At 41.7% G+C, this 288358-nt stretch overlaps 3 protein-coding genes across 4 annotated transcripts; 1 reads left to right on the forward strand and 2 right to left on the reverse strand.

Moving 5' to 3' along the window:
- Positions 1–17694: 17694 nt before the first annotated feature.
- MAP1LC3C (microtubule associated protein 1 light chain 3 gamma) lies at positions 17695–21738 on the forward strand. Its single transcript, XM_089669834.1, has 4 exons — positions 17695–17752; positions 17834–17889; positions 18096–18202; positions 21428–21738. The coding sequence occupies exons 1-4, from the start codon at positions 17695–17697 to the stop codon at positions 21603–21605; spliced, it is 399 nt and encodes a 132-aa protein (XP_089525960.1). The 3' UTR covers positions 21606–21738.
- A 13454-nt stretch (positions 21739–35192) lies between these two features.
- ACSS1 (acyl-CoA synthetase short chain family member 1) lies at positions 35193–202415 on the reverse strand. The gene is made up of 14 exons (XM_089669805.1): positions 201868–202415; positions 166687–166783; positions 119173–119372; positions 112376–112551; positions 105022–105174; positions 97690–97837; positions 93993–94130; positions 87003–87095; positions 66881–66993; positions 66196–66322; positions 60055–60182; positions 56669–56732; positions 40466–40587; positions 35193–38048 (listed from the first exon to the last, which is right to left on the reverse strand). Exons 1-14 carry the CDS (start codon positions 202253–202255, stop codon positions 37872–37874), a joined length of 2124 nt encoding a protein of 707 aa, XP_089525931.1. The 5' UTR covers positions 202256–202415; the 3' UTR covers positions 35193–37871.
- Positions 202416–275154: 72739 nt separating this feature from the next.
- VSX1 (visual system homeobox 1) lies at positions 275155–280412 on the reverse strand. 2 transcript variants are annotated; one of them, XM_089669836.1, is made up of 6 exons: positions 279941–280412; positions 279164–279242; positions 278876–278999; positions 277904–278084; positions 277746–277826; positions 275155–277155 (listed from the first exon to the last, which is right to left on the reverse strand). In XM_089669836.1, the coding sequence occupies exons 1-6, from the start codon at positions 280320–280322 to the stop codon at positions 276884–276886; spliced, it is 1119 nt and encodes a 372-aa protein (XP_089525962.1). In that variant the 5' UTR covers positions 280323–280412; the 3' UTR covers positions 275155–276883. The 2 variants fall into 2 exon arrangements, with proteins under 2 accessions (XP_089525962.1, XP_089525961.1); XM_089669835.1 differs by lacking the exon at positions 277746–277826.
- Between the last annotated feature and the right edge of the window lie 7946 nt (positions 280413–288358).

A 288358-nucleotide genomic window follows, 5' to 3' on the forward strand; every position in this document is an offset into this window, starting at 1 on the left:
CCCTATAGTAATTCATCCCCCCTATAGTAATTCATCCCCCCTATAGTAATTCATCCCCCCTATAGTAATTCATCCCCCCTATAGTAATTCATCCCCCTATAGTAATTCATCCCCCCTATAGTAATTCATCCCCCATAGTAATTCATTCCCCATATTGTGTGAATTCACTTACCTTTGCTCCGCGCGTTCCTCTCGCTGGGTTCCCGCGCCGTTCTGGTCTTCAGGGCGGACTGTGAGAGGAGAGGAGTTCGTCACGCTGCCCCGTCTACATCCGGGCTGCCCCGCCTACATCCTGACAGCCAATGTTTGCCAGCGGGCGCCCGGCACACAGAAGATCTGCATTAAAAGAGCCGCGGCTTGCCGACCCTATTGCCTGTCACCTGGTGGGCAGTGTGCTTCGGAGCCGCAGGAAAGGTGAAAAAGAGCCGCATGCGGCTCCGGAGCCGCGGGTTGCCGACATCCGGCATATACAGACTGAATTTACACTGCCTTGAAAAAGTATTCATACCCTTTGAAATTTTCCACATTTTATTATGTTACAACCAAAAATGTAAATGTATTTTATTGGGGGGTTAAATCCTCTGGAGGGCAAGTGCTTAACAAAACTACTCCTTCCCCTCGCCATCTCCATATAAACACCTCGTCGGTAACAAATGCCTGGATCTTTCGTGGTCCAAAACTTTTAACAACAGTAGCTACAAACAACATTTTATGAACCGTTCTCAGGTTTAAACAAGACAAAAGTCCATGTGTAGTCCTCATGCACACTGGACATTTTTACAGCTGCTGTTTCTGGATTTAAGAAGATTAAAGATGAAGTTTGGAATAAGCAAATAGCATCTGAAAACGAGAAATGTGTATTCCTGCCTATATCTTGGTGTGCATATGCGTATTTCTTCCAGATCTGTGCAGTAATCCAGTGTGAATTGTGGTGTCCTGCTCAATCACTGCTCTCCTATTTTTTTTTTTTTTTGGGCCTGGTCACTAGTCTTGTATCCTCCTTTAGTGGGTAGACCTGCTGGGTCCGTCCCAATGCTCTGCTCAGGTTATGTAAAGCATAATGATGATGTCACTGCTACATCTACAAGGTAATAATTGGGTTCACAATGTCATTAGGAGCACAGAAAGTGGAGTTATGTATAAAATTGCAACAGCCTCCATTTAATTCTCCAGGGAATCTGCTTTTAGAAAACATATCATGTTTGGAGGTTCTAAATAGTTTTCCAGCAAAAATGCTGATTTTAACATGTATGTGAAAAATGTCAAAATTGCCCTAGTAGTCAAGCAGTTAAAAAAAGGCAAAACAAGTCCAATTAAAAAAAAACCTTCATCCAAAAGCTAGCATGACAATAAAGTTTTTTTGGTAAATTACTCTTCCTGCACATAGCACTCTCTACCCTACTGGGCAATGCTGCATTTTACCCCAGGGAATCCACCAATAGCTAATCTACAGTAATTCATATCTATGATCTTCTATCCCACAGCACTGTAAAAATGTTTGAGTCCCTAAGGGCCAGTTCACACGACAAGCGTTTCACCTTTTATTTTGCATCCAAACCGCACAGAAAGTAGGTGATATGGTTGTCAATGTCATAGTTCACATCAGTGCTTGCAGTTCCAGTGCATTCTGAATGCGTTCAGAAAAAAAGTAGAACAGGCTGAATTTTTTGTGCACAGAACTGTACCGAAATGCATAAAAAATGCACTGGTAGTCACCAAATCGCACCAAAAATGCACTGGAAAGCACATGTCCCTATTTAAATTGAAGAAAAAAGAGGGTAAAAAAATGAACTGAAATGTATCAAAAACGCACCAGAACGTGTCAAAAATGCATCAAAAACACACTGGAAAGTGCCAAAAATACACACAAAGAATGCATCTGGAACACATCTGGACTGCGTTTCTATAGTGTGAACCGACCCTAAAAGTTAAAAAAAAAAATGGTTTTCTTTGTTTCTATTATAAAAATTTGCAAACATGGTCCTCCAAGACCATAGAGGTGATCAGAGACGGCCGAGTCTCTGATCAACTCAAGTGACGAGCTGGCCGCACCGTCAAATTGTTTCTCTGGCATGCCAGTTGAAGTGGTAAGCCTGCAAAACAGTGGCCAGCAACAGAAAATGGATGGGAAGGGTAAAGATCCACTTCAAGTCCGGACACTTTCACCCCCTTCCAGTCCAGGCCAATTTTCAGCTTTCAAAGCTATCACACTTTGAATGACAATTGTGCAGTCATGCAACACTGTACCCAAATGAATTGTTTAGAATTTTTTTGAGACACATAAAACTTTATTTTGGTGGTATTTATTCACTGGTGGGATTTTAATTTTTTTTTGCTATATAAATGAAAAAGTCCAAAAATTTTGAAAAAAATAAAGTTTTTCTTATTACATTTTGCAAATAAATAATCGTTCTTCATAAATCTTGGTCAAAATGTATTCAGCTATCTTTTTAGTAAAAAGAAATAAAAAAATAACCCAAATTAGTTTATAACCAAAAATTATAATTTTCAACTTTTTTTGAATTTTATTTTTTATATTATTATTTATGTTTTTTTAACATACTGTCAGAGGACATCTGCACTGATAATCAGTGCCACCTATCTGTGCCCATCAGTGCTGTATACCAGTGCAGCAGCATCAATGCCTCCTCATCAATTTTCATCAGTACCACCTAATCAGTGCAGCCCCATCAACGCACATCAGTGAAGGAGAAAATTTTCCTGTTTGCAAAATTTTATAATAGAAAAACTTTCTTTTTTCAAATTTTTTGCTCTTTTTTTTCATTTTTAGTGCAAAAAATAAATCACCCAGTGGTGATTAAATACCACCAAAAGAAAGCTTTGTTTGTGTGAAAAAAATGATACAAATTTCATAAGGGTACAGTGTTGCATGACCATGCAAGTGTCATTCAAAGTGCGACAGCGCTGAAAGCTGAAAATTGGCCTGGGCAGGAAGGGGTTATAAGTGCCGGGTAGGCAAGTGGGTAAGTTGCATTTAAGGCACTTTCATGTAGTAATGGCCATGTTAGATTCCCGAGAATCCATGCATGGGAAATACCTCATTGAGGCTTTATATGAATACAGGTGGCAAAGTCTGCGGTCAGGGGCGGACTGACCATTTGGAAACTCGGGCACTGCCCGAGGGCCCGGGGTCAGTAGGGGGCCCCAGGAGATGCCCCTGGTACCTTTTTCATAGGATTTTTTGAGTTTGGGCAAGGACACGGGCCCCATGATCCCCTATTGCCTGGGGGCCCCATGAGCTGTCAGTCTGCCCCTGGCTGCGGTATAATTCCATGCATGACTTAATTTGGGCGTCCAGACGTTTACATGATATCATTTCTGTCTTGTCTTGTTTGTCTGTCCATGGTTAAATGTTTTTGTAAATATCAATTTTCAAGCCAATTAATGTTTGTGCTCCATGCTCAAGGCCGTGGATAAGGGGGTACCACCGGTCACACCTGTATGGGGCCCAGGCCAATGGCTGAATCCGATGTGGGCAGGGAGGGTGATCAGCATGGCGGTGGGGGGTAATTAGTGGAACCAATCCCTGTATGGCTTTCTCTGCAGCAGCTGAAAGCTGACTTCTTCTCCTCTCCCTCCTGCTGGCTTTCAGCTGCTGCAGAGAACCATACAGGGGACCGGTTCCCGTAATTGTCCCCTTCCCCGTTGCACCCATCACCCTCCCTGTGCACCATATGTTTCCCCCTCCTGCCCAGGCCCCCCTGTGTGCCCCCACCCCCACAGTGCTGCTTGATTCCCTCCTCTTCTTCCCACTGGCAGCTGCAAGCACACAATAGGATCCTTCAGGATGGGGAGTGGGGGAAGTGTCTGGTAAATATGTCACATTTACCAGCCCTTCCTATCCTGAATGAACACAATGAGTGATTGGTACTGATCACTCACTGTGTTCATTCATAACTGAAGCATAGAAAATTGTGTTTTTTTTTGGGGGGGGGGCATGTCCGGTTGGCTGTATGGGGCCCCATGGTTTCTAACAGCAGCCCTGTCCACGCTGGTGGTGTTTAAGTCATTTCTGAGTAAATAAACCTATTGGTTATTGAAAAAAATGATCAGGATAGATCTCTCTGTTTACCAGTCCCTATGTTTAGTCAGTAGGAGTAACCACTGTGCCCATTGTTTGGGGCTTCTTGTTGTTTTTGTAAAGTTGTAAAGGTTATGATGACATCACCCAACTAAGGTGGAGGTGTACTGGTAAAATAATATATGATTTTCTAACTAGCCTTGAGGGCCAGTTCACACTACATGCGTTTCAGTAGCTTTGTTCTGCATACAAAACGAACAGAAAGTAGGTGATAAGGTTGTCAATGTCATAGTTCACATCAGTGCTTGCAATTCCAGTGCGTTACGGTTGCAGGAATAAAGTAGAACAGGCTACATTTTTTGTTCACAGAACTGTACTGGAACGCGGTAAAACACATCAAAATCTCACTAGAATGCACCAAAACCGCACTGAAATGCAGATGTCCCTATTTAAATTGAAGAAAAAGAGAAGGGAAAAAATGAACTGGAATGCGTCAAAATCACACCGGAATGCATCAAAAACACGCATGCGGAAACACATCCAAAACGCATCTGGACTGCGTTTCTATAGTCTGAACCTGCCCTGAGTGTTTTCTTTGATACAAGTCCCGACAGCCTTAGCGGTTCTTGGCTTTCACATCCCATACAGCAGGGGCGTCCCTAGGCAGGTGCTTGGGGTTCGCGTCGCACCGGTGAGACCTACTGCACGGGGTTACACCGGACCCGCTCCACGAAAAGGTAAGTTGTAAAGCAAGCCGACGATCCCCGTAGGATGGATCGGATCTGCAGATTGAGCATAATGGATCAGAGTCTGATCCATTATGCGCCCCAATCCACAGATCCAATCCATCCTGTGGGGATCGTCGGCTTGCTTTACAACTTACCTTTTCGTGGAGCGGGTGTCACCCCGTATAGATTGCATGCCGATGATGCCCACAGAATCGCAAGTGTTATCGCACCGGGTGACACCAACCCTAGGGACGCCCCTGCCATACAGCAAGCAGATATACTTACAGGTCTTCAGGAGACCTGCATGGCACCATCAATCTCCTGATCACTGGTGCAATGGTTTACAGTCTTCTGCAACAAAAAATAATAAATGCACATTTTTTTACCTGCAATAAAATGTGCATTTATTATTTTTTAGCAAAAGGTGATCCTTTAAGAGCAAATGGAAATATCTAGATGCATTTGGAAATTTGTGCCACAAGGTGGCAGCAAAACTAAGTTTTTCCTGGTGTGAAACAGAATACTGTCAATCATGTTGCTCACCAATGATAACCTAACAAAAAGTCTTTTTCTTATATACTAAAGTGGCTTCAATATACATATATAACAATTCTAAACTAACGTTGGTGCTAAAGAGCCCATTCTTTCAATCCAAGAAGGATTTTTATATTAAATGGCCTCCAAAATATAATTAGCAGATGGAATGAACTGGAATGATGTTGAAAATCCTCTCATACTTTTCTGCAAAAGGTGAAAGCACAGAGGGGGGAATTAATAAAAAGTGTCTGAGACAAATTTCGTCACAACTGGAGCACAGCCAATCAGCTTTTAAATTGTAATTTTCTAAACGTAAAAAAATATAAGATAGAAGCTGATTGGTTGCCAAGGGCATTGGCATAAGTTGGGATAAAACTTGTTTCAGACACTTTTTATTGAAGGGGAATTTCAGCCTTATCATAAAAAGTACAGGAAAGGCACCTTTAGAAATGTTTAGTAATGGCAACACACACGCGTATGGATCAACTGCCCTCTTCTCTCTGTATTTTTAAATATCATTTTGCTTACTAATTACCACAGAGTTAGTTGTTACAGATTGGTACTTCCTGTCCATACTAACTGGGTCAGAAACCCCAGTTAGAGGACTGTGATGTTATATAAAGGGGAGTTTCCAGGAAGTAGACACATAGACCTGAGCACGATGACCTTACAGGCACAGGAGCTGCTGTTGCATTTGTATTTCACTCAGACCAGAAGCAGAGACTAGAAGGCAAGTATACCTCTGTTCTAATAGTTGAACTGCAGCTACCCATAGCTTCTTGAGTGTGTACGTAAATCCTTATGACAGACATAATATCGCTGTCCTATTATTATCATCCCACATGCACAGTGCTAGATACTGTAGCTAATATAGCTAAGTCTGTGTTACTGTATGTATATAGTGGTCACCTTCCAGTATATTAGTAGGTGGACCTGTTTACCTGCTCTACAGACTTTGTGGCCATTTTAGGATCAATTTATGAACATGTTCCTAACTACACTTGACTGTTGTCAACTGGGAGCCTACTAGAGGTTTTTGCACAATTACAAATAATTACTTTGCCATATTGTGCCAATGGCTCCCCCACTACATCCCCGGCCTTGAGCCATTACATTCAATAATTAAGGAATATCCACACCAGAAGTATAATTTCTGCACTTTATATGGCCATGAAATTAAATATCACACTGACACATTGACAGACCTCTTCAGCATACGTTGCTATACACAATAGCAAACCTTCTATAGCAGCCACTCAGGCACAGAACACAAGCACATATTTATTAAGACATCTTCCCTTTACTCTCCTTGGGAGCACCACAGTGTTGGGACCAGCTTCCATGTATTCTAGATTCCACAGCATTTCTCTTCTGTCAAACTGAGATTAACAAGGTGCTTTTCTGTAGTATAGCAGTCTCTCTCTATGTCCCATCCTAGGGCTCTGCCCAGCCAGGAATGCTCCCAGATATTACTCTTACAGTGCCATGACAAAGTATTCACACCCCTTGAAATTTTCCACATTTTGTCATGTTACAACCAAAAATGTACATGTATTTTATTGGGATTTTATGTGATAGACCAACACAAAGTGACACATAATTGTGAAGTAGAAAGGAAATGATAAATGGTTTTAATTTTTTTTACAAATAAATATCTAAAGAAAGTGGCATGCATTTGTATTCAGCCCCCTTTACTCTGATACTCCTAACCAAAATCTAGTGAAACCAATTGCCTTTAGAAGTCACCTACTTAGTAAATAGAGTTCACCTGTGTGTAATTTAATCTCAGTATAAATACAGCTGTTCTGTGAAGCCCTCAAAGGTTTGTTAGAGAACATTAGTGAACAAACAGCATCATGAAGCGAAGGAGCACACCAGATAGGTCAAGGATAAAAGTTGTGAACTTTAAAGCAGGGTTAGGTTATAAAATAAAATTCCAAGCTTTGAACATCTCATAGAGCATCCATCATAGAGCAATCCATCATCCAAAAATGGAAAGAGTATGGTACAACTGCAAACCTACCAAGACTTTGCTGTCCACCTAATCTGACAGGCAGGGCAAGGAGAACATTAATCAGTGAAGCAGTTAAGAGGTCCATGGTAACTCTGGAGGAGCTGTAGAGATCTACAGCTCAGGTGGGAGAATCTGTCCACAGGACAACTATTAGTCGTGCACTCCACAAATCTGGCCTTTATGGAAGAGTGGAAAGATGAAAGCCATTGTTGAAAGAAAGCTATGAGAAGTTCAATTTGCAGTTTGCGAGAAGCCATGTGGGGGACACAGCAAACATGTGGAAGAAGGTGCTCTGGTCAGATGAGACCAAAATTGAACTTTTTGGCCTAAAAACAAAACACTGTGTGGCTAAAAACTAACACTTCACATCTCCCTGAACACACCATCCCCACCTTGAAACATGGTGGTGGCAGCATCATGTTGTGGGGATACTTTTCTTCAACAGGGAAGCTGGTCAGAGTTGATGGGAAGATGGATGGAGCCAAATACAGGGCAATCATAGAAGAAAACCTGCTAGAGTCTGCAAAAGACTTGAGACTAAGGTGGAGGTTCACCTTCCAGCAGAACAACGACCCTAAACATACAGCCAGAGCTACAATGGAATGGTTTAGATCAAAGCATATTTATGTGTTAGAATGGCCCAGTCAAAGTACAGACCTAGATCCAATTGAGAATCTGTGGCAAGACTTGAAAATTGTCTGTTCACAGATGCTCTCCATCCATTTTGACAGAGCTTGAGCTATTTTGCAAAGAAGAATGGGCAAACATGTCACTCTCTAGATGTGCAAAGCTGGTAGAGCCATACCCAAAAAGATTTGCAGCTGTAATTGCAGTGAAAGGTGGTTCTACAAAGTATTAACTTCAGGGGGTTAAATACAAATGCACACCACATTTTCCAGATATTTATTTGTAAAACAATGTTGAAAACCATTCATCATTTTCCTTCCACTTCACAATTATGTGCCACTTTGTGTTGGTCTATCACAATAAAATACATTGTAACATGACAAAATGTGGAAAATTTCAAGGGGTATGAATACTTTTTCAAGGCACTGTACTCCCAGGTGTATTAGTACTCACGTCAGACAACACTCAGTCTGGCCTTAAAGGCCTTCTGCACCCCACTTACAGTCCGCTGTAGACTGTAACAAGAGTCAGGGTGTCAAACTACCTCAACTTGGTTTCAGCCATGTTAAGGGCCCTTGATAGTAGCTGACTACATCCACATGGCTTTGGGGTGTTTGGCTCTAATGCCCCATTTGAAGATGCTTCTCCCCTTCTGGCACTTACAGTACATGGGGACTAATTCCATCATTTACATCACTGCAGGAAGGCTTTGTCTAAAAGGGGACCCAACACCAAATTACATAATTTCCTATTACCACACTATTTTAGGACGAAGACATCTAATTGCAGACTAGCTAACTGCACCTGCTTACACAGTCATAAAGATTATATGGAAAGAAGAACAATTCAAAAGAAACTTTACATTCCAATTAGTTTGTTTTTTGTGTTATGGTTTTAGCTCCATTCCAACCAGAAGAACGGCATAAACAGCATGAAATGTTACACTCACAGGAACCATTGGTCTTGGGCCACCTTGGGTCTTGGGTACTTCTGACTCTATTGGAAGTCAGTAAATTTCCTAGTGGATGGTACCATCTAACGATCACATGCTGCATTTGTTGACATATTTATATCACTAGTCAGAATATTATGTATTACTGCTAACATTTAATGCTTCCATTTATATAATAAATTATTTAGCAGAAGCCTAAACATTTTTTTTCTTATATTACTTTATTATTGGGCGAGGATGTACCATTTGTACCAAATGTGCAAATGTACTAATGCAATTTAGGGACTTGTTTACTGTGTACCAGATATGAGTCCAGCTAGTGATGAGACATGATGACCCAACCATTCTCCTAGCTTGTAATATCACGGTAATGTTGGCCAACAAGCACCTCCCTCACTTCCTGGCCGAGATATGCAGAATCTTTCCATATTTCTTCTTTGCCCATCTCTCTATTTATATACAATGAATGAGTGTTTGTAATTAGGCAGTAAAAGAATGTGGAAAACTAAAAATTGTTTTCGCAAGGTGTGCAGCCAAAACTTTTTCTAGATTTTGATAGGTAAGAGTTAAAACCCCTGCCAGGTAAATTTTTGCTGTCTTTGTACCATTGAGGACATTTCCCTTTCCTGTTCTCTCTTTCTTGTCCCAGAGAAGCAGAAGGAAATTTACTAAAGTTAGGAGGATTCCTCTCATAAACAGCTGTATCCCAAACATGCCTCCATTGGGAGATTTTCCTCTTACACTTTGTACTGGGGACAACTCAAACATTTTGGATCTACTACCATTTTCTTGCTTGGTGACAATGGTAACCAGTGCAAGTAGAGGAGTGACTCTTCCCAATGGACACCAATAAATGCTTGACAGTAGGTCTACTCCTCTCCCTATCCATAATGTAAAAAAAAAAAAAGGTACCTTTTAGCATGTACTCAATTTACTCCAAAAACATTTTACGGTAGCACCTGGAGCATGTCACAATCCTGTAAAACTAAACATGGGAAAAAATAAAATTTTAGGCCTCAAAAATTGCCCCTTTCCACTGACTGTGGATATAGATAGTTAAGCTTTCTATATAGCTATAGTTGGTTATAATAAAGCTTACCAGTAGATCCTAGGAATATCTCCTAAACATGCACCATTTAGGAGATATTCACTGTTTCCACAGCCAGTGACGTCACCAGCGCATGCGCTATGAAGTGGCGGCATACTCCTACCATCCCTTCAAAGCTCTTTGCCGCAGTCATTACTCCTGTGCACTTGCTCATCCTGGCTCGGCCATTCAAGCAGCCAAAGGCTGAAGGAAATCTGGGTAAAGATGGAAGCCCTTCCAAATGTCCAAATAAACCTTCATATTCATAATATACGTATCAATTCTTCTTAAAAGTGGTCCGTGCTCAGTAGGATAAATAAAGTGACAGGTGCTCTTTAAAAATGTGCTCTTAAGCAGTGCTCCTCTTGTAGTGACCCCCTTAATGATCGGGAGGCATACTGGGAGAAGAAGGGGGAGCACGTGGTGGTGGCAGCAGCGTGGTCCGGGAGATAAATGAACGGAGTGTGATCCCTGCTGGTGGAGGAGAATACCCAATATTAAGAATATGGCTGGAAGGAAGAACTGATTAGCGGTAGCAAGATAAAAGGAAAGAAATATTCATCTCCAGCTAAAATTTGGTGAGTGTGGTCACTATGGGGGTCACTACAAGAGGAGCACCGCTTAAGAGCACATTTTTAAAGAGCACCTGTCACTTTATTTATCCTAATGAGCACAGAGCACTTTTAAGAAGAATTGATACATATATTATGAATATGAAGGTTTATTTGGACACTTGCTTCCAACTTTACCCAGATTTCCTTCAGCCTTTGGCTGCTTGAAAGGCCGAGCCAGGATGACGTCACTCCCGAGCAAGTGCACAGGAGTAATGACTGCGGCAAAGAGCTTTTGTTTAGTAATAGTGTATATCACTTGACCAGCAGCACCAGTAGTTATATTTTGTTGTTGTTTTAGTTGTGTAGCGCCATAAGCATGGTAAATCTTTCAGAATGTGATAGTATGCGATGCATACTAGCACATTATGCCCTTAACTTGCAGGGAGAAGGGTTTTTTTATTTTTATGGAAGAGTTTCACACAGCTTTAAGCTATCTATATAGCTATACCTATAATCGGTAGATCGACTTCTTTACAACCCCAGTGCCCATACATAGACTGAAATTTGGCCAGTTCACCAAGGACCGTCCGAATTTCAATCCATGTATGGGCACTGTGGTTGCACAGAAGTCAAACCACCGATCAACTTCTGTACAACCGTTTTGTCAGTTTTCCCAGCTCGATCAGTGCTGCAGGCTATAGCCGGCAGCACTGATCAGTGTATTCTGATGGCAGGGAAGTCTCCCCTCTGTCAGAATACAATAGCTCAGTGGGAGGATACCCCCATCCACCTAAATTCTGTGGATGGAGGAATCAAGTCAATTTTTCTCATTCAACCCTTTGGTTGAACAAAAAGAAAAAGTGACCTATGTATGGGCTGCCTTCACTCCTGGGCCTAAACAGGAATGTATTTTCTCTTTCCACCAACAATACAGCTTAAAATATACTACAATGGCAATGAATATAGATAGAAAAAGGTTGTCTGCCACTTCCTATCCCTATGTGCCTGGGTCACTACCTCGTCTATCATGTGCCAAAGCCAGGCAGGGGCTGGTCCACACCCCAAACACTGTTATCATTTCTAAAGAAAAGAAGCGTTGGCACACTGTATCATTCATGGTAGGTAAAATTTTATTGTTTTGTACAAAACAACATGAAGCCTTGTCTGGGACTTCCATCTGTAACGCGTTTCACCTACAACTAAATCTCAGAGTCTTTACAGTTAAATTCAATTTTGGGTGAAACACATCAAAGGAGGAGGACTCAGGTGGGGTTTCATGTTGTTTTTTTTTTTTTTGAACAATAAAGTTTTACCTTTGATGAATTATAAAATGTGCCATCAGTTCTTTCCTCTGAGAAAATGGATACAGATAGTCAGCTCCTGAGAATAAAATAGCAATGTCTGTTTATTCAAGTATTGCAGATTTTCATACGCAGAAGTTGGAATTTGATTGTCAGCCCATGGGACTTAACCCCTTGACGCCGACGGCACACAAATATGCGGCCTCACGGAATTGGGCTTTTTTCCATGGGGCCGCATATTTGCGTACCTGTCTTTGTGCTTGTAGCGCGCCGCTCGGCACGCTCCCAGCACAGAGACCGCGGTGTCACTGCGAGCCCCGGGTCCCGACTCCCTATTCTGGGTCACGTGATCTCTGTGATAGCCTCTGATTGGCTATCACAGTGATCAGTCACTGTGCAGCGCGACCCCCTTGTTTTTTCTCTTTCTATGAATGGAGAAGAAAGATACATTATATCTCTCTAACTCCTGACAAAGAATGATAAAAAAATGTTTGTAAAAAAAAAAAAAGATAAATAAATAAATATTAAAAAATAAAAGGAAAAATAAAGAAAAATACCTAGATCAAGGTTTGATCTAGTTCAGTTCCAGGGTTAGTGTTTGGGTCAAGGTCAGGGTCAAAGGTGAAGGTCAAAGGTCTGGTTCAAATGTCAGGATTTAAAAAAAAATTGGTATCGGTGTCAGTTAGCATTAATGTCAGTGCCAGTGTGTTTTAGGTAAAAAAAATAAAAAAGACAAAAACAAAATGTGTACTATTGTTTCTGGGCTGTACTACGGGTACAAACAACAAATAACATACACATATATGGTATCGCTGCAATCATCAAGAGCTGGAAAATTTATTTTGGGTTGTTCTATGGAGGTAGGTTATGGTTGTAACAAGAAACACACAACTAAATAAAAAAAATTATTTATTTTTACTATTTTGGGCCAGTTTTCCTTTGATAATAAAAAAATTAGGAGCTATCCATTACCATTTACCACCAAATGAAAGCCCAATTTGTCCTGAAAAAAACACGGTATAATCCACCTGGATGTACAAAGTAGTTGTGATGATATGTACGGTTTTACTAACACATGTCAACGTTGCAGAATTCTGCATAGGCATTTAGATTTGTTTTACCCTTAGGCGTGAAGGGGTTAAACACTAGTAGTCAATAAATGTATGTGCTTTTGACTTGCAGGTTCTTCCACCATCTCCTTTAAATCACACTTTAAATTGTAGCCTGTGGGTGTGGTTTTATATGGAGACGTGTCATGTACTTCACCTCTGCTGATTGGCTGCTGCAGGAGGTGGGGACACTCTTTCCTGTTTTCAGATAGAAGGAGGCAGAGCAAAGTAGATAACCACCAACATGACAAAAATTGCATTCAAAATTTTGAAATTAATGTGAATTACAGAATCTCAGATCACCTATTAACAGTGTAGCGTTAACCCCTGAGGGGCCCCGCTGGTTTGCCCTAGGTTCTCTTCCCAAATGGGTGTACAGCAGCCAGGTATGCGGTCAGTCTCACAACTCAATGACCAGGCAAGGTGTGTCTTTTGTGCTTTAATGCTTGTTGAACATGCATTGTATTGGTGCAGGGTAAGTAAAGTAGCCAGAGGACACACTTTGTCCTGTCTAATCTCATATCTCTCCTTTTGGCAGTCAACAGGAGAGCAGCAACCCTACAATTCCTAGGAAAGGGAAAGTTGAAATTCAGCAGTACTGGAGCAGGAACTACAGTCACTAGGATCCCACAACCAGGCCTCTACTCACAATGCCCTGGTATACTTTGAAGCTTCCATCCAATATCAGCCAGATCCATTGGATGAGTCCTTTGGATTTAGCTCCATCTATTTCCAGCAAATAGGCCCTCCAGCTCCCACAGAGCTGGAACCTCAATGATCTGCAACTTCAGCTACACTGCCCAGTAGGGCAGAAACTCTTCAGGCTGGGATCTTCTCCTCCTGGAGAAGAACCCTGCTGCTCCAAGCCCAAAACTATTTATTCACTCCTCAATCACCTATTGGGCATCTGCTCCCCAGGGATTGGCTGATACCACATAAATATTCAGGCCAAGACTCTGCCTCTTCCAGCCCACTACATTCTAGAATCTTCTAGAAGGTAGGGAACGCAGTCAGTGAAACCCAGAACAGCCAAATATAATCACACACCACTCCAATGATTACAGAGGATCTAAAGAACTAAATTTACCTGAACCTCCCTAGCAATCAGTCTTTGCAGATGACACCAAGCTGTGCAGTGGAATAACGTCCTTACAGGATGTCGCCAACTTACAAGCCAACCTCAATGCAATGTTCAATTGGGCAACTATGAGGCAAATGACATTTAATGTTGATAAATGTAAGGTTATACACTTGGGGGCTAAGAATATGCATGCATCATACATACTAGGGGGGTACAACTGGGGGAATCAATGGTGGAGAAGGATCTGGGAGTTCTGGTAGATCACAAGCTTAATAATGGCATGCAATGCGGTTTCTAAAGTGAGCAAAATCCTCTCTTGTATTAAATGAAGTGTAGACTCCAGAGAGAGAGATATCATATTACCCCTGTACAAATCATTAGTAAGACCTCATCTGGAATATGCAGTTCAGTTTTGGGCACCAATTCACAAACAGAACATTGGGGAACTGGAGAAAGTACAGAGAAGGGCAACCAAACTGATACCAGGCATGGAGGAGATCAGCTATGAGGAAAGATTAGAGGAACTGAATTTATTCTCTCTTGAGAAGAGGAGATTTAGGGGGAATATGATCAACATGTATAAATACATCAGTGGTTCATATAGTGAACTCGGTGTAGAGTTATTCACCCTGAGGTCATCACAGAGGACAAGGGGGCACTCTTTACGTCTGGAGGAAAAGAGATTTAATTTCCAAACACGGAAAGGTTTCTTCACAGTAAGAGCTGTGAAAATGTGGAATAGACTCCCTCAAGAGTTGGTTCTGGCCATCTCAGTGGATTGCTTTAAAAAAGTCCTGGATTCTTTCTTGGATACACAGAATATAACTGGTTACTATTTATAAGTAAAGTTGATCCAGGGAATATCTGATTGCCTCTTGGGGGATCAGGAATTAATTTTTTTCCCAGCAGGAGCAAATTGAATCATGCTATGCTGAGCTTTTTGCCTTCCTCTGGATCAACTGTGGGTGTAGGAGTATAACTTTTTTTTTTTAAATGGTTAAACTGGATGGAGTTTTGTCTTTTTTCAGCCAAACTAACTGTGTAACTATGCAACTATGTAACCTATTCTAGGAGGGTGCTATATCAGTAAAACTTGGGGGAAAGCAGACTGGATTCAGTAGAAGTTCTGGCTTGCTTAAAACAGAACTCCCACCAAAATTGACAAGGTAAAAATGAATAGTCAATTAAAAGTTAAAATAACAAAACCAACGTTGCCAAAATGTTTGCCTTTAATCCAGAGTTTTTTTATGCACTACACATTTTCTGCTACTAGGTGACCTCCGTCTGGTGGACAACACCATTCAACCTGCTTGGTCTGAGCCCAGGTTATCATGAACCCACCCCAGCCTGTGACTGGTCAGTGAAAGAGAAGCAACTCAGTGAGCAGCTTATCTCTCTGTCACTCTGCTCTCTCCTCCTATCAGCATGCTTCTTGCCAGTACATGACTTGTTTTGCTCCTTGTATTGTTTCTTACTCTCTCATTCCAGCCCTGCTATAATACCAAGTGAAATTCAGGCACTTTCAATGATTGAATCAAAATATTAAACTTAATGACCTTAATGATGACAGAACTGCATTCATTTGTGTTTTTTTATTTGTTCAGAGTTCAATTTTAAATCAATTCATTCTTACTTGCAACACTGCTACCTTGTCTACTGGTAACTCATAAGAAAATAGTTAAATACTTCCAGCCAGGGGCGGACTGACCATTTGGAAACTCGGGCACTGCCCCAGGGCCCGGGGTCAGTAGGGGGCCCCATGAGATGCCCCTGGTAACTTTTTCATAGGGTTTTTTTAGTTTGGGCAAGGACACAGGGGCCCCATGATCCCCTATTGCCCGGGGGCCCCATGAGTTGTCAGTCCGACCCTGCTTCCAGCATCACTTTTCTGATGCAGTTGAGGGTGATGTCACTCTCACATTCCAAGAAAATGCACTCTTGTACATTTTTGGGTTTTTTTTGGGGTTTATACCACAATCCCTATGTTCGCTATGAATTTCTGCATGTGCATTTACATGCATTTGTAATGCATTTTCAGTGTTTTTACATGCATTTTTTTTTAGTTAAATTTTTTTTCAAATAAGTTGCATAACTGTACACTCCTGGAGGGCCATGCTTACCAACATGAGGATGCACTGGTGTTTTGTGCATCCCTGTGCAGGCAGTCCCATTGATGCCAATTGGGATGCAGCGGTTGCAAGGACACAGCCGCTGCTCTCAATGTACAGCCCCAAACGCATCCAGGACCCACACCTGCATGAATGTCACATTGGGAGCAGTAGTTGTGTTCATGTATCTGCTGCAGTCCAATTGACAGCAATGGGACTGCCTGCCTGGGATGTATGTAACACATGTACATCCCCATGTTGTTCAAGATGGCCCTCATGCAGGTGTACTCTTATGTACACCCCATGTAAATGAAGCCTGGATGAGCACTTTTTATTCGGGGAGTGTTGGGCTAACAAGTCAGCACTTTCATGCAAGGTTGTTCAAATTGTCCAAGTTGTAATGCGAGTTGGAAATTTGTATGCATCTATACGACCTCACATGAATGGAGGTGCACATAAATGCAGTATACTTCCTAACACATTGTAGGGGGTGGAAATTATGTTCCACCATCCTCTGCAACCAAAAAAGTGGGATCCCCATTGGATCAGTGGCCATGGACAACTGGTTAAGGCCCCTTTCACACAGGTATTCCGTGTGTTCGTTTTTCATCTGTCTGTTTACAGATGAAAATTGGACACCCATGTATTTCTGTGGACTAGCAGATGTAAACGGATGATCATCTGTTTATATCTGGTAATGTCCACATCCTTTTTTGAACAGAAGAAAACCCTATTTTTCTTCCGTAAAAAAACCTGGAATGGACAAAAAACGGATGAAAACGGAAGAAAAGTGGATGTAAACGGACATACGGTCTGTTTTTGCATTGGTAAAGAATGTAAAAAAACAGATGTAAACGGATGAAAAACGGGTGTAAACTGATGAAAAACTGATGTAAACTGATGAAAAACTGAAGTCAACCAATTCTTGGAAAAAACGTGACTGAACTGATGAAAAAAACGGAACGCCCGTGCGAAAGGACCCTGAGAGTAAACTCCAGTAAGGCGCCTTTCTACAAAGAGTGAATGGCTGAATATACTTTCATAATTATATATTCAGATGCACAACTAACAAAGCACGTAAAACTGGTAAAAAAAATACTTCTTTTTGTCACATAAATTTCAAAGTATATTTAAATCGAAATTGTATCTCTGCATTTTCGAAAAAACTGATCTGAACATAAATATTTTAACTGACCAGACACAAAGAGGTTAAAGAACTTGTGTTACCTGTCAGGGATTTTGTTTTGTAGAGCTCCACCTCTTACCTTTTTTTAAAAATATTATATAAAATCAGTGGTATAATTGCAATATATATTAAATATATATTATTTACATGTATGTTGTCCACATTTAACATATTTACAAGTGACATTTTATCCTTTTTTTTTTTAGCATCAATCTCTTCCCCTCCCCCATAAATTGTGAATCAGGTGGTTTCACAGGTATAAAAGGACTCAGTAGGAAATTGAGTGGATCTCTTTGGGTGTGACAAGTTAAAAATAATAGAAATTACAAAGACGAAACAATACTTAAGCATTAATAGCAGGCTGAGAAATGCAGTGCGCTCGAAATGGTCCTTCACGAAAACCATTTAAACAGAGAAAGTCCATGGGTAAATGGTGAAATATGAAGTAAATAGTATCTGTTTACATTTTTCATAACTTTTTTTAACTTTTTTTTTTTTGTTTAACAGCAGTCCGAAAATCAGAAGTCATTGGAATAAGGGCCAAGTTTCCTTCTAAAATCCCGGTAAAATGTCTTTTATTTTGTGTCCATGCTATATTTATGATGTAATTACTTTTGTATTCCTAACTGTTCTATAGTATAGAATATTTCTTCTTGACCAATCTATTTTTGAAATGCTTTCTAGTTAAGCAAATGAAAGTTGTGGGGTGTCTAGGTTTCTTTTTTTTTTTTTTCCCATCCAGTATTAACCGCATTATAACCTATTCTAGGTCGTTGTGGAGAGGTACAATAAAGAAAAATATTTGCCCCTACTGGACAAAACTAAATTTCTGGTTCCGAAGGATATTTCCATGTCTCACTTTCTAAACATTCTCAGGTATGTGTCTTCACTTTTGTTTTAGTGATATATTTTTTATTTTTTATTTATAGATTGTAATGAATATTCATTAAGAATACACAATCTGGTTTTATGAATTTTGCATATGTGCTATCACTTTTTAACTTTTACATAGCTAAAGCATACGGTGGGCTTTGAAACCACCAAGAGGGAGGTTCATTAGGCTAATTGGTAACATAGTTAGGACACAGATCTTCTAAATCAGGCTGACTTCAATTTTTACAAATTATGATGTATGCAAAAACTGCAATGCAAGCACATCAATGTGACTCCCAGTCACAGGGTAGGTCTGCTGGTTGGCAGAGAAATGAGACAGTTGATTGGCCCCATGTACAACTTCTTACTATTCCCTTGCATTTTTGCAAGAAATGGGTTTATGGGCTGCTTCACCCCATAGCTACAATCTGAATGTGTTCCGGATGTGTCTCTGCATGCACATTTTGTTTTTGGTTTCTTTATTGTGTGTTGTTTTTTGTTTGTTTTTTTTTTTCATTTTGGGGTAAAGTCTTTTTACTTTCTGTGCCTACCTAAGATTTAACTGGAAATGAGAGGAAAGTTGTCACCAGAACAACTTTTTCCTCTCATTTCACCTCACCATGTGTTCTGGTGACACCTGTTTTGTTTTTTGTTTTTTTTTTTTAATTTGCTACCTTTTTTTTTTTTTTTTTTGTTTTTTTTTTTTTTTTTTGTGTGTGACAATGGCCAAGGAAGACGTGAATCTCCCCAGCAAGGAAAGACACAGCTATACACATTTGACAGGGTCTAATCCTTCCACTGCAATCCAAAACAAATATTCTGCCCTCGCCTGCACTTTAAAATTCTTGCCAAAAGCCCTATTAACTCTATCTTAACCAAGTGATCTGATAACTGGTGCATTCTGCTAAAACCAGATATCAGCAGTATCAAAAGACTGAATTAAAGTCTTAGTTTAAAAAAACAAAACAGTACTAGGGCAAGTACTTACTATCAGTGTGATTTGTCCCTTGTACTGCTGACTCTTGCTTTAGTTGAAAAATGTCCTCCGATTCCCACCTCACCCCAGCTGCCATATTTTTCTGGTGTGCCAAGAGGGACCAGTGATAGGTACTCATTAGGAATGACAACTACACCTGCCCTTTCCACCCCCTCCTTTATTCATAGAAGCTGTACTACAGCTTCCATGAATGAAAAATGTTTTTTTTTTTTTTTTTTGTTTTTGTTTTTTTTTTACATCTAAACTTGGGCTGTAAATACTGGAAGGCTATCAATGAACCTGTAGGGTTACATTTCCCAATGGTCCAACTTGGGCCTTTTGGCTTCCACAAGTGTAAGTATTTGTTACTGTTTGACAAAGTTTGGCTTCAGCCCTAACACCAGATAGATGAATGCAAATGTGGTTTTTGCTCATGCACGGTACAAGAAAAAACCCAGTTCTCTAGCAGCATATACTCCCCTTTCCATGGTTCTCCATCTGCTCTGTTATGCTACATAAAGGAATGATGGCTCTCAGTAAGCCCCCATTTTTGTGCATTTCTGGAAGTGCTTTAACACTCAACACTCCATGTTCTATTGTGCCATTCACATCTGAGCTCCAAGAAAGTTCTATGGAGTAGGATTGCATCTTTAGCCAAGAAAAAACTGAACACCTGGAAATGTGACAAAATGCTCTGAAATCACATGAAAATGCTGACATGTGGATCCAGGCTAGATGTACAGTATATGGATCACCAATTGGAGCTTACACAAGACTGACCTTGCCACTGACGGCACTGGGCCAATCGCTAGGTAGCCAGAATATGGGAGTTGGGACTACCCATCACTCCCGGCCACCATTGGATAGCGCTGGACCAATCACCAGGTAGCCAGAATATGGGAGTTGGGACTACCCATCACTCCCGGCCACCATTGGATAGCGCTGGGCCAATCACCAGGTAGCCAGAATATGGGAGTTGGGACTACCCATCACTCCTGGCCACCCTCGGATTGCACTCGGCCCAATCACCAGCTAGCTAGTTAGTGTGTGGGGTTTTTTTTTTTTTTTCTGTTATAGGGGAACACAAATTCTTCCATTAGCAATAACTGGGTCCCAAAGAGCAAAGTTAACACTTGTTTTCATTAGGCATGGTATCCATATTGAAGTATGGCCAAATCTATTTTTGCCAGCTTTTCCTATGGATTACAGGAGTGCACCTCAGGCTCAAGCCCACTGTTGCCTGATGTCACTCGGTCGGTCCAGATTCTGGAGAGATCCAGACTTTAAAGTCAGGATCCACCCAGATGCCTGGACTGGCAGCTGGCTAAGCCTCTTGGTGAGCCCCTGAGATCCTGAGATTGCCACTCCTGCTCCCTCCACAGTCTGGTGCTCCAGTGGGCACTAGAGGGGCAGAGAGCCGTTGACTGGCAGTCACACTGGCTCACTGTTGGATGAGAACTAAGTGATCAGTGGTCTTTGAGTGCTCAGTTCTTGGTCTAAGAAGTGGCAGGGGATAGATGAAACATCAACATGATGCTGCATCTATCCCCTGCCACTTCTTAGACCAAGAACTGAGCACTCAAAGACCACTGATCACTTAGTTGTGTGTGTAAAATAATATATATTTTCAAACATTCAGGACCCATCCAATTCTCTGCAGTGACGTGTCATGCAGGTTGGTACAATGCCATTCATACTAAGTGGCACTCCCAATATGATGCAATGCCATTCACATATGCCTTCCTAACACATGTGTTGAGGTGTGCTGTGCTGGAGCAATTGTGCATGCAGGACTTTTGGTCTGTTGTGGTTGGCAAATGTTAATATGCAACCTAATGTATATGCACTTAATGCACCACAATTCACCTTTAATGTTGTGAATGGCCTCTAAAATAAAAAAATTAGTTTTATGAGAACTTTGAAATTTTCCAGGCTAGGTTCACTCTAGCCCCATGCTTTGAAAAGTGACCTGCAATTGATTGCTTTTCACAGTGCAGTTAAGCATCCACAGCTGGGCAATCCTGCTGCCTCCTGAAATTTTTTTTTTCTTTTTTTCGTGGGAGGCTGGGGAATAGTAACTGGTTCATCCACCTATCTTTATTGCCCCCTGGCCACTGATGTAAAAGTGACCTTTTGGGCCATTTTATTTTAATCTTCTGTAGATGGAAAATGTTTTAACATGCACAACTTCTACAACTCGTTTAGTTAAAATATTCTAACTTTTTTTTTTTTTTTTTTTTAACTTTACACAGGAATAGAATGAATTTGTCAGCTACACAAGCCTTCTACATTCTAGTAAATGAGAAGACCCTTGCTACTATGTCCCTTTCTATGGCAGAACTTTACAATGCCAACCAAGATGAAGATGGCTTTATGTATATGACCTATGCATCCCAGGAAATGTTTGGCAACGTGCCTGCAGATGGGTAACTTTTTGCTAAACATGGCAAGTACTGCCAACTTGTTAACAACCTGACAAGTGCATTTTCATAAAGACAACTACTAATGATTTTATCTTTTTTTCAGAATGATTCTCTTTTTAATGATTTTTCTTTCTTTAATTACATTTTAATGGGTAAAAAAAAATTTCTTCTAACTACAACCTTCCATTGAATCAATGCAATAAAGGCTAAAAAAAAGTGGTTATTCAGATTTGATTTTAAGTCATGTTCTTAATAAAATGAACTGTTTTAGCAAAATCTCTTCTGTATATAAGCTCCAATCACACTTGAGCATAGATTATGTAGGTGATGTTAATGCTGGTAGGGTTTTTTTTTTTTCCCCTTCTTTTGCACACTTTAACATTTGAGTACAGGAGCTTCTTTGATGTAGGATCACATGTTTTGGGCTCTACAGTATCTGAAAACCACGTGTAGCATGTATTTTGAACGTTCTCCCATTTAAAGTCAATAGGACCAAAGATTCCTCCTTATACTTCAAAAGTGGCTTATGTACTTTTCAACCTTTGTACCTGAAAGCTCAAATGTGAACAGGGACTATTTGAAAAGCATGAGATTTGGATTGATGGGTGTGGTGTTTTGTGGTTTTTTTTTTATTTTTTTTTTAACTTGGGATTTTCGAGCTACACTATGCTCAGGTGTGAATGGCTGCTAAGAGTAAATGCTGTGGATGAGGTAGGATGGACAAAAGGAGGTAAAGATCTCCCTGGTATGAAGAAATGGATTGGTTCAATGTTACCCATGCTTGTTCATGAAAACCCTCATTAAGGTCTGTTTAGTCAGGTTGATCACACACTGCTCAAATGTCAGCCTATTCCTGCTAATTAGGCTGGAAGTTGAGCTGTGGGTGCCCTGGTGATATCTTCTCCATTTGATTCTCGTTGAAGGTGTTAGTCTTGAGTTTGGCTGAGAAGCTCTTGCATCAATTTAGATGCAAGCACCATTCAGGCTGAAGAGCTGACATTGCCTCTTCCCATGCTGCTTAGCATGGATAAGGGAAATTGAAGAAGTCAACCTCAAAATCTGTTCACCACATCATGCAGCAACATGACGAAGCAAAAACATTAAACTCTTCAGACATGGTGCGTTGGGGTGTCATTCAAATGAACAGGTTATTGCAGCACTGTTTTGAAACTATGGCATCTAATTTTGAATGGCACCTAAACATCCTAAGGCAGTGCATGGCTGCACACTATAGTCTGCTGCAATATAAATTTTGTGGCATGTCCCACTTTTTTGGGACTTTTTGGTGTGTTGGAAGTTTATTGATTTTCTTGGGCTTCCTTAATGTGAAGCTCCACCTAAAAGGGAAGTTCTGCTTTTAAGGACTAATCTCTGGCAAGAATTGACACCTTTTGGGGGGGCACGTGCACCCTCTCTGACTGCCTAGGCAATTGGAAGCGGAAGCTCTCCTCATCTCCTCCCCACCCCGCACAGTCTTCTTGAACACGTGGCAAGTCCCAGAAGACTGCGGGACCATTCACAATATGCAGCAAGTACCCGGCTGTGACAGCTTGCCCATGGTTAAGGTGCTGAGATCAGAGGATTGCTGGTGAACCCAGCTGCGGTGAGGACGCTGCTTAATTGAGAGGCAGATGAATGGCAGCTACAGTTTTTTTTTTTTTTTTTGAAGCTGATGACTTTTTGTTTTTCACAGGAGCCTAGAGCTCCACTTTAACACAAGACATGTTAATGCACTCCAAAAAATATATATGGCATCTAGTCTTAGCACTTGTGTATAAGGTATTGGATGCAATTATATGAAAAATTGTTGAAAGCAAATGTCAGCACAAACGAAAATGTAATTTTCTGGAATATATCCACAAGGAGGCACTCTATCATTACAGTTCAACAACAGAAACTAGTGCATGGTTCTCAATAGTTTCAAAATTCAGAAACTCTGCTGTAATCGTTGAACTCAATAGAGGGAGCAGAGTCCACATACTCAAGGGGGAACTTGTTTTTAGAAATATGTTGGCTGGAGTTGCTTGCCCTTTCTGAAAATATTACTTGGCATCACTAACTTCAAAGCCTTCAAACCCTGATCTGGAGCAACCATGCAAACAAGGAAAGTTGTAGGGAACCATAAAAACAGTAGTTCCCTGGAGCTCATGTAGTATCCATTACTACCCCTGGAATGGAACGGTTACTGTCATATATATTTTTTTTCTCCGAAACCTGGAAAATATATAACAGATGTGGGACTTTTTCCCATTTAATAGCATGCAGAAACAGCTCTGAGGAAGGGAGAGTCTTTTCTCCTGAAACTTTCCTGGCTTTCTGTACTTGTCATTACTCTCAAATGCTTCCTAATCTACCAGCAAAAGTCCATTCTTTTGGACATTGGGCGCACCATCTTTTCTACTATTCCAAGTATACGTGTGGAAACGACCTCAAGGCTGTACCAGACAGGCAGCAACCCAAACCTTAAGAGGGTTTACCACCAATATCCACCATTGGGTACAACTGTAGGGACTTCTCCCTACCCACCCACGCAACCACCCACCTACGACCAGTGACTGATCCAGTCAGTCCATCACAAACGTAGTATTCTTTGGCTTTGCTGCACACTAAACTGCTGACCCAGAACAGGTAGAGAAATCTATCTGATGTTTTTCTGACACTTTTATTTAAAGTATTGCTCAGGTCCTTAATTTTAAAAGTACCTGTCGACACAGCCAGACACCTAGCATTTTCAAAAGGAGCCAGCAATGGCTCATGACAGCATCACCTGCGGTCTCCACTATGTGTGTACTTGATCAGGATCAGAGGAAGCCACTGGAGCAGTATGGCTGCCTGGGAATGGGTGCTACCTCCTGACAGGCTTCAGAGTAAGGTGTTTTCTTAGTGGGTTTTTTTTTTTGGGGGGGGGGGGTTTAAATCTAGACATTGATAATGGTTAAGTTTGCCTTTTGTAATAAATGCATGTGTTTTTGCAGGTGAAAAAAACATGCATTTGTTTGTTTACATTGCAGCCTGTACAGCATTGTATCCGCAATCAGGAGTGCAATGCCAGGATCCTGCAGACTGTCGGTAAGCTGCCTACCTCTACCTCCTGTATGTTCAGGCAGTTACTGAATGGCAGGAAGAATCAATGAACTACGAGAGCGCTCCATAGCATCCTCACAGTTCATTGAGAACTAAAAGCCACAATGTCTGACTGTACTTGTAGTCTATTCATTCATAGGAGACTGAATAATGTGGGCATGTCAGCGAAGCAGCTCTGTTTTCAAATTGTAACAGCGGGTGCAGGGAAAAGAAGTGCTGGCGGTGGGAGATGGTTGTATAGGTTCATGTTATACCTTGAACATACGTGTAACATGCAAACTTATCCTTTACCCTAGGTTCACACCTAAGCGTTTTCCCCAGCACTTTGCTTAAACACACTACAGTTATTTAACATGATTTTGTACGGGACAGGTTCATATCTCCGTGTTTTCACCTATGGGTGGCCGATTGCTGTTTTTTTTCCCAATCTGGGAAAGGATTCACCTGTTTTAGTACAAGTTTCACCTGTTCACCATCAGAAGCACTATATTTGATCCACTTGGATCAACACTTTGTATTGTCACTTTATTATTTATTTGATTATATATTCATTTATATCTGCTGTGATTTGTACCTACTGTTAGCGCTTCACCATTTTTACTGTTACAGGTATCCCTCTTGCCCATCTCAGAAATTTGGGAGGTATGTAAAGTTATAGCTAAAGGGGTGCATAATGGGGGTGGCGTATACAAAGAACCTGAGCCTGTAAAAGCACCAAGGGGTCTGAAGTATACAGTACAAATAAGCTGCAGGTAATGCAGATGACAACCAGGTCATGTCGCAGAGTCACCGATAACCAGTTGAGGTGTGGTACGGAATGCAAGGAGTTAACATTGGACACGCATGAGACCCGTGCTAGTGTTCAGCAGGGTTTCATTCCGTTACTGGGAGAAGATACACTGGCTAGTGGAGGTGGTGTGGCTCTACCTGCCACCCCAAATGCAACACATGTACTCACTGGGAGTAGAGAAATAAGACCGCTCTGATAGAAGAGAAATATGGCTTCATATTACTTGTGGTGTCAGCTCATCTCTGAGTTGGAAGACTGCCTTAATGTTAGACTGTCCCATGAATGTAGTTCCCACCCGGTACTGTGCATATGTGAGCATGCCTCTGGCAAGGGTACCCCTGGTGAAATTGGTAATATACAGTGTCTACCATTTTTAAAGAAAACATGAGCTGGCAGAACATGACCCCTTAGTTCTTAATACGGTGTATTGCCCTCTATAGCATCAAAGACAATGGGCAGTCTTTTGTAATAGTTGTCTATGAGGCCCTGAATTCTTTCAGATGGTATAGCTGCCCAATCGTCTTGGCAAAATGCCTCCAGGTAATGCAGAGTCTTTGGTCGTCTTGCATGAACCGCACATTTGAGATCTCCCCAGAGTGGCTTGATGATATTAAGGTCAGGAGACTTTGATGGCACTCCAGAACCTTCATCTTTTTCTACTGTAACCACTGCAAGGTCAACTTGGTCTTGTGCTTAGGGCCATTGTCGTGCTGGTCTCAGAGTGTTCCATGCACAGCTTTCATGCAGATTGACAGTATTTTCTGATAACATGCTACATTCATCTTGCCATCAATTTTCACAAGATTTCCTGTGCCTTTGGAGCTCACCCCCCCCCCCCCCATCAGTGAGTCACCACCATGCTTCACAGTGGGGATTCTTGTCATTATAAGTCGTATTGACCCCTTTCAAAACATAGCGTATATGGCTGTGACCATAAAGCTCTATTTTGGTCTCATCACTCCAGATCACAGTGTGCCAGAAGCTGTTAGGCATATCAAGCTGTTGTCGAGCATATTGTAGCAGGGCTTTTTTTTGTGATATTGGCACAGTAAAGGCTTCTTTCTGGCAGCTCGACCATGCAGGTCATTTTTGTTCAAGTATCATCATATTGTGCTCCTTGAAACAACCATACTATCATTTTCCAGAGCAGCCTGCGTTTCTCCTGAGGTTACCTGTGGGTTTTTCTTTGTATTTCAAACAGTTCCTCTGGCAGTTGTGGCTGAAATCTTCATTGGTGTACCTGACCTTGGCTTGGTATCAAGAGATCCCCGAATTTTCCACTTCTTAATAAATGATTGAACAGTACTGACTGGTATATTCAAGGCTTTAGATATCTTTTTATATCCTTTTCCATTGTTATAACATTCCATTACCTTGTTACGCAGGTCTTTTCTCTCCCCCATGGCTCAGTATCTGCACCCACGTAAGAGCTAACAAACTCATTGACTATACACAGGCACTAATTGTAATTTAAAAAGCTACTGATGCGGGAAATTAACCTTAAATTGCCATTTTAACCCGTGTGTGTCTGTACCAAGGCCAAACATTCCAGGGTATGTAAACTTTTGATCATGGCCATTTGGGTGATTTCTGTTATCATCATGATTTAAAAAGGAGCCAAACAACCATGTGATAAGACATTGGTTCATATGATCACTATCCTTAACTACTTGCCCTCCAGAGGATTTACCCCCCCTTCCTGACCAGGCCACTTTTTGCGATACGGCGCTGTGTTACTTTAACTGACAATTGCGCGGTCATACAGCGCTGCACCCAAATAAAATTTATGTCCTTTTTTTCCCACAAATGGAGCTTTCTTTCAGTGGTATTTGATCGCCTCAGTGTTTTTTATTTTTTGTGTTTATAAATGAAAAAAAGACCAACAATTTTGAGAAAAAAACTATTTTTTACTTTTTTGTGTCCAGTAAAACAATTTTAAAAATCAAATTTCATCATAAATTTAGGCCAAAATGTATTCTGTCACATGTCTTTGCTAAAAAAAAATCCCAATACATGTAAATTGATTGGTTTACATAAAAGTTATACCATCTACAAATGGCGGTATATATACTGGAATTTTTTTTTTTTTTTTTTTATATATACTAGTAATGGTAAAGATCAGTGACTTATAGCAGGACTCCAGGACTGGATTCTGACCATGGGGGGGGGAACTGACTGTCACTGACATCCCCAATGACACTAATACAGTGATCAGTGCTAATAAAAAGCACTGACAATGTACTAATAACACTGGGCAGGAAGGAGTTAACATCTGGGGCGATCAAAGTTTTAATTGTGTGCTGTTTTACTGTGTGTTGTGTGTATGTTTTACTGTGTAAGCACGCTGCTTTGTATTGTTCTACTATGCAGACAATACAAAGCAGCATGTTGAAGCTGACAAGGGAGAGATCTGTATTGTTTACATACGGCGATCGCCAAGTGGCGGCAGGGAATCTTCAGCCGGGACCCAGTGATTGACAGCTGAAACCGGCAATGGCGGCGCGGGTAGGACTTGTGCAGCCCCTACCCAGAATTGCAAAATCACACATATATACATGATTTTATACAGCCCTACCACCCTGTAGCAGTATTTCTGTTATAGGGTGGCAGGCAAACGGTTAAATAAAAGACAGTTTTTTTACCATGATCAGTCATATTTTCAATGTCAATGCCAAAGTTTAACAATTTCTGCCAGGGTATGCAAACTTTTGAGCACAACTGTAATATACACTAATTTGGGTTATTTTTACCAAAGAAATGCAGCAGATTAAATTTTGGCCTAAATTTATGAAATACAAATATTTATGTGCAAATCTGTATAACAAAAACGAAGAAAAACATGTTTTTTTTTCCAAAAGGTTTTTTTTTTTTTTTTTTTTTTTATATAGCAAAAAGTTAAAAATGCAGTGGTGGTTAAATACCACTAAAGGAAAGCTCAATTTTCAAAAAAAGTATAAAAAGTTCAGTTGGGTACAGTGTTGAATAAATGAGTAATTGTCATTCTAAGTGGGAGAGCAATAAAAGCTGAAAATTGTCCTGGGCAGGATGGGGGTGAAAGTGTCCAGTATTAAGATGGTTAGTGACAGTAAATACATTCAATGTACAAACAGGTATTTTCAGCAAAGTTAACAGCCCGAGTTAACAAGCAGGTGATTGGTTGCTTGGATGCAGGGTGGTCCTAGCACCCAATCACTAGCTTGTAGATCCCACTCTCTGGCCAAACCTGCTGTGACTCCCGTCCATCTCCCTGTAAGGAGGGGCTCAGGATAGTAATGGGGGAGCTGAGGGATGTATTGGGGGGGGGGTGAGGACAGTAATGAGGGGCTAAGGACAGTAATGTGAGGTGGGGGCTAATGACAGTAATGCAAGGGGGGGAGATTGAGACAGTAATGTAAGGGGGGCCCTCCAGACAGTAATGAGGGGCTAAGGACAGTAATGTGAGAGGGGGCTGAGGACAGTAATGTAAGGGGTGGGGCTGAGGACATTAATGAGGAGCTAAGGAGAGTAATGTAAGGGGAGCTGAGGACAGTAATGTGAGGGGGAGCTGTGGACAATAATGGGGGGCTAAGGACAGTATTGTGAGGGGAGCTGAGGATAGTAATGTAACGGGGGAGGGGGGGTGAGGACAATAATGGGGGGCTGAGGACAGTAATGTAAGGGGGGCTGAGGACAGTAATGTGAGGGGGGCTGAGGATAGTAATGGGGGGGGGGCTGAGGACAATAATGTGAGGGGGGCCCTCAGGACAGTAATGAGGGGATAAGGACAGTAATGTGAGAGGGGGCTGAGGACAGTAATGTAAGGGGGGGGGCTGAGGACAATAATGGGGGCTAAGGACAGTAATGCGAGGGGGGCTGAGGATAGTAATGTGAGAGGGGGCTGAGGACAGTAATGTAAGGGGGGCTGAGGACAATAATGGGGGCTAAGGACAGTAATGCGAGGGGGGCTGAGAATAGTAATGTGAGAGGGGGCTGAGGACAGTAATGTAAGGGGGGGCTGAGGACAATAATGGGGGGCTAAGGACAGTAATGTGAGGGTGGCTAAGGATAGTAATGTGAGAGGGGACTGAGGACAGTAATGTAAAGGAGGGGGGCCCTCCGGACAGTAATGAGGGGCTAAGGACAGTAATGTGAAGGGGGGCTGGGGATAGTAATGTGAGTGGGGGCTGAGGACAATAATGACAGGCTAAGGACAGTAATGTGAGGTGGGGCTGAGGACAGTAATGGGGGGCAAATGACAATAATCTGAGGGGGGGGCTGAGGACAGTAATGGGGGGATAAGGACAGTAATGTGAGGGGAGGAGCTGAAGACAATAATGGGGGGCTAAGGACAGTAATGTAAGGGGGGCTGAGGGCAGTAAAGTGAAGGAGGATTTTGATGTGAAGGGGAGACAGAGGATGCTGATGTAAGAACAAGATTGCGATATGAGGCTTGATTCAGATCTGTGCATGCACATTTGCATGCGTATGTTGTGGGTAGGGCAGTGCATTCATTTTAATGGGCTGCCCTACCCATGAGAAATTCCGACCCCCCCCCCCCTTTTTTTTTTAATTGCATCAAAATAAGCTGCATGGTGCTACAGCACCATGTTGTTTGGTGCATGCATAAATGTGCTGTAGGTGCTAGTGTGTGGGGGTGCCATTAAGAATTATGCACTGTGAATACTTTCTGGATGCACTGTAGGCATTACCTATGGCGGTCTGCATGCACGTCTCCAGACTGACACCAACCCAAGGCATTTTGATATTTGCATAACCCCTCCCAAAGGGCAATCCATTGCTTGAATCAGGGCTAAAGGCTCTTGAGCAGATTGCTGATGCAGGGAGCGGTTGTTTTTTTCAGGAAGCTATGTACAGCACCCTGCCTAACCCTCCCACTAGCCATGATTTGCCTGCATTGCATAGAGAAGCATAGCGACCCAGTGATGGCATCACAAGGTCCAATCTAAAGCCTGTGAAGAAAATGGAAAAATTATATATGCATACAGTGAAAGAAATAAGTATTTGATCTCCTGCTGATTTTGAATGTTTGCTCACTCACAAAGAAATGATCAGTCTAAAAATCAAATGGTAGGTGTAATGTAACACTGAGAGACCGAATAGCAACAACAAATTAAAAAAGAAATACATGTCTAACAAATGATGCACTGATTTGCATGTTCATGAGGGAAATAAGTATTTGCTCCCCTTCACAAAACATGACTTAGTACTTGGTGGCAAATCCCTTGTTGGCAATCACAGAGGTCAGACATCTCCTGTAGTTGGCCATCAGGTTTGCACACATCTCAGGAGCGATTTTGGCCCACTCCTCTTGGCAGATTCTCTCCAAGTCATTAAGGTTTGGTGGCTGACGTTTGGCTAGGCCACTCCAGGACCTTAATGTGCTTCTTCTTGAGCCACTCCTTTGTTGCCTTGGCCGTGTGTTTTGGGTCATTGTCATACTGGAACACCCATCCACGACCCATTTTCAATGCCCTGGCTGAGGGAAGAAGGTTCTCACACAAGATTTGATGGTACATTGCCACGTTCATCGCCCCTTTGATGCGGTGCAGTTGTCCTGTCCCCTTAGCAGAACAACATCCCCAAAGCAGAATGTTTCCACCACCATGTTTGACAGTTGGGATGGTGTTCTTGGGGTCATAGGCAGCATTCCTCCTCCTCCTCCAAACACGGCGAGTTGAATTGATGCCAAAGAGCTCGATTTTGGTCTCATCTGACCACAACACTTTCAACCAGTCCTCCTCTGCATTCAGTTGCAAACTTCAGACGGACCTGGAAATGTGCTTTCTTGAGCAAAGGGACCTTACAGGCACTGCAGGACTTCAATCCTTTAGATTATATGCCCCTTGAGGGTTAGGGACTGATGTGAATGTACAATATATATGTAAAGCGCTGCGTAAATTGACGGCGCTATATAAGTACCTGAAATAAATAAATTTTTGTCCCTTCAGTTTAAATGGGGACATGTGCATTTCACTGCATTTTTTTATGTTTTACCGCATTTCAGTACAGTTCTCTGCAGAAAAAATGCAGCGTGTTCTACTTTTTATTTCTGTAATCAGAAGGCACTGGAACTGCAAGCACTGATGTTAACTGTGACATTGACAACCATATAACCTGTTTTCTGTGCATTCTGGATGAAGAAAAAAACAAAATGAAACGCATGTAGTGTGAACTGGCCTTAAAACTTTTTTTTTTTTTTTGCAACAGAACATATTTTTGGATATGGACTATGAATTAAATATACCACTAGGCATTCCAGACATTGTAAAGCAGAGATATCCATTATAAGTAACAATCCCTGCAGGACAGTCACTCCATTCCTTCTGTGCTGATTCAATTTTTCCATGCTGCATTCTATTAATAGAGATACAGAGATTTCTGAATGAGTAAACACAGGGAGGAACAAACCGTGATTCCAAAGTGGTTTTATCAAACCTTATAGAGGGCCTATTGTCAAATATTAGCTGTTTGAGCCTTTTCCAAGGGGTTAAAGCAGGTGATGAGGAGGCAATACAAGGTCTCCTCGCCACCGGCTTGAACCCCTTGATCACTGTACTGCACAAGGTTGCAGGGTGCTTGCAGAGTGGCCCCATTCACCTGCACTCACAACACAAACTGAGCAGAGGGGAGAGTGACACATCCATCGGCACAATCGTATATCCTGCAGTATACAGCAGCTGTCATCACTCAGCTGCCTGCTCACCAGTGTTACTAAACCCGCAACAGTAAAATCAGTCTGTATATGCAGGAAAGCATGCTTGTTATACTCACTGTGGAACCTATGGGGTTAATCCTCTGCATTGTGTAAAAAGGCTGTTTTGATCCTGTCTTCTCTGATCCTCCCCTTCTTCCAGTTCCCCCCCTTATCTCCACATATCATGTGGAGACACTCTGCACATACTCCATTTGGTGTGTGTATTGCTAGAGAGGTTTTTTTTCTTCTTGGGATAGGGCATGTGATCAGCACAGGGTCAATCAAACCTGTTCAGACTGAGGTCACGGGTTCTGCATCCTCCTAAAGCAAAATTAAAACCTCCTACAAGTTTTAACATAGGCTCTGCTAGACACTGATGAAAGTCATAAGACTGCTCTAACTGCTGATGAGAAAAGAAGATTTTTTGCAGTTTATATTTACAAAACTAATTGCATTTCCATGTTCTGTGTACTGTGGGAGACCAGATAGAGTGAGTACAGGGTCCTGGGTTTGGTAACACTTTAATTTTGTTGATGAAAATATTTTTGACGACTAAAACTAAAATAATTCAGATGACTAATAAATGACTAAAACAAAAAATGGCATTTTAGTCAAAAGACTGGCTAAAACTAAATTGAAATTTTACGTCAAAATGAACACTGCTCTGCCACATAAGAAGAAGTAGGGGGCATCTACTAAGCTGCTGAAAGAAAAAAAAAATATTTATTTTTTGTAAATATTTAATGTTCATAATATATTCAGCTAATATGTGCAATGGTATTATAGCCAATAGAGTTTACAGTTTTGGTTTTTTTTTTAATATTTTAAAGTTGCATGTCTGTTTTTCAAAAAGCAATATTTTTGTTTGTTTATGAAACTTGGTTTGATTTATAAAGACGTTATACTGTATATCACAAATCGAGTAGTGCCTGAAATTGCAAAAAATTGTGCAGGAACCTTTTTTTCGTATCGGTGCAACACCGCAAAGTCGGATTTGCACCTATTTGAACGGTTCCGCTGCCGACAATAGGGTTTGACTTGTCATGCGATTTAAAACTTACAAATCGCATGACAAGTCACACCGGTGTGAATGGGGGCTAAATCTGTGTCTGTAGTGCATGTTCAAAGCTTAATACCATAAATAAGAACTTGTTATTAGATTTTTATTCCAGGAGTATGAGTTTAGCAATTCTAGAGAAATGCTTAAATAATTCATTACAATGTAACAAAACCCATTAGATTTTAATTGACTAAAAATGTACTAGAGCAGCGGTCTCTAAACTTTCTAAACAAAGGGCCAGTTTACTGGCTTTCAGACTTTAGGGGAGCCAGACTGTGGCCATTGGAATTAGAAATTGTTCTGCTTCATTGGGAGTAAACAATGCATATTTGGCATTAGGGGAGGAATAGGCGACCTATTCTTGGTGTAAGTTGGAGAAATAGTGCCCCATCATTGGTGTCAGTGGGAAGAATTGTGCCCTGTTGGTGTCAGTGGGAGGAATAGTGCCCCATTGTTGGTGTCAGTGGGAGGAATAGTGCCGCATCGATGGTGTCAGTGGGAAGAATAGTGCCCCATCGTTGGTGTTAGTGGCAGGAATAGTGCCCCATTGTTGGTGTCAGTGGGAGGAATAGTGCCCCATCATTGGTGTCAGTGGAAGGAATAGTGCCCCATCGTTGGTGTCAGTGGAAGGAATAGTGTCCCATCGTTGGTGTTAGTGGGAGGAATAGTGCCCCATGGTTTGTTTCACTGAGCAGAATAGTGCCTAATTGTTGGTGTGAATGGAAGGAATAGTGCCCCGTTGTTGGTGTCAGTGGAAGTAATAGTGTCCCATCGTTGGTGTTAGTGGGAGGAATAGTGTCCCATCGTTGGTGTTAGTGGGAGGAATAGTGCCCCATGGTTTGTTTCAGTGAGCAGAATAGTGCCCAATTGTTGGTGTGAATGGAAGGAATACTGCCCCATCATTGGTGTTAGTGGCAGGAATATTGCCCCATTGTTGGTGTCAGTGGGAGGAATAGTGCCCCATCGTTGGTGTCAGTGGAAGGAATAGTGCCCCATCGTTGGTGTCAGTGGAAGGAATAGTGTCCCATCGTTGGTGGTAGTGGGAGGAATAGTACCCCATGGTTTGTTTCAGTGAGAGGAATAGTGCCCAATTGTTGGTGTGAATGGAAGGAATAGTGTCCCATCATTGGTGTCAATGGGAGAAATACTGACTGTTGTTGATGTCAGTAGCAGAAATTATGCCCTTTTGTTGTCAGTGGGAGAAAAAGTGCCATAAGGGCAAGCGGCATCCAGCCCCCAGGCCATAGTTTGGAGACCACTGTATTAGAGATTTTAGTCGACTAAAATATGACTAAAACTATTCAGATGACTAAAATCAAAATGGCATTTTAGTCAAAAGACTAAAATACAACTAAAACTAAAATTGCATGTTAGTTAAAAGATTGACTAAAACTAAATTGAAATTTAATGTCAAAATTAACACTGCTGCTCACTCCGGTGGTGCATTCCCCACTCTTCACTGCTCTGCAAATGGCGGGTCGACAAGCCCAGGGCATGATCTATCAGTCACCTGGCCATGATGGACAAGTAGATCCTGATTGACGGGTTGCCGACCCCGAACTTAAAGATCCTATGATAAAACAAAATATCCTGCTTTAGGACCCACCTTATTATCGGGACATTTGATTATATTTCTACTGCTCCTGTTTTGATAGACAGTTTACAAGATTGGAACAAGTAGATACCATCTGGATCTTCTATTAGTCTGATTGCAAGAGAACAATTGATTAAAAGTGATCAGCACCCATAGTCAGCACACATGGGAAAGCCTGAAAAAAATTAGTTTGAAGTAGAGGGTGCAAGAAACACCATATTATATAATATATACTTATATCACACACACACATACATATATATATATATATATATATATATATATATATATATATAAATAAAACACCATAAACACGGAAAATAGAATTCTAAAAAAGTAACATATCAGAAGGTGAATAAAGAGATGACACAGTAGCAGATAAAATGATCTTTACTGAAATAGTTATGTCAGTTAGAAATCTGTAGATTTGACCATTTCCATTTATATAAGGCAATGATGTATTTACAGCATTGTTTTACAGTAATGTTGTTTAGAAATCACCGGTTACCTTGAACATCACAGCAGCAAAGATATCAGTGGACTTCAAGTGTAAAAATGTAATGAAAGGAAAGTGGGGGCCACCAATCAGATTCCAACTATGCAGATTATAGCATTAAAAAATAAAGCTGGTTTGGCTGCTATTTGTGTCACCTTTTACTTTTCATTGTTCCAGGTTTTTAAACAAGATATAAAATTTATTGAATCAAGTAAAATACTGGGGATTTGACATGATGGATTTCCACATGGACATCAAAAATATACATTGTATTCACTTACATGCAGGGGCGGACTGACAACTCATGGGGCCCCCGGGCAATAGGGGATCATGGGGACCCTGTGTCCTTGCCCAAACAAAAAAGCCTATGAAAAAGGTACCAGGGGCATCTCATGGGGCCCCCTACTGACCCCGGGCCCTCGGGCAGTGCCTGAGTTTCCAAGTGGTCAGTCCGCCCCTGCTTACATGTGATTGTATGGAAGTTACAGGCGGTGTTGCATCAGTGGAACAGATACAAAAAAAGAAAAGTTTTTATGGTGGTCAGTATTACCATAGCTGCTTGCTTACAATACATGGTGTCCTATACGACTTGTATTGCTTGTGGAACCAAAGTCTTGAAAGACATAGTAACAGAGAGTTTAGTCTGAACTATAAAATGAAGCATGAACAAAGGCAAAAGGATTGGTTTTATAGGACTGCAGAAGTGCACTTGATCATCTTGTTATACCATGTTAATAATAAATAAAGTGAGTTTCACGTTTGTGATCCTTCAAAAGGGTATTAATATCTTTGTACAGTCTCTGCTCTATTAAAACTGAGTACAAGGCAAACGGCTGAATACACAATTGCACTATGCTGTAAATAAGTGAACTGTTCTTGCAAAAAAATGTATAGTATCTGTTCAGCCACTCTTGCATTGAAGAGAAAGTAGAAGCAAGATGCTGGGCACAAATTTCCAGATGATAAAAAAGACTTGGGTCTTGAAGGATTGGGTTTGGCAAGCCAAATGGGGGGTCTCTTGGAAAACGGGGATTACCCAAATAGAGAAATCCACATGTAATTGAGCCAATAAGGGCACCAAACGTCCAAAGTCTATTAATAATAGCAAAAAAGCTAAAAGCATCCAACGTATTTTGGAGGCCAGAAAATCCGCTTTTATCTGAACTATAGATAAGAATGCAAATACTTTTAAATACAACTTATAAACAAGAAATGGGTTACTACTGTTTCTCTTTTATCAACTTTTTTAATGTGTTATTTTAATACTTTTAATACTTTAATTCTCATCTACATCCCTGATGAAGGGGGATTTTCACTTTCTTGCTGTCATTTGGCAAAATATTTAAGACTTTGGGCTCTGAAAACATTTGTTTATCATGTTTATTAGCTGGATTACCATACTTTTTGTAAGCAAGGCACCCCTGCCAGACAGCACAGTTAGACTGCGGACCTCTTTGCAGACTGCATTGCAGTTGAAGCCAATTTGAAGTTTAATTTTTAAGTCTGTACGTAAGTAAAGTGTGCAGAGAAATAGTGTTATATACATATAAACATCTCCAGTGGCAGTAGGAAACTTCCCAAACTGCTACTTTTTGGGTAGAAGCAGTAGTCTCTCTGCAGCAGTCCAACACCCTCCTACAGCTCTGCAATCAGGAAAGCCCACACTCCTTGCTGATTGCAGAGTTGTAGGTCTTCAAGGGTCATGTCAAACCATTGCTTCCACAAAGAGAGCAGTAGTCCTTCTCTGTTACCTCCTCCCCAGTAACATAGTTTTCTACTGTAAGTTGAGCTATTTTAAAGTGATATCAAACCCTCAATTATTTTGGCAATTTCAACAGCTAATTTAATACCTTATGCAGCTTCTTCATCTTTAAACTTTGCCTTTTTTAAGCTGGTGCCATGATCACTACGTAACTTTTCCTGTTTTAGGATGTCTCCTTTCCCTTGCAAAGTCTTCTGAATCACCCTTCCATGCCTGCTCCTGGCCAGGACTAGAGTTGTGTCTCTCTACGCTGTGTGCCTCAACACAAACACACAGCCCTGTAACCTTTGATAGCAAGACACTCCCTTGCTTCTCCTAGCTAGTAGAATGAAAGCTGCTGGAGACTGCACTGTTTCCTGTTATCTCTTCTCTGTAAAGTACCAGAAATTCAGGGAAGCAATGTTGAGAGAAAGCATATTTGCAAGGCTAGATTCACAGTAGTAGGCAAAGCCATAGTGTTCCGTTGGGCTTAGAGAGCTGACCCTCCCTCTCCCAGTCCTAAAGATTGATGCTAGTCATACATACATTTAATGGTTTCTGAATTAATGAACGATTGGATGATTTTTTGTTTGCATTTGCCTGGAGTTCCATTTGCAGGGAATACCATTTGCCACATTAACAATCACAAGGCTCTGCTATGATCCGTTATTTTATTGTACAACAAATAAGTTAATTGATTGGTTAATAGAAAGAACAGGTTGTTCTAAGCTGAGCATTGCAGGGTTCTCCAATGGTACATGGTAAAACAAACGGTTGATCTGTAATTTGGCTCCAATAAAGAGATGTCTCTAAGTTATTTGTTTGTCTGTTCTGATTTGTATTTTTGATATGCTTCCAGTATTTCTGTAATAATGACTGGATCCTCCAGGGTGGTTATATCTCCAAGATCCTCAGTGTAGCCAGTGGCGATCTTCCTCAGTACACGCCGCATGATTTTCCCTGATCGAGTTTTGGGAAGGCGTTTCACCATCTAAGAAAAAAAGATGACATTACAAGTCTATAGTATTGCTGATTAGGTAAAAGTAAGTCTCACATTGTTTGCTGACATTTAATCCAGGCTTTTTGCAGAAAACAGGTCACCAGATAAAAGCAGCTTTCATTTGGTTGGTGATTACTCTAGATTTTGTAGGCTTTATCTTTTCGTAAAAAACGTGAAATGTTTTGTACCATTGCCTAGGAGCAGGCAAAATGTCCTATGTGTTCATTTAACTGTAACCAAATCATTCTTGAAGTGGTCCAGCATTTCTCCAACCTGGACACAATTATCTAGAAGCCATAAACTCCGCTTTAACACAACCTCAATTTCATCGGTCACCAGAAATGTGGAGTGATGAGGACCCAGTGGTGCAGGGACTCACATGATCAGAGGTATCAGGCTTATGGAGATTGCTGAGGCTTGTTGGCTATTACTGAGTACATAAGACAAATTAAGAAATGGTCTTACAACTGTGGAAAACACAGAAAATGAGAGGTGTTCAAGGTGGATTTAAAACGGAGTTCCACTCACTCTGTAAAAAAATAAAAGTCAGCAGCTACAAAAACTGTAGCTGCTGACTATTAAAATCAGCCACTCACCTGTCCCATGATCCCGCGGTGTCCCCGCCGCAGCCTGTTTCACCGGCCGTCCTGTATTCCAGGCACTGGCATCTTCAGTGTGGGCACCCGGATGTGACAGCTTGCAGCTGCACAGCCAAGTACCCACTGCGCATGCGCGAGTAGAACTGTGCTTCCTGAATGGCCCCATCGTCTTCTGGGACCTGTCACGTGTCCCACAAGACTACATGGAGGGAGGGTAGGAGGACAACTTCTGCTTCCGATTACCTAGGCGATCGCAGTGGAAGTGGGAGTGGATACCTGTCAATTTCGGGTACCCGCTGCCCAAAGGTGCCAATCCTTAATGGGGAATGGGGGACCAATCTTTAAAGTGGAACTTCCCCTTTAGGGTGGAACTCCACTTTAAATAAAAGATTTAGCTCAACCAAGCTTTTTAGAAGAAATGGCTTTTTGAACACTTTTATTATTTTGAATGTAACAAGCTTCAGCTTAACTAGAAGAGAGAATGAGAGGTGCAGCGTGATATAGGAAGCAAAGGAACTGGGTATCAAAGCAAAACATTTAATTGCAGCTTTGGAATGAAATTTTGTTCCACATGCGCACAATGTACCTGTACTTGTACAGACAGTGAAAGGCACACTGTGATATATGAAGCAAAGGACAAAAGGAAGAGCCACTTGGAAGTCCATCCTGAATTTTGGGGAAAGGGCGATTGAGTTTCAAGGCCAAACTTGTTGAGGCCAACAAAGCAACAGTATTGTTTTAATTGAAACTACAGCTGACGAAGTGTAAAGTGTTTGGAGCCAAATGTAGACCTGTACACTCCAAGGAACTTTATTTGCGGCTAAGCAGCCTACATTTGCCGATATTAGCTTTTACTAGCCCTCAAACACATAATTTGTTCTAAGGTGGCTAAATGGTTGATATGAGCCTGTCTACAAATAATTGAGAGGGGAAAATAAGAAAAGATAAGGATAAAATAGGATACACAAGGATAAAAGAGGAATAATGTGTTCTAAGAAGGCTACGAATGTATTTGGTTGAAGGGATAATTGATTCTTTAGTTCCTTCTCACCATAACCTGTATGGTTGTACTGTCTCGTTGTGTCCCCATTCCTAAAGGCTCTCATTTATCTAGGTCATGGTATAGCTAGTAGTAGTAAGTCAAATTCCGCCAGACGTGTTCTGTAATGTTGAAGATGTTTCATAGCTTAAAGTGTTACTAACCAAGGACATTCACTGTATCTGGTCTCCCACAGTACACAGAACATATAAATGCAATTATTTTAGTAAATATAAACTGATAAATAGCTTTTCTCATCAGCAGTTAGAGCAGTCTTGTGACTTCTATCAGTGTCCAGCAAAGCACTAGTTAAAGCTTGTAGGAGGATGCAGGAGCCCTGACCTCTGTCTGAAGAGTGCTGATTGACCCTGTGCTGATCACATGTACTTTCCCAACAAAAAAACAAACAACTCTCTCTTGCAATACACACCAAACTGTGCAGCTTTCCCCCTAGCCTATGTTCCATCAGGAGATATTTAGGAGACACTGGAAGAAGGGCAGGATCAGAGAAGAGAGGATTAAACATCCTTTTTACACAATGTGGAGGATTAACCCCTTAGGTTCCACAGTGAGTATAACAAGCATGGTTTACTGCATATACAGACAGATTTTACTGTTGTGGGTTTAGTAATACTTCAAGTCGCTTCTCCAATTTATTCAACATTACAGAACAAGTCCACCTAAATGTGACTAACTACCAGCTATACCAAAGTTATCATTAAAAAGATACAGAAACATTGAAGTATTTAGAATACATAAGACATACTTACCAGAATATGGTCGGGAACAGCATATTTTGCTATTTTTGTGGCTACTATCGCTTTAAGGTCCTCTTTAATATCTTTTTCTGGCTCTTTTACATCATCTTTTAATACAACAAAGGCAAATGCAGCTATGGAACAGATAAGAGAAATCAATTAAATAAGAATCAACAAAACCAATTACTGTAAAGCAATTACACAAAAGAAGGTAAGCATTAGCATATACAGTTTATCATAATATACAGTTGACACTACCCTATTACAGAGGTTATTCTAAAGCAAGTAAAAAATATAATAGTGGTACTCAGGGAATCAGACTGACAAGGGGAATAATACTAGCCATTGACCCAGTGTCCATTAATAAAAAAACACAGTCCATAGTCCTTATAGATCAGGTATTTGTTCTTAGGACCACTCAAGGAGAAAGCAGCTGGCTTGTCAGAGTAGAAGCTCTGCTGTAAGGCAAGAAGGAAGTAGCGCTTTCTGAGTGTAGTTAAAAATAAGTTTAATAAAAGATATGTAGCAACTCACAAGAGAAGCTTGTCTGACTGCACATTTCAATAAGGCCATCTTGGAATACTGTACTATGGATAGTATTTGCAGTATGGCCCAGTATTTACACGATAGAATGGACCTCTAGGTCCACATTTCTTCCCCCAAGGGGCCATGGTGTCCGAGACGTAGATCGAATACGTTTCCCTCCTGCAGAGACCTTGGATGTGCTCTGCCCTTGGTTCACTCTAAAAAAGGTCACAATGTGCATGGCCACATCACGGCCTGAGGAATGAGCACACATGCTCCAAACACGTGTCGACCACAAGCCTCTTCTTCACTTCCAGTTCCAGTGACATCACTGCTCTCAGCAATGGGAACCCAGCCGTCTCGGAGCATTAGTTTCTTCAGTGCAACTGTGCAGCTTCTGAGACATATCGCCTCCAGCAATCCAGATCATATGTGGCATAGAAGATGGCCTTATTGTGATGTGCAGTCTGACATGCTTCTCTTGTGAGTTGTTACATATCTTTTATTAAACTTGTTTTTAACAAATTACTACACTCAGAGAGCACTTTTGTATTCTTCTTTCTATGCTTAAGCAAGTAACCTTTGCTTGTCATTGTACCCCAAGTAGCAAACCAAAAAATTGTATATGCAAACTAAATAATATTCACACAGCTAAACAGCAGCCCTTGCAATGAGGTTATTCCATTTCAGGCACACATACCTTGCTCTCACAAACTGAAGGTGACTGATAATAAAACAAAGTTAAAGTTTACATCGATTGAATGGCTGCTGATATGTTGTAACTTCCACTAGAACCTAGAATACTTTCCATGCCACTTCTTTATAGGCCCATGTAAAGGCTTTAAAGGGGAGGTCCTCAAGGGAGTCTTTCTGGGGTTTGTCACACTAGCTTATCTTCTCTGTTATTCTATCAAATTTATTTCTAATATGGATTCAACAATTTAAAACAGTTAAAAATTCATTTTGTTCAGAATAAATGTCTCTTTTATGGCAAAATGGTGTAGTCCCTAAGTCATAGGTGGCACTGCAATAGAAATGGCCTATAAGGCAGAGGTCTGAAAACCTAATTCTTTAAGGTGGATAAAGTCTAATGAAGCCAACAGGTTTAAGAGAGCTAATGACAGTATTTACATATTCTTAACAAGTAGTAAAGGCACTTTAAACAGGCCATTATTCACCTCTGTTAATGGCATTGTGGAGAAATTAGTCTTCACATTTCACAATAGAGATACTGCAACCCAATTTTAGATTCTTTGCTGTGATCTTTGAGAATTAATTACTTCCTGTTAGAAGCAACTAGAAGGGTCAGGGATGGCTTATTTCACTGCTGGTTAAGAATATATAAATAATTTAAGTCTATAGTCTTAAGTCATGCCTTGACCTTTCACTGGAATTGCTGAATTTCATAATATACCAAATTATATTATTCCAGAATGAAACCAAGCTAAAAGATCCTTTTCTAAGTAAAAGCCTGCCATGTGTTATTCATTCAAACAAGTATGACTGTGCTAAAGTCTAATGACAGGGCATAGTAAGCTGGGCAGATCGAGGAGCGGGATGCTCCAGCAGGGGGCTGGCTAGACCAAATAATTGTTTCTCTTAAAAGCTACCAGCCAGCAGACTTATGGGTCACCCACAGACATGATATCTTAACTGCTGTTTTCTCATGTTCATGGATAATATAAAGCAGTTATCAAAATAATTTTTAAAGCTCCAGGGGACCAAGTGCAAATTGTGCTTGATCAAGTTCAAATCTGTGAAGAGTTTATGTCAGGTTTATGTCAGGGCAGGAGCTGAGGAACGGACAGGCAGGCCTAACAATGTAACGCACTGGCTGCCCTTCACCATGGCCCCTGATGGTGGGGATGGACTTGACGCAGCCAGGAACCAGGTCGCGGGCCCTGAGACACCTCAGTTGCGGTAATGGCCGCCGCCAATGGCGTGTAGCTGGTGGAAAAGACAAAAGAGTAGTCAGGCAGGCCGGGTCGACAACAACGGGACAAAACGGTACAGGACAGCAGACGAGAATCACAGGTCACGAGCCGGGTTCAGCAACAGAGGGTCAGATCAAAGGAGAACACAAAGAATAGTCGAGTCACAAGCCGAGTCAGATTCCAGGAGAGTCACGAGAGTCAGAACAGAGTAATAGCGACACAAAGAGCATGTGCGGACCACAGGCTTATATGTCATCAGCCACACCCCTCTGGGGGATGGACCTCAGATACCTGAAGGCATAAAGGATTCCCACCATGCTCAGCAGAAATCCAAGATGGACGCCAGCACATGGAGTAACATAACCTCAGGGAAAAGGTAGGACCTTGACAGTTTTTCATAAATAATATGCCATTTTATTTCTGTCAGCGCAGGCTGTAGCTCCACTCCAGGCTGAAGCCCAATTTATGGGTGTTCCTATCAGATAGTTACAGCCAGAACTGGAGCCATCACCCCATCTTCTTTTTGCAGCCCTGTACCTCCTCTGCCACCTTCTCTGGGCATACCAATGCAAGAAGGAGAGCCACATCATCCCCTCTCTCTCTTCCTCTGCAAGCTGCCAGATATTCATGTAATTGTGCAGCCTTGTGCCTCTTCTGATTATCATCTTTTACATAAACACAAACTCACAACACAAGCTGACAATAGTTACTCCATTCTCTCTGGCACAGAAGGCATAGACCTGCAGATGTCCTGTCTTACAGCTTTCAGAAGAGGAGAGAGTAGGGATTTTTGTGGGCTCTGTGTCAGAGGCGTAGCCAGGATATTTTGCGCCCAGAGATGAACGGCCACCTCATGACACCCCCCCACTTCATATGGTCCCTGTAGACACCCCCCCATCCCAACCACATTGCCCCCCCCTTCATCCATGGCAGTACTCACCCGGCTCTGCTCTCCCCTTGTCTCCTCTGGCACATGCCTGGCTCACTGCCCTCCTCTCCGCTCCTCTCCCGGCCCACTCCTCTCTGCTCTCATAACTCACTGTGGATGGCAGACGTATAAGATGACACATCTGCTGCAGCCTCTGCAGTGATCTTGTTACCTCATTTTGGCGCCCCTGTACCTTGGCGCCCGGGTACATATGTACCCCCCTGCCCCCCCCCCCCCAGCTATGCCTCTGCTCTGTGTGCACTATCTATATTGTCCCTCTCCTCCTGCATTGAAAGTTAGAACTTCACCTCCTTCATCCAGTGTGCTCAGATAGTTAGAAGTTGGGGGGGGCAAGCTATCTGAACACGCTGCTCAGCAACCCCATCACAGATTTAAAAAGAATCAAGTATTAGGAAAGGGTGTGTGTGTATCTGTGTGTGGGGGGGTGTCACTCCTATGCATCCACATTCAGCCGCTGTGGGGGGCTACACAAGCTTTTTCAGCTTCTTCAAATGAAACCTTCCTGAGGGATATATGGTTGCCATTGCTGAATTCTCACACTGCACATGCTAATTCCCTGTTGAACCTCTGGCTTCAATACATTGGGTCACTAACCCAAAACAAAGACCTGTAAGGCTTCATGCACAGGGACACTTACTAGTTCTTGTGTGCTGATGTTTAATATCCCTGACACTTTCAGGCACCCTGGGAGCCACATGTGGTGCGTACAGCTGCCAACAAAAATGCTGATGGCTTCTACATTGTCATCTGCCTGCACATGCGCATACAGCACTTCTCCCCAAGTGCAAAAATGGTGTGTTCAAGGAGAAGTGTTGCATGGGTAAGCGCTGATGTAGAAGCCCTCTGCGTTTACCTGAGCATGACGCCATACAACCATCTATTTGCATTGGCAGCTATACATGGCACATGCTGTGGATTTTGAGCCTCAGAACACAGGAGCTAGTAAGCGTCCATATGCATGAGGCCTAACTTTACCTTGAATTTCCTGATCTGCATGCCTATTCCAGGCAAGTGACTCAAAAATAGTGGATGTACATCAGCATTACAACCAGGCAACTAGCAATATCCAAAGTTAGTTAGCATAATTAGCCTTTAAATTCCTTGTATGACTTTTTTACTTTTAAATGGCATGGTGGCATACAAGACCACAATATGTGGAAATCAGGATGGCTGTCTGCACTGCTTACATCTTGCTATAGCCATTTGGTTTTCCTACAGTGAAGATCAATATAACAGAAGTTAAAAATAAAATATCGCAATTATGGTCTAGGTAGGTCGCTGGCATTAAATTGACATTTAAACACGACCAGTGTCTTAGAAAAATTATGATTTATATTTTAATAGCACAATCCCTTTAAAATATTACAAGGGTGATTGAGATTGTAATTTTAAAGTGTTGTCAATATGTTTAGATGATTGAAAGCAATTCTCACTTTTATTGTTACCATCTCTTCCAGATTACTTTCTAATCACACAATTAAAAAGGTGACTATGAGGCAACGAATGCCAAATTCAACAGACGTTCTGTGAATTCTGATTACAACATGGCTGGCCTCCAAGAGTCAGATTCAGGTGGCCTAACTGAAAAAGTAATGAAACTGTTGCTGGAAGATGGTCAATATGATAACAGTTTTATTAACAGTCCTTCAACAGACTTTAGCACAGTTTTACTATACTTGTTTGAATGAAAAATGGATTGAAGATATTGTACTTTAAAATGGAGCTCATAAATTAGTTTTATTTTGCATTCATTTAATTTTTCAGGTATATTTTAAAATTCAGCAGATCTTGTGAAAATGCAATGTCACACATCTTACAATGCACATTTTAGGCTTTAGGGTCAGCCCTGGTTCACACTGATGTGTTGCTGAATTCGCAGTGGTTTCGGTGCGAATTCTGCATCGTATCAGAATCGCACCCTGTACATGCGAACCGCTGCGGGTGTGTATGTTAAGTTACCAAATCCCCGAAAGCAGTCTGCAAAACGCGATGTGATGTGCAGAATCGGATTGCATAGGTGTGAATACCCATGCAATCCAATTCTAGTGCAGACCAAAAAAGGGTCCTGCACATTTTTGGTGCGGGTGCGGTGCAATTAGAGCCATACAAAATGTATGACTCCAATTGCACCGCACACAAACTGCATGTGATTTGCATAGGAGTGTGGTGAGGTTCCTGTGCGAATTACATGCGATATACCGCACCGCATATATGTGAACCCAGTCTTACTCAAAACCCCCAAAACATTATATATTTTATGAAAGAGGAGCCTATGTAGAAAAAAATAATGGTATTTTTTGTGTCACAATAATATACTTACGAATAATAGATTACTCAATTTTTGGTAAAATATAAAAGACAAGGTTGTATCAAGTAAATAGATAACAAATACGTCAAGCATGAAAACGATGCACTCCCTACCCAAATTTGTCCACAGGCAATGTTTTAAAAGTGTTTTTTCATCAGATGCTCAGGTTGAGGTCCCTAAATTAACAACAGATTTTCTTTCATTGGGTAACTATGTCCCTCTATGTCTTTCAGTCCGTCTGCCTTGCTGAGCCTCATCGCCACGCATACTGTGTTTGCACTCTACCAGCAGGTTAAAGATGGAACTTGATCAAACTGCTAATCAAGATACCACATTTGACTAAATTAGCATAAACTGTATTGAGAATGTAGCCCTCAATCTGACACTGTAGCCTATCTGTAGAGATAGTATTCTTTACATAAGTTCTAAATGTAATACATCATGGGGCTTAATTCTCCATTTTGCTGTGATAACATTTTGTTTTGCCTCATTTTGTATGATTTTCTACAAAATTCTCACTTGGTTTTCATTCACTTTTATAAAACTATGACCAGGAAAATGGTAATATCAACATGAAAAGTAGATATACTACCATGAAAAGAAAGGGAAAATGGAGCACCAGGGAAAATGGAGCGTCACCTTGAGGAAAATTCCTTCTCCAGTTTTCCTACATTGAAAATACTGGGTTATGTCAGAAGTAATGTGGAGTAAATTCCCTGAGGTGGGAAAGTCTTTATAAATTGGCAAAATTGACTAACTTAATAGTGATTAACACGAAAAGTTTCACTGAATTATTTTCACTCTTATTGAACAATGCCAAAGGCTACCCTAAAATGATTTATAAAGAAGCACAACTAATGAAATAGATATTGTGTGTAAAAATGCTACATTCTAATTCTAATCTCCTTGAGTCAATGGCAAAGTTCCAAGAGGTGTGTGAAGTAAGGAATATGTGCCTTTTAACAACTGCTAACAATGAGCAGTTATCAAGCCTCAGCGTGACTTAGTAAAATATTAACTGCCCTATCAGGCAGTGGAAGTCAATGGTTTCCATGGGATGTCCTCACAGTTTATTGCTGAATATTTCTACATCTTAATGCATGAGTTTGAAGTTTAGAAACTATGAAAAGTAGAAAGTGTTATTAGCTCATCTATTATTACTCACCATTCAGTAACAAAACACATAAGAGGTAGAGCCAATAGAAGGAGCTAGTGATAATTATTTATGAGTCTAGTTCTATAGAAGAGACCTGGATTATACAATTTTAGGACGGGTTATTCATAAGTTCATATTCATGATAATGAGGAGTTTCCGCACATTAGCACCGTGAATAACCTCAATGAACCTGCTTAGATTGACATTGCTTTCTGTAGCTGATAATTGTAACATTACACTCTCTAGGGGAGGGATAGGCAGTTGCAGAACATCAACAGCTGCATAACTAAAATGTCACAGATTGCTTTGCTACATCGAGAGAAATGCAGACTGCCTTTGTACTGTATGCTGGTGGAAGTCTCTTATATCTGCCACCTAGACTGTATAGCTATAAGGGCACTTGTGGATCCATGTCTAGGGGGACAGTGCAAGCTTTCATATGTATGGGGAAAGGCAACATTTAGAGGACTCAGAAGGCTCTTTATAATTTAGAAAACAGGAAACCAACTTTCCTTTCAGTTAAATAAGTGTGGACTTAGAAAAAAGAATAAATATACGTACTCACTTACCTGCTGCAGCATCAGACCGATGCTGCAGCTGTCCCCCACCGGAGATCTGTACGGTAATACGATGGCTGGTTGCTCAGTCTTGGTCCTCTTTGAGCAGAGAGTGGTGACTATCAGTCACCAGTCTCTGCTTTGCTGGAGTGCAAGGCGGGATGCAATGGCATGCTGAGAGGCTGAGCCAGCAAGCATCTGGGTGGATCCTGACATTATTGTTGGGATCATTCTAAAGACTAGTGCGGCTCTGTGATGTCAGCTGACATTGGCTTTAGCCTATTATTACAAAATAGCCATAGCCATAGCTAGGGTATGGTTTATTTGAAGAGCTTCATTTTAAAAGGGAAGTATGGCCAAAGCTCTTTTGGCCATATTTCTCATGTCCCACATGAAACAAAAATATATTTTAAATATATTTTAAAAATATTCTTCCCAAGTATATTGACATATATTTGAAATGCAACAATTGTGGCCATATTCAATATATATATATATATATATATATATATATATATATATATATATATATATATATGTACATATAAAATAAGATAGATAGATAGATAGATATACTGCATGCTGAAATGTGTTTTTATTACAAAATATATGAAAAACATTTTTTAAAAATACATTTCAAATATACTGTATGTCTTATATAGTATATAATAAAATATACATAGTATATAAAATATATTTCAATAAATATATATATATATATACTGCATATTGAAATGTGTTTTTTTATATTGCTACATATATGAAAAATATTTTTTAAATATATTCTTCATATTTTTTTTACATATAAAAAAGTAATTTTAACATATATTTTTACATAAATTTGTAAATGCATTCCAAAAATGTAGATTTGTATTTTTAAAGACATACAGTATATTTGAAATGTATTGTGAAAAATAGTTTTCATATATTTTCATATATATTATGGGCAGCACAGTGGCTAAATGGTTAGCCCTCCGCCTGGCAGTACTAGGGTTGCTGGTTCGTAATCCCAACCACGGCACCACCTGCCTGGAGTTTGCATGTTCTCCCTGTGACTGTGTGGGTTTCCTCCCACACTCCAAAGACATGCTGGTAGGTGAATTGGCTCCTGTCTAAATTGTCCCTAGTATGTGTATGTATGAATGTGAGTTAGGGACCTTAGATTGTACACCCCTTGAGGGTTAGGGACTGATGTGAATGTACAATATTGAAAGATGAAAAATATTTTTTTAATATATTCTTCATATTTTTTTTTACATATAAAGAAGTAATTTTAACATATATTTGTTAAAGCGCTGCGTAAATTGACGGAGCTATACAAGTACCTGTAATAAATATATATATATATTGAATATGGCCACAATTGTAGCATTTCAAATATATATCAATATATTTGGGAAGAATATATTTAAAATATATTTTTCTTTCATGTGGGACATGAGAAATATGGCCAAAAGAGCTTTGGCCATACTTCCTTTTTAAACTGAAGCTCTTCAAACAAATCATGCCCCAGCTATGGCTACGGCTATTTTGGACTAACATTTCCCAGTTGAAATCTTTCAAAGCTTTTAACAGGCCAAGCCAATGCACAATCTACTGTGGTCCTAATATACACTGCTAACTGCAAAGAGTGGTAGAGCCATGAGCCATGTAATGTGGGACACTCAGTTATGTTCCCGTGTTGTACTTTTGCACATAAAATAACACACACAGACACATATGCATTTACCGCTCCTGGAAAATTCATGCATGTTATTGAAGGAAAAATGCACTTTTAGTGCTCCATTAATTTCAACAGAAGGAAAATCAAAAACTGACAGGCTGCAGATGAATATTGACAAGCTGTGGACAATGCACAAGGCTATAAATTGCTGAATAGGCCGGACAGTGAACATCCCAGGAACCTTATGATTTAGGTAGGTATATGCATTTACTGGAATGCTCAGCACAGGGAAGGGGATTCTGAAAGATACAGTACATGCATTATAGGTGCACTTCTCCTGTGTTATTTGTCTACATAGCATGTACAGGATGGTAGCAACATTCTGCCACTGCTCACCTATGGCTTGATTTTTGGCATATCACTGAACATCTTTATGACATTAAAGCCAATTTTGTAGCCTAATGAAATTCCTCTTCATCTTGCTTGTCAGTTTACAAAGCAAGCACTCCCACTGCTAGCTTGATTAGATCTTTAGCTTGTGGTATTGTGGCATGTAATTACACTAACTAGAAACCTGAATTTTGAAGAAACATATAAATGAGCTATATGGTACTTCTATAAGCTTTTCTGGAGTTGTTCTTTTATATTTAAATCAAACCTGTGTCAGAGAAAGCATCTGTTAGCGTGTGTGGCATTCAGGGTAGGTAGGTCATGTCTTATTACTTTGGATCCATCCTTTGACAATGAATTTGAATACTATTTACAGTAACAGGTGCATTCCCTATGGAGTTCAATGGACCAGGAATAGGTATGACCTTTGTGATAATTGGTTATAGTATATGGTTGCTTCTTCTACAGATGCACTGATTACCAGCTTGAAACTGAAAGGGAGCCTGTCCTGATAGCTTTTACCTCCAATAGTCAAACCTCTCTTCTGAAGACTGCTTTTGTCTGACTTTCAGAAGCAGTCTCGTTATTCCAGGTCACCTTTAGGTACAATGTCTTCTCTGTAATTAGCACTGATCTGGAATAATAAAGATTGAGCTGAGTAGCTGGAACCCAGATTCACAGATAATCCAGCCAATCTAAATTAAAGTGACAGAATAGTTGCAGTTGATTGACAATTCACAACACTGAATTGCCACTGAACCTAAAAAAAGGGTTTCTTTAGACCCAATAACCAGTGAAGGGTGGCAATCTCATGAACACAAATGTATCCAGAGTGGTTTACTCACTCATACCCTTGTTTGGAAAGTAAGTGAACCTTTAGTATATCACCAATAAATTGGGTAGTTGCCTACTAGACTGTTCATTTAGTGCATGAGGTCAGGTGGAATGAAGAGCATGGAATATAGAAATGGTCTGGTAACCTTAACCATTTCACAGGATACTGGCATTATGACGTGAGAATCCCACCTGTAAAGTTGACCACAGGTTCTGGATGGCTGGATCATCGCTGCTTCTGAACATTTGACTATAGCAGCTTCGACCTGATGAGGGTCTCATCTGTGCTAGGAGCCAACCATTTAAAGTGGACCTTCACCCTCCCCACCCACTTTTTTTTTACATTCCTCCTGCCCTCTCCCTCCATCCCCACTTACAATGGGAACTTTTTAATTAAATAATGTATGTATTTATTTATTTTAACCATTTCTGGGGAGCACAACTCTGCGCTTCCCATATTGCTATAATGCTGTATTCTCTCCTAGGCAAGAAGAGTGCAGTACCAGCAGCCATCTGGAATACACACATCATGCATCCCAAGCAGCCACAAATGCAGCATCATCAGGGAACCAGCTGTCGCTTTGTAGTTTTTGCAGCTGGCCTCCAATGATGCACCACATGTGGGTCATCAGTGGCCCACTGGAAACCTGGAAAAGATAGCTGGCCTCCAAATAATGTCATCAAAGAAGATGGCGGCATGAAACCCTGTATGATGCAGCATCGTGGGGGATCCTTACAAGGAAGGTGGGCGAGTGAAGTTCCTGTTTAATATACAGTAGCAAAATTTGTGCTTCAATTCTTAGCAACATTGCATGGAGACTGGGCTGTAGGAGGTAAAGGTGGTTGTAAAGTAAGAATATCTGAAAAAGTGTTTTAATGACAAAGTATTGACCAGTGATGGATTCTACCCTATATTTCACTCTATAACATGTATATTTTTTTGCATTAGCTGCATCTGCTTTCCTTATAAGTCACTAAAATTGTTATTGTTAGAATTTTACACTAGCCACACATCTGCTGTCATTTATCATCACCATATTCTATTAGCACCAGACAATATAGACATTTATTGCACACAATCACACTGAGCACTGTATTGTATATCTGCTTTCGCAATAGACTGTTAATCCAACTGGAGTATTCTTTTTTATCCCATTGCCTTTTTTGCTTTGTAAACTATCAATAATATTGGCATTTCTATTGAAGTTTACGGGTTGTTTTGTATGTTATTCGCAAGACTGGGGTTTGTTAAGTATACCACTGAGAAAGCTACTGTACAGATGTATGACCAGAGAGGTAACAGCTAAATGGACAAATATAGACTGGAAATTTAACACTGTAAACATTGACGGTTGATATTGTCTATTTTATGTCAGCATACATCAATATGAAAAAATACACGAATCAGAAAGCACAATGGCAATAGGTAGAATATAGCCATACGGCATTACATGAGGATCAGTGGACAGCCTGGATTGCAGTTCCTAGTGTTTTATTATCTATCTAGAAACAGAATGCTTGACAATTCATAAGTGCTTGAAAGCCATCTCTCTCATCAACCACTTGTGGACTGTTTACAGATCAATTAAAGGGCCCAATTTACAGCTATTAGAAACAGTAACGGGGAAGTGGCATCAACAAGGAAATATTTATTGAAGAAAGTCGTAAAATATGGACAGCACATTAACATCAAGTTCATAATCAAGGTTTTCTTTGCATGAACATCTGACTATAGTTTACCATGGATTAAAGTGTATCTATCGGTTTGCACAGTGTAGTGAATGTTGAACCAACTGTTGGGTGTTTATTGCTGCCCATAACTCTATTAGAGAGACTTTACCTCACCAGGACAGAAATAAGGGAAAATTTAAAAAAAACCTGCTTTTTATGAGGCCTTATCCTTTCGGCCATGTAGGTATCAAAGAGTAACAGGGAATCAGCATTTTCATAAAGGGGATTTTCATTGTTAACATGCAACTGGAAATACCCAAAACAGTTGCCAGTGCTGATCAGTAGGAGTCTCATGGTGGCTATACATAGACATAGACAGAGTAGACATAACTATCTTTTTAATGACAAAAGGCAAAATTAAAAAAGGAAAAAGTCCATCCAGTTCAACCATTAAAAAAAAAAAAAAGTTATAATCCTATACCTACAGTTGATCCAGAGGAAGGCAAAAAAACCCAACCCAACAAAGCATGATCCAATTTGCTCCTGCAATTTTCCATCAGTTCATAGAAATGGTCATTTTAATGGATCTGATGGCAGCAATTATTCTTCATTTCTTCATTCTACGCACCACTGCTTTAAAAACTTTCAGAATTTTCCAACGTGATTGTTTTCATCATAGACTTGATCCCGTGACATTGGTTAAAAGTGATCAAAGTAGTAGTGAGGAACAATATTTCATTTTAACAAAATTTTAAAAGAAATGTTTTATTAAGCAATTGGATTGACATGTTTAACAAACATAAAGTCAACAGAAAAGGAGCTCCAAATATTCCAAATGCTTTTCTCTGGACTAGAAACAGCTGATGGTGGAATTTCAGACTGGAAAGAAGCCTACTTGTCAGCATCAACAGCCATATCTGGAGTTGTTCAATTTTGTGGTTAAAGTGGAAACTTTCTTGAGGGCTTGTGTAAGCAGGTCTTTGGATTTTTTTTTTGTAAAGCAGTTTGGAAGGATTTAGAATTCAATGTAAATTCTGAGTTATTTTTATGGGTCAATGCATTTTTCACTGCATTTTCTTTGCTTGCGTAAACTCAACATGCCCATTCTGCTGAATCTGGATTCATTTCTCTCCCATCCACTAGTAAATGTGAATACAAACAAATGCAAGCTGGGAGCAACTCAAACGGTTCTCAAACTCACCTGTCTCACGATCCAGCAGTGTACTCACTGATTTGACTGGCCGTCCTTGCTCCCCAGCACCAGCATCTTAAATGTGGGAACCTGGCTGTGAAGCCGCAAGCTGTCACAGCCAGGTTCCCACACTTAAGATGCTGGGTGGCCACTGCACATGTGTGAATAGTGCTGCGCCTTGTGAATGGTTCCATAGTCTTCTGGGACCTGTCACATTTACCAGAAGACTACGGGGGAGGAAGGGGGGAGGACAGCATCCACCTCCAATCACCTAGGCAATCACAGTGGAAGTAAGAGCAGGTACTTGCCAAAATTGGGTACTGGACATGTGAAGGAAGGAGTGGGGAGAAATGAATTGGGCATGTAAAGGAATATACGGTGAAAATTTTACCAATTTTTCCTTTACATGCTCATTTCAGCTCTCCTTCCTTTACATGCCCATTTCACAGTGAAATGGGCAAGTAAAGGAAAGGGGTGGGAGTAAATTTTCACCCCACCATCCTTTATTTGCCCATTTAATTTCCCCCACTCATTCTTTCACATGGCCATTTCATTCCAATCCAGCAAAGAGACAGCCCAATCCAGCAGAGACATCCACATATATTCAGCAAAGAGACATCCCCATCCAGCAAAGAGACAGCCTCATATAGCAAAGAGACATCTCAGCCAGCAAAAAGAGGGCCCCATAAAGCAAAGAGATGGCCCAATCCAGCAAAGAGACAGTCCCATATAGCAAAGAGACAGCCCCAAATAGCAAAGAGGCAGCCCAATCCAGAAACGAGATGATCTCATATAACAAAGAAATGGTCCAATCCAGCAAAGAGACAACCAAATATAGCAAAGACATGGTCCAAGCCAGCAAAGAGACAGCCCCATATAGCAAAGAGATGGCCCCCTATAGCAAAGAAATGGCCCCATATAGCAAAGAGACAGCCCTATATAGCAAAGTGTTGGCCCAATCCAGAGGTTACAGCACATCATTACAGGTCACTGATTGGTTGCTAGAGGTTAATGCACACCCTTATCACTCACTGGTTGCAAAAGGTTACTGCACATCCTTACCACTCACTGATTGGTTGCTAGAGGTTACTGCACATCATTACTGCTCACTGATTGGTTGCTATAGGTGACTGTGCATAATTTCCACTTACTTTTTGGTTGCAAGAGAGATCGGGCAGTGATTGTGAATGGTTGCCAGAGGTTACAGCACATAATACCATTCACTGATTAGTTGCTAGAGGTTACTGCACATCATTACAGCTCACTGGTTGGTTGCTAGAGGTTACAGCACATCCTTACTGCTCGCTGATTGGTTGCTAGAGATTACAGCACATAATTACTGCTCATTGATTGGTAGCTAGAGGTTACGGCACATCATTACAGATTGATAACCTCTGCACTCCAAACCTCCCCCAACCTCTCCACTTCACCCCCCCCACCACCACCCCCTAACTATACATGCCTCCTCTTCTCAACATTGCACCCACCTTCTCTACCTCTGTACATCTCCTCTTTGCTCACCTGTGCACCCCAAACCAGCTAGGACTTTCAAGCATGCCCCTGTTTACCTCCCCAGTAGGCAGCATTTAGCTATGGTGGATGGAATCTTGAGTCATCTGTACACTACAATACGGCAGAGCTGGGCAGCAAAAGTGACAGCACTTCACACTGAGATATTGGGACATAGCGCGGGAGGAAGACTTCAAGGGAGAAGGGGATGTAAACCTGGACAGATGGTAAGTATGGGGCATCTATTTTGGGCTCTACAATAATGACTGGTCCCAGGGCAGCTGTCCCCTTTTGCTCTACCTTAAAGATGGCCCTGATGACAGATGAGAGCAGCAGGGAGCTCTCGCTGTCTTATTTGGATTCTGAGTATGAACCCGTGGCATGCCATACTCCGGAGTAGTAGCAGAATGTATTACGGGGTGTAATTCTTGGTATATCCATGCTGTGTGCTAGAAATATCTTATACATGACAACTTTGTCATGACAAAATATGTTTTCATTTCCTTTCTATATCTTTCAAAAACCTGAACAAAACTTGAAGCAAAAAAATTACATGTTAAAATGACTCATTATGCCTCATAGACAATACCTTGGGGTGTATGCTTTCCAAAATGTGGTCATTTTCATTGCTTTACAAAAATGTAATAGGTAGTCAGGAAATTAGATCCATTATTTATGCTCCTTGAAAGCCCCTTGAATTTTTTTAACAGAAACTATGAAAAACACATTTTGTTTTCAAGATTTTTGGTATTTTTTCCATTTATATAGCAAAAAAACCCCAGTGGTGATTAAATACCACCAAAAGAAATCTCTATCTATTTAAAACATTTATAAATATTTCATTTGGGTACAGTGCTGCATGCCTGAGTAATTATAATTCAAAGTGTGACAGCTCTGAAATCTGAAAATTGGTCTGGGCAGGAAGGGGGTGAAAGTGTACGTATTGAAGTAGTTAAACTTGATATGTATACTACTAAATTAAAAATGTTGATTCATCCACATATAACATAACATATGGGGGGTGGCTCTCTTGTGGCCCACCACCCTACTTTATTCACCTAGTTAGATAGTAAAGGAACACTTGTACTATGACCACTGAGTACAGAACTTCTCAGAACAAATAAAAATCATTCTACTAAGTTCAATTACCCAGCCAAGGAAAACAAATATATTCTAATACACTTCTACTACAGAGTTACTGATTCATTAGAACTGAATTTATTTAGTGAATGTCTGGTTGAATGATGCCTTGGTTTCAGAACTGAACTCACAACTAATGATAAGAAATATGGTAGTGTACATTTTTGTTAATAAATATAATGTAATATAAAATAATTGACCAGTGAAATCCACTCACTAGTCATAGACTTCCATCACCTTACCACTAATAACTTCATTGTCCAATATAAGTGAATAATGGCAATGTCTTATATATACGTAAGCCAATTTAGGAAAGCTGAAAGCAGCTGTCTGTGAAAGGTAAAACAATCTGATTTATTAATCCAGTAACAGTTTAAGAAATCTTACCTTCTCCCTTGATGTCATGCGGGAAACCAATAACAGCAGTTTCTGGAACATCGGGATGCTCATCCTTCAAAGTAATTATATTAAATATTATAAAGTGGATATCAGGTAATAGGCTCAATTCACAAAGTTAACACACCCAGGTAAGGCTGTTTATTTTCAAAACGATTTACAGTTATTTTCAGTCCAATGCAGGGGCGGACTGACCATTCGGGCTCTCGGGCACTGCCCGAGGTCCCAGGGTCAGTAGGGGGCCCCATGAGATGCCCCTGGTACCTTTCATAGCCTTTGTTGGGTGTGGTTTGAGTGTGGGTGAAGGCACAGGGGCCTCATGATCCCCTATTGCCCGGGGGCCCCATGAGTTGTCAGTCCTCCCCTTTTCCAATAGGATACTTGTGCTAAAACCTTTTAATTGAACCTAATACATGTAAAATGTAGCTGATTTTTTTTAGCCTGCATACAGGAGCATAGTGCTTAAACCTTCTGCTTCTTGTTTATAATTCCTAGAATATTTAAATGTTATAAACACCTCTAAATATTTAATAGTATCCCATGAAAACTTCACTTCAACATGATTCGAAGCCAGTTGTAGCTATGATACTACTGTTCTCATTTTAATTTTTTCGCTTAACCCTTCTATGATCATGAAGAACAAATTTTATACCTAAGAACAGTTACTGTTCATACTATTTTGGATCCCTTTTTTTTCTAAAAATTGAAATTCAAGCAACTAACTAAATAAACATCCAAAATAGCTATATGGCTCCATGCACACTGGGCGTTTTAATAACACTGGTAACGTTAGCTGTGTAAAGTCAAGTTAAAAATGTGAGTTTTTCAGCGCTTTTATCATTTTTGTATTAGCGTTTAGCAGCATTTTTCCGCGTTTGCATTTTTTAGAGTTTTTTTTCTACCAAAAACGCTTTTGCTGTGGTTTACCACAATTTACCACGTTTTTCAGCGTTAGAGCATTTTTACAGCTAAAAACTCCTCTAGGAACTCACTAGTTATGTTTTTTTTTCCAGCCTAAAAACGCCCCTGCCAAAAAACGTTGATTACAGTCTATGTGTGCATGGACACACAGGATAACATGCTGGGGAGTTTACTGGCTGTAAAAAAAAACATCAAAAGCCAAAAACAGCCGCTGTAAAAACGTCCCGTGTGTTTGAGGACTATAAGCTAGCTGCTTGCCCTCGAGCAATGGAAAACAAAAATATTGTTTGATATGTCACCTCTAACCTGCCTTCTGCATCTGAGGGGCTTTAGCCTGTTCACTCATTTTCAGTATTGCCTTTTGCGTTGAGCATATTTTATGCAAAGATTTTATTGAACAAAGATAGTTGTTGTAAATATATTAGATATAGTGTTTGCTTTATTCACTTTTGCTAATTTGTAGAAATTCATCAAAGGGTGGAAATTCTCTCTGAGTGCTTCGAAATATCAGCTATAAAAGCAGCTGATATGTTTCCAAGAATTGCTTTGGAAAACATGACAATACTGTGGGTAAGTTCTCTGAACACAACATATATCTAAAATGTAATTATTTAAGTGTCTGGTGGCCTTGGGCTGGAAAGATTAAATATGAAAGTTAATTTTTTTTAGAAAATCAACATCAGAAGTATTTGTATCCGATTACAGTTGAGGTCTCCCATAGGAAATAAGAGATAACATTTGCTGCATATGTGATATGCTACATTGAACATTTACACAAAGATAAATTTTACATACCAGCCACTTTGCATCCATATGGGACATTACATAAGCTATTTGCACAGGGTGACTGCCATTACCACTCGCTGTTTGCCAAACATAAAAAACATGGCCTGGATGCAAGTGGTAATATCAAGCTGCAGCCATGAGCGTGGTATAATTTTTTAGAGCTGGTGATCTACTGTTCAGTAAAAGTAATCTGGGTGGCTCTACAGCCACAATTGTCTGCCCAACTCCTTGATCTCCTCTGTGACTAATGAACCCAGAAGTGACAATGATTTCAGAGCTGCCATTCCCTGGTTGCTATAGCCAGGGATGCAGCTAACCAAGTATGATTTGTGCTTGATTAGCTGCCGATAGCTATCACATAGGGGGCTTGTCAGCCCTCTTGTGATAGATATAAAGTTAAATGAAAAAACAGAGATGTAATAAATGCAATAAATACATAAATAAATAAATAAATAAATACATAAACATAATTTAAAAACATGCAAAAGCACCCCAGTCTCCCCTGAGCATAGACATAAATTAACATATGGCATACAGAAGGTCCCACATGTATATGTAAATAGCAAATGCACCATACATGTGAGGTTTCTCCGCAAAAATCAGAGTAAGGGCAATAATTCCAGAGCCATCATTAATAATTAACATTACACTGATAACCTGGAAAGGCTTTCAATTAAAAGTTTTAGGTACCGTAGTTTGTCACCATTTCATTTTGAGTCTTGACATGTTTGATATGTATATTTACTCAACTCAATATCATCTGTTATATTTTACAAAAACAAAATGGCTATTCTATTTGCCTTTGATAAATGGCTGCGCATATATTACAGTATGTGACAGAAAAAAATTCCAACTACCATCATTTTATTCTCCAGGCCTTTGCTTTCAGAAAATAAGTTTGTGGGCTCTATGTAATTTTCTAGCAGTATTTTCTAGCTGATTTTAAAGATTAAAAAAAAATAAAAAATTGCCTTGGACAGCAAGTGGTTAAAAAAAAACAACTGTGTTTCAAAAATGTGGCATTAGAAAAACATACACTTTCTATATTCTTTTCCTTGTAGTTCTATAGCCTGTAAAGACTTGAGAACAATGTCCTTTCCCAATTCGTTTTAAGTGCTGTGCTGTATCTGGCCCTCTGTTGTAATACCACTTTTTTGTAAAACTCTCTGTAATTAGTTCTTTGCAAATAAAACTTAAATCAAGGCAAAACAACAGGTTCACTTTAATGGCAGTCTCATCCGTTTCCCTTTGTTACTCCACCACTTCATTTTTGTATGCCCAGTCTTTTGTGCCATGTCTCCTCCATTATAGTTGAAAGGGTCTATTGGGATTTGGGTGACACCATTGATTGGTCATACATACAATAAGAGGAACACCGCACCGCTTTGGGGATAAGGGAAACAGCCTGTGAGTAAATCTGTCTAGCAGACTGTATGTTAATAAAAACCTGGCAGATAACTGCACCTAGACAAAGTCCAGTTGCATTTAGACTAAAGCTAAATTCACCCCTCTGTGTGATACATGCTCTGCCTTTTTACATGCAATGCAATTTTTAGGCATTTTACAGCTGCACGTTATCATCATGAGTGACATTGGCAAATTATTATTTTTTGCATCAAATTAAAATATTTAAGCAATTTTATGTTAACACTAATTATTTTCATATTTACCAATGCGTCCTCAATTTCTGCTGTTCCCAACCGATGCCCGCTGATATTTATTACATCATCCATTCGTCCTGTTATCTGATAATACCCTTCATTTGTCCTGTGAGCTCCATCTCCAGTAAAATAGTAGCCTGGAAGAATTACACAATAAAATAAAAAAATAAATTAATCAGATTATAATTACATTTCATTTTTTTTAATTGATTGTCACTTACTCTTTGCAGAAACATGGATGATAACCCCACCATACTATTTCTTCACTTAGGTGACCATATACAGTATATACAGTATTTTTTAATATTAGCAACACTACAGAGTAAACCCTATATATATTGCAGTACAGTGGCTAAATGGTTAGCACTTCCACCTGGCAGTCCTAGGGTCGTTGGTTCATATCCCAACCAAGGTAACAGCTGCCTGTAGTTTGCATGTTCTCCCTGTGCCTGCGTGGGTTTCCTCCGGGTACTCTGGTTTCCTCCCACACTGCAAAACTCATGCTGGTAGGTGAATTGGCTCCTGTATATGTAAATTGGCCCTAGTATACATATGTATGAATGTTCGTTAGGGACCTTAGATTATACACCCCTTGAGGGTTAAGGTCTGATGTGAATGTACAATATATGTGTAAAGCACTACATAAATTGATGGCGCTATATAAGTACCTGTAATAAATACATTATATGTATATATACATATATATATACACAGGTGCATCTCAATAAATTAGAATATCATCAAAAAGTTAAAGCAACTCTAAAGGTTTTTTTTTTTAAAATAACAAACATGTCTAAACTTACCTGCTGTGTGCAGTGGTTTTGCACAGAGCAGCCTGGATCCTCCTCTTCTCGGGTCCCCCATAGGCTCTCCTGGCTCCTCCTGTCTGTCAGGTGCTCCCACAGCAAGCAGCTTGATATGGCGCATCCGCTGGTCCGTATGTCCATTCACACACGGAGCCGTGTCTTGGCCCTGCCCCCTCTCCCTCCTCATTGGCTGAGTGGCTGTGATTGACAGCAGTGGGAGCCCATGGCTCCTGCTTGCTGTTTCAGCCAATGAGGAGGCAGAGACCCGGAACAGCCGAGGCTGTCATTCACAATGCTGGATCGTGATGAGGCTCAGATAAGTATTGAGGAGGCTGGGGGATCTGCTGCACACAGAAGGTTTTTTTTACCTTCATGCATAAAGCCTTTAGAACTACTTTAATATGTTTTAGTACTTCAATTCAAAAAGTGAAACTCATATATTATATAGATTCATTACACACAGAGTGATATATTTCAAGCTTTTCTTGCTTTGATGATTATGGCTTACAGCTAGTGAAAACCCAAAATTCGGTAGCTCAGAAAATTAGAATATTACATAAGTCCAAATTAAAAAAGGATTTTTAATACAGAAATGTTGGCTTACTGAAAAGTATGTCCATGTACAGTATAGTATGCACTCACTATGTGGTTGGAGCTCCTTTTCCATGAATTACTGCATCAGCCTGTGGCACTGCTGAGGTGTTATGGAAGCCTAGGTTGCTTTGATAGTGGCCTTCAGCTCATCTGCATTGTTGGATCTGGTGTCTCTCATCTTCTTGACAATATCCCACAGATTCTCTACGGGGTTTAGGTCAGGCAAGTTTGTTGGACAGTCAAGCACAATGATACCGTGATTATAAAAAAAGATAGTGGTACTTTTGGCAGTGTGGGCAGGTGCCAAGTCCTGCTGGAAAATGAAATCAGCATCTCCATAAAGCTCGTAAACAGAGGGAAGCATGAAGTGCTACAGAATTTTCTGGTAGAGGGCTGCACTGACTTTGGACTTGATAAAACACCATGGACCAACACCAGCAGATGACGTGACTTTCCAAATCATCACTGACTGTGGAAAATTCACACTGGACCTCATGCAACTTGGATTCTGCACCTCTAAACTCTTCCTCCAGACTCAGGGCCTTGATTTTCAAATTAAATGCAAAATTTACTTTTATCTGAATCATCACATCGCATCCCCCAGGGGAAGCCACATGACCCTGTGGCGTAACACATTGGGGAGGGGCTTGGCGACGTCACGATGCTTGCAGCTTGGGAACATGGAACGGTATTATGAGAACCCTGTAACAAATATACAGTACCGAGTGAATGTAGATATGCTGGCTATATTTGGTGCGATATAGCACCCGCAATATGTGAACGGCTAATTTTACATTTTATTGATTAAAAAAGCATTTTTTTAAGGATAAAGGACTATTTCTTGCCTATTCATTTTTGTGCTGACCGGAGGAGTATGGAGGAGAAGGATCTACAGTGGGGAAAATAATTATTTGATCCCCTTCAGATTTTGCAGGTTTGCCCACTTACAAAGAAATGAAAGGTCTATAATTTTTATCATAGGTGTATTTTAAATGATAGAGACAGGATATCAAACAAAAATCCAGAAAAAACACATGATACAAATGTTATAAATAGTGTTGTTATAAAGTAAGTAAAATAAGTATTTGATCCCAATCAAAACATGACTTAGAACATGGTGGAGAAACCCTTGTTGGCAAGCACACATCACAGGAGGGATTTTGGTCCACTTTTCCTTACAAATCTTCTCTAAATCCTTGAGGTTTCTTGGCTGTCACTTGGCAACTTGAAGTTTCAGCTCCCTCCATAACTTTTCTATAGGTTTAAGGTCTGTAGACTGGCTAAGCCACTCCATGACCTTAATGTGCTTCTTCCTGAGTCACTCTTTTGTTTCTTTGACAGTATGCTTTGGGTCACTGTTATGCTGGAAGACCCATCCACGATCCATCTGCAGTGTTCTTGCTGAGGGAAGAAAGCTCTCATCCAACATTTTACAATACATGGCCCCGTCCATTGGCCCCTTAATTCGGCAAAGTCGGCCTGTACCTTTAGCAGTGAAATAGTCCCAAAGTATAATGTTTCCACTTCCATGCTTGGCTTTAGGGATGGTGTTCTTAGGGTTATAGTCAACCTGTTTTCTTCCTCCAAACACGGTGAGTCGAGTTAATGCCAAAGAGCTCAATTTTGGTCTCATCTGGCCACAGCACTTTCTCCCAATCCTTCTCTGAATCATTTAAATGTTCATTAGCAAACTTTAGAAGGGCTTGTACATGTGCCTTCTTGAGCAGGGGGAACTTGCGGGCGCAGCAGGATTTTAATCCATGGCTGTGTATTGTGCTACCAATGGTTTGTTTGGTGACTGTGGTTCCAACTGCATTGAGATCATTCACAAGCTCCTCCTCCTGTGTAGTTCTGGGCTGATCCCTCACTTTTCTCATGATCATCCTTGCCCCATGAGGTGAAACCTTGTATGGAGCTACAGAATGAACGACTGATGGTTATTTTGTATTTCTTCCATTTGGAAATAATCGCTCCAACAGTTGTCTCCTTCTTACCAAGCTTCTAGCTGATGGTATTGTAGCCCATTCCAGCCTTGTACAGGTCTACCATCTTATCCCTGATGTCCTTTGACAGCTCTTTGGTCTTGCCCATGAGGTTTGAATGGTAGAAAGAGATTCTGTACACAGGTGTCTTTTATACACATAATGGTTTGTCGTTAGGAGCGCTTTCTTAAATTGACAGGACTAATCTGTGCACCATATGAGCACATAGCCAGTCTGTGGGAGCCAGAATTATTGTTGTTTGGTAGGGGATGAAATATTTATTTTACTCACTGAACTGCAACTCAGTTTATAACATTTGTAGCAAGTGTTTTTTCCAGATTTTTGGTTGATATTCTGTCTCTATCATTTAAAATACACCCATGATAAAAATTATAGACCCTTCATTTCTTTGTAAGTGGGCAAACTTACAAAATCTGCAGGGGATCAAATAATTATTTTCCCTACTGTATAAAGAAGAGGTGATCATTGAAAGAGGATTCCAACTCAAGAATAAATCCAAATTAAAGAGACATAGGTGCTATTTGGGCGCAGGGGAGGAAGGTGAATATTTGGCTGTAAAGATGAACTTCACTCTTATCATACCAAACATGAAGCCATAGTCTCAAGGTGAGGGCACATCTGGGGTGTTGGTGGAGGAGCACAATTGTCATGATTTGAAGGCACGGAATGATGTTGAATATATCCACAGTGATTGAATTAATTTATTGAAGACACATACTGTATATATGAAACAAGGACTCATTGGTGATTTGGGACATGGGATTCTTTATTATATGGGTGGAACTTATATAATTGGATGAATTTTTATTATTATTTGTTTATGATTTTTTTGGTTGCACAGAGAGAAAAGCGCAGCACTGTTATAGTTTAAAGTTTGGATGCAACAAATTTATATAAGTATGTGTAGTTGTGGGCAGCTTTTCATTTAAATAATTGGAGTAGAATTTCTATTTAACTTTGAAGCTGCTTGCAAGATTTTCATTTTATTTTGACTAGTAATTTGTGTTAACAAGCAATTGAACAGGTGTCCCTAATAAAGTGGCCGGTGAGTGAATGTCCAAATACAATGTAGTTCTCTTCTAGTGAATGGCTGTCTGTCTTCCTTTTATCACTGTTCTCTTTAATCTGTTTCTGTGCATAGTTATCATTGCTGATTACACTAATCTTCAGAAATACCAGTGAAATAGAAGTAAAATACAAACTTAGTATATTGATCATTAACCAGTGCAGTAGCATGGTGTTATTACAGTACCGGAATTTCTGAATCATTCATGCTTCTGGTTACAGAAAAAAAAAAAAACAGTCCTGACCGGTCATAGATGGATAAGCAGGGATTGGCTGAGATTTGAACCATCTATGGGCAGGCTGATTGTACCCAGTCTGATTGTTGTGAAACCTGGGTACAACGAGCATGCTGGATTTTTCCATGCAATTATTGGAAGAAGCTATGGCCGTTAGCAATAATCACTGTGTTCTCCTGGCATGGATGGCTCCCCCCTCTGCCTGGAGAATAGAATAGTTCTGCCCGGAGAACAGAATAGCTCCACGAGAAGGATTTCCCCATCAACTCTGACTGTGTTGATGGGGGAATCAAACAATTTCCTTTCCTGCGACCCATGGTTGTGGGAAAGAAAATTGCATCATCTATGGCCTGCCTGAGGCTTATGTTATGAACGTTGAAGTATAAATGAGAGCTAAAAACAATTAGCTGAAGTTTGGAATCATTTTTCCATACATTACACAAAACTGTATTTTCCTTTACTTGCTATCCCATTCAGGACTTCTGAAACCATCCAAGCTCTACAGAGAGGAAGCATGGATTTGTCATCCTATCCTGCAGATGGGAGGTGCGGGGGAGCAAGGTGAATGTTTTGCTGTAAAGATGAACTTCACCCATATCTTACAATTTGCAGCAAAGCCAGCTTTAGAAATGTTACAGAAATCGAGATATCTTCAGATACTTACAGATAATTGAATGCTTTTTATTCTTTGAATTTTTACTAACTTTACAGGAACTTCCCAGGATGCATCTTTAGGTTCCTGGTTGATTCACCAATGAATAAAAAAAATAATTTACAGCATGCAGTCATCAAATAATATGACTGGTTTGTTTACCCTGCCCTGAGTTTAGAAGCCCTGAATCAGATGTTAAAAATTGACAAAAAAGAATTCTGGCCATTAATATTGGGGAATCTTCTACTTTTACCTCTATGAAATATTGAGTTTCTACAGCCTTCCTAGCTAAAGGTACTTCTAAATCCAGTGGTAGTTAAGGAAACTTATCAAAGTGAGTTCAAGACAAAAGTTATTTAAATTTAAATTTATTTTTATTTTTGCATTTCCAGTCCTTGTGCACAGTGATGCTCACAATCTAGTGTCCCTACTACATTGATACACTTGTGCAAAGACTATAGTGCTGGTTTTTGAATAGAAACCAACTGGTCTGTTAGGAAGTCTTTAGATTGTAGGACCAAACTGGAGGTCCCAGAGAAGATTCATGCAGACATAGGGAGAACATACAAACTCCATGCAGACAGTATCTGTTCTAGAGGAAATCTAGGCAGACATAAGTGAACATACAAACCTGATGCAGGCAGTGTGGGATTCAAATATAGGGCTTCAGTATGGTTCAGTAACAATGCTAAGGACATACTGCAGTACTGCACCCTTTACTGTACATGTTTGTCAGTTTACCACCTGACTTTTAGGCTTTTAGATCAGTTGACCAATATGGCTGAAATGTGTACCTGGATATGCTTTGAAGTAAGCATCCACAAATCTCTGATGATCTCCATAGATGGTTCTTGCCATGCCAGGCCATGGTTGTGCAATACACAGAGCACCAGAAACATCGCCACCTTCAATGACCTTTCCCTGGTGAATAAAAGAAAAAACAGATTCCCTTTACTATCCTTATACACAATCTAACTAATTAATCTCAGTTTGCAGTGATTGTTGGCTTACCAACATTATCTTCTTGCAATGAGTTTAATAGTCTTTAACAATTGGTGTCCCTAGTCCTCCTCATCCTTCCTGTAATATAGTTGCCAAGGAAGGACTCAGAGGCAAGTAATGCAAGCTGTCATCTTTCAGAAAGTATGAGACAGATCACATTTAGCAATTTAGTGATTCAATAAAAAAAAATGAAGCCAATTGTCAACAGCTGATGCTAATACCCCTTACACAACATATTATACTCCAAGCCCTGCTGCCATCATTGTATGGCTAATACTGACATCCACAGTCTATTGTTGTTAGGCTTCTTCTTCGCAGTAGCTATTTTCTTATTATACTGTATGTTATATATATATATATCCAAACTGTATCATTATAACAACTTTAAATACTGGAATTATTGTACACTACTACAATAAAGAGGACCACATTACTGTCTGGGTACATATTTTAAGTGTGCCTGCTGTTGTCACTCACCTGTTCATCTAGAAGCTCAGGTCTTATGCCTAAGAAAGGCCTCATAGCCATGCCAGGGATAACCTCACCTTCTTGCTCGGAGGGACGAGGGGAGATGCAGATTCCACCAGTCTCTGTAGAGCAGAGCACACCCCTTAATTAACAGTGATAGGCTATATGGAAAAACATTTTTAGATATATTTTTCAACTTAGTAAACATATTTGGATTTGTTTTATTGAATATTTAATATAAGGTTGCAAGTCACTTGGTTTATGTAATAACTGTATCAAAACCTAAGAACAAAAATTGATAGTATTGCAGCTTACTGATCCTTAGATGTGGCGGCTGCACTAAGTTTCTTTTTTCACAATTTTTTCCTTTATGTTGCCTTGCTAATCCTGCCGTTAACTGACTTCCTGCCCTGTGGTGACAACAACCCTACTGAGCAGTGTTGTGACCTTAGGGCACGGCGTATGTTAGAACTACAAAACACTGTGTTGGGTCTACATAACATGTCCCTCTCTTCTCCATTACAAGGGGAGATGTTATGTGGCCCCAGAGATAGCAAGGAACAATGCTAACTGATAACAGTGCAGAGGCAGAAAGCCCAGGAAGGTATCAGCTCACAAGGTTTCTAGCTAGAAAACAACTCTTTTTTTTTGCACTTGTTGATCAGACATAATAAAACACTTTCAAAGTATATCTATGCCTTATGCACATTGGGTGTTTAACCCCTGTGCATGAGATGAAGGCAGAAGGCACAGGTGTACCATCCAGACCCTTTGTCGGTAGCCTGAAAAAGGATAAGTTTACCTTTGGCAACATGTTACACCTGTATTTAGGGTGTAACATGTTACCAAAGAATACCTACTCGCACTCCTCCGATTCCTTGCTGTGACAGCGGGCAGGGGACCTTCTTCCTATTCCCTATGTCACAATTTAAAAAGATTGTGGTCGTGTGGAGCACCACCCAAATGGCTGCGTCATTCATTCTCAGAGATCTGGGGATAAATGAACTACAACTACTGTCTGCTACCATGGCAGACAGCTTGTAGTTCTCAATGAACTGAGAGGACACTGGTGAGGGTTCTTTTAGTTCATTAATTCTTCCTACTCTTCAGTAAATGTCTTCCTGTATGGGAGGTACAGGCAGACAGCTATACTGAGAGTCTGCAGTAGCCTGACATTGGACCCGTGATCTGCTGATCATGGTTGAATGCTCTGCAAGCTCTAGAAAAAAATTATAAATGCACTTTTTTTTACCTGCAAAATCTGTGCATGTCTTATTTTTTTGTTAAAAAGTAAACGTAGCCTTTAAACTCTATCAGAGGCTGAAATATGCTACAGTTGGATGAGGCTGGACCTTGTGGTATGAACATTTAGGGCAGTATGAGCCAAAGAATGATCGCCCAGAATGCAAGAAAGCTGTGTTTCCGAGCATTTCTTCTTGGCTGCATATTGCCCTAAACATAAGTACTACGTGGTGCACCATCCAGCCCCATCCAACTACAGCACCATTCAGCCTCTTACAGAGTTTGATAGGCTGATGGTAGAGAGGCTGGATGGTGCACTTGTGACTTTTGCTGCCACTTTAAAAGCCAGAAATATATGCACCGGGGCTAAATATTCAGACCACAAGAGAGCAAATAAGATACATTCATTACTTGGGCTTACAGCTTTTCTCAACCTTTTCAACTCAGAGGAACTCTTAAAATAACCTTTGGGTCTCAGGGAACACATGCTAAAAATGACTATATCTACAACTCATGATACATTATGGTGATGGTCAGTGGGAAGAATGCTCTCTACGATTGTGGTCATTGGGAAGAATTACCCCCTTACAGATAGCCACAAAGATCAATGGTGTCAGTGGTAACTTATCTGAGAGGCAGAAATTGCTCAATGATAAAGGAACCCCTAGCAGCTCCTGGATGAACCCTATGGTTCCATTGAACCCTGGTTGAAAAACCATACTTTAGACTGTCAGGAGAGAAGTACACTGATTGGCATTGCTGACCTACTTCTTAAAGTACTAAATGCTTGGCTGTCATACTCATTCAACAACTTCAATAGATTCTGAATGGCACCCTTAGCTACATACAGTATATAGCAAATAAAGTCAGAATTTGATCATTGTTCTGGTTCAGTGGCCTGGAAAGTACGAATGCCAGAGGATCAGCATGACAGCCAAACAACCACATGGTTGCATACTTGCTATAAGTAAGTTAGTGAGGAAATAATAAAGGCTGAAAGAGGACTAATAACTTTCTGCTCTATCTCACCCCCCCCTTTTTTTTTGGCACTTTTTTGGAGGGAGGAGAGCAGGTACCTGGTTTTGACCAGTACACGCTTCCACTTTCAGTCAGATCACCTTGGCAGATCCACTCGAAGTCTCTCCCCCTCTCACAACCTTCTGGGAAACGTCACAGGTTCCAGAAGGCTGCGGGGAGATTAGCAAAATGCAGAGTGGCTCTTGCATGTGGCCGCAAGGAATTACAGCTGACTTCCCACAGTAAACATGCCAGCGCTGGAGACCAGAAGACCAGTGAAGAACTAGTTCTGGAGAGGATGGTGCTGGACCCCTGGAAAGGTGAGGGTCCTTTTATTAAAGTCAACAGCTGCAGTATTTGCAGCTATTGACATTTCATTTTTTTCAAACAGGATGAAGAACCGTTTTAAGAACCAGGCAGCTGGCATTTTCAATAGGAGGTCAGCAATTGCAGAAATACACTTATTACTTCTCTCATGATAGATTTGCTTTAAAAGTTCATTATACATACATCTCTGCAATGTAACTGGCAGCTTTATCTGATACATTAGTATAACATTACAATAAAACGGCCTTTCCACAAAGTAAACAAATGCCCTGTTACAGTCTAAGCAGCCATTTTGAGCAATTAACTAAGCCTCAGCGAAGTCAACTCATTTATCCCAGATAGAGAATTATCCATTGCCTTATCAGTAAAGTGAATATAAAAAGAGCTTTGGGGCACCAAATTACTTTTATTACACAGCATTAGTCTATGCTGCCCATTATCTGCATCCTGAGATTATGCTGCCCACAAATCTTAATCATTCTTATTCTGAGAAGATCAGAATTAGATACATTCGGAGACTTCCCCTAGCAGGGTCAGCCTTAATTGGACCCTTTAATACATTAAACCACTATTTGTGGCCAAGTAGCCAATACAACTGGGTTAGAGGAAAAATATTGTCATACTGGGAGCTTGTAGGTTGTGTATGTATAAAATGTTCATCTGAATCCACGTGGACCACTTAACAAATTAAAAAGATATTAAACAAATCTCTGCAAATTAATTTGACTAAGTACATGCAAATGAGACCCCACTAATTACCGTAACTTAATCGCTTCAAATCTCCTTAAACAAAGCTCAACTGTAATTGGTACAGTAGGTCCCTTGGAAGGCAGAGATGGTTAATACGTATGATGCTTATCCCTCTGTAATGACAATTAACCCACTCACGGCACAAGGTATTCACTGCAAAGGCTACAAAATACTTTTTACTACATATTTATTTTTGTTTAAACATTTTTCTAAATGCATTTTACTGTATCCATAAAAATTCTAATTCTATGTTGTATTTAATTTATATGTCCCTTTAACAGAACAAAGGGGCATAGATGACAGGTTTGCGGTTAATTGTTGTTGTTTTTTTTTTTACACAAAGAAGCTTTCACCAAATTAATTTTGTCCAGTGGATTAAAGAGGGACACTCTGGATTTCAAATCAAGGGTGGATAGGTCATATTTTTATGCTACTGTTTTTTAAACCAAACGTTACATTTATATATTTGGTTCATAATATATGAAAAAAGATTGCTGCTGCATAAATTGCAAATTTGGATTTAGAATAAAATTCCTTTTGTCACTGGTATAAATGAAGAAAACTGAGAACACTGAAGGCTTTTGAACTTCTTATGGTATACCACGTTAAAAGATGACTTAGCATCATACAGTATATACATTTTCATGTTTAATGCACGCATGCTTAGCATTGTGTTGTAGGTATTATTACTTCCATCAGGACCCCTCCGACAATGCCATCAACTGCTTTTCTGTCTAGAACAAAGATGTCTTTGTTCTGGCATCATTCAGGGTCAGCGTTTATTTCCAGGAGGAGGAGCTGCCTCAGATATGGCACAGTTATGTAATTCCTGATGTCTGTGCAGCTTTTGGCTGTGTTAAAAAATGTCTGACGCAGATCAGACCCTGCTGCATTCACCCACCCTGTGATTTGCTACAAAGCTACAATGTTGCAGTCTGATCACTAGGAGAGAGGAAATGTTGCCTGAGCCTAGGCTCACACTATTGCGAGTGGTTGTGGGTGTGCGAATTGCACATGTTCCCACAGCCACAACCACCCACAGCTGGGTGCGGGAACAGCTGCGAAAGCACTATGCGATTTCCTTGCCGCTACATTTTAAGAATAATGCAGCACCTTTTTTCTTGCATGAAACGCAGGCACAGCAGCCTATGCAAATGAATGAGCTGCTGCGCAAGGTCTGAACCTGATAACATTATCTAAACCTGGGCAAGGCCACTTGTCTGGAGATCAAGGACTGCTAATGATAAAATGCAGACCTTTTGGAAAAAATACTGCTGCTGTATATTGTGATATATCAATGATGTATTCATGCAGATTTGTAAACCATCTCAATACTGGGCACTTTTACCCCCTTCCTGCCCAAGCCAATTTTCAATGTTGTTGCACTTTGAATGACAACTGCACAGGCATGCAACACTATACCCATAAAAAAAAATTATAATTTTTTTCACACAAATAGAAAACTCAGTGGTGATTAAATACCACCAAAAGAAAGCTCTGAGTTTTTTTATTTATTTGCTAAATATACAAAAAAGACCAAAACGTTTGAAAAAAAGGTGTTTTTTTGGTTATAAAATTTAGCAAATAAATATCCTTTTTTCACAAATATAGGTAAAATGTATTTTCCTACATTTCTTTGGTGAAAACAACCCAAACTAGTTTATATTATTTAGTCTGTAGGAAAGTATTATAGAGTCCACAAACTATGCTATATACAGTATATTTTATATCTGACAATCGATCAATCCTGATGTCACTTCTTGAGGCCTGAAAATGCCAAGATAGTACAAAAACCCCCAAATGACCCATTTATTAGAAAATAGACAGCCCGAGGTTTTTAGTAACAGGCATAGCGAGCTTTTTGAAGTTGTAATTTTTTTGTCACAATTTTTTGGAAAATAAAGAAATTTAAAAAAAAATTATTTTTTTTATATACTATATTGTCACCAGTGACTTTAATTTTCTTTTCAATTTTTTCTATTTTTTTTTTTCTTTCTTCTTACATTATTTTCTTTTTTTTTATTATTTCTTTCAACACACTGTGACCAGAGCAATACAGCGTTATTATAGTGACATTGCACTACTCTGGGAAAGTGATCAGGATTTTTTTCTTTTTTTTTAACACATTATGATTATACCGATGTATTTCATTGATATTAGCAACCATTTTTTTTACTGAATGAAACTGATTTATTCAGTGTCTTTTGTTGTGATTAGCTGTGATTAGCCAAAGCTCATAACATGATACAGATGGGCTGTGATTGGCCCTGTCTGTACCATACGACCTAATTGACCAATCACAGCTAACACCACAATTGTATACAATGGATGGCATGAATGGAAGCCCAGTCAATCTGCTATAGGCCGAGTGGGAAGGTGTTAAATAAATGCCCACATTAATGATTGATAAAATACTATTTTGAGCTAGGCTAATGCTTGAGAGTTGACTATGCACAAATGCTTGTAAAGCTTTTTTTTGTTTTTTTTTAAAGTGACAGTCAAAGCTTTTTTTTTTTTTTTTTTTTACATTAAAATAAGATATTATGCTCACCTGCTCTCTGCAATTATACTGTACAAGACATACAGTATATAGTATGTGTGATCTGAAACATTAGGAAGCAATTTGGTAGTTAGGTAGTGTAAATGAATAAAATAACAGAATGAAAGAACAAGAGCACAGTGCACAGCACAAACACTGGTTGAAATTGTAGGAGATGTATTGTCAGAAAGAGCATCCAGTAACAGAATCTAAGAAGTGGCTCAGAACGGGCAGCAGCACCCACAGAAAGCTTTCCAGTACTGGCAGAAAGTGATGCACGGAGACCTACAGTACCTGGCACAGGGGGCGACTGAGAAGCAGTAGGCAGAAAAGAAAGGTTCCCCAAGCAATTTTAACGACAGTCCCTATGCTGTCCCTTCTCTGAAACCCCTCCCAATGCTAGGCACGCTCTCCCTATCCAGTGGGTTTGGTCCCTGACTTAACCACATGAAAAATGTGCACCAACTGCAGTAAGCCAGCGCTTTTTATAAACACTGCCCTCACCAAAGATTGGTCTAGGGCAGGGGTGGGCAAACTTTTTGACTTGAGGGCCGCAATGGGTTCATATATTGGACCCGGGGGCCGGACCAAGAGTAGATGAATGATGTGTATGTGTGAATTAATATAAATTAAATTAAAATTTTACTTACCTTTGCTCCGCGCGTTCCTCTCGCCCTGTTCCCGCGCCGTTCCGGTCTTCAGGGTGGACTGTGAGAGGAGCCTAACTCCCCTCACGTTCGTCACGCTGCCCCGCCTACACACATCCTGACAGCCAATCACTGGCTATCAGGATGTGAGCGGCAGCGAGACTGGCCAATCATTGCATTTGAGCGCGCTGAATGATGCAAATGTTTGCCTGCCCTGGCTGTTTTTTTTTGTATCACGCTCCGCGGGCCGGATTAAAAGGTCCGCCGGGCCGTAGTTTGCCCATTCCTGGTCTAGGGGGTCACCTGGGTGGCAGTGTCTAATCGGACTGTAGCTCACCCATGACCCATACAGAGGCCTAAGAGGAATGTGTACAATTCCTGTACTCCATTCTCTCTACAGGGTGGTCACACAGCACCACCTGTGTAAGGAAGCCAACCTACACCTGCCTACAAACTGGTTGTAGACACAAGCCCCTCGACATGTTTTGACCCTCCTAGGGCTTAATAGAGGCAGGGGTGGTATGGGTTGGAGAACATTTAAACCCATTACTTGATCATACAATTAAAAACATCTACTGTAAGGGATTTCCGGTGAGATGAATTGTGAATAGAAATGCACATGTGCATAGAAACGTCCGGAGAAGAGTGATTGGTTGTGCGCATGCGCACGGTGAAGATTGATGCCAGACTGGCTATTTAAAGAGTGCCTCTGCCCATGTTAGGTGCTGACTGGTCTTCAGCTCCCCCGTGTCCTGCTTTTTCCTGTGTGATTCCTTTGTTGCTGACCCGACTCTGATTGCTCTCCTGATTGATACTGGTTCCTGACATCGGCTCTGCTCCTGACCCTGGCTCTGCTTCTGATTCTGTACTGTGCTGTCTGCTCATTGATGACCCTGGCTATTCCTATGACACTGTTCCTGTCTCTTACCCTCATTACCTTCCTTGCTCTGGTGCACGCCTGGCGATCTACAAAACCTGCTCTGCTTGTTACTACTGTGCCTGAATCAGAGGATTATCAGTCTTCCAAGGTCATCATCTGCAAGAGCTGCAAACAACATCTACTGGCGCTCTTGTCCCCCTGGTCCCTAGACTCCCTCTGTTCCAACTCCAGTGGGGTCAGGGCTAGTGACACAAGTGAGGCCGACCTCGTCATTTCAGTCTCATATCAGGTATGTGACACTTACATCAATATTATCCACACTATTGTAGCGCCCCTCCAGGGGAGCTAGAGTCCAATATTCAGTCAGGAGGGCTGAGTATCAGCCTAGATGTAATAGTTAGTAGGGTCAAATTTCAGTCAGAGCTGAAAGGCTCTGCAGGTCAGTTTCTTGATATGTCCCCCTGCTCTAGAAACTTGGAGAACATCCTAGAAGCAGTAGGTGGGGGTAAGGAGGGGCTATCTTGCACACTTAGGGGACCCTGGCCAATCCCCAAGCAGGAGGCTTGCCAAGGGCCCAGGGCAGCCCATAAATGTGGGAGAAAGGGGATTTGTGAAAAGAAATTCACAGAAAAAGCGGCTACATTATGAACAGAACGTGACACTCAGAAAAATTTCCAAAAATTATGCTTTATTACACATATATAAATATGACATATGGGCATTCGCCCTGGTTTACCATCACCTCAGTATGAGACAATACACACAGACCTAAAACCATATAAAATGACACCAAGACCGGTCTAAATGCATGTGCAACAGAAAAAATGACTGCAGGAGTCTAATGTCCCTGTAGCACAGACACATAGGTGAACACTTCCCAAAAGAGGTGTATCCAAAAATTATACCATAGGCATACCATAATATTGAATATTATAAATAGAACAATACCATTATGGTGAATCCCAATCAGGGAATCCAAAAATAGTACTATGGATATAAATATCACATGTATGCAATGCAGCAAGCACAATATGCGTGAAAAAGAGAACAACAAGCCTCAGGCCTGTATGGAGGGAGACATGAATGTCAAATATATGATACAATACATTCCTATGCCGGCACAAGTGGTTGGGGCCCATTCATCTGTAATATAAACAGCTGTATCCTAGAGCTCTTGAATGAAAATATGCCCCATTTATTCCCAGGATGGAAGAAAAGATGCAAAAAGCAGCACTCTGCTTGAAATGGTATCTTCACCACTAAATGTGGACTACACACCACCTTTCGTAGGAAAAACAGGACATGTCCCAAAGGATCTTCTGCCTGTTGAAATATATGTGGTATATCCTGTATCCTATACAAAGCACCATGATGTCCCCATCCTGTAGTGAGACAAATAATATGTGGGAAGTCACTGACAGAGTTTACACTCAATAAGATATATAGGTCATATAGATCACAGAGGACCATATATCTAATGTCCTGTAACAGTCCACTCACCACCTGTGCTGTGGGTATTAGGAATGAAAGAGATGTCCTTCATGGGTACTGCCATACACGGCCACAGAGGCCAAGGAACCACCACTGACATCCGCCGATATACCGCGGGTTCCAGCCCCTTCTTGGCGCTTGTGCTGCTCACACTTGCCTCATTGCATGTGAAGATGGCTTCCTCCTTATGGGTCAGCGTGCGTTCCACCTAATGCGCATGACCGGAAGTGACGTATCTGACGTATGTCGTATGACGTCATACGTCAGATATGTCACTTCCGGTCATGCGCATTAGGTGGAACGCACGCTGACCCATAAGGAGGAAGCCATCTTCACATGCAATGAGGCAAGTGTGAGCAGCACAAGCGCCAAGAAGGGGCTGGAACCCGCGGTATATCGGCGGATGTCAGCGGTGGTTCCTTGGCCTCTGTGGCCGTGTATGGCAGTACCCATGAAGGACATCTCTTTCATTCCTAATACCCACAGCACAGGTGGTGAGTGGACTGTTACAGGACATTAGATATATGGTCCTCTGTGATCTATATGACCTATATATCTTATTGAGTGTAAACTCTGTCAGTGACTTCCCACATATTATTTGTCTCACTACAGGATGGGGACATCATGGTGCTTTGTATAGGATACAGGATATACCACATATATTTCAACAGGCAGAAGATCCTTTGGGACATGTCCTGTTTTTCCTACGAAAGGTGGTGTGTAGTCCACATTTAGTGGTGAAGATACCATTTCAAGCAGAGTGCTGCTTTTTGCATCTTTTCTTCCATCCTGGGAATAAATGGGGCATATTTTCATTCAAGAGCTCTAGGATACAGCTGTTTATATTACAGATGAATGGGCCCCAACCACTTGTGCCGGCATAGGAATGTATTGCATCATATATTTGACATTCATGTCTCCCTCCATACAGGCCTGAGGCTTGTTGTTCTCTTTTTCACGCATATTGTGCTTGCTGCATTGCATACATGTGATATTTATATCCATAGTACTATTTTTGGATTCCCTGATTGGGATTCACCATAATGGTATTGTTCTATTTATAATATTCAATATTATGGTATGCCTATGGTATAATTTGTGGATACACCTCTTTTGGGAAGTGTTCACCTATGTGTCTGTGCTACAGGGACATTAGACTCCTGCAGTCATTTTTCCTGTTGCACATGCATTTAGACCGGTCTTGGTGTCATTTTATATGGTTTTAGGTCTGTGTGTATTGTCTCATACTGAGGTGATGGTAAACCAGGGCGAATGCCCATATGTCATATTTATATATGTGTAATAAAGCATAATTTTTGGAAATTTTTCTGAGTGTCACGTTCTGTTCATAATGTAGCCGCTTTTTCTGTGAATTTCTTTTCACAAATCCCCTTTCTTTGAATGCCTCTTTTGGCTACTGAATGGAGACCAAATATTGGGTGACATGATAATTCATTTGACAACCTCTTAATAACTATCTTTAATACATAAATGTGGGAGAGCCTGCTCAGCAGCAGAGTTTGGGTGGAAGATGAAGTGACAGGCTGACCTCATTAGCCCCCAGAGCGAGAGCTTGCCTGTGCATCAGGGAAGGAGCAGCACAGCAGAAGGCCTGAGAACATCAACCGACCCATCAGCTCACAGACTGAGTGAGTAGACCTACACCCCTTGGGCCAGTAAGGGGAAGGAGCACTCTAGTGGGAAACTGGATTAGCTTTCTACCTGGGACTGTCTTACATTTAAAGTGACAAGCACTGGACCCCCTATACAGGGATTCATTCAGACAACTACATAGAGGATCATCTGGGGTCTGGGTTGGTAAACCAGGTTGGTACACCAGAAGAGGCTGGATAGCTCTCCAGGAAGAGAATTTTTGCTGTTTAAAGAGACTTGTACATAGTTCCATGCAGAGTGTCCTCAGTTGCCGTTCCCTTGGTCATCCCATTTACCCCTTATCCCATCCAAGATATTCATCCTCTAATAAAATCACAAAAAAACAAGCTCCAGAACTGGTTACTGACTACTGGATGCAAGTCTGTGTGACAAAAATGCATGTTGCCTGGCTGTGCAGGACTATGGAGAACCCAAAACTTTAGCAACTCCTAACAGGGTAGTGCTACACTATATGGTCCAAAATATATTCAGTATGTGTGAGAGATTAAGAAAGATCTATTATATTATATTAGTAATCTAGCACTGAATCAGATGAATGAATTATATGATATTCAATGCAACAAAAATTATCCGCAGATCTACCCAGCTCATAAATACTGTAACAACAAAATAAATAAAATAACAATTTGTTTGCTGTACAGAACATAATATTGCTGGTTGCAACAATGTACATTTCTTGAATATCTGCACCTGTATAGCAAGGATTTGAAGGTTTAATCTCTTCTAAATTCAGCACCACACAACAAATGCTAAGAACCACATCACCTGAATTGGCTACTCACTGAAGCTTGCAGAAAGTCTCATGACAGGCTAAAACTGGCCATATAGTGAGTGAGTTTGGGCCAGTTTCAAATGACCTGGACAAAATTCGATCAGTGGGTGGCCCTGTCAGCACCATTCTGCCTGACTTCCTTTGATTGAAAAATCCTAAGAGCTACTCAGAAAATTGTCAACTGAACAGCTCCTGCATCCAATCAGATGCAGGCACTTACACTGTTCTGGTATTTTGACAGCAGGCGACTCCGGCTCTCAGAAGACAATAGCATATTGTGAGATTCATCCATCCACGCTGTTTAGTGTGGCTAGAGGAATCTGTCAGATTTCTTTCATTCAATTTTTGGAAGTTTACCACACCTAGATTAGTGGAACTGCAGCTTTATGTCAGATGAGTTCAACTAATACTTGAGCATTAAAACCATGTATTCTGTTCCCTTAAAACAGAATGCAGCATGAAAAAGCATCTTTATGAATTAAATACTGTACAGTGGAAAATTCCTCTGTTAGTTTAGACCTCTGCAAAAGTGAATGAACTTTATAGACTAGCGGTAAAGTAAAAGCAGTAAAGTTATTTTCCAAAGGCATTCCATTTGTTAAACATTACCAACTATACATTCTTACCATATAAAACTCCAGGGACAAACATGTATGGAAGAATACAAGAAATCTGCATTTTGCTTTCATTCATTTATTAAACAAATACATTTTATTAATTATTAGATTTAGAGTTTTGTTTTAGTTTTCCAATGAGGCCTATTTGGTTGTGATTAGCTTTCATTTGAAGGGCTGCTAGATGTATGAAAGTGGCAATGCAAAGTTTCGCCAAGGTGCGTATTTTCATGCTACTGGTGGATGTTCTCTGAAACATTCTTTCAAAAACAGTAGCAGACTTCCTTCCATCTATACTGTGGGTGGCACCAGCAGGAAAGGGACATTTGAGAGTTTCAAACAGGTATCAGGTGGAAGAGAATATCTTGGCTGCTCACTGCATTTTGCACAGTCTGGATGCTACAGTGCCAAATCTCCAACTCAACTAAAACAAAATTACTTTCTTCTGGAAACTGCGCAAGAGTCAGTTGTCTGGGCAAGTTTCTCCCATTATCAGTAAACTGCATCCATACATAGCAAGGCAACTACACTATACTGCCAAAAGTATAGGGACACCTACCTTTATACTCACATGAACTTTAATTGCATCCCAGTCTTAGTCCGTAGGGTTCAATATTGAGTTGGCTGACCCTTTGCAGCTGTAACAGCTTCAACTCTTCTGGGAAAGCTGTCCACAAGGTTTAGGATTGTCTATGGAATGTATGACCATTCTTCCAGAAACACATTTGTGAGGTCAGGTACTGATGTCAGACGAGAAGGCCTGGCTCACAGTCTCCAGTAATTTACACCAAAGGTGTTCTTACAGATTGAGATCAGGACTCTGTGCAGGCCAGTCAAGTTCCTCTACATCAAAAATGCTCATCTAAGTCTTTATGGACCTTGATTTGTACACAGTCATGTTGGAACAGGAAGGGGCCATCACCCAAACTGTTCCCACAAACTTGGGAGCATGAAATTGTCCAAAATGTCTTGATATGCTGACATCTTAAGAGTTCCCTTCATTGGAACTAAGGGACAGAGCCCGACCCCTGAAAAACAACCCAACACCATAATCCCCCCTCCACCAAACTTTATACTTGGCACAATGCAGTCAGGCAAGTACCGTTCTACTGGCAACCTCCATAGTCAGACATGTCCATCTGATTGCCTGTCAGGGAAGCATGATTCATCACTCAAGAGAACACGTCTCCATTGCTCTAGAGTACAGTAGTGGTGTGCTTTACACCTGAATCCAATTATTTGGAGGGGTGTCCCAATACTTTTGGCAATATAGTGTATGTGTAGCCAAGTATTTAGCTACACAAGTATGGAGGAGAGGAGACACTATTGTGCGTAATGACTTTCACTATGCTGTAACACTCTAGTGCCCTTTCTTGATCACTAGAGGGAGGATTACCACTGAATAGAAAGGGACTTAAAGGACTGAAACCACCTTCCAACACTATATTATGACCTGATTAAACTGCAACTCACAGGAAGCCCTGTGGCAGAAGGAGGGTCAAGAGGCCTTATAAGGAATTGCTGTGGGTAGGACATCAGAGTGTACCAGCATCTTCAGGAGGAGAAGGCCCTCAGTTACACAACAGCTGTCCCTTCTCAGCAGCAGTTTTTATGTGACACAGCAGTGCACCAGTCGTTACACCAGTGAATGTCTTCAGTGGTGCAACAGTCATCACACCAATCAATGTCTTCAGCAGTGCAGTGGTCATCACACCAGTGTATGTCTTCAGGTACACAGTGACCATCATCACCAACATAGGAGTCTCAGCAGAACTACTGTCACATCTGAGAATTGGTGAGATGGCAGCATGCCCAGTTATATCACATCACTCTGAGAGCAGGCCCAGTTACATCACATCACTTTGACAGCAAGCCCAGTTATACTATTAGTATTCTGAGAGAGGAACTACGCTCGGTGGAATATTATACATTCTCCATAAATACCTCTCTGCTAGCAGAACCATCAGCATTATCATTAAGTGCCTTCAAGACAATAATAGGGCCCCGATGTTTCCGGCAGAAGATATTGCTATTCCCCAGAATTGCTATCCTTCTTCTCCTCTTCCTTAGCTACAGCCTAGGCCTAGCATATCCCTGGGTGCTCTGTGGCAGCCTCCTAATCCTGTATTTTCCTATTCCAGCTGCCATAGCTGCCCTTTAGAGCTGTTGTTACCAGGGGCGGACTGACCATTTGGAAACTCGGGCACTGCCCGAGGGCCCGGGGCCAGTAGGGGGCCCCATAAGATGCCCCTGGTAGATTTTTTGAGTTTGGGCAAGGACACAGGGGCCCCATGATCCCTTATTGCCCGGGGGCCCCATGAGTTTTCAGTCCGCCCCTGGTTGTTACGGTTATGCTGAATCCAGTTAGCTAGTTCATTTTTAGCCAGTTATATTACATGTACCTTTTATAACTGTTTGTCTACCTGTTTACAGCTGTTGATACGCCTGGTTGTTGACATTGTCACTTTTTTGAGTTACGTCAGTACAGCAGAATTCTATTTTATTACTTTGTCTAATGCATTTTTTATTGTATGCTGAAAGCTAGTTGTGACAAGCTCCTTAGTGTGGATGCAAGAAACATTACCAAACCTAGAGTATCAGAAGGGTCAAAGTGTTCTCAAGGTCAGAGTAGGCACAGAGGTCCTATACTATTCAGCAGCTCCTACAGGGGTGGTGCTATATATGTTTTTCAGAAAAAAGCTGGCACAGGCAGCCAATATTTTCCTCATGTGACAGATACACTTTAGCACTCCTATGCCTCCCAATACCCAAATGTTGATTTTGTTAAAGTTGTTGAATCAGGGTGTGTTTAGTTCCCATTGTGCAGGTTTATAGTTATGTTGAAGGCCATACTAGCAGAAGAGCATATGTTCCTCATGTCACAAGTAGAGATTGGCTGGTAGGCCAAAGTCATTAACTTTTTAGCCAATTACTTTAAAATATAGAAGAGGCTCTGATAATTTATCCTGCTTGGACCAATGTAACTTTGAATGTACTATAGCTGTGGGATCCCTCTAGAAGCTTGAAATCACTGTAGTAGGCACCACTACTATTGTGATCTTCACAAGCTTCTGGATCCCGTGCCAAGTGGCTGTCCTGCTGCATTGTGAACACAAGAGGTCAGTGTGCTGGCCACAAGCCCTGGGTGATTCTGGTAGAGATCTGCTTCCTCGCCACTTGGACAGAGGACCAAGGTATTGTAGCTGGGCATTGCACCCAAGACTAGACAACACTTGCTTAGATGCAAACTGGAACTCTTTATTGAACAGAAATACAGGTTTTTCTACACTTCAGAGTAGTCCCCACATGAACAATAAAACAAACGTTACACATTGGGATAAACATCACACACTGATTAGGTAACAAGGTCAAGTTGACACCAGACTAATCCCATCATGAAGGGACCTCTAGAAGAACCAAACAATTGGTGACTGAATTATTTCAATTAACAATGGGACAAATACACAACCATGGGGTCAGTAGGCAAGAGGCTAGCCTGCAGTCCCCTCCAAAAGCCCCTGTCCTGGTTGGGTCTATCACAGTCTACATGAGATTCATTCAAAGAATGCATTCATTGAGAAAAAGGGGGTGAATCACATTTTCCTCCATACTCAGAAGTAACAGGTATTTCCATTGCTCCTGACAGCTGGCTGGGGTGCCAAAATGGAAGTGCTTTCTTGTGATTTATGAAGAAAATTACTTTAAGGTACTACACATTCTACAAAGGTAAGCTTCACCAAAAGAGACATTAGGCACAGGTATAAATGACTATTCCTATCATCAGTGTGACACCTCTGTAATGGGGCCACATTTATGGCACCAAATGTCCAACACAATGAAATGTCACTTGACATTTCTTGTGTACCTAGGGGTATACATTTCTATGTCTGCCTGGGTCTACTGTAGAGCGGTCATACAATTATTTTTAGAAAAGTACCCAACAACATGTAAGGGCAGTCATGGTTGGAAGATCGTGCACACAAAAATTCTTGTTGTTTAACTCCATTCTTAGATAAGATGCTATATTCTTTATTTTTCACTTTAGTCAATGCAGTTAATCTTTTATCAGTGTTCACTGGATGTTCACTGGCTAACGTGATATTTTTTCTTTTTTTAAAGACATTATTTCATTTACTGGGAATTATTTCATTCACATTGCATATTCACCAGGTTTATCATTTTTCTCAAATAAATAGATGCATAGCTCAAATCCACAAATATATGGCAGAAAAATTTAGCCATACCACGAGTAAGTCTGTCCAAAACATAGATGAATATCTATCTTACAGTGGTTGTATACCTTGGAAATGAAAAATGAACGAAGCATAATGTACCTACTGTAACTATATTGTGTGCTTGCCTCAATCCAAAGCACCAAGTCACCAACTGTGATTTTACTCTACTTTTTTCCTTCCTCTGCTATCTGCACGAGTCACTTCTAATAGGTAATGTCAATACCAGACAATCTCGGGAGACCCCTCCAGCACACAGCAGGTAACTGACAGCCTCAGATGTCCATGTTTCCATGTGCAAGTGTGTAGAGAAAGGAGGGTGGGGTGGGGGTTGTGTCCATTCCCTTCACTCAGTTCTCAGATTACACTGAGCTCTTTTCTCTATTCTTTGCAGTGTGTGATGACAGATCCCTTCCCCCTGCCTGCTCGAGCTGAGAAATTGCCTGTGATAAGTGTGTTTTAGAACACTGTAGAGGATAGAGAGACACAGATAAACAGGTACAACCTCTGTAGAATTATTTGTTTTATCTATGTGTATCACTCGAGGCTAGTCACTTCACTGGGTATATTTAAGGATGTACACCACTTAAAGCAATTCTAAAGGTTCTTTTTTTGTAAAATAACAAACATGTCTATACTTACCTACTGTGTGCAGTGGTTTTTCACAGAGCAGCCTGAATCCTCCTCTTCTTGGGTCCCCGCAGGCTCTCCTGGCTCCTCCTGTCTGTCAGGTGCCCCCACAGCAAGTAGCTTGCTATGGGAGCACCCGCTGCTCCTTGTGTTCATTCACACATGGAGCCATGGCTTGCCCTACCCCCCTCTCCTCATTGGCTTACTGGCAATGGCTCCCGCTTGTTGTCTCAGACAATGAAGGAGCAGCCGAGGCTGTAATTCACATTGCTGAATCGATGAGGCTCATGCATGCATTGAGGGGGCTGGGGGAGCTGCTGCACACAGAAGGTAAAAACCTTCAGTCTTTACAACCATTTTAAGGCATTTCATGTCCTACCGCGTTAGTCCTGTTTTCAACTACGGCAGTTGTCAGGTCTTAGAGATGTGACATTTTGGAAAGCAATCATTCTTTTATTAATGGTCCACATACAGTTGCAAGAAAAAGTATGTGAACCCTTTTGGATTACGTGGAGTTTTGCATGAATTGGGCATAAAATGTGCTCTGAACGTCATCCAAGTCACAACAATAGAAGGACACAGTCTGTTGAACATAATACTACACAAACATTAGATGTTGCCATGGTTTAATTGCAATAACATGTAAACATTCACAGTGAAGGGAGGAAAAAGTATGTGAACCTTTGGACTTAATAACTGGTTGACCCTCCTTTGGTAGCAATAACCTCAACCAAACGTTTCCTGTAGTTGCAGATCAGACCTACACAACGATCTGGAGTAATTTTGGACCACTCCTCTTCACAAAACTGTTTCAGTGTAGCAATATTCTTGGGATGTCTGGTGTGAATCGCTCTCTTAAGGTCATGCCACAGCATTTCAATCGGGTTGAGGTCAGGACTCTGACTGGGCCACTCCAGAAGGCGTATTCTGTGCTGTTGCAGCCATTGTTTTGTTGAATTACTTGTATGCTTTGGGTCATTGTCCTGTTGCATCACCCATCCTCTGCGGAGCTTCAGTTGGCGGACAGATGGTCGTACGTTTTCCTGCAAAATGTCTTGATAAACTCTGGAATTCTTTTCCAGCTTCATGCAAGTCAACAATTCTTGATCGTAGGTCTTCTGAGAGCTCTTTTCTGCGAGGCATGGTTCACATCAGACAGTGCTTCTTGAAACCAGTAAACCCAAAACAGGTGTGTGTTTTTTAAGGGCAGGACAGCTGTCAGCAACACATCCAATATCATCACACTGATTGGAGTCAAGGTTGGCTCACTCCTGGCTCCAATTAGCTCTGGGAGAAGTCATTAAGCTAGGGCCTCATATACTTTTTCCTCCCTGCACTGTGAATGTTTACATGTTATGTGCAATTAAACCATGGCAACATCTAATGTTTGTGTAGTATTATGTTCAGCAGACTGTGTTCTTCTATTGTTGTGACTTAGATGACGTTCAGAGCACATTTTATGCCCAATTCATGTAAAACTCCACGTAGTCCCAAAGGGTTCACAGAGTTTTTCTTGCAACTGTAACTGAATTGCTGTAGTAATTTTTTCATGATATATAGAGATTTTTACTATTTTCAAGCTGGAGGTGAATGTTTACAATGTTAAGTATATTGTTTACAGAGATGAATAGCTAAAGTTCAAATTACACACACAGCTGAATGAAAGCTCATTCATTTTATAACATGCATCATGACCCATGGCTTAATGCACTGTGGATGGGCGCTGCAGTGCATTGCAATGCAAAGTTACAACACTACAAGTCATTTATGCAGAAGCTCTCTGTATTACATTATCCTGATCTTAACAAAATCACACAGCACCTAATTATTTGTGCATTGACAACACATTAGAAAACAGAGTAGTAACTCAGTCACTGTCTCCAGTTTCAACTAGAGACAGCATGTTATGGATGCGCCCTGTATTAAATATTTATTTTCAAAACTAAGATTATATATAAATTAAAAAAAATCATTTAAAAAACCTTTACTGCCTGTTCACACCAGAATGCAGTGAGGGAAACTCTCTAGGTGTGCGTTCTGCTGTGGGTGTTGATATATTCATAACAACACCCCAAACGCAGATCGCAGTGCGTTTGCCTGCTGGATTGCATGATAATGTAGTTACATGAGTTTTTGAAAAGTGGTGCAAGCACTACTTTTTGTGCGATTCATTGCAATTTCAGCCCATTCAAATGAATGAGCTAATAATGGCTGTTCTGGTGTGAACAGGCAGTAAAGGTTATTTAAATGATTTTTTTAAAATTTACATATAATCTGCAAATGAATGAGCTAATAATGGCTCCACATGAAATGCACAGGAATGCATTTAGCTTTTAACCAGTTCTGTGCCACCCTATAGCAGAAATACTGCTACAGGGTGGCATGGGTTTATACGTGATTTTGCAGTTCCAGGTATTCGCGGCCTTGGCTGCGACCCGGTGATTTCTTGCTGGCACCCGGTGTTCGCCGAGTGTCTCCGACAGGCGAGAGACCTGTGTATAAATAACACAGATCTCTCCCCTGTCAGCTCCTGCACACTGCTTTGCTATGCAGAGCCATACAAAGCAGTGTGCTTACAGTGGAAAGCACATACAGAGCACACAGTTAACTCTTTGATTGCCCCAGATGTTAACCCCTTCCTGCCCAGTGCCATTAGTACAGTGTCAGTGCTTTTTATTAGCACTGATCACTGTATTGGTGTCACTGGGGAAGTCAGTTCCACCCAGTGTCAAAATGCCCACCGCAATCCCGCTATAAGTCACTGATCGCTGCCATTACTAGTAAAAAGAAAAAAATTCCAGTATATATACCGCCATTTGTAAATGCTACAACTTTCACGTAAACCAATTAATTGACACGTATTGGGATTTTTTTTAGGAAAGACGTATTAGAACACATTTTGGCCTAAATTTATGATGAAATTTGATTTTTTAACTGTTTATGGGACATGTTTAATAGCAAAAAGTTAAAAATATAATTTTTTTTTCCAAAATTATCGGTCTTTTTTTGTTTATAGAGCAAAAAATAAAAACCGCACAGGCGATCAAATACGACAGAAAGAAAGCTCTATTTGTGGGAAAAAAGGACGTAAATTTCATTTGGGTGCAGCATTGCATGACCACGCAATTGTCAGTTAAATTAATTCAGTGCTGTATCGCAAAAAATGGCCTGGTCAGGAAGGGGAGTAAATCCTCAGGAGGGTGAGTGGTTAACCTGCTCTTAGACTTTAATAAATAAAACTGATAAGAAACCATTATAGTTTTCCTTTAAATAAGCCCAATTTGGTCATACAATGTACAATAAAACCACCGTTTACCTGTCTGCCACCAGGTGTCCACAAGGGTGCATCTTCTCTCCCCAACCACATTGTAAAACCATTCCCACGCTTCGTGGTTTATTGGCTCACCCACTGCAATCAAAATCCAAGAAGAATGAAGTCAGTGATGCATACTGCATTTTGTACATCAATAGGAGTGACCTAGCAAACTAGGACAAGAAGAAGCAAGTTCAAAAAGGGCAACTTTTTCCAAACATGTGACAATATCACACGGCTCGGCAAGGGCTACAGCAATGTGTTAGTGATAATGACAGAGGAATTTCTGTGCCTGGTTGGGTGTAATTTATAGCATCGCTGCCAAATGCTAAACTCCAAAAACTCTCATGTGGGTTTTTTTCATGAGTGCTATACTGAAACAGTTTCATAAATAAGACAATATTTAACTCACAGTATCATTTTTGTCAGTTTTATCTGAATGAAAACTGAGGATTTTAATGTTCTCCTGCAATAAATCAAAGGCATTTACACTTTTCTTGATACTGTCAATCTGCAACTACAGTCCATAGAAGCCATCACTGACATTACAAATGTTAATTGTTCCACAGGGCTTGATTCACTAAAACTGCATGGTGCAAAATCTGGTGCAGCTCTGCATAGAAATCAATCAGCTTCCAGGTTTTTTTGTCAAAGCTTAATTGAACAAGGTGAAGTTAGAAGCCTATTGGTTACCATGCACGGCTGCACCAGATTTTGCACTCTCCAGTCTTAGTAAATCAACCCCATAGTTATATAGTTGGTAAAGCTGAATAAAGATGCAGGTCCATCCACTTTAACCTATATTTGTATATATGTGTGTGTGTACTTGTCACTATGGATTCCCATATTCCTGTATATTGTAGTCCCTGAGAAATGTGTGTAGCACTTTCCTAGTTTTTTAGGGGGAGCTAGAGTCCTGAATGTGCATGTGGGCGTTGCCACGCCAAATATGCCTGCCCTAAAAACTGCCCTCTACACCCAACACGTGAAGAGAGAGAGCGAGAGGAGCAAGATGGAGGGCGTATTGCAAGTGCTTCCAAAAGTCTTCATGCCAGACAACACCCTAGCGGACATGGGCATCCACCTTTGACACCGCAGATTTTTTGGCCTGGGGCTGGTCGAAGGGACGTAGAGACTATGTCTAATTTGCCCTGAATGTAGGGTCAAGGTCAGGTGCGGGTACTGTGGAGAGCCACACAACAAGCTGATGCTCAGCGGTCTGGTGCCTCGCACATGCAGTGTGGACCTACTGATGGTGCTATGCACAGAGAAGCCAGAGAGTTAGAATCAGTGAGGAAGTTCGGTGCCTGAGCTACAGAGCGGGATCGAGTCCCTGGACTGTGACTCCTCTGCACCTACAGCGAACCCCTGCAGCGAAGGATGTTGCCTGACATCTTCCGCCACTCGCCTAAAGATGTTGCTGGAGAGCCTGTGCCCACAAGTGCTGCCCTGACAAAACCAGCCGATGCCTCAGATCAGCCGGCTACACCCACTGGCCCTGACCATTTTGCTTGGAAGGAGCCTAGCTGCGAGAACACTCAATCTTCAGGTGAGCCAGCGGAGAGTGTCAGTGGTGGATGGACAGATTGGGAGTCACCCAGGCTGTTGTCAGAAATCGGGCCCCTAGAAATTGAACAGGGGGATGGGTCTTCTGGTGATACTGAGGAAGAATGGTACTGGGGGGGCACTACATGGGACCTGGACTCGCTGACCAGGCCATCAGAAGAACCTCTTACACCAGAATGGATGTTCAGGATACCTACCCAAGTCCCACCGCCAAAATTCTCCTCATTATGGCCTAGGACCAGGGCCAAGAATAATGATTTACAGAAATGGGTCGTTTGTTCTCCTCAGTCATGTGTACAGCCAGGATTAGGGGACAAAAAGTACCTTCCCCACTTTTCCCGTCTTCAGAGATATGTACAGAACAGGGTAGCTTTGGAGTGGGGGTTGGACTATCCATATATCTCTGAAGAAATCATGGACAAAATTGAGGAGTCCAGAGCCCAATGGGAAGAGGACTTGATCTGAGACCACATACATGTCCCCAGACACTTGAGAGCACCCAATCTGGAGGAAGCTTGAGCTCGCTTGCAGGAGTAAGAGTGGAGCAAAGGTTGGGCTATTTACAGGGACTGGGTGGTAGTTATTAAGGCTGATCAGCCTAACTGTGACTATTCAGTGGCTACCTGGAAACCTGATGGCACTATGGTGAGACTGCCTTGCCCTTGGAAGTACTACTAGGACTGACACAGGATCCAGGTCTAGTAGGCCTTTGTGCCATTTATCATACGGACTTTACCAGACTCCACCGTAATGCCCCAAATGTGCTGCTCTATATTTCTAGGAGACAGCTTATCCCACCCAATTTCGTTAGGAGGGGCTCCTCTTTAACCTGCAAAGGACTTAATACATTATTCATTGTTGAGGTGCCTTATTAGAAAGTTAGCCAGTAATAGTGCTATGTTATAAGTTCTTTGCTGTTGTCTTTTCTTCTTTCCCCACTATTTGCATGTTATCCAGGATGGCTGTCTTTCCTACTAGACATAAAGTATACTTTGTTAAGTTTGTGGAGGGCTTCCCTTGCGGGAGAGGCAATCCACAGTTTATTTGTGCACAGATGTATATTTTACTGTATATATTTCAAATTTTTCTCGTTATTAGCTGCAGAGTTGTGTAGCTAGGTTGTATATATGTAAATCTGGATACTTAATTTTTTTTTTCCTATGCTTAATGTATTTGTACATATTTTATTCCCCTTCCCAGTTCTGTACCCTTTTTCCCCCCTCTCCTTTTTATGTATAGGATGCCCTGCTCATGGGCTCAGGAGCCATTTTGGTTTTTGCCCCTCAGTCAATGAGGACATGGCTGTTTTTCAACGTGGGTGAATGTAGCACCCTCCTAATAAGCTAGGGGAGGTTGGGTCCTGATTGTTAAGAGAGGAGGGCTGAGTAGTAGTCTGGGTGCAATATTCAGGAGGTCAAATTGTGCTCAGGGCTAAGGGGCTCGGCTTTGAATTTCCCCCTGCTCTAGAGCTTTGGGGTAAGGTCTAGAGGCAGTGGGTGGATCTGAGGAGTGGCTGATTTGTACTCTTGAGGGATCCTGGCCAATCTCCAACAGGAGGCTTGGCAATGGGCCAGGACAACCCATAAAAGTAAGTGAGCCTGCTCAACAGCAGGAGAGAGTTCAGGTGGAAGACAGAGAGGAAGATGTGAGGCTGAAGGCAAGAGCCTGGGAGGGGACCCAGATGGAGAGAGGGGCTCAGCCACAGGCAGTGGAGCTGGAAAGGAAGAAAACTCAGAGTTTCACTGGCCTCCAGAGCGAGAGAAGGAGCGGTCCAACTAGAAGGCCTGGTAGCAGCCACCGACCCATGAGCGGTACAGGAGAGGATCTGAGTGAGTACCCCTGCACCCCCTGGGTGGATAGGGAAAGGCGCACTCTGGTGTAAAACCAGATTTGTCACCTATATTGGACTGCTCATTTCTTAAAGCAACAGGCACCAGATCCCCTGCTCAGGGATACCTCCAGATTGCTGGAAGAAGAAAGAGGAGTTCATCTAGGGTCTTGGGTGGTACATTAGGAGACGCTGGCTAGCTCTGCAACATAGACTGTGCAATGTGTGGAGGCTTTTTAATAGTTCCAGGAAGTTGTCCTCAGTTCATCAGTTCCCTTGGGCATCCTGTACACCCCTAACCCTATCCCAGTTCAAATTCTCTAATAAAAATAACCAAAAAACAAGCTCAAGGACTGACCTCTGACTCTGGATGCAAGCCTGTGTAAAGATGCGTGTTGCCTGGCAGTGCAGGACTGTAGGGGGACCCAAAATCTCTTTGCAACTCCTAAGGGGGTAGTGAAAAGTATACCTTATGGCACCGCTCCAAGCTATGGATGAAAGGAAAAGGATCACCCCACTGGCAAGTGAGAAGAGGGGAGCATGAGTCTGAGCAATTCCAGTGTCAGCCAATACAAGTGAAGGGATGGACGCTGCTCAACTGACCCCAGGAGTCCAATGTTGAGGAATGGCCTCAGCCGCCTTTCTAGCCTTGCCTTCTGATGCATATCACCCCGCCAACCGGGGCTTGGTCACAGAGGTAGCTCTAAGGGGCTAGTGCTACACATGTCACGGAGTTTAATGAAGCCACCAACTGTGGAAGGAAGTTCCACACCTCTACTGCTCTGACTGTAAAGAACCTCCAACGCAGTTTAAAATCACTTTTTGTCCAACTTCATGTTGTGTCTTCTTCATAGTGCAAACTGATAAATCACCTACTCTTCCATTCTGCACTCTCCTCCTGCCAGTATGTTCCCTGTCTGCACAAGTGTTTACAGTAGAGCCTAATTAGTGGATTCCTCTACAACCCCATTCCTGCTAAAGTCCATATTTAAATGCACACACCATTTAACCACTTCTAATCCCTTACCTATAAACTCCTAATGGACCAAAGACATTTTATATAATTTTTCTATGGGCCTTCCAATCTGGCAATAAATTTGTCAGTACTTAGGCTACTGATCACATTAGAGTATCATCTTTCAAAAATGATTATTTATTCTACATTTTATAAAGACATACAAGATATTTTTTTCACCCAAACTGACCTGTGGTATCCACTTAGGTATAAAGAGAGTGCATTTTTTTCTGCAATTCACCCATGTTACAATGACTTCTGTACAAAGCATAGTACATTTCTTTACAAAGAAAATGAATGAGTTTTTCCATTTGTGCTGCTAAAAAAAAATCTAACAGAAAATAAGAATAAAAATGGAAATATTTACATTACAAAGGCGAAAAGAAAGATAGCAAGGGAAGAAGGGGAAGAAGGAGTTGATTAGACCTAATTAGGGAAAACCAAAGGTGAATAAGGGGTTGAATTAAACAATTTTTAGGCTTGCACGGTAATAGACGTACAGATTAAGGGATACTCTATCTACACATAAAAAGCACAAATTAGAAAACATGGTAGCAATATTGCTACAATGCATATCTTCCAGCCCTGTCTCTATCTCTGCACCTCAGCCATGTATACTGCTGCCTAATGTAGTAGGCAAATGGGGGCAGCAAATTTTTTCTATAAGCTACATGCAAGCAAGTAGGGGAGTTTGCCAGCTCACTCCTTCATGATTACATTAGGCATAAGGCTCCATTCAAACTGGACGTTTTAATAACGCTGGTAGCAATAGCTGTGTAAAGTTGAAAACACAAATTTTTCAGTGTTTTTTGCATTAGTGTTTAGCTGCATTTTTCCACTTTTTATTCCTACACATAAAAAAAATTTTTGCTAAAAAGAAAAAGCCCCAAAAACGCCGATTTGCTGCATTTTACCGCGTTTTGCTGCATTTTTCAGCGTTAGAGCATTTTTACAGCTAAAAAACTCCTCTAGAAACCCACTAGTTCTGGGTTGTTTTTCCAGCCAAAAACCTCCCCTGCCAAAAGATGCTGATTAAAGCCTATGTGTGCATGAACACATTGGATAACATGCTGGGGAATTTACTGGCTGTAGAAAAAAATGTCAAAAGCCAAAAACAGCAGCTCTATAAACGTCCAGTTTAAACGCTGAGCTCCAGGTATAATCTTTATTGCATACTTGCATTGGTCCAGCTTTGGCCAATAAAAGCATGCATATCTCATACCTGAGGGGTACCTGGTGAAGCTGACAATCTCTGTTAGCTCTGCTATTTTTCAGATTCCACTCTGCACCTGACCACAGGGTGGATCACTTGCTGAGCAGTGGCACCATTCGCAGAGTGCCTTGTATTTTTCAATGTATACAAGGCATTTTCTAATTGGACAAGGACAAGATAGCAACTATCACTGTAGTCAGCTTCCCCTTAGTGAAGGCCCCTTAGTGAAGATTCACATCCATGCGGGTGGCGGCGCTGCGGATCCGCATGAAAATCCGTGCAGCCGTCCACCCACACAGAGGAATGCGGACCCGCGGGCGGGCGCCATTAGTTCTAACAGCACGAAGCCGGCACTGGAAAACGCAACCGTACTGGGAACCGAGGTTCCCGTGTGGGCTGCATTTTCAGAAGAAGTACAGGGACTTCTTCCCTGCGTGTCACGGGGCATGGGAGTCCATACAAATGAATGGGCTCTCGTGCCCGCGCCAAACGCAGCCTGCACGGCCGTATATACGTGAACCGGGGCTTAGGGTGCTTTCACACGGGCGTTCCATATGTTTGTTTTTCATCTCTCCATTTACGGATGAAGAACGGACACCCATGTATTTCTAGCGGATGTAATTGGATAATCATCTGTTTACATCTGTTAATGTCCGCATCCGTTAACATCCGTTTTTTTGAATGAAAGAAAATCCTATTTTTCTTCCATTAAAAAAAATGGATGTAAACAGACATACAGTCCGTTTTTGCATTTGTTTTTGCATTGGTATAGGATGTAAAAACTGATGTAAAAACTGATGAGAAACTGTTGAGAAAATAAGGAGAAACTGACAAGAAACTGATGAAAATACTGATGTAAACTTATGAAAAAACTGATGTAAACTGATGAAAAACTGATGTAAACTGATGACAAAACAGACATAAACTGATCAAAAAGTGATGTAAACTGATGAAAAATTGATGACAAAACAGATGTAAACTGATCATAAAGTGATGTAAACTGATGAAAAACTGATGTAAACTGATGAAAAAACAGATGTAAACTGATCAAAAAGTGATGTAAACTGATCCGTTCTTTCTTTGAAAAAACGGGACTCAACTGATGAAAAAAATGGAATGCCCATGTGAAAGTACCCTTAGGTATGAGATATACTGTACATAACTGGACCAAAGTGAGGATACAACAAAGATTATACCTGGAGTTCAACTTTACTGAGGATTGCATCAGTGATCTCTGGATGGCAGCTTGTTTCAGATCAATATTGATCTTCTACTGGATATGGGTAACTGTGACTTACTCCTTTTTTTGATCTTACTGCAATTATGTTATCACATTGCTATTATGTCATTTTACTGTTATCCTCTACATACCTGATCCCAACATTTTCAGAGATGACCTGTTATATTTCTTCACCCACTCATCTCCATATTTCAGCAGAAGACGTATAGCTGTTGGTGCTGTATAAAACTGATTAATCTTCAACCTTTCCACCGTTTCCCAGTACCGCCCTAAACAATAACAATCACACGATTTATATAGCACACTGGTTAAATTGCACTACTCGTGACAACTTGGCTTCCAAACAAAACTATTTCACTTCTATAGTAAAGTCAAATGTTTTAAAAAAAAGGAGTAACCATAAAAGATCACAGGTCTAGTTGTTGTCACTAATGTATTTATAAAACATACGGTGAATTCTGGCATTTAACCACTTGCCCTCCTGAAGATTTACCCCCCTTCCTAACCAGGCAATTTTTTGCATTACGGCACTGCGTTACTTTGACTGACAATTGCGCGGTTGTGCAGTGGTGCAGTCAAATTACATTTACGTCCTTTTTTCCCACGAATTGAGTTTCTTTCTGTGATATTTGCTCAGCTGTGCGTTTTTTATTTTTTGCACTATAAACAAAAAAAAGACAATTTTGAGAAAATAACTATATTTTTTACTTTTTGCTATTAAACATGTCCAGTAAAAAAATGTAATAAATCAAATTTCGTCATAAATTTACTACTGCTACTTGTTTTTGCTAAAAAAAATCCCAATACATGTAAATTAATTGGTTTATGTGAAATTTATAGCGTTTACAAATGGCGGTATATATATTTTACTAGTAATGGCGGCAATCAGCAACTTCTAGTGGGACTGCGGCGGACATTCTGACACTGGGGGGAACTGACTTGGTTTCACTGACATCTCCAGTGACACCAACACAGTGATCAGTGCTAAAAAAAGACTGACACTGTACTAATGGTACTGGGCAGGAACGGGTTAACATGTGTGTAGGGAGTGTTTTACTAGGGGGAGGGAGGGTGTGTTCTTCACTGTAATCACACTGCTGTGGATGGCTGTGCTGTGTAGGTACTTATATAGCATTCAGTTTACACAGCGTTTTACATACTGTATATTGTACATTCACATCAGTCCTTGCCCTCAAGGAGCTTACAATCTAAATTCGTTAACATTCATATACTAGCGACAATTTAGACAAGAGCCAATTACCCTACCAGCATGTCTTTGGGAGGAAACCCACGCAGGCACAGGGAGAACATGTAAACTCCACGTTGTTATTCAAACTGGCAACTTTAGTGCTGCCAGGCTGATGTGCTAACCACTTAGCCACTGTGCTCCATTCCATTTTGTCTTTCTCGCATGTTGAGTGGCTCCTGACAGCTCATAGAGATCCACAGACACCTGGGACCAGATCACAAGATTACAATGATGGTAATCAGAGAAGAGGTTTCTCGAAGAGTTGCCCATTAAGAAAGAGAAGTGCTGTACCCACATGTGTGGGTGAACGCCAATGCAGAAGCCATTGATGTTAGTCTGAGCATGGCGGTGTACAGCTATTTATTTGTGTTGGCAGCTGTATGTGGCATGTGTGGCTCGACAGTAACCAGAAAATGCCAGGATTTGTATGCCTCGCCACACAAAGAAGGGTCAGTGAGAATGGGGTTTCACATTTCGTGGCTCCTATTAAAGTCCCGTGCATGCCTCCTCGTTCCTTGGATACATGTAATATACTACTTGTGCTGTGCACCCATGCATTTTTTTTACCATGTACAGCGATCACAACGGAAAATGACATAAAACCTCAAAACATTATATATTTTGAAAGCCTGTAGAAAAAAAATTTAGTAGTTGCAAATTTTTATGTTGCACAAAACTTCCGCAAACTGTTTTTCAGAGCTTTATTTTAAGCAAAATATACACTAAAAATAAAATTAGTGCACACACACAAAATAGTCTCTAATGTTTTTGCAAAATATGAGACTGTGTTGACTAAATATCTACCAAATATCTCAAGCTTAAAATTTCCTGCACATGCGAAATGGCGAAAAACTACAATGCTCAAATATGCAACATCTTACTGGGCCCTTCTCAAGGTCTGGATATCTCCTCACAGTCCATCAATCTCCTTGGTCAACCAGGAGCTGAAAATGCTCCTATATCTGGAAAAATTGGGCACCATGCTTCAAAATTTTGGACCCACCAAACACTTTTTTACTCGCTGCAGAGTCTTCATTGAGAACATTCTTTCTCAATGACTGAAATACCCCACATTATGACCATTTTCCAATTCATGGCCTGGTACGCCAAGGCAACTTTGGGCAAACTCAAAATACCAGATTCTGCCCCCACTCTGAGCAATGAACCCCCCTGCCCGAGCGGGGTGTTAAATACACCCATCCTCTACCTGCCATAGTATCATCCTATTATCACTTCCTGTATCTTTTGCATTCACTATTCATATGACTTTATGCAGACCCTGTAGGCCACAGGTGTCAAACTGGCAGCCCTCCAACTGTTGCCAAACTACAAGTCCCATCAGGCATTGCAAGATTAACAGTTACAAGCATTACTCTGAAAGGCAGAGGCACGATGGGTCTTGTAGTTTCGCAACAGCTGGAGGGTGGCCAGTTTGCCACCCCTGCTGTAGGCTATAAGATTATTATTGTTAGTAGTAGTAGTAGTTATTTGCAACTCGGCATGTATTCCCTGCCCAAGATCATTATTTTTATTATACAGTATCTATATAGTGCCAACAGTTTATGCAGCTCTTTACAACAGGGCAGACAGTACATTGACAATACAATCTAAGAGATCATATGTTTTGATATTCTCCTTACTATTATGACCATGGTGCTAGGGAGAAACACCCCTATCATCCACGCTTTTGAGTATCTCCTCTAACTATATGCTCATCCCCCAAGTTATGGGATGCATCTGTTTATATTGGTCATCGCTTCTCTAGTCAGTTATGATTGTTATGGTATGATACGACTCTTAACTTCTATATTCTGTATTGCTTATGTATTTCACTAAATGACATTATTTTTCTCTTTTGGAGTAATGTGAAAATTTGAATTAAAATATTTAAAAAAAACAAACATTTTTCTTTATTTTATGCCCCACCCAAGAAATAAGAATACAGTACATCTCTTTACTGGGGGTCATAGACAACATTAAAATCATGACAGTGGCTTTAACACTTACCCATCTGGAGTTAGACTTTAATAAAAAATAAAACCCTTCCCCCAATTTTGTCAGGCAGACATATGAGAAGTGTACATTAAAACAAATAGAGGGCGCACGGACCTAGTGTATTACCTTCTAGAAATGAGATTTATTGAATAAAAAGTATTATACTAACCTGAGGAAGAGGTTCTGTCTCGAAACGCGTCAAAAATGTAGAGGCCTACAGTCCCCCAACAACCATCATCTAGGGAGATTGGACCTGTTTTTTTTGTGATGTGCCTTTAATTCTTTTGTGAGTATACTATTTTTTATTCAATAAATCTAATTTTTAGAAGGTAATGCACTAGGCCTGTGCGCCCTCTGTGTGTTTCTTTGCACACAGCTCCTTTAGATTTCCCTGGACCGTAGAGGGCAGCAAGGCTTCCATTCCTAAAAAGCACTCAATGTGGGGTTACTGACTGTGCAGCTCATTGTCCAGCACAGGAGTTTCAGCATTCATTTGCTCATGCTTTTTTATCAGACAAATGAGAAGCCAGGGTGAAATGACCTTTCATCAGATACAAATAAAGTACAATGCCAAAAATGGTTACCTGGATTTGGATAAGTTGGAGTGCTCTCAAATAGCACACTGGTGGCCCCATTACAGAGGGGTCCATACACAACATAACTGTGCCCTGTTATCCAGCCAATGTCAGCTACACAGCCAAACACATCTCCTTGACTGTAATCAAACACGTACTGGGAAGAAAAAAAATAATAAGAAACTTTACAAAGTAACTAAAAAAAGCACAGATACAGTATATATGTATTCTTATTAATCTAATATAAATCAAAAACCCCCAAAATGAGAGTGATAGATCTTCATAATGGCCACACCAGGACTTTAAATATAATTTCTCACCAAGAGATAATAAAAAAAATTGTCATGTCAGTTAACCCACCAGCATCCAACAAAAACTGAATGATCATATGTGTGGATTTGAACTAAACTAAATATGGCAGATTATTTACATATTTCTGTTCTTTCAGGGATGAAGTAGCAAATATGCCTGGAAATATTTTATTGCATACAACAGACTTCCTGGTATAATCACATAGAGGAACAGCTCTGTCTGGTCAGCTACTCCTCTTTGTGAAAGGACTACTAATTTAACCACTTCAAGTGCGGACACTTTCACCCCCTTTCAGTCCAGGCCAATGTTCAGCTTTCAATGCCAATACACTTTGAATGACAATTGCGTGGTCATGCAACACTGTACCCATATGAATTGTTTAGCATTTTTTGAGACAGATAAAACTTTATTTTGGTGGTATTTATTTACTACTGGGATTTTTATTTTTTTTTGCTATATAAATGAAAAAGTCCAAACATTTAAAAAAAAAAAAGTGTTTTCTTATAAAATTTTGCAAATAAATAATCTTTCTTCATAAATCTTGGCCAAAATGTATTCAGCTATCTTTTTAGTAAAAAAAATAACCCAAATTAGTTTATAACCAAAAGTTATAATTTTTTTTTAATTTTTATTTTATTTGTTTATATTATTATTTATGTTTTTTTTTTTTTTACATACCATCACTCTAGCAGTACAGTGTCACCATACTGATACTGTACTACTTGTGGGGGGTGATGATTTTTTCTTTTCTTTTTTTACAAACTCATAAAGGCTGTAAAAACAATCATTTCTCCTTCTCTCTGGCTGCATTCTTGCAGCCATTGAGAAATACTGTGAGAGCTGTGATTGGTCACAGCTTGTCACATGGTACAAGGCTGTTTTGAATAGCCTTGTACCATTGACCTCTGTGATCATTCACAGATTTCACACATAGTAAGCAATGATGTCAGGAAGGGACATCTTGTTCACTACTATTCATGTGATTGCTGATTGGCCAATCAGTGATCACATGATCAGGACCACAGAGGTCCCATACAGCGATTGGTGTTTGCGGTACCGCGCGCTCCCAGGGAGCATGCACAGGCAGTGAATGCGGAGGCCGTTTATAAACGGCAACCTGCTTCGGCACTGCTACCACCAGGCCGTTTATGTGCATGGGCTGGACAGAAAGTAGTTAATAAAGTCCATCCACAGCAATCTTTTGTTACAACAGATGGAACCTGGTGTGTCAAGTCAGCCCCCATGTATTGGAAATCTCCCCAGTATATTTCTAACTCCTTTACTGGTTCACCTGGGAGTTTTCCATGTTTGCACCCATCTTTGCGTTTCAGCTCTTTCTATTACATTCTCAATAATATAAAATAAAGTAAAAATCTATCAGGCAGAGTTGAAACCCATCCTAACATCCACAACAGGTATGCAGAACTAGGAATTCAATTGCAGAGCTCTCCTCATTGAAATATAAGAAATATACTGAACTCAAAGAAGATATAAAAAAACACAAATGAATACAATTATGTATTTTATGAGAAGTCATTAAAGGATTAGTTCACCTTTACCAAAAAGCCGCCTACGCAGATAAGGGGTGTCTGTAGCTAAAATAAAGAAACTGTGAAGCTCTTTATTGAATATTGAATATTGCTTTTTCTATAGTGTAGGCCAGTGGTGGGCAACCTTTTTTTTCAACTGAGCCAAATCTCGCCAAAACCATGATTGAAATTTATTTTGAGAGCCACATTTTTAAAACTGAAAATACATCTCCCATATAGTAATTCATCCCCCATAGTAATTCATCCCCCATATAGTAATTCATCCCCCATAGTGTAATTCATCCCCCATAGTGTAATTCATCCCCCATAGTAATTCATCCCCCATAGTAATTCATCCCCCATATAGTAATTCATCCCCCATATAGTAATTCATCCCCCATATAGTAATTCATCCCCCATAGTAATTCATCCCCCATATAGTAATTCATCCCCCATAGCAATTCATCCCCCGTATAGTATTTCATCCCTCGTATAGTATTTCATCCCCCGTATAGTATTTCATCCCCCATATAGTATTTCATCCCCCATATAGTATTTCATCCCTCATATAGTATTTCATCCCTCATATAGTATTTCATCCCCCATATAGTAATTCATCCCTCATATAGTATTTCATCCCTCATATAGTATTTCATCCCCCCATATAGTATTTCATCCCTCATATAGTATTTCATCCCCCCATATAGTATTTCATCCCTCATATAGTATTTCATCCCCCCATATAGTATTTCATCCCTCATATAGTAATTCATCCCTCATATAGTATTTCATCCCCCCATATAGTATTTCATCCCTCATATAGTAATTCATCCCTCATATAGTATTTCATCCCCCCATATAGTATTTCATCCCCCCATATAGTATTTCATCCCTCATATAGTAATTCATCCCTCATATAGTATTTCATCCCCCCATATAGTATTTCATCCCCCCATATAGTATTTCATCCCTCATATAGTAATTCATCCCTCATATAGTATTTCATCCCTCATATAGTATTTCATCCCTCATATAGTATTTCATCCCCCATATAGTATTTCATCCCCCCATATAGTATTTCATCCCCTCATATAGTATTTCATCCATCATATAGTAATTCATCCCTCATATAGTATTTCATCCCTCATATAGTATTTCATCCCCCCATATAGTATTTCATCCCTCATAAAGTAATTCATCCCTCATATAGTAATTCATCCCCCATATAGTATTTCATCCCTCATATAGTATTTCATCCCCCCATATAGTATTTCATCCCTCATATAGTAATTCATCCCTCATATAGTATTTCATCCCCCCATATAGTATTTCATCCCCCCATATAGTATTTCATCCCTCATATAGTAATTCATCCCTCATATAGTAATTCATCCCTCATATAGTATTTCATCCCTCATATAGTATTTCATCCCCCCATATAGTATTTCATCCCCCCATATAGTATTTCATCCCTCATAAAGTAATTCATCCCTCATATAGTATTTCATCCCCCACAGTACTATTCCCCCCCCCCCTTCTAGTAAGCCAAGTCCCCCGTGTCAATTCACTTACCTTTTGCGTTCCTCTCGCTGTCTTCCCGCGCCGTTCGGGTCTTCAGGGCGGACTGTGAGAGGAGCCTAGCTCCCCTCCCCTCACGTTCGGCACGCTGCCCCGCCTACACACATCCTGACAGCCACATCCGCAGGCCGGATTAAAAGGTCCGCGCGGACTTTTGGGGCTGCCAACCGAGAGGAGGCAGGGGAGCGGCCGACCGAGAGGAGGGAGGGGAGCAGGCGCCCGGCACACAGAAGAGCCGCATTAGACTGGGTAAAGAGCCGCATGTGGCTCGCGAGCCGCGGCTTGCCGACCACTGGTGTAGGCCATTTACTTACCTACCGAAACCTGACAGAAATATTTGCAGGCTGTTACTAAGACATTGCTAAGTGAGGCCTAGTTGTTACTGCTCACCTCCTCCATCACAGGAGTGAACTCTCAAATGCCGAGTTCAATGCTACTGCACCAAGGGAGAGAAGGAGCATGTGAGGGTGGTTTATCAGAGGGAAAGCTCACTGTTATGATGATGGACTTGAGCAGTAATGACTACGCATCACTTACCAATGTCTTAGAAACATCCTAGAAGTTTTCAGTAGGTATGTAACAAAGAACAAAAACAAAAGCGCACCTCAGTGAGTAAAGGGTGAATTTATTGAATTGAGATATATAATCACAAAAGTAGCAATATTAAAAGCATATAAAATCCAACATCAGCGCACTGGGATAGCAGACACGTGCTGGTCCCATCGAGAGGACAGACTCTCTGGATGAAGCTGATGCGTTTCGAAGAGTGATCCCTTCTTCCTTAAAGCTGAATTCAATAAATTCACCCTTTACTCACTGAGGTAATGCGCAAGGTTGGTGCGCTTTTGTTTTTGTTCTCTTTTAGAGCTGATATTGGGCTTCCCCAGCCTTGTGTTAGACCTTTGATCGGCCACTGGATGAATGGTCATATATGGTTCAACCCACTGAATTCTGACTTGGGTCTCTGTGCGCAGGAGGTTTTGTTGCTGTTTCAGTAGGTATGTAAATGGCCTACATCTATACAAAGGGCATTATTAAGTGTTCTTGCATGGCAAGACCACTTACTGTTATCTCACATATATATTCTTATTATTATAGCCAAAATTTACCACCCTAACTCCTCCCACAGTTTTTACTACATAGACAGTAATATACCGAAACGTGTGAATTGTTCCCGATTGGTGTGCTATTACTTTGTGGAACGTTTCGCCGAATGGTTCACAAAATATTGGCGTTTATGTGGTGAAATTGGTCCCATAGGAATGAATGGCGGAATATTCAAAACTAGAGTGGGAGCTGAAAAATCAGGACATGATTTCTAAACTGCCATCACTCCCTCATTTTCAAGCCCACCTACACACATCTTATATCAAAACGTTCAGCTATCCCTGCTGCCACTAAAAATGTCCATGGCTAAGCCATAGTCCTAATATTTTTCACAATATGACCATTTGATTGCAACTCACGCCACCCATTGACATTCATTGAAACTCCATTTTAGCCACCTCAACTATACATCAAAATGTAGGTCTGGGTCTTTTGATTCTCACAATATAAAGCTCTTCGGTGTAGGATTTATAATTTTTAAACTACAACCATCTGAAGATGGCAACCGCCAGTGAAGTGAGCAAGTTGGAGCAGTTTGTTTTTAACCGCTCTTCTCTGCTGTAGAGTGAGTTGCCATAGGAACCCAGGTGTGTGAGCAGGCAGCAGAGTGAAAAGCCACTCCACCCAGTTACTCAGCCCACTCCAGTTGTAAACTGTTGGTGGAGGCAAGAACACTTCACACAATTTCCCCAGAAATTGTAGCTTTTCTAGTTCACTTTAGTCAGAGCTATGCAGATTGTTTTTTATCTACAAACACCCCCTACCTGCACAGGCAGTTTTTTTTATAAAGTTGAACTGTGGCAGGAGTCACTTTGGGTGGGGGGCCCATGTAACACAGCCTCCTTTGGAGGGGTGGGGAGACCCCTGTCTCAGCTCCCCATATCCCTATTATGTGTAAGTCACCCTGTGCTTGTTAGGGGTACAGGGTGAAATGTTCTAATATTGGTGTGGGAGTTGTTCATTGTTTACTGTCATGTGGTTCCATTGTTCTATTGTGTGTCTTGCTTGTGTCTTGCTTGTGAGCAAACTATTATGGGATGTATGTGTTTGTGTATTGGCTTGGTGGGGGGTGTTTCCAGCAGCCTGCAGTTGATGTGATTTCAGTCTCTTGTAATCCTCTGTTAACCACTTCCGCAGAAATACTGCTACAGGGAGGCACGGGTGCACAAAATCACATATATACGCCATTCGCAGCCTCGGCTGTCAATCACTGGGTCCTGGCCGGTGATTACTCGCCAGCACCCGTTGATCGCCAAGTATCTCCGTCAGGAGAGAGACCTGTGTATATACAATACAGATCTCTCCCCTGTCAGCTCCTGCACACTGGTTTGTATGACTCTACATAGCAGAGCCATACAAAGCAGTGTGTTTATAGTGAAACACACACACAGCCCCCATAGTGAAACAGCACACAGTTAACCCTTTGATCACCCCAGATGTTAACCCCTTCCTGCCCAGTGCCATTAGTACAGTGTCAGTGCTTTTTATTAGCACTGATCACTGTATTGGTGTCACTGGGAATGTCAGTGACACCAAATCAGTTCCCCCCAGTGTCAGAATGCCAGCCGCAGTCCCGCTATAAGTCACTGATTGATCGCCGCTATTGCTAGTAGAAAACATTTTTTTTAAAATGCCAGTATATATATACCGCCATTTGTAAACGCTATAACTTTCGCGTTAAACCAATTAATTTACACGTATTGGGATTTTTTTTTTAGCAAAGACATGTAGCAGAATACATTTTGGCCTAAATTTACGAAGAAATTTGATTTTTAAATTTTTTTACTGGATATGTTTTATAGCAAAAAAGTAAAAAATATTGCTTTTTTCTCAAAATTGTCGGGTTTTTTTGTTTATATCGCAAAAAATAAAAAACGCACAGGCGATCAAATAGCACCAAAAGAAAACTCTATTTGTGGGGGAAAAGAACATAAATTTCATTTGGTTTCAGCATTGCATGACCGCGCAATTGTCAGTTAAAGTAACGCAGTGCCACATCGTAAAAATAGCCTGGTGAAGAAAGAGGGCAAATCCTCTGGAGGGCAAGTGGTTAAGAATCACGCAAACTATGAGAGGGGAGGGGCACACCAGGAGCCAATTAGGTGTTCTTCATGCACATTAGCTGACAAACAACACAATGACAGCAGAAGAGAGAGGCGTAACTTCATCAGTCTCTTTAGCTACACCTTACTGTCTATTAGCGGATCAAGGTGGGGAGGTGACCAAGCTGGGTTATTATTTAACAGAGGTAGAGAAAAGTGAGTTCACCACCAAGGGAAGAACAAATAATAATAAAGTTTACAAAATAATAAAAAAGACAAAAATGCATGTATACATGTATGGCTTCTTTAAAACCTACAAGAGAAAAGTCAGGTCACCACCATGATTGTGTTATGTGAGGAGGTTGTATAAAAGTCAGGACTGGATGAACAAAAATATAGGTAAAACAACCCCTTTGTATGTATTTCAATGATACATTTACCTTTTTGTCTGGAGTTCATCTTTAACCATCTAGGATCTACAAAGGTCTTAAATAGCAGGTTTGGGTAGACTGAACACCAGTTTGCAAATATTGAATGTACATAAAATATAGGATATTTCACATTCTGTGCAAGCGTAATTCCAATTGACATGTTTTTGAACATTTTGCCTGTGTTTGTGGTTAGAATGGCTCAACCCCACACAAAGGCAAAGGAGGAAGTTCCAGCATAATGTAGGCATGCTGTTAAAATGAAGAAGTGATATTTTCTATGTTTTTTACATTTCCATATTGTTTACAATATTCACATTGATATGCATTATGCCCATCACATACCTTATGTGTCAGGGAAGCATAGAGAAGGTAGCCAGCTTGTGTGTGCACAATGCCCTTTGGCTTCCCTGTACTACCCGAGGTGTACAGCATGAATAGCATGTCTTCGCTGTTCATGGTTTCGGGAGGGCAGATGGGATCTGCTCTAGCCATCTCCTGCAAATCAAAGCAAGACAATGTTCATATATTTGCTCACATGCTATATCCTTTCATGGTGCTGGCAAATTCTGCAAAACTTGACATTGTAATTAGTACCATCAGTTTTTCCCATATGGAAAAAAATATATTTGAAATATATTTTAAAAATATTCTTCCCAAATATCTTGCCATATATTTGAAATGCTACAATTGTGGCCATATTCAATATATTTCAAAATATATTTAAATATATATATATATATATAAATATATATATATATATACAGTTGCAAGAAAAAGTATGTGAACCCCTTGGGATTACGTGGAGTTTTGCATGAATTGGGCATAAAATGTGCTCTGAATGTCATCTAAGACACAACAATAGAAGAACACAGTCTGCTGAACATAATACTACACAAACATTAGATGTTGCCATGGTTTAATTTCACATAACATGTAAACATTCACAGTGCAGGAAGGAAAAAGTATGTGAACCTTTGGACTTAATAACTGGTTGACCCTCCTTTGGCAGCAATAACCTCAACCAAACGTTTCCTGTAGTTGCAGATCAGACCTGCACAACGATCTGGAGTCATTTTGGACCACTCCTCTTCACAAAACTGTTCAGTGTAGCAATATTCTTGGGATGTCTGGTGTGAATCGCTCTCTTAAGGTCATGCCACGGCATTTCAATCAGGTTGAGGTCAGGACTCTGACTGGGCCACTCCAGAAGGCGTATTCTGTGCTGTTGCAGCCATTGTTTTGTTGAATTACTTGTATGCTTTGGGTCATTGTCCTGTTGCATCATCCATCCTCTGCGGAGCTTCAGTTGGCGGACAGATGGTCGTACGTTTTCCTGCAAAACTTCTTGATAAACTCTGGAATTCATTTTCCCATCAATGACAACAACCCGTCCAGGCCCTGAGGCAGCAAAGCAGCCCCAAACCATGATGCTCCCTCCGCCATGTTTCACAGTGGGGATGAGGTTTTGATGTTGGTGTGCTGTGCCTTTTTTTCTCCACACATAGTGTTGTGTGTTCTTCCCAAACAACTCAATCTTGGTTTCATCTGTCCACAGTATATTCTGCCAGTAGTGCTGTGGAACATCCAGGTGCTCTTTTGCAAACTTCAAACGTGCTGCAATATTCTTTTTGGACAGCAATGGCTTCCTCCGTGGTGTCCTCCCATGTACTCCATTCTTGTTTAATGTTTTCCTTATTGTAGATGTGTCAACAAAAATGTTAGCATGTGCCAGAGATTTCTGTAGGTCTTTAGCTGACACTCTGGGATTCTTCTTTACCTCATGTAGCATTCTGCGCTGTGCTCTTGCAGTAATTTTTACAGGACGACCACGCCTAGGGAGAGTAGCAACAGTGCTAAACTTTCTCCATTTGTAGACAGTCCGTCTTACCGTGGACACATGAACATCAAGGCTTTTGGAGATACTTTTGTAACCCTTTTCAGCTTCACGCAAGCCAACAATTCTTGATCGCAGGTCTTCTGAGAGCTCTTTTCTGCGAGGCATGGTTCACATCAGACAGTGCTTCTTGAAACCAGTAAACCCAAAACAGGTGTGTGTTTTTTAAGGGCAGGAGAGCTGTCAGCAACACATCCAATATCATCACACTGATTGGAGTCAAGGTTGGCTCACTCCTGGCTCCATTTAGCTCTGGGAGAAGTCATTAAGCTAGGGCCTCACATACTTTTTCCTTCCTGCACTGTGAATGTTTACATGTTATGTGCAATTAAACCATGGCAACATCTAATATTTGTGTAGTATTATGTTCAACAGACTGTGTTCTTCTATTGTTGTGACTTAGATGACGTTCAGAGCACATTTTATGCCCAATTCATGCAAAACTCCACGTAATCCCAAGGGGTTCACATACTTTTTCTTGCAACTGTATATATACAGTTGTGTTCAAAATAATAGCAGCGTGTTGAAAAAAAGAGAATAAATCTCAAAATCCTTTTATATCCATAAACACAAATGCATTGGGAACACTACACATTCTATTCCAAATCAAAACATGAAGAAAAATATATCAAATTTGTGTTGTTCCTCTTAAAAATTGAAGAAAAGTGAATATTAGACTGTTCAAAAAAATAGCAGTGTTTGTATTCTTCTTTACAAACTCAAACATTCACTATATAAACTGAAAAATGTTTGAAGATTTTGCTTTCCTTTGAATCACTTAATGAATATTTAGTTGTATAAGCATTGTTTCTGAGAACGGCTGTACATCTGTCTTGCATGGAGTCAACCAACTTCTGGCACCTGTGAACAGGTATTCCAGCCCAGGATGATTGGACTACATTCCACAGTTCTTCTCTATTTCTTGGTTTTGCCTCAGAAACTGCATTTTTGATGTCACCCCACAAGTTTTCTATTGGATTAAGATCCGGGGATTGGGCTGGCCACTCCATAACGTCAATCTTGTTGGTCTGGAACCAAGATGTTGCACGTTTACTGGTGTGTTTGGGGTCGTTGTCTTGTTGGAACACCCATTTCAAGGGCATTTCCTCTTCAGCATAAGGCAGCATGACCTCTTCAAGTATTCTGATGTATTCAAACTGATCCATGATCCCTGGTATGCGATAAATAGGCCCAACACCGTAGTATGGGAAACATCCCCATATCATGATGCTTGCGCAACCATGCTTCGCTGGGCCACTAGACCCAAAAAGAACAATCTTACTTTCATCAGTCCACAAAATGTTGAGCCATTTCTCTTTAGGCCAGTCAATGTGCTCTTTGGCAAATTGTAACCTTTTCAGCACATGTCTTTTTTTCAGCAGTGGGACTTTGCGGGGGCTTCTTGCAGATAGCTTGGCTTCACATAGGCGTCTTCTAATTGTAACAGTACTCACAGGTAACTTTAGACCTTCTTTGATCTTCCTGGAGCTGATTGTTGGCTGAGTCCTTGCCATTTTGGCTATTCTTCTATCCATTCAAATGGTAGTTTTTCGCTTTCTTCCGCGTCTTTCAGGTTTTGGTTGCCATTTTAAAGCATTTGCGATCATTTTAGCTGAGCCACCTATCATTTTCTGCACTTCTTTATATGTTTTCCCCTCTCCAATCAACTTTTTAATCAAGGTACGCTGTTCTTCTGAACAATGTCTGGAACGACCCATTTTCCTCAGAATTTCAGAGGGAAATGCACTGTAATGAGCATGTACAACATTTGCTGCCTTCCTTCCTTAAATAAGGGCAATAATTGCCACTTGTTTTTCAAAGAATGAATGACCTCACTAATAGAACTCCACACTGCTATTATTTTGAACATGCCCCTTTCAATTAGTAATTCAATTACACAGAATCAGCAGCATGCATGTAATGACGGTTGGGTCTGTTGGATTTCTATTACTCTACTACACCTGCTAGTAAATTATTTGCCATGTAGAATTATAATTTCTACCAAAAACAGTGATTGATCAGGTTAGTGATGTCTGACTGCTATTATTTTGAACACAACTGTATATATATATATATATATATATACTGCAGCCTGGGTGATAGTCAGAGGGTTAAGTTTGGGTCAGGGCTGAGAGGCTCTGCAGATCAGCTCTCTGATACCTCCCACTGATCTAGAAGACTTGGAGAAGTCTCTAGAACTCAGTGGGCGGGGGTGAGGAAGAACTGTTCTGCACTTTTGAAGTGTCCTGACCAATCCCCAAGCAGGAGGCTTGGCATGGGGTCAGGACAGCCCTTAAGAGTGATAGAGCCTGCTCAGTAGCAGGGAGAGTCAGGTGGAAGATGTGAGAGCAGGAGGATGCTGTGTGAAGCTTGGGAGGGAGTCCAGGATAGGGGAAGGGGCTAGAAGGATCTCTCAGCCTCAATCGTCCCCTGAGGGAGGACAGCCTGGGAAGCAGGGAAGGAGCCAACCCAGTGTAAGACCTGAAGGCAGCCACCAACCCACAAGCTTGCAGGAGAGGACTGAGTTGGTAATCCCAGATAAGGGGAGAGGGCATTCTGGTGGGAAACCTGATGAGCCCCCATCTGGGACTGTTGATTTAAAAGTGGCAGATTCTGGGTCCCCTTGCCCAGGGATTCACTCAGGCAGCTGGGTGAATAGGAGATTTAATCTGGGGTCTGAGGTTGTACACCTGGAGGGCTGAAGAGCTCTTCCAACAAAGAGACCTTGGTGTCTAAAGGACTTGTACATAGTTTTTAGGGGGTTTGTTGTCAGTTCACAGTTCCCTTGGGCATCCTATACACCCGTCAACCCCATCCAAGTTCAATACCCCTTAATAAAATACAAAACAAACTCAAAGACTGTTTACTGTCTCCTGTATGCAAGCTGTAATGCAAGTCTGAAGAAAATGTGTGTTGCCTGGCTGTGCAGGACTATAGGGGGACCCAAATATTCAGCAACTCCCAAGGGGGCAATGCTACAGATGCAATAGTTATGAGTATGCCTTAAGCCTCAATCTACCTTTCATATTACATAATTACATGTGGCCACAAGCTATATGTGTCTTAATAAAGTACAGAATGGTACGTTAATTTATACAACTGGTATATCCAGGAAATAGTGGTTGTTTTTTTAAGGACAGTTCACAGATAAAGAGATAGGTAGGCTTACTTAGGTCAGAAATGTATAGTAAACCCACAAGGACAAAAATATGAAAGCTGCCAATGCTGACTTCAATCAGTAGATAAAGGCTTCTTGCAGGGGGAAAATGATCATAATACATAGCTACATAGTGGATGGGTAACTGATAATTCTAAACAGATTTTACAAAAAAGAACTGCCAGAGCAAGAACAAGTGGAATATTTAATCAGTGTGAATAGCGTGATGTGATACATCAATATGACAGAGATGGTTGAAGCCAGGGTAGCTGTGGAATCTCCTCAGTGTCATGAGTATAATATTAGCAATCTAAGGCTGTGACTCACAGACCCATACATTTACAATGAGCCATCAAAGGGCTTCAAGTTTAAGGTTGGTGTCAGTAGAGTCTGTCTGTATTGTATTAAATGATTACTAAATTGACTTTTTGAATAGCTACTCAAAATGACAAGGTAGGTATCTTCATTTAGATGGAAACTGGGTTGGCTGCCAACAAAATGTGTTGGAGGTCTGTCTATAAGATAGAAACATCAATGTTCATGATTTATCAACACACTGTAGAAGATCAGAATTTTTGAAAGATTTATTGAAGGATATCTGGTGATCTTAATCCAGTTTTCTATTAAGGGACTTCTTAAAATCTTGCAACAGTATTTTCATCAGGAAATCAATATAGTAAAGAAGAGGTCCTTCTACCATTTAACCATAAAGGTAATTTATTAAAGTCAACAGTTTCTAAACATCGAGTAGTTATAAGAAAGCACACAATTTTTTAACAGGGTATAAAAACACACGATCTCCGAGGATGAAAGATGTTAATACTTTGAATATCCACATAATGCAAGGAAATGCAAAACTCTCAGTGTGCATTGTTGTTCAGTGGGTGAAGGATTATATTTAGAAATGATGTAAGAATGAGAGACACTTCACTCCCTTCTCCGAAAATGTTTAAAACCTACCATTGGAAATTGGGTTTATAGATAACAGGAGGAAAGTCAGGGCTTAAAAGGAGGTTGCAAGTGCTGGGTTGAACTTGGAATTTGTAATTGAATTATATACCTCTCCAGGTAAAAACAACATAATAGGATCCTCGAGATACATCTACATTCCTAAAGGGGATTAGATTTGTAAGCAAAATGAATGCTGGAAAAGAGTAAACGGTTAGGCGGTCTGAAATCTAACTTATTTTAATGATGCAGACTCTTGGACAGGCATCCTCTGTTTCTAATCCCAGTGAGTTACTGACCTGGAAAAGGAACACACAGCCAATACACATTGGCTCCTTTCAGGTTGGCAGGAACTGAAATTACAATCAACATCACAGCCCTGGAACCTAAAACTTAAAAACAAAGTCAGAAATGACTGCGCCCATAGTTCTGTCCTCATAGGTTTAATTTGGGACATAAACAACTTTATACATAGCTATGTCTCCTGAATCAATATTTGTTAGATTCAAACACTATTATGGATGGCCAATCCAGTTGTATAGCAGGATACTGGAAGCCAAAAAAGATGTCTTCAGTGGTTTGATTTGCAACATATTTGGTGACCCATGAACAAAACTGGCAGATACTAATGGGGAGGCAATAGAAGGAGCTGTATCAGAACCACAAACTCTGAAGCAGCAATGAAACCGCTGAATCTTCCATTCAGACAATCTGATATCCAAGTCAATAATCCTTAAACTGGAAAGCTGGTAGTCACTGTGTAAATGTATTACCTGTTCTGTGGTTCTAAACCAATAGCTGTTACAGAAGTTGCCAACCATGTTACTGAATGCCAAATCACTAGTCACATGTTTTAGCTACAGGAAGAATCAGTGTTCAGGCAGAGCCACTAACTTCCAAGAGTTGCCTAAACATTAAGCTGCAAGGCTCTTTTGAGACCACAAGACAGGAATGTGTTGACATTTGATCACTTGACTACCTTCAAGAAAATGTAGAATATTCCCATCGTCTTAGAGATGGCCTTAAGTATATGGATGCTGTAGCAGCTACCAGCTGAAAACTGGTGTCAACATGAATCAAAGCGTCAGAATTGTCAGGACACCATGGATGCTGAAAATAATGGTCACAGCACGTTGGTGAAAGTGCAACATCTTGGAGCCCCTTTATTAGGCATGTGATAGGTGCATAGCGCAGTGTAGAAACATTTAAAGTACCAGCCACCACTGTTCTGCGATTGGTTGATGGTACTTTAAATATTTCTACACTGCTCTATGCACTTATCACGTGCCTGATGAAGGGGTCCTGGGTAGCTCCGAAGTATGGCACGTTCATCACTGTGATGTGATCACTTTAAAAAAAAGTGATTGGTATTTTCAAGATCCATGGCATGCTGATGATATATACTTTGATTTATCTTCAAGAAAAGGTGAGTACTATAAAGCTTTTGCTGCTACCTCTTTATTGTTTTAAAGCAGTGTGTAGTAATCATGAAATGGGCAACTGTTCTCTGATACAAGTGACAAGAGATGAAGTGAAATTAAATGCGTTCCAGTTTGGTGAAGACTTATATGTCAAATTCTTCTGCACATGATTAGGTGTTGGAAGTACCCACAGCTGCATGTCATTTTATTTAATTTCAAACCTTAGTAAATCAAGCTCCATATCTCATAGTATAACTATACTTAAAAATAACGTACTTCTTCAAGAGGTATGTCAAGAGTACCCATATGGACTTTATTCTCAGTTCTCTGAGCAACAAATACATGTTTGATCGAAGGGCAACTCTTGACAGCTTCATCCACAGTCTTCTTCAGTTCTACCATTCTTCCACCCCTCAGACCCTGGTTGAAAGTGATGACGGCTTTGCAGCTTGCTATTGAGATGGAAAATATTGGACATGTGTCAGCGAAAAAACCATGACAAAACATCACAATATACTATATAAAAGGGATATGCAGAAAAAAAAAATAAAGGTATAGATTTCAGTTAGATAACAATCTGCTTAGTGTTTTAAAATGTGAATCAACAGCAGACTCTATGAGTTGTAGCATTCCAGCCACACACAATTTTGTGAAGTACATTTTTGCTGTTTACTGTTTTAATTTAAAAAAAAGAATTCTTCTTGCACCCTTTCCATTTAATGGATCTTTACTTTTGATAAAGTTGTTTTGAAAGGAAAGTTAAATAGTAATGGATAGGCTGCAGTCAGGAAATACTAGAACCTCTCTCAGGATTTTGTCCCTTAATTTTATGACACAATGGCAGGTTGTCAGAGGGACAAGAAGTCACTGGAAATCTCTCCAATGGGGACATACTGTAGAATGCAGCAAGCATTTATTTTGTAGAAGGGGAAGCATTCAAATTTCTGTCAAGTTTATACTGATTTATCTGTCTTTTTGTCTCACCAGAACAAGAAGTAAAGGAAATCTCCCCCGAACAGCAACAGCAGATATTCTTACACTTCTATATTTCACCAGTCAGCAACTGAGACATTCCCTACCCCACAGCCGCATGTATACAAGTCCTTTGTATACATGCGGCTGCAGGGCAGGGAATGTCCAGGTCACAGACGATTGGCCCAGTACAGGAGACTTGTTAAGATGGGTTCACAGTAGGATCCGAACATGCCCAACTCATCATCATTCAAGATATGTACACCAAAATGTTACAACAGGAATGCCATATATAGTATTTCCAATTTTATGTAGAGTAGTGGTGAGATAAAGCCCAAGGTCAAATCTTTCCTTTCAGTTTAGAAGCATTTTTTTCCCTTTCAGTGTCCCTTCAAGATCTGCACAGAAAAGGATATCTGTGTAAATCATTTTTCATAAAGATAAGATTACATTCTGGTTTTATGGAAAGGAATGTGTGCAATGGCTCCATTCTCACAGATTTGTTATCAAAACTCACATACACATAAACATACCTCAGTTTGACAAGTTCAGAATAGTACACATGCCATTTATTACATCTGACCGATTGGTTGAAGATTTCTAGGTTTTATTGTTTGTTTTGCTTTTATTAACATTTTTTCTTCATGGTGGTGTCATATTCAGGTTAGCAGAGACTTGATCCAGGCTCCCTTTGTACTCAAGCACCTCTACATAAATGTTGTTCTACATCATAGCTCGCTCTTTTCAGGAGGTAATAGATTACCATTTCAATACAGTAAAAGGGAGACAGGCAGAATTGCATCAGCTCCACAATTGCCACTACATCTAAAACAATTTACGGATTACAGTGATTGATTAATTTGTATATTATATAAAGATAATGTATATGTTTGATATAAAGGGATCATCAAACAAGTTCTATTGAAATTTTAAAAATGATCAGCGGCAAGGTGCATCCCTGCACTGTTTTTGTAAAGTGAGAGCGAAAGCAAAAGAATGCTGGAATACTGTATACATTTACTGGCCACTTTATTAGGTACACCTGTTCAATTGCTTGGTAACACAAAGTGCTAATCAGCCAATCACATGGCAGCAACTCAATGCATTTAGGCAACTAGATGTGGTGAAGTTCAAACCGAGCATCAGAATGAGGAAGAATGGGGATTTAAGTGACTTTGAACATGGCATGGTTGTTGGTGCCAGACGGGCTGGTTTGATTATTTCAAAAACTGCTGATCTACTACTTTTCTTGCACAACCATCTCTAGGGTTTAAAGAGAATGGTACGAAAAAAGAGAAAATACCCAGTCAGTAGCAGTTGTATGGATGAAAAACGCCTGTCAGAGGTCAGTGGAGAATAGTCAGACTCAAAATGATAGAAAGCCAACATGTCAATGGACCAAAATCTCTGAGGAATGTTTCCAACACCTTGTTTAATCTATGCCACAAAGAATTAAGGTAGTTCTGAAGGCAAATGAGGGCCCAACCCAATAATAGTAAGGTGTACCTAATAAAGTGGCCAGTAAGTGTATATCAAAGCCATGGGCAAGTAATATGATACTTTAGAGGATCAGCAGGGTCACAAGTAATATTTTAGATATAGAGTAGATGAAGCATGGTGTCTCAAGTATATATATTTCTTGGAAACACCAACAGTGAGACCTCCCTGCCCTAATTCCGGAATCTGTTCAAAGTCACCTAAGCATTTTGGGAGAACTCCATCTTTGTGTTCCAGCTCCTCCTGTCCTATTGTTCATATTAAAATAAATAAACCAACAGGGCCAGAGTCCAATGAAAGCAATATTAAATAAAAAACTTTGAATTGCGCAGCCTCTTGAACCTCTCTAATTACATGTGTAAGGTGGTCTGGATAAATGGGCCATATCAACCTGAGCTACTACAGAAAATTAATGGCAATACTGTCAGATACATTGGCAAAATGTCAAGCTGTATAGAACCTCTGGTTAAGCTACCATTTGCCTGCAGGTTTCGACCATTCTCTTTTTCTTTTTGTTAAGTGTTGTATATCACATTGAAATGTTTGATGATTTCTTGACTCCCACTTGTATATTTGCTCTCACTCCTCTTTTTTTCTACCCCACCCCCATTTCCCCCTTTGCTTCTTTCCTGCTCTTTACTGTCTCTACGCCACTTCTTACCCTCACCTTATATTCAATGCCATTCCTGTGTCCTTGACACTCTATCACCCCCACACCAAACTACCCACTCTTTCATGCCTGCTGGGCCAGCCTTTTTCCTATCTGAAATTCCATGCTGTTTACATATCTTTCATTATGTTTATAATTTTCAATGTTTAAACCTAAATGAAAATGTATTGAAACAGAAAACAACCCAACAGGGAGGGTGGAAATTCCTTATATTGGTCACAGCGAGTGTGCAGAGAGAATGTAGAAGAGCATCTACCTTTAAATTTGTTAGAGACGTTTACCTGACATTGTCAGGACCGGGACCTGAACCCACAACTTTCGCAATGGCTCTTCTTGCTGAGTCACCTTAGATGCTAGATAGCTCCCTGTCTGATCCTTTGGACTATCTTGTCTTGCCTCTTCCTGATTTAAGCCATTCCTCTGCATGCCAGATTAATGTGCTTTCTCCAGCCAAAGCTTGCTCCCTTGTGTACCTGCAGCTGTTTTTTTCTCCACCACCAATTAAGGATGCACCAGTACCATTTTTTTACAGCGAGTATCAAATCCTTTATGTTATTACTCACCAATACCAATTACAGATACCTGCTGGCAACTGTTTTGTTTACAATTCAACTGTCAGCAGGCCCTCATGAAAGAAAAATATTTTTTAAATATATTTTAAAAAGATTCTTCCCAAATATATTGACATATATTTGAAATGCTACAATTTTGGCCATATTCAATATATTTATTTATATTTAGGACACACCGATCACGGAGATTGCTGGGTGCTCGCCCTTGGGGGTGCGCGGGAAGACAGCATATGTTGCCCTCCCAGGACCGGGTAACCATGCTGTAGTCGTCATTCCGCTATAGCGTGGTTATCAAGTGGTTAATGGTTCAACATCCATACCTCATAGTTATTTTTTAACTCTGATATGAATACCATAAGGGCCCATTACTTTATTCAGATTTAATGGAGCCAGTTCCTCTGCTACGTCTGTCTTCAGAAATCCTGAAAATGAACTGTCATTACTACAACCAATGGCACATACAACTCCTCCTCCGCTCCGATTCCTCTTTCTGTTGGGGTACCCCAAGGCCTTGGTTATATCCCGCCTCGATTACTGCAACTCACTCCTCACTGGTCTACCATTACACAGTCTATCCCCCTTCAGTCTATTATGAATGCTGCTGCTAGACTCATACACCTTACCAACCAATCGGCGACTGCTGCCTCTCTCTTCCAATCCCTCCACTGGCTTCCATTAACCCAACGTATAAAATTCAAAATTCTAACTACAGCTTACAAAGCCATCCACAACACTGCCCCTAGCTACATCACCAACCATCCACAGATACTGCCCACTCCGCTCCTCCCATTATATCCTCCTCTCTAGCTCCCTCATCACCTCCTCCCACGCTCGCCTCCAGGACTTCTCCAGAGCCTCTCCCATCCTCTGGAACTCCCTACCACAGCATGTCCAGTCAGCCCCCACCCTGTCTGCCTTTAGGCGATCTTTGAAAACTCACTTCTTCAGGGAAGCCTACCCCACCTCCACCTAAGAACTGTACTTGAATCACCTCCCGCAGCTATCACCTTTTGTATCACCTCCCCCTTCCTTTAGATTGTAAGCTCCACGAGCAGGGCCCTTCTATTCCTTCTGTACTGAAATGTATTGTAATTTTACTGTCTCCCCTATATTGTAAAGCGCTGCGCAAACTGTTGGCGCTATATAAATCCTGTATAATAATAATAATAAATAATAATAATATGGCCAAAATTGTAGCATTGTTTTTATATATATATATATATATATATATTTAAAATATACAAATCTACATTTTTGGAATGCATTTACAAATATATGTAAAAATATATATTAAAATGACTTTTTTATATGTTACAAAAAATCTGAAGAATATATTTAAAAAAATATATTTTTAAAAATATATTCTTCAGATTTTTTAAAAATATATTCTTCAGATTTTTTTTAATATATAAAAAAGTCATCTTTATTTTTTGCTAGGAAATTACTTTGAACCCCCAAACATTACATATTTTTTTAAAACAGACACCATAGTGAATAAAATGGTGGGTGCTGCAATTTTTTTGAAAAAAACAGCGATTTTTGAAAAAAATACACTTTTTTTACTTTTAATGCCCAAAAAAAATGTACTACATTTTCATTATCCCTTTAAATGTGTGCAAATTTCTGTGTTATAAGTTCAATGCAAAAAGGGATCTAATTAATTTTATCTATACTATAGTGATGGATAATCAAAATAAATTTATTTTAAGCAAAGTTTGTGTAAGAGGAGAGAGTGACATGAAAGCTGCCAAGTCTCTACGACTTGGATTATATTAACTTGATATGATGACAGAACAAATTCACGAACAAGAATAGAATCATGAAGGATCAGCTGTGGACTCCAGCAACCATAAATTAACAGAAAAGAAAGTGTTACGCCATCCTTTTCTCAGAACAACATTTATAAATCAGCTTCTTTAACACGTCCAACACTAAGTACTGTGAACTGGATTCCCATGTTATTATCTCATTCACGCCTACAAGGCTCCTCTTGGCTGTACCTGTCCGACTAATCATACTGCTCATTCCATCAGCAGTTCTCTCCATCTCCACAGTTTCCCAACAACCCTGAAATCTGAAATGAATGAAAAAAGCCAACTGTGTAGCATCGATCCAATCCATTAAAAACGGGAGTCATATAAATGCTGCAGCCAATATTGGAGATCACTTGAGGTAATGTCTCTTTCAGATGTAAAGTAACTTAATTATAAATTCAAGTTGGTTATAAAGGCACCATATAAATCGGGGGTCACTTTTTAGAAAGAGGACCGCATCATATATTTGGGGAAGGGGGGTCAGAAAACGTTTTATAAAGACTACCCCGTTTCATCCAGGAGTGCCCATCAGATTCCCCCCTTTCACTCAGGAGTGCCCATCAGAGTCCCTCCTTTTAGCCAGGAGTGCCCTTCAAGTATCCCTGTTTGCATCCAGGAGTGGTCATCAGACTCCCACCTTTCATCCAGTAGTGCCTGTCAGAGTCCCCCCTTGCATCCAGGAGTGGCCATCATAGTTCCCCCTTTCATCCAGGAGTCCCCAGCAGAGCCCCCCATACAAGTGTGCCCCACAGAGATCCCCATTATATCCATGTGTGCCCAGCAAAGTCCCTCCGTCTCTCCACATCGTGGTGACGTCAACCAGGACACTGGGACGTCGGGTACACGTGGTCCCTGCACTGACAGGCATTCTACTCCACTGCTTCCCTCTGAGCGGATGGGCCGTCCATCTTGGAACCTGGCTTCCTAAAGCCACAGGCTGGTTATTTATTTTTTTTACCATATGACTTATTAAAGGCACACCTCCATACAAGGTGTATTATTTTTATCACAAAACTACACAGCGCCTGGCTCCTGTTCATACCGCCCAGCAAAGTCCCCCCTACCTTTCAGGGTGCAGAGGAGCAAGGTGGAACAGGTCTCAACAAAGAAGTCTAGGAAGTCTTGTTCTCCTGCAAATTCTGGAGAAAGGGCAATTGTGTCAGTGGTTTTTAGGTTGCTGGTGGTCCTAGAAACCAACTACGGTGGGGGGATCTGCACTGAGAGGAGGAAGGCTCACAGCTGGCTGCCTGTGAATCCTGCCAGTAATTACAATACACAGGCCAGCACATCTACTGCCAACCAGCCAGCCAAGGTATTTTCACAAAGAGTTGATGTGGACTGGATATAATCTTGTAGCAGGATGGATATGGCCCATGGGTCATTGTTTGGTATAAAATGAAGTATTCCTTCCGTTCCCTAATGCAAACACAAACTTTACTTATTCCCAACAAAGCTACTCTTTTTTTTTTTTGCCCTAGGTCTTCATATGGCCTAAAATGGCCCAGTAAGTATCAATAATAACATAATAAAACAACAGTTCCAACTTACCGTCATTGATTCTTCCTGACAAAGATTCAGCACTGAAGCCAGCGAACACTATAGTATGCACTGCACCGATTCTGGCACAGGCTAGCATGGATGCCACAGCTAGGGGTGACACAGGCATGTAAATGGCCACCCTATCCCCTTTCTTTATGCCATGCTTCTTCAGTGTGTTGGCAATCCGGCACGTGGTATCAAGCAGCTCTCTGTAAGGAAACAATTAGATTTCTAGTCTTAAAACATTGCTAGAACCTTTGTGTTTTTACAAGTGGAAATTCCGGTCACTTTGCTAATATTTCTAAACATGTCCCCAAAAATAACAAACATCATGAAATCAGTTAAATAAATGCCAATAAATGTTAAAGAAGAATTCCAGGTATGGATATCTTATACTGTATACCAGGGGTGTCAAACTGGCGGCTCTCCAGCTGTTGCGAAACTACAAGTCCCATCATGCCTCTACCTTTGGCAGTCATGCTTCTAACTGTCAATCTTGCAATTCCTGAAGGGACTTGTTGTTTGGCAACAGCTGGAGGGCCGCCAATTTGACACCTGTGCTGTATAGAGTTACATCTTGGAGCATAAGTACGTATATACCAGCCTTTTTCAACCTTTTGCAACAGTGAAGATACCTTGAAATAATTTTCTGGTGTCAGGGAACCCCTGGTAAAAATGTCTATATTTACAACTCGTGATACATTAGTGTGATTGTCAGTGGGAAGAATGCTCCTTTCACTTGTGGTCATGGGGAAGAATTTCGCCTTTACAGATATCTAAAAATCCATGGTGTCAGTGGAAACCTATTTGAGAGACAGAAATTGCGCAAGGAACCCCTAGCAACTTCTGGAGGAACCCTAGTTGAAAACCCTGCTATATACCACAACTGGCTGATGCCCCAGGTGATGGAAATCACGAAAGTAGATGCCGCTACTCCAGTGATCTCCATTTGCTGCCAGGTTCAGCACCAAGTGGCAACCTTGCTGCTACAACACAGGAGTTCAGCTGACTGGCACAGGGGCCATTCAGAGAGTGAGTTGCATTTTATGAAAGAATGCAAAGTGTTCTCTGATTGAACGAGGTGGAGAGTGACATCCTCACCTTACCTCAATATTAGCTGGCAGATTCACTTATAAGTTCATCTGCACCAAGCTGTATTTTATCAGTGCATTTTCCCATGTTTTTATCAGTGCATTCTTCCATGTTTTTATCAGTGCATTTTCCCATGTTTTTATCAGTGCATTCTTCCATGTTTTTATCAGTGCATTCTTCCATGTTTTTATCAGTGCATTCTTCCATGTTTTTATCAATGCATTCTTCCATGTTTTTATGCACATTTTTCGTGCTTCATGCATTATTTTGTAGGAGGAAGAGACTGAGTGTGAAACACAAAACCCTGCCAAGACACACCAACATTGTATGTCTCATACCTTTTTCCTGCACTGAAGTCTATGAGGCCACAAACACACTATGCTGCACCAAAAGAAGCACATGCACCGTTTCAAAAATCACACTGCCACCATGGTGCAGGTGCATTGATGTGAATGGGCACCACAGGGAATAATGCGCTTTCTTTTGTTGTGCATTACAATGCAACAGCAGATGCAGGAGAAATCACACTAATGTGAAAAGGGACAAAAACTGGAGGCTGCTGCACATTTGCCAGTGCTATGGAACCTATTCCTGAATGCTGCGACCCCCAGAAAGAGGAGTTTTCCCTGGAACAAGGAACTTTTTTTGTCCTTTATAAAGCAGTTGGATGACTGCATAATTTTTGCTGGAATAAAGAGCCTATTTGGTTTAAGAATGGGATCTTTGTTGCCTCTGCATCGATTTTCATATTTATTTATACTATACCATACAATATATTATATATTCTAAAGGAGAAAAAGAGAAATGTAAATGGAGGGCATTTCTATTATCTAAAACATTCATAATTCAGATGTCATTTGGTATCCTGCAGTAGGCAGTTGTCTGCTTGAATCTGATTGTTGGAAAATACTATAAATTCCCCTCCAGGTTCATCTATATTTTGTTACTTTTTTATTTTACTGGTGTTTGGGCTAAATATACTTATATATGGTCTCATTTCACTGTATTGTGTGCAGTAATAACAATTCTAAGCAATGTGTAACCAAATGTTCTTTTAGCGTGACTTCATGTCCCTTGTTTTTATGTTTTTCTGAAAAGGTGAAGGCACCATATCTGTTGCATAAACATAACAATGTATCCAAGCTTTATAATTATTTATGCTCCTCTGTTTAGTTAAAGTTATGAAGGTGCAGATATAAGTTTAGGTACTTTCTCCAGGATGATGATGTAATAAAAAACTGGATTATATTGCAAATTAGTGGCATTTTGCCAAATGAACACTGATTTCTGTTCATTGAGGACTGGCTTTGCCTTTTTCTGTTAATTGGTAGAAAGTAAAAACCAAAAACACTTTTATCATATACATAGAGTACTCTCCAGATGAATATAAACTGAACATAAGTAATGCTGATCTTAGCGTGTAAGTACTAGATACACAAAGCAGCAAAAGCCAATATATTTTGGGAGTCATGCACTCTTTTATTTAGGGATTATCAATGTTTCACATAAAAAAGTGCAACAGTATGGTTCAAGCCTAATTACACTTTCAGTTGAAATCAGCGAAACACATTTCTGACACATTAAGGCTCCATGTACACTGCAGCTGATAAACTCATGTTTAGGAGCTTTTCTGCATTTCTTTCAGCTCTCCCCTAATGTTTTCCTATGTGTCCATGTACACTATGTCCTTTACAGTCGTTTATAGGCAGTTGAGTTTACAGTCGTTTTTTTGACCACACCAAACTTCCATTAACTCTTCCAATTCCAGATGCTGTCCAGAGCCTTTTTTCATCATGAAAAATGCATGGAAAGCATTTTCCCGATCCTCAAATGGACCTGGTACACCATACTTTGAGGTTTTGCATGAAAGAAAATATGTTAGACACTGCTGTAATAATTTCTGCACAGAAATGAGCTGGAACACATCCAAACACCACAAAAAAAAAGAAGACAGCTAAGCTCAACAAACACTGCTCTCTGTTTCTACTCTTTCTGTAAAACAGTCTGAAATAGTTAATAATTTACCATTTTTAAGTGCATTTTGGGCATTTGGGAGGTCCTCCTGTACTTATCTTTAAAAATGCTTCTGAACACAAACACTCATAAACACGCAGTATGCAAACGTGGCAAAACTGAGGTTTTTTAATCTGCATTTTACTGCTGTCAATTTCCAGCATTCAGAAGAGTTCTCCAAACGCACCGTGTTCATGGAGCTGATGTGCAAAATCTTACAGTCTGTTTTCTTTAGAAAGTAGCCACAGCCTGAGTGGCAAATCCTGCCCCCTGTCAGCATGGGGCAAAGATGGACTCTTGCTCTTTGTGTAGAAGCAACCGTACAGCTCTGCAACCAGCAAAATTCATGGTCCCTGCTGATTGGATAACTATAGTTCTAATCTTTCAAAAGGACTTCTGTAGAGAGACTGCTGCTTCCACAAAAAATTGCAAGGGTCCTTCTCTGAAGCAGGGGAGAGGCTTTTCTACGCAGGCTGTGGCTGCATTCCAAAGACAGCAAGACTTTGCATACCTTTTGTTTTGATACACCTGGAATACATTAGCTGAACATTTAGATGGACTTTCAGTAAATTAAATAATCCCTTAAAAAGTCGTCCTTCCTTCTACAAAAACTATTAATTACCTGTCCTGTTACCCAAACCTGCCAAATTTTGAGGAGCAAAGCTTGCTGAAAGATAATATTGCATGCTGGCATCCCCACACTGTATTAAATATTAGTTTTGGGTAGGCCAGCCAACTAGAATGATGTTTGTAATACCAGGCTGCAAACAAACCAAATTAACCTGTCTAACAGTATGCGTTAAAAACAGGGGTTTAATTAGCAAACATTTGCAAAGCTACACAGCCTCGTCACGGCCCCCAGATATTCTGTAGTTCCTAACTCTACAAATTTTGAGAGCCCCCATAGTAGAGGCACATGTATTTAATGGATAGACCAAGGGCCGGTGGACCTGAGGGAGCCCACCCCTCTCTAAAGGTACAGGAGCGCACTGGACACCCAGCATATAGCACAACGGCAGCTAAGGTGTCCAGTGCGCCCCCTTGACCAACAATTCAACAGTACAAAAAATGGCCACTTTTATTGTTTGACATGTGTTGCCCTTTCATGTGCTCCTTGCTGTGAAGGCCAGTTATAGACTGGGGCAGTGGTCATTTTTTGTACTGTAGAATGATGTTTGTAATACCTACCTATTGTTAGAAATGGGTGGATAGCCTAGGCGTACTATAACATACTTAGGTGTTTGCAAAGCAACCTGTAACCAAGTGTACACTACTGATTATGTGACAGGGTGTTACAGGAATGCCTTCTGTTTCTTTAAAAAAGCAAATATAAGAAACAATATCTAGAAATGATCATAATGTAAAATATATTGTAAATAACTAAGTTATAAATGCAAGCAGACAGCTAAGCCACTTGTTTTGTTCAGCAGAAACTGTGCTATGTGGTAAGAATGGAAAAACTGTTATCAATGCAACAAAAATTTGCCATTGAGGACCCCATTCAATGAACTTTTGCATCAAAGGAGGCACCCAACCTGTAATATTCTGTCTCTACAACATTCTGGGGGCAGGTACTAAGTATATATTCTTTTTATGAAAAGTTGTATTTTTAAATGTGAAAAATGCATTCACAAATTCACTGCTTATATTTGAAATTCCAGTAAATATACTGTATACACCACTGCAGCCCTTCAGTACAGTTTAAAGAGCAATTGTGCCCAGACTATGCAAATGAAAATATTAAAATAATTTGAATGAGGAGTAAAAACACTTTAAAACAAGCCCTGACTGACCTCTGTACCTATAGGCAATGTGGAGAAGTCAATCTTCAAAATTCACAATTGAGAAACTGAAATGAAAGCTCACCTCTTCTTACTTTCTATGGCAGCAGGAGCTTTGCAGTCTCCCAGACCTTTAAAGCGAACCTTTCCCCCCTTTCTCCTAAAATCTCATCAGCATACAGCTGATTTGAAACCATCTTACATTCATTAGTTAAACAAATGTTTTTTGCTTTAATTACAATTACTGTGTTTCACTTCCTGGCTTCTTTGGGGCACTGTGATATAACCATGGTCTTGCAGATGCCTACTGGGATATTCCTGCCATGTGTTTCAGGAGGGTTCTAGGCAGAATTCAAGGAAATAAAGGGAGATGGCTTTATCGCCCTTGAGTAAAACTTACTACCATGAAAAGAATGGAAAGTACCCCTTTGTGTTGGAGATCTGTGAATCTACCTTCAAAGTCTCTTTGGTACTCCAAAATCAATGAACTCAAGGACATGGAGGACCTCACAGCTACCTTATATGACTGGGAGGAGACTTTCCGGGACATCTGGAGGCCATGGCAATACTATGTTTACACCAATGCCTATTTGCAGGGGGTCTTGTAACCCGGTTGAACCCCTGGGACTCGCTAGTGCATGGCCCCTGGGTGAGAGACTTTGCTTCTCCATATTTCTTTTGAGCCTCTTTTCAGTGCTGTCCAGGCACCTGGCATCAAATTCTTATCCAGCCTTCCACCAGTATCCAGAGAGGTAGTTCCTAAGCTTACATCAACACCCGTCCATCCCTTCAAGGGATCTCTGGGCAGCTGGATCTACTACTTCTGTTCACTTCACCATACCTAGAGGGAGGACCATTCCCGGAGGGGGACCGTTTCCAGTACCTTAAAGGGACCTCTACATATATTTACACAATGCGTATTTACGTTACACATCTGGTGAGTGCGTAATTCAGCTATTTTCTTTGGAGCATCATCAGTCGGATCTTATCAGTCACCTACATTCTGTTCTATGTTTACTGGCACTTTATGTATTTATGGACATTTTACAGTGATATTGATATTTGGCTTTCTTTGTACCCTTTTATGCTTTACTCTTGCATATGCTGTACTATGCAACGTTTGGGTAAATAAAGGATTTACAAAAAAGAATGGAAAGGAAGAGAAAAATAAGGTTCATAAAGCTTAGAATTATCTAGTTATCTGTTTGTGGATTGCCTTTATTTTATAGGATCAGGAAACTTTTAAACAAAACTTTCTGAATGTTTCCTTACCCTTTTTGCTTCTCCACAAGACTGACCTCATCAGGGGTGGACTGACAACTCATGGGGCCCCCGGGCAATAGGGGATCATGGGGCCCCTGTGTCCTTGCCCAAACTCAAAAAAGCCTATGAAAAAGGTACCAGGGGCATCTCATGGGGCCCCCTACTGACCCCGGGCCCTCGGGCAGTGCCCAATTTTTCAAATGGTCAGTCCGCCCCTGGACCTCATCTATCTTATCCTTTCCTCCACAGCTGCATAATTGCCTAGTTCTTACACCAAGTCCAGATGTATCCCACCATCATGTTTAACTATAAAATTACACTAAAACTCTATAGAACTCTATTGGTCTCACAAACCAAAACTGATCTCTCAACTTTGTTGGACTGGGGAATGGTTTACCCACTGATGGTTTATTGTGCCTTGCTGGACCCTCAATAAATAGCTTATCCCATCCCTGGAACCATAATGGACTAATAGCTTGGCTTTACTACTGAATTGGGGTGGCACAGTGGCTTCGTGGTTAGCACATCTGCCTTGCAGTAAATGGGTCATGGGTTCAATTCCTGACCATGGCGCCTCCTGCATGGAGTTTGCATGTTCTCCCTGTGCTTGCGTGGGTTTTCTCTGGGTACTCTGGTTTCCTCCCACACTCCAAAGACATGCTGGTAGGTTAATTGAATCCTTTCTAAATTGGCCCTAATATGTGTATGTGAGTAGGTACCTTAGATTGTACACCCCTTGAGGGTTAGGGACTGATGTGAATGCTCAATATATATGTGTAAAGCACTGCGTAAATTGACAATGCTATATAAGTACCTGAAATAAATAAATAAACTGTTTGTTCTCTGTATTTCTATGGAAAATCTATTAGGAGAATATCATCCCTCAAGGGTCCCATACAACAGGACCATGGCCCAATCAAACAAGTATTATTTAAGTTATTCTTGCTGAATTTTCACTGACCCTTAGAAAACACAAGTGGGAATAATATTAGCAGATCTGGACAGGATTTACAGGACTGGATATGTGTCCTATTTTGTTTTGGAATCTGCAACAAAGTTTGTTTTGATGTGGATATAACTGCTTGTTAGCGCAAAGAATGCACTACATGGCAATAGTCTTCATAATTTCCTATTACATGTTTCCCAGTGCCAGTGACCACAATGCTAAATCCATCTGTTCTAAAACTCCTATATGTGTATAAACATCGTATTTCTGAAGGAAAATGGTCTTAAAACGGATGTATAAATCATTTGTACTTGGCGGCTTCCTTCTGTATTCTAGGAACAAAATGTATTTTCTCAGTTTAACCGCTTCCTGGCTGCCCTATAGCAGAGATACTGCTACAGGGGTGCACAAAATCACGTATATATGCGTGATTTTGCATTTCCAGGTAGGGGGCGTGCGCGAGCTGCGCCACCATTTGCGGCTGAGGCTGTCAATCACGGCCAGTGATTATTCGCTGGTGATTTCCAAGGATCTCCGACGGGGAGGAGAACTGTTTTGTTTACTAACAGTTCTCCTCCCTGTCAGCTCAGGCACACTGCTTTGGATGGCTGTGCATAGTGTGATTACAGTAAAGCACACTGACACTGCCCCCTAGTAAAACACTCCCAGCACACAGTTAACCCTTTGATCACCCTCATGTTAACCCTTTCCTGCTTAGTGCCATTACTACAGTATCAGTGCTTTTTTTTAACACTGATCACTGTATTGGTGTCACTAGGGATGTCAGTGACACCAAGTCAGTTCCCCCTAGTGTCTGAATGTCCACTGCAGTCCTGCTATAAGTCACTGATGGCCGCCATTACTAGTAAAAAAAATATCACAGTATATATACCACCATTTGTAAATGCCATAGCTTTCACATAAACCAATTCATTTACATGTATTGAGATTTTTTTTTTAGCAAAGGCATGTAGCAGAATACATTTTGGTCTAAATTTATGATCAAATTTGATTTTTTAAATGTTTTTACTGGATATGTTTAATAGCAAAAAGTCAAAAATATTTTTTTCTCAAAATTGTCAGTCTTTTTTTTTATAGCACAAACAATAACAAACGCACAGGCGATCAAATACCACTGAAAGAAAGCTCAATTTGTTGGAAAAAAAAAGGATGTAAATTTAATTTGGGTGCAGCGTTGCATGACCGCGCAATTGTCAGGTAAAGTAACTCGGCGCCGTAACGCAAAAAATGGCCTGGTCAGGAAGGGGGGTAAATCCTCAGGAGGGCAAGTGGTTAATGACCACTTGTGTGTGGAAGATTGCTAAGGCAGGCAGAGCCAAAAGAAACAGCACATTTATCACTAATGTAACAATAAGTGCATACGAAAGCAACCTGTTAAATAATTTTACTTTAAAGAACTTGTTTCCAACTCTGTCCATAGGGCATCCCTATTTCTCCCATACCCCTACTACAGGCCTCAGAGCAACTGGTGACTTTCTTCACCCACCACTACCTACACTCGCTCTGGGGCTCATTGTTCATCTTACTGAGCAGACAAACCTTGGCGTTCGGCATGAATGTGGATCTTATCTATAGGCTTCAATAGAAAAGCCTTCTTACTGCAATTTGAGGCTGAACCACATAAAGAGCCCACAAAGCCCATTTACTGACAATGAGCTTCAGGTCCAGATGCATCTGCACTGCTGAAACCAAAGTAACCCACCAGTAATACTCGTTGCATTATACATTTCATGGAGCTGATCCTAAAACTAAAAACATGTAAGGTATTTTATTTGCATAATAAGTTATTTGTCATTGCTGTCACCTGAGGGTCAGACCCTAGGCTAAAAACAGTGGAGGTATAGCAACTGTAGCAACTGCTTGTGACAGGATCAAACTAGCTACCTGTCAACCCCATCTTCTATTACCTTCAGGCATTTTTCTACTAGGGGCACCATTTCCCCTTCATTGACAATAGCTTAGATTAGTATAAATGCACTGCACTTTGTAAGTTTCCTGCTGCACTAACTTTACAACAGCAGACACCATCAAAGTTATGCCTTACATTTCAGTTTGTTTGTTTCTTTTTTTACTATACTGTGTTTTCAGTTCATGTTATGTGTGTTAAAGTAACAAGGTCATTCTCTTCCATAGAAGTCACATGTGATTACTATACAAACACAATGTAGCATACTTTAAAACATACATAATCACATCTGCTACAAAATGCACTTAAAATACACCAGCCATTACATTCCATCCATTTGGGTAAGAATTAAGATCAAAGCTTTGAACATTTACCAAAAAGTGACTTAGGGAATGTATACATCAAAAAGTCCCATAAACCTAACAGGTAAATTGCATTTAAACAGAATATTCAGTTCCTATTCCTAAATTAGAAGCAAAGCAAAAATGTTTTTCTTATTTTTGGGTATAGAATCCCGTATGGAAGAAAAATATATGTGACGTATATTTTAAAAATATTCTTCCCAAATATACTGACATACAGTTGCAAGAAAAAGTATGTGAACCCCTTAGGATTACGTGGAGTTTTGCATGAATTGGGCATAAAATGTGCTCTGAACGTCATCTAAGTCACAACAATAGAAGAACACAGTCTGCTGAACATAATACTACACAAACATTAGATGTTGCGATGGTTTAACTGCACATAACATGTAAACATTCACAGTGCAGGGAGGAAAAAGTATGTGAACCTTTGGACTTAATAACTGGTTGACCCTCCTTTGGCAGCAATAACCTCAACCAAACGTTTCCTGTAGTTGCAGATCAGACCTGCACAAAGATCTGGAGTAATTTTGGACCACTCCTCTTCACAAAACTGTTTCAGTGTAGCAATATTCTTGGGATATCTGGTGTGAATCACTCTCTTAAGGTCATGCCACAGCATTTCAATCAGGTTGAGGTCAGGACTCTGACTGGGCCACTCCAGAAGGCGTATTCTGTGCTGTTGCAGCCATTGTTTTGTTGAATTACTTCTATGCTTTGGGTCATTGTCCTGTTGCATCACCCATCCTCTGCGGAGCTTCAGTTGGCGGACAGATGGTCGTACGTTTTCCTGCAAAATGTCTTGATAAACTCTGGAATTCATTTTCCCATCAATGACAACAATCTGTCCAGGCCCTGAGGCAGCAAAGCAGCCCCAAACCATGATGCTCCCTCCGCCATGTTTTACAGTGGGGATGAGGTTTTGATGTTGGTGTGCTGTGCCTTTTTTTCTCCACGCATAGTGTTGTGTGTTCTTCCCAAACAACTCAATCTTGGTTTCATCTGTCCACAGTATATTTTGCCAGTAGTGCTGTGGAACATCCAGGTGCTCTTTTGCAAACTTCCAATGTGCTGCAATATTCTTTTTGGACAGCAATGGATTCCTCCGTGGTGTCCTCCCATGTTCTCCATTCTTGTTCAATGTTTTCCTTATTGTAGATGTGTCAAAAAAAATGTTAGCATGTGCCAGAGATTTCTGTAGGTCTTTATCTGACACTCTGGGATTCCTCTTTACCTCATGAAGCATTCTGCGCTGTGCTCTTGCAGTCATTTTTACAGGACGACCATGCCTAGGGAGAGTAGCAACAGTGCTAAACTTTCTCCATTTGTAGACAGTCTGTCTTACCGTGGACACATGAACATCAAGGCTTTTGGAGATACTTTTGTAACTCTTTCCAGCTTCATGCAAGTCAACAATTCTTGATCGTAGGTCTTCTGAGAGCTCTGTTCTGCGAGGCATGGTTCACATCAGACAGTGCTTCTTGAAACCAGTAAACCCAAAACAGGTGTGTGTTTTTTAAGGGCAGGACAGCTGTCAGCAACACATCCAATATCATCACACTGATTGGAGTCAAGGTTGGCTCACTCCTGGCTCCAATTAGCTCTGGGAGAAGTCATTAAGCTAGGGCCTCACATACTTTTTCCTCCCTGCACTGTGAATGCTTACATGTTTTCTGCAATTAAACCATAGCAACATCTAATGTTTGTGTAGTATTATGTTCAGCAGACTGTGTTCTTCTATTGTTGTGACTTAGATGACGTTCAGAGCACATTTTATGCCCAATTCATGCAAAACTCCACGTAATCCCAAGGGGTTCACATACTTTTTCTTGCAACTGTATATTTGAAATGCTACAATTTTGGCCATATTCAATATATTTCAAAATATATTTCAATATATATATATATATATATATATATATATATATATATATATATATACACACACTGCATGTTGAAATGCGTTTTTTATATTTTACAAAATATTTGAAAAATATTTTTTAAAAATATATTTTTCAGATTTATTTTAACATATAAAAAGGTAATTTTAACATATAGTTTAACATCTATTTGTAAATGCATTCCAAAAATGTAGATTTGTATTTTTAAAGACAGACAGTATATCTGAAATGTATTTTAAAAAATAGATTCCGTATATTTTGTAATAAAAATGCATTTCAACATGCAGTATTTATATATATATATATATATATATATATATATATATTTTGGAAGAATATTTTTAAAATATATTTAAAATATATTTTTCTTCCATGTGGGATGGAAGGGTTAGGCTGTCCATAGATGGATAGATGGTTTCAGCAGAGACCGATCCATTTATGGGCACGCTGGTTGTACCCAAGTCGATCCATCGATAGACTTGGGTACAACCAGCATGTCAGTTTTTTACATGCAGTTATTGCCAGTGGCTATAGCCGCTAGCAATAATTATTAGTATATACTGGATTTATATAGCACGACCAGTTTGCACAGTGCTTTACAAATGAGTCACTGTGTTCTCCCAGCAGGGACTTCTACCTGTGCTCCCCCACTGGGAGAACACAATAGCTCTATGGGAGGGATTCTTTCATCAACACTGACTGTGTTGATGGGGAAATAGAGCAATTCCTGTGGTTGCAGAACTTCTCTGACTGTTTTGTCCACGCTTTGTATATTTGCCCCCATTTTCTGAAACACAACTGAAAGTGGGAGGGAACCCCCCAAAATTAGAGAACATCCCACCTTTGACTGCTGTCATTGGAGCATGCGTCCCTTTTCAAAGATTTCCCCTTATCTTCTGTTCCAGCCATGGCTGTAAAATGTTAGGTCATGAAGTTCTGACTCTTCCTGAATCTACTTGAAACTGAAAAAAAAGTGTCTATTTGGATTACTTAAGAACTATTTTAAAATTATTTTATAGCTGTACATTTAACTTTATGGTCTTGCATCGTTCTGTCTTATTGAAATAAATGCTAAATATGCTACAAGCAAAAACAAATTAATTAAATATTTTGGTGGTTACCATAGAATTGATTGGAAAATTGGGAAGTTAACTTTATTGTTTGGTGGCCCATTGCTCCAGATTTCTCTCTAGAAGACATAAAAGCTAACAAAACTTCTGGGTTTGATTAGTTTTTTAAGGAATCTAAAATGTACTTGTTTAGGCTGGTTGTAAATTAATTAATTGTGATGTGTTTTTTGTATTTCAGTTATGTTTTTTAAGCTGCTCATTAAGCCATTTCATATGCCTATTTCACAATAGCATATACATTTTCACAATTCATTTCTATACAACTGTTTGGCACAAACAAATCTGTAGGTCCTATAAGCCCGACAGTCCTCCCTCCTATGAAATGGTATTGACTTTAGAAATTCCAGCCAGTATCAAGCTTTAAAATGTAACTCTAACTTTGGATAGAATAAGGAGTGGTTAATACCCATACAGGGGCGGACTGACCATTAGAGCACTCGGGCACTGCCCGAGAGCCCAGGGTCAGTAGGGGGCCCCATGAAATGCCCCTGGTACCTTTTATAGGCTTTTTTGGGTGTGCTTTGAGTGTGGTCAAGGACACAGGGGCCCCATGATCTCCTATTGCCCGGGGGCCCCATGAGTTGTCAGTCCTCCACTGTACCCATAGCAGGTTTATGTTTTCCCTAGTTGTCAGTAGAACAGATACTCCCACCAGAAGATATTCCCTCACCTCTTGTTGCAGTAACAACTAAAAAAATGTTTAATATCCCTTCACTCGCTATCCTGATGACAGTGATCACCAGGTCTAACCGAGATGATGAATCTGCTATTGGAGTCAGTAGGTGCCACCATGAAATAACAACGTTGGAAATTTTTGGTGATGTTTAGGGTAGTTACTGTTTCCTGGTACTCACAAACCTACAATTCTGTTGAAAATCAATGAAACCATTTACAGGCTCCCCATAGCTCTAACAGTCATCAACCTGGACAATTTTCTTTAAATGACACCTGTGTGTGACCACTTCCCTTGTAGGCCAAGCTGTCAATGGTGAGAGAAGGCAGAAACATGGCATGACTTAAAGCATGTTAATGTCTGGCATAGATGATCAGGTAATGTGTGTATTAGTAGTTCTCTCAGTTTCAGAAATAATAGGACCATACTTAAAGGACTAAACACCTTTGTCATTAAAAACTATAAAAACAGTTTTGTTTAAACTGGAGTTCTCCTACAAGTTCTTTGAGATTTTGCAAGCTCACTCTGGCTTAAAGCATTATGTTCATTGGCATTCAAACAGCAAACATTCTTTCCTACACAATCTCTTAGTAAAAGCCGCTGGTACCCTTATTACATTGGAAACTTGGCACCGAACTCTGCTCTTGAAAATGCCTTCACATCTTTCTTTCCAGTCTATGTGTAGGCACAATGGAGGCAGACAATATAGAAACATATTGCAGACCTTGATGCAAAAGACTAATGTTACAACCAAACTTTTAACCTCTGTAGTAGACCCCTAAGCAAAGGCCATTTGGGTGTTTATTTGTTCTTTAGGACTGTAACTTCATAAATATGTATTTATATGTACTTAGGATTTGGTGCTAAATCCCACATTATTTTGTGCTTCCAAGAGCAACTTCTGAGTTTAGTGTTACCTGCTTCATTTCAATAGTGCCAACTGTTCTATTTGTTTCACTGTCATGGCAAGGACAACTAATATGATTTCCTGTGACATCATCTGCTATACCACTGTACTTAAACAGACATCCTAACTGAGGTCTGTCTTGCCTACAGATAGGCCTACAGGATATAGTCTCTAGCTGCTTCCCTTATATCATCAGGACATCTACTTCTTTCTATTTGGTTACCAAAATAGTACATTGATGATTTAATTTCAATGTGTTTATTGGTTTTACTATATATATATATATATATATATATATATACAGGTGAAACTTGAAAAATTAGAGTATCGTGCAAAAGTTCATTTATTTCATTAATGCAACTTAACAGGTGAAGCTAATATATGAGATAGACTCATTACATGCAAAGCAAGATAGTTCAAGCCGTGATTTGTCATAATTGTGATGATTATGGCTTACAGCTCATGAAAACCCCAAATCCACAATCTCAGAAAATTAGAATATTACATGCAATTAATAAAACAAGGATTGTACATAGAACAATATCAGACCTCTGAAAAGTATAAGCATGCATATGTACTCAGTACTTGGTTTGGGCCCCTTTTGCAGCAATTACTGCCTCTATGTGGCGTGGCATGGAAGCTATCAGCCCGTGGCACTGCTAAGGTGTTATGGAAGACCAGGATGCTTCAATAGCAGCCTTCAGCTCTTCTGCATTGTTCGGTCTCATGTCTCTCATCTTTCTCTTGGCAATGCCCCATAGATTCTCTATGGGGTTCAGGTCAGGCGAGTTTGCTGGCCAATCAAGCACAGTATTCCCACGGTCATTGAACCATGTTTTGGTGTTTTTGGCAGTGTGGGCAGATGCCAAGTCCTGCTGGAAAATTAAGTCAGCATCCCCATAAAGCTCTTCTGCGGAAGGAAGCATGAAGTGCTCCAAAATCTCCTGGTAGACGGCTGCATTGACCCTGGACTTAATGAAGCACAGTGGACCAACACCAGCAGATGACATGGCTCCCCAAATCAACACAGACTGTGGAAACTTCACACTGGACTTCAAGCATCTTGCAGTTTGTGCCTCTCCATTCTTCCTCCTTACTCTGGGTCCTTGGTTTCCAAATGAGATGCAAAAGTTGCTCTCATCAGAAAAGAGGACTTTGGACCACTGAGCAACAGACCAGGTCTGTTTTTCTTTAGCCCAGGTAAGACGCTTCTGACGTTGTTTGTTGTTCAGGAGCGGCTTGACAAGAGGAATACAACATTTGAAGCCCATGTCCAGGATCCGTCTGTGTGTGGTGGCTCTTGATGCACTGACTCCAGCCTCAGTCCACTCCTTGTGAAAGTCCCCAACACTTTTGAATGGCCTTTTCCTGACAATCCTCTCCAGGCTGCAGTCATCCCTGCTGCTTGTGCACCTTTTTCTTCCACACTTTTCCCTTCCACATAACTTTCTATTAATGTGCTTTGATACAGCACTTTGGGAACATCCAACTTCTTTTGCAAATACCTTTTGAGGCTTTCCCTCCTTATGGAGGGTGTCGTGATGGTTTTCTGCACAACTGTCAGGTCAGCAGTCTTTCCCATGATTGTGATTCCTACTGAACCAGACTGAGAGACCATTTAAATGCTCAGGAACCCTTTGCAGGTGTTATGGCTTAATTAGCTGATTAGAGTGGGACACTTTGAGCCTAGAATATTGCACCTTTTCACAATATTCTAATTTTCTGAGATTATGGATTTGGGGTTTTCATGAGCTATAAGCCATAATCATCATAATTATGACAAATTACGGCTTGAACTATCTTGCTTTGCATGTAATGAGTCTATCTCATATATTAGTTTCACATTTTAAGTTGCATTACTGAAATAAATGAACTTTTGCACGATATTCTAATTTTTCGTGTTTCACCTATATATATATACAGTGAGGGAGATAAGTATTTGATCCCCTGCTGATTTTGAATGTTTGCCCTCTCACAAACAAAAGATCAGTCTAAAAATCGAATGGTAGGTGTGTTGTAACACTGAGAGACAGAATAGCAACAAAAAATTAAAAAGAAATGCATGTCAAACAAATGATGCACTGATTTGCATGTTCATGAGGGAAATAAGTATTTGATCCCCTTCGCAAAACATGACTTAGTACTTGGTGGCAAATCCCTTGTTGGCAGTCACAGAGGTCAGATGTTTCCTGTAGTTGGCCACCAGGTTTGCACACATCTCAGGAGGGATTTTGGCCCACTCCTCTTGGCAGATCATCTCCAAGTCATTAAGGTTTGGTGGCTGATGTTTGGCAACTCGGACTTTCAGCTCCCTCCACAGATTTTCAATCGGATTAATGTCTGGAGACTGGCTAGGCCACTCCAGGACCTTAATGTGCTTCTTCTTGAGCTACTCCTTTTTTGCTTTGGCCGTGTGTTTTGGTCATTGTAACGCTGGAACACCCATCCATGACTCATTTTCAATGCCCTGGCTGATCTCACCCAAGATTTGACGGTACATTGCTTGGTCCATCGTCCCTTTGATGCAGTGCAGTTGTCCTGTCCCCTTAGCAGAAAAACACCCCCAAAGCAGAATATTTCCACCACCATGTTTGACAGTTGAGATGGTGTTCTTGGGGTCATAGGCAGCATTGCTGCTCCTCCAAACATGGCGAGTTGAGTTGATGTCCTCCTCTGCATCATTCAGATGTTTAGTGGAAAACTTCAGACGGGCCTGGACATGTGCTTTCTTGAGCAGAGGGACCTTGCGGGCACTGCAGGATTTCAATCCTTGTCGGCGTAGTGTGTTACCAATTGTTTTCTTGGTGACTGTGGTCCCAGCTGCCTGGAGATCATTGACAAGATCCTCACGTGTAGTTCTGGGATGATTCCTCACTGTTCTCATGATCATTGACACTCCACGAGGTGAGATCTTGCATGGTGCACCAGACCTAGGCAGACTGACAGTTGTTTTGTGTTTCTTCCATTTGCGAATGATTGCACCAACTGTTGTCACCTTCTCACCAAGCTGCTTGGCGATAGTTTAGTAGCCCAGTCCAGCCTTGTGTAGGTCTACAATCTTGTCCCTGACATCCTTGGACAGCTCTTTGGTCTTTGTCATGGTGGAGTTTGGAATCTGATTGTTTGATTGCTCCTGTGGACAGGTGTCTTTTATACAGGTAACAAAATGAGATTAGCAGCACTCCCTTTAAGAGACTGCTTCTAATCTCAGCTTGTTACCTGTATGAAAGACACCTGGTAGCCAGAAATCCTGCTGAATGATAGGGGATCAAATACTTATTTCCCTCATGAACATGCAAATCAGTGCATACTTTGTTAGACATGCATTTCTTTTGAATTTTTTGTTGTTATTCGGTCTCTCAGTGTTGCAATACACCTACCATTTGATTTTTAGACTGATCATTTCTTTGTGAATGGGCAAACATTCAAATTGTACAAGTGTATTAATGTAATATAAATCAGCCTGCAAAAAAGGAAAGTTTAATACATAGAACAAGATCCGTTATAAACAGTGTCATAGCATTGTTCAAGATAGCTCGGAGAAAGAGAACATGGAGGGTTACCTGCCACATTCTTGATATCGGAGACCATTCAGGGATTGACAAAATGTATGAAAACAGTAAATGATGAGTAATATGGTACGGGATGTACAGTAAAATTACAATGAAACAAGAGAACTGTGTAGAAGAAGCCTAACATGAATGGACTGTGTAAGTTAGTATTATCCATAATAGCAGCAGGGCTTGGAGAATACTATGTTGTACAAGGGGTGGTAACATTCCTCAACTGCTGACAATTGGCTTAATCTTTTTTTTATCATTTTAATAAATCAGTAAACCATTGAATGTGATCTCTCCCATATTTTCCCAAAGATGACAGCTTGCTTTACTTGCCTCTGAGTCCTTTGGAATCTAGACTACAGGAAGGACTAGGTGGGCTAGGGACACCACTTGTTAAAAAGTACTAAAACCATGAAGAGCTTTGACCTCCTTTAGTCTTCAATATACAGGTGTAGTATTTCATGCAAAAGGAGCCCAAGTATTGAGTATACTATACTGTACATGGACATAAATTTTAGTAAGCCAATATTTCTGTATTAAAAATCCTTTTTTTATTGGTCTTATGTAATATTCAAATTTTCTGAGATACTGAATTTTGGGTTTTCACTAGCTGTAATCATCACAATTAAAAGAAAGAAATGCTTGAAATATATCACTCTTTGTGTGTAATGAATCTATATAATATGGATCTATATAAGTGGATATAAGAAGTCTACACACCCCTGTTAAATTGTCAGGTTACTGTGATGTATAAAAATAAGACAAAGATAAATAATTTGAGAACTTTTTCCACCTTTAAAGTAACCTATAAACTGTACAACTCAGTTGAACAACAAACTGAAATCTGCTAGGAGGGAAGAAAAACTAAAAAAACTAAAATAATATGGTTGCATAAGTGTGCACACCCTTAAACTAATACTTTATTGAAGCACCTTTTGATTTTATTACAGCACTCAGTCTTTTTGGGTATAAGTCTATCAGCATGGCACATCTTGACCTGACAATATTTGCCCACTCTTCCTTGCAAAAACACTCCAAATCTGTCAGATTGCAAGGGCATCTCCTGTGCACAGCCCTCTTCAGATCACCCCACAGATTTTCCATTGGATTCAGGTCTGGACTCTGGCTGGCCCATTCCAAAACTTTGATCTTCTTCTGGTGAAGCCATTCCTTTGTTGATTTGGATGTATGCTTTGGGTCGTTGTCATGCTGAAAGATGAAGTTCCTCTTCATTTTCAGCTTTGTAGTAGAAGCCTGAAGGTTTTGTGCCAATATTAACTGGTATTTGGAACTGTTCATAATTCCCTCTACCTTGACTAAGGCCCCAGTTCCAGCAGAAGAAAAACAGCCCCAAAGCATGATGCTGCCACCATCATGCTTCACTGTTGGTATGGTGTTCTTTTGGTGATGTGCAGTGTTGGTTATGTGCAAACATACCTTTTGGAATTATGGCCAAATAGTTCAGCCTTGGTTTCATCAGACCATAACACATTTTCCCACATGCTTTTGGGGAGACTTCAGATGTGTTTTTGCAATATTTAGCTGTGCTTTGATGTTTTTCTTTATAAAAAAAAGGCTTCTGTCTTGCCACTCTACCCCATAGCCCATACAATTGAAAACGGCAGATTGTTGTCACATGTACCACACAGCCAGTACTTGCCAGATATTCCTGCAGATCCTTTAATGTTGCTGTAGGCCTCTTGACAGCCTCCCAGGCCAGTTTTCTTCTTGTCTTTTTATCAATTTTGGAGTGATGTTTAGTTCTTGGCAATGTCACTGTTGCGCCGTATTTTCTCCACTTGATGATGACTTCACTGTGTTCCATGGTATGTCTAATGCCTTGGAAATTCTTTTGTACCCTTCTCCTGACTGATACCTTTTAACAATGAGATCCCTCTGATACTTTGGAAGCTCTCTGCGGACCATGGCTTTTGCTGTAGAATGCGACTAATAAAATGTTAGGAAAGACCTACTAGAACAGCTGAACTTTATTTGGGGTTAATCAGAGGCACTTTAACCTCCCTAGCGGTATGATTATTTCAGATTTTTGGTGCTGAAAGCGGTACCATTATTTTGCATGGAAATAAGTAGTTTTTTTTATTGTAGGCTGTAATTTTTAGGACTCACTGACTCACTGAAATCTGTCCAAACAAGAGTCTAGCAAACATCCCGGGTATGATAAAATTTGAAACACGAAATCATAAATTATAATTTAATATATAATCATAAAAAATAATAATATAATAATAATACATTTAATTCAATAATATAATCAAACCAAAAACACTGAAATTTGAAATATAGCGCCAAGTTCGCACATTGCTGAGCAAAGTCACAAAATCGTTTTCAGTGTCTGATGACGAATTTCCCCCACGAATCATTATCACTCAATTCTGCAAGTGGTTCTGATTTACTATCGCTGTTCTCTAGCTGGTCTAAAACCGCTTTTGACCTAAAAGGACGCTTTTTGGACGCCATGGACGTTTCTCAGTTTCCAGGCAGAAAGAACAGACAAAACGCAGGCAGGGCACAGGACAAAGCACTCGGACAAAATGTATGTGAACTGGGTTGAAACAGCAATGTTTTACTATGAAAAATGTGTTTTCAAAAAAATTACATTTTTTTAAATTTTCAAATTTCCCGCCGCTGGCGGCGCCCGTACATCCCGACGTCACAGGGACCGGAACACAGAAGCTGGATGCCAGCATCGGCCGGAGGAGATGGCCAGGGACGCTGCAGGAGACACATCGCGCGAGCGAAGGACAAGGTAAGTGCTGCAGGGACTCCCTATGCAGCGCCGCATGGTAAGCCCGAGTGTAGCTCGGGGTTACCGCTTTTGGCACTGACATTTTACCCCAAGCTACACTCGGGAATACCGTTAGGGAGGTTAAATGATGGCAGGTGTGTACTGATTCCTATTTAACATGATTTTGAATGTGATTGCTTAATTCTGAACACAGCTACATCCCCAGTTATAAGAGGGTGTGCACACTTATGCAACCACAATATTTTAGTTTTTTATGTTTACTCCCCCCCACCCGCCAATTGTTTTTCAATTGAGTTGTACAGTTTATAGGTCACATTAAAGGTGGAAAAAGTTCTGAAACGATTTATCTTTGTCTCATTTTTTTACATCACAGAAACCTGACATTTTAACAGGGGTCTGAAGACTTTTTATATTCACTATAAAAATATTCCACTATAATTCATTATATATACAAACACATATATACACACACATTATGTTGCCAAAAGTATTGGGATACCCCTCCAAATCATAGGATTCAGGTGTTCCAATCACCTCCATGGCCACAGGTATATAAAATCAAGCACCTTAGGCATGCAGACTGCTTCTACAAATATTTGTGAAAGAATAGGTCGCTCTCAGGAGTTTAGTGAATTCAAGTGTGGTACCAAGATAGGTTGCCACCTGTGCAATAAGTCCATCCATGAAATTTCCTTGGTACTAAATATCCCTTGGTTAACTTTTAGTGGTATTATAACTGAGTGGAAGCAACTGGGGACAACAGCAACTCAGCTACGAAGTGATAGGCCACGTAAAATGCCACGTAGATGAGTGGGGTCAGCGAATGCTGAAGTGGACTGTGAGCAGAAGTCACCAACTGTCTGCAGAATCATTAGCTAAAGACCTCCAAACTTTGTGTGGCCTTCAGATTAGCACAACAGTAGTGCGTAGAGAGCTTCATGGAAGGGGCTTTGATGGCCGAGCAGCTGCATACAAGCCTTACATCACCAGGTGCAATGCAAAGTGTCAGATGCAGTGGTGTAAAGCACGCTGCCACTGGACTCTAGAGCAGTGAGCACGTGTTCTCTGGCGTGATGAATCACGCTTCTCTGTCTGGCAATCTGATGGACGTGTCTGGGTTTGGTGGTTGCCAGGAGAACGGTAGGTGCCTGACTGCATTGTGCCAAGTGTAAAGTTTGGTGGAGGGGGGATTATGGTGTGGGGTTGTTTTTCAGGGGTTGGGCTTGGTCCCTTAGTTCCAGTGAAGGGAACTCATAAGGCGTCAGCATACCAAGACATTTTGGACATTTTCATGCTTCCAACTTTGTGGGAACAGGTCCATAAAGACATGGATGAGTGAGTTTGGGGGAAGGAACTTGACTGGCCTGCACAGAATCCTGACCTCAACCCAATAGAATACCTTTGGGATGAATTAGAGAGGACTGTGAGCCAGGCCTTCTCGTCCGGCATCAGTGCCTGACCTCACAAATGCACTTCTGGAAGACTGCTCAAACATTCCCATAGACACACCTAAACCTTGTGGACAGCCTTCCCAGAAGAGCTGAAGCTGTTATAGCTGCAAAGGGTGGGACAACTCAATATTGAACCCTATGGACTAAGACTGGGATGCCATTAAAGGTCATGTGCGTGTAAAGGCAGGCGTTCCAATTGGTAATATAGTGTATATATTTATTATAACAGTATACAGTAAAGTTTCAATTTATTTAATTATCTGTTGGTTGAACTCAATGGACATGTATCTTTTTTTCATCATGACTAAACTAACATGATATAACATTATTTATTTTACTATAAGAAGGTTTACACTCAGTAAAAGGAAAATAATGTTGGTAAGCCAACAGTCACTACAAACTGAGGGTAATTAGAGTTAGATTATGCAGTAGGATAGTAAAGGGAAACTGTTCTTTATTTATTCACCAGGGAAAGGTCATTGAAGGTGGTGATGTTTCTGGTGCTCTGTGTATTGCACAGCCTTTGCCTGGCTTGGCAAGAACCATGTATGGAGATCATCAGAGATTTGTGGATGCTTACTTCAAAGCATATCCAGGTACATATTTCAATATTTCAATTGTGTTGGTCAACTAAGCACCTAAAAGCCAAGTGGTAAACTGACAAACATGTACAATAATGGGTGCAGTATGTGGTTAGCACTGTTACCAAACTGAGGCCCCATATTTTAATCCAACCAAGCAAATATGGGAAAGAAAAATAGGAAGGAACGGGGGGAAGGTGGGAAGGAGAGAGGCATGAACACCATCAGTTACCATTTGGGCCCACTTTAAATGGTACTATTTGAATGGAGATACGTGATCCATGGGTCCCAGGTTTTGAGGAATTTGCTGTGGGTATTAGGGTGAATGCTGCTCAACTGGTACATTGACTATTTCAGAACCAATAACAGGTTATGGAGAACAATATGACAAAAATCCCCTGCACTCAAGAGTGGTGTGTTGTGATGTGTCAGGTCTTTAGCGCATCAAATGTCAACTTAGGCCTTGCTGCCCTCCAAAGGCTGGGGGAAACCTAGAAGTCACTGTAAAACAAGGGGAAAGAGGGCCCACCCGCCTAGTGCATTACCTGGGAAGTAACTTAAGATATTGTACAAACTCCTCCCACTCGAGGTTGGGGTGATAAACCAATCAATGTACAGCTGGTTGCTATTAGCCCAATGTTAAATAGTCACCGCTGAGTACCTCACATAGGTGTATATAGAAGATAAAATGAGACGCCTAAAAAACATGTAAAAACTATATATAATTTGCAGATTGAATTTTGCAGATAGATTGATTTGCATGTATGTGCATTCATACCTAGGCAACACTGTGTGATAGGCGCTATGTGGTGAATGCTTCTCTAGACCACTACTTTTGGGGTTGTTAGAATGTTCCTCTATAAAAAAGAGAAGGTATGGCCAGCAAGGTACAGTATAACTTGGATGGAATGCACGCCATCCGAAAACAGGACGTTCAGAATGTGCGCGCGTTCCAGCTGCAACATCTGATGAAGGGGAGACGTCACTTCCAGTGATGTCATGTCCAGTTTAGGGCAGATCGAGGGAACCCCAGAGACGTCATGTCCGGTTTACAGACAGACTGAAGAGACCCCGGAAGTGGAGCAGCAGATGGAGACACCCTGCAGAGCAGGTGAAGGCTCGATAACACCCTGAAATGTGTCACCAAAAAAAATACAGCAACTGTGTAAATGTCATTGCTACCAGCCATTAGAGATGAAAAACAATAATAGGTCATGGAATGAGTAAAGAGAAAAGGCAACTCATAGCGTAGTATTTAAAATCTACTTTGGTAAATTTATTTAGGTTCCACGTACATCCGAATATAATCTAACCAGCATGGGTGTAGCCTCGCCGTGTGACGTCATCGCGCTCTGGAGGGACTGCGGCCATCTTGTTGGTTTGAAACTTCTTGTTTTACCATGCTGGTTATCTTATATTCTGATGTACGTGAAACCTAAATAAATTTGCCAAAGTAGATTTTAAATACTACACTATGAGTTGCCTTTTCTCTTTACTCATTCCCTAACCATCGGATGGGAGTTTCTTCTATATGAAGATCATTGAAGGTGGAGAAGTTACTTGTCATCCTGGAGGGGATCTCTATTGAGGATCGATTGCTGTATTGATGTTATATCACACTGCGCATGTTGACTGACTTTGTATGGTCAAATTGTCTGGTAATAGGCCAATCTGTTGCCGGTGTATAGTGACGGTTTTTGGATTGAACTTTTTCCTTTAAGCACCTGCATCCAATCATTTGGGGACTTATATGGTCTTTATTTTGACATAATATTATTGTATAATTAGCGCTGCATTTTCTTCATTTTATATCATAAAATGCTAAATACCTTTTCTCATCAGCAGTTAGAGCAGTCTTGTTACTTCAGCTAAACACTGGTTAAAGATTGTAGGAGTTTTCTCTAGGAGGATGGAAATCCTCTGACCTCTGTCTGGACGTGCTGATTGGCCCTGTGCTGATCACATGCACTCTCTCAAGAAGAAAAAAAAACCTCACTAGCAATACACACTAAACTGAGCATGTGCAGCAGGGTACTGTTTAGTCTGTCTTATCAACGTGGGCATTTAAACAAGAGGAGAGGGAAATAAGAAAAGATCAAACAGAAGGGGAGGATCAGAGAAGTCAGGATCAAACAGCATTTGTGCAGAGAATTAGCCCTTAGGTTCCACAGTGAGTATAACAAGCGTGCTTTACTGCATGTACAGACTGATTTTACTGTTGTGGGTTTAGAACACTTTAAAGGAAACACTGGAATATTTACTCAAACTATCTGCTCACTGAAAATACAGTACACTTGTTCTTTAACTCACAATTCCTTTTTATGGTTTGTTCAATTCTACAACCTTAATACAATGTGAGAAAACTGGTTGAGAATGTGTCATACAAGGTGAGAAGCAGAGGTCACAAAATATATTGTTGGCCAGATTTACTAAATACATGGTTGCACAACAGGCAACTGCTTTTGGTATGGTGCAGGCAAGGCAACAGTCCATGTCAACTAAGTTTTAAGCCATCTCAGTATGTGAAGGAGCATGTTTATTCATGCATAGCTATTTAGTCTAGGGCCACTATTAATGACCTAGATGATGCATTGCAGATGTAAAACACACGGAAAAGATTATGCAGAGTAAAAGAAAGACTCCATGCAAATCTGCACTGTTAGTCACTTTACCTTAAGTAACTTGCAAAAAAAAGATTCCTTAATAGGTACAGAATGTTCCAATGCATGTACATTCAAGAGACAGTTGACCTTGTTGTACAGCCCATTGTTTTATATTATCGGTCAATATAGACTTAAAATGAAACCTTGCTGTGAAAATCAACAAGAAGTTAATGAGTCACTTAAAGGCTCCATGCACACTGGGTGTTTTACCCACAAGCCTACAGGGCACTTACACCCCCTTCCTGCCCAGGCCAATTTCCAGCTTTTAGCGCTGTCACACTTTGAATGACAATTGCGCGGTCATGCAACACTGTACCCATATCATTTTTTTGTGACAGATAGAGCTTTATTTTGGTGGTATTTAATCAACTCTGGGTTTTTAAATTTTTCCTAAACAAACCAAAAACCACAGAAAATTTTGAAAAAAAAAAAGTTTCTTCTTAGTTTTTGTTATAAAATTTTGTAAATAAATGATTTTTCTCCTTCACTAATGTGCGCTAATGAGGCTGCAGTGATGGGCACTGACAGGCTGCACTGATGGACACTGATAGGTGGCACTGATGGGCACTGATGAGGAGGCACTGGTAGGTGGCACTGATGGGCATTGACAGGCATCACTGATGGGCACTGAAAGGCAGCACTGATATATGGCACCGATAGGCAGCACTGATAGGCGGCACAGACTGGCACTGTTAGGTGGTGCTGACTGGCACTGTTAGGCGACACTGACGGGCACTGATAGGCGGCACTAACGGGCACTGATAGGCGCACTGATGTGCACTGATAGGCGGTACTGACTGGCACTGATAGGCAGCACTGACTGGCATGGATAGGTGGCACTGCTAGGCACTGATGGTGACACTGAAAGGCAGCTCAGATGGGCACTGGTATGTGGCATTGATGTGCACTGGTAGGCACTGATATGTGGCATTGATGTGGCACTGCTGGGCAGTGGCACATGGCACTGATGAGCACTGACAGCTGGTACTGATGGACACTGACAGGTGGCACTGTTGGGGCTACACTGATCATCAGGGCACACTGATCATCAGTGCTCTGATGATCAGTGTACATGTCCCCTCCGCGGAATGCCGATTACCGGCTCTCCTCTCCTTTCGAGCTGTCAGCGTGACAGCTGGAGAGGACAGAAATGCCGATAATCGGCATTTCCCTGTTTACATGTGATCAGCTGTGATTGGACACAGCTGATCACATGACCGAGCCGACATCTTCGGCTCTTTCCGTGGATCGATGATCCGCTGTGTCCGAGGGACACAGCGCACCACCGATCGCCGTGCTGCACGCTCCGGGAGCCGCCATGCGCGGTTAGAATGGGAGGGCGTCATATGATGTCCTCCCAGAACGAGAGAACCACCTTGCGTCCATCATATTACTATATGGCAGGCGGGAGGTGTTTAATATCGCCGGTAATGTTAACTGTGTAAAGTCTCATTAAAAACGTGAGCGTTTTTGAATTAGCGTTTAGTGGCATGATGCCACGTTTGCGTTTTTTGTCGACCCAAAAAATTTTTTTGATCAAAAAAAGTAAAAAAATGCCAGTTTGCCACGTTTTACTGCGTTAGTGCATTTTTACAGCTAAAAAAACTCCTCTAGAAACCCACTAGTTCTGGTTTTTTTTCCAGCCAAAAAACGCCACTGCAAAAAAAAAATGCTTATTACAGTCCATGTGCATATGGAAGAAAAATATATTTGAAATATATTTTAAAAATATTCTTCCCAAATATATTGACAAATATTTAAAATACTACAATTTTGGCCATATTCAATATATTTCAAAATAATTTCAATAAATATGTATATATGTATATATATATATATATATATATATATATATATATATATATATATATAAATACTGCATGTTGAAATGTGTTTTTTAGATTTTTGTTTAACATATAAAAAAGTAATTTTAACATATATTTTTACATATATTAGTAAATGCATTCCAAAAATGTAGATTTGTATTTTTAAAGACAATATATTTGAAAATGTATTTTTAAAAATATTTTCATATATTTTGTAATAAAAACGCATTTCAACATACAGTATATATATATATATATATATATATATATTTATTGAAATATATTTTGAAATATACTGAATGGCCTAAATTGTAGTATTTCAAATATACGTAACTATATTTGGGAAGAATATTTTTAAAATATATTTCAAATATATTTTTCTTCCGAGTGGGCATGCACGAATACATAGGATAACATGCTTGGGAGTTTACTGGCTGTAGAAGAAAAAACGCCAAAAGCCAAAAACAGCAGCTGTAAAAACGTCCAGTGTGCATGAGGACAAAAGGGGAAGTATACTTTCATTAGGGGCTGTGTCAGTTGGCTTCGATGGGCAATGCTGCTTGCTTCTGAGATCAGTTTTAGATGATTATTTAATCCTTCAGATATTATCGCAGGTGCATTTGACCTGCGGTTGACTTGCTTTAAATTGCTTTTTCATTCCCATGCTAATATGCTGAGCCAAGCAGTTCTGAAGCAAATAAATACTTGTGGAAACAGGCCCTTTAAAATTTCCTTACTCACCCTCTTTAGTCCCTCTGACCTAAAGTACCCAACCCTCTTCTCCCCAGCTGCTTACTTACCTGAGTAGGACAGCTTTGGGCTTCTACAATGTACCCCCCTTAGAGGAAATCATCTTCATCTTTGGTTACACATGCTCAACTATCTTTCAGACTTGTAATGGGACATCTACTGAGACTGGAGAGGAGTGATCGGGATTACGGCCAGAGAGACTGGAGAGGAGTGATCAGGATTACGGCCAGAGAGACTTGAGAGGACTGATCAGGATTACTGCCAGAGAGACTGGAGAGGAGAGATCAGGATTATGGCCAGAGAGACTGGAGAGGAGTGATCAGGATTACGGCCAGAGAGACTTGAGAGGACTGATCAGGATTACTGCCAGAGAGACTGGAGAGGAGCGATGAGGATTACGGCCAGAGAGACTGGAGAGGAGCGATCAGGATTACGGCCAGAGAGACTGGAGAGGAGCGATCAGGATTATGGCCAGAGAGACTGGAGAGGAGCAATGAGGATTACGGCCAGAGAGACTGGAGAGGAGCGATCAGGATTACGACCAGAGAGACTGTAGAGGAGCAATCAGGATTATGGCCAGAAAGACTGGAGAGGAGCGATCAGGATTACGGCCAGAGAGACTGGAGAGGAGCGATCAGGATTACGGCCAGAGAGACTGGAGAGGAGCGATCAGGATTACGGCCAGAGAGACTGGAGAGGAGCGATCAGGATTACGGCCAGAGAGACTGGAGAGGAGCGATCAGGATTACGGCCAGAGAGACTGGAGAGGAACGATCAGGATTACGGCCAGAGAGACCAGAGAGGAGCGATCAGGATTACGGCCAGAGAGACTGGAGAGGAGTGATCAGGATTACGGCCAGAGGATGTAAACATATGAGCATTTCAGTGACCAAAAAAATCCCCCTTCATCAGGGATCAGAGTAATTGTTAGACTACCAATATGGACTGTGGTAAAACCTCTGAGATAGAGGTATATATGTCAATATATTTGGGAAGAATATATTTAAAATATAGTTCAAATACATTTTTCTTCCATATGAGGGCTAAAGAGCAGTAAGAGGAAATATAATACCTTGGATCATAAAAACAAGGTATGTTTGTGAATTGTGGTTTACAGAGTAACTATCTGAGCAGCAATCTAAAAGTTTACATTCTACAGCAGTAATGTGAACTGGATACCCTTGGCTCTAACCAATCTTCCTTGCGGCCATCTTGGCAGTGCAGCCTGGGGAACATGCAAGCTTTCCTTAGTAGGATCTTTATAGATATCCATAACAAACTTATTCAGCTACCATTCTGTCAGATACCTATATTATGTCCTGTATGATATCTTCTTCTGCTGAGTAAACACATTTTTTTTTTATTTTCTAGTTAAAATTTTTTTATATAGCACTGACACATTCTAAAGTATTTTATAGAGATTGTTGATCCTTTAAAGTCAGGCCGCCCCCCCCACCCCACCCCAGAGAATCTTAGGTTTTAGTGTGCCTACTAAAATCATAAACATTCCGCTCCGGGAGAAAACAAAATCTTCATGCCATGACTGCCAACTCATTGCATTATCCCTTTAATTACAAAAATGCAATATGGAAAACAAATAATCCACATCTATGACATGATGATATGGGCCGAAAGTCAAAGGGGCTTCAATGGGCAAATGCAGAATGATTTTAAGATCAGTTTGAGATGCTTCTGAGATCATTAATCACAGCTCTATATAATGTTTTATAAGAATTTTAAAAACGAATAGTGCTCGCCAAGTTTCTTATTTACATGAGATCATCTGGCAGTACTAACAACCAGCTTGTGAACAGAAAGGAACTGTGTCCAGAATGCTGCGACCTAAAATGCCCTGAGCTAAAATAAGAATGTCTCAATGAATGTTTGATTTATCTGTCTTTGACTGTCCTCAGAACTTTATTATGGAGTATCATGATAGAGATTTCTTAAAAGAGAATTCCAGCCAACACTGCTAGGTGTGACCTGGCACAGGGATTGTTGTTCTACATAGACTTGGCCTGGACAAGTAACACATTCTTCTCTATATTAAAAGGTTCCAGGTTGGTAAAATAAAATCAGGAATAGTGTCGCACTCCACTACCAATTGCAAAAATGTGAATAAATAAATATTAAATAAATAATAGTCCAGCATCAAAAGAATACATATCAATATCTCTGCAATTATATACTGCTGCAAACTTGTCCTTAATAAGTCCGTAGCCTTGACACTTCTTCTAGTGCTGTGATACAAAATAATAGCCGTGCAGTCCACCAATCAAAAAAAATATTATGCAGCTTCACCCAGGGGCATCCCTAGGCAGGTGCGAGGGGGGGCGTGCCGCACCGGGTGACACGTATCGCACGGGGTGACATCGGACCCGCTCCACGGAAAGGTAAGTTTTAAAGCAAGCCGACGATCCCTGCAGGATGGATCAGATCTGAGGACTGAGCATAATGGATCGGAGTCCAGTCCATTATGCTCCCCAATCCGATCCATCGTGCGGGGATCGTCGGACTGCTTTAAAATGTATCTTTTCGTGAAGAAATCAGTTAACCCTGTATAGGTTGCAAGCTGACGATCCTCACAGGATGGATCGGATATGCGGATTGGGGAGGAGTCCGATCCATTATGCTCAATCCGCAGATCCGATCCATCCTGTGGGGATTGTCGCAGGGGGTGTTACCAAGTGTTACCGCACTGGGTGACACCAACCCTAGGGACGCCCCTGCCTTCACCGCTTGTGCTCTCACCTGGTGTATATGACCAGACGGTTAAGTGAGGTCATAAAAGGATTGTGTCCCTTTAATTGGATTTAGTGGTAAATGGATGGGATTATCCCTCTTACCCTGGGATGGATGGATGGACAGAGTGTTCCCTCTTTCCAGCAAGGGGTCTCCTGGCTTCCTTATGGATTTTCCTGGAGCCGTATGGATGGACGGGAATATCCCTCTTCCCACTAAGGGGTCTCCTTGCTTCCTTAGGGATTTTTCTCCATAGGTGTAATGTCCATAGAATGTAATAAAAGAATATAGTGCCTTCTCCTTATTGACACAGTGGTAGGGTGTAAGCGAACCACTATTTTCACAGTTTTTATACACAATTTTTATTTATTTTATTTTCACTATTGTATTGATTTTGCCACAATTTTATTATTATTTATAATATTTAAATATTTATTAGCACTTAGCATACACCATAGTAGCTCACAAGACCCCACACTTTAGGTTCCAGGTTGGTGCTGAGCCTGTCAGAGCAGTCAAGGCGTATCCTCATTGTTGCTGTCCCTTTTTGTGTGTTTTTTTTGTGTAATAGTGTTCACTATATTTAGTTCATTCTCTCTTGCTCTGTATACCTGCAACCAAAGTGCTAGCACAGTAGGGAGAAGAATGCATTACTCTTCTTGGGAGTCCAAAGCTAAAGACCAGCAGTCTAAACATTTTACTCTGAACCATGAAGCTAACACTTCACTCTGCTCAAGGCAAAGTTGGTGAGGCGACACCCTTTTACTGGGTGCCCAGTGCATCCCTATACCTTTAAGGAGGGGTGGGCTCCTCCAGGCCTACCTGACCTTATCTATCCATTATTATGTGAGCTCCAACTTAGGAGACTCTTAAAATTCATAGAGTTAGGACTGCAGTACACTAAGTGACCCTGTAGCTTACGTATATATTTGCAAATGTGTGCTGGCTTTAACGTGAACTGTTAGACAGGACAATTTGTTTTTTTTGCAGGCTGGTTGGTAAGTTGAGCTGGGATTTTTTTCTTTGTTGTTTTTTTACTTGCATTGCCCTTCCATGTACTCCTTGCTGCAAAGGCCAGTTGTAGGTTGGGGTGGTTGCCATTTGTTGTACTGTTGGTTAATTGGTGAGGGGACACAATGGAAACCTTTGCTGCCATTGTGCAATTGCTATTTCTTTAGGTAAATCAAACTTAATGGTTCCCATGGCCCAATTCTACTCACCAAAGAATGACATGTTTAATTCAGTTTAGTAAACAAGAGTAACACTATGTTGACTTTGAATAACCAATTTGCAGAAAAAAAAACAGGATTGAAATAAAAATGCTTTAACCACTTCCCGTCTGGCCCATGTATATAAACGGCGGGACGGGAGCAGTGCAGGGGTTGTCCTCCCCACTCCCTGATTGTGCGCTCTCCCCGGGAGTGCGCAGAACCACGATCCGGTGCCCCCTGTGTCCTCCGGACACAGTGGAACACCGATCGTTGTATAGGACCTCTGTGTGAGGTCCCGGTCATGTGATCACTGATTGACCAATCAGCGATCACATGAAGAGTAGTAAGCAAGATGTCACTTCTGACATCATTGCTTACTACGTGTGAAATCTGTGACTGATCACAGAGGTCACATGGTACAAAGCTATTCACAACAGCCTTGTACCATGTGACAAGCTGTGACCAATCACAGCTCTCACAGTATTTCTCAATGGCTGCAAGAATGCAGCCAGAGAGAAGGAGAAATTATTGCTTTTACAGCCATGATGGGTGTAAAAGCAATCAGTGTAAAAAAAAAAAAAAAAAAAAAATCTTCATCACCCCTCACAAGTAGTACAGTGTACTGCTAGGGTGACAGTATGTTAAAAAAACATAAATAATAATATTAAAAAAAAATTAAAATGTAAAAAATAAAATTGAAAAATTATAATCTTTGGTTATAAACTAATTTGGGTTATTTATTTTTTTTACTAAAAAGATGACTGAATAAATGTTGGTCAAGATTTATGTAGAAAGATAATTTATTAGCAAACTTTTATAAGAAAAACACTTTTTTTCTAAATTTTTGGACTTTTTCATTTACATAGCAAAAAAAATAAAAATCCCAGTGGTGAATAAATACCACCAAAATAAAGTTTTATTTGTCTCAAAAAGTTTTATTTGACTGCACAATTGTCATTCAAAGTGTGATAGCACTGAAAGCTGAAAATTGGCCTGGACAGAAAGGTGGTAAAAGTGTCCAGACTTGAAGTGGTTCAAAAAGGTCTGGATTCTTTCTTAGATACACAGAATATAAATGGATACTAACATTTATAGGTAAAGTTGATCCAGGGAATATCCTATCGCCTCTTGGGTGATCAGGAAGGTATTTTTTTTCCTGCAGGAGCAAATTGGATCATGCTTTGCTGGGTTTTTTGCCTTCCTCTGGATCAGCTGTGGGTATAGGATTATAACTTTTTTTTTTTTTTTTTTATAATTTTTGAACTGGATGGACTTTTGTCTTTTTTCAGCCAGACTAACTATGTAACTACGTAAATGAAGACCCCTTTAATTTATTTATTAAGATAAGTGAACATTTCCCCTTTTAGTGAATCCACTCACAGTATAGAATATGTACCTACAGAAATTACATGGTTGTAAATAATGGGCCATTTGTTTGGTTCACCTAGCAGTCTTCTGAAATGACAAACTCTGCTTTTCTGAGATCTGCACAAGTAACAAAAGACAACATTGTGTTAAAGATTATAATTAGAGATGAGCGAATCGAACATGACGAAGTGGAATTCGTTCCGAAGATTTGGAAAAATTCGATTCGCGACGAATCCGAAGATTAGCAAACTTCGGATGCACGAATCGAATTTTCCCAAAAATGGCGGCGACATGTATGGCGACGGAGAAAATGGACAGAGAAGATGGGGCGGGGATCTCTGGGAAGGCGCGCAGACAAGGCGCGCTGACCCATAATGCATTCATGACATGTGATCGCATTAGCCAATCAGCAGCCAGCCAGCACTGTGTAATGGTGGAGCTATAAATCGCGGCCATCTTAGAATTCTCCATTAGCCTACGGTCATTCAAGAGAGACAGACCTGTGTGTATTAAGGGACAGAGTTAGGGCCACAGAGACTTTAGGGCCACAGAATCGTTACTCAGGGACACAGAATCGTTACTCAGGGACACAGAATCGTTACTCAGGGACACAGAATCGTTACTCAGGGACACAGAATCGTTACTTAGGGCCACAGCTATCAAAGAATCGAAAATTTAAAGTGACATACACCCTTTTTTTTTTTTGGTGGCTGTCGTGCACAGTTGGTGCTGCAGTTTGCCGATTGTGCAAAATAAACTGACTTTCTGCTTCACAACCACTATTGTACGTTCAAAGAGTTAAATCCATTTACACGCCGGCTGGCGGTAATATTTTTTGGGTGATTAGTGCATTCCAGTGACATAAACGTACAGTTTCCAGCCAACGGCAAGCTGCAATTGACCGATTGTGCTAAATAAACTGACTTTCTGCTTCACAACCACTATTGTACGTTCAAAGAGTTAAATCCATTTACACGCCGGCTGGCGGTAATATTTTTTGGCCCCCTGTACCGGCTCCTCATGAACGTGGTTCAGCGGGTTTGCATCACTTAACAGCAAATCGTTGACAAACGCTGGGACGTTCAGTGTTGTGCGCATTAAGCCAGACACCAAAGGGCAGCACAGACCTGTTATTACTCGCTCAAGCATGGCTGAACAAAACCAGTCTCTACCACAAATTGGACCCAGACCTGCCCAGGGTCTCGTAAGTAGATTGCACGGAGGAGTAGAGTTCGTTATTGGAATTAACTGTGAGGGACTTTTAAACCTAGGCCTGTGTATGGCCTTCAATTGAAGCTGCTTCTGCTCCGCCACTCTGCCATTGGACTCTTGATAGTCGTCTCCCCACGCTGCTGCTGGGGGGACTTTTTAACATAGGCCTCTGTATGGCCTTCAATTTTAGCTGCTTACGCTCCGCCACTCTGCCATGGGCCCCTGTACCGCCTCCTCATGCTGCTGCCAGGCCCATAATCTGCCATGGGCCCCCGTACCGCCTCCTCATGCTGCTGCCAGGTCCAGAGTGTGTCATGGGTCCCTGTACGGCCTCCCATTGCTGCTGTCTCCATCGCCACACTCTGCCATGTGCCACTTTCAGGTCTCCTCACACTGCTGGTGGGTTCCATTTTGTCATAGGGTGCTGTATGGCCTCCCATTGCTGCTGCCTCCACCGCCACACTGTGGCTCCACACTGGTTTTGGCCCCGTGACTGCCCAAATGAGTGAAGTGTGCGGTGATTCTAAGATCGACGGCACTCATCTGCATGTCATACTGACTGACAGTATTATTTCTCTTCCCCAGCAGACTCCAAGGGCATTTAAATTAAAGGTACAGTGTTCTGCACTAATATAAAGGCTCTCAGAAGCCTAGAAACACCCTTTTTATAAGTTAAATTCGCAGCGAATATATTCGGCTCGAAGCGAATTTATTCGGCGAATTCGGCGAATCAGCCGAACCGAATTTTTGAATAATTCGCTCATCTCTAATTATAATGCTAGCAAAAGCACAAAAAAATTATGTTGATGTTTATTAGTGAACATTGGGGATGCCTGTTTAGTTATACAGTACGGTGTGCTGCTTTGACTTATTTTAATCTCTTTCTTTTTTTTGTCTGGGAAAAGGGGGGCACTTTGCAGGAAATTTATCTTTTTGTATCACTGTATTACATCCTGAGCTGACTACTTTTTTTTCGTCTCTTTTATCATTTTCTATCCTCATCCATTAAAGTGTACATATGTTATTCCAATTATTGGTTGGTTAATATCACTGTTATTTCACCTATTTATTGCCCTATAAAACTGTAATTTTGGATGAATTCGCTCATCACCTAACCCCCCCCCCCCCCGGGGTGTACTTACCACAAGGCAAACAAGGCATTTGCCTAGGGCGGCATTTTTTCAGGGGGGCAGCAACACTTTTCAGGGGGGCAGCTGCATTTTTCAGGGCGGCATCACTGCCCCCTGAAAGAAGGGATGGAAGAAAGGACACACACAGCATGGTAACCAGGTGGAATCTGAGAGAGTCTGCAGGCTGCTTGATGGTGTATACAAAGCCTGACTCTTGTTCCCAGGGATGTCCAGAGCTGTGAAAGTGAGTGTCTTCTCTGTCACCGAGGTGGGGTGGGGGTTGCCAGTGTATACGGGGCGGTGGTAGTAGAAGGCTGGCTCTCTAGGGTGGGGCTAGGGTTGGTCAGTGTCAGGGTCTCTCCGTGGGTGGGGGAACCGATTTTTGTGTTGCCTAGGGCAGCACGAAACCTAAATACACCACTCCCCCCCCCCATACACACACACATTTTTCTCTCCTTCCTTCCATCCCACCACCCCCTCCCCTTTCCTTGTTGCTCTTTCCCGCAGACCCCTGAACATCAGGTTCTCAAATCCCAATCCCCATTAGATGGTGTCCTTAGCTACACTTTCCCATTGGGTACCGAAGCCTCTGCTATTTTATAGCTTTATATGACCCTCACATTGCCTCCACCTGCCCAGGGTTGGGACAGATTTGTTGTACTGTTGACTAGGCAGTCTATGTTATCAAGCCTATTTTGCCTAAATTCCCCACCTGCCTTGGTTACAATGCACTCAACTGTCAATGAATCTTACACGTGCGTGTACTAACAAAAACAATCAAATGTCATTGAACAAAAGAAAACATAATTTTGAACAGGATACCACAGCACCTGAATGGGCAAAGTGACATTGGGCTCTATTCACTGTATTTTAGCGGTATTTACTGCTTTAAGATGTGCGGTAAAATACCTTTTGGCGTTTTTCAAGAAATTATTTTTGCCTTTCACTAAAAAAAGCTCATAAATAAGGCATGTTTTATTTTATCAAAATTTTGGTATTTATCTCATGAAACATGACGTCATATCCACTGGGATGGATACAGTGGAGAGGGATTAGAATACCTGCCAAGTTTTATTGCTGTATGTGCCCCTGCTGGAGAGATTCACCCTCTCTATATCTACTGTTTCACCTCATCACTGAAAGTGAAAGGGAAAGAAAATCCCACATTTTGGGGTTTTGCCTTTAGTTACACTTTGCTCTATCTTTGCACATGTCTGTTTTATCTTGTTACAGAATAGCCTTTGGGGGAGATTTACTAAAACTGGAGCCCAGAGTAACCAATCAGCTTCTAATTTCAGCTTGTTCAATGAAGCTTTGGCAATAATGCAGGCCATACATGGTTCGAATTCCGAATGATTTTTCATCTGAAAATCAAAAACGTTGTTCGCTCGGTATTCCAATGGTGTCATCAATGATTTCGAAAATAGGCCGACCAAGTCATAAATTTCACCCCATATAACAGGAAATTATGTCATTTTTGACCTTTCAGACCCTCCCCCACTATAAAGAGAGGCTGACTGAACAAACATTGTAAGCGTTTCACATGCTCAAAAAATCTGTCCAAACGACACTATATTGCACGACAATGCCCAGCAACATCTCCAAATGAAAAATTGCCATAATGGTGCTTGGTTTTCTAGCACTGGAGTAGCAAAAAAAGAAAAAAAAAAGAGCAGGATATGGTCCAAAGACTGGCTTCTTAAACGAGCCATGTTTTCCCACATGAACCTGCTGTCAAATTTAAAAGAAAAAAATCCTGACGATCCAGGTCACGGCTCATGTGCATATTCTTTTCAGAAAAACGATCGTACGATTTGACCATCATTGAGTCAAAAATCTGTAGTTTTTCACAAATTTTCCAACATTCCTGATCACCGAAAAGGGGAGGAACCATGAAAATTGGCCGGTGCCATTGACCCACTAACAAAGCGAAAATTGGCCAATTATTCCTGGTCCGATTTTCGGACGAAAAATTGGTCGAATTTCAACCCATGAATGGCTGGCATAACACCTAGTAGCTGATTGGTTACTAGGCACAGCTGTGCCAGATTCTCTGTGATCCAGTTTTAGTAAATCTCCCCCCATTGTCATTTTCTGATGTTCTTCAAAGTGTCACTATGGTATCCACCTGCCAAACCTTCAAATTGATGACACCCTTCTTCTAACAGCTCATGTTCCGCACCTTTGTAAGTATACTTGTCTATTCTTAGTCCGATCCTGTCTTGCGAAATATTTTGCCAAAGATATCTCCAAAAAAATTTGTGAAAAAGTAAAGTTTCCCTACTACGTATGACAACAGAGTAGCACATTGTGCTATGCATGTACATTGTATTACGTTTGGAGTGATTGGGAGGTTTATGCAGCAAATGATGTTTATACTTATATATACACATAAAAGTCTCTGAAAATTTGGCAAAATTACAGGGAAAAATAAATAGATTTCACTAAATGTAACATTTTTGTGCTTTTATGTATATTTTGGCTTCTATGCATTACAGTTGAGAGACTATGGATCCAAAAAGGTGGAGATTACTTCAAATTGACCATTACATTTTTACATTCTTTTTTACAGTATCACATGCCTAGACCACTACTTATTTAACCCATGCACTACTTATTTAACCCCTTTAGTGAATTGACTTTAATGCCATTTTATGCAGTATATACTGATTGTTTTTGGCTTTTAAAGCGTTACTAAACCAAGGACCCTGCATTCACTATATCTGTTCTCCAACAGTACACAGAACATAGAAATGCAATTATTTTAGTAAATATAAACTTCTAAATACCTTTTCTCATCAGTATTTAGAGCAGTCTTGTGACTTCTATCAGTGTCCAGCAAAGCACTGGTTAAATCTTTAGGGGGTTGCAGTACCCCTGACTTCTGTCTGGGCAGTGCTGATTGGCCCTGTGCTGATCACATGCACTCTCCCTCCAAAAAAATCTCTAGCAATACACACTAAATTGAGCATGTGCAGTGTCTCCACATGATATGTCTTATCAGGAGATAAGAGGGGAGCAATGAAAGAAGGGGAGGATCAGAGAAGTCAGGATCATACAGCATTTTTACACAATGCTGATGATTATCCCCTTCCACAGTGAGAATAACAAGCATACTTTACAGCATATAAAGACTGATTTTACTAATGTGGGTTTAGTAACACTTAAACCTCCCTAGCGGTATGATTATGTCCATATTTCTGTGCTCAAAGCGGTACTTTTTTTGCATGGAAATATGTATTTTTTTTATTGTAGGCCTGTAATTTTTAGGAACAACTCACTGAAATCTGTCCGAACAAGAGTCTAGTAAACATCCCGGGTATGTTACAATTTGAAACATGAAATCAAAATTAAAATTTAATAAATAATCATAAAAAATAGTAATATAATAATAAATTTAATTCAATAATACAATCAAACCAAAAACACTGAAATTTGAAATAGAGCGCCAAGTTCGCACATCACTGAGCAAAGTCGCAAAATCGTTTTCAGTGTCTGATGATGAATTTCCCCACAAATCATTATCACTCAATTCTGCAAGTGGTTCTGATTTACTATCGCTGTTCTCTAGCTGGTCTAAAACCGCTTTTGACCTAAAGGGACGCTTTTTGGACGCCATGGACATTTCTCAGTTTCCAGGCAGATAGAACAGTAAAAATGCAGGCAGGGCACAGGACAAAGCACTAGGGACAAAATGTATGTGAAATGGTTTGATACAGTAATGTTATACTGTGTGATTTTAGTGTATTTAGTGAATGTCACTTTTTGTCAAATTTCCCGCCGCTCCATCACCCGTACATCCCGACGTTTGCAGGGAACGGAACCCATCGGCTGGAGGACATTGCCGGGGACACTGCAGGAGGGACATTGTGGGAGCGCAGGACATGGTAAGTGAAGAACAGATCCCGGAGCAGCGCTGCATGGTAAGCCCGAGTGTAGCTCGGGGTTACCGCTTGTGGTGCTGAAACTTTACCCCGAGCTACACTCGGGAATACCGCCAGGGAGGTTAAGGTAAATACTTCATAAAGGGATAGTGAATTGACATTGTCAGCATTGCATGCAATATTTGGGAAAAATGTGTCAGATCACCTACATACCGCATGCAGTCTGCTTTAGTGAATGGAAGTCATTGTATCTTTAATGCAGTTGGACAACACAGTTACAATAAAAGTGCATTATAACTCCACATGGCCCAAGTCAGTCGTAAATGACGACAAAGTTTTGTACAAGTTTCACTGTTTTGGATATGATGTGATATTTTAGTAAAGACTACTGCTAGAATACACTTTGTGTATTGGGCAGGATGTCCAGAGATATCCAGAAGAGAAAAAGAAAGTAAGGTGAAAATGATCTCAATTTGTGAATGTTGAGGCTTAGTGCTGCCCACTCTGACTCTGCTGCCCTACAGCCGTGGCTAAAAGTTTTGTGAATTACACAAATATTAATTTTCAAAAACTCTGCTGCTTCAGTGTTTTTAGATCTTTTTGTCAGATGTTACTATCGTATACTGAAGTATAATCACAAGCATTTCATAAGCGTCAAAGGCTTTTATTGACAATTATATTAGGTTTTAGTGATAGGCTGAACACCCCCCTGTTCGGTATGTGGTTGGACACTCAAACCTACCGAAAGTTCGACCACGAACTTCGAACAGGGACAGTTTACTGAGAGGTTTCTTACCGCATCTGAGTATGTGGTAAGATACCGCTCAGTTACTAAACTACCACATGAGTTATATTATTAAGTCATGCTGTATTTTAGTAGTGAAACATTCATTCATGTTTCAGCTGTCAGTGGGATTCCCTGCTGACAGCTGAATGTCAAGAGAATTGTCAGCATTACCTGACAATTAAAAAAATGTTTTTTAAAAAGGCGTGGGGTCCCTCCTTCCATCCATACCAAGCCCTTTGGGTCTAGTATGGATTTCGAAGGGAACCCCAAACGCCAAAATGTAAAAAAAAATGGTGTGGGGGTCCCCCCAAAATCCATACCGGACCCTTATCTGAGCATACAGCCTGGCAGGTCAGGAAAGGGGAGGGGGGGACGAGCAATATATGTATGTATGTTTATGCAAAGAGTCAATATTTGCAGTGTTGACCATTCTTTTTCAAGACCCCTGCAATTCATCCTGGCATGCTGTCAATCAACTTCTAAGCCACATTCTGACTGATAGCAGCCTATTCTTGCATAATCAATACTTGGAGTTTGTCAAAATTTGAGTGTTTTTTTTTTTTTACCTCATGAGGATTGACCACAATTTCTCAATGGGATTAAGGTCTATGGAGTTTCCTGGCCATGAACCCAAAATTTCGATGTTTTGTTCCCCAAGCCACTTAGTTCTCACTTATGGTGCTGCATCATGCTGGGTCATCACCAAACTGTTCTTGGATGGTTAGGATAAGTTGCTCCCATGGGGTGTTTTTGTACCATTCTTTATTCATGGCTGTGTTTTTAGGAAAAATTGTGAGTGAGCCCACTCTCTTGGCTGAGAAGCGACCCTGCACATGAATGGTCTCAGGATGCTTTACTGTTGGCATGACACAGGACTAATTGTAGTGCTCACCCCTTCTTCTCTGGACAAGGTTTTTTTTGGATGCCCCAAACAATCAGAAAGGGGATTCATCAGAGAATATGACTTTACCCCACTCCTCAGCAGTCTAATCTTGTACCTTTTGCAGAATATCAGTCTGTCGCTGATGTTTTTCCTAGAGAGAAGTTTGCTGCCCTTCTTGACACTGGGCCATCCTCCAAAAGTCTTTGCCTCACTGTGCATGCAGATGCACTCACACCTGCCTGCTGCCATTCCTGAGCAAGCTCTGCACTGGTGGTACCCCGATCTCACAGCTGAATCAACTTTGGAAGATGATCCTGGTGATGCTAAACTTTCTTAGGCGCCCTGAAGCCTTCTTCCCAACAACTGAGCCTCTCCTTGAAGTTCTTGATGGTCCGATAAATGGTTGGTTTAGGTGTAATCTTTGTAGCAGTAATATCCTTGCTTGCGAATCCCTTTTTGTGCAAGGCAATGATGACTGCACATGTTTCCTTGCAGGTAACCATTGTTAACAGAGGAAGAACAATGGTTTTGAGTACCTCCATCCCTTTAAAGCTTCCAGTCTGTTATTCTAACTCAATCAGCATGACAGAGTGATCTCCAACCTTGTCCTTGTCAACATTGATACCCGTGTTAACGAGAGAATCACTGACATGATGTCAACTGGTCCTTTTGTGGCAAGGCAGAAAAGCAGTAAAAATGTTTTTTTTGGGATTAAGTTCATTTTCATGGCAAATAGGGACTTTGCAATTAATTGCAATTCATCTGATCACTCTTCATAACATTCTGGAGTATATGCGAATTGCCATCATAAAAACTGAGGCAGCACACCTTGTGAGAATTAATATTTGTGTCATTCTCGAAACTTTTGGTCAAGGCTTTAGGCCCTGACGAGTGCCTTATTTAGGGCCTGTGCTTCCACTAGGCAAACTAGGCAGCTACCTAAGGCACACTGCCATCTAGGGGTGCCTGGGCGCACCACAGGCTTGCACTCTCCCTGTGTGGGAAGCTGTCACGTCATGAATGATCCTTCAGCTGAGGGAAGGGGCGGTATAGGGGAGGAAGGTGTTGATCATCTGGGGCCAGTGTAGCAGCTGAGCTGCTGCTCCTTCCAGTGTTCCTTTCAGACTTAGTCCCTTATTGCAAGCAGCTGGTGGCTGCTGTTCACTGTGGAGTTACAGCCCTTCCCATTCATCAACAGAGGCGGAGTTGCGCTTACAGAGGAAGGTAATGTCTGACTCTGATGTCTCGTGTTTGTGTGAGTATGACCCGGCCGGCCATCCATCACATGTGCAATGTGTCAGTGAGTGATGACATCATCACAATTCCACAGACTGCTCTTCTAGTGTCTGCTGGGCCTGCTGATCTGTGTCAGTGTTATTGGTGGTGTGTTGTGTCAGATATGTCACTGTGTGGGATTACTCAATTCAGGTGCTCTCTGTGTGTGTGTGTGTGAGCTGGGCTGTATGTTGTCACAGCCTTTTTTCTCCCCCCATTGCCCGGGGATTTCCAGCCTGGGATCTGTCAGAGTGTGGATCCATCATCCTCCACTCACTGCAACTGTCACCCTGCGGCCAGCCACAGATACAGTACCTCTGTGACACTGATTTTGTCTTTAATATTGGTGCTGGTGGCATCTTATGGCACTTATTTTTGCAGATTAAAAGAAATTTAGCAGTTTCATGTTTTGTTGATTTAATATTTTCCACTGTTTTTAAACATTTTTATTTACTTTTTTTTTGCAAATAGCTGGTCTTGCCTAGGGTGCAAAATAATCCTGGCCTCATGGTAAACACAGCTACGGATATGTCAAAATCCTCAAAATGCACAAAAGTAGATCAGCATCTAGAACAGGGTTCTCCAAACTTTCTAAACAAAGGGCCAGTTTATTGTCCCTCAGACTTTAGGAGGGTCTGATTGTGGCTATCGTGAGTGGACATTTTCCTGGCATCAATGGGAGTAAACATCGCCACATTTGGTATTAGGTGGAGGAATAGTGCAGCATCTTTGGTATTATTGGGAGGAATAGTGCCCAATTGTTGGGTGTCAGTGGGAGAAATGGTGCTCCATTGTTGGTGTCAACAATTCTAAAGCATGTTAGGGAATACGGTGAAAGAAAGGGTCAGTCATAGGACAACTGTGCAGTCATAAAGTGTGTCCAGGTAAACTCAATGTTCATTAGTAAGGCACATGAGTGATTTACAAAGGCTTTGAGGCAGGTAGCTTGGAACAGGTGAAAAAGGACCTAGAACAGAGGTTATCACATAATGTTCTGTATCAGTCAGTCCCAGAGCCTACACAAATATTTTGTCATTAATAAAACAATCAGCCGACACCTTAGAGAGAGAAAACTACCCAAATCAATCATTACCAGCTCGCAGCAATCTGCTAATAATGCCAGGAAGGAAACTGTGCAGCTAGAAAAAGCTGTCATGTTCCTAGTAACAGCAAACAGCAAACTGAATACGGCAGCAAACAAGTATTTTATAGAAGGAGTTTAGTATGAACATTATGTACTAAAAAAAAATATATATTACACCCAAGGGCAGACTGACCATTCGGGCTCTCGGGCAGTGCCCGAGGGCCCAGGGTCAGTAGGGGGACCCATGAGATGCCCCTAGTACCTTTCATAGGCTTTTTTGGGTTTGGTTTGAGTGTTGTGGGAAAGGACACAGGGGCCCCATGATCCCCTATTGCCCGGGGGCCCCATGAGTTCTCAGTCCACCCTGATTACGCCTAACTCCAGTCAATTTTCATATATAGGATAGAGTGGGAAAAAATTTAAAAAAATTGTCTGGTTTTATTTTCCTGTGACCTCCATTGAAAAGATTTTTACTTTGCTTCCTCTCCCTATACAAAAAATAAGGTGCAGTTGTCACCCAGACAAGGCACAGGCAGAAATTTCAAAGTAGTTCATGTACTACTTTGGTCCGGCTTTCATGCGACTTGAGGGTCATAGACTTCATGTAAACCCTCCAAAGTTGCATGAAAGTTGCACCTAAATGTTGTACATGTGACTTGTGTGCGAGTTTGAACAGCAGAAACAATTATCCTTGGCCAAAGCCAAAGTCACACCAAAGTTGCACTCATCCAAAGTCGCATTAAACTCGCAATGAAAATTGCATGACTTTGAAGTCGCACAAATGTGAATGGAGCCTAAATCTACCCCAGTGATTTGTAATTGAGATTCTGATCCACTTTAGTAAAGCTGGAAGTGACCATATTGTATGGCCCAGGCATCAACCATGCTTTCACTGGGAAGAAAAATTTCATGAAGACCTAGGGACTATTCAGGGCCGATTCACACCAGAATGCGGTACGGGAAACCCATGTTCTGGGTGTGTTTCCCACACCACATTCAAAATGCACTGCAATTGTAATCTGCAGCGGGTGTCAATGCAATGCAATGACACCCCAAACACAGGTTGCAAATGTAGTGCGTTTGCCTGCACAGGATCGCATGGTACAGAAGTACCACGAGATCCAGTTGCAGTGCATTTTTTTAAAGTAGCGCATGCACTACTTTTGGGGCAGTGCAGTTTAATTTCAGCCCTATCAAATTAATGGACTGAAAGCACACTGCATTAATATCGCACAGGAATCACACAGGAATGTGAGTGCATTCCTCTGTGACTCCTGGTGTGCACTGGCGCTCAGTCACATAAATGTGCTTTATCTGTTTGGCTCTTAAGATTCAAAGAGCTCTGATTTCATGCTTAGCTCTAGGGGGATTTAAAAGGCACACATTATTGCAGCTCTGTATTCAATAATACATCATTGCATGTGTTATTTTTTAATAAAAGAAGTGCAAGTACCTGCATTTGACTAAATAGCTTGCAGTGTACTGCTTCTCTTTTCACTCTCCAGTCACAGGGTGAAGGTGAGAAGACCTGTAAGTGAAAGTGAAACTGTAGCAAAGAAAAACCAGTCCCACTCCCCTGCAGGCAGAACTATGCTGTGTTGCAAAGCTGTGTATATCTGTTTGCCTGGAGTTTAGATTTAAATACATATTATCCTGAATCTAAAATATTTTATTATTTAACTTTAGCCTAAATGTTGGAGGAGCTTGCTGGATGGAAATAATTTATAGAGGAAAGAAATGGCTTTTTTTGTTTTTGTTACATAGTTACATAGTTAGACTGGCTGAAAAAAGACAAAAGTCCATCCAGTTCAACCATTAAAAAAAAAAAAAAGTTATATTCCTATACCCATAGTTGATCCAGAGGAAGGCAAAAAAAACCAGCAAAGCATGATCCGATTTGCTCCTGCAGGGAAAAAAATTCCTTCCTGTTCCCCCGAGAGGCATTTGGATCAACTTTACCTATAAATGTATAGTTACATAGTTAATGAATAATAAACAGTACAGCAATGCAGTGATAATCCTAATGTATACATATGGGCATTACATTTTTACATTTCTGTAACAAAGTAGATCGAGTAGGCAGATTAGGCAGAATTGTGTAGTGGTATGAACGGAGATTTCTTCTTAAGGCTCAGTTCACACAAATGCGTTTTTCAGTGCTTTTTGCAGAAACGCACTGCAGTCCATTTAACATGGTTTCCTATGGAACGTGTTCACATCTATGCTTTTTTGAGCTGCTGCGTTTTTGGAAAGGGTCAAGGACTTTTTTAAAAGCAAAAAAGCAGCGAGTTCAATGGAGAAGCTGCTGAAATGCATGGTAATGCGTTTTTGCCGCATTTTGCATTTTTATTCTGCCCAGCAATAAAAAAATTCAATTTAAAAAAAAAAAAGAGCTGATCAAAACACAAAACACAGTAAGAACGTGTCAAAAACGCATCAAAAATGTGTGTAATAAAACGCAAAATGAACTGCGAAAAGCACTGCAAAACGGACAAAAAAGCAAACTGCATAAGTGTGAACGGAGCCTTAAATAGGTTCTCTTAGGCTTGAACCATGCCCTCCCAGATAGGATGCTACACTGGAGACATATTACAAGGTGGCACACTTGCAGGCGCAGGCAGGCAATAGAGTCCTCCCTCAAACCAGGTAGTTTTCATTGACAACAGGATCAACTCTAGACTCTCCCCTTCTCCACAGGAACCTTTCCCTGCACTAATTCTACCTCTCTCTAACCAATGAGCATCTCTCCCTATCTAGGCAATCCCCATACTGCAGGGCACACCAGAATGATCCAGCAGGGGCTGTAATAAACATTCTGGATCCAAGACGGCAGTCCAATCAGATACAGACTCCCCCAAGATGCCCACTGGGTGCCCATTGTGGGGGGAAAATCAGTCCTCTGCTGACTTCCCCCAGCACCAGAGGTAAGCAGCTTTTTTGTGATCTCTGCGTTTACTTATGATTGCTAATGTGGAAGTGAGTAACTTTTAAAGCGGTATTAACCTCCCTAGTGGTCTGATTATGTCCATATTTCTGTGCTCAAAGTGGTAAATTTTTTTGCATGGAAATATGTCGTTTTTTTATTGTAGGCCTGTAATTTTTAGGAATAACTCACTGAAATCAGTCCAAACAAGAGTCTAGTAAACATCCCAGGTATGAAAATTTGAAACACTAAATCATAAATTATAATTTAATAAATAATCATAAAAAATAATAATATAATAATAATAAATTTAATTCAATAATATAATCAAACCAAAAACACTGAAATTTGAAATAGAGCGCCAAGTTCGCACATCACTGAGCAAAGTCGCAAAATCGTTTTCAATGTCTGATGACAAATTTCCCCACGAATCATTATCACTCAATTCTGCAAGTGGTTCTGATTTACTATCGCTGTTCTCTAGCTGGTCTAAAACTGATTTTGGCCTAAGGGACGCTTTATGGACGCCATGGACGTTTCTCAGTTTCAAGGCAGAAAGAACAGTAAAAATGCAGGCAGAGCACAGGACAAAGCACTCGGGACAAAATGTATGTGAAATGTTTTGATACAGTAATGTCTTACTATGTTATTTTAGTGAATGTCACTTTTTGTCACTTTCAAATTTCCTGCCGTTCCATCTCCCCGTATGCCCTGATGTCGCAGGGAACGGAACCCAGAAGACAGATGCCAGCATTGGCCGGAGAACATTACAAGGGAGCGCAGGACAAGGTAAGACAAGAACAGATCCTGGAGCAGCGTCGCATGGTAAGCCCGAGTGTAGCTCGGGGTTACCGCTTGTGGTACTGAAACTTTACCCCGAGCTACACTCGGGAATACCGCCAGGGAGGTTAAACCCGAAACCAGAAATGTAATATATTGCAGATTACCAATCCTTAGATGTGGTGGCTGCATTAGTTTTCTTTTTCTTTGTCTTTTTTCTCTGTTTTCACCAGTATTACAACCTCCTGTATTAGAGTGCCTCCACTCTGGAGGAATGGGCAGAGGGGCACCTTTGAACAGCAGGATTGTCAGTCTGGGAGGCAGGAGAATGATAAAGGTTTTATGTAAAAAAAATAAAAGCTGATCATTGTAAGCAGATGGTTTGTCTCACCCCTGCAAACTGATACATCTGCAAGAGAGCCAGTTCTTTTGAAAAACAACAAACTTACTGGCCAGATCACCAAATGAAAATAAAGAAAGTCTTAAAAGAAAGCTATTAAAACCATCACATCTAAGAATTGGTAAGCTGCAATATAATAAATGTTTGCTTTTGGGTTTAATACTGCTTTAATTTCAATAAGAGTTAGGCATATATAAAACTGCAAAATTTGATAGAAATAGGCAAATATATATAGATCACATATTTCCTACCTGTATGTGATGTATACTTCGGTGCCTGGTTCATCCCTTTCCCAGATTAGTGCAACTCTGTCTGGACACTGGTGGACATGCTTGTCTAGGCAATTCACTATAGGGGAGAACACAGGTTTGGGCTTTAATAGAATGCAGTGTATTTAAAACAGAGAATAATAAATTAGAATAAACACTTTAAAAAAATAAAACCGCCCCTTACAATTTGTGATTCTGCTATATTATTTTTACAACTAATTTCATGTAACAACAAGACAAGTACCAATTACATGTATAATTTTTAATACACTGCTCCTTAGAAGACAAATCAACATATACTATCTATATATTTTAGTAGAATAGTAATAGAGTTTTGGATTTTGGGTGATACCATTTAATAGCTAAGTAAAAAGACCACAGTAAAGGCTTTGGAGGTATGCTGGACTCTTCTTCAGGCAATATTTCGTGCACTGCACTGCCGTTTTTATGGTTGACCAATAAATGGTATCAAAAAACCACAAGAAAGACAGGATACAGCACCTCGATGGCCATTTAGGTGCTGTATCCTTTCTTTCTTGTGGGTTTTTTGTAAGTTATTGCTTTTGGATGCACCTCCCCCCTGTTATATGTGTGCAGGGGCTATGGCCCCTTCTGGACTCCAACCTATCCTTCCAGCCCCAAGTCCAATCTTTAACAAACTCCTGCAGACTCCACCTCCGCAATATCGCCAAAATACGCACGTTCCTAACCCCAGAAACCACTAAACAGCTCATCCACTCCCTCATCATATCACGACTCGACTACTGCAACTCCCTCCTCACTGGCCTGCCTCGCCGCTGGCTATCCCCACTTCAGTCGATCCTGAATACGGCTGCCAGACTCATTCACGTTTCCAACCGCTCCGTTTCCGCCACCCCCCTCTGCCAATCCCTCCACTGGCTTCCGATTGCGCAACGAATCAAATTCAAAATCCTAACACTGACGTACAAAGCCGTCCACCACACTGCCCCGAACTACATCACTGACCTAATATCCAAGTACCACCCAGCACGCACACTCCGCTCCTCACAAGACCTCCTTCTCTCTAGTTCCCTGGTCTCCTCCTCCCATGCCCGCCTCCAGGACTTCTCCAGGGTGTCACCCATCCTCTGGAACTCCCTGCCCCAATCCATCAGATTATCACCTACTCTCCTCTCCTTTAGGCGCACCCTGAAAAACCACCTCTTCAGGGAAGCCTACCCCACCCCCTGCTAACTTGCCGACGACCTCCACTCTTCCTACCACTCCATCCCCCACAGCTATCTCCTCCTGTACCACTATCCCCTCCCTCCTAGATTGTAAGCTCGAAAGAGCAGGGCCCTCGATCCCCTCATGGTTTGCATTGTACTGTTATTGTTCTGTCACATGTTCTGTCCCCCTTTGTAATGTACAGCGCTCAGCGAACTATTGGCGCTTTATAAATACTGTATAATAATAATAATAATATGGCATGAGCTGGTGTACCACTCCCAGGACAGGCTGTTTATCCATTGGGGTTTCTTTACAATAAATGGTATCATCCTAAATCCAAAATTATACTTTTAGTTCTTGAAGAAAAAAACAGAGCCCTGGCAGAAGACTTTAGATAAGGAAGCTATGTAGGCACCAGCAAGCTGCAGAGCAAAGATCTTGGGGAAACCAGGATAGGAAAGTAAAAACTGAGTAGAATTCTAGGGTAGGGTGAGAAAGGATAAATGTACTAAATGAACCCTTTGCCTTTAAAAGGCATGATCTGACCGTCCTTTGGGAGAGCACTTTTATTTTACAAGGGTGGGGCTTATAACATGTAGTAGTGGGGAATACCAAGAACATTCATCTGTGCTTAGAAATAGTCTACACTACAGTAGAAAGGAACTATAGAATGATCCTCAATCGACATTTCATTCATGTTTCTTTGGTTGTGTGTTAAAAGTCAAGGTTGGGACACTCTCAAAGCTGAAACTTCTATCTTTATCTGTGTTTCCCAACTGAAAGTATGTACATGTTAAAGAAAATGAATGGCTTCACACAACTTACAAATCAAGGCAAATCATTCCTTTATGTCCCAGGCCAAAAGTACGAGGGGCGGTCAAGACAAACCGGGACTTTTGAGTTCATATATTAAAAAAACACATTTCAAGGAGTGGAAACTGCATTTATGTTTCGTCACACACAACTGCTATATTTATACATGTATCCCAGCATTTAACTAATGCCTGGAAAGCTTCAGCATGAAAGATTTGTCAGAACAACCGGACCATCCTAAGACAGCCTGCTTCACTTCGTCATCTGTGCTGAAATTTGTCTCTTGTGCAATTTCACAACAGGTTATGCGTCGATTAAGTAGGATCAGGCATTCCACGCACTGAATGTTCACAGGAATAACTGCTATGGGCTGGGAACCACCATGGCCGGGATTGTCACTGAGACGCACAGCCACCCTTGAAATGTTTACACCACTCAAATGTCTTACTGCGGCTGAGTGTCTCATCACCGTGCCGTGAAATCATCTGTTGATATCTGCGGGTTTTACGCCTTCGTTCACCACAACTGCATCACCACATGTTGTTCCATGCTTGCTTTAACCACTTCATGTCCGGACACTTTTACCCCCTTCTTATCCAGGCCAGTTTTCAGTTTTCAGCGCTGTCACGCTTTGAATGACAATTGCACGGTCATGCAACACTGTACCCATATTCATTTTTTAGCATTTTTTTGAGACAGATAAAACTTTATTTTGGTGGTATTTATTCACCACTGGGATTTTTATTTTTTTGCTATATAAATGAAAATGTCCAAACATTTTGAAAAAAGTTTTTCTTATAAAATTTTGCAAATAAATAATCTTTCTTCATAAATGTTGGCCAAAATGTATTCAGTTATCTTTTTAGTAAAAATAAATAATCCAAATTAGTTTATAACTGTAAGGGAACCAGACCCCGACAACACTAGGGTATTTCCGTTAGACTCCCGCTTCCCTCTGCGAACACAGATCCACGGACACCACCGCTGACCAAACAAGACGAGACACACCAGTCTTGGAAGGAAACCAGGAGATAGACTGCTTTATTTTAACATAGATACAAGATATATACACAGGATGGGGAAATACACACTCAGTAACAGGAAACACATCAGCAGGCAGTCCCATCAGGGAAAAGGGCTGCCGGAAACACCCCCCCACCAAGCCAATGCACAAACACATACATCCCATAATAGTTTGCTCCCAAGCCAGACACACAATAGAACCATGGGATACAGCCACATGGCAGTGAACAATGAACAACCCCCACCTATACATATCTACACAATAGCAGGACCTTCCACCCTGTACCCCTAACAGGCACAGGGTGACTTACACATAAGAGGGATATGGGGAGCTGACACAGGGGTCTCCCCACCTCTCTAAAGGGGGCTGTGTTCCATAGGCCCCCACCCAAAGTGACTCCCATCACAATAACCAAAAATTATAATTTTTCAAAAATGTTTTTTACATTTTTATACTGTCACCGTAGCAGTACAGTGTCACCATAGTGACACTGTACTACTTGTGGGGGGTGATGAAGATTTTTTTTTTGTTTACACCCATAAAGGCTGTAAAAGCAATAATTTCTCCTCATTCTTGCAGCCATTGAGAAATACTGTGTGAGCTGTGATGGGTCTCAGCTTGTCACATGGTACAAGCATGTTTTGAATAGCCTTGTACCAAGTGACCTCTGTGATCATTCACAGAATTCACAAATAGTAAGCAATGATGTCAGGAAGTGACATCTTGTTTACTACTATTCATGTGATCACTGATTGGCCAATCAGTGATCACATGAATCGGGACCTCACACAGAGGTCCCGTACAGTGATCCGTGTTCTGCTGTGTCCTCCGGACACAGTGGGCACCGATCGTGGTACCATGCGCTCCCAGGGAGCGTGCACACACAATGGATGTGGGTGGACATTTAGAAATATCCACCCACATCGGCAGTGCTCCCATCCAGCCACAGAGGTCCCATACAGCGATCGGTGTTCCCAGGGAGAGCACAAAGTCCAAAATGGCGGGCGCCATTTATAAACGGCTCCCAGGGAGCGCACACAGTCTAAAATGGCGGGCGCCATTTATGAATGGCAACCTGCCCCTGCACAGCCACCATCCAGCCATTTATATACATGGGCCAGATGGGAAGTGGTTAACACTGTTGTCTGACATCTTGATTATTGGCCTCTGGACTGTGCATAAAAATCTGAAGCAATTTACCATACACAATACTAAAAAAATGTAGAGTCTTAGAAAATTGTAAGATGACCTCTCTAGGGTCATCAGCAGCAGGGAAACCTCTCCAGTATCTCATGCCCAAAGCTCCTTATTAATCCAATCAGCAGCCAGTAACCTTCTACTGATACTAGTCAAGTCACATCCAGATCCGCGGAATACTGAGAGAATATATGCAAACAGGTGTAGTGGTGCTACTATCTTCCTTCAATCCTCAGCTCCACCCAACTTTGACTGAGGCTTGGTTCACATCTGTGCAGGTGGTAATGCTGCAGAACCCACACAGAAGAATGCGGGACCCGCGGGCGGGTGCCATTACTTCTAATGGCACGCCACTCGCACAGGAAATTGCAACCATACTGGGAACCTCGGTTTCAGTGTGGGCTGCAATTTCCAAAGAATTGCAGGGACTTCTTCCCTGTGTGTCCCATGGCACAGGAGTCCATTCAAATGAATGGGCTCTTGTGCCCACACAAAATGTGTCCCGCATGGACGCACATATGTGCACCAAGTCTTAAAGGCTACTGATGTCTCTGTGTACTGTGAACTACTGGAGGCACTCGGATAAAGTTGGCACTTGGATAAACATCAACTGGAAATATCCTTTATTGAAATGACATGAAACAGCTGTAAAACTGTGAGAATATATGCCCTTAGGTTACATGGTAGCCACAAATTTAACAGCATTGCAATGTATCCATGGGATCCACCAAACCATTGTGTCAGGTGTATATTCAATACATTGTGTTTCTTATATTTTAAAGATATTAGAAAAAAATAAGTAGGAAACTGTTGCTTAATTTCCAAAAATGGATTGCGGTAACACAATTTTCTGGGGTCAACCAATACTATGTCTTATGGGTGAGTCAGTTGTTTGAAATTTTTACCATTTTTATTTGCAAGAACAGCTACACAGTTTAGTAAGAATGGATCATCTTGTAAATGAAACTTCATCTGTACAGAAACCAGGTCATGCACAGCCTAACTTTTGTACGGTAACTTAAATGTATGTAAAATGATATATCAGTAGTGGTATATGTAAGTTAGAATATAGTAAAAGTGTTACTAAACCCACAGCAGTAAAATGAGGCTGTATTTGCAGTAAAGCATGCTTGGTATACTAACTGTAGAACCTAAGGGGTTAATCATCTGCATTGTGTAAAATCGCTGTTTGATCCTGCCTTTTCTGATCCTCCCCGTTTCCTACTGTCCCCAATCCATCTGCTGATAGTACAGAGCTCTAAAAGTCACTCTACACATGCTCAGTTTAGTGTGTATTGCTAGAGATGCTTTTTTTGTCTTTGGGAGGGTGCATGTAATCAGCAGAGGGCCACTCAGCACTGTGCAGACAGAGGGTCAGGGGTTATATGGCCTCTTAGGACAGTCAGAGCAGAATGAAAATTCCTCCTACAAGCTTCAACCAGTGCTCAGCTGGACACTGATAGAAGTCACAAGATTGCTATATACCACTGATGAGAAAAGGTATTTAGCAGTTTATATTTACTAAAATAATTGCATTTCCATGTTCTGTGTACTGTGGGAGACTAGATATAGTGAATGCAGGGTCCTGGGTTTAGTAACATGGTAAAGTGTCACTAAAGCTTGTCTTTTTTTTCTTCTAAAATAACAAACATGTTTATACTTACTTGTTCTGTGCAGTGATTTTGCACAGATCAGCCCTGATCCTCTTCTTTTCAGGTCCCCTCTGGTGCTCCTGGCTCCTCCTTCTTGAGCTGTGCCCCCAGGGAAAGCCGCTCGCCCTTGGGGCACCTCTGCATGCTCTTCCCTGAGCTGCTGCTCTATGCATCCATAAGACACATTGAGCCATGGCTCGCCCCCCCCCCCCCCCCGCTCTCTACTCATTGACTCACTGCTCTCTACTCATTGGCTCACTGGCAGCAGGAGCCAATGGGCTCTTATTGCTGTCTCAGCCAATGAGGGAGAAGAGGCCCCAGACAGCATTGGCTGTCAAGAACGTTGCTGGATTGGAGGGTGCTCAGGTAAGGATTTGGGGGGCTGGGGTGCTGCACACAGAAGATTTTTTACCGTTATGCATAGAATGCATGAAGGTAAAAAATCTCAAGCCTTTAGAACTACTTTAAGCACAGGACCAAAGGTGTAATATATTATAGCTTACCAGCCCTTAGATGTGGTGGCTGTATTAATTTATCTTTTTCAGGCTAAGTGCATTTTCTGAAAATTGTGAAAATACCTGCTGATCTGGTCAGAAGTATAAAGCCACGTACACATGGGCTGAAAATTGACAACCAGCCAGTTTGTACACTGGCTTCTGTCAAATGGGCATCAAATCAACATGCGATTGGCATCTGATCAGTACTGGCAGCCAATGGCTGCGAGCACTGACCAGTGTGTTCTGGTGGTGGTGGTGGGGGGGTTTCCCCTGTCCAGGGGCGAACTGACCATTTGGAAACTCGGGCACTGCCCGAGGGCCCAGGGTCAGTAGGGGGCCCCATGAGATGCCCCTGGTACCTTTTTCATAAGCTTTTTTGAGTTTGGGCAAGGACACAGGGGCCCCATGATCCCCTATTGCCCGGGGGCCCCATGAGTTGTCAGTCTGCCCCTGCCCCTGTCAGAACACAATAGCTCAGTGGGTAGATTGCTGTGCTAACGTCGGATAGTTAGTACAGTGAGCATCTCCCACGCTCTTCAGTTTTTTTTTTTTTGTTCAGCCCACTGGGTTGAACGGAAAAAAAAAACTGGTAGTGTGTACCAGGTATACAGCCCTTGTCACTTCCTGTGAGCTGAATTGACATCTTAAACTATGTCATCTTTCCTCCAAACCTTCTTCTCCAAACTACAAATCTTCCCATCCCCTGTGTAATGGAGGTAAAGGTGAAGGATCTGCTTGTAGTCGAAATCAGGAAAGCAGCCTAGGGTGACACAAATGCTTCTCCATATATGAAGTGGATTGAGTAAGGGTTGTCACCCTAGGACAGGAGATGTGTTACTGGCAGGATCACGAGGTATAAAGGAAAAAAGCTAAAAATATTAGTGCAACTATCTAAAGATTGGTAAACTGCAAGGTATTACATTTTTGACTTTGGTTTAGATGCTCTTTATGTAAAGATGCAGTTACCGGATTAACTGTTAGAATGTTGATAGAATGTATATAATATACAATGTATATTATTATTTTACAAATGTGTTTATCGTAATTTATAACAAGCTTTGATGCTATTCATTGTTTAGGACAACAGTTTGCACAGTTTCCCCCCAAAACTTGGTTGTATATTCTGAAAGTCTGATAAGCTATGAATAGTGATATGATAACAATAAAATAATCAAATGAAAATGTTAACTAAGTTTGGATCCAAGCTTACATGTGGAGTTGTCTTTTATGCTATATCTGACCATTCCTGGATCCTAATTCTGAATAAATTAGAGGTAACAGATGACAGAAATGTAATCCTCAGGCTCAAACTTCTACAATATGTATAAAATGTATTACTTTCTTTGTGGGATTCTACATATTTAAAGCATTACTAAACCCACAACAGTAAAATCAGTCTGTATATGCAGTAAACCATGCTTGTTTTACTCACCGTGGAACCTAAGGGGTTAATCCTCTGCATTGTGTAAAAAGGCTGTTTGATCCTTTCTTCTCTGTTACTCCCCTTTTCAAGTGACCACATCTTATCTCCAGACTAAACTGTAGGCATGCACATGCTCAGTTTGGTGTGTATGACTAGATAGGGTTTTTTTTTCTTAGGGGAGTGCAAGTGATTAGCACAGGGCCAATCAGCACTGTCCAGACAGAGGTCAGGGGATTTCCATCCTCCTAGAGCAGAAAGAACACTCCTCCTGGGCTGGACACTGATAGAAGCCACAAGACTGCTTTAACTGCTGATGAGAAAAGGTATTAAGCAGTTTATATTTGCTAAAATAATTGCAGTTCCATGTTGTGTGTACGGTGGCAGATCAGATATAGTGAATGCAGGGTCCTGGGTTTAGTAACACTTTAACAGTAAATTATTTTAATTAATATACATAACACATCCGGTGCATATGGTGGTAACAGAAAACAGGATAATGTGCAAATCTTTAAAATGCAAATATATCAAAATAACCTGATGGCCTATGATTAACACTTCATAGAATCAAAACAGTTGAGGCTAAATATTAATTAACTCACCTCTACAGACATAAAAAGGTGACTATTGGTCAGTAGAGAATATCATGAGGTTTCATAACCTACCCCAGCCAAATGATATCTTATGAATGATCAAACTGTGGCTAGGCATTATGTCTATATAGCATCCCTCCCAGATGTTAGAACTATCTATAGCAGCTATTCTCAACCAGGGCTCCGTCAAACCTTACGGTTCTTCCAGAGGTAGCTAGGAGTTCATTGACCTGTGCCTGATTGATCTCCAATTTGATGGTGTCTTCTTAATCCTGAGTCCAATGGTACTTAGCAGCACCAGTGGAAAGCTATGTTCTGTGACAGACCCAACTGGGACAGGTGCTTTTGGAGGGGACTGCAGGGTAGCCTTCCACCAACTGTGTCAACTTTATCTCGTTACCTAATCAGTGTGAGATGTTTATCCCAATGTATAATAGTTGTTTTATTGTTCATGTGGGGATTGCCCCTATTTCTACACTGTATAAAAACCTGTATCTCTGTTCAATAAAGAGTTTCAGTTGCATCTAAGCTAGTGTCGTCTAGTTCTTGGGTGCAATGCCCAGCTATAATACCTTATTCCTGTGTTCCAATGGCGAGGAAGCAGTTCTCTGATGGAGGCACGGCGGTCCGTCACATGTTCCTTTTTCAGATGTCTTTAACCTCTTCCCGTCTGGCCCAGACGGGAGCGCTGTCGATGCGGGTGGACACTTCTAAATGCCCCCCGCACCCACTGTGTGTGCGCGCTCCCTGGGAGCGTGCGGCACCGATATCGGAACACAGATCACTGTACGGGACCTCTGTATGATGTGATCACTGATTGCCCAATCAGTGATCACATGAATAGTAGTAAACAAGATGTCACTTCCTGACATCATTGCTTACTACTTGTAAATTCTGTGAATGATCACAGAGGTCACTTGGTACAAGGCTATTCACAACAGCCTAGTACCATGTGACAAGCTGTGACCAATCACAGCTTGCAGAGTATTTCTCAATGGCTGCAGGAATGCAGCCAGAGAGAAGGAGAAATGATTGCTTTTACAGCCTTTATGGGTGTAAAAGCAATCAGTGTAAAAAAAGAAAAAACATTTTTGGTGACACTATACTGCTAGGGTGGCAGTATGTTAAATAAATAAATAATAATATGAAAAAATAAAATAAAAATTTAAAAAAATATTTAGAAAAATTATACTTTTTGGTTATAAACTAATTTGGTTTTTGTTTATTTACTAAAAAGATAGATGAATACATTTTGGTCAAGATTTATGAAGAAAGATTATTTATTTGCAAAATGTTATAAGAAAACCCCTTTTTTTTCAAAATTTCTGGTCTTTTTCATTTATATAGCAAAAAAATAAAAATCCCAGTGGTGAATAAATACCACCAAAAGAAAGCTCTGTCTCAAAAAATGCTAAAAATGTCATATGGGTACAGTGTTGCATGACCGCGTAGTTGTCATTCAAAGTGTGATAGCACTGCAAGCTGAAAATTGGCCTGGACTGGAAGGGGGTGAAAGTGTCTGTACTTGAAGTGGCTAAGAGTTCTTCCCCTTGTCCCCAAATGTAAGGGGCCTTCTTTGCACTGGCACCTGACAAATTATTATAACAAAGTTTCCCTGAAAGCAAGAAATTATTTGATTTGGGATAAAAAGGTTGAGAAAAGGCAGAGTCTGAACAGTATAGACCAAATAAAAAGTGAAGAGGTAAGTTTTCGATCATGAAAAACATTGTCATCTTTGAGAAAGAAGGTTGAGTGGTAGACAGAAGGAGGATTGAAAGGCAAAGATCTAAATCTAACCATGGCACTCTTTCTTCAATGACAAGAGGACCTTCAAATCCATACAAAAAATATTTTAACATAAAGGATACACCTCTAACAGGAGGTTCCATCTGTCCTGAAGGTGGAACCACTTAGCAGTTTAGCAATAGTGCAGAACACACAGTCAGGAGCTTAGAACAACTCCCATCCATCACTCAGCATGGTAATATTCAAGAAAAGGCTGTGGTTGCATATAATCACATTAACACCAAAAGACCTTGTGATGCATATTTACAAGGAAATTAAACATTGAATAGAGTATAGTGGGAGTGTACAGGTTGTAGTAGGATACACGTCTATATTTCCTCATACAAGAGGTTATTGGAGGTTATGTATAAAAGCTGCAGGAAAGATAAAGGATAAGTTGTCCATAGTCATTAACACACTTTCAGATCTCTTGTGTCTCTCTGATTGGGTGTTAAAAGTAACATCTTCACTTTTGTATTGCTCTAGTACATAACTCCGAGACTCCAATAGCGAGATCTCCCCACATTTGCTCACATCACTGTCCCTTCTACTAGGCCATAGTGTTACTTTGTACCATGTGCTAGGAAGAATCCAGCGGAAGGTCATGGCAACATGATTTGACTTTGTAAAGTATGCACAAGTACGTTGAATAGCAAATACTGGGTTCCATTCACTAAAGCAGATCGCGTGCGGTATTTAGGTGTTCGGAAACATTTTCCCTAAATATCGTTTGTGATCCTAAAACTGTCAATTCACTATGCTGCAAAACGCTCATTAAATGCTGCATAAAAAGGGGTTAAAGTCAATTAACAGAAAGGAAATACATAATTAAATGAATGCGGTAGTTAAATGGTGGTTCAGGTATGTGACATTTCAGGAATGTAAAAATATAATAGCCAATTTTGAGAAGTCTCTGACTTTTTGGCTCAGCTCTTTCAACAGTATTGCATAGAAACCTAAATATGGAAATCATTGGGGTTGGTTTACTTAAAGTATAACTAAAGGATAGTTTAACTGCAGCTGCTGAGTGTATATCTAAATCCTTGTGACAGGCGGAGTATCTCTGCCCTGTCCTTGTTATTATTTTCCTGCACAGTGCCAGATAGCTAGGTCTGTGATACTGTATGCGTAGTGGTCACTTTCCAGTATATGGGTAGGTGAAACTTTTTATTGCAATATAGTTTATATGCAGCTGCTGTTATTCTACTTAACCCTGTGCCTTCTGGTCTGGGATTCTATAGCTAGTTTTAGTTTAAAGCTTGATAACCAGCATAGGCTAGAGCCAGGTTAGGTATCCGGTGGCCACTTCAGGATCATTAGCTTAGAGGTCCAGTTGCATGTCAGATTAGAAACTATTAGGAAGGGACTAGAAGCAGAGTAGATAGGCTGACTCCGAGTTCTGGTGTCACACCACACTTACTGCTAGTGAGAAGCTCTGTTCCAAGCTGGTTGGACAACAGTTGGAGGATCTTCAAATGAGCGCAGATCTTGTCTTCAGGTCTTCAACACAAAGAAAGTCACTGCACCATCCTCAGAGGCCCCTACAACTGGACTTTGCTGCCACATTCATCTTGAGGTACCTCTCTTAATAATTATATATACTCGGGTATATGTGCCTGATTCCACTAGGACTCCTATTGGGCCCTTTGCTGATAATACCTGTTTGTACATTGGATGTATGTACTGTTATTGTTGTTGTTGTTAATCTCTTCATATATAAAGCTCATATTATTTCTATACTGCTCTGGGTCTATATACTTATGGTTAAAGTTATATGCTGACTGCCGTAGTTCTTCTGTCCCCAACTACTTTTATTATATTACTGATTAATTTCCTAGGAAGGGAATCCCCTCTATTCAGCAAGACCCTGTCCTGGGTGGAGGTACTGCCAGTTTTATTATCAAACCCACTCTTCCACATAGCAAAGGTTCTGGTTCTCTTTTTTACCTACAGGTTTAGCACAATATCCTGTATGGATGGGGCCATTTCTCATACTGCCCACCCCCCACCAAAAAATGAGGAGTACAATTTTGAAAGTTTTTCACCCTTCATCTGATAAAAATAAACCTTTCATAAGGAATTTGTACACTGATCTTGCTGACTCTCTTCTGAAAATGCTAGTTGCCAACCCTCTGAATTGGATTCTTCCAAATCACTGATTTAGGATAGGTTTGCAGATATGGAGAAGCAGAATCAGATGTCCTTGTCAATATACATGTTTTGGGTCAGTGAGTCTGATTATTAAATTGGAGGTGTCAAAAACCAGGAAGCTAGCACATTCATAAGGGGACATAAGCTACTGCAGTCACCATGTTTTTCCTATAACCTGGTGAAGAGCACAGATTTCTCAAAATATTGTCCTGAAATATGGTTATGATTCAAATGTTTACTTTGGGACTTTCCATTCATGTAGCCTGCTATAAATAATTATGTACAGTATATGGTATACTAGTACAGTCAATGGAAATGGTGTTCCACTGTCCAGCTCATTTGTTATCACAATTAACACATGCAAAGGAGTTTGAAAAGCATATCAAAAGTTAATGTGGTCTTAAGTGACAGCAAATGCCTTGTACTCTCCAGTCCCTTGGCCATCCCATTATTTGGACTTCACCAAATTCACTATGAAATAAAGAGGTTTGCTGCATTAAACACAGTGGCTAATGACAACTAACAGTGAGTACGTCAGTTCATTGACAGAAATTTTGGTAGGCGTGAGAAGCAATCACATGCAGCCCCAGCCTACCAGATATTCTGTGGATGAGCCTTCTTGGTGACAGAATTGATTGGCCAGTTTGGATTTTCCTGGCTATTGTTTCCCCCAGGACAGACTGGCATTAGGGATGCTTGCTGTCTCCCTCATCAATAGGCCCCAAATTGCATATTCAACCAATCTGAACATGTGCAGAACACATTTTCAAGGAGACAGGAGGGAGCTAGGGGCATACACACCATTTGTACAGACCATGCATCTGCATGAAGGCCCACAATTGACCTGAGATTTATGGGGCCCAGTTAGAAGAGATATAGGTGCCTATGTAGACCCAAGCACTGCTCACTACTAAAGCACCTGAAAAGAAGGAGGTAGTCCCCAAGCTTACCTCATTTATTTCCTGTCTACAGTTTAGTTGTTAACTTTGAGGATGTCATCAACCAGTCATTCGGTAATGATTCCAAAAGCAACTTTTGATGCTTGCTGAATCCCAAGTCTTTCAGTCTAATCTTCTGACTTTGGCTTGGATATATTTTATTATCATTAAAGCATGCCTAATATAAATTTCTTGTGACAAGCCTGTATTGTCAATGCCAAGTTAAATGGTTAAGTAATAAAGGGACAGCTATGAACTATGTACCAGCTGTCAGCCGCTTTCACACAGGGCAAACTCCATTGTGATTGACAGGGATCTGTCCACTGGTCCCCTGCTGATCAGAGCAGAGAGGGTGGATGACAGGTCCATGTCCACATAGACAGAGCCCACTCAGCTCTATGGGCGGCCAGGAGTAAGCGGACTGTCTGTTTACACCCGACTGCTCTCTGATCCGATCTGCCTAGACAGAGGAGGACGGATCCCCTGCCATTTGTTTTTAGTGGACTGAATCAGACCGGAGGTAGAGGGGTGTAAATGGGCACAAGTCTATTTACACCCACCAGTCTATAAGGGTGAAAGGACCATTTGATCAGGTTCGCCAAAAAAACTGACAGGTGGACCTGATCGGACCCTTTGTGTGAAAGGGGTCTTCAGGCCAATATGTGTGTGCATAAGCATGCACATTTTTGCAGGCATAGAAGTCTAAGTGCACATGCATTATTGCGAGCACATATGAGCAGGCACATGCATGGACTTACGCTCACATCCACTGCTGCCAAGAGGGCTATTTAAACTCTTTGCTAAATGGTCTTCAGTCTTGCTTCTGTGTTCTTGATCCAGATAATGATACTCATTTAGATTCTGTAATTGACATGGCTTCCACTAGATCTTGCTATTGTATTACTTTTGTTTGCAGCTCATCTCCGATACCTACCTTGGCATGGATTACTGACTATGCTCCTGCCCAGCGAATTTGTACATCACTGCCCGCTTGTTGCCAACCTTTGCCCGTCTCTGACTGTGATCCTGCCTACAACTTGGTGCCTTTCCACTCCACTGCCAATAGACAAGCTTGGGACCTGACTCCGCCTTTAAGTAAACTTGGCACATTCTCAGCTACTGCCAGCTGTACTGCTACTCACCAGATACCAGTGTTCTCAAGTTCCAGTGCACAGTGTTTGCACCCTGGCACTTTCAGTCACCCTTGCAACCCTGTGTCAGCTTCCAGGGGTGCTCAGATGGGAACCGTGCAAGAGGCGATCCTCATTATCTCAGGTTCCGTGTACAGGTACATGACGAACAGGAAGGACTTTAGTTATGAGGAAGCAGCTAAATTTATTCATGCTTGAGAAGTTGTTGTTAAGGGGAGGAGGGGGTATGACCACCTTGTATAAATACATACTTAGCAGGGTGGATAAAAATCAACGATTTTTTTAAAAAAATAAAAAAAATAGTTTTTCTTTAATTTAAATCGGATTTTTTTTTTTTAAATCGGATTTTTTTAAATAAAATGCTTTTTGAGGAAAATATATTACCATCCAAAGGTTATTCCATCATGAAAAAAAGATTATTTTTTTAATTATGTAGAATAAGGCTTTATATGTTTAATTTGTTTGGTAAATAAATTCCATTAATCCATTCACAATGTCATGCTCTTCCAGAGGTTTTTGTAAGATTATTGGGCAGTTTCTCTGCCTACAAGATATTATCAAAGTTTTGCAGTTCTCAAAACTGAATTTGACTCAGCGGAGATCACATGCCTCTTCTTCACAGCAAAAATGTTATAACATGAACAGAGTTAAGAAAAAGACCTTCATCCTAACTTCAAGCCTTACTGACTAGTGATTTAAATCGTGATTTAAATCGTGATTTAAATCAGTTTGATTTAAATCAAATCCACCCTGATACTCAGTAAACTACATTGAAATTGGGTATCCATTATTTTTTTCCATCTTGAACCAGACTGGACCTTTTCTTGGATGAAGTCTTTATTTAGTTACTCAATGTAACCATGAGGTAATCACAGCAGGTAACAGCTCTGTAGTCTCCTTTCAGAACACCTTTTTCACCTTACATCTTTCTTTAAAACATACATTTTTTTCATTCTATCAGTGATGGCTAGATACTCTGTCACACAATGGCATTTAAAGCCCTTGGCTATCATACATATTGCAGCTTAAGTAGTAAGAGTGTGAAAGCGTCAAGGTGAGAGGGGGCATCAACATCTGTTGTCAATACTTGTCTATCCTGAATACCAAGAATTATTTGATGATAGGTGAACCTTTCCCTTAATTTGAATCAGCACTAAAAACAGAGACACTCTCTAAAAGTGTGTTCACAAGGGAATTTGCCACAGGGAAGGCACAAAGGCAGCCAGTTGTTGACCTCTCTTTGTAAATGACTCTTGCTTTAAAGCCTGAGTAATTGCCCTGAAACATTTAGACAGATAAGGACTTAAGATTTTTATCTGCCTTTCCTGTCCAGATTTGTATATCCACATTTTGTGGGCACCCCATCATACTGCACTAGTTCCATTCATTTCAGAACCTTTTCCAAGTTTGAGTTGACAAAAGTGCATGCCGATATTCTCCTCTTTGTCCTCACCTGATCAGGACTGGAATTGTGAGTGGAGTAGTCAGTCGTGTCTACTACAGTGATTTCCAGGTTCCATGGGGATTGGTCAGGGAGAAAAAGCAGAGATCCTAGGCTGAAGATACTAGCCCAATATAGGATCTATTCACAGCCTAATCCATAGGAGCAAGGAGGATAATTATACAGCTTGCCTTTCTACAGAGGAATGGACCCAGCAATTGATTGCAGACAAGGGTATCAAGTCAAGTAAAAAAGTCGAATAACTGCAGTGACTTCATCATATTTCATTCTGAGGGGACTTGGTGAACTTTATTGATTATTACGATACAATAGTGGAAAATGTATAAATACATGAATTGATCTATATTTATTAATTTATTTTTGAAATGGTATAAATTCATCATTTTTTATGTATTTATAAATCGATTTATATGCATTTTATGTATTTATAAATTAATTTATGTTCATTTTTTAGCATATAATTCACATTTTTAATTTATTTTTTGAGATTTTTTTTACAGATATTTTTTATAGATTAATATATTTTTTACAGATTAAATTGATCTTAGAGGTAGATTATTTATTAATTGAGAGTTTTTTTTTTTCTCTCTCTTTCTCGCCTTCTTTACTAAATCTTCATAAAAATATTACGTTTGTCAGTTGAGTATTGATCATATTCATATATATCTTCATTCAATTATTGATCATATTTGTATATTCTTATTCCAATATAAGAGCGCGGCACCTTTCTTTTAAAAATGCATGCCAATAGAGGCCAATGCAACATGGGTGCTGGACCCTCCATTCATAGTCCATGTGAATATAGCCTAAAGGTGGCTATACGCTAGCAGATTTTTTTTAATGAAAGTTCAAACAAAAATATGTGTGAAAATCCTCACTACATTTGATGTCTTGAAGAATTTTGCTCAAAAGTAGTTCAAAATTTCATTTTGCTTTTAAAATTTGATCTTGGAGTGAATGGACTTTACCAAATGAAAAACACATATACCTCTGGTGCCCAACCTGCAACCCTTTGGTATATTATGCACGGCGCTCAGACCTCCGCAGCCTGTAGTGGGAACAGTTTTGTATTGTCTTCTGTAGCATATCACCAGCCACAAATGCAGTATGTCCACACTCTGATATCATTTCCTTTATTAGGTCAGAATTTTCTTTTCAAGCATTACATATATTGTATATTATGTGTAAACCTTTGGTGATGTCATGGGCCACATTTGAGGCCCCTTTAGCTCATAAGGTGACAGCCATTGGCATGCACTGTTAGAAAATCACTCATGAAAAAGTTTTCAGCCTGATCCTTCAAATTGTCTCATCACTGCATCACAAATGAGCGACAATTTGACCCCATTAACGCTTAGAAAATGGACCGTTTGAAGGGCAGGTTGGGGTGACACTCTGTCTATGTTCCCCTACTCGTTGAACGCCAAGTGTGAGTCACATGAGAGGCCTACCCCCTGATGGGTTCTTCTGGCTATGCTAGGCACCTGTAACAGAATCTCTACTTTGCATATGGGGTACAGCGGTGTATTTAGGTTTTGTGCTGCTCTAGGCAACACAAACATTGTCTGCCCCCACAGACACTGGCCAACACAACCCCCCCTTCCCCCTCCTGCGGATAGAGCCTGACATTGACCAACAACACCTCTGCCCCCCAGCTGGGAGAGCCTTCCACTACCTCCTCCCTCCGGCGATAGAGAGATGCTCATCTTCACAGCTCTGGGCATCACCGGGAAGGAGAGTCAGGCTCTACATACATCATGAAGCAGCTCACAGCTTCTCTCGGAGCCCACCTGATTCCCATGGTGTGTGTGTCCCTTCTTTCATTCCTTCTTCTAGAGGGAGGTGCTGCCCCCCTAAAAAAATGCCACCCTAGGCAAGTGCCTTGTTTGCCTTGTGGTAAATACGCCCCTGATGGGGTACCTTTACTCTGTGCCGTTATCATCTGGGACTGCCATCAGGGAAAACTCAACCTTCAGGTGGGCCTCTATTCTTAAAGATGAATGTACACAGTGTACACTTGCACCATAACTGTTTTCCAGTTAACCCTCGGGTCCCCATGACAATGTACACTCTCACTTTAGACTTGCAATTAGAAGGGACACACTGAGCCTTGTCCACATCCATCTGTCCAGCGTTTTCCACTGCCATTCCCAGCAGTGGATTGGGCTCTGTTGTGCACCTAGCGCTGGTTCCATACGTGCACTTGACGTGAACTTCCATACCTCTGTAAAGGATGGGGACCCCTGCAGTATGAGTCTGCTCCTGTTGCTATGGGAGACAGACCTTGGCGGAAGGCGTGCCGACAACATCTCCCTCGCTGATAATGGGTGTTCCACCTAAAACAGGGACACACTACCAACAGGCTGCATTAACTGACTGTTGACTTCCATTACCAAAGGCAACCACTTATTGTAATGCACCAGGATGACTCTTAAGTGTTGTCTCTTCATACTTCAGTATGCTAGTGACCCAGAGCTATACAAATGTTCCGGTTACTTGCATTACACTCCTTTAAATAACTTCAGACCAGGCAGAAGGCAAAGTTTCAACACTTTACTCCAAGACTCTGAGCATAACAAAATCCATAGTGTAATAAAACAGTTCTTTTACCTATGTCCCTAACCTTAACTCAGGCTTGTATGCTGCCCCAGCATAGCTGCATAAAGATGAAGTATATAGTAGTAAGGTCCATAGTTGTCAGTAGTATCCAGCAGCTGGTGTCATTGAATCCCCCCTACATGATGGTGGAGTTTTCAGACAAAGTGGTAAAATCCCAAGGTATGCATGTGTGTGCAAATTCTCCGGCTCCAGACCACTGCCCTTTATATATCCATGGGATCAGTGGGTCGGGCCAAGAGAAACCCGCCAAGAAAAAATGGCCTGGAAACACAATAACCCTCCCAATCTATGGCAGAACCTAACTAGCCCAATTGCAACCCTCTTGCACATTCTAAAAAAGAAACATTTTGAACATAAATTATACTAGTATGTGGCCAACTTTAGACAGTTGGCCTTTGTGGCAACTAAATATTTCAATATATATTGACAAAGTCTTTCTTGAAGTATGGAGCAAGGGCCACTTCCAGCCTATATCCTTATTGAAGTTGATACAAAACAGGATTTCAAATGGCTGACCAGGAGAATGTTGTAGGAAATGTGGGTCCTCCATAGACAATTAGCATCTCTGGGATTCAATGAACATTTTGAAGTCATCATCTAAGCCCTGAGTGGAATAAATCTAGAAATGTACATGGGAATAAAGAGTACATAAGGGACACACGAATAAGAGATTACAGATTTAGAAGTAGCTTTGTTAAAGGTACAACTCAAAAGATAAAGATTGGAGATACACAAGATCTGTGATTGTGATTGAGTATAGGATGGAAAACACTGTGTTTGTGGAAATACAGAATGCACCCAAGTATCTTCCCTACTTTTCACTGTTCAAGAGTGATCAGTGTATGCTGAACAGATTTGTTGGCTATACCTATTTTTTTTCTTTATATTTATAATGAACATTAAATCTTGACTTTTTTAGTTTTAATAGTCTAGGGATGTGTAAGACCTTCTGTCAAGTGTTTATTGCTGTGTCCCAAATAGAGAGATATCCCATTCAGATAAATGTCAAACATATTGCTTCAGGTGGATCTCAGCAATCATGTCCATCCGCCATGGCCGAGTGCTGGACCAGTTCATCTAGCTGGGGAATAAGAACCAAAAATGTATAGGATTTACCACACTACTGCACTGTGGAAAACTCTTTTTCTAAATTGTACAGAATTATACAAGATGCAGCTCTTATGTGCTTCATGCTTGCAAGTGCTTTTTTCAAACAGTATAGAAATTTAGCATTTCTGTCTGTCCAGTCCTCAGATTTACAAAGCCCTGCCAGACAGGATAACCATGCTGATGAACTGAATTTATCGAAGTTCAGAAATACAACTTCCCCCAACGTGTGACCGGACTGTAAGGCTCCATGTACACGGGACGTTTGGAAAACACTTCTGAACGATAGAAAATGACTGCTGGAAAACGTAGGTTAAAAACGTCTGTTTAGCCACGTTTGCATAACGCGTTTATGAGCGTTTATGCGCGTTTAGAATCGTTTTTAAAGATAACCTCATTAGACCTTCCAGAATGCACTGAAAAACAGTAAAAAATTAACTATTTCAGACATTTTGAGAGAAATAGAGAGAGCAGAAGCAGAGGAAGCAGTATTTGTTGAGATTAGCTGTCTTTTTTTTTTGTGGTGTTTGGATGTGTTCCAGCTCATTTCTGTGCAGAAATTATTGCAGCAGTGTCTAACATATTTTCTTTCATGCAAAACCTCAAAGTATGGTGTACCAGGTCCATTTGAGTACCGGGATAACGCTTTGCATGCATTTTTCATGATGAAAAAAAGGCTCTGGACAGCATTTGGAAATGGAAGAGTTAGCCGCGTTTAGCCACGTTTGCACGCATTTACAAGCGTTTGGCGTTTGAAATGCTGATAAAATCTACTCCTGAACGCAAGTTTGGTGTGTTCAAAAAAACAACTGAAAACCCAATTGCCTGTAAACAACTGTAAACGACTGTAAACGATGATGTGTACATGGACACATAGGAAAACAATAATGAGAGTTCAGGGGCTTCTGAAAAAAACACAGAAAAGCTCCTAAACGTGAGTTCATCAGCTGCAGTGTTCATGGAGTCTAAAGGATCAGCTGTGAAATGAAGAGCTCATCCCTCGGCTCACTCTGTTCTCTTCTAATATCTATATTCCTGGAAAGTACATGTGCGGAGTGCTGTACCCTCCTTCTCCAGCAGATCACAGGAGCCTAAATTCAGTTGAAATTCATATAATTACATTTGTTGCAATAACAAAATGGTGATTTCTTAAAGGGTTATTTTGGGTAATAAAACCCAAAAAAGAAACATTTGAGAAATTAGTTTAGCAGTCTTCAGGCTAGGTTCACACCTATGCAGGTTGCGTTTGAGTCATTTCTGCATTGCGTTTTGTATTGCGTTTTTGCCACATTTTTGATGCGTTTTGTGATTTTTTCCCATTTTAAAATGTTTCTTGTTGCTAGGCAGATTTAAAATGCAAAACGCAGCAAAAAAGTAATACATGGTTTTCTGTAGCGTTTCCATTGAAGTCTATAGAACAAAAAATGCTACTTTTTTTTCAAAAAAGTCCCTGACCCTTTCCAAAGAATGCAGCGGGTGAAAACGCGGAGATGTGAATGTGTCCCATAGGAAATCATGTTAAATGGACTGTACTGCGTTTCTATAAAATGCAAAACGCTGCAGAAACGCTTAGGTGTAAACCTTGGGTTAGATGTGATGGTTTCACTAGTTTTTACTTTTCATGCTAACAACATTTTCAGCAAGTACAGAAAATACCTGCTCTTGCCAGAAATGCAGTATCCTTGTAACTTTTTTTGAGTTAATTTGTATAGACTACTAATCCTATCATCCCAAGTAATAAATAAGAAGGTAGACAAGTTTGTGCAATCTGGGTGACAGCCATAGCTCCATAGATATAGTGAAGGCATCAGGACAGGAAGTGTACTATTCACACAATTACCGAGCAAAAATAAAGGCCTGAATAAAAATAAGCCTGAAAAAAGGAAAACTAATGCAGCCACCACCTCTAGGGACGGGCAAGCTGCAATATATTGAATGTTTGTTTTGTGTTTAGATACACTTCAAAAAATACATAACTTTTTTTTTTTTTTTGTTTATATCGGTCTAGAGTTCAGCTTCAGTATGTCTCGTGGTTCTTCCATTCATCACAGCCTTAGACTGAGGCTGTATCCAGTGTGAATACCAATGAGGAGGGTAACACAATTGTCCATAGAGTGAAGGCAACTAGTAACATTGCCTCCGGCAATAACAGAACCATGCGTTAACCCCTTCATGCCCAAGGCCAAAACAAACTAACATCCAAGTCCAATTTAGCAACTTTGACATGTGTAGGTATAATTGTACATATCATCACAACTACTTAGTATATCCGGGAGCATTAGACTTTTTTTTTCAGGGCAGACTGGACTTTCATTTGGTGGGAAGTATTAATGGATGTTTATAGATTTTTTTGTTTTTTATCGAAGGAAAACTGGCCCAAATTAAAAACCTTTTTTATTAAACTGTATATATTTATGCTGTATATATCATGCACCACCACTAAAAACCTGCAAAATAAATTCTCCTACTGTCGATCACAGCAATACCACATACAGTATGTGTGTGATTTGCTCTTTGTATTTGTACTCGGGCAAGAAACAATTGTACATATTTTTTTCTGTCCAACCTAAACACACTACACTAACATTCGCACTGACGCTAATGACCACTTTCACTGCCACTAACTGCCACTTACACTGCCACTAATGACCACTTTCACTGCCACTAACTGCCACTTACACTGCCACTAATGACCACTTGCACTGTCGCTAACTGCCACTTACACTGCCACTAATGACCACTTGCACTGTCGCTAACTGCCACTTACACTGCCACTAATGACCACTTGCACTGTCGCTAACTGCCACTTACACTGTCACTAATGACCACTTACGCTGCCACTAACTGCCACTTACACTGCCACTAATGACCACTTGCACTGTCGCTAACTGCCACTTACACTGCCATTAACTGATATTTATACTGCCACTGAAAGTAACTGGCACACTGCCACTAACACTGTCACCTACACTCACTAACCCCCACTACACATATATGCGGCTGTGAATGGACTCCTGTGCCTGTGACACGCAGGGAAGAAGTTCCTGCACTTCTTCCGAAAATGCAGCCCGTACAGGAACCTCGGTTCCCAGTACAGTTGTGTTTTCCAGTGCGGGCAGCGTGCCATCCGCGGGTCCGCATTTCTCTGTGCGGGTGGTGCAGCCGCACAGATGTGAACCTAGCGTTAACTAGGTAAAGAACTGAACAAGTTAAAGTGTTACTAAACCCACAACAGTAAAATCGGTCTGTTTATGCAGTAAAGCATGCTTGTCATACGCACTGTGGAACCTAAGGGGTTAATACTCCACATTGTATAAAAAGGCTGTCTGATCCTGACTTCTCTGATACTCCCCTTCTTCCACAGTCTCCAATCCATTTACTGATAGTACAGAGCTCTGGGAGTCACTCTGCACATGCTCAGTATTGGTGTGTATTGCATTTTTTTTTTTCTTGGGGGAGTGCATGTGATCAGCACAGGGCTTATAAATACTGTCCAGACAGAGGGTCAGGGGTCCTGCAGCCTCATAGGACATTAAGAAGAGAATGAAAACTCCTCCTACAAGCTTTAACCAGTGCTCTGCTGGACACTGATAACAGTCACAAGACTGCTTTATCTGCTGATGGGAAAAGGTATTTAGCAGTTTATATTTACTAAAATAATTGCACTTCCATGTTCTGTGTACTGTGGGAGACCAGATATAGTGAATGCTTTTTTTTTGTACAGACTTCTCATTAGGGGGGATGAATAGATACAATGTTTTGTTGCCTCACTAACACCCAGTCATCGGTCATACCGATCCAGGGGTGGACTGACAACTCATGGGGCCCCCGGGTAATAGGGGATCATGGGGCCCCTGTGTCCTTGTGCAAACTCAAAAAAGCTTATGGAAAAGGTACCAGGGGCATCTCATGGGGCCCCCTACTGACCCTGGGCCCTCGGGCAGTGCCCGAGTTTCCAAATGGTCAGTCCGCCCCTGGACAGGGGGAACCCCCCCACCACCACCACCAGAACACACTGGCTGCCAATACTGATCAGATGCCAATCGCATGTTGATTTTCCAGCATGCCCATTTGACAGAAGCCAGTGTACAAACTGGCTGGTTGTCAATTTTCAGCCCATGTGTACGTGGCTTTAGACCAGATCAGCAGGTAATTTCACAATTTGCAGAAAATGCACTTAGCCTGAAAAAGATAAATTAATACAGCCACCACATCTAAGGGCTGGTAAGCTATAATATATTACACCTTTGGTCCTGTGCTTAAAGTGGTTCTAAAGGCTCGAGATTTTTTACCTTCATGCATTCTATGCATGAAGGTAAAAAATCTTCTGTGTGCAGCGCCCCAGTGCCCCCCCCCAATCCTTACCTGAGCACCCTCCAATCCAGCAACGTACTTGACAGCCAATGCTGTCTGGGGCCTCTTCTTCCTCATTGGCTGAGAAAGCAACGAGAGCCCATTGGCTCCTGCTGCTGTCAATCACAGCCAGTGAGCCAATGAGTAGAGAACGGGCAGGGCAGGGCTGAGCCACGGCTCAATGTGTCTTATGGATGCATAGAGCAACAGCTCAGGGACGAGCATGCAGAGGTGCCCCAAGGGCGAGCTGTGGGGGCACAGCTCAAGAAGGAGGAGCCAGGAGCACCAGAGGGGACCTGAAAAGAAGAGGATCAGGGCTGATCTGTGCAAAATCACTGCACAGAACAAGTAAGTATGGGGCCCCCTACTGACCCCGGGCCCTTGGGCAATGCCCGAGTTTCCAAGTGGTCAGTCCGCCCCTGTACCGATCCCAACTTTGAAATTCTTCACTGTGAGTCGCACAATTTCAAATTTGGAGGACATGCTGATTTGAGGTGCAATTTGCAAGACATCTGACACAGATGTCTGTGCAAATTGCACCAAAACTAGTGCATGCAATTTGGAACTGCACTGATATGACCCCTGTAATTGCGGACAATAGGGTGCGACTTGCCATGCGATTTGCAAGTCGTATGGCATGCAAGTCGCATGCCAAATCGCACCCAGTGTGACCGGGGACTAACAGACAAGTCTGTTGTTTTTCCTCTTCACAGAGGAGAGACAACAGAGGGAAGGGCTGCACAGTGAGCGATCATTGTGGTAGCCAATCAGAGGCTATCACAGCGATTATATGATCGGGATCATGTGGTTAAGACAAAGTGTTAGCTCTCTGTCATTATTCTCTGTGTGCAAAACCATATGTAGTGGAAGATTTTTTTAATGATTGTGCTGAGGTTAATATGTGTCTGTGAGATGCTTGCTTGGGGGACAGGCAGGGCCGTGGATAAGGGGGTACCACCAGTCCTCCTGTACGGGGCCCAGGACAGCAGGGGGGCCCAGGCAGCTATGTGAATCGGAAGTGGGCAGGGAAGGTGATCAGCACAGTGTGGGGGACAGTTACTGGAACCAATCCCCTGTATGGCTCTCTCTTCAGCAGCTGAAAGCTGGCTTCTCCCACTGGCTTTCAGCTGCTGTAGAGAGAGTCGTACAGGGGATTGGTTCCAATAATTGCCCCTTCCTTTCTTTAATGAACACAATGAGTGATTGGTACTGATCACTCACTGTGTTCATTCGTAACTGAAGCATAGTAAACTGTGTTTTTTGGGGGGGCGGGGTGGGACCCTGTCAGGTTTGCTGTATGGGGCCCCGTGGCTTCTGTCAGCAGCCCTGGACACAGGAATCAAAGCATATGTCATAGGTTCAAGGAAGTCTGGGTTTTGTTAAACCATGCCTCTGAAGCCACTTCCACCTATAACAGTTTGGCCACAACCCCTTTTTTTTTTGCTGTGGTGCACTACTCACACTGCAGGGCACTACCTCCCAGAAGTTTCCCTCGTTCTCATGTTTCAAAGTTGGGAGGTATGTGAATGATGACAAATATGTCAGGGATGCTTGTGCGGAACGATCATCAGCACAATAAGTTGGAGTTGGTCATTTGAATATGTGCACTGCTCTTACCCAGTATACTATGAGTAAGGCTTTGTGAAGACGAAACGCGTCCGTTTGGGGATCCTGTATTTAAGTAACCAATAAAGATTTACATTAATAGGTTGTTTGAGTCCTCAGCACTCCCCCCCCCCCCCATACGGCTTTTTCAACTTCCGCCTACTGGGTAAGAGCATATGTCCACAATATAGGTAGCCGACAACTCGGAGAGCTTCTTAACCCCTTCATGCCTAAGGGTAAAACAAATCTTAATGCCTAAGCACAAATTTGCAACGTTAACATGTGTTAGTAAAACCGTCTATATCATCACAACTACTTTGTACATCCAGGTGGATTATGCCTCATTTTTTTCAGGACAAATTTGGCTTTCATTTGGTAGTAAATGGTAATGGATATCTCCTGGTTTTTTTTATTATCAAAGGCAAACTGGCCCAAAATAGTAAAAAAATATTTTTTTTAAATTTAGCTGTGTGTTTCTTGTGACTACCATAACCTACCACCAAAGAACTACCTAAAATAAATTTTCCAGCTCTTGACGATTGCAGGGATACCATATATGTGTATGTTATTTGTTGTTTGTACCAGTAGTACAGCCCAGAAACAATAGTGCACATTTTGTTTTTTGTTGTTTTTTTTTTACCCAAAACACATTGACACTAACTGACACTGATATCAATTTTTTTTTTTAAATCCTGACCTTTGACCCTGACATTTTGACCTTGAACTTTGACCTTGACCTTGACCCAAACACTTACCCTGGCACTGAACTAGATCAAACCTTGATCTAGGTATTTTTTATTTATTTTTTAATTTTATTTTTTAATATTTATTTCTTTTTCTTTTTTTTTTTACAAACATTTTTCCCCTCTATGCCAGGAGTTAGAGATATACAATGTATCTCTCTCCTCCATTCATAGAGAGGAAAAAAAACACAAGGGGGCCGAGCTTTACAGTGACTGATCATTGAGATAGCCAATCAGAGGCTATCACAGCAATCATGTGACCCGAAATCAGGAGTCCCTGGTCCCGATCGTTAGAACGGGACCCGGGGCTCTCAGTGACACTGCGGTTTTTTTGCTGGGAACGCACTGTGTGGTGCGTTCCCAGCAGAAAGACAGGTACGCAAATATGCGGCCCCATGGAAAAAAGCCCAGTTCTATGAGGCAGCATATTTGTGTTACGTCGGCGTCAAGGGGATATGGACCATATGCATACAAAACCATTGATAGAATCCTATGAGCTGTCTTAATGTATGAAAGATATCCATCTCAATAAAACCAGTGGACACCAGAAATATTCTGTCATAATAATTGTTCAAGGACCCATTTAGAACTATGCGTCTGCATAGAAGTGCGTTGTAGCATTAAAGTGGTTGTAAAGGTTGAAGGTTTTTTTACCTACCCCTTAATAGTTACCTCAGCCTCACCGCGATCCAGCAATGTGAATGACAGCCTCGGCTGTCCCGGGTCTCTGCCTCCTTATTGGCTGAGACAGCAAGAGCAAGCCATTAGTTCCTGCTGTTTTCAATAACAGCCAGTCAGCCAATGAGGAGAGAGGAGGGTGGGGCCAAGCCAAGGCTCCCTGTGTGAATGGACACACAGAGCAGCGGGTGCCCCTAAAGAAAGCTGCTTGCTGTGGGGGCACCCAACAGACAGGAGGAAGCCTGCGGGGGACCCAAGAAGAGGAGGATCCGAGGTGCTCTGTGCTAAACCACTGCACACAGCAGGTAAGTATAGGCATGTTTGTTATTTTACAAAAAAAAATGAATCTTTAAGCTGTCTATAAACAGATTTTTTTTTTTGTTTAGCAGTGAGCTGAAAACTAACAGACACAAAGTGGATGGAGGAATCCCCTTGCTGCGACATTGTATTCTGAGAGCTGCACCCACTGCAGTCAAAAAACACTGAAAAGTGGCTGTAGCTGATTTCCCACATGTCCCATCAACATAAATCGATCAAATGATTGACTTCTGGAATGGCCACAAACTGGTTGTAAGACAGGTGGGTTGTTGTGCATTAATGTACATTTCCTTAATGCATTGGGATGTGTTTTTGATGCATTTTTCACTTTAGGATTTGTAGTGGATACATTTATTGGCCATTGACCAAGGCTTGTTAACACCTTTTGCCAACGCACCAAAATGTATAACGTGACACTGACTTCTACATAGACTTTAAAAAGCTCTAAAAAGCAGAAACGGATCGTCTTGTATTTTTAAAAACACGCCACAGTGCTGAGATGAGAACAGGCACTATTTTTATTATGAGGTAGCTGGACACATGACATTTAATGTATAGCAATGAAAATGTATAGCAACTGTAAATGGGCCCTAAAAGTGGAAAACATTATAAAATTGATTTACTTAAGATGGCCATAGAAAGCAAAACATAATCTTCCCAACCACATTCAAATGTTCAGAGAATTTTCCTACAAATTTTCCCAATACTTTTCAAGATTCAAAAATTCTATCCATTTATGGCATAGATCCGGGGTCTCCAAACTTTCTAAACATAGGTTCAGTTTACTGTACATCAGACTTTCGGGGGGCCATTGGGAGTAGATATTGTCCCGGCATTAGTGGGAGTAAACAACGCATCTTTGGTGTTAGGGGGAGGAATAGTGCCCCTTCATTGCTGTAAGTAGGAAGAATTGTGCCCAATTGTTGGTGTCAGTGGGAGGAATTGTGCCTCATCATTACTGTCAGTTTGAGGAATAGTGTCCAATTGTTGGTGTCATTGGAAGGAAGTAGTGCCCCATCATTGGTGTCAGTGGCAGGAATAATGCCCCATCATTGGTGTCAGTGGAAGGAATAGTATCCTATTGTTAGTGTCAGTGGGAGGGAAATAGTGCCTCATCAATGATGTCAGTAGAAGGAATAATGCCCCATTATTGGTGTCAGTGGGAGGAATAATACCCCATCATTGGTGTCAGTTTGAGGAATAGTGCCCTACTGTTGGTGTCATTGAGGGGGAAATAGTACCCCATTGTTGGTGTTGGTAGCAGGAATATTGCCCTTTAATGGTATCAGTGGGAGGAATAGTGCCCCATCAATGGTGTCAGTGGGAGGAATAGTGCCCCATCGTTAGCGTCAGTGGGAGGAATAGTGCCCCATCAATGGTGTCAGTGGGAGGAATAGTGCCCCATCGTTGGCGTCAGTGGGAGGAATAGTGCCCCATCGTTGGCATCAGTGGGAGGAATAGTGCCCCATCGTTGGTGTCAATGGGAGGAATAGTGCCCCATCATTGGTGTCAGTGGGAGGAATAGTGCCCCATCATTTGTGTCAGTGGGAGGAATAGTACTCCATCGTTGGTGTCAGTGGAAGGAATAGTGCCCCAACGTTGGTGTCAGTGGGAGGAATAGTGCCCCATCGTTGGCGTCAGTGGAAGGAATAGTGCCCCATCGTTGGTGTCAATGGGAGGAATAGTGCCCCATCATTGGTGCCAGTGGGAGGAATAGTGCCCCATCGTTGGTGTTAATGGGAGGAATAGTGCCTCATCATTGGTGTTAGTGGGAGGAATAGTGCCCCATCATTGGTGTCAGTGGGAGGAATAGTACTCCATCGTTGGTGTCAGTGGGAGGAATAGTGCCCCATCGTTGGTGTCAGTGGGAGGAATAGTGCCCCATCGTTGGTGTCAGTCGGAGGAACAGTGCCCCATCGTTGGTGTCAGTGGGAAAAATAGTGCCTCATTGTTGACGTCACTATCAATAATTATACTCCATTGTTGGTGGGAGGAAAGGAATAGTGCTTTGTATCAGTGGGAGGAAAAGTGCACTGAGGGCCAGATAAAGGCAAGGAAAGGTCCACATCCAGCCCCTGGGCCGCAGTTTGGAGACCACTGGCATAGATGGATAGAATTTTAAATCTTGAAAAGTATTAGGAAAAATTGTACGAAAACTCACAGAACATTTGAATATCATTGGGAAGATTATGTTTGCTTTTAACAATTGATTTTGGAATGGCTGGACTGTACCAAACAAACGCCACATTCACTGCTAGAAATGTACTGTGCCTTTGGTTAGTTTACACTTGCAGTTGTGGGGGGATGACGGTCAAAATAGGTAGTCAAGCTGCTGTTTTACCACCCCCCCTTTCCTCTTGAAGCTACTAAAGCAGCCAGATATGCAGCGGCCATGATGCTTGTGAGCAATGCAAGTGAATGGGGCCGCTCTGCAAATGCAAATGCTAGGCTTACAGTTGTGCAGTATTCAAATTTAAGAAAGACATTCTTCTCAATTATTAGTAGATCGGCTCTTGCAGGTGTGACTATTTATTATATGGCAGATAACTCCATTTCTCCTCCCGAGGGTGTTCCTGTATACCCATAGTTATTTTCATGATGTCTCAGGTGAACCAGTTATTAATTAATAATTATATAACTTTTTTACTTTTTTCTTCCCTTTCTCATATATTAAAAAGGAAAGTACAAATTACTAGTAATTATTATAATAATTATACTAATTACTAGTCATTTGTACTTTCCTTTTTAATATATGAGAAAGGGAAGAAAAAAGTAAAAAAGTTATATATTGTCAAGGTGGCCATGGATCCTTAGATTTTTTGTTCTGTTTGGTCAATGCATCTGGTTTTTACAGGATCTGTGCATCCAAGTTGTAATCCTTTGTATTCTGATTGTACTTTTATGTTATTGAAGATTCTGTAAGCACTGTTCCACTTTTCCATTTTCTTGACAATAAGGCTCCTTGTACACTGCGGCTGATAAACTGACGTTTAGGAGCTTTTCTGCGTTTTTTCAGCAGCCCCTGAACTCTCCCTAATGTTTTCCTATGTGTCCATGTACAGGCAGTTGAGTTTACAGTCGTTTTTTTGAACGCACCAAACTTGCGTTCAGGAGTAGATTTTATCAGCGTTTCAAACTCCAAACACTTGTAAACGCGGCTAACCGTGTTTATTAGTGTTTGAATTTGGAAAATCTTCCGTTTCCAGATGCTGCCTAGGGCCTTTTTTCATCATGAAAAATGCATGCTAAGCATTTCCCCTGTTCTCAAATGGACCTGGTACACCATACTTTGAGGTTTCGCATGAAAGAAAATATGTTAGACACTGCTGCAATAATCTCTACACAGAAATGAGCTGGAACACATCCAAACACCAAAAAAAAAAGACAGCTAATCTCAACAAATACTGCTCTCTCTGCTTCTGCCCTCTCTATTTCTCTCAAAATGTCTGAAATAGTTAATCTTTTACTGTTTTTCAGTGCATTCTGGGCATTTTGGAAGGTCTCCTGAGGTTATCTTTAAAAAACGCTTGTAAACGCAAATGCTCATAAATGCGCATAAACACTCATAAATGCGGTATGCAAACGCGGCAAAACATACTTTTTTTAACCTACAGTTTCCATTGTTCAGAAATGTCCTGTGTACATGGAGCCTAAGGCCCCATGTACAAGGGACACTTCTGAATGATGGAAACTTACTGCTGAAAAATGTAGGTTAAAAAAGTCTGTTTAGCCGCGTTTGCATAATGCGTTTATGCGCGTTTGCGTTTAGAAGCGGTTTTTAAAGATAAAGACAGGAGAACCTCCTAAATGCCCAGAATGTACTGGAAAGTGGTAAATTATTAACTATTTCAGACTGTTTTAGAGAAATACAGAAAGGAGAAGCAGAGAGAGCAGTATGTGTTGAGATTAGCTTAGGTGTGAGTTGCTCAGTAACATTTCTTGTGGTTCCAAGGGTGGGAAAGGTGTCTGGTGGAGTGAGTCATTAAGGCCACCAGGCTGGGGGTCTTCATGAGGAATTTGAAGTGTGAATAGTCATTAACATATCTTTTGTTTCCAAGGGTGGGAGAGGTCTGAGGTGTGAATTGGTCATTACAATGTGTGACAAGCTTAGTAGGAACATCCTGTGTTCAGTGTTTTGTCTATTTGGGTACCTTGAAAATGCTTTGCATGCATTTTTCATGATGAAAAAAGACTCTGGACTGCATCGGGAACGGGAAGAGTTAAAAAAAATGTTCAAACACGAATGCTTTTAAACGCGATTTGCCGCGTTTATAAGCATTTATGAGCATTTGCGTTTAGAAGCGTTTTTTTAAAGATAACCTCAGGAAAAAAATTAACTATTTCAGACGTTTTGAGAGAAATAGAGAGAAAAGAAGCAGAGAGAGCAGTATTTGCTGAGATTAGCTGTCTTTTTTTTGTGGTGTTTGGATGTGTTCCAGCTCATTTCTGTGCAGAAATTATTGCAGCAGTGTCTAACATATTTTCTTTCATGTGAAACCTCAAAGTATGGTGTACCAGGTCCATTTGAGTACCTGGAAAACGCTTTGCATGCATTTTTCATGATGAAAAAAGGCTCTGGACAGCATCTGGAAATGGAAGATTTTCCAAACGCTTATAAACGCGGTTAGCTACGTTTACAAGCGTTTTGCGTTTGAAACGCTGATAAAATCAACCGCTGAACACAAGTTTGGTGCGTTCAAAAAAACGACTGTAAACTCAACTGCCTGAAAACAACTGTAAATGAAAATGTGTACATGGACACATAGGAAAACATTAGGGTGAGTTCAGGGGCTGCTGAGAAAAACCTGAACAGCTCCTAAACGTGAGTTTGTCAGCTGCAGTGTACATGAACCCTAAAAGTTGTTTGGGTTGGAAAAAAAAAAAAAAGACATTCAGGAGGGGGCATTGTCACCTCCTGATTGCCTGTCAGCTGCAGCTATATCACTGTTTGAAAAGTGATCACTCTGTGGATCACTCTTCAGGCAGCAAGGCAGGTATAAATGAGCCCTTACATCAGTACTGGGTGGATGATCATGAAGAAGTGTTGTGCCAATAGCAATTATTTTGTCCTTGGCACAGCAACCAGAAGTACTAGGTCACACCTGCAGCGGGGCACTCACAATACCATCAGCAGCACAATACAGCATGTGACTCCAGCAGAACTTGCTCAGGGAGACGTCTTCATTGAAGGGTACACACCCACTCTATGGATCTCCTACCCAATCAGAAGTCAGATCTGAGCCCAGCCCACTCCTTAGAGTGTAGCAACAGCACTGTCACTGTTATGAAAACTGCGGAAGACAATTTAACTCTGTAATTCCCTATTCTGCGTCCTGCTAGCCGTTCACACTGACGGTGCCAATCACATTACTACAGACCAGGGGCAGACTGACAACTCTTGGGGCCCCCAGGAAATAAGGGATCATGGGGCCCCTGTGTCCTTGCCCAAACTCAAAAAAGCCTATGAAAAAGGTACCAGGGGCATCTCATGGGGTCCCCCACTGACCCCGGGTCCTCGGGCAGTGCCCGAGTTTCCAAATGGTCAGTCTGCCCCTGCTACAGACAGGACAATCAGCTGATCTATGGCCTTTGATGGCTTTGCTTCACTTTAATTTATGAAGCACAGACATGATTCTGAGTGGACTGTTCCTTTAATCAGTTAATTGAAAAGTATGCAGACTATGAAGCCAACCACAAAGGATGTCTGTAGAAGTGCGCTGTTTACATAACAGAGGCTCTACCACGCTTTCACTAAATACTGACCCCGCTAAGATGAAATTCTATATTTGTAGCAGATCCCTGCTAGGAGCAATCCATATGGCATCAAGCCTGCCTGGGACGCCGCTGAAAATCAGCACGCTTATAATCTACAACCACGCAGCGATTCGGACGCACACTTGCGGAAGGAAGAGAGACTAGCAGCTGGTCTGTAGCGATGATGACCGTTGTGTGATGTCCAGGGGCGGACTGACAACTCATGGGGCCCCCGGGCAATAGGGGATCATGGGGCCCCTGTGTCCTTGCCCAAACTCAAAAAAGCCTATGAAAAAGGTACTAGGGGCATCTCATGGGGCCCCCTACTGACCCCGGGCCCTCGGGCAGTGCCCGAGTTTCCAAATGGTCAGTTCGCCCCTGGTGATGTCATACCCCTAGTAAATGTCTCTGCCATCATTTATGGCGTCTGTCTGCACATGAACACAATGATAAAACGAACATCAGGTTTGGCGAGCACATAGCTTTTTAACTACATGTTAATATAATTAATTTATTACTTGTTATTGTAATGTAAGGCTGACCATACACTATACAACCCGATTGTACAATCTTCTTCAGATCTACTATCAACTATGTAATGCAAGGGCCTGCCAGATCATTATTACATAAACATGAACTATTTAGAAGTGATCTTATATTACATAGTTGTGGTCACTCTTAAGGCCGGTTCACACCATAGAAACGCAGTCCAGATGCATTCCAGATGCATTTCTGCATTTGTGCATTTTTTATGCGTTTTTGACATGTTTCAGTGCGTTTTTGATGCATTTCAATTAATTTTTTCCCCTCTCTTCAACTGAAATAGGGAAATGTGCATTCCAGTTCGTTTTTGATACATTTTGCTGCGTTCCAGTGTGTTCTGGCGTGTTTTTAATGCGTTTTACCACGTTCCAGTACAGTTTAGTGCAGAAAAAATGCAGCCTGAAAATGCAGCCTTTTTTTTCTGCAACCAGAACGCTCTGATGTGAACTATGACATTAATAACCTTTCTGTGTGTTTTGGATGCAGAAAAAAAGCACACTGAAACGCATGTAGTGTGAACTGGCTAATTCATTCTAGGTTCACACCTATGCGTTTTTTTTTTGCTGCATTTTGCAGAAACGCACAGCAGTCCATTTAACATGATTTCCTATGGGACAGGTTCACATCTCAGTGTTTTTCACCTGGTGCGTACATGTACATTTTAGATAAGACCGCTTTAATTATGGACAATAGGGTGCAACTTGGCATGCGATTTGCAATTCGCATGGCTTGCAAATTGCCAATTCGCATCCAGTGTGACCAGAGACTAAGGCTGATCATACACTATACAATTTTCTGTCCAATTTCTGCCCAATTTCCTTTAGATTTACCTTCAACTATGTAGTGCAAGGGCTTGCCTAATTGGCTACAATTGAAAGCTTTGTTTAGGTTTGACCTCCTATTATATGGTTTTTGGTAAATCTAAAGCAATTTTTTAAAGAAAATTGCATAATGTACGATGAAATTTTGTACTTGTAGCAGGGGCGGACTGACGATTTGGAAACTCGGGCACTGCCCGAGGGCCCGGGGTCAGTAGGGGGCCCCATGAGATGCCCCTGGTACCTTTTTCATAGGCTTTTTTTAGTTTGGGCAAGGACACAGGGGCCCCATGATCCCCTATTGCCCAGGGGCCCCATGATTTGTCAGTCCGCCCCTGATTTGTAGCAGATCCCTGCTAGGAGCAATCCATATGGCATCAAGCTTGCCTGGGATGACGCCAAAAATCAGCACACTTATAATCTTAAACCACGCGGCAATTCGGATGCACACTTGCGGAAGGAATAGAGACCAGCAGCTGGTCTGTAGCGACGATGACCGTTGTGTAATGTCATACCCCTAGTAAAAGTCTCTGCCATCATTTATGGCGTCTGTCTGCACATGAACACAATGATAAGAAAATTGTATAGTGTATGGCCAACCTCAGAGTGAGTGCACACAGATGCAAAGCAGCTGCAGGAGATCAGCAGGAGAACGTTAAGAAAAATCGGCAATTGTTTATGATAAGCAAGCTAAAGTTTGGTTGGTTAGAGTTTAAATCTCAATGCAATCATAGAACTTATCACCACTCACCAGATACATTTAACTGACCACCAAGGAACCATCTCACCCGGCCTTGAGTGAAGTCACAGTCCTTCACTGTCTGATATGGCTTTACCCAAATCAGCCTCTCCCTGGCCAAGACCCCCCAAAATGTCTCGGGGTCCTCCAGAGAACACTGCACCAGGTCTTGGTAGGTGTGCACATTGGGTAAGGCAGTTGCTTCGGGCATGTAGGAATGGATATCCCACTGAGGTCCAAGAACATGCTGAGCTGGTTGGACCACCGGTTGGACCTTCTGTTTCTGGTAGGAGACACAATATCTGACCCCAAGTCTTCTCCATGTACAGATCCTTGAAGAAGTAGGCTGCTTGCTGAATAGCTGGTGCAGGAGTAGTCTATTTGCCAGGTTGACTGCCATGCTGACTGATGATGAGCAAGGATGTTCAAGGAATCAGAGAAACGCTGGCAGCATAACTCTCCAAAAGTGAGTGGAAAGTTTCAGCAGGCTCCTTGGTGGAAGAGCTCCTGTGCTGATGATCACTGCAACTGCAAAACCATCTGCTAGAGCAGTGCTGATAGAATTACACAGGCCAACAGCTCCTCCTCATTTCATATCCAGGAAATAGAAGCAACTTCTTTTCTCTGTACCTCTATTACAGTTCATGGTAATCTCTGTGTAAATGCCACATGTGCTCTGGCGTTGTCCCACTCGTCATAGTTTTGTCTAGTTGCCAGTTACCTCACATTCCCGCCTTCTCAGGGTTCTTTTCTTATCTGGATGCAGATGTTTCGCTTTATCAGGGTTGCTGTTTCTGCAGGGACTGTCTCTGCTCTATCAGTCCAGGGCCACAAGACATTTCTGCTTTCTACAGGGAAATGCAATCTTGCTTCTTGATAAAAAGAGACAAGTTTATTAATAAAGGTCTTGTTCACCAAGCGTTGACTGTGCAGATGGGCATTTAAATTGGACATTCTATGCAAATCGAGGGTCCACTTCCCTGCCAGCCCAACAAAATTCACTGCAAAAAACTCTAAGACCAGGGCGTTTTTGCAGCCACTTTTATGTGCGTCAAGCGTTTTTTTTTTTTTACTGCTTCCAAATGGCCCTTCATGTTATCCTGGTGAAAAAAAGGGGAGCCCTAAGGCTTGGGACTTTAAAGGCTTAGTTATACCAAGGAAGTTTTAAAAAAAAGTACAAACTTTTTATTTATCAAAAAATTGTTGTAACACATAGACATACAGTATAATACATCATTCAGAGTCACAGTACAGCATCAACATCAGAATGTGAACTTACATGATAAGGATACCCAGTATAACTGTGTTTGCCTGGTCATGAAAATATGTTAAAATATGTTGTATCACCAAGATACATGATTGCAGAGATACTATTCTAATTGTTCCAACGCATTTCAGAGTGACGTCACTCCTTTCTCAGGGAAAAGAGAACAACGCTTGAATAAGGAGTGAAGGCCCTTGAAACGTGTTTCATTCCTTCCTCAGGGAAAAGATAAGAACGCTTTAGGAAGGCGTGAAGTCACTCCAAAACTCATTTCACACCTTCCTCAGGGAAAAGAGAAGAACACTTGAGGAAGGAGTGAAGTCACTCCGAAACGTGTTTCACTCCTTCCTCAGGGAAAAGAGAAGAACGCTTGAGGAAGGAGTGAAGTCACTCTGAAACGCGTTTCACTCCTTCCTCAGGCAAAAGAGAAGAACTCTTGAGGAAGGAGTGAAGGCCCCTTGAAACGCATTTCACTCCTCCCTCAGGGAAAAGAGAAGAACGCTTGAGGAAGGAGTGAAGTCACTCCAAAACTCATTTCACTCCTTCCTCAGGGAAAAGAGAAGAACACTTGAGGAAGGAGTGAAGTCATTCCGAAACACATTTCACTCCTTCCTCAGGGAAAAGAAAAGAACGCTTGAGGAAGGAGTGAAGTCACTCCAAAACTCATTTCATCCTTCCTCAGGAAAAGAGAAGAACGCTTGAGTCATTCCAAAATGCGTTTCACTCCTTCCTCAGGTAAAAGAGAAGAACTCTTGAGGAAGGAGTGAAGGCCCCTAGAAACGCGTTTCACTCCGTCAGGGAAAATAGAAGAACGCTTGAGGAAGGAGTGAAGTCACTCTGAAATGCGTTTCACTCCTTCCTCAGGTAAAGAGAAGAACGCTTGCGGAAGGAGTGAAGTCACTCCTTCCTCAGGGAAAAGAGAAGAACGCTTGAGGAAGGAGTGAAGTTACTCCGAAATGTGTTTTATTCCTTCCTCAGGGAAAAGAGAAGAAGGCTTGAGGAAGGAGTGAAGTCACTCCGAAATGGGTTTCACTCCTTTCTCAGGCAAAAGAGAAGAACTCTTGAGGAAGGAGTGAAGGCCCCTTGAAACGCGTTTCACTCCTTCGTCAGGGAAAAGAGAAGAACGCTTGAGGAAGGAGTAAATTCACTCCGAAACGCGTTTCACTCCTTCCTCAGGGAAAAGAGAAGAACGCTTGAGGAAGGAGTGAAGTCACTCAAACGCGTTTCACTCCTTCCTCAGGGAAAAGAGAAGAACACTTAAGGAAGGAGTGAAGTCACTCCGAAACGCGTTTCATTCCTTCCTCAGGAAGAGAGAAGAACGTTTGAGGAAGGAGTGAAGCCAGTCCGAAATGTGTTTAACTTCTTCCTCAGGGAAAAGAGAAGAACGCTTGAGGAAGGAGTGAAGGCCCCTTGAAACGCATTTCACTCCTTCCTCAGGGAAAAGAGAAGAACGCTTGAGGATGGAGTGAAGTCACTCCGAAACACGTTTCACTCCTTCCTCAGGGAAAAAAGAAGAACTCTTGAGGAAGGAGTGAAGTTGGTATAATTAAGGCTTTAAAGTCCCAAGCCTTAGGGGGTCCCCCTTTTTTCAGCTATATTGCAATTTTAGGGATGGTGGCTTACGATCAGGAGCTTCCTTTTTTCTCCTCCATGTTATCCTGTGTTCATGCACATGTAGACCTTTAGAATACCGTATTTCAGTAGCAGTGCGTCCAGGAGCAGCAGCAGTTTGCCAAAAAAAAAAATGGTTGACGTGTTTAAACGTGTCTAAATGCATTTTAGCGCTAGGCACATTTAGAGCTTGAGCGTTAATTCATTTCAATGGCCAGAATAAATGATTAATATGGCCAGTAAAATGATTAATATGGCCAATAAAATGAATTAACGGCCAAGTGCTTGATGCCTGTAAACGCGCCTAAAGACTTGTAAAAGAATTAGACACTTTGACAAGCTTGAGGCGTTTTTTCTCCCAAAACGCTGCTGCCAAGAGGAGGAGCCTTTTTAAAATGAAGCCTAAAAATAAAGATGACATAAAAAAAGATTAAAAATATTAAAGTCCTGGCTTACGGGAGCCTTGACATCACAGCACCTCACGGCTACCTTCTGGGCCTTCAAAATTCCACGTAAGCACAAATTTTGCAGTAGGTTAGGACACACTCTTGTGGGATTTCAAATGCCAAGCTGTCCCAGGAGGCACGTAACTTCACCTGCCTTCCATCTTTATAAAGTTCCATTAGCTTGTTACGCAGGACTTTTGACAGTTCTTTTCTGATCCTCATGGCTCAGTATCTAGCCTATTCAGTGCTTCCACGTAAGAGCTAACAAACTCATTGACTATTTTATACACTGACACTAACTGCAATTTAAAAAGCCACAGATGTGGGACATTAAACTCTAATTGGCATTTTAACCTGTGTGTGTCACCTTGTGTGTCTTTACCAAGGCCAAACATTCCAGGGTATGTAAACTTTTGATCATTGTCATTTGGGTGATTTCTGTTATCATTAAGATTTAAAAAGGAGCCAAACAACTATTTGATAATAAATGGCTTCATATGATCATCATCCTTCAATAAAAGAGCATTTTTTGGTATGATCAGTCATATTTTCAATATTAATGCCAAAATGTCACAATTTCTGCCAGGGTATGCAAAGTTTTGAGCACAACTGTATAACAGGTTGTTTTTATTTTATCAAACCCCACCCACTTTGCACCCCATGTTATTACATTTTGAAAAGAAATATAGCATTTGTCAGTGCTAGGTTTGTGCTGTTTTGTGCCACGCCAAATTTTTATTTGTGCTGCTTTTATTTTTAAGATATTAGCAATTGTTTTTTTCCAGATGATGACATCACCCAGCCCCGCTACAACAGCTAAAAGACATGATACCAGGCTGGTTGGTTAGTGCCGCGTTTGTGCTAGTTTGTGCCGTTTAAATCTCCGTTCTATCGTTTATCGTTTTTGCATTATTACCGATTAACTAAAGGTCGCTAAAGGTCACCCAGCCCACCTACAACAGCCAAAAGATACAAAACCAGGCTGGTTGGTTAGTGCCGCGTTTGTGCTGCTAAAATTTCTATTTGTGCTGTTATGGTTTTTTAGTTATAACAGCTTGTTTTTATTTTATCAAACTCCTCCCACTTTGCACCCCATGTTATGAAATCTTGAAAACAAATATGCCATTTGTTAGGTTTGTGCTGTTTTGTGCCATAAAAATTTTAATATAATGACATCACCCAGCCCCCCTACAACACGAAAAAAAAGAAATAAAAAAGGGCTGGTTGGTTAGTGCCGCGTATCTACTAGCTTGTGTCATTTTACTCTCCGGTTTATCTCCTTTTGTTTTAAAGTTATAATTGATTTTACAATGGTCAACAAAGCTTACCCAGCCCCCCACAATCGACAAAAGACATGAAACCGGGCTGGTTAGTGCCATGTTTGTGCTGTTAATATTATTATTTGTGCTGCTTTGGTTTCTAATTGTAACAGTTTGTTTTTGTTTGATCAAACCACTTTGCATCCCATGTTATTAACCACTTGCCTACCGGGCACTTATACCCTGTTCCTTACCAGGCCAAGTTTCAGCTTTCAGCGCTGTCGCACTTTGAATGACAATTGCGCGGTCGTGCAACACTGTACCCATATTAAATTTGTGTAATTTTTTTTCACATAAATAGAGCTTTCTTTTGGTGGTATTTATTTGCTTATAACATTTTTGCAAACAGGTAATTTTTCTTCTTCACTGACGTGCATTGATGAGGCTTCACTGATAGGCAGCACTGATGGGCACTGATAGGCAGCACTGATGGACACTGATAGGCGGCACTGATGAGGTGGCACGGATAGGTGGCACTGATGGGCACTGATAAGCAGCACTGATAGGTGGCACTGATAGGCGGCACTGATAGGTGGCACTGATGATGGGCACTAATAAGCGGCACTGATGGCCACTGACTGGCGGCACTGCTGGGCATTGATGGGTGGCACTGATGAATGGCACTGCTGGGCTGCACTGATGGGCACTAGTGGGTGGCACTGGGGGGCACTGATGGGCACAGGTGGGTGGCACTGATGGGCACAGGTGGGTGGCACTGCTGGGCACTGATGGGAACAAGTGGGTGGCACTGCTGTGCACTTGTGGGTGGCACTGGTGGGTGGCACTGCTGGGCACCAAGCATCAGGGCACTGATGATCAGTGCCGATCCCTCCTCCGACAACTGCTGTGACAGCATGAGGAAAGTGCAGCCGATAACTGGCAATTGCATTTCCCAGTGTGTCATTGGACACGGCTGATCACATGGTAAAAGGCCGCTGTGATTGGCCTTTTACCCATATCATGTGATCAGCTGTGTCCATAGGACACAGCGATCAAGGAGATCACCAGGTGCGTGCCCCCGGGGGGTGCGCAGGAGAGCGTGTTCTTGAAGGACGTCATATGACCTCCACCCAGAACCGGCTGCAATGAAGCCGTCATTCAGCTATCTGCGGTTGGCAAGTGGTTAAATACTATAACAAATACACCTTTCATGCAAAAAGTAACATGTTTTAGTTATTAACCACTTGCCCTCCAGAGGATTTGCAACGCTACACCCAAATGAAATTTATGTCCTTTTTCTCCCACTAATTGGACTTTCTTTCAGTGGTATTTGATCGTCTGTGAGTTTTTAATTTTTGCGTTATCTGAGCCTCAGATGAAGTCTGAAGTGACGAAATGCATCAGAACATGATGTCAGATGTAAATCGGAGCGGCCATTTTGGAGAAGGTTTTTCATGCTGTTTGTGATTGGGATTGAATATAAGCTGAGACACACTTGTTATTTGTAAGTGCAATTTTACTATTAAAGAGCTATATTCCTACCATTGCCTACTACACTATCTTGATGTGTTTTGCCATATGTTATGATGCAATTGGGAACCGGACTATGTGGAGTAAGAGGAGCCTTTTTCTATCTATGTGAGTGGATTTAGCCGTCTGGTAACGTGCATGGTCTATACGTTGGCGGTTAGTGTGTTCACCAACACTGGGAATTTATGATGTGAGGGGAGTACGAGAGAGTGTGTGTATTGTTTTGAAGATATTACACTACAGTATATACAATTCCTTCGGAGGTACATTTCCTATGTGAAGTTGGATGGACCTAGGAGTCTAACTAGGGAAGAAGGTGGAATTTGTGAAAGCTTTTCAAATTTTTGAGAGGGTAAGAGTAAGGATGACAGATGGTTAGAGGTGGACGCACGGTGGAGTGTTTTTTTGCACTTATTAGCACTATTTTTGTAAGTGCGTTTTTTTGTGAAAGATATCATGCGTTGTGGATAATGCACTATATGAGATTTAATTTGTTTTTGAGGGTATTAAACCGGAAGAAGAGGAATTTATCACTTGCGGAGGAAGACTATTGAATAAGAAGATATTAACACTTTTGGGTGTTTAGGACACTAAGATGCTGATTAAGAATTGGACTGTGTGTTTGGACTTTCAGGGGAGAAAGCATATATGTTGGCATCTGGGGTTTATTGTGTTAGCACTTAGTATCACACCGATATGTTTTTTTATTTATGTGTTTTAAACACTGATGCATGGAGAATACTTAAAGTGTTACTAAACCCACAACAGTAAAATCAGTCTGTAGATGCAGTAAAGCATGCTTGTTATACTCACTGGGAACCTTAAGATGTTAATCCTCTGCATTGTGCAATAAGGCTGTTTGATCCTGTCTTCTCTGATCCTCCCCTTCTTCTACAGTTCCCAATTCATCTGCTGATAGTACAGAGCCCTAGGAGTCATTATGTTCATGCTCAGTTTAGTGTGTATTGCTAGAGAGGTTTTTTTGTTCCTTTGGAAGAGTGCATGGGATCAGCATAGAGCCAATCAGCACTGTGTGGACAAAGAGTCAGGGGTCATGCAGTCTCATAGGACAATCAGGGGAGATGAAAACTCCTTCTACAAGATTAACCAGTGTCATCCAGACACTGATAGACGTCACAAGACTGCTCTAACTGCTGATGAGAAAAAGTATTTAGCAGTTTATATTTACTAAAATAATTGCATTTCCATGATCTGTGTACTGTGGGAGACCAGATATAGTGAATGCAGGGTGCTGGGTTTAGTAACACTTTCAGTACAAGCCTGCAACAGTTGTAGCCTTTACTGATACATGGGGTACAAGGTAGGGGGGAGAATATTAAGATATAATATCTCAGAAACCAAACTGGCACAAATATTTTTAAGGCACAAAAGGTAGCATAAATGAATGGAACAGTTTAAATGTAAACTATAATATGCAATATCTCTAAAACTAAACCGTCTTTATATCAAGATCTCCAACTCATCAAAATCTCCAAGTAGCTGTACTGTGCATGCACTGGTTGGAAATGTTTAGAGTAGTCTGCAGTAGGGCGGCCCAGTGGCTTAGTGGTTAGCACATCTGCCGTGCAGTAAATGGGTCATGGGTTCAATTCCCAACCATGGCACCTCCTCCATGGAGTTTGCATGTTCTTTCTGTGCTTGTATGGGTTTCCTCCAGGTACTCTGGTTTCCTCCCACACTCCAAAGACATGCTGGTAGGTTAATTAGCTCCTGTCTAAATTGTCCTAGTTTCATCCCTGGCCATATGGGATCTCCTACATGGTAGGAGTTGGGGAAAGACCTGGCAACCTACCCTGTAATATAATTGTTAAGAGAATTCATGGGAAAAGTCACTTAAAAGTAATGGTCCATGCAATTGCCAAGGGTCAGAAACAGAGAGAGAGAGAGAGTCTGCAGTAAATGGCAGACCACAGTTCAGATCAAGCAATGCCTGTGCCCAGCCTGTCAGTCTGCAGCATACATTCACCACTGCTCAGTGGTCAGTTGCTGGGACCACCGGTATTCCTGCAACCAGTGACATAACCTGTGTGCCACCACTTATAGCAAGTTTTTCAGCCCTGATCCTGCCTCCTGAAGCTCCTCCCATCTCCCTATGCAAAGGAGTACTCTGGTGGGAACATATGATGTAAAGAGGCACTTCGGGGGGGCATATATGGTGTAAAGGGGCACTTTGGTGGGCACATATGATGTAACAGGGCACTTTGATGGGCATATATCATGTAAAGGGTCACTATGATGGGCCCATATGATGTAAAGGGCACTCTAATGGGGACATATGGTGTAAAAGGGTACTCTGATAAAAACATATTGTGTAAAAGTGCACTCCGATGGGCACCTGTTGTGCAAAGGGACACTCTGATGTGGACATACAGTGTAAAGGGACACTCTGATGGGCACATGTAATGTAAATGAGCACATATAGTGTTAGGGGGCACTCTGATGGCTGCATATGGTGTAAAGGGGCACTCTGATGGACAAATATTGTGTAAAGGAGAACTCTGGTGGGCCCATGTTGTGCAAAGGGACTCTTTGTTGAGGACATATTGTGTAAAGGGGCACTCTGATGAGCACATATGATGTAAAGAGGAACTAAGATGGGCACCTATGGTGTAAAATGGCACTCTGATGGGCACATATGATGTAAAGGGGCACTCTGCTGAGCACACATGGTGTGAAGGGGCACTTTGATGGGCACGTATGGTGAAAAGGGGCACTTTGACGGGTACATATAATGTAAAGGGGCACTCTGATGGACACATATGATGTAAAGGGTCACTCTGATTGGCACATATAATGCAAATGGCCACATATGGTAACATTATATTACTGGTCACAGTAATATAAGATACTGGAGAGTTTAATAAAAGACCACATAGATGAGTTCTTTCTGGATATATAAATAATTTAGGCAACAGACAGCACGGATTCATCAAAGACAGAAGTTGTCAAACAAATCTGATTTCTTTTTATGAGGAGGTGAGCAAAACCTTGGACAGAGGGGCGACAGTGGATGTGGTATACTTGGACAGAGGGGGTAGGCTGTGGACGTGGTATACTTGGACATAGGGGTGGCTGTGGACGTATGTAAATGGATAGAAAACTGGCTAAAAGATCATATTCAGAGAGTAGTGGTTAATGATTCATACTCTGAATGGTCTGGGGTTGTCAGTGGTGTACCCCAAGGTTCAGTGTTGGGACCCTTACTTTTTAATATATTTATAAACGATATAGGGTCTGGGATTATAAATCTCATTTCAGTCTTTGCAGACGACACCAAGCTGTGCAGTGGAATAACGTCCTTACAGGATGCCTCCAACGTGCAAGCTGACCTCAATGCACTGTTTAATTGGGCAACTATGTGGCAAATGAGGTTTAATGTTGATAAATGTAAGGTTATACACTTGGGGGCTAAGAATATGCATACATCATACATACTAGGGGGGGTACAACTGGGGGAATCAGTATTGAAGAACGATCTGGGAGTTCTGGTAGATCACAAGCTTAATAATGGCATGCAATGACAAGCTGCGGTTTCTAAAGCGAGCAAAATCCTCTCTTGTATTAAAAGAGCTATAGACTCCAGAGAGAGAGATATCATGTTACCCCTGTACAAATCATTAGTAACACCTCATCTGGCATATGCAGTTCAGTTTTGGGCACAAATTCACAAAAAGAACATTGGGGAACTGGAGAAAGTACAGAGAAGGGCAACCAAACTGATAAGAGGCATGGAGGAGCTCAGCTATGAGGAAAGATTAGAGGAACTGAATTTATTCTCTCTTGAGAAGAGGAGATTAAGGGGGGAAATGATCAACATTTTTTTTTTTATTAATGGTTGAACTGGATGGACTTTTGTCTTCTTTCAGCCAGACCAGCTATGTAACTATGTAACAACGTGTTATAAAAAATTATAAAAAAAAGAAAAAATGTAATAAAAAAAGTGAAGAATATGTTTTTTTTCCTCGTACTTTTTACAGTGCTGTGAACTGTCACAGCAGAAACTGATCTGTGATGCAGGTAGGAAGAGCAGAGCTCTACCTATGTTTACATAGGCACAGCTCTTTTGTGACAAGAGGTAGTGATCAATCTCGTGTCCTTGCAGGATCCATCACTTCCTCTTGTTTCAGCACCACCTAGTGTACATCAAGCACATAGCTAGGCACACACTTAAACCTTTGATCACGCTAGATGATAACTCCTTCCCAACCAGTGTCATTAGTTTAGTAATCAGTGTATATTTTTAGCACTGGTCACTGTGTTAGTGTCACTGGTTCCCACAAAGTGTCAGTTAATGTAAAAATGTCCATCGCAATATCACAGTCCTGTGTATGTCCCATAGTTTGAAGACGCTATACCTTTTGTGCAAACTAATGAATATACGCTTATTGGAATTTTTACCAAAAATATGTAGCAGAATACATTTTGCCTAAATTTATGAAATAATTTGTTTCTTTACATTTTTTTTTTGGATATGTTTTATAGTACAAAAGAATAAAAGCAAAAACCACAGAGGTGATCAAACATCACCAAAAGAAAGCTCAATTTGTGGGAAAAAAGGAACATAAATTTTATTTGGGTACAGCATTGCATGACCGGCAATTGTCAGTTAAAGTAACGCAGCGCCAAATCACAAAAAAATGGCCTGGTCAAGGAGTGGGGGGTAAATCTTCTGAAGCTAAAGTAGTTAAACCATTTCTATGTTGCCTGTACGTTGGGGCCCAGATCCATGTTGTAGCGCTCAAAATGAGATCCTAATAACCTAGGTATAGGTACCTGCACTGTGCCCCAAGCAAAGAAAATTGCTCCTCCTTAATGAGGTGTTGTAGGGTTTGGCCAGCGGCATCTCACCAACTCCTGGGGTGACAGCTGTCTCTCTCCATTCTTCTTTGGCAGGCCAGGGAAGTCAGCGGCAGCAGCGTTCTCCCCAGCGATCAGACAGGAGCAGCAGTCAGTGTCAGTGGCTTTCTTATGAACCATTTACTCCACCGTGTTGCGTCCTTTATGCAATAGGGAAACACTCTGCTAACAGCTTGCAGCACGGGTTGTCTTCCACAATGTCCTCACTACATTTGCCTCAACCTTCTATTTACTCTCCACAGAGCCCAGTATGCTGGTATGTGTAGTTTCACTGTCAATCTGTAATACAGGCTCTCTCTGTCTGGGGACTACATTTTCCCCAAGTCATAGCCAGGGGCGGACTGACAACACATGGTGCACCCGGGCAATAGGAGATCTTGGGGCCCCTGTGTCCTCGCCCACACACAAACCACACCCAAAAAAGCCTATGAAAGGTACCAGGGGCATCTCATGGGGCCTCCTACTGACCCTGGGCCCTCGGGCAGTGCCCAAGCGCCTGAATGGTCAGTCTGCCCCTGGTCATAGCTACAAAAAGAAGACTCTCCCCTTCCCACAATCCACAGCAGCTCCCTTTCCTATTCCTCTCTGTGATCTCAGGTGGTGGCTTGAGCTTTCCTCCAGATCTCTCTGCAGATACATTACAGTCCTGCAGCTACAGAGGGGGAGAGGAAGTGCAGGGCAGCAGTAATAGTAGCCCAGTCCCCGCTGTCAGAGCTACACTGTCATGCACTGAAGGTCAATGTGTTGTGGTCCTATTTTGCAGTGTCCGATGAACACGCAGAAAATGGTTTTGTGCCTTCAGGTGTACTAAGGAATGGGTGTGTCAACATTCTACATAAAAAAGAAACAAAAAAAAACTGTAAAGTTACAAGTGCCATGATTGTTCACTAAGGTATCTGTCAAAAATTACCTTTGACTATTTTCAAAGGAATGCATTACATTATTTTTAGATATATGCTTGGGTTTCAACTTCAAGGGCTCATTCAGACCGGCATATTAGCCTATCCTCCGTGCAGGGCTACCAGCAGCCTATAGGAGGGGATTATTATAGGTACTTGTATATCAATTTACACATAGACCTGCGCTAATAAAGTTTACAATAAGTGATCAATAATCAAAAATTAAAGTGTGTAACATAGAGCAGCTGAACACAAACACCCTGATACTAAGCAATAAACAATATATACATAAAAGTGCAGCGCTTAAAAAAGTGACAGATAATTATAGGAGAACAATGAAAAATGTGTCAAAATATAGTCAATCCAAAATAAAGAAAAGGTCCCAGAGGCTGTGATGAAACAAAGGAAATCCAAGGACAGTTGTTGTGTCACCAACCATTCAAAAAGGATTATCAAAAATATCATGATCCCCTGTTAAGAGTGGTCAGTTGTGCTTTATTAACCATTTGCCGCCCGGCCTATAGCCGTTTGGCAGCCGCAAAAATGCTGTAGCTTTCCGAGGTGTACGCCATTTGGCGTCCTCCTGGGCATGCGGTTTGCGCGCCTGCAGAGTCGCGCAGCGGCGTGATCTGTCACCGGCCGTGTACCTCGGACACGGCCGATGACAGATCTGAGTACCGGCCCCCGTTGCTGGTACCATGTGAACTGCTGTGACCAATCACAGCAGGTCACATGACAGTTGTATACAATGGATGGCTTCAATCATGCCATCCATTGTATACTAGTGCCTAGCTGTGAATGGTCACAGCAGGTCACATGCACATGTCATGTGATTAGGTGTGGCCAAATCACAGCTAAGCACAAAAGAAAAAAAAAAAAAAACCTGAATGAATCGATTTCATTCAGGTAAATGCTTGCTTATAGCAAAGTAATTCTTTGTTATAAGCAAATTGTGTAAAAAAAAAAAATTCTGGTCACTTCCCCAAAGTAGTACAATGTTACTATGGTAACATTGTACTACTTTGGTCATAGTAAAATATGAAAAAAAATCTTAAAAAAAATAAAAAAAAAAATGTAATAAAAAAAATAAAAATAAAAAAAAATAAAAAATATATATATTTTTTTTTTCATACTGTCACCAGTCAGTGTCCCTGTTCACCGCCATGCCAGTTATATGATGATGCTGTACTGCACTGGTGACAGTATGAAAAAAAAAATTGTGAACATTTTTTTTTTATTTTTTCATTTTCCGAAAAATGACAAAAAAAATACAACTTCAAAAAACTCGCCATTCCTCTTATGAAGTACGTCGGACTGTCTACTCTGCAAAAAGGGGTCATTTGGGGATATCTGTACTATTCTGACATTCTTGGACCTCAAGAAATTAGATTGGCTGTCAGTACTTCAGGATTGATCAATATTCAGATCTATACCAGAGTTTGAGAACTCTATAACTTTCCTACAAACTAAAAAATACATCCTAATTTGGGTTATTTTCACCAAAGACATGTAGCAGAATACATCTTGGCCTAAATTTATGAAGAACAATTATTTATTTGTAAACTTTTATAACAGAAACAAAGAAAAATGTGGGTTTTTTTCAAAATTTTTGGTCTTTTTTTGTTAATTTAGCAAAAAATAAAAACCCCTGTGGTGAATAAATACCACCAAAAGAAAACTCTAGTTGTGTGAAGAAAATGATAAAATTTTAGTTTGGGTACAATGTTGTATGACCGTGCGATTGTTATTCAAAGTGTGAGAGCGCTGAAACCTGAAAAATGGCCTGGGCAGGAAGGTGTAAAATTGCCCGGTATTGAAATGGTTAAACAACCCAGAATGCCGGTCACTCGAATCCTCCTCCACAGCACAGCAGGGATGAGAAACTTAAAGATCGCCTGGGACACTGACCAATCCATGTAGTAGAAGCTTCTACTACATGGATTGGTCGGCGTCCCATGCGATCTTTATGTTTCTCATCCCTGCTGGTTTTCTCGTGCCTTTCTGGTAAGCCTTTCTGAATGGTTGGTGACACAACAACTGTCTTTGAATTTCCTTTGTTTCATCACAGCCTCTGGGACCTTTTCTTTGACATGCAGTTGTGTACATGCAGCCACTGTGTGTGCATCCATTTCTCCTGGCTTTCTGTGCACAGCTCCAAGGTGGATGCACACACTTCTGCCAGGAACTCTGCATGGAGGATGGGCTATATCACCCGTTTGAATGAACCATAAAGTGAAGCTGAATTCTGGAAGCAGATATTCTCATAAAAGGCAGGTTGTGGGTAAAGAACTAATCACTCATATTGGCTGTGGTCTCCCTGCAGCTGATCTTTTCCCCATTACTTACATAGTTAGTCTGGCTGAAAAAAGACAAAAGTCCATTCAGTTCAACCAGTAAAAAAAAAAGTTATAATCCTATACCCACATTTGATCCAGAGGAAGGAAAAACAACCCAGCAAAGCACAATCCAATTTGCTCCTGCTGGGAAAAAAAATCCTTCCTGATTCCCCAAGAGGCAATTGGATATTCCCTGGATCAACTTTACCTATAAATGTTAGTATCCAGTTATATTCTGTGTATCTAAGAAAGAATCCAGGCCTTTTTTAAAGCAATCCGCTGAGCTGGCCAGAACCAACTCTTGCTCACACCAAAATCAGTGTGATCAGATGCTTTCCCAATTTAAAAATGGCGCTGATTACATCCAGCAAAATCAGAAGTGATGAATGCTCATCACAGAAGAAGGGGGGGGAGGGATGTTCCCTCCTGCTGCTTGTAAATGCAATCCAGAAGCTAATTAGCCACTAGGATTGCTTTTACAAGAAAGCTGACCACCAACTCTAAAAAAGCAATACCAGAATGATGCCTGCAGCTGGGACTCCATCCTGCATTCAGATAGGATGAGCAGCAACAAGCCTAAGCTTCAGTCCAAAACACATTCAGGCCCATTTAGGCAGATGGGCCTAAAGAAGAAGCTCCAACACATGCACTCTCCCCAGGCCACAGCTAGGGGGGAAATGAGCTTGCATCAGCCAGCCCCAAACATTAATACCCTTTCCCATCATGCAGCACTGGCACAGGAAACTCCTAGTGATGGGCTGGGAAAAGATATGCATAAGCAGAAAGGAGAACTGACAGCCAAACTTTAATTGGCATTGGCTGATTACAGCCAAGCAGAACTAAATTTAGAGACAGGGTGGCTACCAGGGGTGGACTGACAACTCATGGGGCCCCTGTGTCCTTTCCCACACTCAAAAAAGCCTATAAAAAAAGGTACCAGGGGCATTTCATGGGGCCCCCCACTGACCCCGGGCCCTCAGGCAGTGCCCGAGTGCTCAAATGGTCAGTCCACCCCTGGAGGCTACATTTAGTCTATGGAAGGAGTGAGATCTTTTTTCTGTTTATGCAAATCTATGCTTATTCATGTCTTTTTAACATAATCACCATCAATCCAAATGTGGTCAGCAACCAAACACTTTTTTAAAGCATTCTGTTTTTTTTTTTTTTACTTTTTATTTGTACTGTTCCTCTGTTTCTCTTACTAAACCATGCTTTGTGTTTTTTAAGTTCAGGATCCGGTGTTTGGAATGATCCGGTGTTTCACCATAGTGATGATGGACTTTTAAAATATCCATAAAGAGATCCCAAGGCGTTTCTTGTCTTTAGGCATGAACAAGATCAGATGAGACCTAATAAGGGTCACACCTATCTGATCCCTAAAAATGTTCAATAATTAACAAAGTAACAATGATCACAAGACAGTTGATATGTTTGGTTTAACCAATTGCCTACTGGGCACTTATACCCCCTTCTTTGCAAGGCCAATTTTCAGCTTTCAGCGCTGTCGCACTTTGATTTGCGCGGTTATACAAGATTGTACCCATATGAAATTTATATCATTTTTTTCCCACAAATAGAGTTTTCTTTTGGTGGTATTTACTCGTCGCTGGGTGTTTTACTTTTTGCGCTATAAACAAAAAAAATGCAAAAAATTTGAAAAAAAAAAAGTTTCTTTGTTTCTATTATAAAATTTTGCAAACAGGTAATTTTTCTCCTTCACTGATGTGCGTTGATGAGGCAGCACTGATGGGCACTGATAGGCAGCACTGATGGGCACTAATAGGCAGCACTGAAGGGCACTGATAGGCGGCACTGATAGGCAGCACTAATGAAGTGGCACGGATAGGCGGCACTGATAGGTGGCACTGATAGGCGGCACTGATGATGGGTACTGATAGAAAGCACTGCTAGGTGGCACTGACTGGCATCACTGCTGGGCACTGACTGGCACAACCGTTAGGCACTGACTGGTGGCACTGACTGGCAGCACTGCTGGGCTGCACTGATGGGCACTGGTGGGTGGCACTGGTGGGCACAGATAGGTGGTACTTCTGGGTGGTACTGCTGGGCACAGGTGTGTGGCACTGCTAGGTGGCACTGGTGGGTACTGCTGGGCACAGGTGTGTGGCACTTCTGGGTGGCACTGGTGGGCACAGGTGGTTGCACTGCTGGGCACAGGTGGGTTCACTTCTGGGCACAAGTGGGTGGAACTGGTGAGTGGCACTGCTGGGCACCGATCATCAGGGCACTGATCATCAGTGCCCTGATGATCGGTGCCGATCCCTGCTCTAACAACTGCCGGTTCTCGGCAGTACTTTCCTCACGATCTGACAGCGTGAGGAAAGTGCAGCTGAGAACCGGCAATTGTTTACCTGTGATCAGCGTGTCATTGGACACGGCTGATCACGTGGTAAAAGGCCGCTGTGATTGGTCTTTTACCACATCACTTGATTAGCTGTGTCCGTAGGACACAACGATCACGGAGATCGCCGGGTGCGCGCCCCCGGGGGCGCGCAGGAGAGCGCGTTCTGGGAGGACGTCATATGATGCCCTCCCAGAACTGGCTGGCCACAGTGTAGCCGTCATTCGGCTACCTGCAATCTGCAACTGGTTAAGTAGATATGCAGACTTTTTTAAATCCTGGCAGTCATGTTACCTTGTTTATTTGAGTTTCAGAGATTTCCATCTTTTGATTCACACTTGTCTTACAACTTGTCTCTTACTAGGACAGAGCAGCCTGTAGGATAGGCGCCCCCTATCACTATCCTTTTCCTGAGGGCTGCACATGTGCAGTGTGCTCTATTTCATCTTGGCTTGGATGAGCTCAGCTGCTGTGAAAGGAGTAAGAGGGAGCACACTACGCGGGTGCGGCCCTTAGGGAAAGAGCAGTGCTCCCTCCTGTAGCACTAGCAGGTGCTTGTGCTAACATCTGGTCCATCCTAGTTAGAAGAAAGACAGAGCCATGAAAAATATTTCCAACTTTTCCAGCAGGCTTCTTTCAGTGGTGAGGTGGCCTGAGTTGGAAACAGCACCTGTCAAGGGGAGTGGAGTGCGGCCATCACAGTCCAACCCAAAAGGGAGCTTGCTCAGTTGCAGACAAAGGCCTTAAGCTTTCCTTCCTACCCTGGAACCTCTCCCTGCCGTCCTGACAGATGGCTATTCTTTCTCTACACTAGCCACTCACAAAACCCTGGGGGTAATGACTTTAAAAGACTCTGCATGACCCAAAATGTCCGCCAGGGACCAAGGGAATTATAGAGAAACCCAGTTTTTGTTTTCTTCCTCAAGCTGCATTGCTTCTCCAGACCTCTGTAATAGGATCTTGCTCCTCTAAATTTGCCATTCCTGCTTTAATTAGGTGAAAAACATAAGCTAACTGTTTTGTAGAAAGCATTTTCAATTTTGGGGTTTCTAGGTCCTGGTTTTCTTCCCTAAATGCTATCATCTGCTGCTCTAGTTCCATAAGGTCTTCATTGGTTAGTTCTTTGCCATGGGAGTCAAGTAACTCTATGATATAATTTTCATTGATGTCCAACTGCAGTTAAATTACCAATATCAAACACAGCTTGCCTGGTTTTGGCGATTTCATCAACTGTAAACCCTAGAAATTCTTGTGTAAATTGGGGGCACAATTTGTTCCAAACGCCACTCATAGTTGTCTCTTTCACATCATCCTAAGCATTATAGCAATATTTTTTATGGCATTATAAATGTTTTAATTCTTCCAGAACTCTCTTAAGGTCATCTCATCCTTTTGGGTAGCCCTGGCAGCTTATGAGAATGTCCACAGTAAACAATAGGCCTTGACGGAGGCTATGACTCTCCAATCCATTGGCTGAAGTACTGATGTGGTGTAGGGGGTAGAAATACCACCTTTATTTTGGGGTGCATGGCATCTAAGGTGTTTGGATGTCCAGGGGCATTGTCAAGGAGAAAGACTATTTTGAAAGGAATGTTTTTGCGCAAGCAATAACATTGAACAGCAGGGACAAAATGGCTTCAAATCTATTCTTCAAAGACAGCAACTGTAACCCAAGCCTTTGAATTTGCCCTTCAGATAACAGGAAGAGATGCCTTAGTGACATTACGTAGTGCCATCGCTTTGAAGAAGTGATGCACTAGCAAAGGCTTGAGCTTTAAATCCCCAGATGCATTACCTCCAAGTAATATAGCCAGCCTGTTCTTTGATGCCTTACGTCCTGGTACACTTTTTTCCTCTTTTGAAATGTAGGTTTTCTCAGGCATTTTTTCCCAAAAGAATCCAGTTTTGTCTATATTAAAAATTTGTTCTGGGAAATAACCTCAATTGTCAATAACATCTTCCAATATCTTGGGAAAATCACTTGCAGCACTTACATTGGCACTCACTGCTTTACATTGAACTTTGAACCTTGATATTATCCAAATTAGCTCTTTTTTTAAAGCAATTGAAACAACCCTTACTTGCAAAAAAATTCTTCATTGCAGTCACCTTCACTTTTTGGACAAGCAGATTCTAAATCTATGAAAAGGCTTCAAGCCTTTTATTGGACTGAAGAAAGACTGATAGGCATATTACACTGATTTTGATCTTCTATCCAAATTGTCAACAGCCTTTCAATCTCGATAATTAAACCTCTGTGTTGCTTGGTAATAATTGTAACATGCATTGGGGTATGGTCCTTCACATGCTGCATTATTCTACATTTATCTTTTGAAATTGTTGAGATTGTTGACCGATTGTAGCCAAATGCTCTGTCAATGGATGCTGGACTTTCACCTTTCTCTGATCTCTTTATTGTCTCTACTTTATTTTCCATGGTGATGGTTTTTCTTTTCTTTGCTGTATTACTAGCACTTGCATCAGATTTGTTTTTCGGAGGCATCATTGCAGGGTGAAGACAAAAAACGTGGAGTGGAGTGCACTCTAGAAGTGAACAAGAAGAAAGAAAGTATAGCAGCCAGCCGATGTATGACCAATGTATTCTAATAAAACAGGTATTAAACACTAACTGAGGTGTCAAGAAATAAGACTCATCATTTGGATATGTCGTGCATTCTCAGCCTGCAGCAGCAGCAGTGGTCCCAAACCCTCAGACCTGTCCAGCACTGTTGGATCCAGTACAAAAGCAGGGCTAAAAGAGTCCCAGAAGGATAGTTACATTCAGGACCAAATAGCATAAATTCCCCAAAAAAGGCTCTGTTGACCAAGTATAAACAGTACAAAAACAGATGGTATAAAAACAGACACATGGTTGAATGGGAGCTTCACATACGCAGCTGACATCAGCTCATTCTGGAACACAGGTGGAAATATTGTGCAGTAGCATAGTCCTGTTATAGAAGTTAGAGGTACAAAGACAGGTCATACTTCCAATAGTAGTGGGCACAGAGAACAGCATACCTCCCAACCTTTGAACTTGACAATGAGAGGCAATTAAAGAAACAATGTGTGGAGAGCACAGCACACCATGCTGAGAGGTGGGCGTGGCCAGCAAAAAAAGGTGTGGCCATTTGGTTGTGGTATAAGAGGTGTGGTCATATCATAATGGAGACATGTTTACATCACTGTAATATTAAGTGCCACGGATTACATTTCTGTTAAATCCTGTATAACATACAGTAGCTACCTATTTTAACCCATTCATACCTAAGGGTAAAACAGATCCTAATGTCTAAGCACAATCTTGCAACTTTGACATGTGTTAGTAAAACCGTACATATCATCACAACTACTTTGCACATCCAGGTGGATTATACCGCGTTTATTTCAGGACAAATTGGACTTTCATTTGGTGGTAAATGGTAATGGATAGCTCCTGATTTTTTTTATTATTAACCTCCCTGGCGGTATGATTATTTCAGATTTTTGGTGCTGAAAGCGGTACCATTTTTTTGCATGGAAATATGTATTTTTTTAATTGTAGGCCTGTAATTTTTAGGAAAAACTCACTGAAATCTGTCCGAACAAGAGTCTAGTAAACATCCCGGGTATGATAAAATTTGAAACACGAAATCATAAATTATAATTTAATAAATAATCATAAAAATAATATAATAATAATAAAAAATTTAAGTCAATAATATAATTAGAGATGAGCGAATTATTCAAAAATTCGATTCGGCTGATTCACCGAATTCGCGGAATAAATTCGATTCAAGGCGAATATATTCGCTGCGAATTTAACTTATAAAAAGGGTGTTTCTAGGCTTCAGAGAGCCTTTATATTAGTGCAGAACACTGTACCTTTAATTTAAATGCCCTTGGAGTCTGCTGGGGAAGAGAACTAATACTGTCAGTCAGTATGACATGCAGATGAGTGCCGTCGATCTTAGAATCACCGCACACTTCACTCATTTGGGCAGTCACGGGGCCAAAACCAGAGTGTGGAGCCACAGTGTGGCGGTGGAGGCAGCAGCAATGGGAGGCCATACAGCACCCTATGACAAAATGGAACCCACCAGCAGTGTGAGGAGACCTGAAAGTGGCACATGGCAGAGTGTGGCGATGGAGACAGCAGCAATGGGAGGCCGTACAGGGACCCATGACACACTCTGGACCTGGCAGCAGCATGAGGAGGCGGTACAGGGGCCCATGACAGATTACGGGCCTGGCAGCAGCATGAGGAGTCGGTACGGGGGCCCATGGCAGATTACGGGCCTGGCAGCAGCAGTGGGCGGGCGGTGGATGCAGCAGTATTCGGAAGCCAAACACAGGCCTCGGTTAAAAAGCGGAAGCCGTCAGCAGCGTGAGCAGACAACAGAGACACATGGCGCAGGGTGGCGGTGGAGGCAGCAGTATTCGGAAGCCATACACAGGCCTAGGTTAAAAAGCGGAAGCCGTCAGCAGCGTGAGCAGACGACAGAGACACATGGCGCAGGGTGGCGGTGGATGCAGCAGTATTCGGAAGCCAAACACAGGCCTCGGTTAAAAAGCGGAAGCCGTCAGCAGCGTGAGCAGACGACAGAGGCACATGGCGCAGGGTGGCGGTGGAAGCAGCAGCAATGGAAGGCCATACAGCACCCTATCACAAAATGGAACCCACCAACAGTGTAAGGAGGCCTGAAAGTGGCACATGGCGCAGGGTGGCGGTGGAGGCAGCAGTATTCGGAAGACATACACAGGACTAGTTTAAAAAGCGTAAGCCGTCAGCAGCGTGAGCAGACGACAGAGGCACATGGCGCAGGGTGGCGGTGGAGGCAGCAGTATTCGGAAGCCATACACAGGCCTAGGTTAAAAAGCGGAAGCCGTCAGCAGCGTGAGCAGACGACAGAGACACATGGCGCAGGGTGGCGGTGGAGGCAGCAGTATTCGGAAGCCATACACAGGCCTAGGTTAAAAAGCGGAAGCCATCAGCAGCGTGAGCAGACGACAGAGACACATGGCGCAGGGTGGCGGTGGAGGCAGCAGTATTCGGAAGCCATACACAGGCCTAGGTTAAAAAGCGGAAGCCGTCAGCAGCGTGAGCAGACGACAGAGACACATGGCGCAGGGTGGCGGTGGAGGCAGCAGTATTCGGAAGCCATACACAGGCCTAGGTTAAAAAGCGGAAGCCGTCAGCAGCGTGAGCAGATGACAGAGACACATGGCGCAGGGTGGCGGTGGAGGCAGCAGTATTCGGAAGCCATACACAGGCCTAGGTTAAAAAGCGGAAGCCGTCAGCAGCATGAGCAGACGACAGAGACACATGGCGCAGGGTGGCGGTGGAGGCAGCAGTATTCGAAAGCCATACACAGGCCTAGGTTAAAAAGCGGAAGCCGTCAGCAGCGTGAGCAGACGACAGAGACACATGGCGCAGGGTGGCGGTGGATGCAGCAGCAATGGAAGGCCATACAGCACCCTATCACAAAATGGAACCCACCAACAGTGTAAGGAGACCTGAAAGTGGCACATGGCGCAGGGTGGAGGTGGAGGCAGCAGTATTCGGAAGCCATACACAGGCCTAGGTTAAAAAGCGGAAGCCGTCAGCAGCGTGAGCAGACGACAGAGACACATGGCGCAGGGTGGCGGTGGATGCAGCAGTATTCGGAAGCCAAACACAGGCCTCTGTTAAAAAGCGGAAGCCGTCAGCAGCGTGAGCAGACGACAGAGGCACATGGCGCAGGGTGGTGGTGGAGGCAGCAGCAATGGAAGGCCATACAGCACCCTATCACAAAATGGAACCCACCAACAGTGTAAGGAGACCTGAAAGTGGCACATGGCAGAGTCTGGCGATGAAGTCAGCAGCAATGGGAGGCCGTACAGGGACCCATGACACACTCTGGACCTGGCAGCAGCAAGAGGAGGCGGTACAGCGGCCCATGGCAGAGTGGCGAAGCGTAAGCAGCTTAAATTGAAGGCCATACAGAGGCCTATGTTAAAAATAATAACATGTTTGGGGCATGATTCATGGCGGATTTAGTCAGTTGTGTCAGGAACTGGTGGTTTGAAATCCAGACTAATCCACGCCTGATTCATTTTCACAAACGTGAGTCTCTCCACACTTTGGGTGGACAGTCGTGTCCTCCGCGGAGTTACAATACCTCCTGCCGCACTAAACACGCGCTCCGATGCCACGCTACTGGCCGGGCATGACAGCCTTTCAAGGGCAAATTCAGCTAGTTGGGGCCAAAGGTCAAGTTTCGTTGCCCAGTAGTCAAGGGGATTGTCTACCTCGGTTGGCAGGGTGCTGTCCAAGTAGGCCCGAGCCTGTTGTTTGAGGTCCTGCTCCAGGTCCACCTGATGCTGCTGCTGCTGCGGCTGGTTAGTAGTTTCCTCACTGCGCTGGTGAAGAAAGCTACTCATCATCGACTGCAGACTGAGGCAGCCGCTGCTGGTGGAGCTGCCACTGCTCCTACCACCCCACCCCTCCCCTGCTGCCATGGCAGCGGAACGCGAGCGCACAGGGCCCACAGTGTCTGAGGATGGACGTTGGCGCAGAAAGGCAGAGACCAACTGACTACATAGGTGGTTTTTATAGTACTTTATTTTGGCCTCCCTCTCAGCAGGTGTGAAAAAGGCCACCATTTTTGAACGGTAGCGAGGGTCCAACAAGGTGGACAGCCAAAAGTCATCCCTCTGTCTGATGGTTATTATTCGGCTGTCGCTACGCAAGCAACCGAGCATGCTATGGGCCATTTGTGCCAAGGAATGCGAGGGACTCCCTGCCTCCATCTTCACAGCATACTGCCACGGTGCGTCTGGGTCCTCTGTCTCCTCCTCCTCTACCAGATGCTCCTGCTCCTCCACTCCTGTCCGCTGAGTGGAAAAACCACCCATTTCACTCAATAATTCCTGAGCACCAATGTCCTCCTCCTCTTCTTCCTGTCCTGCCCCCACAGGGGTCATGTGGCGTTGAGATCTGTGCGCCACGTCTACCGCACCCTGACCAGCCATTGTTAACAGCATTTGTTCCAGGACGTGCAACAGAGGAATGACGTCGTTCATCCCATAGTCCTGCCGACTCACGAATAGCGTGGCCTCCTCAAAGGGCCTGAGCAAGCGGCAGGTGTCACGCATGAGCTGCCAATGGCTGACATCTAAGTTACACAGGGGAGTACCTTTATCCGCTTGTAACATCAGGAAATCGGTGATGGCCTTTCGCTGTTCGTAAAGGCGGTCTAACATATGTAGGGTTGAATTCCACCTTGTTGCAACGTCGCAGATCGGGCGATGCTGTGGAATTCCCTTCTGCCGCTGCAGCTCAAGGAGGGTGTGCTTTGCGGTGTAGGAATGGCTGAAATGCATGCAAAGTTTACGTGACATTTTAAGGATGTCTTGCAGTGGGATGGTGGATTTTAGGAACCGCTTGACAACCAGATTGAACACGTGAGCCATGCATGGCGCATGGCACAACCTTCCTTGACGCAGAGCAGACACCATGTTCTTTCCGTTGTCGGTCAACATGGTTCCGATTTTCAGTTTGCGCGGAGACAGCCATCTGTCGATTTCTCTGTTCATTACACTCAGAAGTTCCTCCCCTGTGTGACTACGTTCGCCAAGGCATACCAGGTGCAGCACAGCGTGACACCGTTGCGCCCTGCACATGTGATATGCCGGTCGGGTAATGGGACTTGGCACGGGGGTGGCGGCTGAGGACACGGCGGAAGAAGAGGTGGTAGAGGCGGACATCTTTGCTGGACCAAGGACATGCAAACGTGGAGGCAAAAGCGGCGTGACCTGTCCAAGTTGCTGGTGCGGCTGTGACGGCACCACGTTCACCCAGTGGGCCGTAAATGACATGTACTGTCCCTGACCGTAGTTACAGCTCCACATGTCGGCGCTGCCGTGCACTTTGGCAGAGACCGACATGCTCAAAGACTGGCCCACCATCTCTTCTACATGTGAATGCAGGGCTGGCACTGCCTTTTTGGCGAAGAAATGCCGGCTTGGCACTCTCCACCGCGGCTCGGCACAAGCCATCATTTCTCAGAAAGGTGCTGAGTCCACCACTTGGAAAGAGAGGGACTGCAGCACCAGCAACTTGGACAGGAGGACGTTCAGCTTCTGCACCGTCGGGTGCGTGCTCGCAAACTGTTGTCTCTTGGAAACGGATTCCAAGAAAGACTACTGACGGAATCCGTGAAGAGGAGTAGCAGGAGAAGGAGCATCTGAACGAGCGGAAGATGCCAACGAGCGACAACTCCCCTCAGCAGAGGTGTTGGAGCCTTGACTGGCTGATAGAGGGCGATTGACGTCGGGTGACGGAGCAAGTAACGGAGCGAGTGATGGAGCGGGGGCTGGGGCAGGCAGAACCGCCTTATCTTTATCACGGTTTTCCCAGGCCACCGAATGGCGACGCTGCATATGCTGACGCAACGCTGTAGTCCCAACATGGGCCCCCTGGCCACGCTTGACTTTCTGGCCACATAGTCGACATACGGCTACGTTTACTTCCTCGGGCGGCTTGACGAAAAATTGCCACACCGCCGAGTAGGAAACTTTGCCCCCGCTACTCCTCACTGGCTGACTGCTACTTCCTCCGTGCACACCGGCACCACTACTGGCCGTGGTGGTAGGCTGCAGTGGAGCTGGTGCTCTACTCCGTGGCCGTTTGCCTCCACTGACACTGCTGCGACCCTGCTGCCTCCTGGGCAACCCACCGACTGTTTTGCTCGCTGGCAAGCTGGCACCCTCTTCTCCTGATGATGCGGAAGCAATAGCCTGATGACGACGAGGCTGCCAAGTGCGATCAGCCTCATCATCATCAATTAGGGTCTCTGCGTCACTACTAGCCCCCTCGGCTGCGTGTGGGTCAGGAGGCAGACCTGTCTCTAGACCGGCTACCGAGCCACTCTCCTCGCCAGTACTTCTTCGCCTGGCTGCTGAAGAGGTGGATGTCTCCCCCCGTTCCTGACCGCACTCTGTTAGCTCTTCCTCACTGTACAGTGGGGCTGAGCCCACAGCATGCGATACTTCGCTTGGTGAGGGAACACCAAAGGACAGGGGCATGTAGAGGACACGTGATTTCAGTGGGCTTGCTCCCGGGCCATGCCAACTAACGGTTGTGTCTGACGTACCCACCGACCGTTGGCTGTAGGTGTCAGAGGTGACCTGGGAAGAGGAAGACGACCGAGTCAACCAATCGATGACGGCAGGGTTGTCGGTGGAGACACGACCGCTGGATGACACCGGGAGCACTGGCCTCTGGCTGCGACTAGTGCTGCCTTGACCCCTTCCTCTGCTGCCACATCTGCTCGCTCCTGAAACATTGCCTCCTCTGCCACTCCTCTGCGTGTTGTCTGACATACTCTTTAATTCAATAGTGGTTGTGAAGCAGAAAGTAACGATTCTGTGTCCCTGAGTAACAATTCTGTGTCCCCGAGTAACGATTCTGTGTCCCTGAGTAACAATTCTGTGTCTCCGAGTAACGATTCTGTGTCCCTGAGTAACGATTCTGTGTCCCCGAGTAACGATTCTGTGTCCCTGAGTAACAATTCCGTGTCCCTGAGTAACGATTCTGTGTCCCCGAGTAACAATTCTGTGTCCCCGGGTAACGATTCTGTGTCCCTGAGTAACGATTCTGTGTCCCTGAGTAACGATTCTGTGTCCCTCAGTAACGATTCTGTGTCCCTGAGTAACAATTCTGTGTCCCTGAGTAACAATTCTGTGTCCCTGAGTAACGATTCTGTGTCCCTGAGTAACGATTCTGTGTCCCTGAGTAACGATTCTGTGTCCCTGAGTAACAATTCTGTGTCCCTGAGTAACAATTCTGTGTCTGTCCCTGAGTAACGATTCTGTGTCCCTGAGTAACAATTATGTGTCCCTGAGTAACGATTCTGTGTCCCTGAGTAACAATTCTGTGTCCCTGAGTAACAATTCTGTGTCCCTCAGTAACGATTCTGTGTCCCTCAGTAACAATTCTGTGTCCCTGAGTAACAATTCTGTGTCCCTGAGTAACGATTCTGTGTCCCTGAGTAACGATTCTGTGTCCCTGAGTAACAATTCTGTGTCTGTCCCTGAGTAACGATTCTGTGTCCCTGAGTAACGATTCTGTGTCCCTGAGTAACGATTCTGCGGCCCTAAAGTCTCTGTGGCCCTAACTCTGTCCCTAATACAGACAGGTCTGTCTCTCTTGAATGACCGGAGGCTAATGGAGAATTCTAAGATGGCCGCGATTTATAGCTCCACCATTACACAGTGCTGGCTGGCTGGCTGCTGATTGGCTAATGCGATCACATGTCATGAATGAATGCATTATGGGTCAGCGCGCCTTGTCTGCGTGCCTTCCCAGAGATCCCCGCTCCGTCGCCACACATGTCGCCGCCATTTTTGGGAAAATTCGATTCGTGCATCCGAAGTTTGCTAATTTTCGGATTCGGCGCGAATCGAATTTTTCCTAATCTTCGAAACGAATTCCACTTCGCCATGTTCGATTCGCTCATCTCTAAATATAATCAAACCAAAAATACTGAAATTTGAAATATAGCGCCAACTTCGCAGATTGCTGAGCTCAGTCGCAAAATCGTTTTCAGTGTCTGATGATGAATTTCCCCCACGAATCATTATCACTCAATTCTGCAAGTGGTTCTGATTTACTATCGCTGTTCTCTAGCCGGTCTAAAACCGCATCTGACCTAAAGGGACACTTTTTGGATGCATGGACGTTTCTCAGTTTCCAGGCAGAAAGAACAGACAAAATGCAGGCAGGGCACAGGACAAAGCACTCGGGACAAAATGTATGTGAAATTGGTTGAGACAGCAATGTTTTACTATGTAAAATGTAAAAAAAAAAAAATGACATTTTTTTAAATTTTTAAATTTCCCGCCGCCGCCGGCGGCGCCCGTACGTCCCGACGTCACAGGGACAGGACACAGAAGCCGGATGCCGGCATTGGCCGGAGGAGATGGCCAAGGACGCTGCAGGGGACACATCGTGGGAGCGCAGGGTAAGGTAAGTGAAGAACAAATGCCGGAGCAGTGCCGCATGGTAAGCCCGAGTGTAGCTCGGGGTTACCGCTTTTGGTACTGAAATGTTACCCGAGCTACACTCGGGAATACCGCCAAGGAGGTTAAAGGAAAACTGGCCCAAAATAGTAAAAACAAAATCATTTTTTTTTAATTTAGCTGTGTGTTTCTTGTTACTACCATAACCCAGGGGCATATTTGCCTCAAGGCAAACAAGGCGTTTGCCTAGGGTGGCACTTTTCAGGGGGGCAGCACGGCGACACGGAAGAGACACATCCGTAGGAAAGGGACAGGGACTTCTGTGTTTTACCAGTGTCCGCAACTCTGTGCCCACTTCGATACGGTCCTCGAGGCGTTGCTGGAGGAGGGGTGCAGAGGGTGTCCGTCCGGTGTGTTCATCTTCCTGGATCTTGATCATGCCCCCGGAATCACTGGGCAGCCTATGGAAGCCTGTCCCTCCCTCTGCAAGCTCCGCCTCCTCACCAGTGATTGGCCGTTGGATCTGTAACTCAGAAAAGGCACACAGGCGGCCAATCACCAGTGAGGAGACAGAGCTTGGAGAGGAGGCGCTGAATGGCAGCACGAATATCGAAGATTGAGTGAGGGACCAGCTGGAGCCAGTGAAGAGGAGAGCGGCCAGAGAAGGAAGAGAGCTGATCGGTGAGGTAAGTGTGGGCGGGATCTGGGCAGAGCAGGTGGTGCTGCTGCAGTCGGGTATGCTGGCTGTGGATGGGAGAGGAAGGGAGCCTGGGCTGGAGCAGGGGTCAGCAATGTAAGTATCATTGGTGTCAGTGGGAGTAATAGTGCCCCATCATTAGTGTCTGTGTGGGAGGAATAGTGCCCCAACATTGGTGTCACTGACACCAATGAGGAGGCACGTTTCCTCCCACTAACACCAATGATGGGGCACTAGTCTACATTATGCTTTTTAACAAAAAGCATAGGCAGGCCCTTTTCTAGACTTCAGAATTAATGGATGGCCTTTCCTCCAGAAAAGAGCCTTTTAGCTTTTTTCTTTGGTGATTCAATTGGCTTGTCAGGCATGTTTATAGCAATATGTAGGCTGATATGCAGAACTACTGCAAAAGCTATCATTTTGGAAAGACAAGCACAAAGACGATACCATTCATCAATTATAGAAACTTCCCAATTTAAAGCGGTGCTCCACGCAAAACGGGAAGCTCCGCTTTAAGGACTGCTCCTCCGCTCCCCATTAAGGATTGGCACCTTTGGGGGGGCGGGGGGGATTGGGGGGGAGTGGGTACCCGAATTTGACAGGTACCTGCTCCCAATTGCAGTCGGACCACCTAGGCCGGGTGTCGGCAACCCGCGGCTCCAGAGCCGCATGCGGCTCTTTTTCATCTTTGCTGCGGCTCCGGAGCACACTGCCCACCAGGTGGTCGGCAAGCCGCAGATCGCGAGCCACATGCGGCTCTTCTGTGTGCCGGGCGCCCGCTCCCCTCCCTCCTCAAAAATCCGGCCCGCGGAGCGTGGAACATTGGCTGTCAGGATGTAGGCGGGGCAGAGTGACGAACTCCTCTCTCAGTCTGCCCTGAAGACCAGAACGGCGCGGGAACACAGCGAGAGGAACGCGCGGAGCAAAGGTAAGTGAATTGAGACAATATGGGGGATGAATTACTATGTGGGGGATGAATTACTGTGTGGGGGATGAATTACTATGTGGGGGATGAATTACTATGTGGGGGATGAATTACTATGGGGGATGAATTACTATGGGGGATGAATTACTATGGGGGATGAATTACTATGGGGGATGAATTACTATGTGGGGGATGAATTACTATGGGGGATGAATTACTATGGGGGATGAATTACTATGGGGGATGAATTACTATGGGGGAAGAATTACTATATGGGGGATGAATTACTATGGGGGAAGAATTACTATATGGGGGATGAATTACTATATGGGGGATGAATTACTATGGGGGATGAATTACTATATGGGGGATGAATTACTATGGGGGATGAATTACTATGTGGGGGATGAATTACTATGGGGGATGAATTACTATATGGGGGATGAATTACTATATGGGGGATGAATTACTATATGGGGGATGAATTACTATGGGGGATGAATTACTATATGGGGGATGAATTACTATGGGGGAAGAATTACTATATGGGGGATGAATTACTATATGGGGGATGAATTACTATGGGGGAAGAATTACTATATGGGGGATGAATTACTATATGGGGGATGAATTACTATGGGGGATGAATTACTATGTGGGGGATGAATTACTATGGGGGATGAATTACTATATGGGGGATGAATTACTATATGGGGGATGAATTACTATATGGGGGATGAATTACTATGGGGGATGAATTACTATATGGGGGATGAATTACTATGGGGGATGAATTACTATATGGGGGATGTATTTTCAGTTTTAAAAATGTGGCTGTCAAAATAAATTTCAATCGTGGTTTTGGCGAGATTTGGCTCAGTTGAAAAAAAAGGTTGCCCACCACTGACCTAAGGCTATGATTGTGATTATGAAGATACACTGTGGCCCTGATTAACCCTTTGCTTACTGGGCCCTTAAACCCCCTTCATGACCAGAGTGCTTTTTGCAATATATGCAGTGTCGGATTTGTTATAAATGTTGCAATGGTTTTGCGGCTCCTAGTCTTTTTTTTCCCTTCGGAAACGGGTCCAAGTGGCTCTTTATGTCTTAAAGGTTGCAGACCCCTGACCTAGGCGATCGGAAACGGAAGGTGTCCTCCCTCCTTCTCTCCCCTTGGTCTTCTGGGACATGTGACAGGTCCCAAAAGACTACAGGACCATTCATGAAGCGCAGCGCTACTCACGCATGCACAGTGGGTACCCAGCTGTGAAGCTGCAAGCAGTCACAGCCGGGTACCCACACTGAAGATGCCGGCCTCCAGGAATCCAGGACGGCAGGTGAAGCGGACTGCGGGGGACACACCTTGGGACTGAGGGACAGGTAAGTGGCTACAGTTTTTGTAGATGCTGACTTTTATTTTTTGACAGGATGAGTGGAACTCCACTTTAAGTAACTGGAACCATATCAACAAACACCAACAAACTGGAACTGTGCAAACAGAGAAAATACAAAACAGGCATACAGTATACTTGCAGTCTGTTGCTTCATTCTGAAGTCTAGCACCACTATTTTCAGCACCTAAAATCCACCTGGCTCAAAGATCTAGGCAGAGTTCAGGAAGTAGATTCTGGTCCCACTGCACCAAGTATAGCTTCGGGCAGGAAGATTTTTTTATTTTTTATTTTTTATGTTTTTAGCAAACAAGATCGGATGTCAGCGGGTGTCAACGGACACATGTCCATTGACACCTGCTGCTCCATAGAGGAGACTGGCAGCTCTATGATGGTATTGGCTCGTGCATTTCGTACACGAGCACGTAATCATGAGGGGATGTGCATACCCCTCATGATTACATGCTCGTGCGCGAAACGCATAGAGGTGGAGCCATACGCGGTGATGTCACGCTGCCGCCGAGACCACGAGGAGGTCCGGCAGCCATCTTTATTGCTGTACATGGTCAGTGTTGATTCCTATGCTGTTCATATTGAGTTGCTTTACCCTGAATAAACGTTTCTGCTGTAAAAGTACTACACTATGGGCATTCTTCTTTTTGGCTCTTTATGAGCCAATACCATCGTAGAGCCCATACCTGGAGGACGATAGCTCTGTGGCAGAGAACCAGGGAGGAAGGAGATCTCTTGGACCTGACCAGGCTGACCACCTCTTAAGGGGGACCTCCAGCTATATCTCCCATACCAGGGTCCTCAAACTATGGCCCGCGGGCCACATGCGGCCCGCCGAGCACATTTATCCGGCCCGCCGGCAGGGGACACTAAGTACAGGGGCGGGCAGGGGGCTGCTGTCTCTTACCTGGCTCCAGTCCAACGACGATCCAGTCCAGGAAGCGCAGCTCCTTCACTCCAGCCACTCCCTCATTCGATGTCCCCGCTGCTGCTCGGCTCCGCCTCCTCACCGGTGATTGGGCGCCAGTACTGTAGCTCAGGAAAGGCACACAGGCGGCCAATCACCGGAGAGGAGGCGGAGCCGAGCGGCCCCACGAAAATCAAGGGAGGGAGAGGCCGAAGTGAAGGAAGGAGGACAGCTGACCGCCCGGTAAGTGTGCCGTGCAGATGGTACTGCTACAACCAGGTATGCTGGCTGCAGCAGCACCATGCTGGAACAGGGGTCGGCTAGTTAAGTATCATTGCTGTCAGTGGGAGGAATAGTGCCCCATCATTGGTGTCACTGATAATAATGATGGGGCATTATTCCCCCCACTGACACCAATGATGGGGCACTATTCCTCCCCCCACTGACACCAACGATGGGGCACTATTCCTCCCCCCCACTGACATCAATGATGGGGCACTATTACTCTCACTGACACCAGTGATGGGGCACTATTCCTCCCACTGACACCAATGATGGGGCACTATTCCTCCCCCCACTGACACCAACGATGGGGCACTATTCCTCCCCCCACTGACACCAACGATGGGGCACTATTCCAACCACCCCCCCACTGGCACCAATGACGTACTATTCCTCCCACTGACACCAATGATGGGACTCTATTCCTCACACTGACACCAATGATGGGGCACTATTCCTCCCACTGACACCAATGATGGGACTCTATTCCTCACACTGACACCAATGATGGGGCACTATTCCTCCCAATGACACCAATGATGGGGCACTATTCCTCCCACTGACACCAATGATGGGGCACTATTCCTCCCACTGACACCAATGATGGGGCACTATTCCTCCCACTGACACCAATGATGGGGCACTATTCCTCCCACTGACACCAATGATGGGGCACTATTCCTCCCACTGACACCAATGATGGGCCACTATTCCTCCCACTGACACCAATGATGGGCCACTATTCCTCCCACTGACACCAATGATGGGCCACTATTCCTCCCACTGACACCAATGATGGGGCACTATTCCTCCCACTGACACCAATGATGGGGCACTATTCCCCCACTGACACCAATGATGGGGCACTATTCCTCCCACTGACACCAATGATGGGACACTATTTCACTCCATAAGACACACTTGGGGGGAAATGTCTGTGCGTCTTATAGAGCGTCCGGCCCAGTATTCCCACCGCCGTTGTATGTCCGCAGTCTCTGAACAAATGCGGACACAGTACAGGAGATGACCATAGTTTTTTTTTTTTTTAACTTTAGTCCGACCCTCCAACGGTCTGAGGGACAGTGAACTGGCCCCATGTTTAAAATGTTTGAGGACCCCTGGTTTAGGAGATATTCCAGCTAGCAGCAGTCAGTGCCATTCCTTCAGAGCTCTGTGTCGTGCCTAGGGCTTCCCTGTGCATGCAGTGCATACTAGCACATTATGGCTTAAGCCTGCAGGGGGGGACCCTTTTTTTTGCTTTAACCTCCCTGGCGGTATTCCCGAGTGTAGCTCGGGGTAAACTTTCAGTACCAAAAGCGGTAACCCTGAGCTACCCTGGGGCCTTCCCTGCAGCGTTGCTCCGGAATCCCTGTTTCACTTACCTTGTCCTGCGCTCCCGCGATGTCCCCCCTGCAGCGTACCCGGCCATCTCCTCCGGCTGATGCCGGCATCCGTCTTCCGGGTTCTGGTCCCTGCGAGTGTCGGGACGTATGGTGGGCTGGAATCAGCGGGAAATTCAAAAATTTTAAAAGTGACATTCACTAAATACACTAAAATCACATAGTATAACATTACTGTATCAAACCATTTCACATACATTTTGTCCCTAATGCTTTGTCCTGTGCCCTACCTGCATTTTTACTGTTCTTTCTGCCTGGAAACTGAGAAATGTCCATGGCGTCCAAAAAGCATCCCTTAGGTCAAAAGCGGTTTTAGACCAGCTAGAGAACATCGATAGTAAATTAGAACTACTTGCAGAATTGAGTGATAATAATTCATGGGGAAATTCGTCATCAGACACTGAAAACAATTTTACGACTGAGCTCAGTGATGTGCAAAATTGGTGGTATATTTCAAATTTTAGTGTTTTTTGGTTTTATTACATTATTTAATTAAATTTATTATTATTATATTATTTTTTATGATTATTTATTATATTATAATTTATGATTTCGTGTTTCAAATTTTATCATACCCGGGATGTTTACTAGACAGTTCGGACAGATTTCTGTGAGTTATTCCTAAAAATTACAGGCCTACAATAAAAAAAGACATATTTCCATGCAAAAAAATGTACCGCTTTGAGCACAGAAATATTGACATAATCAGACCGCTAGGGAGGTTAACATTACTAATGCTTTAACTCAGGAATCAGCATTTATGATTTCATAGATTTGGCTCCCACTGATTTCAGTAGGGTCTGACATTGGCATTTGAATTACTCTGAAATTTGCTGAACCCTGCTTGAACTGAACCCAAGGAAGTGCTTTTCATTCCTATTCTCAATCTTTCCTTTTCATAAAATGACTGAAACATTACAAAAAGTAAAGGTGAAGCAGTAAAGGAGAAAATTGTCAAATATTTCACTATAATACCTTTTACAAGTGTTGGTTTGAGTTTTAGGTTTATTGGGCATTTTAAATTCACAAAAAAGTTATTTATTCTTTTCTGTCTTACAGCCCTTTATCATAAGACATTTACAAACTCATTATGCCTTAGTGCATTGCTTTTATGGGTTTTATACATTCTGGAGTTTATCCGAGACAAGGTCGCTGGCAGCAATGGGACAGCTTAAGTTTTCCTGATTGAATCAACACATGCAAGCTTAATTGAAATCTTTTTGCAGGCTGACCTAAGGCGACCATTAAACATCTCTATAGGATATTCGCCAGGGACAGCTGATAAGAACAGAAAATAGTTCAAGGCATTATTAAGATCAGGGGATGTGTGGAGGGATCACGTCCATTAAAGTCAGCCCTTCTTCAAGTCTATCTGGGTTAAAGAGTTTAGACCACTAAAAGCCTCGATGATCACAGGATTAGCTACAGGCATTTGTTTATTTTCTCACTCCAGTGATTAAAAAACTTACTTTTGCTTATCCATCTCTTAGGAAGTGATTGAGGATTCCATTAGGACATTTGGCTGTTTAACTCACTGGCAGAAAACGGGAGTCCTACACATCAGATTGCCTTTGTTTATTGATGCAATTTGCTTGTAACATAGAATTTCCAAATTCTGTAAAAATGGCATTTAAAAAATAAACAATCTAAAAGTTCAAACAATTACTAAATTGTTTGGAATGCCTAGAGCCCAGAGGTGATGCTGCTGTATGGAACCTCCAACACTTGTGTTAACTGGACAGCCAGTGGTGGCACTCCAGGTTACCTGTGTCCTTGGTAAAATCTTCCAAGTCCCTGTTAGACACATTCTTGATGGAAGATGGCACTAGATCTAATAATCAAAGCTGTGACGTTCACAGCCATAAAGTGTAACCGCACTATCCATAGAGTGTGGCATGTATGCACAGGCCCAGCAAAGAAGATTTTGGCAAACCACTGTGCTGCTCCAGAGAGGTCACACAGCTGATATCTTGCTGGATCAGGGATCGTTGAGTATAACACTGGGAGGGGAACTGGGGTTGGGTTCATCAAATAAATTGTAACAGCATAATGGTGCTATACAGCAACAAAGAACAAAACTTACCCGTAATAAAGTCTGTCCCATTTCTAGCTTGCTTCTGCTTAGTGCAGAAATCTCCCCACTGCAGTTACTGGGAGTGTGAAAGTTGCACCTCTTGCCCTCCCTATCTGCCCCCCCCCCCTTCCATTCACAGAACCCAAAGTATTCTTTCCCAGAATGCAAAGCGGAAGGCAGGGAGATGAATGACATAGGATCCCCTTCCTCCAATCATAGAACATTTTGCATTCTGAAAAAAGAATACTACAAGTTGTAAGAAGGGTTGGGTGAGTGGCGCATCTCTTTCAGTCTTGCAGTGGTTTATGTTAACCCAGAAAGGCTGGGAGATCTACACTATGCTGCAGTCAGCTAGACATGAGACACACTTCATTAGAGGTAAGTTATGGCCCTGCAAAAGTTTAAGTAAAGTTTTGATGATGAGAATGTTGTTTTAGTCCTCAAATACCAGTCAGATATGTGGAAACCTCAGATGTTACATAGTTACATAGTTAGTCTGGCTGAAAAAAGACAAAAGTCCATCCAGTTCAGCCATAAAAAACGTTATAATCCTATACCCAGAGTTGATCCAGAGGAAGCAAAAAAAACCAGCAAAGCATGATCCAACTTGTTCCTCCAGGGGACAATATTCTCTCCTGATCCCCCGAGAGGCAAACGGATATTCCCTGGATCAACTTTACCTATAAATGTTAGTATCCAGTTATATTCTGTGTATCCCAGAAAGAATTCAGGCCTTTTTTTAAAACAATCCACTGAGCTGGAGAGATCCAACTCTTGAGGGAGTCTATTCCACGTGTTCACAGCTCTTACTGTTAAGAAACCTTTCCTTATTTGGAAATTACATTTCTTTTCCTCCAGACGTAAATAGTACCCCCTTGTCTTCTGTGATGACCTCAAGGTGAATAGCTCTACACCGAGTTCACTATATGAACCACTGATGTATTTATACATGTTGATCATATCCCCCCTTAATCTCTTTTTCTCAAGAGAGAATACATTCAGTTCCTCTAATCTTTCCTCACAGCTGATCTCCTCCATACCTCTTATCAGTTTGGTTGCCCTTCTCTGTACTTTCTCCAGTTCCCCAATGTTCTCTTTGTGAATTGGTGCCTAAAATAGAACTGCATATTCCAGATGAGGTGTTACTAATGATTTGTACATGGTTAAAAGTATATCTCTCTCTCTGGAGTCTATACCTCTTTTAATACAAGAGAGGATTTTGCTGGCTTTGGAAACCGCAGCTTGGCATTGCATGCCATTATTAAGCTTGTGATCTACCAGAATACGGGAGAGGAACGCACGGAGCAAAGGTAAGTGAACTGACACAGGGGGGACTTGGGGACTTAATATGGGGGATGAATTACTATAGGGGGGATGAATTACTATATGGGGGATGAATTACTATGGGGATGAATTACTATGGGGATGAATTACTATATGGGGGATGAATTACTATATGGGGGATGAATTACTATATGGGGGGTGAATTACTATATGGGGGATGAATTACTATATGGGGGATGAATTACTATGGGGGATGAATTACTATATGGGGGATGAATTACTATATGGGGGATGAATTACTATGGGGGATGAATTACTATGGGGGATGAATTACTATATGGGGGATGAATTACTATGGGGGATGAATTACTATATGGGGGATGAATTACTATATGGGGGATGAATTACTATGGGGGATGAATTACTATGGGGGATGAATTACTATATGGGGGATGAATTACTATATGGGGGATGAATTACTATGGGGGATGAATTACTATGGGGGATGAATTACTATATGGGGGATGAATTACTATGGGGGATGAATTACTATATGGGGGATGAATTACTATGGGGGACGAATTACTATATGGGGGACGAATTACTATATGGGGGATGAATTACTATGGGGGATGAATTACTATGGGGGATGAATTACTATAGGGGGGATGAATTACTATATGGGGGACTAATTACTATGCTTACTATGGGGGAATATTACTATACTTACTATGGATGACACATACACATCATTCATCTACTCTTGGTCCGGCCCCCGGGTCCAATATATGAACCCTTTGCGGCCCTCAAGTCAAAAAGTTTGCCCACCCCTGGTCTACATGCTCGGACCTGACCTTTTTACTATTAATATACAGTATTTGAAGACGTTTTTGGGGTTGGTCCTGCTTATCTTTTGCAATCTGCCGTTTTCAATTTTTGCAGCCTTTATTTCCTTTTTGCATTATCTGGAATGTCCTTTGTAATGTTTAAATGATGATAGCATTCTTTCATTTTTATATTAAATAAAAGCAATTTTCTTATTATCTATAGCTTTATTAACTTTAGCTGTAAGCCACATAGGTTTGATTTTTTAAAATGTGATCACAGAGGAAGGAAAGGTAGAGCGCCAATAAAAAAAATCTAGTGAAAAATAAAACTTTGCAATGAAGAACTTCAAATCCATTTAGGATGTCTTATTAAACAGACAATAATCAATGGACAATAAAACAAAACAATTAAAAGACTAGTATATATTAGTATAATACTGTACATTACAATAGCATATTACAATTAAATTACAATAGTGAATCCCTAACTTACATTTGCATATTGATACTGAAACCAGAATGTAGGTGAACTCTAGTTCCTTCTGTCTGTTTTGTTTTAAGATACAGCCAAGTATCATAAAGCACAATATTTTACTGTGAAACTTGAGGATCCATGCACACTGGGCATTTTAATAACGCTGGTAACATTAGCTGTGTAAAGTCACAATAAAAACTTGACTTTTTCAGCTTTTTTGCATTAGCGTTAAGCGGCATTTTGCTGTATTTTTTCGTGTTTGCATTTTTAGCTTTTTGTTGTTTACTCAAAAAAGGTCCAAAAACACCGCTTTGCCGCGATTTACCACGTTTTGCCACATTTTTCAGTGTTAGAGCATTTTTGCAGCTAAAAAAACTTATCTAGAAACCCACTAGTTCTGGGTTTCTTTTTCCAGCCAAAAAACACCCCAGCCAAAAAACGCCCCTGCCAAAAAACGTTGATTACAGTCCATGTGGACACATAGGATAACATGCTGGGGAGTTTACCGGCTGTAGAAAAAAACATCAAAAGCAAAAAACAGCAACTTTAAAAACGTCCAGTGTGCATGAGGACTTAGGCACACATCTGTTCCACCATGTAGCTGAAATACAGAATACAGCAAAGGTAAAAATATTTGAGATATTATCTCCCATTGATTTCCCATACAAATGCAGATGTAGATTTTATCATTATCTCTGTATTCTTGCATTCAGGGATACATGCACTTTAGTGCACCAGCTAACGTTGTTGCATTGCCTCTTACTCACAGACAGGGGCGAACTGACAACTCATGGGGCCCCCGTGCAATAGGGGATCATGGGGCCCCTGTGTCCTTGCACAAACTCAAAAAAGCCTATGAAAAAGGTACCAGGGGCATCTCATGGGGCCCCCTTACTGACTTCAGGCCCTCGGGCAGTGCCCGAGTTTCCAAATGGTCAGTCCGCCCCTGCTCACAGATGTAGACCCAGAATTCTTTCAATCTTCTGCCAAGATTCAAAAAATGTGAGTATCCTTAGATAGACTTACAGCAAAAATGTAGCTGTTATAGAGTTAAAATAGCAGTAGGCTTAACAGCACCAATAGTCAATAACAAAGGTTACATAAGGATACATCCAACACACAATAATAATAACAGTTTTCAGTGAGTTTCTATGCTGAGCATTTCCTTCCTATCAGATCTGAGCAGCCCATGTGACTACAGAGTCACATGTTTGGAAGTATACACAATGGTAAATGGCAGCCAACTCCCTCCCTTCTCCTCCATGCCCACTAACCAGCTAAACACAATGGGGGTAGGATATTACATCCTGAATGATGGAGGCTTCATCTCCTTGTTATTCTAAGACATAGGCTGGAAGGGCATAACACAGCCTGTGACTCATAGAAACCCACCCACACCATATTACTGGCAAAAAATAAAACATTTGATTTCAAATATATATGTGTGTGACAATTTAAAACAGTTTATTGATATGAATGATTTATTTTTACTCTGTAGTTCAAAGACTGCTTTTTTTTATCTTGATCATGTGACTGGCAGCAGAGGACTAGAAGGAAAAAAAGGTACTTTTCTTTACATCATCCACATACAGAAGGAGAAGGGATAATGTAAATTAAACAGCTTAGTATCACTTTAAGTCACTGGCTTAGAACAATCATGCAGATTAGGAGTTCTGTCTTTCCAAATGTATGTCTCCAAGTTGACTGTAAATTGCCAGGCACCTAGCATTTTTCTAAGGTCAGTGGCAACCTCTGTATTTCACAGATCTCTCCACCACAGTTCCTGAGAGACACAAGGAACAGCTAGGTGATCTAAAGCTGGCCATACACTGGTAAATTTTTAGGAACATTCGTTCTACTTTCTAAAGGCTGTTTGGGTCAAATTGACATAAATTTTTTACCACATTGAGAAAATTCAAAATGGAGATTGTTTTTCTTGAACAAACATTTCTGAATGATTGAACGAACATCGGCCACTGCCTGCCCTCCCGTAAATACATCTGATATCTGTATGGAGTGTTGTTGGGTTCCTAAAGGGAAGAAGTACTTGACTGAAAACAGGGCCGTGGATAAGGGGGTACCACCAGTCCTCCTGTACAGGGCCCAGGCAAACAGTGGGGCCCAGGCAGCTATGAATATAGCTTGAATATGCACAAATGAGGGGGGACAATTACTGAGCTTGATCCCCAGTATGACTTTCTCTGCAGCAGCTGAAAGCTGGCTTCTTCTCCTCTCCCTCCTGCAGGCTTTCAGCTGCTGCAGAGAAAGCCATATAGGGGATCAGTTCCAGTAATTGCCCCCCCCTGCCGCACCCATCACCCTCCCTGTACACCATACATTTCACCCAGCTACCCAGGCCCCCCTGTATGCCCCCAACCCCGCAGTGCTTCCGGATTCCCTCCTCTCCTTTGCACCGTTCATGCATAGAATGCATGAAGGTAAAAAATTCTTCAGGAGTACAAACAAATGTAACAGTTATTATTCACATCATGAGTTAAACAGTTATACTGATGGATTCATTTTACTTTAACGCTGAAATAAACCCAATGATTTAACTGTTTTCCAAAGCAGTTACATTGTGGGCACATTCAATTCAATAAGTTAAGGATTTATTTTTTAAAAATCCATTTTTAGCCCCCAAAAAATTAAAAATTACAGTCACCGGGCTACATAAAGATCCTTATCCATGTGGTAAAACCTTATTGATCCAGCCTATTATATGATGACATGACCCCAAATAAGCAGAAAAGCATACGTCCAAGGTTGCTCATATTTGTACTCCAGTTCTTGGTTCTCAATCAAAGAAACAAAACTACAATGAAGTGGCTGCTGCCCAAATCTAGGTTCCATTTCTGATTTCCAACCTCTGTTCTCTTCTGTCTAGATAGTTTGGGTCAGCCTTTCTCAACCAGGGTGCCTTGAGGTTTCTTCAGGGGTGCCTTGGCAAAATGTCTAAAAATTATATACAAGCTAACGGGTGGAACAAGCCTGCATTTTAGTTACACAAAGCCACAGGTTTTCATTGTGCACCTTTACGACCTTCTAGCCGCTGGCGTCCTGACAACCAATGACATCATCAGTTGATAAGGAGGATGTCAGCTGCCTCCACAGCATCCTAGTTTGACCCTCCCCGCCCCTCTCCATCAGTGTTGGGGTCATATTAGCTCAGTGATGGAGAAAAACTGAGGGAGAAGAGAAACACTGGAATACTAGTCAGTACCAGTGTACAAAGGTGTGCTTTGGAAGAATAAATAATGTTGGGTGCCCTACATGTGTGGATGTTGCTGCATTATATAAAACTATTAGAATAGTTTTTCACATTTTAGAATGGGGTGCCTCAAGACTCCATAATTGTAAAAGGTGCCTTGATTGAAAAAAGGCTGAGAAACACTGGTTTAGGTAACATGATCTACCCTGTGTGATAGTACTGTCTGTTAAAATGGATTTGTGCCCAGACTATGCAAACTAAATTATTCAAATACACTGAACAAGCAGTATAAGCATTTCGAAAGTTAGCTCCCATTTACCTCTGTAGCTATTGGCATTGTGTGAAATTTCTCATCAAAGTACACAATAGAGGCGCAGGAATCTTCATTTTATTTCTAAGGACCTCTTCTGTTCTTGATATGTCAGGACCCTAGACTGCTAGAGCGTGGGGGTGCAGAAGCTGAAGGGACCGGTTTAGCTGCAGGAAGGAGCGGAGGATGAGGTAAGTAAATCTCTCTTTAATGTTCCCCTAGACCAGGGGTCTCCAAACTTTCTAAACAAAAGAGCCAGTTTACTGTCCTTCAGACTTTAGGGGGGCCGGACTGTGGTCTGTGGCCATTGGGAGTTGAAATTGTCCTTGTTGAGAGTAAACAATAAATCTTTGGTATTAGGGGGAGGAATAGTGCCCTATCATTGGTGTCAGTTTGAGTGCCTCATCATTGGTGTCAGTGGGAGGAATAGTGCCATGATGTTGGTGTCAGTTTGAGTGGCTCATCATTGGTGCCAGTAGAAGGAATAGTGCCCTGTTGTTGGTGTCAGTTTGAGTGCCTCATATTTCGTGCCAGTGGGAGGAATAGTGCCCTGTTGTTGGTGTCAGTGGGAGAAATAGAGCCCCATTGTTGGTGTCAATAGGCCTCATTGCTGATATCAGTAGTGGGAATTATTCCTCGTTGTTGGTGTCAGTGGGAGGAATAGTGTTTTGAATCAGTGGGGGGAAAAGTGCTTCAAGGGCTGGATAAAGTCAAGTAAAGGGCCGCATCCTGCCCCGGGCCACAGTTTGGAGACCACTGCCCTAGACATAGACCAGCAGTGGGGCTGAACCTGCACTGCAAGGATTAATTTTTTTCTTTGCTTGGATTGGGCTTTAAAAATTCCTAAAGTGATGGGTGCCCAATTTCTTCCATACCAAAAAGAGCTGAGCATTCTTCTTTTAGGTGGAATGCTAGCTCAACGTGCCACCTGTGGGTTCCTAACCGCTTATGTAGCAATTGGCTGTGGATGAATGGGCAACCCCATTTGCAAGTGTGGATGGGGCCTTATAGGCAAAGCTTCAGCACTCCCTAACAGTGCCAAAGCTTGGCTGGCCTTTCCTGCCTACTCCTGCCAGTGAGAAAGCTCATAATAGTGATGGGCCACTTCAATGTAGGGGAAGGAAGTAGCAGCAATCTCTGACACTTCCTGGAAGTGTCAAAGTTTTGCCTGTCTGCAATCCTGCATGTGGCCACAGTGTTTTCAAGCCTACTGCAGGTAGATGCCTGTATATTATACCCTCATTGTTTTTTCTTTTTGTTTAACTGCTTGCTGTTCGCCTACTGTAGTTTATTGCGAGTGGGCGACAGCTGCGGGCCAGGTGATGTACTGGTACGTCGTGACCTTTCTTCTGGTTTTGGGGCACGAGCAAGCTTGATTGGACACAGCACGAGTTTGGCAACTGATTTCAGCCAATGATTTTGACTGATGTCAGCTGATCAGATGTGGCCAATCATACACACACAGTGCTTGTTCACAAAACACAGAATTCTATGTAAAGGGGAACCGCTATCTACACAGCAGGGAGAAAAACAGACAGAGAGCAAAGTAAAACCAGCACATATTACACACATTACACATTGTTGGTTACACAGTTAACTCCTTGATTGCCCCTAGATATTAACCCCTTCTCAGCCAGTGCCAGTGTACAGTATTATCACTATTATTAGTGTCACAAGTGGTGTCAGTGTCAATTAGTGACCCTCCTAAATAGTGTCTCTTAGCACCAGATTGCCTGCCACCTTATCACAGTCACGCTATAAGTCGCTGATTGGGGGGGGGGGGGATTTGTGTTAGGAGAAGGAATGGGGGGGGATATGTGCTAGGAGTAGGAGAGAAGTTTGGGGGGGATTTGCGTTAAAAGGGGGTGGGGATTTGGGTGAGGTCAGAGGATTTTATGCTGGGAAGGGTAATTTGTGTTCAGAGAGGGGATTGGGGGGGGGGTAATTTGTGCTAGGAGAGGGGATTGGGAGGGGTAATTTGTGCTAGGAGAGGGGATTTGGGAGGGGTAATTTGTGCTAGGAGAGGGGATTGGGAGGGGTAATTTGTGCTAGGAGAGGGGATTGGGAGGGGTTGTGCTAGGAGGGGGGATTTAGTTGGGGAGGAAGGATTTGTGTTGGGAAGGGTAATTTGGAGGGGGTTGTGCTAGGTGGAGAGATTTAGGGGGATTTTTGATAGGAGGCAGGATTGGGGGAATTTATGCTAGCAGGAGGGATTTGGAGGAAAGGATTTGTGCTACGGTGGAAAATTTGAGGCGAAAGAGGATTTGTGCTAGGAGGGGTGAAGTAGAACTACAGGTGAAGTTTTTTTTTTTTGGGGGGGGGGGGTAGCTGGTCTTGCCTAGGCTGTAAAACAGTCTAACACTGGCCCTGCCTGAAATTCAAACTTTGGTTGGAACCACCTGACCTAAGAAACTTCACTTTGAAAATTGAAGAAGCCCAGAAGAAAATCCTTGGACTGAATTGATTTCTGTTGTTTATCCCACCAGGCTGATGTAGGGAAATCCTAAGGCCTCTTTCACATGGATGTTTCTGATCGGGTCCGCCTGCCCATTTTTCAGGTGGACCCGATTGGACCCTCCATTCTCCTCTATGGAGCCTCCATTCTCCTCTATGGAGCGGTGGGTGTAAACGGACTTGTGTTCGTTTACACCCGCCGACATTCAATCCGATCTGACCCGCAAAAAAGGGACAGATGGGGATCCAATTACCCTTCTGTCTGTCAGATCGGGTCAGATGGAAACGAACAGGAGGTCTGTTTGAATCCGACTGCCCAATGAGGAAAGCAAGCTGCTCTGTGTCCACTCTGCAACAGTGGAGCAGACACAGACCTGCCATCCGCTTGCTCAGTGGGGATCAGTGGAGAGATCCCCCACTGAACAAGCGGATCCACTAAACGGGTCAGATCCATGTGAAAGGACCCTTTTGTGTACCCTTTAGTGTATTGAAAAGATCCAGATTCAATTCAAGCAGAGTAACACAACTAAGGGTCCTTTCACACGAGCTTTCCAGTTTTTTCATCAGTTCAGTCATGTTTTTTCAAAGAAAAAAACGGATCAGTTTACATCAGTTTTTTCATCAGTTTCTCGTCAGTTTCTCATCAAATTTTACATGAGTTTTTTTACATCCTTTACCAATGCAAAAGCAGATGCAAAAACAGACCGTATGTCTGTTTACATCCGTTTTTCATTTGTTACGTTGTTTTACAGAAGGAAAATAGGGTTTTCTTCCATTCAAAAAAACAAATGTTAACAGATGTGGACATTAACAGATGTAAACAGATCATCATCCGTTTACATCTGCTAGTCCATAGAAATACATGGGTTTCCATTTTTCATCTGTAAACGGACAGATGAAAAATGGACATACGGAACACCTGTGTGAAAAGACCCTAAAAAGTTAAAACAGAGGCCTCTAGGCTCAGATGAAAAACTCTTGTAAGAGGGTCACACTGCAATCTGATTGCACAATCCCTGTTCAATCTCATTTAAAAGTATCGAAACTATGTAATATGAGAGGAAACTTGTACAATTCAATCAATTTCTATTCAATGACACGGTAGGATTGCCACCTCATCTCTTTAAACCCCAACACATATTAATTACACAGGTTCTGAGGGTAATTTAATGCAAATAAGACACTAAGTGAGTTTAACACCTTCCCGTCCGGCCTATAGCAGATTGACAGGGCCAATCACAGCCCATCTGTATCATGTGATCAGCGTTGCCTAATCACAGCTAATCACAACAAAAGACTGAATGAATCAGTTTCATTCAGTAACAATGATTGCAAATATCAAAGAAATACATTAGTATTAGCAATTATAATGTGTTAAAAAAAAAAAATCGTGATCACTTGCCCAGAGTAGTTCAATGTTACTATGGTACCATTGTAGTGCTTTGGTCACAGTGTGCTGAAAATTAAAATAGTAACAAAAAGAAAAAAATTTAATAAAAAATAAAAAAATGATAGAAACATTTGAAAAAAAAAATACAAATTGAATTATTATTATTTTCACTAAAGAAATGTAGTAGAATACATTTTGATGTAAATTTATGAAGAAATGTTATTTATTTGCAGAAAGAGAAATGAAGAAAAGTGTGGGTTTTTTTTCAAAAGTTTCAGGTGTTTTTTGTTTTATTTAGCAAAAAATAAAAACTCAGTGGTGATTAAATACCACCAAAAGAAAGCTCTATTTGTGTGATAAAAATGATAAACATTTCATATGGGTACAGTGTTGCATGACCGCGCAATCGTCATTCAGAGTGCGACAGCGCTGAAAGCTGACAATTGGCCTGGGCAGGAAGGGGGTATAAGTGCCCAGTAGGCAAGTGGTTAATTACCACCTTAGTCAGCCACAGAACCTGTGTCATTTACACCCCGGTCACATCAAACCTGATTTTGAAATCGTGCGACTTACAGTGAAATCACATGATTTCAAAGTCGGGTTAACTGCCGATTTTAGGTGAGATTTGCAAGACATCTGACACAGATATCTATGAAAATCGCACCAAAAGTAGTGCATCTCCTAGATTGTAAGCTCGAAAGAGCAGGGCCCTCGAACCCCTCATGTACTGTTTTGTTACTGTATTGTCTCATGTTCTGTCCCCCACTATAATGTACAGTGCTGAGCAAACCTTTTGGCGCTATATAAAAACTGTATAATAATAATGTACTACTTTGGTAATCGGTGCAGCTCCGACCAAGTCAGAACCGCATCGATGTGACCACTGTAATTGCAGACACTGGGATGTGACTTGGAATGAGATTTTCAAATCGCATGGCATGCAAATCGCATGCCAATTCGCATTCAGTGTGATCGGGGTGTAATATGTGTTCGGTTTTAAAGGGATGAGGTGGCAACCCTATGACACAGGTCCTTGCATTACAGTTGTTGGTAGATCTATAGGAAGCTGTGCGATCAGATTGTATAGTGTATGGTCAGTTTAAGATGAAGCTTTGAGCACTTGTTCCTGTTGACCCCAATTTTTGCTTTGTAGGGCCTGTATATAGAGAAAATATTGCATACAAGAATTTACTATTGTTAGACGTTGAGCATTGCACATAGTCTGCCAGCAGAGGGCGACCTTCACCAGTCATAGTGGCTTTACTTTTCAAGTATGTTATGGTAATCTTCCTATCTAAAGCTGCTTAACAAGATAAGATGAGATAAAATGCATGTTTAAAAAAAGTAGTACAGAGCTATTCAGTAATGAGGAGTGCAAGTATCTCTTAAAGCAACAATCAACATATTTTACCAGAATGTTGTCACCTTACATTGCAGTATTGATTATTATTTATTTATTTCAGGTACTTATATAGCGATGTCAATTTACGCAGCACTTTACATATATATTGTACATTCACATCAGTCCCTAACCCTCAAGGGGCATACAATCAAAGGTCCCTAACTCACATTCATAACCAAGGGCCAATTTAGACAGGATCCAATTAACCTACCAGCATGTCTTTGGAGTGTGGGAGGAAACCCACGCAGGCACAGGGAGAACATGCAAACTCCAGACAGGAGGTGCTGTGGCTGGGATTCAAACCAACGACCCTAGTACTGCCAGGTGGAAGTGCTAAACATTTAGCCACTGTGCTGCCCATTATTGGTGCTACTATTAGGTGTGTGTCCAGCCAATGCGTGTTTTTTTTTCCATATATATATATATATATATATATATATATATATATATATATATATATACATATATATATATATATATACAGGGGCGGACTGACCATTTGGAAACTCGGGCACTTCCCGAGGGCCCAGGGTCAGTAGGGGGCCCCATGTGATGCCCCTGGTACCTTTTTCATAGGCTTTTTTGAGTTTGGGCAAGGACACAGGGGCCCCATGATCCCCTATTGCCAGGGGGCCCCATGAGTTGCCAGTCCGCCCCTGTATATATATATATATATATATATATATATATATATATATATATTAGGTTTTAGATAAAGGTTGGCAGGATTAGAACCTCTGTATGTTTTTCACTGTTATCCAGGGCTGTGTTAGAGATATTTCCCCTCACTTGCTGTCATGGTCACAATGGTGTCACCACTCGGGAAGGACAAATAGACAAAAAGCTGACAGTTTCTAGTCCATCTTTAGTCCTCTGGGCCAGTTCACACTATGAATGGCACAGGAATACGCTGTGTGTTCCTTTTCCATTCACATGCGATCCAGATGCAGTGTGATTTTAGCCCATTTATTTGGAAGGGTTGAAATTGCTCCAGACCACACTAAAAGTATTGTATGCACTACTTTAAAAAAAAGCACAGCAACCCGATTGCATGGCACTACTGTACAACCTGCGTTTGGGGTGTCATTAGGTTAATACTGACAGCCACTGCAGTGCATTTTGAACATTGTGCGGGTAACGTGCACGAAACGCAAGTTTCTTACCCCAGGTTCTGGTGTGAACTGGCCCTCATTCATGCTGACACTTCTGTGTTTGGGCTCTTTCACACAAACATTCTGATCGGGTCCGTATGCCAGTTTTTTTAAGTGGACCCGATCGGAACCTCCGTTCTGCTCTATGGAGCGGCGGGTGTAAACCGACATTCGTCCGTTTACACCCGCCAACATCCGATCTGCCAAAAAGGGACGGATGGGGATCCAATTCCCCTTCCATCCATCGGATCGGATCTGATTAAAACGGACAGGCGGTCCGTTTTCATCAGACCACTTAATTGAGGAGAGCGAGCAGCTTTGTGTCTGCTCTGCAGCAGTGGAGGGGACACAGAGCTGTCATCTGCTTGCTCACCGGGAATCAGCGGCGAGATCCCCCGCTGAGGAAGCAGATCCGCTAAACAGGTCCATCCCGTGTGAAAGAGCCCATTAGCTTTTCTAATTGCAGGAGAAGTGGTCTAGGAAGTATAAACAACTTTTATTCTTCACAGATCACTTTTTTCTGCACCTACTTTCCTGCTTTAACCACTTACCCTCCAGAGGATTTCCCCCCCTTCCTGACCAGGCCCTTTTTTGCAATGCATTACCTTAACTGACAATTGCGCAGTCATGCAACGCTGCACCCAAATTAAATTTATGTACTTTTTTCCCACAAATGGAGCTTTCTTTGGGTGGTATTTGATTGCCTCTGCGGTTTTTATTTTTTGCGCTATAAACAAAAAAGGACAGACAATTTTTAAAAAAAATTAAATTTTTTTTTTTACTTTTTGCTATAAAACATATCCAGTGAAAAATCTAATTTTCTCATAAATTTAGACCAAAATATATTCTGTTATATGTCTTTGCTAAAAAAAAATCCCCATATGTGTGTAAATCATAGCTTCTACAAATGGCGGTATATATACTGGAATTTTTTTTTATACTAGTAATTGCGGCAATCAGTATCTTATAGAGGTACTGCGGGACTGCAGCAGGCATTCTAACACTTGGGGGGAACTGACTAACTGCCACTGACATCCCCAGTGACACTAATACAGTAATCAGTGCTAATAAAAATCACGGACCCTGTACTAATGACACTGGGCAGGAAGGGGTTAACATCTGGGGCGATCAAAGGGTTAACTGTGTGCTGTTTTACTATGTTGTCTGTGTGTGCTTTATTATGTAAGCATGCTTCTTTGTATTGCTGTGCTATGCAGAGCAATACAAAACAGCATGCTGGTGCTGACAGGGGAGAGATCTGTGTTGTTTATATACAGACCTCTCCCCTGCTAGCGTTGCTCGGTGATCTATGCAGAGCAATACAAAGCAGCATGCTGGTGCTGACAGGGGAGAGATCTGTGTTGTTTATATACAGACCTCTCCCCTGTTAGCGTTGCTCGGCGATCTATGCAGAGCAATACAAAGCAGCATGCTGGTGCTGACAGGGGAGAGATCTGTGTTGTTTATATACAGACCTCTCCCCTGTTAGCGTTGCTCGGCGATCGCTGGGTGCCGGCGAGGAATCTCCAGCCGGGACCCGGTGATCGACAGCTGTATATATGTGTGAATTAGCACAGCCCTGCCATCATGTAGCAGTAGTTATGCTATACAGCGGTCGGGAAGCGGTGGTTTAGCCCTGCGCTTAGCTGTGCTTAAATGACTATAGCCACGTTTAGAGTTTCTAATGAGATTCTGGATGTACCAAATTCTATTTTTACTAAATGCAGCTAAGCATCCAATCTGAATGAAACCATTGAGATATCAGTAACTGCTTTTATATGAGTTTAAGAATATGTCCTAAACACATATAAATGCAGGTTTGACACTTAGTAGGTCTTACACTACTAGGAAAATAAACAAAAAGTATTTTATTTCAGTCTGCATTGCCCTTGGATATGTTCGCTCACTTGCCTGGTAATACCATTGTCACTAAAGCCAGCCATACATGGAGCAAAATATGTCTGGTTCACCATGGACCAGCTGAATTTTGATCCATGTATGATCACTGTCGGTAGGTTGACTTCTGTGCAATCACCCTGTCGGGTGTTCCCGACTTGATCACACCACTGGCTACAGCCAGCAGTGCTGAACATTGTATTCTGACAGCAGGGAAGTCTCCCCACCACCAGATTACTCGGTAAGAGGATTCCTCCTTTCCATAAATGTGTGGATAGCGGAATTAGCAAATTTTTTTTTGGTTCGACCTGCTGGAAATAATCGTCCCTGTGCAGTGCTGGGGTGTCACTAGCATTGGGCACTTGGATCGCTTGCAGGGTGCCCCAAGCCCCGACATAACCACCTGACTTTTTTTTTTTAAGTTTCAGCGCTGCAGTGAAGTGTGCACTTCAGCCACTGGCTTGTTTAGATCTCATACACAGGTACTATAGAAAGCTGAGGAAGGCTCCACCAAAGCTACGTCTTGGCTCTGATGTGAATGTATGGAGGGTAGGACAGATGAGTGGTTGTCAGGTCCTCCATGCTATAAGAGGCCTACCCCTGGGGAGGGTTCTTTGGAGCTACTCTAGTCACCTGAGACAGGATCACTCTCCTACACATGGCGTACCTTTTACCTTTGCTGTAGTGCCATTCCATCAATGCCCTGGGACAAGGTTGAGGTTGCTGTCAGAGAATACTCTATCTCAAGGCGGGCCTCTGACTTTAGAGATGACAGATACACTGTGTACACTTGTACAACAACCATTTACTCTTGGGTCCTTGTGTAAATGGACATCTTCCCACAGTAGCTTGCAGTTAGGCAGGCCATTCCGAACATTGATCACAGCCAGCTGTCCAGATGTTTCCACTACCAATCCTGGTAGCAGCATGGAACCCCGCCATGCAAATAGCGCAGGCTCCAATGTGCACTTGACTTTTACTCTTGAACTTCCGTACCTCTGTATAGGATGGGGACCTCTGCAGTGCAGTTCCGATTGCTATAGGAGATGGAATGCAGCGTAGGGCATGCCGGCAACATCTCCCTCGCTGCAAGAGGCAATTCCACCTATAACTGGTGTACGTTTCTACCAGGCTGCTTGTTGACTGTACCTTCCATTGCTCGTGGAAACAACATGTATAACTTGCATTAAGGGATGTGAAATTGACCCAAGCTGTAGACTAAGAGTGCAATAGTGCCGGTTACTTGCAATGACCAGGCAGGAGGCAATGTTTCAACATTTTACTGTGGGCACAGTACAAAAGAGTCCAAAGCAAACAAAACAGTCCAGCAGAACTTCAATAAAACAGTCAATATCCTTGAGTTCCTAGTCCCTACTCCTAACCAGGCACTGCCCCTGTGAACCTGCACAGGTAGAGTCTATGTGAAGGTCCATTAGTGGCATTCCCCAGCAGCTTGTACCATTGGGGTGAAACCCCACGTTGGATGGCTCTCACATCCTCCAGGCTCCGAAATGGCTGCAATCCTCACAGAATACTGCTGATGGACCAACCACAAGTCTCTCTGGCTCCTACTGGGGAAACGGGGGAAAAGGAAGGACTTCAGACTTGGCCCACTGTCCCTTTTTGTATCCACAGGAGCAGTGGGTCGGATCCAAAGATCCTGCCAAAAACTAAAGAACAGGGAAAGGTATTAACCCTTACCCTCCCTTCCAGTATCTAGCTACTTTTAATCTGCTTACATGCAGTGTAACATGACACTGCTGAGGATTTTCCCTTAATTTGTTCCTGCTGCTGTTCCTGAGATAGATTAGTGGATTTCAGGAGGGTCTCTGGTCTGTACTGGAAAGGAGAGAGGCCTGTATTGGGGGCTGGTGAGCTCTGTACTTGGTGGTAACGTCTGTACAGGAAAGGAGAAGTCTGTGCTGGGGCGTCTGTAGTCTGTACTGGGTAAGGAGGGACTGTACTGAAGGGGAGATGTCTTTACAGGGAAGGAGAGGTTTGTACTGGGGCGTCTGTGGTCTGTACTGGGTAAGGAGGGACTGTACTGAAGGAGAGAGGTCTGTACAGGGAGAGGGAGGTCTGTACTGGGGCATCTGTGATCTCTACTGAGTAAGGAGGGTTTGTACTGAAGGGGAGAGGTCTGTACAGGGAAGGGGAGGTCTGTACTGGGGTGTCTGTGGTCTGTACTGGCTAAGGAGGGTCTGTACTGGGGGGAGAGGTCTTTACTGAGATCTTGGGAGGAGATCTGATTTAGGGGAAAACAGTTCAGTACTAGAAGAGATTTGGGAGGGATTAGTACTGGGGGGGGGGGTAATTTTTCTTCCTAAGGTGTACACTGGCTAGTACATAACATAGTCTCAAATATACAGTGGGTCCCAGGTATTCTGATCAGTGGTGAATGCTCAGCCTGTACAATGCAATGGCAAGCTGGAAGGAGCCAAAGCAGTCTGTGGCTTTAAGCATGCATTTATATATCTAGTGGTTACCTGTTGTTAGGGACAGATGATCGGTTCTAAATGCAAACAGCTTGTGCAGATATATACAAATATACATCCTTTCAGCCACAGACAGCTCTGGCTCCCTTAGACCTGTCAATGAGCTCCACCACTGATCAAAACCCCAGGATCCTGGTTGCAGGTATTTGCAGTATACACTGCTCAAAACAATTAAAGGAACACTTTGAAAACACATCAGATCTCAATGGGGAAAAATATCATGCTGGATATCTATACTGATATGGACTGGGTAATGTGTTAGGAATGTAAATATGCCCCATTGTTTAATGGAAATGAAAATTATCAACCTACAGAGGACTGAATTTAAAGACACCCTGAAAATCAAAGTGAAAAAATGATGCAGCAGGCTAGTCCATTTTGTTGAAATTTCATTGCAGCAGCTCAAAATGGTAATCAATAGATTGTATGGCCCCCATATGCTTGTATGCATGCCTGACAATGTTGGGGCATGCTCCTAATGAGATGACGGATGGTGTCCTGGGGTATTTCCTCCCAGATCTGGACCAGGGCATCACTGAGCTCCTGGACAGTCTGAGGTGCAACCTGGCGGCGTCAAATGGACCAAAACATGATATCCCAGAGGTGTTCTATTGGATTTGGTCAGGTGAGTATGGGGGCCATTCAATGGCATCAATTCCTTTATCCTCCTGAAACTGCCTGCACATTCTTGCCACATAAGGCTGGGTATTGTCGTGCACCAGGAGGAAACCAGGACCCACTGCACCAGCGTAGGGTCTGACAATGGGTCCAAGGATTTAATCCCGATACCTAATGGCAGTCAGGTTGCCATTGTCTAGCCGGTAGAGGTCTGTGTGTCCCTCCATGAATATGCATCCCTAGAACATCACTGACCCACCACCAAAACGGTCATGCTGAACCATGTTACAGGCAGCATAACGTTCTCCACGGCTTCTCCAGACCCTTTCACATCTGTCACATGTGCTCAGGGTGAACCTGCTCTCATCTGTGAAAAACATAGGGCGCCAGTGGATGACTTGCCAATTCTGGTGTTCAATGGCAAATGCCAATCAAGCTCTATAGTGCCAGGCAGTGAGCACAGGGCCCACTAAAGGATATCAGGCTCTAAGTCCACCTTCATGAAGTCTGCTTCTGATTGTTTGGTCAGAGACATTCACACCGGTGGCCTGCTGGACGTAATTTTGTAGGGCTCTGGCAGTGCTCATCCTGTTCCTCCTTGCACAAAGGAGCAGATACCAGTCCTACTGATGTGTTAAGGACCTTCTACAGCCCTGTACAACTCTCCTAGAGTAACTACCTGTCTCCTGGAATCTCCTACATGCTCCTGAGACTGTGGTGGGAGACACAACAAACCTTCTGGCAATGGCATGTATTGATGTGCCATCCTGGAGAAGTTGGACTGCATGTGCAACCTCTGTAGAGTCCAGGTATCGCCTCATGCTACCAGTAGTGACACTGACCCTAGCCAAATGCAAAACTAGTGAAAAACAGTCAGAAAAGAGGAGTAGAGAAAAAATGTCTGTGGCCTCCACCTGTAAAACTATTCCTGTTTTGGGGGTCATCTCATTTTTGCTCATCTAGTGCACCTGTTCTTAATTATATTAACACCAAAACAGCTGAAACTGATTAACAACCCCCTCTGCTACTTAACTGACCAGATAAATATCCCAGGAGTTTAATTGACTTGATGCTATACTCTGATTAAAAAGTATTCATTTAATTTTTTTGAGCAGTGTACTTGCTTGGCGATGGCTGATTTAGGACATGTGAATGAGGCCTTAAAGTTTTCTTTTTTTGTATTAAAGCCTAAGGAGGGAAACCTGTCCCTTCCAATCATGCTGTACAGTGCTGCCCTTACTTTCTGTATAGAAGTAGTGATCTCTCTAATGAGGTTCAACCCGCTCCCTGCTGAATCGAAGCCAGAGCTCTCTAATCAGCAGAAGCATGCACTTGGATGTTTGCAGAGCTATAGGCCTACACTGTCTAGTCGCAATTATGTGCCAAATCCAGCAGGGCACTGATATTTGTTAACACTGACCACACTGAGGATGGCCACCAAAGGTCACATAGTGTTTCGGACAACTCAGACAACTGCTCTCCTGGTGACAACTATGAAACATTGTTCCTCCCAGGCTCCACTCCATCTGCAGACCAACACGGCAACACAGTGCCACTTACAGGATAGAGAACAAACTACACCTGTCTAGTAATTGAATGTTATCAGGGGTGGACTGACCATTTGGAAACTCGGGCACTGCCCGAGGGCCCGGGGTCAGTAGGGGGCCCCATGAGATGCCCCTGGTACCTTTTTCATAGGCTTTTTTGAGTTTGGGCAAGGACACAGGGGCCCCATGATCCCCTATTGCCCGGGGGCCCCATGAGTTGTCAGTCCGCCCCTGAATGTTATTACTAGGCTGCAGGTAGAGGGAGGGCTAATGATTTGTAGTATGACTTCAGGAGACTAACAACAAATAAGCTCAAACCTGGAATGAACAAATGAGCAACGTGTTCTTCATACAGGTTAGACACATACAGGTTAGACACACTTGGTTTATGCTATCTTTGTTCGGTTTTGTGTTTGCTCTGACATTCACTTTCTCTGGTGTCCTGTATGTTAGTAATGGTAACTCAGGCTTTTCCACGTGGCCTGCATTGCCACTATAAATAAAGTAATTATCTATATAATGTGATCGATTTCTGTTTGTCACATTAAACTCGGAACGAGCAAGTGAGCAACATGTTTTTTCTATTCTCTTCTTGATACAGATGCCGCAGGCTTCTTTGTCATACCTTGCACTCAGATCACGATGATCCTGTAACATCTACAACTAGGGAAGATGTTTGACCTCTGCAGAAAGACCACCGCTTCCCCACAGAGTGCAGTGGTTTTACTCTGCATTTGCTGATAGAGAAAAGGCTTTTCTACTTAGGCGGTAGCTGCTTCAGAAGGAAAATGAACTGTAGGACATTGACTACCTTTTTGTTTTGATACACATCAAATGGATTTAGCTGATTTAAATGCATTTGGATTGTAAAACAAAGATGATTTACAAACAAATGAATCCAAAAATGACATCACCTACGTCTTTCAAAAGAATTAGAATCTGGAGACACTGTAAATATTTCTTACATTTCTTTTTTGTGAAAGCTTCACTTTTAGCAATTTTTTAATGCTATTTCAGTTTGGCAGAGGGGCACTTCTTATGGAAGGTCCACTTTAAAGTCAAGGCAAAGTCTGATTCCTGACCTTCAGCCCCACCTCTTGTCAGAGCTTCTACTGCCTACTGAGACTCTGGCATTTGACATTTAGTTGACATGTTATGGAGCTTGGTGCTGGGAGAAAGTGAAGCTTAATCGTAACCTGGAGAGATGCCAGAGACCTGTAGTGCTATGCTTCTAAATTTCAATGCTCTATCCACGTTGCACTGGCGAAAATGCTGCTGGTTATCTACATTTTACATGCTCAATCTCTTGCATTCTGCAATTGTTTTTCTCCAGTATCACCCTTACCTGCTCTCCTTTTCATTTCTTTCCACTCCAATTTCTTCCCTCTCTCCTCTCAGTGATAATTCTTTCCTACTTCCATAAATGTCTACTTCCCTACTTCTGTTCTATAATCATTCTCTTCCTCTTCTATTGATGTCTGCTGCCTTCTGTTGTTCTTCATTTATCCGTGTTTGAGCTCCTTACCTCTAAAATAATTTTTATTCACTCCCACACATGCCAGCTCTATCTCACACCATTCTCCCTCTATTTTATTAATTTCCATTATTCCCTTCTACACTTGTCCACTTTTTCAATGACTGGACTCCTTTCTAGTCAATTGTCCTCTCTTCCATCCATGCCCACTCTCCTTTTTTCATTCTCTGTAACTTCTACCCTGTCAGCTCTTTTCTTTCACCATTCCCCACTATTTCAATCCATTCCCATCATCACATCCTACACTGCTTGTCTACTCTCTTCCGACCATGGATGTCGTCCTTCCCCTATGATCATTCTCCTCCACTGCCGTTCCTGACTGATAAATAATTTTACAAAGAAATAAACAAATGAAATATATTTGTTACATTATACATTACACTAGAAGTCCTCAAACTATGGCTCACAGGTTGCCGTAAACTTACTTCTGCAATTTGAAGGCCCTGCATGCAGGTTTTTCTCATTGCAAGCCAGAGGAAAGGAACAACTAAATTCTGAGTGATCTCCTGCCTCATGGTGCCTATATAGTCCTGGCTGTAACATAATCATGAGGAATGGCATAGGATGGTAAGTGTCACTAAACACTGATGATGGGGCACCATTCCTCCAGCTGAACACCATTGATAGTGCACAGTAGTTTGATCATTGACCACCTATAATGGGTCACCATTCCTCCAGCTGAACACCAATGATTGGGTACTATATTCCGATGACTAAATACCAATAATGGGGCACTAAATTCCTCCCATTATGGACTAAACAACATTACCCCCCCTCAACACCAATGTCAGTGCATTATATCCCCCCCCCACCTTACTTCAATGATGGAGCACCATTCCTCACACTGATCACTGACCCTGGAAAATGTATTACTCCTACCAACACTGGGAAATGTATTACTCCCATTGATATTGGGACATTTATTACTACCACTGACACCAGGGTGTTTATTACTCATACTGATGATTGACACTGAGTGCATTTTTTTACACCTAGTGGCCACAATCTTTGCCCCAAGCAGACCCTAAACTGGCCTTTTGTTTGATAAGTGTGAGAACCCCTACACGAGGGAATGAACAAAATGATTACCGAAGAAAAAATGCAGCAACTTCCAAAATGACTCTTTTAATGATTGGTCATACCTTTGCTAGTAACATGTTAGGCATTTGTTAGTCAAGATCAGTAAATTAATTGTAAAATTGTATATACAATTTAGTTTTATGGGATATTGAGTACCTAATTTACAGAGAAAACAAAGCTGCATGGCCAGTAGTGCTAGAATGATGTTTATGCATCACTGCAGGCTGAAAATTAACAAAAACGTTAACACCTTTAGACGAGCTTTCAACTAACATCGGCCATTTTTATGAAAAAGAAATGGGTGATTAGACTACTTTTCAAGAAAACTTTTGAGCAATGGAGTGTGAAGTTGTTAGATTTGAAAAGCTTGCTATTTATTACTTTGCTGGTACTGAGTAGTATTCCAAGGTTTCTCTTCTCCCTCAGTTTTTATACACCACTGAGTTAATGTGACCCCAGCGCTGATGAAGAGTGGCACAGCAGGATCAAACTAGGATGCTTTGCAGGCAGCCGACATCCTCCTTATCAACAGATGATGTCATTGGTTGTCAGGATGCTGGCAGCTAGAAGGAAACCTGTAGCTTTGTGTAAATAAAAGGCAGGCTTGTACCACCCGCTGGCTTGTATACAAGTTTTGGGCAATTTTTAGACATTTTGCTAAGGCACCCCTGGGCGCCTGGGCTCCCTGGTTGAAAAAGTCTTTTCCAAGTCATTGACCTCTGTGATAGAAATATCCTCTGCTGCATGAGGAAGCAGAATTTATCTTCAAATTTTCAGTTTAAAAATATCTGGTATCCACTCCAGAAGAAGAAATCCCTCAAAAGTGAGAGAATCCCTGGTTGTCACTATGATCACCAGACCTGGTGTCCTTATTGGAAGATAACAGTAAACAGGACAAACAGAGGATGTGAGATTCTCTAACAGGGATACAGACAGCAATACAAACCTGACTGGTGTTCTAATCCCTCTCCTCTCTATCTGAAACTAAAATTATACTTTAAAGCGGAGTTCCACCCAAAAGGGGAAATTCCACTTTAAGCCTTTGTCCCCCGCTCCCCATTAAGGATTGGCAACTTTGGGGAGTTGGTACCTGCATTTAACAGGTACCCACTTCCACTGCGATCGCCTAAGGCGATCGGAAGTGGAAGTTGTCGTCCCCCCATAGTCTTTTGAGACACGTAACAGGTCCCAAGAGATTATGAGGTCATTCACAAAATGCAGCACTTCTTGCACATGTGCAGTGGGCACCTGGCTGTGAAGCTGCAAGCTGTCACAGCCGGGTGCCCACACTGAAGATGATGGCGCCGGGGAGAGAAGACTGGCGGTGAAACCAGCCGTGGTGAGGGCACCGCTGGACTGAGGGACAGATAAGTGTCTGTATTATAAAAATCAGCAGCTACAGTTTTTGTAGTTGCTGACTTTTATTTTTTTTTTCAACTGGAACTCCGCTTTAAGTAGGGATCCCCATTAACTTGAAGATCTGGGAAATATTTAATTTTCCCTTGCCATTCTAATAGTTTGATGGACTGACTGATCAAATTTTGATTGTTTTGAGGGCACATAGGCACATAAAGCACAGAGCACTGTTTAAAGCACAATTACCAGCCCTGTACACTGTGCCTGCTTATGAAAGGTTCCAGTTTATGTGACGAAACCCAAAGGCAGATGGGTCAGTTTATTAATATGCAGGTCATGTGTGCAACTGTTTTGGGATTCATTCCAAATGGGAATTACCCAGATTTCAATTAATAAATCTTTTGTCCTTTATTCAGTTACAAGTTGGCCAGCAGATTCTTTTGGAAAGATTTCAGGGCTGCTGTATTGTACTGTCAGTCTAATTACGCCTTCCTTTCCTAAGGATAACAAGGCACTTTGTGGATTTTTTTCTCTGTTGGACTTGTTTTTCTCATCATCTCAGAGATGACATGAAAGTGTGCACCATGCTCAGAGAAACAAGTAAAAAACAACATCAGCCTAATCCATAGTGTGTTTCATTGAGAACTAGAATCAGAACATATTGGGGCTGATTTATGAGAATTGAAAAATAATTAAAGTCTAACCCGAACAATTCCTAAAAATGTCCCCTACCCCCTCCTCCTACCTATCCTGCTTTCCCTCTGTACACTTAGCTTCTTGCAGTCTGGTCTGGTCCATTCACGTGATCCTTCAGCTTGGGCTCCCCTTAGTAAGGGTACAATTCAAACGCCCACGTTCCTGCATTAAAAATGGCTGTGTGTATAAGTGGGTGCTGCAGCGACCGTCGTCTGGAACCGAATAGAATCAGCAAGAGAGAATATCAGCAGCACATCGAGGATCACCAACATGGTTCCAAAAATTTTAATGAATGATCACATAGTTACAGCAAGGCAACGTTTAGGAGTCTCGCAGGACCCCTTCATCAGGCATGTGACCATGTGACGTCATATGCCTGATGAAGGGGTCCTGTGAGACTCCGAAATGTTGCCTTGCTGTAACTATGTTATCATTCATTAAAACTTTTGGACCCATGTTGGTGATCCTCGGTGTGCTGGTGACATTCTTCCCTTAGTAAGGGAATGCTTGACAAGGACTGGGAATTATTGGAAGTCTCCCATGGCTGAGCTGTTGCTGGTACTCCCTCCTCTCACCTGGAGGCACCACTCGCGGACACACGGGATCATGTAACTGGCCCAGAGTGGACTAAAAGAAAGGTAACTAAACAGATCTTTTTTTACACAAGGTCTGAAATGCAAGAACATAGAGAACAGCATAGGTTTATGTTCATCGATGCACATACACACCGTACAGCAATGCACTCATGTTTTGAGCATAGTGGTGGTGTGGTATGAACATAGCCTAAATAAATGCTGGTTGTTACAAACCCAAACACTGGTACTGTGTTAAATAAATGTAGCACTACTTCCTTAAGGCTTGCTTAGTAATTTCTTTTGGGTTCTCTGTCAATCTGAACCTCTTGTGGTAAACCTAACGTCTGCTGAAACCACCATGCTCCTGTGACCAACGTAAATCACAGCTGTAAAATGGACACAAGTTAGTGTAAACCAATATGAAGTTTATATTGCAATCAAAGGTAACTTGGTCAAAAAGAACAAAATGACATTGATATATGCTGCAAATATAACCACTCTTAGTAATTGTGAGCAAAAGTAATGGCATTCACCATAAAGAAACAACTGTTAGCAGGCCTGCTTTCAGAAATAGTCCACTGCCTCCAATCTGAGGGGACTGCTGAATCCCCAGTGAGCAGAAAACAACTAACAAGAAACAGGTATGCTTACTGTGGGTCCTCAGAACTAGATGACAAGGATTAGATGTGAAGGAAAGAGAATTCTCATTGAAAATTGAGCACTGTCCCTTTAAGTACACTACAGAGTCTTCTGTGCACTTGTTGGGGTCCAGTGGGGATGAAGTTGAGTTGAGGTGTGTAATATAGTTCCTTGGGATGGTGACATGAAGATAGTGAAAGAACAAGGGAAGACTTAACACTTTTCCTCTTGATGGTAGCGAATTAAACCAGTGTCCCCTTTAAAGCACTAAACATGGGGCAGGTTTAAAGTAATTAATAGCAACAATTGACATAAATGTCTGTGAGCAAAGACAGCTCCCTCTGTACATCAAAAACAGAAATAAACAGTAAAGGAAATCCTACTTTATTGAAGGAGAAAACGTGTTGTTTCAGTTGGCACTGCTTTATCCTGGTGACTGTACATCCTGTGGTCAGCTTGTAGAATAACTGTAATGTAAAGGTATCCCAATGATGGTGGTTGTGAGAACTAGGCCACGAACTGAGGCAACTATGCGTATTGTTCACAAATGTGTGTAGGTAGATGGCTAAGGTAGCAAACTGTCAGTATTCACTTGGTTAGTGGATGCATGGGTCTCTCTCACCAGATTAAAATAGTCCGGCAAATCGTAGCGGTCTGTCTTTCTCTACAAATGGGGTCTGTCCACAGACTCTCCAGCTCAGACTCGGCATTCCGTCTTGTCTCCTGCTGTCAGATTGGCCTGCTGGGCAGCGTGGCAGACTGGGTGGTCAATAGGCTCTTTCCACTCTTCCTCTCTCTCCAACTCTGGCTCCACAGCCTGGTTCAGCACTTCAGGCGTCGGCACACTTCCTTCAGTCTCTCTCAACACTTTCCTGACCAATCTTGATATTGCTTTGATATTTATATGCCCCCGCACACATGCTACCTCTTGGAAATGTAGTCCCTGACTGCCCTGCTCACCAGCTAAGTCCTGCTATACAGCATACAAGTTCAGGAGACCTGTTCAACCCATGAAAGTGAACATACAATGTTATAGACAGGGGCGGACTGAAAACTCATGGGGCCGCCGGGCAATAGGGGATCATGGGGCCCCTGTGTCTCAAAAAAGCCTATGAAAAAGGTACCAGGGGCATCTCATGGGGCCCCCTACTGACCCTGGGCCCTCGGGCAGTGCCCGAGTTTCCAAATGGTCAGTCCGCCCCTGGTTATAGATTCTTTCTAACACAGTTATTATTATTCAGGCACCATAACTGTTTTTGCTTAGGTTCAGAAATCTTTCTTACATTTTTTTTACAAGGTTAAAAAGCTCTGTCATGTAACCAAGCATCTCTTTTTCCTGACAGTGGGGGCGGAGTTACAGGACATTGTGCAGAGGCACAGTTGGGGAGATTTACTGGTTCACTCTGAATCTGGTGCAGCTGTGCATGGTAGCCAATCAGCTTCTAACCTCAGCTTGTTCAATTAAGCTTTGGCAATAAAACCTAGAAGCTGATTGGTTTCTATGCAGAAGTGCACCTGATTTTGCACTCTTTAGTAACTAAACCCCACTGTGCCTGTATTCTATAGTCTGTTCAGCCCAAAGCAAGATGCATGCAGTGCTTGAGCAAGAGGGGGGTTCAAATTGCAGGCTGTTATTGGGAGGGGGTGTGTGCTAGAGACAGGCTATGAATGTTTGGGGGATGGGGTGTGTGCTAGAGGCCAGTTATGATTGGTTAGGGGGTTTTTGTGAGCCTGAACAAACTACCCAATACAGTAGGGGTGCCAAACATGTGGCCCACAAAGCCCTCTGATGTGCCCTCGACCTCAAACCAGGGAGGCACAGCCCTGGGGTCGGCAACCCATTGATCGTGACCTGGGCTTGCTGACTTTGCCTGGGACCTCTCTTGCAACCTGGAGATCGATGCCAGCAGAAGCCGGAAGAGGAAAAAAAAGGTCAGTGCATTAAACATCACATACACTGTGCTTTTGCAATGGGCATACATGCACCTATAAAAGACTTAACAACTAATAGGCTGCTTTCACACTGATCCTGTCAGGAATGGACTTGCCAATAATGGTGGGACTCACCTGCCTTGTGGGCTGCAGTACCAGGGCTGGCCAGCGGGTGCTCTCAGCAATCAGAGACTCAACCCTGCAGTCAGCCAAACACCTGAAGCTGATTACGGAGGTGTATTTAAGGGATGGCCAGACCTGCAGTCTGGGCCTTGGTGTGTGTTTTTCCATGGGCCCCTGTACCTTGTAACCTGCATTCCTGTTCCTGCCAGACTGACTTGTTGCCGACCCTGCTTGATCCTGACCTCTGCTGACTTCTCCTGTTTGATCCCTGGCTTGTGACCCCGACCATTCTCTGCCTGACCCCCTGTACCTACCTGCCCGTTAGTTGCTGTGCCCGACTCATGACCTGATTACTCTCTGCCTGCTCTTCCTGTTCCTACCTGCCCGATTGTTATTGACCCGGCCTGCCTGACTACGCTTGCATTGTATGTATTGTTATCTGTGGGTGGTTTGGTTTGGTTCGTTTGCACTGTGTTTATGTTTTAGTATTGCACTGCGTTTTGTATTGTTAGTATTAATAAAATATATTGTTTATAACATATCTGAAGCCTGCGTTTCCCTGCGTCAGTTCACATACCTCTGGTCATACCCGGAGCCCTGACAGATCCCCGGGTGCAGTGCAGTGCACTTGTAGCTTTCCTGTGGGTTAGCGGCACTGAGCCATAGGCTTTTATTTTCAGAAAGTGCACCACATCCGGAAGATATAATAGAAGTCCATGGCAAATCACAGCTAACCCACAGGAAAGCCGCAGGTGACACATCAGTGTGAAAGCAGCTTTATAGGGGGCTCAGGGCAGTAAGGGCTCGTTTACATTTGCAGTTTGGGGGTGGGCCCAACCACTGGTGTAGCGTCAAGAGTTGCAATGGCAAGCCTCCCCATGCTCCAGGAGGCCTGTGCGGCCTCCATGTCACATTCTTTTTTACACTTGGACAGAAGGGGTGGCGGGTATGGCATGTAATTTACAGGGACTGATCTTCTCCATTTTCCTCCTGCAGACTCTGAAAGCCAGCTGCTCCTCCTCTCCCTCCTGCCAGCATTCAGCAGCTGCAGGAGGAAAATCTTCATTATGCTATTAAAAATAAAAAATTCTAAATTCTGAACCATTTAATTTTATTGTGGCCTGTGACTGGTTACCAAATCACTTAAGTGGCCCTCGTACTTTAAAATGTTGAGCGCCCCTGCAATACAGGAATGCTGTGTGTCTGCACAGTGCCCTGTACCTGTGAATGGCCAAAGCATGAAAACTGACCACACTAATACAGATCAGATTCTTTACTTGTGTGGTCAGTTTAGAATAAGGAAGAAAGGTGACTGGCAGGATCAACCAGGCACTTCAGATGGAAGAAGCAAATGAAAATAACAAAGTCTATGATTTATAAATTACACATACTGTATGTGAACACACAAATATAACACAAAAAATATTTAGGGTCCATTCACATCTAGGTGTTTTGTATCATGGGAAGAATAACTGTGATTCTGCACGTGAACCCAAAACGCTCTAGAAATCGGACAAATCGCATCACACTTGCTCAGGTGGCGTTCATCATGCTGCAGTCGTGTAAACTGCATTGTGCAAAGCTTGTTGCCCCAAAGGAAGCCCTGCTCTATTTGTGGGCAACAAGCTTTGCTTGTGAACAGAGCCTTAGGGTAAACCTCTGTTCTCAGCTGCATAAGGAGTTTAGAGAGCTAGGGGTGGATACTGCAGGGGGACGTGTCAGCAGAGGGAGAAGTACAGCAGTACACTGTTCCTCCCAGTGAAGAGCTGTGTGGAGTGGGAGGGATTTGTAAGTATACATACACTATATTGCCAAAAGTATTGGGACACCCCTCCAAATCATTGGATTCAGATGTTCCAATCACCTCCATGGCCCCACAGGTGTATAAAATCAAGCACCTAGGCATGCAGACTGCTTCTACAAACATTTGGGAAAGAATGGGTAGCTCTCAGGAGCTCAGTGAATTCAAGCATGGTACTGTGATAGTTTGCCACCTGTGCAATAAGTCCATCCATGAAATTTCCTTGATACTAAATAATCCACGGTCAACTGTTAGTGGTATTATAACAAAGTGGAAGCAACTGGAAACAACAGCAACTCTGTCATGAAGCAGTAGACCGCGTAAAATGACAGAGCGTGATCAGCGCATGCTGAAGCGCACTGTTCGCAGAAGTTGCCAACTGTCTGCAGAGTCAATAGCTAAATTCCTCAAAACTTTGTGTGGCCTTCAGATTAGCAAACAACAGTGCATATAGAGCTTCATGGAATGGGTTTCCATGGCCAAGCAGCTGCATCCAAGCTTTACATCACCAGGTGCAATGCAAAGCGCCGGATGCAGTGGTGTAAAGCATGCCACCACTGGACTCTAGAGCAGAGGAGACGTGTTCTCTGGAGTGATGATTCACGCTTCTCTGTCTAACAATCCGATGGACTTGTCTAGGTTTGTCGGTTGCCAGGACTGCAAACGGTACTTGCCTGACTGCATTGTGGCAAGTGTAAAGTTTGGTGGAGGGGGGATTATGGTGTGGGGTTGTTTTTCAGGGGTTGAGCTTGGTCCCTTCATTCAAGTGAAGGGAACTCTTAAGGCATCAGTATAGCAAGACATTTTGGACAATTTCATGCTTCCAACTTTGTGAGAACAGTTTGGGGATGACCCCAGCCTGTTCCAACATGACTGTACACCAGTGCACAAAGCAAGATCCATAAAGACATGGATGAGCTTGGGGTAGAGGAACTTGACTAGCTTGCACAGAGTCCTGACCTCAACCCGATAGAACACCTTTGGGATGAATTAGAACGGAGACTGCAAGCCAGGCCTTGTTGTCTGATATCAGTGCCTGAGCTCACAAATGCGCTTCTGGAAGAATGGTCAAATATTCCCATAGACACACTCCTAAACCTGGTGGACAGCTTTCCCAGAAGAGTTGAAGCTGTTAAAGCTGCAAAGGGTGGGGCCAACTCAATATTGAACCGTACGGACTAAAACTGGGATGCCATTAAAGTTCATCTGCGTGTAAAGGCAGGCGTCCCAATACTTTTACTTGTATAATTACAAATCCTTGTGAAGAAAGATTATTAAAAAAAGTAAGATTGCAGTTTATCTGGAAAGGTCCTATCCACCCAGTTGTTTTTCATAACTTCATACTTGAACGGCAAAACGTTTCCAACAAGCATATATTTCGTATATATTCTGGACCACCTAGGCTGAAATATTTGTTATGTTTGTAGCATTTTATGATATAATCTTTCTTTAGTATTATTCTCTTTCCTCTTATTGGTGTCTTCCCATTTCTTGTTGCACTGTATTAGAACTGAACCATTAGGCCTCATGCACACTGCTGCTCATAAATGAGAATTCAAGAGCTCAAGGTGGCATTTTGCCAGAGTCCTTGAACTCAACTCATAAAAAGCCTATGTGTCCATGCACACATAGACTTTTATCAGAGTTTAACAAAGCAGAATTTATGGCCAGTTAAACGTCCCTCTCCTGAATGCAAAAGAATCAGATTCAGGAGAGGAACGTCTTGGCCAAAAAACGCTAAACACGACAAAATGCAGCGAAAACATGTGTAAATGTGTCCAAACATGTCTAAAAGCGCCTAAGCGGCATTTATCGCTTGAGCGTTTATTTGTTGCAAAGGCAAGTACACAGGCCAATTAAATTAATAAATGTCCAAGTGCTAAAGGGAGCACGTGTTTTTGCCACATTTAGCGTTTTTTTTGCTGCCAGCAGAAAACTTTTCCAGTGTACATGGAACCTTAGCATTATGGTCTTTTGCTGAGAGTGGTCCCAGGCCTGAAAAGCAACACAGCTCTGCTGGGGTGCATAGAAGTGAATGAAATGTTATTTTCTGACTTTTCAGTACAGTTGAATAAACAGTGCCTTGCTTTGTAACAACGAAAGTATTGCCCCTACACAATGGACACAAGCCCACATTTGTTGTAGCGTGCAGGCTGGTGTGAACAAACCTTAACACTGCACTTTCCTATTTTAGCCATAAGATAGGAATGTCTTTCACTGGTTTAAAAAAAGCAAAACATATTTCTTTGAATATTTCTGTTTCTTTCATACTGTATATAATGACATGACTGAATGTAAAAATGAAAAGTGGATAAACAATATGTTTCACTGGTGATTAATCAGTATTTGGACTTCAAAATAGCTTAGTAAAAAAATGCATATCAACGCATGTTCATTTAGTGCAGATTAAAGCAAGCTCCATGATAAAAAAAAACAAAAAAAAAAGAATCGCTGCACTTTGGGCACTATGCAATAAACCCCCATTCACAGTGTGCACATAACCAGGTAATTAGGAGGCTTTTTAGAAACATAGAAATGTGACGAGTGGTCCATTAAGTCTGTCCTTTTTTTGGGGGGGAGGGGGGGTTGTTTTTTTTGTTTTGCTTTTTGTTTTTTTTTTCTTTTTTTTTCTTAATTGTTAACTTATTTTGTCTGAGTATAGATCTATGATTGCCCCACGCATGTTTGAAGCTATTTACTGGTGACTTGCTCACTACCTATAACTCTTGTAGTAAAATAGTACTTTCTGAGATTAGTTTTGAACTTTCCTCCAGATAGGTTAACCGCCTCCCGCCCGCCATATAAGGTAATGACGGGCGCAAGGCGGTTCTCTCGTTCTGGGAGGACGTCATATGACGTCCTCCCACTGTAATCGCGCATGCACGGCTCCATATCCCTGCGACGCAGCGGATCACCGATCAACGGAAAGAGCCGAAGATGTCAACTCGGTCATGTGATCAGCTGTGTCCAATCACAGCTGATCACATGTAAATAGGGAAATGCCAGTTATCGGCATTTCTCTCCTCACGAGCTGTCACGGTGACAGCTCGAGAGGAGAGGAGAGCTGGAAATCGGCATTCCTTGGAGGGGACATCTACACAGATTATCAGGGCACTGATGATCAGTGTGCCCTGATGATCAGTGTAGCCCAAGCAGTGCCACCTGTCAGTGCCCATCAATGCTAGCTTTCATTGCCCATCAATGTCACCTGCCAGTGCCCATCAGTGCCTCATCAATGCCACATATCAGTGTCTACCAGTGCACATCAATGTCACATATCAGTGCCCATCTGAGCTGCCAAGCAGTGTCACCTATCAGTGCCAGTCAGTGCTACCTATCAATGCCAGTCAATGCCACCTATCAGTGCTGTCAATCAATTCCACCTATCAGTGCCAGTCAGTGCTGCTTATCAGTGCCCATCAGTGCTGCCTATCAGTGCCAGTCCGTGCCGCCTAACAGTGCCAGTCAGTGCCGACTATCTGTGCAAGTCAGTGCCACCTATCAGTGCCACCTATCAGTGCCGCCTATCAGTGCCATATATGAGGGCTGCCTTTCAGTGCCCATCAGTGATGCCTGTCAATGCCCATCAGTGCCACCTACTAGTGCCTCCTCATCAGTGCCACCTATCAGTGTCCATCAGTGCAGACTATCAGTGCCCATCACTGCAGCCTCATTAGTGCACATCAGTGAAGGAGAACATTTTTATAACAAAAACTAAGAAAAAAACATTTTCTTTTTAAATTCTCAGTGGTTTTTGGTTTGTTTAGCAAAAAATAAAAAACCCAGAGGTGATTAAATACCACCAAAAGAAAGCTCTATCTGTCTCAAAAAATGATAAAAATTTCATATGGGTACAGTATTGCATGCCAGCGCAATTGTCATTCAAAGTGCGACAGCACTAAAAGCTGAAAACTGGCCTGCGCAAGAAGGGGGTATAAGTGCCCTGTAGGCAAGTGGTTAAGGTCATGTTCCCGTGTTCTTGATTTTGGTTTCATGTTGAAAATACCACCCTCCTGAACCTTATTCACCCTTTTGATGTATTTAAAAGTTTCAATAATGTCTCTCCTTTCCCTTCTTTCCTCCAGACTGTACATGTTAAGTTCCTGAAGTCACTGATATGTTTTATCCCCCAGACCTTTCATTATTTTTGTTACCTATCTCTGGACTCATTCTGTTTTATCAATATCTTTTTGTAAGTGAGGTCTCCTGAACTGGACAGTATCCTAAATGAGGTCTGACTAAAGATCTATATAGGGGAATCAGGACTTTCTTCCTCCTGCTGGTGACCCAACTAGTGATATGAAGATCTATATAGGGGAATCAGGACTTCCTTCCTCCTGCTGGTGACCCCTCTAGTGATGCATCCTAGAATTCTGTTAGCTTTCCCCGCTGCCTGGCCACAGTTTGCTCATTTTGCAATCATCTGCAATAAGTAAGCCAAAGTCATTTTCCTCTGAAGTGCTGGCCAACAATGTACCCCCAATGTTGTACTCTCTCAAGGGATTCTTTTTCTCTAGGTGCATTTTTTACATTTAGAAACATTGAACTGCAATTTCCATTCTTCTGACCAGTCTTCCAGCAATGCCAAATTATGCTCCATGTTACAAACACCTCCAGGGATATCAAACCTATTACACACCTTTGTGTCATCAGCAAAAAGGCATACGTACCTTACCCAGCAAACCTTTACTCATATCACTTACATATAGATTAAGTAGAACAGGACCTAGTACAGAGCCTTGCGGTACACCACTAGTGACTGGTCTCTTTTCCGAGTGAACTCCATTTACAACCACACTCTGGTATCTATCCTTTAGCCAGCTGCATATCCACTGAACCACCCAAGGGCTAAGTCCTAGCTTGTACAACCTTTGTATTAGATCGTTATGTGGAATTGTATTGAATGCCTTGCTGAAGTCAAGATATGCTATGTCCACAGCACCACCCTGGTCCAAAACATTGGTAATATAGTCAAAAAATCCAATCAGATTAGTTTGACATGATCTGCCCTTAGTAAAGCCATGCTGCTTTGGATCCAGCAAGTTGTTTGTTAAGTGACCAATGATCCTTCTTTTCAGGAGTGATTCCATTAGCTTGACTACAACCGATGTTAAACTCACTGGCCTGTAATTGCCAGCTTCCACCTTGTTGCCCTTCTTACAGGCCAGTGAGTTTAACATCGGTTGTAGTCATCGGTTGTAGTTTTTTGTGCAGTTTCATGTGCAGGTTTTCCTTTTTTGTAAGTGTGACATGTAGAACAGGAGCAGAATCTCCTTTTTTGGCCCTATGGGGCCAAAAAAATGAGAGTAGCTAAAACATGCTTGAAAAACATAGGTTTTCGCATGTTTTTTGGTGGTGCCATTAAAGTCTATGGGGCCAAAAATTAGCAATTCTGCCTCAATCCATTGATATGAAATAACAATTATTCTATGGAATAGAAACATAGGGGCTGATTTACTGAAATTGGAGAATGCAAAATCTGGTGCAACTCTTCAAAGAAATCAATCAGCTTCCAGGTTTTTTGTGAAAGCTTAACCTCCCTGGCAGTATTCCCCAGTGTAGCTCGGGGTATACTTTCAGTACCAAGAGTGGTAACCCTGAGCTACACTCCAGAATACACTGCAGCGTTACTCCAGGATCCCTGTTTCACTTACCTTGTCCTTTGCTTCTGCGATGTCCCCCCTGCAGCATCCCTGGCCATCTCCTCCGGCCGATGCCGGCATGAGTCTTCCGGGTTCCGGTCCCTGCGAGCGTCAGGACGTACGGGATGTACAGGAAACGGAACCGGTGGGAAATTCAAAAATTTTAAAATTGACATTCACTCAATACACTAAAATCACATAGTAAAACATTACTGTTTCAAAGCATTTCACATACATTTTGTCTCTAGTGCTTTGTCCTGTGCCCTGCCTGCATTTTTACTGTTCTTTCTGCCTGGAAACTGAGAAACGCCGATGGCGTCCCATAAGCTTCCCTTTAGGTCAAAATCGGTTTTAGACCAGCTAGAGAACAGCGATAGTAAATCAGAACCACTTGCAGAATTGAGTGATAATGATTCGTGGGGAAATTCGTCATCAGACACTGAAAATGATTTTGCGACTAAGTTCAGTTATGTGTGAACTTGGCGCTCTATTTCAAATTTCAGTGTTTTTGGTTTGATTACATTATTGAATTAAATGTATTATTATTATATTATTATTTTTTATGATTATTTATTATATTATAATTTATGATTTCGTGTTTCAAATTTTATCATACCCAGGATGTTTACTAGACTCTTGTTCGGACAGATTTCAGTGAGTTATTCCTAAGAATTACAGGCCTACAATAAAAAAAACGACATATTTCCATGCAAAAAAATTTACCGATTTGAGCACAGAAATATTGACATAATCAGACCGCTAGGGAGGTTAAGTGAACAAGTTGAAGTTAGAAGCCGACTGGCTACCATGCACAGCTGCACCAGATTTTGCACTCTCCAGTTTTAGTAAATCAGCCCAAAATATTTATTGTGAAAAATAGAAACCCAGTACATTAAAAATGACAGGTGCTCAAATGCCATTTTCAGGGATTGTAAGGTTAAAACTGCTGATGAAAATTGAAAACGTTTTCAGAATTAGACAATTGTAGGATGTTTGTTTATAGGATCATATTTGAAATGACTTTAACAGTTACTGTAACAAGACCCGTGGGCACTCAGTTAAAGACTTATGGGCATGTATCCTGGGTGACAATGTCTAGACCTGGGGCATGTGCCCTCGGTGCCCTAGACACTAATTCACTATAACAAGGAAAAAAAAAACACGTAAAAGTGGAGTTGTTGCCCAGAGCAACCATCCAGAATTCACATTTTTTCAATAAAATGAATAAAACTTGAATGGTTGCTATTGGCAACAACACTTATCTTCTGATCTTCTTCTCTAGTTTGACAAATCATCGCTTACATATTTCCAGCAGTTGCAGCAGGTCTTTATTGTATGTTATTTTTAATACTTCGTGAAATACTGTAGCTGCACACAGTACTGTAAATCATACTGGCATGACATTTTCTCTGTTTTTTTATAACTGCAAAAACAATATATTAATTATCTGCAAATTTTTACAACTTTACATATCTGCAAATTGTGTCAGCTGACCACTAAGATTCCTAGAACCATCATATCGCAAGTCCATTGGAGCACAGTCCAGATAATATTGTGAATTTCTGATGTATTTCTCATGTCTACGCAGGGGCAGACTGACAGCTCATGGGGCCCACGGGCAATAGGGGATCATGGGGCCCCTGTGTCCTTGCCCACACTCAAAAAATCCTATGAAAAATGTACCAGGGGCATTTCATGGGGCCCCCTACTGACCCCGGGCCCTCGGGGCAGTGCCCGAGTGCTCGATTCGTCAGTCCGCCCCGTGTCTACGTTATAAAATATTATGCAGTTTCCATCATAAAAGCTATTCCCCATGCAAAGAGTGAAAATAGTACTCACTATATCAGAGGCAGATGAGATACAGCAAGCACAGTTTGCAGAGTCCAGGTACTGAAGTCCCTGAGCTTTTAATACTGAGGGTGATTGAAAAGTTGTCACTAGACAACTGATAAGACGAAAGGACAATTTTTTTACAAGTTCACACTTGAATTACAAACACTTTCCACATATTCTTTCTTTTCGTTGCTGTTTCTGTTCCTATGTTGCCCTATCACTTGCTCTATCATTTTACATTTGTGTACAATATATATGTAAAGAGCTGCACACGTTGACAGCGCTATATAAGTACCTGAAATAAATAAATCTCAAATGCTTACAGTGTATAGTATATTTTTTACAGGTATTTACCATTTTAAATTTTTGCAGGTGTTAACTGAAAAACAGCAGCCAATAACATTACATAATGAGCAAACAATGATGCCTCTTCTTGATCAGTAGTATGTGTAATGCTATGGCAGCCACTAAACACTAAACTGCATTTGAATATCATGAGTCACTCTATGCTGCAGGGTTCTTTAGACTCTTAGAAGTAAATATGTTCTGTATCTTAAGTCAGACCATGTAAACAATTTGTTTGCATTGAATTTATATTGTTTCTTATGCTGTTTATAGTTCCTCTGTTGTTATACTTAAAGATTAAGGTAACATTTCACTTTAATTCCTGCCAGGCCACTGTGGCTGCTGACAATCACATTTCCCTTCACTTAGCTGTCTTCACTTTTGTGATCACCCATTGGAGTTCTCTAAACAACGGGGTTCATTCAGCACAGCTGAAAATAATCATACTAATGATGTGAAAAGGACACTAGAGCTCCCCTGCTGGCTGGATAGAAGATTAGATAATATTAATATGTAATATTTTATAGATACCTAACTAAAGAATAAAGAAAATATGTACAAAACCAACTGATAATAAATAATTGTTACACTATTGAAAAAGATTCTTCAGACTTAAGAATTGCTTATTGCTATCGAATTCCTGAATGGTCGTATTAAACTGAAAGGGTATTGACAACACTGACAAATTATAAAATATACATTTATACTGTTTGGGCTTTTGTGGTCACAGTGCCTGTAGCCTGTATAGTAAATTTTTGTTATACGTTTTGTGCAACAGAGAGTAATATAAAACATTCTGAACTCTGCATAATTTACTATGTAAAATGATACTTGCTTATCTGTGGTTTTGTTAATTTAAGGGACTAATCACATCTATGAAATATTCACACAGTAAAGCATTTATGATTTTCTATGTGTACAACATAGTAAAAAATGCAATGGTTTCTGCTTGTTATTGGCCCTTCAAAAATAAAATTTAGCAAATTTCACAGATAGTGGTCTTATCTATTTTCCTATACATTGGTTGTTACTTACTAAAACTGGAGGGTGCAAAATCTATTGCAGTTTTGCATAGAAGCCAATCATCTTCAAGGATTTATTACCCAAATATAATTGAACAAGCTGAAGTTAGAAGCTGGTTGATTTCTATGCAGAAATGCACCAGATTTTCCACCCTCCAGTTTTAGTAAATCTTCCCCTATATGTCAAGAATGCCTGTTTGCATATATAAAAACATTAAAATGCACATCCACACATGTTAACACACACTGCTTGGCATGGTTGTGAAGAGAGCAGTATGTATTGCTCTCAACTTTAGACCCTTATCAATTAAGATTTCTTTTTGATTGTGATAATAAAACAGAGCACCATGTCCCTATCAGCCCTCTTATTTTGTTTTATAAAGTTCCCTCAAAGACACAATATGCAAGTTAAATATACATAATGTTTTATTGGTTTATGCATAATAAATATAGGATAAAATATAGCCAACAAATTAGAAAAAAACTGACTACCAAAGTGCTTCAATACATAAATATAAAATTCTGAAAGACAAGCCTAAAATGATACCAATGTTTTACAGACAAACCAAATAATTACAAAACATTGACTATTGATTCTTCACAAAATATAGTATTTTCTCTTTAAAAACATATGTCATCTAGTCCAAATGTTCAGTGTCTTCTATCTTGTGCTATGCATAGGCCATGTAAAATAGTGTGTAAAACACACTCATTATTTCTATACCAGTTGAATACAAATTCAAATTTATTTACAAAATACACAAATACAGTAAGGCTGCAGCTTTTTTTTAATATAGGTTCCTGCACTAGAGAAGAAATTGAAGTATATGCTTTAATCTTTAAATATTGATCAGAGGAAGTAAAAAAAAAACACTTTTTAAACTTCAAAAGTATTCCTTGTTTGGAACATTATTGCTTTATTTTTACTGTAAGTAGATATTTTGGAAGTGGAAATGTGGAGTAAATTATTATAAAATCAAAAAGAAAATGTTAACGCAACAACAATTGCATTAACATTAAGCAATACAACAACCATTGTTTCCCTAAAATAAATGATATATTTCTTATTTGTTGTTAAGTAAAAAATAAAAATAATATTTTTTATGAAGAATTATAAAATTATAAATAGAATTTCCTTTTTTTATGTGAGGAACTGACTCTACAACATGTATGTTATAAGTTTCCCCTCTTATATGTATACAATGTTAGGAATTCTTTAAAATGATGTGTTCTTTTAAAGGCTTATTTTTTTTGTGAAAATATTAATCAACATGTATATTATACATTTGCCGTCTTATATGTATATAATAGGACCCTTTTAGATTATTGGTTGTTGTAAAGGCTTGATTTTAAAGCTTAAAATTATTTGAAGCAAACATGGGCCTGAATGAATTTGTTCAAAAACAATTGTAGTACAATTGCTTTCTTCTTTTGGAAGACATCATCTGATACAACTCTAAACCGTGATAAATGTGAGCAGAGATAAAATTTTGAATTCAAATGGTTAAATGTAAAATAAATGCCAACATTGAGATTGAAATGTGTTCTTGGAATTACCAAATGTAAACATAAAGCTGAACAAACTATAATGCCCTTGAGCTTCATAAAAAAAGCACAAAACGTTTTGTTTTTTTTTTTACATTTTTTTACAATCAGAATCAAGTAAAATGTGATCCGATTTAATTGTAACCATATGCAAATTGTTCAAAACTAACCAAGACTGCTTGCATCAAAAATAAAGGAATACATTTTATTACTATTAATTCTATGATAGCTTTTCTATGAGCCTTTGTATGGTTGACATATTTACATCATTTTTTAAATTCATAATTCTACAGTGAAAATCTGGACCTGCATATGTTTTTTTTTGAGGGGGACAGGATAAAGTTAAGAAACAAATGAAAACTGTAAATACTTTACATAATTACATTGTTAGCTTATAGTGCTGTGGCAAAGACGTTCATAAAAATCTCTTGCTATAAAATTGCATTTAAAAAATGTTCAGAAAATGCTTATGGAAATATTTCACAATAAGTTAAGTCTATGATTGTGATGCCAGTGCTTCATGGCTTTGCCATGTTTTCCTATACGAACACCTCACTACTTGCTTCTTCTGTTGATGCAAGAAGCAGTTTGTTCAGTGCTCGCTGTCAGTGAGGTCATTCTGACTGTCTCTAGACAATGATATGTGCTTTATACTGCATGGTGCCTCTTGTTTTGCTGTGCTTGAGAGATCAATAGCTCTGTCTTCTGAAGTGTCCATTGCATTGTTTCTGTCATGTGTGCTTCTTTGGGATTCTGCAGTCTTGGATAAAACTGCGTCAATGGAATGGTCCCCTCTGCAGTTCTCCATTGTCATTTCATCCATGTCTGATTTACGCCCGAGGTCTACAGACTTTTTGTGCATACCTGAGAACATAATAAAAGAAAAAGTCTATGGTCATTATTGTATATGTAAAGACAACTTGCAAAACATAAAAATATTGAATGCTTATCAATGGTTTGATAGCTGTATTCTTACATATAGTTTTTGTAGTTTTAATCAGTAATTCATATAGTAATTTACAAAGTATGATCCTTTCTGTTACTGTCAGCTTGTCATTTTATCCAGAAATAATTGACAATTTTGTACTGGTTGCAAATATACAGGTGGAGCAGTTTTATTGTTATACACATAACAAAGTGAGGATATGATACCTTGGGTCCACCCTATAGTTTCGTGGGTCTTTGATCTACAAGTGGCTCATGATAGCCTAATCACCTTTCTAAGCCATAAAAAAAATGTTGTCAACCAAATAACAATTAATATCTTCCTCCATTTCACCTTTGTCAAAGATAACAAGATAGTGTGATATGTAGAAATCTGTGACTTTGCTGCAAAGATAATTAACATTTCATTTCACAGATCATCCTACAAGCAAACATGACACATTTATTTAGTAAGACAAAGAGCCACAACACGTACCATAACCCTACACAACCAATGCGAATTCAGCTACCTGGAGTCATTTCACGTATGATGATTTCTGATTGGTTGCTGTAAGTTGCTTCACTTAATCCCTGCTCTTCGCATTTCCTTACTGAACAATCCAAAGACATTTGAAGTTCATGTAAGATATTTATATATACAAACAATTTACCAATACAAGTTCCTCACCTAATAGCCACGGAGCACAGGAACCGACCAATCCATTCTTTGCTGAGTTGATGATGGACTCAGGCAAGGGGATAGAATGTCTCACCATGGCTCCATAGAGTCCATACTCTGCCATGACACTGCTTCGACCCCAGCACTTCTCACGCTTTCTCCACTTAGCTCTTCTGTTCTGGAACCACACCTGTAATGGCATTACCAAATTTGATTCACTTTGATGATCAGTATTTCTCCCGCGGCTTCAGCATATATATTTAAAGTGTTTATTTCTATCATCAAAATCAGAAATAACAACATTCTCAATAGATATATAGTTTAGTAACCTATCTTTTAATACGCATCATTTCATCCCAAGATGTTGGGTACCAATCTTTGCATCACAAAGATTGCATGACAGTATGTATATCTTAATATTTCAACGTATGTATCCAATTATAGGAATTTATTCAGCATAAAATTGTTTTTAATATTATTTAGCAACAAAATGAGTAAACGCTGCATCTAACAAAAATAAAATTTGATTTTAATGAAAAATTTATTTTTATTGAATTTCGAAAAATGCAAGCTATATAACAATTTAAATGGGGATAACCATATATAAGTCAGTGGGGTGGATTTACTAAAGGCAACTAGGCTGTGCACCTGGAAAGTGCAGTTGCATTCATTTTTCTTAGTAAAAGGGGTAAAGTTTCATTTTGTAAAGAATACCCAGTCAGGTACAGGAAGAAATAAAAAATGCATTTTTCTTGCAGATGATTGGATGATGGAAATCAGCAGAACTTTACTACATTTACTAAGCTCTGGGGAAAATTAGTGCAACTGCACTTGGAAAGTGCACAGTCTATTTGCCTTTAGTAAATGCACCCCATTGTGTTTGTTTCACAACAGCAAGGAGTGATGTAAGTTATGTGCTTCAAGCATTGATAATACCATATATCTAAAGGACCATAGATGTATGATTGCTTTGTCTGTTACCTGTATCCTGTCCTCTGGTAACTCTGTCTTAAGAGCCAGCATTTCTCTGGCATACACATCAGGATAATGAGCTTCATTGAAAGCTTTCTCTAATTCCTCCAGCTGGTGAGCGGTAAATACAGTCCTATAGGAATAAACAGACATTCACTTGTTTCAGCTGTCATCGATACTAACACAAACACTGTTACAATTGCAGTGATTTAAAAAGAATAAACCATTAGTGCATTCAAACAAATATGCACAATAAAATGCCCCATTGCTATCAGGCTTTATTTTTTTTTTTTTTACCTGTGTCGTCTTTTCTTTCGTTTGGCTTGAGAGCTGGATGCCTTCAGATCATTTTTATCACCGAGAAGGCTATCGTCATCTATAATTATAAGAATTGTAAAATTACTATACCTATGTTAACAAAATATGTCACCATTATTAATTCTAAAACTGCACATGTTTAGCGTCATCTAAACTTTCCCTGTTACTAAAACTTTGGATATGGAAATACGCTAAGGTAATTTAAGTGCTCTGGCGGTTATTTTGTTTACAGCAACTATTTACTAATTTTGAAATCCAAAACACAATTGAATTTTAGCATGTGCTTTAAGCACCTTAGAAAGTAAATTAGCACACAATACCCTGTACAGATGAAAGGGGAAAGCTTGCATGCTGTCAGACGTCCCTTATCCCTTCAGCACCACAAAAAGGTCACCAAGGCTGGACAGCTCTCTGATCCAGCAAAGACAAAAAAATCTTCTCCCCACTCCAATCACTTTCTCAAGCTGCTGTCACCCAAGAAAACAACCCATCCTTGGTGTCTAAACATAGCTGGCGTAATCATTACATGTAGATGATAAAACAACTCTTGCCAGAAGGTAAGATACAATGATTCTTTTCAAGGCGATTTGAGGTAATTAGGCATAATTACAGCAGTACTTTCTCTAAGTTAGTGACGCTTGTAGCCCTAATACCTAGCACAAGTTTTCAAATATAACTAGTGACTATTAAGACAACAGAACATGTTTTACCCCATACTATATTAGAATAGTTAATATATAGTATTTGGCATTTTACCAGAAATGTTTTCTTTGTGCTTGTCTGTGTTGTGAAGGTACTGATGATCAGTTCTCGGCTGAAGAAACGGGATGTGAGTTGGAAGAAGACAGGTAGTCCCAGTGGGTTGTTGGGAGGCAAAACCACACAGGAACCCCAAGCCGAGAGGTAGTGAGCCATTAGCCAAAGAGACCCCACCAAGGCCACCTCCATGTCCTTCACAGCTGGGTAGAGATACTGTTGGTGGCTGCAGTTCTGCTTCCAGACCGAGCAGATCAGTGATTGCAAATCCTTTGGATCTCATTGTAGGTCCATGGAACCGTCCTGACTTCTCAATCCCTACGGTTGGTGCAAGGATCTTCACTTTGGATTTCCCTTCTGAGATGTCATCTCGGCCAGTCATGACTGTGTGGATATGTGTAAAGTTTACTTTCTCTTTTCCTGCTTCCAGTCTGATCTGAATGATAGAAGGGGTCAATGCCAGGCAGGGGGTTTTTATGTTACTCCCTGGCCCAATAAGCTCCTGGCCATGCCTCTTGTAGTGTAGATAGAGGGTTCCACCTCCCTCCCAATCCCACAGGATTAATTGGCACCAATTCCCCCCCAACCCATCCTTCTCAATCCGATAAATTCCCTGGCTCTGACCTCCTCTTTCCATCTCCCTCCTCCTTGTGGTCATTTCTTTTTTTTTTTCCTACACAGGATGACAGATTTCACTTAACTTTACATCTGTTGAGGAGACCCTTTGTCTATTAGTGAATGGCACATAGCGACCTAACACAGTGAGTTAAAACCCCTCCTTTTCATTGCCCCCTGATTGATTCTGACACATAACTACCAGACCACAACAGGGGGTACTGATATAACCAACACCAGGAGAAAACAGGGAGGAAGGACAAGACTAACCCTACTGATGGTCAAGTGACCAAAGATCCTGAAAGTTTAGGGTTAATACTTGGGTGAACTAATGAGAAGAGACAGCTATAATCACACTTGTTTGAATGGAAATATAAAAAATACAGACTTGGAATCATTCATAAAGCAGATACATAGAATGGCATTTATTCTGTGAATAATTAGCAGAGACATGTCATGAACCAGTTGTCAGTATACTACAGGGTAGGACTGTACTAACTACATGGCCACAGTCTAAACAGGACTACAAGTGCCAGCATGACATGCTAGCTATCAGGTCTTATAGTTCTTTAACAGCTGATGATTGCTGTTTTCTGTTATCATGTTATCCTAAGCATCACGTATCTGTTCTAGACAATTTTTACATTATGGCAGAGCTCTGGGCCTATTAAAACACTATTTATTCCTTAACCACTTGCCCTCTGGAAGGTTTTACCCCCTTCCTGGCCAGGCCATTTTTTGCTATTTGGCTCTGTTCTATTTCACCTGACAATTGCACGGTCATACAACACTGTACCCAGATGAAATTCATATACTTTTTTTTCACTCAAATAGAGCTTTCTTTTGGTGGTATTTGATCACCACTGGGTTTTTTATTTTTTATTATATAAACGAAAAAAAGACCAAAATAAAAAAACCCCACAAAACAATATTTTTTTACTTTCTGTGATAAAAAATAAATAAAAAAATAAAAAAATCAACTTTGGTCATATATTTAGGCCAAAATGTATTCTGCTACATATTTGTGTTAAGAAAAAAATCCCAATAAGTGTATATTAATTTGTTTGTGTGAGGGCTCATTCACACCATGGTGCAGAGATGTCAGTTTTTCTGCACAAGTTCTGCAAGGGCACTACGAACTCAATTATTCTCTATATGCCCTGTTCACAACACAACACTGGTATCATGTCCAGATTTTTTCTGCACAAGAATCTGCAACGTGTATAAATCTCATTGAGATGCACATGAAAACTGATGATGATTCTCTGCAAGAGAATTCTGCATGTCAGTTTCCATCAGTTTTCATGCATGTATGATGTGAACGAACCCTAGAAGTTATAGCGTGTACAAACTATGGTATTTACACTGAAATTTTTGTTTTTTTAAATACTAGTAATGGCATTGATCACTGACTTATAGAGGGATTGTGATAGTATGGCGGGCAATATGACACTAAATGACACTTTGTGGGAACTAACTGACACTGACGTCTCCAGTGACACTAATACAGTGATCAATGCTAATAATATACACTGACACTGTACTAATTACATTGGCTGGGAAGGAGTTAACATCTAGGGGCAATCAATGGGTTAACTGTGTGCCTAACAATGCCTGTATTTACTGTGTACTGATTTAATAAGTGCTTTACAGGAAAACAAAAACTAGAACATCCCTGCTGTCAAGACAGAGATCTGTGTTGTTTATGATCACAGAGCTCTGTCTTGTCATCTGCTTCGCCAATCGGCAGGTTCTGGCCATGAGTCATTAGCCGGTACCAGCTGATCAGCTTGTGCTGTAACTTATTACAGCATAGCAGGGGCCGCGAGTGCACCCCCTAGCTGGAAGAGCTGGATTATGTATCAGATACGTGATCCAGCACAGAGAGGCCGCTTTGCCACCATACTTCTAAGTTAGGCGGTTGGCAAGCGGTTATAATGAAATTCATAATTTTTTTCAAATGTATTTTACATAGAACTAGCATATACACTATTTTGCCAAAAGTACTGGGACGCCTGCCGTTACACACACATGAACTTTAATGGTATCCCAGTCTTAGTCCGTAGGGTTCAATATTGAATTGGCCCACCCTTTGCACCTATAACAGCTTCAACTCCTCTGGGAAGGTTTTTTGCAAGGTTTAGGAGTGTGTCTATGGGAATGTTTGACCATTCTTCCAGAAGCACATTTGTGAGGTCAGGCACTGATGTTGGATGAGAAGACCTGGCTCGTAGTCTTCATTCTAATTCATCCCAAAGGTGTTCAATCGGGTTGAGGTGAGGACTCTGTGCAGGCCAGTCAAGTTCCTCCTCCCCAAGCTTATCCATGTCATCCAGTATGAAATTGTCTAAAATGTTTTGGTATGCTGACGCCTTAAGAGTTCCCTTCACTGGAACTAAGGGGCCAAGCCCAACCCCTAAAAAAGAAACCCCACACCATAATCCCCCCTCCAGCAAACTGCATACTTGGCTCAATACAGTCTGGCAACTACCGTTATTCTGGGAACCACCAAACCCAGACACGTCCATCGGATTACCAGCCAGGGAAGTGTGATTCGTCACTCCAGAGAACACACCTCCACTGCTCTAGAGTCCAGTGGCGGCATGCTTTACACCACTGCATCTGACACTTTGCATTGTACTTGGTGATGTAAGGCTTGGATGCAGCTGCTCAATCATGGAAACCCATTCCATGAAGCTCTCTACGCACTGTTGTTTTGGTATCTGAAGGCCACATGAAATTTGGAGGTCTTTAGCTATTGACTCTGCAGACAGTTGGTATTGACCCCGCTCTGTCATTTTAAGTGGCCTACCACTTCGTGGCTGAATTTCTGTTGTGGTATATTTAGTAGCAATGAAATTTGACGGATGGACTTATTGCACAGGTGACAACCTATCACGGTACCACACTTGAGCTCCTGAGAGCGACCCATTCTTTCACAAATGTTTGTAGAAGCAGTCTACATGCCTAGGTGGTTGATTTTATACACCTGTGGCCATGGAGGTGATTGGAACACCTGAATCTAATGATTTGGAGGAGTGTCCCAATACTTTTGGTAATATAGCGTATACGTTATTCTGTCTTGATATCGGCCTCTTGTAACCCTCTGCACTGCGGCACTAAGACTAGGGGAAGAAGGGTCAACACAAGCAGCCAATTAGGCCCTACTGCATTGCTCAGTGTTGTCAGTGGCCTAAAGGCTGGTATACACGGGCCAAATATACAACATAAACCAGCCAACATTCGGTCAATGTGTACAGCAGCCTGTCTGACAGAAGCCTGCTTAATGTCTGTCTTCTGTCGAATATGCATGCTCGAAAATCAGCAGCTCACTGGCCAATGGCGGCAAGTGCAAGTGCAGCTCAGTGTGTCCTGTCGGGTGGGGGGCGGTACTTCTGTCAGAACACAATAGCACAGTAGGGGAGATCACTGTACTAACATCACTTATTACTATTGTTATTATAGCGATTTGTCCGCTTTCTTTGTTTAGCCTGCTTGGTTGAAATAAAAAAAAACTTATAGTGTGTACCAGGCTTTACTCACAGGAGATGAGTGTGCATGGATGACTTCATGAATGCACCACTCCTCCATTATTGCCCAATTACAGCTGGGGTGGGTCTATGATCATACACTATTGCTTTACTGCAGTTTAGCATACAGGAAGGTCCAGGATCTGGCTGTGATGTATGGCAGGCATGCTTGGATCACAAAGCTAGCTAAACAGTGTATTTGTCAAGTTCCCATACATGTATTTCAGCTATGTATTTAGCTGTGTGCCTGCAGATCTGCTTTTAGTTTTAAAGCTGTATAAAACTCTCTGTAGAATCATTAGTTTCATGAATTTACTACAAGCCAGGGGCGGACTGACCATTTGGAAACTCGGGCACTGCCCGAGGGCCGGGGTCAGTAGGGGGCCCCATGAGATGCCCCTGGTACCTTTTTCACAGACTTTTTTGAGTTTGGGCAAGGAGACAGGGGCCCCATGATCCCCTATTGCCCGAGGGCCCTATGAGTTGTCAGTCTGCCCCTGCTACTAGCTATACTAAGGTGATTGTATGGGCAATATAATTAGGAATCAATGGTTTCTTCCAATAACATCTAAGCTGATGGACAGATACAAGTGATCATTTCAATTCTCTGGTTTTTAAAAAACCGATAGATAAATATCACTTGTGTGAAACAATCATTTCGCTATGTAAATACTCAGTTAAAAATGGAACATAACTCAAGGAACACACTACACTATGGAAATTTGAAGAAAAGTATAAATGAGGGCCTTGTCTGAAATTTTTTGTCCATATCTATACCTACCACAGGTTTAATATCAGTCAAACATGTTGGTTATTAGAGAATCCATATTTCCTGTCAGTTATTTTTTAATATTTGTGCTGATTACAGGGGCTACAACTGCTGGTGTTCATATAAATATGCAATGGTTTTTGTGAGTTGTCATCACTGACCTCTTCTACTAAAAGTTGCACTTGTATATCTATCATGCTGATCCAGTTCAGTAATTTCTAAGTCTCTTTGCTGGGCCAAGTGTGCAATCCAGTAGCTCTGGCTTACTCTGCCTTCACTGGCTGCATTTTCCATACTCTCTTACCCAGAAACATGTAAACCCTAACTATATAGCATTTCGTTTGTATCATACTCATTTGTAATTTTTCACTAAAATACCGTTCTCACTTTTTTTCATCTTTTCTGGCATCTTAGTGTTGCTGATCTCCTGAAACCTTTTTGCAAACTGTACATGCACTTCAGTAAAAACGTCATGCCATTTTTCAAGACCGACTCCCTGATGGTGACAACTTTGGATCTCTATCAAAAGCCCATGTCAAAGCAAAATTACAATCTGGAGACAGGGACAAAGCATTGCCATTGTATAACAGGAAGAAGCCTGTACAAGAACCTACATGGCAGGATTACCAGTTATTACATTATTGAAAGCTACAGATTTAAGAGTACTACAAATTACAGTGAAAGTATTTAAAAATTATAGGCCCAATTCACCCAAGCTCTTTGTAGCTGGAAGCTCTAAAACTCCCTATGTCCAAAATCCTGTGTTTTCAGTTGTGCTTCTTCATACCCAAAGGTGTACCTTGAAGCTTGTGGGCTCAGATGCAAAAGTGAACCTGGGCCCCGCCACTACCACCCGCAGCTCCCACCATGCACTCCAAGTGGCTAAAGAGTTATTTTACATCTTTATTTACATATTAAGAGGGTAATAAAAAGATTTTGGAGAAACCGTTTACAATTTCACATACCTCTTTAATTCTTTTAAATACCCTGCAGCAGGGGTAGGCAACCTATGAGAGGTGGAGATCTACCTGAACAATATGAGATTGTTTTTTAAGAAATTAACTAGCAAGACCTAACTAAATAGTAAGAAAAAGTTAGAAAAATATAATAAAATAAATGTCACTGTAAAATATAATCTTATCTACCGTAAAAGTGGACAGTCTCAATCAGTAGAGCATGGCAGGGGACATGTCAGTATGGTAGAGGTTGGGGTCAGTAGGGCAGTGAGCGGTGTCAGTCAGTAGAGCAGTGGATGGTGTAAGTTTGGCTGTGGACTTTGTCTGTAGGAGAGAGGATGGGGTCAGTAGAGCAGTGGTTGATGTCAGTAGGGCAGTAGATGGTGTGTGGACAGTGTCAGTAGAGCAGTGGACAGTGGAAATGGACATCATGTGGACAGTGTCAGAAGGGCAGTGTGTGGACAGTGTCCTTAGGACAGTGGACAGTGTGTGGATAGTGTTAGTAGGGCAGTGAACAATGTCAGTAGGGCAGTGGACAGTGTGTGGACAGGGTCAGTAGGCAAGTGGATGGTGTTAGTGGGGCAGTGGATGGAATCAGTAGGGCATTGGACAGTGCCAACAAGCCACTGAACCGTGTCAGTAAAGCAGTGGACATGTCAGTAGGGCAGTGGATTGTGTCATTTAGTTGAGCAGTGGATGGTGTATGTATGGCAGTGGACTTTGTCAGTAGAGCAGAGGATGAGGTCAGTAGAGCAGTGGACGGCATCAGTAGGGCAATGGACAGTGTCAGTAGTCTATTATCTCTGCAGCCCCAGCTTCACAGAATGAATAAACAGTAATAGCTCTATACAGAGCTTCCCATTCATTCAAAAACTGAAGCATACTAAACAGAGTTTACTATGCTTCAGCTATACAGTGAAGGAAATATGTATTTGACCCCCTGCTGATTTTGAATGTTTGCCCACTCACAAAGAAATGATCAGTCTAAAAATCGAATGGTAGGTGTATTGTAACACTGAGAGACAGAATAGCAACAAAAAATTCTAAAGAAATGCATGTCTAACAAATTAAGCACTGATTTGCATGTCCATGAGGGAAATAAGTATTTGATCCCCTTCACAAAACATGACTTAGTACTTGGTGGCAAATCTCTTGTTGACAATCACAGAGGTCAGACGTTTCCTGTAGTTGGCCACCAGGTTTGCACACATCTCAGGAGGGATTTTGGCCCACTCCTCTTGGCAGATCCTCTCCAAGTCATTAAGGTTTGGTGGCTGATGTTTGGCAACTCGAACTTTCAGCTCCCTCCACAGATTTTCAATTGGATTAAGGTCTGGAGACTGGCTAGGCCACTCCAGGACCTTAATGTGCTTCTTCTTGAGCAAGTCCTTTGTTACCTTGGCCATGTGTTTTGGGTCATTGTCATGCTGGAACAGAAAAAAGTGTGTGTTAAAAAAAAAATATATAAAAATAATAATAAAAAAATTAAATTACCTAAATTAAGGTCTGATCTAGATCAGTGCCAGGGTTAGTGTTTGGGTCAAGGTCAGGGTCAGGATTTTTTTTTTATCAGAATTTTTTTTTTAATGTTTAAATTAGTATCAGTGTCAGTTAGTGACAGGATAAAACAAAAACAAAATGCACACTATTGTTTCTGGCCTGTACCACGGGTACAAAAAACAACAACATACACACATGTGGTATCGCTGCAATTGTCAGGAGTGGGAGAAATTATTTTGAGTCAGTTTTCCTTTGATAATAAAAAAAAAATCTGGAGATATCCATTACCATTTACCACCAAATGAAAGCCAAATTTATCTTGAAAAAAAACAAGGTATAATCCACCCTCATGCACAAAGTAGTTGTGATGATATGTATGGTTTTGCTAACACATGTCAAAGTTGCAAAATTATGCTTAGGCTTTAAGATTTGTTTTACCCTTACGCATGAAGGGGTTAAGGAAAGGAAGGGGTCAGTAAATGACACATTTACCAGCCCCTTCCCTGCTCTCTATCCTTCTGAAAGGATAGAGCCAGCAGCGCTGCGATCCTCTACATTTTGCCTGCTTCTGCTCCTCTTCCTCGCATTCAGCAGCTGCAGGAGAAAAGAGGAGGGGATCTGTTGGAATACAATGTTCATGTTTTTTTACACAACAACTACACCAGTATCAGTATTCAGTAGAAATATTTCTTCAACTAGCAGATAGCAGTGTTTCAAAGTTTGTGGCTGCATCTATGGTTAACCACTTCCCGTTCGGACCATGTATATAAACAGCCAGACGGTGGCAGTGCAGGGTCGGGTGGCCGTTTATAAACGGCCTCCCCGCCCCCTGCTTGTGCGCGATCCGGTGCCCACTGTGTCCCCCGGACACAGTGGAACACCGATTGTCGGACGGGACCTCTGTGCGAGGTCCCGATCATGTGATCACTGATTGGCCAATCAGTGATCACATGCAGAGTAGTAAACAAGATGTCACTTCTGCCATCATTGCTTACTACATGTGAAATCTGTGAATGATCACAGAGATCACATGGTACAAGGCTATTCA

This window comes from Staurois parvus, unplaced genomic scaffold (assembly GCF_062004578.1).
Source record: "Staurois parvus isolate SC_StPar_1 unplaced genomic scaffold, SC_StPar_1.0 ptg000081l, whole genome shotgun sequence".
In the NCBI taxonomy this organism is placed as follows: domain Eukaryota; kingdom Metazoa; phylum Chordata; class Amphibia; order Anura; family Ranidae; genus Staurois; species Staurois parvus.

What these genes read in the sequence shown, in the direction of transcription:
- MAP1LC3C (XM_089669834.1), top strand. Translation starts at nt 17,695, where the DNA reads ATGCAGTGCGCTCGAAATGGTCCTTCACGAAAACCATTTAAACAGAGA. An exon ending in TAAACAGAGAAAGTCCATGG is followed by an intron (nt 17,753 to 17,833) that starts GTAAATGGTGAA and finishes TTTGTTTAACAG; the next exon opens with CAGTCCGAAAATCAGAAGTC. An exon ending in AGTTTCCTTCTAAAATCCCG is followed by an intron (nt 17,890 to 18,095) that starts GTAAAATGTCTT and finishes AACCTATTCTAG; the next exon opens with GTCGTTGTGGAGAGGTACAA.
- ACSS1 (XM_089669805.1), bottom strand. Translation starts at nt 202,255, where the DNA reads ATGGCAGTCAACCTGGCAAATAGACTACTCCTGCACCAGCTATTCAGC. An exon ending in TGGTCAGTTAAATGTATCTG is followed by an intron (nt 166,784 to 201,867) that starts GTGAGTGGTGAT and finishes TCTCCCCTATAG; the next exon opens with TGAATTGCCTAGACAAGCAT. An exon ending in CTGTTCCCGACCATATTCTG is followed by an intron (nt 38,049 to 40,465) that starts GTAAGTATGTCT and finishes TTTTTTTCTTAG; the next exon opens with ATGGTGAAACGCCTTCCCAA.
- VSX1 (XM_089669836.1), bottom strand. Translation starts at nt 280,322, where the DNA reads ATGACTGGCCGAGATGACATCTCAGAAGGGAAATCCAAAGTGAAGATC. An exon ending in TACCAGAGGACAGGATACAG is followed by an intron (nt 278,085 to 278,875) that starts GTAACAGACAAA and finishes ATGCCATTACAG; the next exon opens with GTGTGGTTCCAGAACAGAAG. An exon ending in CTGTGCTCCGTGGCTATTAG is followed by an intron (nt 277,827 to 277,903) that starts GTGAGGAACTTG and finishes TGGATTGTTCAG; the next exon opens with TAAGGAAATGCGAAGAGCAG.